Source organism: Chiloscyllium plagiosum, unplaced genomic scaffold (assembly GCF_037043375.1).
Source record: "Chiloscyllium plagiosum isolate Xiang-an unplaced genomic scaffold, Cpla_swu_hap1 HiC_scaffold_13, whole genome shotgun sequence".
Taxonomy (NCBI): domain Eukaryota; kingdom Metazoa; phylum Chordata; class Chondrichthyes; order Orectolobiformes; family Hemiscylliidae; genus Chiloscyllium; species Chiloscyllium plagiosum.
The window spans coordinates 23,261,272-23,549,629 of NW_028270151.1; the positions used below are offsets into that span (position 1 = coordinate 23,261,272).

Below are 288,358 nucleotides of genomic sequence, written 5' to 3' on the forward strand. Positions count from 1 at the left end.
AATCTCTCGACCGACTTGTACCTTGCCTGCGCACACACGACGTGTGATTTCCAACTGCGGTGGAAAATGTGGGGGGGACTTTTGCATCTTTCTCCTCCAAGGGAGGGAACATCAGAGATAGGGAGGTACAATTCCTATCATTCCATGCAGTCTCATCCTGATACAGGGCTATCATACATTTCATGCCCTTCCTGTCTCGCTTCCACCCGAACGGAAAGGGAACCACCTGGGCCACTGGCCTACCGGAGGCACATGCATAGCAATTGCTCTTGTTCAGACTTTTTACAGTATACTTTACCCATTCAACCCAGGCATTTGCATCCCCGTACCCAGTTTCTATTTCGATGGTCTGTTTCAAGTCCTTTACCTCTATAATTTTTACTACTTTAGGATCATTGGGAGGGGTGAAAGGTTGTATCTTATTATCCAGTAATTCTGCCCATTTTCCCTGTCCTACGCTAATTCGAAAACAACAGCCCAAGAAATCCTTCCCATTTGCTTTCATTTCGATCCCAAATGTTTCATTTAATTGTATCTCATAGGTGCCCCCCCCCCAAAATTGCTTCATGCCATGTGGTTTTCCTTATTGTTATCGCGAGCTGGTCGGAAGGGGGCCCAGTGTACTGTGACAAGACCATTATACCAAGTACCATCCCCAAGGCCATCCCCATAGGACTTAAGATGTATCTCAGAGCTGCAGTACTGTCCCTGATTATCTACATCCCCACAATTTACTAAGATGCATATATCAGCGTCTATTACTTGTGGATTATCAGACTCAGGAACTGTTAATAATACATATGAAAATGATATTTGACAAAATTCCAATACTAAGAGGGCTAGCATCATAACTCTAAGCATTCCCAGTACTTTAAACATCATGCTGAAGCACAAAACGATTTAATATACAATCTTACAGAAATAATCCCGCGCTCACGTCGCCACTGTATAATCAGTTACTCAAAGTCTCTTTAGTCTGAGTTTCAGCGGGTCTTGCGTTGATTCGGCTGTCCAGACTTCTTCCTCAACTGGAGGGTCCACAGGCCCTTTGATCCGAGTGCAGTAAGTCCAGCCTTTTTCCGCCGTCCTTATTGCCGTTACGGTAGTCAAAAGAGCCTGGTACAGCCCTTCCCAGTCCGGCTGCAATTTAGTCTCTGTCCATGATTTTACTAAGACTCAATCTCCTGGCCGGATGGGATGAACGGTGAATTCAAGGGGTAGAGTCTGTGCCAATAAACCCTATTTCCTGAGGAAAGACAAAGAGGACAAGCCCAGTATATACTTCTTTAAAAACAAATCTTTAGTTTCGGGAATTGGCAGTTCTCCATTCGTTCCCAGATAAGGTAATCCAAATAAGATTTCATAGGGGGATAGTCCTAAATCTTTCCTCCGCCAAAGGACAAGCCCAAAAGGCATCCTTTAAATCAATCACACTAAACCATTTATGGTCATGAGGGATCTTACTTAATCTCTAATCAGTCCCTCAATTACTGGCTGCAGTCCTCGTGTACCTTCTATGGAAATGGGATATTGTCGCTCACAGACAATGTCTCCTTTCCTTTTTAAATTTATTAGAAGGGGAGGGATCTGTAGTTTTCCACGATTCCCTTCTCTAGCCCATACAATAGGGTCTATCTCTCTCTCCACATCCTCTGTCAACATTGCCAGTTGTACAACTAATTCTTGTTCCTGAATTCCAATCTCCAGTCCTAAGAGGATAATTAAGTCTCTCCCTAGTGAGTTACTTCCTATATCAGGGATATACAACAGTTCCCCTGTAACCCTATCCTTAGGACCTTCTATCATCATAGGTTTAAATATTGGAACGGTAAATCCTTCCCCTTTTACCCCCGAAACAGTAATTGACCGTGTCGACATTTCTACTTTCTTTGGTTTAAAATTCAGCGATGACCGTGCTGCCCCCGTATCTACTAGGAAGACTACCTCTTCCCCACAGGGTCCCACCTTCAGGTTTATCAAGGGTTCCTGGTGGACCCCCGAGGGCAGGAACCCCTGACACCCCTATTCTTCATCAAAATTCATAAGTGGAATTGCCCTTTCTTCCCTTTGTAGATCAGGACACTCCCGTTTAAAATGTCCTATCTTCCCATAATAATAACATCCTGCCTGTGGAGACCTCCATCTCTGCCCCTGTTGCTCAAACCCTCTATCAAATGCTCCCCCTTGTCCTCTCCCTCTCCCTCTCTGTCCTACATGCTGCCACCCGCTGCTCCAGTTGCTCACTATTAGTTCCATTCTTTTCTTAACTACCTCATCAATTGTAGCTGCCATCATTTTCACCTTCTGTTTTTGTCTCTCATCCTCTCTCTTTACAAACACTTTCTGTGTCTCTCTTAACAATTCATCTAATGGTTTTTCACTCCACCCTTCTATCTTCTGTATCTTTCTCTGTATGTCTGGCCATGCCTTTGTCACAAAATGTACTTTCAAAAGACCCTGTACCACTGGGTCCTCAGGGTTCATTCCAGAATATTTCCGCATTGAGTCTCTTAATCTCTGCAAGAAAGCTGAGGGAGTCTCATCTTTCTCCTGTCTAACTTCAAAGGCTTTAGTCAAATTCTGCGACTTCGGAACTGCCTCTCTTATTTCTTTTAGAACCAGGTCTTTCAATTCCCTCATTTCTTCTCTATGTCCTGGGTTTTGGTTTTCTCACTGGGGGTCTCTGAGGGGAAACTTCACCTCTCCCTGTCCAGCATCCCCATCTCCAATCGGGTGTTCCCTGTCCCATATTTTAATAGCAGCTCCCCGTATAAGTCCCCTTTCTTCCCCAGTAAATAGTATATTCAAAATAGACATTAACTCAGCCCAGGTATACAGACTTGGCCCCAAAAATTGATCAATTTGTTCAGACAACCCCATCGGATCCTCAACCAGGACCTTCATTTCCTTTTTAAATGTTCTGACCTCCCGACTGGTGAGGTAGGCACTTACAAACCCAATCTCTTTGTCCCCTATTGGTACCTCCCGAAGGGGATAAGTCGTTACGTTCTTCCTTTTTTTTCTTTTTTTTTCTTTTTTTTAAAGAAATATTGCAATATTTCTAGCTCCCCATGACTTCAAACACCAATTCATCAATTCATGCTGGGCTAACTTTTAAAGCCTGTTCCTAGCTTGTAAATATATTTATATATTTACGTTCATTTATTCAGTATTTAATATTTAAAATGTAAAATGCATACAATTCCCAATTTTGAAATTCACTGTAATTACCCAGTTTTAGTCCGTTAATTAGTTTTCTTAAGTAGTCCTGACCAATCATTGCTCAATTACAATACTATAGGTCGTGAAATAATCAGAGCTGCCTTAAAAGAATTTGGCTATTCAAGTTTAAAAAAAAACTTCTAATGCATGAGCAATGGCTGAATGCAAGGTCACAGATATTAACCATAGAATTTTGTTTTTACTACAATCTAATGTTGAACTGAAACTTCAACTGTCCTCCATAAATCGCTTTTATGTAAAGATAAAAGAGATTAGTTAGAAACTGATAGTAAGACAGTCATGACCTGTAAAAAGAACAGGAGTTATCATTCTTTTTTTTTGCATAATCTCAATAGAATCCTTAACCTTAAAAGAAATCATGTTAAGTTTCCATAATAAAAATCAGATTCAAAACAGTTCTGGAACTCAATCATCAACAAACAAATGTTCATTCAAACCAAATCACAAAGGGTTAAACTTTCTACCAGCTGTACAGCTCTTTTCATTCTCTCTCTCTCTCATTCATTGACATATAAATTCAGATATTTACAAACCCAGTCTTCGTCCGACCCGTACTTTGGCCAGAAGACGGCAGGACGAAGAATGGATTCCTTAGTCCATACGAAACAACAATATTTAATCATCTTTCTCCCTTGTACAAGTATTATTTCTCCAATTCCACAACATCCTGCCCAAAGGACTTTCTGGAGATATGTTGTAAGGGCAACCCCACCATTGAAAAAGCCTCCATTTCCATTGCCTTTTTCTTCTTTTGTTTCCCCGGAGGCTTTTTCCTTACCCACGGCACAATCCATATTGAGTTCCTTCGTTAGTCCCTTATTAACTACTAAATCTCAATCTCGGCCACCAAGGCAATACTTAAAAGTCAATTTTCTTACCTTGATCTATGCACAGAGTTGCCTGGCCCCTTTTTGCCGAATTTTCTATCAACCTCCCATCACTGTCTGATTCAGATGTCTCTCTTGTGGGATCCGTACCAGTCGCCCAAGGGAGCAGACCAAACCGGGACATGAGACCGCTCCTCAATTGAGAACGGGACGCGTCCTCCCAGTGTCCAAGGCCAGCCACTCCCCCCGGCGATGGAAGAAAATCCTGGACGAGCCCCCAATTGTGAGAAACAAAGCTCACTCACTTCAATAATTTCAGTCCGAGACAAGATCTGAATCAGTAGTGTCATTTATTTTTACACTTGCAAGTGGGTGTGATGTCCAGTACCAGGCAAGGCAGAGGACAAAACACACCGAGTTCAACAAATTCTCGATATTTATATAATTTGGTTCCTTCATTTTTTTCTTATTTCATTGTTTTTTCCCCCTGTTTACATCCTCCATTTCCCTAAGACTGGTCCCACCACTCCTGCTTATCCGGCCTTGTCTGTGACAAAATGCTTATTCTGGCCTCATAAGGCCGTTTGACCTCATCCCATTACAGGTCATTGTTAGGCATATTCTTTCTTCATCATTATCTGCTCTTTCCATCTGGGCTTCTCCCGAGACCACTCTAATCTTTATGACCTCTTTAATTCGGGTTTGTTCCTGTGTCTCTGTACAAAGTGGGAAACAGATGTTTGTACAGGCGTATCTCGCCTAACTTCATCCCCTCACAACACCTTATCTATTTGCCCATAATATCTACCATTGTTTTGCAATCACGTTTCATGCTGGCATACAATTTTTAGCTAATACAAAAACAATTATATATTTCCTCCACATAGTTTCCATTCTTGTTGACTCAGCTCTTGGCTAAAACAATTACACACTGGTGTGAGTTCATTTACTTTGTATCAGAAATTATAATTGCAGAATTGCAGATCTGCAGAAGAAACATTAATTTACTATATCCCACAGCACAAAACTGGAGTTGCATCCACATTCAAAGCAGCCATGATCTACTGAAAGGTGGAGCAGCCTTGAGGGGCTGATTATTTTTCTCTTGCTCCGTATTGGGTGTGCGTACAGCCAGCTTGCTATCTATTTCATGACTTGTCGAGTTACACCGGTCCGAAACCTGTTGATCTTCCAGCTGAAGGAGTTGACCCTGACTGAGTGTTGCAGACTGGCACATTCCAAGGTCCAGGACTACGTGTTGAAGGACGCGCTAAAGCTTGGGGCAGCTGCCGCCAAGGCGCGGTGGGGAAAGACCACCGTGTAACATCTGCCTGCCTAAAGAAGAACAGGGGGCCCGCGCAGTCATTTGGGCTCTGCTGATGCCTCAGCTAAAGATGTAATTGTACAGACCTGTAAATAGGAATGATTACTCTGTTTTCGGTATGCAAACAAATAGAATGTTTACATATATTTGGCATGTCCAGTTTTACAGATCATCAAAGTATTTTATGAATAAAGTATATTTTTGAAATAAAAAAAATGACTTGTCGAGTCACACCGCACATTCTGACATTTGCCATGAGTCTCCACTGCAGCCTTTTGAAAAATCGAGAGATTACATCGACTCTAACACATTAACCTTGTCTACCCTTTACATTATTTCAAAGACTTTAATGATGGCAGTCAAGGATCCCTCTTTTGGGATCCATGCTGACTAGTCCTGTTTTTATATTTTCACTTATTCTGTTTTTTTTCACAGCTCTGAAGCCACTATCTTTCCACTCACCAACATTAAATTTATTGGTCTATAGGCATCTGGATTTGTTCTATTTCATTTTTTTAAAATATAAGGAATCACATTAGCTCTCTCAGTCCTTGGTGGCACTATTTCCTTATCGGTTGAAATGTTATGGATCTGGAATAATATCTATTTCTGTCTTTTCTTCCCCAATTTGTTTTATGAATGTAATCCACCTGAGCAATGGGTTTTTATCCCCTATTGCCTCTCACAAATGTCCATCAGTATCCTTTCTTCCAATATCCTTTTCTCCATGTTAGAATTTCCTGGTAAACACTAAAGCAATGATTTTATATTTCTGCCATTTCCCTGTCATGAGCCATGGACCGAGTATGCATTCCTGAGTGACACAAACCCAGTGCTGAGGTTTCATTTACCTATTTATCGAATACTTTATTGTATACTTTTCTCATTCTTGATCATTTCGATCCTGAGTTTCTCTTTGCCTTTCTAATTGATTTCTTTGATTTATTTGACAAGTTTTCTGTCTTGACATTTTTATTTTAACTTATATGCTTGGTTGGTGCCTTTCTGGATAGTTTCAATTTTGTCCCTAGTTCCTCATTATTCCATGGTGTGTAATTACCTGGTCTAAGTGTTTTTGTTTATTAGAAACATAGCAACATAGGTACAGGAATAGGCCATTTGGCCCTTTGAGCCTGGACGACCATTCAAAATGATCATAGGCTGACCGTGCAACCTCAGTACCCCATTCCCACCCTCTCCCCATACCCCTTGGTCCTTTAGCTGCAAGGACTATGTCCAGCTCCCTCTTAAATATATTTAATAAACTGGCCCCAACAGCTTCCTGTGGGAGAGAATTCTACAGGTTCACCACTGAGTGAGAAATTCTTCCTCATCTCAGTCCTAAATGGTTTACCCCTTATTCTTAGACTGTGACCCCTATTTCTGTATTTTCCCAAAATCGGGATACTTTTCCCCGCATCTAGCCTGTCCAGTCCTATCAGGATTTTATATGTTTCTAGGTGATCCTCTCTCCTCCTTCTAAATTCCAGTGAATACAAGCTCAGTTGATCCAGTCTTTCCTCATCTGTCAGTCCTGCCATCCTGGGAATCAGTCTGGTGAACCTTTGCTGGACTCCCACAATAGCAAGATGTTCTTCCTCAGACTAGGAGACCAAAACTGTACAGAATACTCAAGGTGTAGCCTCACCAAGGCCCTGTATAACTGCTGCAAGATATTCTTACTCTGATACTCAAATCCTCTCGCTATGAAGACCAGCATGCCATTAGCTTTCCTCATTCCTTGCTGAAACTTTATTGCTGGAACAGCACAGCAGGTCAGGCAGCATCCAGGGAACAGGAGATTCGACGTGTCGGGCACAGGCCCTTCTTCAGGAATCCTGAAGAAGGGCCTGTGCCCGACACGTCGAATCTCCTGTTCCCTGGATGCTGCCTGACCTGCTGTGCTGTTCCAGCAATAAAGTTTCAACTTTGATCTCCAGCATCTGCAGACCTCACTTTCTCCTCATTCCTTGCTGCACCTGCATGCCAACCTTCAGTGACTGTTCCACCGTGACACCCAGGTCTTGTTGCACCTTACCTTTTCCTAAACTGCCTCCACTCAGATAATAAATTGGCTTCCTGTTTTTGCGACTCAAGTGGACAACCTCACATTTCTCCACATTATATTGCATTTGCCAAATATTTGCCCACTCAGCCAGTCTGTCCAAGTCACCCTGCAGCCCCTTAGCCTCTTCCTCACAGCACACACTGCCACCCAGCTTAGTGTCATCTGTAAATTTGGAGATATTGCATTTAATTCCTTCGTCCAAATTGGTAATGTATATTGTGAACAGCTGGGGTCCCTGCACTGAACCCTGTGGTACCCCACTCGTCACTGCTTGCCACTCTGACAATGACCCATTTATCCCAAATCTCTACCCCTGACTGCCAATCAGTTCACTATCCATGTCAATACATTACCTATGATACCATGAGTTTTAATTTTCCTTACTAATCTCTTATGTGGAAAGTCTTTTGAAAGTTCATCATCTACTGATTCACCCTTATCCAAGCTACTGGTCACATCCTCAAAAAGTTCCCAAAGATTTGTGAAGCATGATTTCCCTTTACATCAATACATTTCTTCAGAAGATAATTTTGATGATGGTGGCACACTGGTAATGTCACTGGGTTAGTAATCCAGAGGCTGAGGCTAATGCTCTGAGAATATACGTTCAAATCCCAGCATGGCAATTGGTAGAATTTGGATTCAATAAATAAATCTGGCACAGTTCTGCCTAACAGCACCAGGGACCTAGGTTCGATTCCAGCCTCGGATGATTGCCTGTCTGGAGTTTGCACATTCTCCCCACGTCTGCATGGGTGTCCTCCAGGCGCTCCAGTTTCCTCCCATAATCCAAAGATGTGTAGGTTAGGTGAATTGACCATGCTAAAATTGCCCATAGTATTCAGGGATGTGTAGGTTAGGTGCATTGTTCAGGGGTAAATATAGGATAATAGGGTGGGGGAATGGGTCTGGGTGGGTTACTCTTCGGAGGGTCAGTGTGGACTTGGTGGGCCGAAGGGCCTGGTTCCACACTGTAGGGATTTTATTCTATAAAGTTGGTCTCAGTGATGCATGGCGACCATTGGTGTAAAACCCATCTGATTCATTAGTGATCCCGAGGGAAGGAAATCAGCGTCTTCTCCTGATCTGGCTGATATATGAATCCAGACTCAACATTGTTGATTCTTAACTCAATTGGTCTGGCACACCACTCAGGTCAACAACTTTGCCAGGAACACATACATAACAGAAATGAGAAAGATATTTTGAATGGTTTCAGATCAGTATTGCCGACGTACACAGAGCTGACATGATTAAAACTGTGGCCTGCCCTTTGTCTGCTGGAGGTTTAAGACCTTCTGCTCTTGCCTGAAGCTTCCAATTATCAGCGAGAGCAGTCACATTGAGGACTAGCACGACAGAGGTGTGCCAAGACTACAACTTGTTTGAGGTCAATTATGGGAGGGAAACCCTTTAAAATCAAGTAGCTTTTCAGCCTTTGTCTGAAAGTGAAAAAAACAATTCTTAAACTTTTAAAGACTTTTAATTGCGTTTAAGAGCTTGGATAACATTTAATTTCACGTAAGTAAATGTGGAAAACAAAGGAATTAAAGATGTACTGTAGCTGAAAAAAATGGTGACCCGCATTAGATCTCTGAGTGCTCATGTCAGATATTCAAATTACACCAACAACAAAGTAAAGGTGAAATATATTCATTTATTCGATTGACAATAGTGGATCATCTCATTATTTGGTTCCTCTCAATGTGTAAACAGCTTACTATGTACAAGCAGAAAGCAAATATTTTGATACAGGAAACAAGATTCAAGTTAATCTCCAAGATGATTTTTCATAAATAAAAAATGCCAAAAACCCAAATCATTTTCTGGGATCACCAAGCGTGAAGTTAGGTTGTGCTTCTGGCGAGAGTTAGCAAAGTGCTAAAAGGGGCTCAGTGGATTGATTTCCAATTTCCTGAACTTCTGCAATTTTTCGTTTCTCCTTATACGGGTGTAGATTGATAATCCTGCGCTCATGGTTGATCTAACCACAGACAGTGGCCCAGAAGGGGTGTTTCAAATCCTAGGCTCAGGCTCAACTGCCAAAACCACGAAGGGCTGTCTACTATGTTGTTACTAACTGCATGATGAGAAACCATGATGATGTGCTCAATGGGTAGCCCTTCCATGCCTCAGCCGAGAGGTTTTGGGTTCAAGTCCCACTCTTAAAAATGTGAACTTAAAATCTAAGACCAACTCTCCCAACCCACAATGCTCATGGAATGGAACGCTGTCTTTCAGGTGAATGCTCAAACTGAGTTAAAATACAGCCTCTCAGGTGGATGTAAACAATTCCCAAGAGAGATCTCTGTAGTACCTCAGGCTAATACGTATCCCTAAGAACAGATTATCTGATTATTGTTATTTTTGTGGGGGGGGGGCTTGCAGCTCACAAATTCGTGCTCAGGAAGTTCCTACAAGAAAGTGAGGACTGCAGATGCTGGAGATCAGAGTCAAAAAGTGTGGTGCTGGAAAAGCACAGCCGGTCAGGCAGCATCCGAGAAGGAGAGTTGGCGTTTTGAGCAGAAGGAATGAAGAGCTTTTGCGCTTCTGCTCTAAATGTCGATTCTCCTTCTCGGATGCTGCCTGACCAGCTGTGCTTTTCCAGCACCACACTTTTTGACACTCAGCAAGTTCCCTCTAACAGTGAATAAATGTCATTATTGGGAGTAAAGTGCTTTAGGAGACCTGAGGTTTTGAAAAGCACTATGTCAGTGCAGGTTTTTATTTCTGTGTTCAGGTTACTGGTTTGCTAAATTATTCACAAAGTTATTTACACTTCACTGTTCCGCTTCTAATCTTCGTGTAACTCCTATACACTGGAGATTTCTAAAAGATGAAAGATTAGGGTGCACATAGAGAACCTGACATGGAAACTGAAAGTAAAAGTTCATCTAAAGAACTTCTGATGGCAATGAATTATTGATCAGGTCTTTTGTCAATTATAGATAAACCATTCAAAACATTGTAGATTAAACGAGAGAACCTCAGAATTTAATGCAACTGTATTATCTGTCTCAGAGGTGACTGCTCCCCTTTAATGAAGCCCAGCTTATTTTGTGGTCCAGTTTTACTTGGTGACTCAGCCACAGTTGTAGATCAGAACAGTCTTTCCGGTGACTGGAGTAAATGAACAGCTCCCTAAACCGTGGCTTGCACATCAGTACAATACAGACAACAGAACATCAAAACCAATGGAAGAGTGAATGGAAATTTGTATTCAATGACATTGTACTATTTGGTGACCAGAGTTTGAGTTTTAAGATGGCCTCATTATTATCTTTTACATCCCAGAAGGTCTTGGTTCCTTAATGAAGAATGGTGCACATGCATTATTATGTAATCCCAGGCCTCTGTTTTGACTCACACATTGTCTTAAAGAGTGCAAGGTTACTTCAGGAAGATGTTTTACATTGGCAGCCTTTGACAATGTATTTTGGAGTTTATGTACAAGACAATGGACTGGGACCACTTTGGAACAAAGATGGTGGAACAGAGGACCTAGTACCTCAGCCTCCAGCCTGAGTTTTAGATCCAATCATCATGAGGAAGGATTGTGGTCGGGATGGGGGTCAGGATGGGGTTGATGATAATGGTCTGGAGATTTGTGAATCTAACTCCAGGAGATCAGGTAAAGCTCTTAATTAACACATGCAGGAAATTACGGCAATCATCTTCTGAGGGTTGACTGTTGTGAAAGAAAGTGGACTGAAGGTATGTGACACAAGACGTTTTGCGAATGCAGGTTCTGAGTTTTTCCTGCATTTGACTCTCTTGCAAACCAATATCCCTCAAAATTAGGCTCTTGGAATATCAGTGTGCGAGTGGTTAGAGTCATGCAGAAAATTCCTTTGAATATGGTTCCAAATAGGAGGCATAATGCTTCAAGTGAAATTGCTTGAAATTCCACAAGGTACAATGGTCTAATCTTCCCAATGGAGAGTAGCACTCAGGGAGAACTCTCATCAAGGAACTGCAGATAAAATCAATTTGTGCCCATTCATTCAATATTCCTAAAGCTGTGGCTGCTTGAATGCTCACTACTCACTGGGATATTTTCCTTGAACACTCTCCTCTGGTCCCGCCCCCTCAATGATAATGATCAAGCAAGCAGCATTCATTTAATGAAACATTGATGAAAATGTTAATTCATTCTGAATTCCTGCCAGTGGATAAGACCAACTTACAGGAAAACCTACAAGAAGAGGGTTTGATAATCCACTAAATTCCTTCAGTCCATTGGGTTTACAGTTTGTCAAGCAACAAATTGCCTTCACACTCTGAGCAATTTGAAAATAAACATATGCAGAACAAACCGACATGATCAAGTCAAACATCAGAATGGATGCTACAGAAATCTGATTAGCCAATTCAATTGCATGGTTAAGAAAATATTGTAAATTGGTGTTCAATACAAGCAGATCAGAGGGCTTTTGTGGTGCAGTAGTAGTGCCGCTACCTCAGAGTCAGGAGCCCTGAGTTCAAGTCCCACCTGCTCCAGCTATGCATAATTACATCCCTGAAAAACAGGATGATTAGAAAATATCTACACAATGGCCAGGGAACTCATCGCTGATTTTAACATCTCCTTCACCTCAAAGGGTTCAAATCGCACTGGACATTAAGGTATGAATCAAAGAAGGACATATTGATGGGCTTGATGGGTAGAACTAGCAAACAGGAGTGTGCTTGTTGGATTCAATGGCTTTTTCCTATCATTAAAAAGATTTGTATGTACATGGTTATCTGACATGGCTTATAATCAACCATTCTGGACATTTCCCAGCCCTGTTTTTGAGCTCGGTTAGATCTTTTGACCTTTCTCTCCAATTGGTGTTTAATGCAAGTCAAAACTTTGGGAGAAGGACACAGAAACTGGAAACGCACAATCACAAGGTTTAGAGTGACATATGGGAGTCAATAACTGGGAACTTCCCAAAGCACAGACTTCACTCTGCAGTTTTCACAAAGTGAGTCTTATAAATCTACTGTAATTTCAACATTGACTTTAACAGCCCATAAATGTATTTTAAGATGCCTTAAGGAGGTATAATGTGTCCTCTACTAAACAAATGGCTTCTCAGGAGAGCAGTGGAAGAAAGATTTAGAAAGATAAAGTATGATGAGTCAGATGTGGCCATTAAAATATGAGCTGACTTTTTGCGAAGGCACTCTACACATCTGCTATCTTCCTTTCCCTCAAGTTACTTTGCTTTGCAAAGATTTCAGAGCCAGCCTTAACCGTAGGGATGGCATTCCAACCTCCTAGCCAAAAAGTGCGAGGTTGGAATCCCACCCCAGTTAGATCCTGACAAGAGAAAACCAGTCCAGGCTCTCCAAGATCAGGGCTGCCCTCCAGCAGAGGTGTCCAGACCAAGCAAACCACAGCTCGGTGGTATCTACCAAATCAGACTTGTGTTCCACATCAGAGAACTATAGGGGACAGGAGAGGAACTGGGCTGTTCTGACAGCAGAGGATCCCAGTCATTGCCATGTGCTCCAATGACTCTCCCAACCTCCATGATAAGATGTCAATGCACTTAGGTTGCAGATCACCAACCTAGGAAACATGAGAAAAGGCAACGAGAAACTATTTTCCTGAAAAGTGGCGCGTGAATCACCCATGAGACTTAATCCAAAGGACAGATTGGTCAAAACCTCTTCATCTGAGTGTGAAACAAAACAAGACCAATTATCTACTCAGGGATCATATTGATGATGGCAGGAGCTTGCTGTGGGCAAAGTGGCAGCCACATCTTTCCACCTTACAACAGTAAATACACTTCAATCATTCATTGTTTCACTTTTGCTCATTCAGTGGGTGTGGCCTTTGTTAGCTTGGACCACATCCATTACCCAGCACCAATTGCTCTTGAGAAGATGGCAGAGCTGCTTTTGTGAACTGCTGCAGCACTCTGGGATGTCATGAGGTTGTGAAGGGTGCTGTACAAACGCAAGCTTTTTCTGTCTTTCACACAGCTCAAGACGGGCTCAAGTAACACTTTGTTACAGAAACTGATGGATCTGGGCAATAGGGAGACAAATGGTTTGCACATGGCCGATACAGCCTGGTTAGCAAATGGATTGATTGGAAAAGTTAGCCCTTTACTGTCCTGAGAACTTGATATTGTAACAATGCTCTCACTAATTCCTGCAGCAGAAAGGTGTCAGGATTGTTCGACATTGAACTATTTACTTTGGGAAATACAGCAGCAGGGTATTATACATCTGTTCCCATTATAGTGCGTAGTTGCAGACATACCAGATTCATTCCAACCTAACAGCTTTTCATTTCAATTGCATTCAGGGTAATAAGCACGCAGTTTCAGCAAGACTGTGCCTTGTAAAAATAAAAGAAAATTAGTGCTGTAATACAAAAAATTATTTACATTGTGAGCAGCTACATTCAAATGTGCTTCATGAAGCATAACTCTTATCATGAAAGAAATGTTTTTGAGCTAAGGGAGTATTACCATCAATGTCCTTTTTCTAAATTCACAATCGATGGGTTATTTCCTTTTGTGGATTCCAAGTAGAGGGATGAGCAATAAATGCTTCCACAGCCAGCGATGCCCAAACCCCATGAAGAATAAATAAAAATCCAAAAAATTGAATGGGTTACTTTTTTGTCTCCTTGAAATATGCTAAGTGATTTGTTGATAAAACAGGGCTTTTTGATTCACCTGAAAGTGGTGCCAATTGTCATCAGAGCAAAGGTTTGTTGAACCCATTGTGAATTATTGGACTTAGAACATAGAACATAGAACAATACAGTGCAGAACAGGCCCTTCGGCCCTCGATGTTGCGCCAACCTGTGAACTAATCTAAGCTCGTCCCCCTACACTATCCCATCATCATCCATGTGCTTATCCAAGGATTGTTTAAATCTCCCTAACGTGGCTGAATTGACTACATTAGCAGGTAGGGCATTCCTCGTCCTTTCCACTCTCTGAGTGAAGAACCTGCCTCTGAAATCTGTCTTAAATCTATCACCCCTCAATTTGTAGTTATGTACAAGCTGACGTCATCATCACAGGAAAAAGACTTCCACTCTCTACCCTATCTTATCTGCTGACCGTCTTGTATGTTGCTATCAAATCGCCTCTTAGCCTTCTTTTTTCCAATGAGAACAGATCCAAGTCTCTCAGTCTTTCCTCATAAGACCTTCCCTCCAGACCAGGCAACATCTTGGCAAATCTCCTCTGCACCTTTTCCGATGTTTCCACATCCTTCCCAAAATATGGCGACCAGAACTATACACAACATTCCAAGTGAGGCCGCACTAACGTTTTGTACAGTTGCAGCATGATATTGCGGCTCCGGAACTCAATCCCTCTACCAATGAAACCTAACACACTGTATGCCTTCTTAACACTATCAACCTGGGTGGCAACTTTCAGGGATCTATGTACATGGACTCCAAGATTCTCTGCACATCCACACTACCAATAATCTTTCCATTGACCCAGTACTCTGCCTTCCTGTTATTCTTCCCAAAGTGCATCACCTCACATTTATCTGCATTGAACTCCATTTGCCACCTCTCAGCCCAATTCTGCAGTTTATCCAAGTCCCCCTGAAACCTGTAACATTCTTCCAAACTGTCCATGACTCCACCAATTTTTTTGTCATCTGCACTTCTTTAGTTAAAACTCAGGGAAACGAATCTGTGCCATTGGCAGAAAACCAGATCCACACATTCAGTCTACTCTATCGAGCTGGTGAATTGGGAAATGGTTGGCAACTTGCTAACCTGCCAAATCTCTTTGTTGTTATAGTCCCATTGTTTGCCCAATTCATGCCAGGTGGTACTTGAGATTTTTCATGACTGTTGGGCACCACAGGATATAAAATGAGTTAATGGCAGCTGATAACACCATTGCCATTCCTCCCTTGCCTTCGTTGGAACTTTGTTTTTGGCTTAGGGTGAAGGTGCAAAAGGATTTACTTCACTAATGCCAGAACTAAGTGGTTATCCCCATTGGATGGGGAGGGGAGGTAATCTCTCTGAAAGAGTCGGGTTTGAGAGGTGACCATTAAGATTATAACAGGGTTCCAAGGGTAAGGAATATGTTTCAATTTTCTGGGTGAGATCAAACCCATCAGTCATTAAAATGAGATGTCAGACCAGGAGGGAATGTGGAAGAACTTCCATGAATCCATGGTTGAGTGTCATAAAATCCCATTAGTCTCACTGATGTCCTTTAGGAAACCACCATCCTTATCTCCAGATCCACAGCAACGTGGTTGATTCTTAACTGCTGTCTGGACAATTAGGGATGGGAAGTAAATTCTGGCCTAGCCAGTGATACCTTCACTCCATAAATGAATAAAAATAAAGAGCATAAGTCCCTTAAGACTGGAGGATTAATAATGGGAAATCAGAAAATGGCAGAGGAGTGGTATAAATACTTTGCATCAAGCTTCACAGTAGAAGACACTAATAGCACTGGAAGGATATTAAACAACCGAAAGGCAAAAGGTGGAAAGAACATAAATTTGTGGAATTCTTTACTACAAAGGATTATCAAGACTGGGTCATGAAGAATATTCAAGGCTAAGGTGGACAAATTTTAATATGCCAGAGAATCAAGGGTTATGGACAAAAGGCTCATAAGTGGAGGATTATCAAATTGGCTGTGATCTAATTGAATGGCAGAGTAGACTCAATGGGCTGAATGGCCTATGTTTGCTCCCACATCTTATGCTGTTATGGTCTTGCTGAGAGTAGAAGGGGATAGGTAATTGGACGGGAGATATGGGGCAGGGAATAGGTGGGAGATATGGGATGGGGAATGGGTGGGAGATATGGGGTGGGGAGTGGGTGGGAGATTTGGGGTGAGGAGTGGGTGGGAGATATGGGGTGGGGAATGTGTAGAAGATATGGGGTGGGGAATGGGTGGGAGATATGGGAAGGGGAGTGGGTGGGAGACATTGGAAGGGAAGGGGTGAATGAAGTGTGAGGAGGGAGAAATAGAGAGACAAGTGGGGAGTTGAAGTGGTGAAGGATCTCTTGGGGGAAGAAGCAAGTGAGGAGAAGAACAGAGAAAAGATGAGGAAGGTTGGTGACTGGGAGAGGAAGGGATTAAAGGCTATTCTTGTGGGTGTATAAGGAAGAAATGACAACAATACTTTGAGATGTGGTCACAAAATAAACACTGTGAAGGGGATCTCTGGTGTACTATGGCAACTGACATCAAGGTAGCACATAGCATGAAGCACAGATCTTTAGGAACCAGCTACTTGGGTTCAGATGGGCTCGGTGAGCTTTACTGCTGAGGAGTGACACCAGGATGATCAAGGTGAAGACTCTTATTCCTGATGACCATCATTGTCCATCTCATCCAAACCACAGCAGAATACTGAAGTCGGAACATGTCCAGATGGGAATAGTGCCCGAGAGTTTCCTGAGGGCACCGAGAAAGGGTAGGGCAGTAAGCAGGGGGCTAGTTGCCCACTGTGCAAACTGACCAATGCTCAGTTCTCAGATTCAGTGAGAATGAGAATGAGAGTCAGGGGCTTTCTATAATGAGAAACCCAACAATGGCATCAATTTTACATTCAGGCAGCGATTGGAAAACATGTCCCTATTGTCTGGACTCAGACAACTTGGAACAAGTGACATTTACTGTTGAACTCTTAAGGAGGCGATGCTTTTGGATGGGATCAGAAAGGGGACAGAGATCTACTTTTTACTCAGACTGAAACAGAGTGCAAGTTCATTGTTAGCAAGGACTGTTTGGGCCAAATGTCCTGTTTCTGTGCGATAAAATTCCATGCAAATCACTTGAGAATGGACTAGAATTCAGAAAATGATCTCTCCCAATCCATGAGGGAAAAAAAGACAAAAACACCAAACAAACCTGAACAATACAGAAACACCTGAGTTAGTTTGGACTTCACCATTTCTGAGGGAATGCTCTGGGTTACGTATCGCATTGATAATTTTTCATAACAAATTTAAAGAAAAATTTCCCTTATACATAATTTAAAACCTCTTCTTCAGTTGAATAATATACTGTTTCTGAGTCTCATTATTGAAAGAACTGCATGACACTGCCTGCCCCAATCTCTCCTGAGTTTCTGTTGAATTCAGCATCAAAGAGAGAGTTGGTTATCAGATAGTTCATCCAATGCAGGTCTGCATGCTGTCTCCATTGTTTTATTTTCTGCCAACTGTTTGACCCTCTAATAATTCTCAGATGCTCAGATAGTGTTTGCTCAGTGTTAGCGCCCCAACATGACTGCATGTGTGAGCTTGGACAGTGAGCATCAAATTGGTTACTGAGTCATGGGATGGAATTCTGACTGCTCCCATCTTCCATCCACGTGCAAGTTCCTTTTGGTGAGGAGGGTTAGTCAGGAGTCGAAGGGTCTCTATCCTACGCCAACTTTAAGACCCGAAGTGCAGCCATGTTTTCCAGCTGAGTTATCACATACCTGCCCACCCCCCAGCCTTGGTCAATGTGGCTCTCAAGGAAGAAACCTTTGGAAATGATAAATGCTGCTGTTTGCTGCACCATCTGGGTAAACACATTCATTTCTGTCAGCCTGCGCAAAACATGGAAACAAAACGTGAGCAGTGTAACAGGCGGCTGGATTACGATGTGGATGGATTGATGAAGAAATGAATGTGTGAATGTGAAATAGCTAGCTATTCCTCGTACAACCATAAGAGCACAGGAGAGAGTTATTCTGCTCATCAAGCCCCATTTCTAAAAGCTAACAAATTACTTCCACTCTCCTGTGCTTTCTTCGTCATCCTTGAAAGCGGAGTTATCCACAAACATTAATCCCATGCCTTGTTACATTCTTATTTGATTTCACCACTCAACATATTTCACATTGTGTCAATTCCTCATGTAAAAACAAATCCCTCTCAACTCCTCACCCCATTGACTTTTTGCTATAGTTGTACAAATCGAAGCAAAATTGCATCAGTGTGGGGAAGCTGGTTGAGGCATAAAATGGTTAAACCAGAACCACATTGTGTATAGCACAGCAATTCAGGCAGCATCCGAGGAGTCCTCGGATGCTGCCTGAATTGCTGTGCTCTTCCAGCACCACTGATCCAGAATCTGGTTTCCAGCATCTGCAGTCATTGTTTTTACCACATTGTGTATAAGCTACTCACTGGGACCGATGCTTGGAATAATCCATTAATAAAGGCAACTTCAGCAGAAGGAGTTAAAAAATATGAACCAGAGAGATTGGTTTGAATGGGAGACTAAGTGCATAAGAGGGATAGGCTTCAATGAGAGAGGTGGTGTAATGCAGGGATTAGTTTCATTGAGAGAATTAGTTCACCAGAAGATGGGTTTCAATGGCAGAATTACTCTATCAGAGGCATTGGTGTCCACCGGACAGTTAATGTATCAGAGGGATGAACTTCAGGAGAACAATTTCAAACATTAAAACAACAAAGTTATGAGTCGGGGAAACTTTCATTCAATTGTACTGGAGATCTGGATGAAGTTATCAAGGGTGATCACTGAAGTACAAATGTGATGAAGCGGCAATTGGAGCCATTTCTGAGGAGAGAAAAAATTAAAGGACAGAAGGTGTTAATTAATTAAGAAAAGGATGGATTCTTAGACTCGTTGACCATTTACTGTTTTGACTCCCAAAGTCTGCGCATATGACCTGACAGCAGAGGTAATCTTGTTCTGAACTGACCCAATACAGACTATCACTTGCAAACCATTGTATGTGCATTCACCCTGCAAGAGATAATGGTGTAACCACAGTCAGACTGTTCCTGTCATCAACATTTCCAACCATCTGTATTCAGACCTCTGCAGTCCTCCAATTCAAGTCTCTTAAGCAATTCCATTTTATTTTCTCAACTAATAGGAGCCACACCTTCAGCTGCTGAGGCCCTATGTTGTGCAGTTTCATCTCTAACCTCTGCCTGTCTCATCTCTCTCATGCTTTAAGAAGTTATTTAACACTTCCGCTTTGAGCAAGACTTGGGTCAACCTGATCTATTAACTCCTTTTGTGACCTAGTGAAATCCTTTTTGATTATTGTTCCTGTGAAGTGTCTTGGGGACGTGTTACTATGTTAAAGTTGCTATATAAACGCAAGACATTGGGATTACTAAGATTGTCATCCAATACCAACTCTTCGAAGCCATACTTTCTCACCCCTCCTAATCTTTAATAATGATGTAGTGTCTATTTCGGGAAACAATGCTACCTTAAAGGTGCCAGGTAACGGTAAAATCTCCCTGTGTAATGACAGCATTAATTGACAGTAAAAGACACCTTCAATCTGAAGTGAGGTTTTTGAGAAATCAAAGTCTGTTGCCTTATTGGGCCAGTGAAAGTACTTAAACTTCCATAATTGGATGCAAGGTCTGATTACTCACTGGAAGCTGAAAAGAAATCCCTTAACCACACCAAAATCTCAATTTTTGCATCCTTTCCTTGAAAGGAAATAAACTGGACCTTCAGTCTGATTCCAGACCCAGAGTTTAATGTAACAAACTATCAGCATAACAACAGCCACTAAAGCATTGTCTGAGTATTATTTCCTCATCCTGTCCTGAAGTCAAACCTAGATATTTAACCTCTCTCACAGGCATATAAAAACAATATCAGGACACTGTTTTGAAGAAAACTAGAGTAGTTCTCCCTGGTCACTGTCAGAAAATATTACTAAAAACAGATCATCTGGCCATTTATCACACCGCTGTCTATAGGAATTGCCTGCTTAAGACCATAAGACATAGGAGTGGAAGCAAGGCCATTCGGCCCATCGAGTCCACTCCGCCATTCAATCATGGCTGATGGGCATTTCAACTCCACTTACCCGCATTCTCCCCGTAGCCCTTAATTCCTTGTGACATCCAAGAATTTATCAATCTCTGCCTTGAAGACATTTAGCGTCCCAGCCTCCACTGCACTCTGCGGCAATGAATTCCACAAGCCCACCACTCTCGGGCTGAAGAAATGTCTCCGCATTTCTGTTCTGAATTTACCCCCTCTAATTCTAAGGCTGTGTCCATGGGTCCTAGTCTCCTCACCTAACGGAAACAATTTCCTAGCGTCCACCCTTTCCAAGCCATGTATTACCTTGTAAGTTTCTATTAGATCTCCCCTTAATCTTCTAAACTCCAATGGATACAATCCCAGGATCCTCAGCCGTTCCTCGTATGTTAGACCTACCATTCCAGGGATCATCCGTGTGAATCTCCGCTGGACACGCTCCAGTGCCAGTATGTCCTTCCTAAGATGAGGGGGCCAAAACTGGACACAGTACTCCAAATGGGGCCTAACCAGAGCTTTATAAAGTCTCAGTAGCACAACGGTGCTTTTATATTCCAATCCTCTTGAGATAAATGACAACATTGCATTCGCTTTCTTAATCACCGACTCAACCTGCATGTTTACCTTTAGAGAATCCTCAACTAGCACTCCCAGATCCCTCTGTACTTTGGCTTTATGAATTTTCTCACCGTTTATAAAGTAGTCCATGCTTGTATTCTTTTTTTCTGAAGTGCAAGACCTCGCACTTGCTCACATTGAATTCCATCAGCCATTTCCTGGACCACTCTCCCAAACTGTCTAGATCCTTCCGCAGCCTCCCCACTTCCTCAGTACTACCTGCCTGTCCACCTAACTTTGTATCATCGGCAAACTTCGCTAGAATGCCCCCAGTCCCTTCATCCAGATCATTAATATATAACGTGAACAGCTGCGGCCCCAACACTGAACCCTGTGGGACACCGCTGGTCACCGGCTGCCATTCTGAAAAATAACCTTTTATCCCAACTCTCTGCCTTTTGTCAGACAGCCAATCCTCAATCCATACCAGTAGCTCACCTCGAACACCATGGGCCCTCACCTTGCTCAGCAGCATCCCATGTGGCACCTTATCAAAGGCCTTTTGGAATTCTAGATAGACCACATCCACTGGGTTTCCCTGGTCTAACCTACTTGTCACCTCTTCAAAGAATTCCAACAGGTTTGTCAGGCACGACCTCCCCTTACTAAATCCATGTTGACTTGTTCTAATCCGAATCTGCTCTTCCAAGAATTTAGAAACCTCATCCTTAATGATGGATTCTAGATTAGTTTCTCGATTGCAAATTAGTTACCAGCACTTTCCTGTAGCATATCCTATGGTACATCAGAAATAATTCATTGAGTGTGAAGTGTTTTGGAGATGATGATGGGTGCTATACAAATGGGAGTTCTTTTCTCTTCTTCACTATAGCTCTGTGGGATGACTGGAGGCTATGCAAGGTGCCACTTTTTTCTGTGCAAAGAATTTGAAGAGACAGAACATAGGGAGGTACAGCACAGCAAGCAGACTGTGCACACTAAATGTAGGAGAGAGTGCTGCCTTTTTGGAAGGGGCTCTGATCACAAATAATGAAAAAATGAGCTCATACTGAGGGTAAGACCTCTGGGGTTATTAAGGCCTTCTCTCAATTTATTCAGATATGTCTGAGGAACATCGAGCCTCGAAAGCAAATGAATTTATTCCTGACTTATTTATTTTTGAGGTAACCTGTCTGCTAATTTTGCTTTGTTCTTTCAGGAGAGGTGGACTTTAATGGCAAGGCCAGCATTCACTGCCCATCCCTCACTGTCAAGAGGGCAGTTAACAGTCAATCGCATTATTGTGGACCTGGAGTCACATATGGATGGACCAGATAACAGCAGGTTTCCTTCCATAAAGGGAATCAGTGGACCAATTGGGTTTTTATATCAATTGACAGGGGTTACATGATCCCCATTAGGTTAGCTTTATTTTTAAATTCCAGTTTTTCCTCTATGAAATTAAAATGTTGTCATCTGCCATGATAGGCTCAAACCCCTCACTCCAGAACACTAGTCTGGCATTTCTGGATTATTAGTCTAGTGATGTCATGATTACCCCACCACCTCTTTTTAATAGAATCCCTACAGTGTGGAAACAGGCCCTTTGGCCCACCAAGTCCACACCAACCCTCTGAAGAATATCCCACCCAATCCCATTCCTCTACATTTATTCTTAACTAATGCATCTAGCCTACAACTCCCTGGACGCTATGGGCAATTTACCTAACCTGCATATTTTTGGAATGTGGGAGGAAACCCACACACAGGGAGAATGTACAAACTCCATACAGTTGCCTGAGGCTGGAGTCGAACCCAGGGTCCCTGGTGCTGTGAGGCAGCAACACTAATCACTGAGCCACCGTGCTGCCCACCTCCTAACAGAAGAAATGATGAGCAAGCTCCAGTGAAGTGTGACTGTCTTATCTCTGTCACACTGAGGCTTGAAATGAATACAATTAGAGAGACAGCAGCTAATTCTCCCAGCTAGATAACTAATTAAAAGGGCAAAAGGAATATTAATACTTCTCCGATAAACGGTTGCAAATTACTCCTGTCATCCTAATTAGACAGGGGATATTCAGGAGAACAGTTCAGATTTCCGGTTCAGTGCAGGAATAGAACAGCAGCAGGTCACACCATGCTCATGGGTCACTTTATAAAAACAAATTGTACAGGCAGCAAATTGGCTAGTGCTAGGGAGTGAAAATCTAACCAGATAAACACAGCCACTCAGGAACCTCACACAGTGGGATAAGGATTGAAACTCCTCAAGTAAAGCTGATGCCAAAGAGTAGAATGATTATTAGACAAGATGGGGCATCGACTTTGTGCAGTGGTTAGAAGGACCATAGTTAGTGAGCCGGCAATCGAAATCTTCATGCGCGAAAATAAAAATCCAGGCAAAATGTTAAAAAATGGCTAACTCACCAATTCTCATTTCACAGAACTGTTCCAACACGGAAGATGGCCATTTGGCCTATCATTACTGGGATCCCATCACCTTGTGCCAAACTTCGCTCTGTCACAGAAAGTCAGCATCATTGCTTCTCTTAAGCTGGGTTTTTCACCTCTTACTCTGCTGGGCGTTTGGTAAATGTGATGGGATGGTTCCTAATCTAGAAGAAGCATGGGTTCCAATGCCACTTTGTGTGTTTGTGTGCACAGCTGGACACTGTAAAAGGACCAATAAGGAAAATGAAAACAAGGGAAAGTAAGGACTGCAGATGCTGGAGATCAGTGTCCACAGTGTGGTGCTGGAAAAGCACAACAGGTCAGGCAGCATCAGAGGAGCAGGTGAATCATTTCGGGCATAAGCGCTTCATCAGGAATCCAGAAAAAGAAAACAGGGAAAAGACCACTTAGTTCTAAAGAAGGCTGTGCCATGGTCAATTAGATCATGACAATCAGCATCATTTACAGTCTTTGTCCTTCAAAACTCCCACCCAACAAATCTATCCATCAGTCTTCTGAAAGCTCCAATTGACCCCCAGTGTTTCATAGGAAGAGTATTCCAGATTTCAGATTTCCCAGTACCCTATGTGAATGAACACCCGCTGATTTTTGTTCCAATGAATGGTCCAGTTCTGATTTTATCATTGCATCTCCTTGGCATTCTCTGGTTTGAGCTGTCGGGGTGTTAGATATCCTGTGCAACTAACAGTCTCCTGGGGTCAAAACTTCCTCGAAAGTTCATTCATTAAAATGCCCGAGTCCTGGAGCTTTGAGATTTCTGACGCTGACAACTACATTGCCACTTGACAAGTGACAGATCAGGTCTCATAAAAAATACCTCATCCAGCAAACAAGAGAGCACTGGGAGAACTCAGTATTCAGCTAATTAAAAGCAACTGAAATAATTCTGCACACTTCTCTGCATTTATTAAAAGAGCATTTATTGTGTCTTTTTATAGTTAATAAAGATTAAAATACTGGAAATATTTAAACTGCCATGCAAAACCATTCAGTTATTCAAACATTCTGCTCCCCAAACCAACTATTTAAGCATCAAAGTGAAAGATACACAGCAAGTGTTTGCAGCTTTTATCTAAATCAGGGATCTGATGGTTGCCTTTGAAATTGCCTGTTAACTACAGTTCACAATCTCCATTGTTCTATGTATATATATATATATATATATATATAAAACTCAACCCCACAATTAGTTTTCAGCAAGCAAATGACTCCTGGATATCTCTATTATATATAAAACTGTCTGAGACCTTAAATTAGTTTCCAGCAATTAACTTATTCCAGAATATGTCCTGCTCTATAAACTATCTGAACTATTCAACTCAATTCCTGCTTGCAATTCACAGCCAGGTATCCATTATCCTATTTATAAATTACGTAAACCTCTCAGTTACATTCCAAACTGTAGTTCATTCCTGAGTACCTGTTATGTAACATATAAAATCACTCAAAGCCCTCAAAGTAGCTGTTAACTCACTCATATTATTCTATAATATAAACCATCCTCACCCCTGGATTAGATTCCAACCTGTAGCTCACTCCCGGTTATCTGCTAATCTAAACATGAATAATTAGAAGTCCTGAGTTTAATTTCAGTATTTCTGTCTTACAGATGGTGCGGCTAGCTGCCTTTCAATGGCAGTTGATCACATAACATATAGGATACTTGTTCAGGAGGCATTTACAATCTATCACTGTAACACCGGCACTGCAGAATTAGCAAGAAGATGCCAGCAGTTGATGGAAATGTATGGCTTGCATTACACGATGCTGCATTAATAGCACACGCATCTTCCGATTCCCTTCAGGGACGGCACAGTTCAAGCATTTAATTAACATTTGCAGAGTGGTAACATAGGCTTCGCACCATATATTTATTAATGGTTACACTCATGGACAAAGCCTGCAGAGATACTGAGGAGCTACCCAGAGCACTCATTTGCTCATTTGGTTCCTTATATGACAATGAAGCCCTGGGCCCCGGTCATATAAAAGGAAAAAGGCTGCATTTCTATAGCACCTTTCATAACTTTTAATTAAATCCAGAGCAACATCGCTGAAACAGAGTATTGGGTCATATATAACATTGCTGCTCATTGGATCTTGCAGTGTGCAATTTGGCTGTAGCATTTCCTGCAATATATATGCTACCCCTGAGTAATATCCTCCAAAAACATAGCATCAGATTACATACATATTCAGATAACATCCAGCTCTTCCTCCTACAACCTCACTATTGCCTCTGGTTAGTCATGTTGCTTGTCTAACATCCAGCGACAGGTAAGTAAAAATAATGATTCAGCTAAAACCTTGGAAGATAAAACCATTCTCTTTGAACTCCACCACAAATTCCGTTCTCAAGTCACCAGCTCCATCCCCATCTCTGGCAGCTGTCTTGAGCTGATTTAGAATGTGCACAAACCTGATGTTGCTACTGACCCTGAAATGAACTTCCAAATACGTCTCTGATCCATCACTAAAACTATTTCCACCTCCACAACATCACCATAGCACGGCTTCCATCTCTCTCATCAACCCTCACCCATTATTTAGTTACCAGGAGTCACGGTGATTCCAAGGAGCTTTTCGTAAGTTATGCACTCTGTAAGTTTGAGAACATTCAGACATTCCATGGTAATGTCCTAACTTACAATAAGCCTTGCAGCAATGGTACTTCTGCCTCCTGACCTAAACTGTCCTTCAGTCAAGCAGCAGCTCATTCTGGATTAGGGGCTGATGCTTGTTTACGAAATCCCTCATTCATTCCTGTCTGCCCAACAAAACAACCTCCATCTCTTCCACCTTGGATGTTTCTGTGCTGCTGTAATTCAGGTCTCGTGTTTATCCCCCAATTTTAATCATTCTCTCACCAGTGAAAGTTATCAAAGCTTTACCCTCTGGAATTCCTTTATTAAACCTCTTTGTCTCACTGCCTCCCTTTTTCTCTTTAAACCTTTCCATTTTCAGCAAGATTTTGGTCTCCTGCCCCAATGCCAACTTTGTTTGACTTGCTGATTACACCCAAGAGGGCTTTCAATTCTTTTAAAAGGTGTTATATAAATGCAAGGCATTATTGTTGGTGTAAAATATACACCTGTTAAGTCAAGGGCTTTTTAAGGAGAGAGCCAAAATTACAGTTCTGTGAACCATCCATTTGTGTTAATTGTATCTTTTTGTTCTGCAGCTAATGACTGTCGGCGTGTATCATTGTCAGCGCCAACCTGCACTCCTTAAGCCAACCAAACCAGCAGTTAATTAGAGCCGTAAGGCTCGATAATGGGTGAAAATGTAAGTTGAAGCTGCAGTGTTGATGTGGAATCTTGCAGCAACAGAAATATGATACCGCGCACAGGCAGCCAATATCATGAATGTGTAAATGGGCTGGAGACTTGTTTTAGCAATCCAAATCCATCCAGACATTCAGTGCAACTCAAATGTCTTGGGAACAGTCAGCAATCCCGAATATGGCAGAACAAAATGGTCGCAAAACATAAACCACCAAACCAGTGAGCTGGAAGCTGTTCAAGGGGGCATATCTAAAAATTCAACATAATCTCACTGTGGGTGTTTTTTCAATTATTTCATGGGATGTGGGTGTTGCTGGCAAGGGCCAGTACTTATTGCTCATCCCTAATTGCCCCGGATAAGGTGAGCTGTGTTCTTGAACCTCCGCAGGCCGTGGGATACAGGGTTACACCCACAATACTGTTAGGAAAGTCTTGAAAGGTGGTGACCAGAATTTCTGCAAATTAAGATCATTCAACACAAATGGGCCCAGTATGCACAGGCTGGGTTCCTACCATGCTCTACCCTCAAAGGATGAGTCTGGACTACTTTCAGAAGAAGGACTTGGAAATGGGTGAGGAACTCCATGGTGGGGTTGGGATTGAGGGTGGAGAAACTTGAATGAAATGCAGTCTATTTCCCAGAGGCCAACTGTTCACCCAGCCAAAAGACATGGCGCCGTCATGCCCAATAAGAATTGGACATTGTCTTTATGTTTGACCAGTTGTCCTTTCCTTTCCTAGTACTGGAACGTCACTAAGATGACATGGCGAGTTCTGGATCCTGACAAGAGTTGGTTGGGGCTCAGTGAAGGTGCGGCTAACACCGTCAGAACACAGAGCCCTGTATCTGCTGTCTGAATGAACTGTGATGGGTTTACTCCTCACATGATACTTGGTGATTGCTAAACAAAATCCTCTCTTCAGTTTTAAGGATTTCAACAGTGGAGAAGCAAGAAAGGCCTTTGGATTTTGAGGGATATTTGTTTCAAATCTCAAACGTGTAGGGTAATTTAAGTTTCTTTTTTTTCCTTTATTTAACGTTTTGTAGATGAGTTTACCACAGGGTCGAGAGTTTTGCATAAGAGGAAACAGAATGAAAATCAAGTCCTGATTTAATGTTTCTTTGTTCATTCAGGCAATGGCTTCATCAGTTCATCTAAGGGATTGCATTTTCAAAAACATCCTCACTCCTGGATTTGTTTGTTCTCTCTAATTAAATTCTTTTTTGTTTGATTCTTGTAAGTTGTGCATATGGATTCAATTCAGCTTCCTGAGGCCTTGGTCCTGCTATGTGGACTCCTCCTGATTGACTACCTTGCCTCCATTCATGGTTGGCGTTCCTGAACTCTTCCGTGAGCGTCCGGCTTTGTCCCCGATTTCATGCATCGACGGCTCTCTGTACATGCAAACTGGAACAGAGAAAGAGGAAGGGAAAACAGAAAGGTCAAACTCAGACTTGCTCTTAAATCAAACAAAAGGAAATCTCACAGTCGGGGAGTTTTCTGCCCCATCATGCATCAGCTTCTGTTAAAATCATGACATTTCCTATCAAAGGACTTGATGGCAGCTCCGCTCTGAATAGTTAATTGCTTCATCCTTTCATTTCGGTGAGCAAACATTCATTCTAAAGTGCACACAGTACAACTTCACAGAATGGTTACAATGCAGGAGGCTATTCAGCCCATTGATTCTATACTGGCTCTCTGAAGGAGCAATTTGTGGAGTGCCATTCCTCACCCATCTCTCCACGGCCCAGCACATTCTCCCTTTTCAGATAATAACCCGAGTCCCTCTAGAAAGCTTCAATTGAACCTGTTCCCCACACTACATCCTCAGGCGGCGCATTCCAGATCCAAAGCACTCGCTACAAAAGATCGCTTTCTCTCAGGCTGACCTTGCTGAAACATATTTAAAGAGAATGTTCACTATAAATGCTCTGCCTACGCATCCGTCCAAAGCAAGGAACACCGGTTATCAAAAACTCCTGTGTCTTTAATGATTTTGAAGGCCTTTCTCATTCCAGAAATACCTCAAACTGTCTCAACATTAAGGTCCTCATTGGTAATATTTCCCACCTATCGCTCGATAAACCTCTTCTGCCTTTACATCATGCCTTAAAATGTGCCCCTTTCACCAAGCTTTTGGCATGCCAATATTTCCCTGTGTGGCTCCAAGTCAGCCTTCACTTGTGAATTGTCCCTGTGCAGTGCCTTGGCATGTTTTACTATGTGTTAAAGCCAAGTTGAAATTTATCTTGGATGAAGCAGTAAACAACAACATTTTAGGGTTAGCAATTCCAACATGCAATTGCCAATAGAGCTCTGAGCCCATAACAACAGCTATGCTCCTACTCTCAGAGCCTTGCACTCACTCTCACATTTCTCAGAGAGCTTGGGACAATGTTCAAATCTCGAAACGGGATCACAGTGCAAGAAAATTTTGGGAAGCACTTGCTTAAAACTGAATGCAACAGAATGAAATTTCAGTCAGTGCTTAGAATAGGTGGGAGATCTGACCCAGGATTATGCTACGAGTCCAGAGGAATTTTTGAACCGTTTTGTTAAACAACTCACCAAAATGCTTAAGGACAAGGGCACACACTGATAGTAAGAATGGAATAATACAGAAAAATATCCTTCAGGTTTTAGTTTCTACCATCAGAATTGCCTTGGACCAGTCTGGGAGGATTAACCTTACAGTCGATGTCATGCTGAGGTATTCTGGGAAGGGTGTCCTCGCAGTCAGTGTCACGGTGAGGCATTCTGGGATACGTGTCCTCACAGTTGGTTTCAAGGTGAGGCATTCTGGGAAGGGTGTCTTCGCAATTGGTGTTGCAGTGAGGCATTCTGGGATCAGTGCCTTCACAGTCAGTGTCACGGTGAGGCAGTTTGGGATGGAGCAGTGAGCGTGTTCAAACTCTCCTAAGCAGGAACTAAACACTAAAGGACTGGTATAGGGTATAGGGGTTCCAACTCATTGGGCACTGGCGTGAGTAATTGGACAGGAGAGAACTGTACCATCAGGATGGGATCCGCCTGAACTGAACTGAGACCAAAACCCTCGTGAAGAGGCTAAGTAGGGTAGTCAGAAGGACTTAAACTAGTTAAGAGAGGGGGACTCAGAACAAGAAATTGGACAGAGAGTATGGAAACAGTCAGGAATCTAACTTCCGACACAACAGATAATGGGACAACTATGAGAAGGGGGACAGTCAATGGAGGAATGAGGTGTTGTACTTAAATGTGTGCAGCAGATGAAACAAGGTAAATGAGTTTGTAACGCAGATTGAAATTGACAATGTCATGAGTATCACAAAGACATGGCTGCAAGGAAGTCAGGAACTAAATATCCAAGGATACACATCTTATCGAAAGGACAGGCAGATGGGCAGTGGCGTGTGTTTGCCTTTTTAGTAGAAATGAAATTTAATTGATAGCAGAAAGTGATGTAGGGTTGCAAGGTGTAGAATCTGTATGGGTAGAATTAGTCATAGAGATGTACAGCATGGAAACAGACCCTTCAGTCCAACCCGTCCATGCCAACCAGATATCCCAACCCAATCTAGTCCCACCTGCCAGCACCCGGCCCATATCTCTTCAAGCCCTTCCTAGTCATATACCCATCGAAATGCCTCTTAAATGTTGCAGTTATACCAGCCTCCACCACATCCTCTGGCAACTCATTCCATACACGTACTACCCTCTGCCTGAAAAGGTTGCCCCTCAGGTCTCTCTTATATCTTTCCCCTCTCACCCTAAACCTAGGCCCTCTAGTTCTGGACTCCCCGACCCCAGGGAAAAGGCTTTGTCTATTTATCCTATCCATGCCCCTCATAATTTTGTAAACCTCTATAAGGTCACCCCTCAGCCTCTGATGCTCCAGGGAAAACAGCCCCAGCCTGTTCAGCCTCTCCTTATAGCTCAAACCTCCAACCCTGGCAACATCCTTGTAAATATTTTCTGAACCCTTTTAAGTTTCACAACATCTTTCCGATAGGAAGGAGACCAGAATTGCACGAAATATTCCAACAGTGGCCTAACCAATGTCCTGTACAGCTGCAACATGACGTCCCAACTCCTGTAATCAATACTCTGACCGATAAAGTAAAGCATACCAAACACCATCTTCACTATCCTATCTATCTGCGACTCCACTTTCAGGGAGCTATTAACCTGCACTCCAAGGTCTCTTTGTTCAGCAACTCTCCCTAGGACCTTACCATTAAGTGTAAAAGTCCTGCTAAGATTTGCTTTCCCAAAATGCAGCACCTCACATTTATCTGAATTAAACTCCATCTGCCACTTCTTAGCCCATTGGCCCATCTGGTCAAGAACCTGTTGTAATCTGAGGTAACCCTCTTCGCTGTCCACTACACCTCCAATTTTGGTGTCACCTGAAAACTTACTAACCATAGCTCCTTTGCTCGCATCCACGAGAAACCACAAAGGAAATAATACCCTGATGGGAATTATGTACACGCCTCCTAGCAGTAGTCAGGATGGGAGGAAGAAAATTAAATCAGGAGTTTAAAAAAAACATGTAAGAAAAGCTCCATTACAATAGTCAGAGGGAATTTCAATCTGCAGATGGACTGGGAAAATCAGGTTGGTGGCGGATCTGAAGAAAAGGAATTTGTGGAATGTCTATGAGATGGCCTTTTCAGCCATTAAGGAACAGAAAATTCTGGATTTGGTGACGTGTAATGAAACAGACTTGATTAGGGAGCTTAAGGTAAAGGAACCCCGAAGGGGCAGTGACCATAAGATGATAGAATTGACCTTGCAGTTTGAGAGGCAGAAGCTGGAATCAGATGTAATGATATTACAATTGATGAAAGGTAACTACAAAGACATGAGGGAGGGGTTGGCCAGAGTTGATTGGAAGGGGACACCAGCAGGGAACACGGTGGAGCAGCAATGGCAGGAATTTTGGGAGTATTTCAGGAAGTGCAGCAGAAATTGATCCCAAGGAAGAAGGAACATACTTAGAGGAGAATGAGGTAACCATAGCTGACTAAGGAAGTCAGGGACAGCATAAAGGAAAAAGGAAAAGCATAAAATGAGCTGAAGATTAGTGGGAAGCCAGAGGATTAGGAAGCCTTTTAAAAACCAGCACAGGATAACTAAAAAAGCAATAAGGATGTGTGGGGGAGAAGATGAAAGATGAGAGTAAGCCAGCGAGTAATACAAAAGATTGCATGAATTTTTTTAAGGTATCTAACATGTAAAAGAGAGACAAGAATTGATGTTGGACCACTGGAGAATAAAGCTATAATGGGCAACAAAGAAATGGCAGAGGAATTGAATTTGTACTTTTCATCAGGCTTCACAGTATAAGACAGTAGCAGCGTACCAGAACTTCAAGCGAATCAGGGCAGAGGTGAGTGCAGTGGCCAACACTAAGGAGAATGTGCGGAGGGAGCTGAAAGGTCTGAAGGCAGATCGATCACCCAGACAGGATGGACTACCCATCCCCCACCCCACTCCCAGGGTTCTGAAGGAAATAGCTGTAGAGATTGCAGAGAGTGGACACTTAGGAGAGGGCACTGCTCCATCCCAAACTCTTTTTAAGGATGGCCGCTGGTGACTAGTGGAGTTCCACAGAGAAGCACAACTATTCACGTTATTTACTGACAATCTGAATGAAAGATCTGAGGACATTGTTGCTAAGATAGGTACGGGGAGAAGTAGTGTTCAAGAATCAAGGGGGATGCAGACAGGCTAGGAGAGTGGACAAAGGAGTAGCAGATGCAATATAATGTGGCCAAGTGTGAGGTTATGCACTTTGGAAGAATAGAGAGGTAGACTGTTTTCTAAATGGGGGTAGGCTTCGGAAATCTGAAGCTCAAAGGGACTTGGGAGTCCTAGTTTAGGATTCTCTTAAGGTTAACATGCAGGTTCAATTGGCAGTTGGATGGCAAACGCAATGTTAACATTCATTTCAAGAGGCCGAGAACACAAGAACAGAGATGCATTACTGAGGCTGTATGAGGCGCTGGTCAGACTGCATTTGGAATCCTCTGAGCAGTTTTGGGCATGTACTTAGAATTAGAATGAGATTTTATTGTCTTTTGTCCTAAAGCACGGGGATACAGGAGTACAGTGAAAAGTGTATAAAGTTGCCATTGCCAGTGCCCTCTTAGGTTAAATTAGAAAAATAAAGAAATAAAATTGAAAGCAGAGAAAGCGAGAGGAAAACAATAATAGCTGATGGAATGGGTGAATCTGTCTTGGGTTTCAACTTGAAACCGGGAGTCCGCGCTGTGCAGAAAGTATGGGCTGGTGTTAGAGAGGGTCCAGAGGACTTTCACGAGAATGATCCTGGGCATGAAGGGCTTATGAGGTGCAGGTGAGCACTCTGGGTCTGTACCCGATACAGTGTAGAAGGATGAGGGGGAATCTGGTTGAAGCTTCCAGAATACTGAGAGCCCTGAAGAGTGTGGATATGGAAAAGGTATTTTACAAATAGGAGAGATCAGGAACTTGGGGCTCAGCTTTCGAGGGAAGGGATTACCCTTTAGAACTGAGATGAGGTAGAATTTCTTCAGCCAGAGGGTGGTTATTCTGTGGATCTCATTGCCACTGATGGCTGTGGAGGCCAAGTCATTGAGGGTCTTTGAGACAGAGGTAGATAGGTTCTTGATTAGGAAGGGGATCAAGGGTAATGGGGAGAAGGCAGGAGAATGGGATTGTGAAACATATCAGCCATGATCAAATGGTGGCGCAGACTCAATGGGCTGATTGGCCGAACTCTGCTCCTTACAGTTTGAAAATAAATCGGAGTGACCTAATGTTCCATTTCTCATCTTCCTGTCCCACCCGGGGAGAGGTTTGGTGGGTGAGTACGTGGGGAGTAATTTGGCCATTTTATCTCAGGATAATAAAGATGACACAATCTACTCTTACCACTGATAATGTTTGCCGAGCTCAATGGGGAAGTGGTTAACTGGAATCCCTTTGGTCATGTGAGGATTAATGGTTCTTAAGTATGCCAGCACACCTAGTTCTTGTCACTTAGATTTGTGCAGTTCTGCCTCAAATAGTGAATTATGCAAAAAAAGTCTCTCGCCGGCATCATTTTCTCTTTTGTATTGATTCGACTCATGCTGCTCCCTCCTTCCTCCTAGACTCTGAATATCCAATCCTGCGTAATTGTTCTCCTCCCTACATCTTGACAAATCACAGATCTTCCATTCCAACTGATTCATTTCCTCACCTCCCACTTCCTTTCCTCCTGCAACCTACAGGGTTCTGTCACACAAAGACTGGCGTCAATTAGTTATTGTGCACAGAGTTCATCTCCCATTCTCCCGTCCAGAACCGCATTAGACTTGTCCAATTATGTTTCTTCGAAACACCATGCTATATTTCAGTCTATTGAAAGGGCTGTACAGATAAAAGGTATAACTTGCATTTACATAGCACCTTTCAGGATGTCAAAAGGCAGTGTAGAGCCAATGGTGTACTTCTGAAGTGCAGCCACTGTTGTTGGAATCACACTGGCCGGTTGTGAGAATGATCTGATCAAGTGGTTAGAGCCAATGTGGTAAAGAGACAAATATAACCTTCACAGCTTTAGGGAGAGTGCACCTGCTTTTCTCTGAGACAGCGTCAGGAAATAGTTTCTGTCCACCCGAGAGGGCAGACTGATCACTCACCCGAGAAACAGAACTGAAAATCATAGAACCTCCACAGCGTGGAAACAGGCCCGTTTGGCCGTCAGCTCCACACCGACCCTCTGAAGAGCATCCCACCCAGGCCTAGCCCACTTCACTATCCCTGTAGCCCTGCATTTCCCATGGCTAAGCCACCTAGCTTGCACATCCTTGGGCACTACTGGCAATTCAGCGTGGCCAATCCACCTGCACACCTTTGGACTGTGGGAAGAAAGTGGAGCACCCGGAGGAATCCCATGCACTCATGGGGAGAACGTGCAAACACCACACAGACAAGTCGCCCGAGGGTGGAATTGTACCCGGGTCCCTGGCAATTGGGGCAGCAGTGCTAACCATTGAACCAATGTGTTGGCCACTTGGACAATACTCCCACACAGAGAAATGAACTGGGAGCATTATGTCCTCAATTGTTTGGATTGGGACATAAAGGACCTTCTGTCTCAGAACTAGGAGTACCACCCACTGGGCTTGGTTTGAGTTCCTGTATCTAATAGAGATCAAACTCACAATTAGAGGGGAAGTGACAGGAATTTGAAAATATCCCTGTCACCATGGGAGCCATCAATAGATATGGGCCTAATGCATCAATATTCACTGACTCTGCAAGTCCCACATATTAATATTTCATGACTGTGCAAGTGTTACACATTAATATTTGATGGCTGAATATTAATGTTTAACATTCAGACACAAACATAAAAAAGGGAATTCAATGTTGTCCTGGAGTCAGCACTTATTGCAAGTTTCCAAAAGATATTTTATAACATTTATTTTTAATGTAACTTATTTTTGCTAATCAGTACCATATGAAAGAAATACCACTTACATCAGTATCCATCAGGGTCTTCAAACACTCTGTTATAGTTCATATCCAGATACATACTGTGGCTACAAGGGCAGGTCAGGGGCTAGGATTTCTGTCAGAAGTAATTTACCTGCTATCTACACAAAACCCACTTACCATCTACAAGGCACAGGTTAGGAATATGGTTGGAAACCCTCAGCTTGCTGAATTAATACAGCTCCAGCAATACTCAAGAAGCTCGATATACTTAAGGTCAAAGTAACCTGCTTGATTGGCACCCCATCCACCACATTCAAAACTCACTGACTTCATTACTGATCCACAGAGGCTGAAGTGTGTGTCATCGAAGGGTCAGTACTGAGCGAGTCCAGCACCGTCAGAGAGTCAGTACTGAGTGCTGCACTGTCAGAGCTCATTACTGAGGGAGTGCCGCACTGTCAGAGGGTCAGTACTGAGAGAGTGCTACACTGTCGGAGGGTCAGTACTGAGGGAGTGCTGCACTATTGGACGATAAGTACTGAGGGAGTGCTGCACAGTCAGAGGGTCAGTACTGAGGGAGTGCTGCACTGTCAGAGGGTCAGTACTGAGGGAGTGCTGCACTGTCAGAGACTCAGTACTGAGGGAATGCCGCACTGTCAGAGGGTCAGTACTGAGGGAGTGCAGCACTGTCAGAGGGTCAGTACTGAGGGAGTGCTGCACTAACACAGGGTCAGTACTGAGGGAGTGCCGCACTGTCAGAGGGTCAGTACTGAGGGAGTGCAGCACTGTCAGAGAGTCAGTACTGTGGGAGTGCCGCACTAACAGAGGGTCAGTACTGAGGGAGTGCAGCACTGTCAGAGGGTCAGTACTGAGGGAGTGCAGCACTGTCAGAGGGTCAGTACAGTGGGAGTGCAGCACTGTCAGAGAGTCAGTACTGTGGGAGTGCCGCACTAACAGAAGGTCAGTACAGAGGGAGTGCAGCACTGCCAGAGGATCAGTACTGAGGGAGTGCAGCACTGTCAGAGGGTCAGTACTGAGGGAGTGCAGTACTGTCAGAGGGTCAGTACAGTGGGAGTGCAGCACTGTCAGAGAGTCAGTACTGTGGGAGTGCCGCACTAACAGAAGGTCAGTACTGTGGGAGTGCCCCACTGACAGAGGGTCAGTACTGTGGGAGTGCCGCACTAACAGAAGGTCAGTACTGAGGGAGTGCCCCACTGACAGAGGGTCAGTACTGTGGGAGTGCCGCACTAACAGAAGGTCAGTACTGAGGGAGTGCCGCACTGTCAGAGGGTCAATACTGTGGGAGTGCCGCACTGACAGAGGGTCAATACTGTGGGAGTGCCGCACTGACAGAGGGTCAGTACTGTGGGAGTGCCGCACTAACAGAGGGTCAGTACTGAGGGAGTGCAGCACTGTCAGAGGGTCAGTACTGAGGGAGTGCAGCACTGTCAGAGGGTCAGTACAGTGGGAGTGCAGCACTGTCAGAGAGTCAGTACTGTGGGAGTGCCGCACTAACAGAAGGTCAGTACTGTGGGAGTGCCGCACTGACAGAAGGTCAGTACTGTGGGAGTGCTGCACTGACAGAGGAAAATGGCAGTTACAGTGTTGACATGTTCCAGTTATTCTAGTGAATCAGAGGAAATGAAGCCTTAGAAAAACATACCCATTCACAGCACTCAAGAGCACTGTATATTGAACTTAGAGACGGATACATGGACCAATTTTCTTTTATTTATGAACATGCAGTGAGCCCCACAGGCTGAATCACACTGTACAAAATACAACACCTTTACCGAACAGTGTAAGGGCACAGAATTACAAAACAACAAATCAACAATGCAGAGTCACAGAACAGAGGATTCAAGCACGTTCACAAAGCAATCTTACAGCATTTAAACTAGTTACAAGGATACATGGAGCCACAATTAGCAATTTAAACACACATGCTAATTATACATGATTGGGAATTACAGTTGTGTAAGGAGGCAGTATTCTTTCATTGACCTAGATAGGCTAACAAACATCTGTTTCAGGACATCTGTACAAATTGAATTGAAATCATTGGACCCAAAGTTCACGAAACCGATGAAAAGAGTCACCTAGGCTTTGAGAAGGGAATTCTTTAAATTGTTAGCATGTGATTGTTTTTTTGGTCACCTTGCTATAAGAAGGACATTATTAAACCGGGAACAGTGCAGAAGAAATTTACAAGGATTTTGCCAGGACTTCAAAAGGTTTGAGTTATAGGAAGCTAGGAGAGTTTCTTTGGAGCGTAGGAGACTGAGGGGGCACCTTATAGAAGTGTGTTAGATCATGAGAGGCATGGATAGAGTGAATGCACTCAGTCTTTCTCTGAGGACTGGAGGACATCAGTTTAAGGTAAGACAGGAAAGAATAAAAAGGAACCTGAAAAGGAACAAAGAGGCTGGTATGCATATAGAATGAACTGCCAGTGGAAGTGGTTGAGGCGGGTACATTAACACCATTTAAAAGGCATTGGGACAATGGATAGGAAAGGATTAGAAGGATTTGAGCCAAGTGCAAGGAAATGGGGTCAGCTGGATGGACATTTTGGTTGGCATGGACTAGTTTGGGCCAAAGAGCCTGTCTCCATACTGTAGGACTCTATAAATCTGTACAGATAGACCACTTAGGACAGCTGCAGTGTGAGATCTAACCCAACTAATTTATCTCCATTTCTCTCCTGTCCTCAGGGAACATTGCGGTGTCTATAGAATGACGATTTCTGCTGTCAGTGTATAAGGTGCTGACCCTTGTGCGTGACTTAGTAAGCAGTACTCTCCCCTCTGTATGGACTGTAATCTGTTCAAGTTACATTTGCAGAACCTTGCCAGCTGACACTCCCAGGTGCCATCTTTTGGATGAGGTGTTAAGCTGAGACATCCATTTTTAATTATGTCACTGGATGCTAATGGTTGACAGATGGAGGCAATGGATCAGTGGTGCTGGAAGAGCACAGCAATTCAGGCAGCATCCGAAGACAGGCAAAATCGATGTTTCGGGCAAAAGCCCTTCATCAGGAATAAAGGCAGAGAGCCTGAAGCGTGGAGAGATAAGCTAGAGGAGGGTGGGGGTGGGGAGAGAGTGGCATAGAGTCTTCAGGGCTGAGGAAATGACCTGGGAGTTGCAGTGAGAGAGAGACTCCCTGAGATTCTTGTAGAGAGAGGAGGAAAACTTCTTCAAGGCAGGCATCCTTGCAAGAGGATTCGCAGTAGGGTTAAAATCAACAAGGTAAAAACAATGACTGCAGATGCTGGAAACCAGATTCTGGATCAGTGGTGCTGGAAGAGCACAGCAATTCAGGCAGCATCCGAAGACATGCTTATCTCTCCACGCTTCAGGCTCTCTGCCTTTATTCCTGATGAAGGGCTTTTGCCCGAAACGTCGATTTTGCCTGTCTTCGGATGCTGCCTGAATTGCTGTGCTCTTCCAGCACCACTGATCCAGAATCTGGTTTCCAGCATCTGCAGTCATTGTTTTTACCCAGATGGAGGCAATGGCCTAGTGGCATTATCACTGGACTATTAAACCAGAGACTCAGATAATGTTCTGGGGCCCAGGTTTGAATCCTGGTGGAATATGAAGTCAATAAGCACCTGGAATTAAGAGTCTAATGATGACCATGAATTGAGTGATGGAAAAAATAACCCATTTGGGTTCACTAATGCCGTTTAGGGAAGGAAACAGCCATTCTTACCTGGTCTGGCCTACATATGACTCCAAGCCAACAGCAATGTGGTTGACTCTTAACTGACTCTGGCGCAAGTGAGGACTGCAGGTGCTGGAGTTTAGAGTCGGCAGTGTAGTGCTGGGAAGGCACAGCGGGTCAGGCAGCATCCGAGGAGCAGGAGAATCGTTGTTTCGGGCAAAAGCCCTTCATCAGGAACATCCATTCTCCTGCTCCTCAGATGCTGCCTGACCTGCTGTGCCTTCCCAGCACCACACTCTTGACTCTCAACTGACTCTGGGCAATTAGGGATGGGCAATAAATGCTGCCTGTGAATGAATAAAGAAATGAGTGCTTTAGCGCCACCTTTCCCATTTAATAGTTTCAGACAAAACCATTAGGGTCTCATCAGTGCCACACAACATCATGCCTGTGCTAAAGTGTCTTTTTGGACACCCTTTAGATCTTGACCAGCAAGTAGATGAATTGCTTTATTTATATACAATAAAAATTTGTAAATATATATTACTTTCACAAACATTTTCAAAATCATGCGGGAGTTGAGCAGAATAATTGAGAGAAACCATTCCCTTTCACAAAAGGACTGAGAACTGGAGGGCACAGATAGATGATAAGTTTGCAAGAAATGCAAATATGATAAGAGAGAAAATGTTTTCACACAGCGAGTGGTTTGTGCCAGGAACACGCTGTGAATGGTGGAGGCAGGTTCAGTTGAGGCATTCAAGAGGGTATGAAATGATTATTTAAAAAGAAATAATATTCAGTTTAACAGGGAAAAGGTTGGAAAATAGCAATGAGCCATAATGCTCGTTCAGACAGCCTGAGCAGACATGATGGGCTCAATGGCCTCCTTCCTCTCCCAAACTGTTCTGTAATTGTAAGGTGTTTGAGGATGCTCTGCAGGAGTGACTAATGAACAAAGTCTGGCACTAAGCCTCAGTAGGTGATATTCAGGCAGGTGGATTTTAAAGAGCATCTTTCAGAGGGAAGAGAGAAATGGAAACATGGAGAGGTTTAGGGAATGAATTCCAGAGCTTCTGGTCTACATGGCAGATGAGCAAGAAACCAGAGTAACAAGAGTGAAGAAATCTTGGAAGGATTTAGTTTGGGGGAGTTTACAGAGATATTGAAACCAAGGATGAGAATTCGAAAATAGTGTTACTGGGAACCAATATAGAGCATAGAATGTGATGGGTGAAGAGGGTCTAAGTTAAGGTTTGGTTAGCAGAGTTTTGGAGAAGCTCAAAGTTACAGGGTAAGGAAATCTATCAAGCAACCTTGTTTACTGATGTCCTTTAGGAAAGGATATCTGCCATCCTTACCCTTGCCATCCTTGCTATTCTTCTGGTTGACACATAGACTAGAGTCAGCAACCTGTTTGTTTTTGACAATTGTCTAAAATTGTCCAGCAGTCGCTCAGTGCAAGTGGCAATTAGGATCAAAGGGATTTGGAACAGTGTAGGCCATTCAGCCCATTGAGTATGTGCCACCATTTAATACGATCATGGCTGTTTGAACACATACTTTTGTACTAAAAGCATTCCCATAAAATCTTATACCATTGGTAATCAGACATCTATAACCTTGACTGTAAATATTTTCAAAGACTGAGCCTTCACAGCCCTCTGAAAGAGAGAATTCCAAACATTCACAATGCATTGAGTGAAATAAATTTCCCTTATCTTGGGCCTAAGTGGCATCCCTGTAATTTTTAAATTCCACCCCCTTGGTTCTAGACTCCCCGACAAGCAAAATATCTCATCTGCATTTTTCCTTTCTGTCACTTCAAGGACTTTGTAGGATCCAATGAGATCTCCTCTCATTCTTCAAAACTCCAGACAATATCAGCCAAATCTCTCTTCATGGAACAGTCCCACCATCCTGGAGACAAGTCTAGTGAACCTTTGTTGCATCCTTCCATAACAATATCTTGAGGCAGGTAAGGAGACTAACACGACACAGCGTTCTCCAGATGGGATCGAAACAAACTCCTACTCAAGTGAATGAAGATTTCACTACTGCTGCATTCAAACCTTCTTATGATACAAACTAACATCCTTTAGCCTTCCTATCGCGTGCTGCACCTGTTTGTTAGCCTTCAGAGACTAAGCCACTCACATCTCTTTATACATTTGCAACCACTTACCATTTAAGAAATTCTCTGCACATATGTTCTTCGCACCAAAGTGAATAACCTGACATGATTCCACATTATATTCCATCTGCTATCTCTTGTTTATTCGCTAAGCCTTCCAAATCCTTCTGAAAACTCAAGTCACACTTTCCCCTTTGTATCATCTGCATTTTTGAAAATAATACATTTAGACCCCACCTCCAAATTATTGATGTACATCATGAACAGCTGGTGCCCAAGTACTGATCCTTGTAGTACCCCAGTAGTCAGATTCTAGATTAGAGTGGTGCTGGAAAAGCACAGCAGTTCAGGCAGCATCCGAGGAGCAGGAAAATTGACATTTCGGGCAAAAGCCCTTCATCAGGAATACACTTGCTTTGCCCAAAACGTCGATTTTCCTGCTCCTCAGATACTGCCTGAATTGCTGTGCTTTTCCAGCACCATTCTAATCTAGACTCTGGTTTCCAGCATCTGCAGTCATTGTTTTTACCTAGTAGTCAGAGTCTGTCAATGTGAGAATAATCCATTTATTCCTAATCCCTGCTTTTTTCCTTCTTAGCTAATCCTTAATCCATGCCAGTAAATTATTGTTTATCCCATATATTTTAATTTTGCTAACCTTCTCAAAAGCCTTGTAAAAAATTCCAAGTACACTATCCCTTTTGACTCCTCTTTATCAATTTTATTAGTAACATCCTCAACTCCAACGTTGAGGGACGGGCAAGAAATATTGGCTTCGTCCTGATGCCCATATCCCATGAAAGATTTTTGTTTTAAAAATAGGCGACCAGCCAGGAACACCTTTGAGTAATTGAGTCCAGAGGTAACAAAGTTATAGATGAGGGTCTCAGAAGCCAAGTCTGAGGTTACCACATGGAAACACACACCACAAAGTCTGGTGCGCTGGACAATTGCTGACCCCCTCACTTTGTAAAGGCAGTGCACAACAGTAAAATAGAAACCAGACGGCCCCATGATCTGATACTTGGCCTACACTGATTTAACTCCTCTTCATGAAGCTGCAACATTAAAACTGATTTCAGCCTGAGGGAAGGAGGAATGCCAAAGGCTGAATAAAATGTACATGTTCTGAATAAAGAGTGAGACTGGGTATCAGAGGGAAGAGAGAAATGGAGATGTTTAGAGGTTTAGGGAATGAACTCCAGAGCTTCTGGTCCAGATAGAGATAAGCAAGAAGCCAGAATTGGAAAAATGAGGAAATCTTGGAGGGGTTTAGGTTGGGGGAGTCTACAGAGATGGAGGGACTTGAAAACAAAGATGAGAGTTTTAAACTAGTGATATTGGGAGCCAATGAAGAAAGTGATGGGTGAAGAGGTCTCTAAATTTCCATTCTTATTGTTGATGGCAAAGCCATTTAAGTCCTGCAACTGCTGTGCCCCTCTCGCTTTTTTTGCTTTTTTTAAGGTTCTGTTCAATACTCTTTGGTTCTTGGGCAAAATGTTTTGACCTTTCAGCACATCGTCCTCAGCTCACCATCAACCTTTATTCACCTGATTACCCCCTCATGAATGCTCATGTGATCTTGTTATATGAACAGCGTTTAAGCAATTTTTCTGGGATCTACAAGGCACAACTCAGGAGTGTAATGGAATACTCCCCACTTGCCTGGAAGGGTGCAGCTCCAACATCGTTCAACACCATCCAGGACAAAGCAACCCACTTGACTGGCACAAGCATTCACTCCTTCCACAACTTAGTCACTCAGTCACAGCGTTTGCACAAGGTGCACTGCAGAAATCTACCAGTGTTCTTTAAGCAGCACTTTTCAAACCTGTGACCACTACCATCTAGAAGGACAAGGCAGCGCACACATGGGAACACCATCACCTGCAAGTTCCCCTCCAAGCCACTCACCATCCTGACTTGGAAGTATATCGCCATTCCTTCAAGATCACTTGGTCAAAATCTGGAACCCCCTCTGTATGGGCATTGTGGAACTGTGACAGCACATGGACTGCCACAGTTCAAAAAGGCAGCCCACCAGTACCTTCTCAAGGGCAACTATGGAGGGGCAATAAACACTGGCCCAACCAGTGATATGGACATCCCATGAATGAATAAAAGAAACAATTTGCTCAACTGACAAATGCAGAAGAGCATTGTGACTTGTTGCATTATCTTTTGATAAAACACTTTTGAACGATTGAGCCGCTGAGGTTCCTGTTTGGATGTGGTTTGGAATGTTGCCCGGCAATTGAGATGATGGCGTGGTGGTCATGTCACTGATCCCACAATCCTGAACTGAGTGCTCAGAGGATGTGGGTTTGTAATCCCACTGTGGAAAACAGTAATAATACAATTCAACAAAAAACTGGAATTAAACATTAGTCTAATGCTGGCTGCTGTCAGTGGTTGTATAATCCCAAATAAACCAAAGAACTGCACACAGTATCTCAATCACAGCTGGTGCAAAAAGGAACCTTACAAAGTGTCTTAAATGACTGAAAGGGAAAGAAAGCCTTCCGCACACTTCCATGTGAATATCGCTGGTTGATATCGGCTGATCCAGGCACCCCCTGAAACCAATCAGGGTTATGCTAGCAACGCTCTGTGATATTATCTCAAAATATCCATATTTCATTCTCTCAGTCATTTTGAAGTCTGAAAAATGTGGAAAGGGGGTACAACATCTTAAAACAAAGGTAGACAATAATGATATTTGCTACAGGATACAAAGGACATTGTATCAGAGAAACAATTCTTTTCAGGATTTTTCATGGGATGTAGGTGTCACTGGCTGGGTCAGCATTTATCACTGACAGGGCAGTTAAGAATCAACTACATTGTTGTAGGTCTGGAGTCACATAGTGCAGGCCAGTCCTGGTAAGGATGGTAGATTTTCTTCGCTAAAAGGACATTAGCAGACCAGATGGGTTTTTCCTTTGAGAAGTCACTGCATTTGAAACGTTTACTCTGCTTTCTTCCCACAGATGCTGCCAGACCTGCTGAGTTTCATGAGCAATTTCTGCTTTTGTTTCAGATCTCCAGCATCTGCACTTCTTTGGTTTATTTGGGGTTATACAACCATTGACAACAATCAGCATTAGACTAATGTTTAATTCCAGATCTTTGTTGAATTGTATTATCACCATCTTCCACAGTGGGATTACAAACCAACATCCTCTGAGCCTTCAGTTCTGGGTGCAAGATCAGTGACATTACCACCATGTCCCAGAGTCCAGGGCAAAGCAACACACAAACTAATTTACAATACTCAAAACTAAAACTAGGACTCAAAAATAGCAAAGAACTGTCGGAACAATTGTCCAAAATCCACCAAAATGCTTTGAGACTCAGTATTCAATTAAAGATTTCAAAACTGGCACAGAAAGATTACTGGCGAAAAGCGCGGTGCTGGAAAAGCACAGCAGGTCAGGCAGCATCCGAGGAGCAGGAGAATCAGTGTTTCAGGCATAGGCCTGTTTCTGTTGGGTGAAGTTTTGCAAAACCAAATGGGTAGATGGAATTAAAATATGGATCAGCCATGATCTGAGTGAATGGTGAATCATGGGAGCAGGCTTGAACTGCATTCACGCTCAACTGTTCACAATCCCAAATGTTAGTTATACCCAGAATTTACACGCAGAAACCGGACATTCAGCCCAACATGCTCATGCTGGTGTTTAGACTCCACAAGATCCTTCTACCCCCTCAGTGGCATATCCCTCTATCCCTCTCTTTCTCCACCTTTTATCAAGCTTCCCCTTTGAAATAACTCCACAGAGACCGGTATCCCATCAGCAAGTCAGCCTTTATTTACATGTGGAAATTCCTTGACACTGATCCAGCTCCCTCAGAGCCAGCTCTCAGAGTGAACAGAACCTCTGACCCTCCTGTTTATATTTGTCAGCCAGGGCTCCCTGACTCAACCAGGTTGACAGCCCCAATAAGGGAACTCATATTCTATCAGGTCCACCTGGCTGACCTCAATTAATCATTTTGCTTCACATGGTATCGAGCCCCACATTCTCACTGTTCAGGATAGGGAAGCCGGGAATGCACTTTGGAAATTTGTTGTTTGGAAGAATTCAGGAGTTAGGAGCAGGAGTAGAGCACTTAGGCCATCGATCCTGCTCAGTCAGTCTTTAGCATCACAGTTAAAAAATCACACAACACCAGGTTATAGTCCAACAAGTTTAATTGGAAGCACTAGCTTTCGGAGCACAGATCCTTCATCAGGTGGTTGTCAATGCTTCGAAAGCTAGTGCTTCCAATTAAACCTGTTGGACTATAACCTGGTGTTGTGTGATTTTTAACTTTGTACACCCCAGTCCAACACCGGCATCTCCAAATCATTAGCTCACAGTTGATCTTTGAGTCCAATGTGACTTTCCCCCCTACTTCCCATTTCCTGACCAACAAACAATCTGTCAATCTCAGCCCTAAATATATTCAATTACAAAGCATTCGCAGCCGTCTGTGGAAGAGAATTCCAAAACCTCACCACATGTTGAACGAAGAAATATTCCTCATCTCCATCTGAAATGACTAATCCTTTATCCCAAGTCTGTGCCCCCTGTGTACTGCATTTCCTGAGCAGGGGAAGAAAATCTCTCAGGATCTACCCTCACTGGCACATTCACACTCTTAGCCTGTAACATATGTCCATTAATTTCAATGGAGAGAAACTACTATATCCCAATACATTCCCAGTTAGGACTAGCAAAGCAAGGGAGTACACATTGAATTGTACAGAGGATCAGAGGAACCTTGGTGTACATGTCCATAGATACACGAAAACCGCAAGACAGGTAGATGAGGTGGTGAAGGCGGCATATGGGATACTTGCCTTTATTAGTCAAGGCACTGAATTATAAGAACAAGACGATTATGATGGAGCTGTATATAACAATAGTTAGGCCACAGCTGGATTACGGTGTGCAGTTCTGGTTGCCACATTATAGGAAGGATGTAACTGCACTAGAGAGGGTGTGGAGGAGATTCACCAGGATTCTGCCTGGGCTGGAGTAACTCAGCGATAAAGAGAGACAATAGAGGTTGGTGTTGTTTTCCTTACAACTGAGAAAACTGAGGGAGGATTACAGTGATTGAAGTGCACAGGATTATGAGGGTGATGAACAGGGTAGATAGGGAGAAACCTTTCCCTTAGCAGGGTCACAATTTTAAGCTAAGGAGCAACAGGTTTAAAGGGGTTTTGAGGAAACAAATGTTACCTGCAAGGGAGATAAAGAGGATTATCCTCAAGACGTTTAAGCAGTATTTAGATGAAGTGCCATAGCGTATAAGGCAACATCCCAAGTGCTAGAAAATGGAATGAGAATAGATGGACAAGATTGGCTGGCCAAAGGGACTTTTCAATGCTGCACAAAATCTGTAACTCCCCTGCTGGAGTGTGGAAACATTGCTCGTATTTATTGTTCAGTCAAGCATGTAAGCTGCTACTACTGCAGTACTACGGCGGACAGGGACGTCCATTGAGAAAATCGATTACCAGATTCATTTCAAAACATTAGTGTGGATGAATTTCAAACAGCTGAACATTATGCAAGTTTAACTTTAAAAAGCTTTTGAAATTGACTACTGAATGCAGCCACCTCATACAAACAAAAAAACCCACAGAGATGGATGTTTCCTGACTGAACAATGTTTGTGCTGATTCATTCCCGTCGAATGCACAACTAAGTCTCCTGGAACCTGGTCTCTGCTGCGCGTTCTAAAATCGTGAGCCTACAATGGGTTGCCAGCTCTGCTATTGGGTTTTTATTTTGCAAAGGTCTTTGTAATGTCAGTGAGCAAAGGAAATGCTCACCAGCACATTGCAATATCTCCATAAGCAGCAAGCAAACGTGCGTGGGCAAAGCAAGCAGAACCCATCAATCACTGTGACAAAGGTTTCTCCAAGTGATTCTTTCCCATTCAAGGCAGCCCGTTGTAGGGGGAGTGTGTTCGGTACAGCATTAAAGTGTACTGTGGAAGATATCGCTGATGAAGAGCTTTATATAAACGAGCAGAAATGATACTTAACAGTGAGCTGGGTTGGAGGAGGGAGAGGACAGTGATGATGGAGAGAAGGGGAGGATTGGGAGAAGGGGGAGGAGGGATAGGAAGGAGAGAGAGGGTGAGAAAGGAGGGAGAGGGTGGAGAGGAGGATGTTATAGAGGACCATGGAGATGAGAGAGGTGGTTCAACAATCTTTAGACAATTTGCTACATCTCAGTACCTCACGCTCTGTCATGTTACCATACACAGCATGGGGGTGATGATTTGAGGGGTAACTGTAGGTTTGACGAGGAGGTTATAAGATACTTTTTGAATAACGGCTAGTGGCATTGATAGATCTCAAGCCCAGGGATCTGATACCAGCCAAACACTCAACCTGCTGCCTCACACTGGAATACACCTTCTGATGCACCAAACCCTGCTGCTGCCATGACCCAACCCTACAGCACCCCTTCACCCCTCTCCCCACGGCCCCCTGACCCAACCTTACAGCGCCCCTTAACCCCTCACCCCATGGCCCCCTGACCCAACCCTCCAGCACCCCTTAACCCCTCTCCTCATGGCCCCCTGATCCAACCCTACAGCACCCCTTCACTCCTCTCCTCACGGCCCCCTGACCCAACCCTATAGCACCCCTTAACCCCTCTCCCCATGGCCCCCTGACCCAACCCTCCAGCATCCCTTAACCTCTCTCCTCACCGCCCCCTGACCCAACCCTACAGCACCCCTTAACCTCTCTCCTCATGGCCCCCTGACCCAACCCTCCAGCATCCCTTCACTCCTCTCCCCACGGGCCCCTGATCCAACCCTACAGCACCCCTTAACCCCTCTCCCCATGGCCCCCTGACCCAACCCGCCAGCACCCCTTAACCCCTCTCCCCATGGCCCCCTGACCCAACTCTCCATCACCCCTTAACCCCTCTCCTCACGGCCCCCTGACCTAACCCTCCAGCACCCCTTAACCCCTCTCCCCACCGCCCCCTGACCCAACCCTCCAGCATCCCCTTAATTCCTCTCCCCATGGCCCCCTGACCCAACCCTCCAGCACCCCTTAACCCCTCTCCCCACCGCAACCTGACCCAACCCTCCAGCATCCCTTAACCCCTCTCCCCATGGCCCCCTGACCCAACCCTCCAGCACCCCTTAACCCCTCTCCCCATAGCCCCCTGACCAAACCCGCCAGCACCCCTTAACCACTCTCCCCACGATCCCCTGACCCAACCCGCCAGCACCCCTTAACCCCTCTCCCCATGGCCCCCTGACCCAACTCTCCATCACCCCTTAACCCCTCTCCTCACGGCCCCCTGACCTAACCCTCCAGCACCCCTTAACCCCTCTCCCCACCGCCCCCTGACCCAACCCTCCAGCATCCCCTTAATTCCTCTCCCCATGGCCCCCTGACCCAACCCTCCAGCACCCCTTAACCCCTCTCCCCACCGCAACCTGACCCAACCCTCCAGCATCCCTTAACCCCTCTCCCCATGGCCCCCTGACCCAACCCTCCAGCACCCCTTAACCCCTCTCCCCATAGCCCCCTGACCCAACCCTCCAGCACCCATTAACCACTCTCCCCACCATCCCCTGACCCAACCCTCCAGCACCCCTTAACCCCTCTCCTCAGGGCCCCCGACCCGACTCTCCAGCATTTGGTACACTTGCCTTTACTGGGCAGTGCACTCTGTACAGGAGCTGGGATGTCATGTTGCAGCCGCACAGAATATTAAATACTGCATTCAATTCTGGTCGCCCTTCTATAGGAAGGACGTTGTTAAACGTGGCAGGGTGCAGAAAAGATTTAGAAGGATGTTGCTGGGACAGGAGGGCTTGAGTTAAAGAGAGAGGCTACACAGGCTGGATCCGTTTTTCCCTGGAGTATTGGAGACTGAGAGATGACATCATAGAGGCTTATAACATCATCAGGGGCATGGCTAGAGTGAATAGCCATGGTCGTTTTCCTACGAAGGGGGAGTCTGAAACTAGAGGCCATAAGTTTAAGGTGAGAGGGAAAAGGTTTAAAAATGACCTGAGGGGTAACAGTTTCACGCAGAGGCTGCTGCGTGTATGGAATGAGCTACTCGAGGAAGGGGTGGAGGCTGGTACAATTACAACATCTTAAAGGCATCTGGATGGGTATATGAATAGGAAGGGTTTACAGGGGTATGGGCCGGGTGCTGGCAAATCGGACTGGATCAGATTGGGATGTCTGGTCGGCATGGACGATTTGGACAAAACAGTCTGTTTCCATGCTGTGTGACTGCACGACTCTCACAGCGCTTCTGAATGTGAAAGAAAAGAGAAAAAAGAAACAACGTATGCCTAAGAGTAATAAATAAACTGCTCTCCATAAAGTCTAACAACCTCTGGGCCTTATCAATGAATGACAATACAAGTGATCGAGCATGGAGGCTCTGAAAGGCGGTTTTGCTTGCCCACTGTAGAGTTGGGTATTCACAGGAAATAGTTTTGAGGCTGTGAGAACATCAGGAGCTATTGATCCCATTTACTCAACCAGACTGTCAAAAAACCTCACAGGATTCAGCAGCACAAGTAAAAGAAGAAGCCTACCTTCGATTGGTTTTGGTAGAAAATGGGAGGATGGCTTGGTTTTCTTGACTCGGTTCCCCTTCATGACCTGGCCATCCTTGTTGAGTCCCAGGAACCAGGCTCGGCCTGACTCCTGCTGCCGGTATAGAGTTGAGGAGTAGATGACGTAATAGTTCTCAAAAACTGACTCTTTGAACTTGCACTCTGCCGTGAAAAGCTCCTGTTACAAAAACACACAATAAAAAAGACATGATTGGCTTGCTGCAATGTAGCATTGCACAGTGCGGCAATGGTATGAATTATTTTGCCCGTGCAACTTCTTGAAATGTATGTTATTCCCAAGATTCAAACATTGAGCAGGTTCAAACCCTGCTGCCTGATTCCTATTTTGCACCCTGTCCCGTACCCCCACTGTTTGCCTATCTACAAGGACTCCTGGTGTGGCTTTACAATTCCTACTGCGCTAACATTTCTGAAGGACAAAGTAAAGTTTGGCCTGACCCATATCTTAACCCTGGAGCCATGGCAAGATTGCTTCCTTGAGCTTTTGGCTGCTGTGTACTGTTATAATTCCAGATGATCTTATTATGGACAAGTCAGATCACAAATTGAAAGCTTACTTGATGGATTATATTTTCTCTGTTTTGTTTTAATAAGGTTGTTTCACACCAAACATAATCATGTAATATTGCAGATTTTCATTTTAATATTAACACAGAAGTTTATTACACAAAAGAAATGAGGATAAAAGAAAACAAATCAGACTATTCACATATAATGCACGTTTAAAGATTTTGAAACACAAAGTACGATCCTATTAATCCCAACAGCATCCCACTGCAGAGAGTATGTCCTCTTGTATCCAACACAGAATTTGACTTACCTGTGGCTTCAATTTCTGCTTGTGAGAATTTGATAACCTCTTCCTTGATTCATTGTATAACTGAGCTTAAAAATTTCTCAACTTCAAATTTTCTTCAGGATATTAACTAAACACTTCTGGTCTGGAACTTTTGCTGACCTTCATACACCAAGGTAATCTACTTTTTGCAATTCTAACCTATCTTTTCCCGCTGAGCTGAAAAGTTCATTTCCAGACGTTTCATTACCTTACTAGATAACACCTTCAGTGGGCCTCAGACGAAGCAATGCTGAAAATTCCTGTTTTCTATTTATATATTTGGGTTTCTTTGGGTTGGTGCTTTCATTTCCTGTGGTGATGTCATTTCCTGTGGTGAAGCCACTTCCGGTTCCTTTTCTCAGGGAGTCGTAGATGGGGTCTAACTCGATGTGTTTGTTGACTTCAACAACAAACATATAAATAGAAAGCAGCAATTTTCAGCATTGCTTCGCATGTGGCCCACTGAAGACGTTACCTAGTAAGGTAACAAAACGTCTGAAAATGAACCTTTCAGCTCAGCGAGCAAACCTACATCTAAAACCTCAACCTGAGCTATAAATCTTTTCAAAACTCACTATCTTTTCCCTTTCTCAGGAGCAATTGCTTTACACATCCATCTTCAGCTTACGACTCTGAAGAGTTACCTAAACCAAAAATACAAAAAAAAGTCTGTTTCTTCAAGCTGTTGCTCCTAAGCCTGAAAAGAACCCTGGAATCTTCTACCAGAAAGCTAATGGAGTATACTGCTTGCTTCCTTTACTTGTAAACTCTCCAAATATACACAAATTTCCATTAGCCTCCAAACCAACCTCCTTCAAAACATGCCTAAAAATAAATTAATATGATTACAGAAATACTCATGAGCAAATCATTAAACCCCTTCAGACACACAGGAAATTCATTTGCCACAAATTCAAATTCAAATGTTCAAATTTAAACATAACTGAGATATACTGTATATGTACAACATTTAGAAGTTCAGACCCAAACAATACCACACCCAGACTGAACAATGTGACTCTGGACTTCAAAATAAAGCCCTCAAAATGGGTGGGTGGAGTTCATGGTGGGCGTGGATGAGTCAAGTTGAAGAGAAATACAAACCGTGGCTCCAAGCCAACATATAGGTACCTGGCATCAATTCTATCTTACTCTGTGGAAATTGGCAACCACACTTCACCAGAACAGGGACCACATTTCAAAAAGTAGTTCATCAGCTGTTTAACAATGTGGCAAGTCCTGGAGCCTGCAAGATCAATTTTGATCTGTGCATCTATTTTGATCTGAGCAAATCAATAATATTGGATGCTGTGAGTGTCATTCAGTGAGCAACAGCTGCTCAGACACAGGAGCAAACTGGAAGCATCTGGATTTTGACTTGACCGTCCTAGAGCTTGACAAGTCTTCCCCACACAGCCGCTACACTGTTTAATATACTGCCAGCGCGTGCAAATCTGTGAGGTACAAAGGACTACTGCAGAGACCCAAAGACTGAGCACTCGACATTGCCAAAGAGACAAAAGGTACGGTGTTCTGCATTAACTAAAATGTGTTGAGACACTTTCACGGAAGGTGGGAATGAATGGAAATGCTGCCAAAGCTTCTCTCCAAGGATCTGCTACAGCTCATTAAAAGTGTAAAATTTCACAATCCCTGATACATCCTGTTACAACATAAAACTGCACTTATTAGACAGAATCCTCGCATGTCAAAGCATCTGAATGTTATTCACAAAATGGATTACATTCTGAAGTGTTTAAGATGAAGGAGGTTTTAGAGACGAGATGGAGAGCAGTTATTTTCTCTTGTTCTGCAGAGCTTTCATTAGACAATGACTGGAGTAAAAACCTTCAGTTCTGAATATCACACTTCGGGAAGGATACATCAGTCTTAAAGGGGTCATTGCGGCGATTCATGGACTAAACTATGAAACTGAGTTGTGCACTCCTTGCTGATATTGCAGTATGAAAGATTGAGGGGGCAATCTGATTCAAGTGTTTCAAATAGAGTCTTAGAGATGTACAGCATGGAAACAGACCCTTTGGTTCAACCCATCCGTGCCAACCAGATATCCCAACCCAATCTAGTCCCACCTGCCAGCACCCGGCCCATATCCCTCCAAACCCTTCCTATTCATATACCCATCCAAATGCCTATTAAATGTTGCAATTGTACCAGCCTCCACCACTTCCTCTGGCAGCTCATTCCATACACATACCACTCTTCGCTGTCCACTACACCTCCAAACTTCTGTCATCTGCAAACTTACTAACTGTACCTCTTATGCTCGCATCCAAATCATTTATGTATCTGACAAAAAGCAGAGGACCCAGCACCGATCCTTGTGGCATGCCACTGGTCTCAGGCCTCCAGTCAGAAAAACAACCCTCCATCACCACCCTCTGTCTTCTACCATTGAGCCAGTTCTATATCCAAATGGCTAGTTCTCCCTGTATTCCGTGAGATCTAACCGTGCTAACCAGTCTCCCATGGGGAACCTTGTCGAATGCCTAGGATAGAGAGAAACTATTTCCTGGGAGTGGGTGGGATGGTTTGAAGGGGCAGTGGGTGGGTGCTCTTGATCAAGACAGTACAACCTTAAACTTAGAGTCATACTGTTCAAAGGTCATACCAGGAAGCATTTCTTCACACGAAGAGGTAGCCAAAATTTGTTACTGTCTTTTTGTCCAAATAGCTCACCTAGCTTGCTGCATAAGCCTGTAGGCCTTGGTGCTCTGTAATTCTTCAGCAGCTCTCTATCTCCCTTCCCCCATTATGGGAGGCAATAGTATTATCATTAGCTCTTTGTTCCAGAGACCTGAGTAACATTCCGGAGTCCCGGGTTCGAATCCTGCCACAGCAGATGGTGAGATTTTAATTCCACAAAAATCTGTAATTAAGGGACTCATGAGAACCATTGCTGCTTGTTGGGTGAAAACCAACTAAAGTCCTTCAGGGAGAGAAGCTGCCAACCTCACCTTGATCTGGCCTATATGTGACTCCCGACCCACAGTGATGTAGTTACTGCTGGTGAATCGCGTGAATGAATAAAAAGTCCAACCTTCACAGAATAATGTCAGTGTTTTAGCAACTTGGGGTAATACCAACAGGAGTTATGGCAACAATGCAATGATATTGATTCTCTGGTATGGAGCAACAGAAGCAATTTAAACCTGAGACAGCATTTGAGGATATTCCTCGCTGAGCTGGTAGACTTTGGCTTCTGTGGTCTCTTACTGCAGGCACAGGCAGCCCTACCTCCTGAATCAAAAGCTCTGGGTTCGAACCCCAACACAGGACTTGTCGGCCATGGAAGTGGTTTTGTGGTTGAACCACTGGATTGTTAGCCTGTCGATCATCACGGTGTAGTCAGCGTGGTGTCACTGATTAGCACTGCTGCCTCACAGACTCAAGTTCAAGTCCACCCTTGGGCAACCGTCAGTGTGGAGTTTGTACATTCTGCCTGTGTCTGTGTGGGTTTCCTCCGGCCGCTCCAATTTCTTCCCAATGTCCAAAGGTATGCAGGTTAAGTGGATTGGCTGTGGTACATTGCCTGTAGCGTCTAGGGATGTGTAGCCTAAGCGAGTTAGCCATGCAAAGTGTGGGGTGATGGGGATAGGGTGGAGGGGTGGGTCTGGGAGGGATGCTCTTCGGAACATCAGTGGGCCATATGGCCTGCTTCCCTACTGTAGGGATTCTCTGAAAAACATCGATAAAATCGTTCCCTTATAGCTGAAGGTAAGTGAGAGCAACTATCCTGCAGACAGCAAAAGCAAACCATTGCAGTACTTTGGCCCTGAGCCTGGTCTAATCCTATCCTCAGAAACAAGGACAGAAGCAAACACAGAGTAGTGTTCTGCAGCCTTTAATCCCTGGATTTAACCACAGAATGATAAATGGAATTGAACCTAATTAATTCTTCCATGTAAGTGAAGTCTTCTCTTATTGTGTGAACCATGGTTCAGTGAGTAGCAGCTCTGGCTGCTGGATCACAAGTTTGAAAATCCAGAGACATGAGCACTAAAGTCTAGGCAGTGCAGAGGGAATACTAATCCATCAGAGACATTAAACTGAGGCCCCCAACCCCATGCAAGTGCGTTCTCCCCCAGTTCTCTGGCTAATATTCAGACATGAAGTAACATCACTGGAAGAAATAACCTGGTTCATGTTTAATTGCTGCCTGTGTGATCTTGCTGTGCACACAGCTACTGCCATGTTTTTCTACATCAGTCAGTACATTTCTGAAGTACTTCATTTACTGTGAAGTGCTTTGTGACATCCTACGGTAATGATCTAAATGCAAATCCTTCCTTCTTTCCAACTGGTTTTCCACTCTAATCTTCCAGGGGAGCAGGCTAAGTAGCCGGATAAGGCTTTGCATGGAGACTATGCTTCATGTTCAGGTTGATTGGTTAAAATGAGGTCTGGGGCATCTCTGACATTGTTATCTGCCTTTTTTCATTTTTTTTCACTGTGCACGGTGGCACAGTGGTTAGCACTGCTGCCTCACAGTGCCAGAGACCTGGGTTCAATTCCCGCCTCAGGCAACTGACTGCGAGGAGTTTGCACGTTCTCCCAGTGTCTGCGTGGGTTTCCTCCGGGTGCTCCAGTTTCCTCCCACAACCCAAAGATGTGCAGGTCAGGTGAATTGGCCATGCTAAATTGCCCATAGTGTTAGGTAAGGGGGGGAGTATGGGTGGGTTGCGCTTCGGCGGGGTGGAGTGGACTTGTTAGGTAGAAGGGCCTGTTTCCACACTGTAAGTAATCTAATCTAAATCCATGAATGTAATTGTTCAGTCCTTCTGATATTCGCACCTATTTTGAACAAGGAGGTTATTGGCTACAGCAATACAGATGTTATGGCTGGGGGTTCTTGTGGTGCAGAAGTAATGTCCCTATCTCTGAGCCAGGAGGCCTGGGTTAAAGCCCCACCTGCTCAAGAGGTATCTAATAACAACTCAGAATAGGCTGATAAGAAAATATTTCAAAGTAATCATCACGACCCAAAGACAAACATTCAACTTGCACCTCAACAACCAAAGACTTTTAATTGCAATCTTAAATAAAGAGCTAGTGTCAATGGTAGTGCTCCGGAGCTCACTGGATTGTTGTAAAATGCCACCTGGTTCACTAATGCCTTTTGGTGGGATGTGTGTGTGTTTGGGGGGTGGGGTAGACTGTTTAACTCTGTCATTCCTCCCCGGCCTAGCCTATATGTGACTCTAGACATCAAACAGTAGAGTTAACTCTTAACTGCTTCCTGATATCACCTTACAAGCAGCTCAATAACAGTCACAGTGGGCAACAATTGCTGGCCTTGACAGCAACATAATCTCAAATTTTGATTTTGTTGCGTTACCCACTCATTCTAAAGGCACAGTATCTTTGAATCATAGAAGCATGAAGCCTATTCCGTCATTCAATACGGTCACAGCTGATCATCCAATTCATTTCAGCTTTCACCCAGACCCTTTGTCCCTTTTGCTCTAAGAACTATATCTATCTCCTTTTGAAAGCATTCATTGTTTCAGCCTCAATTGCTTTCTGTGACAGAATCCTGTTGGACGGGGTTGGGGCGGGGCAGTGTTGGACAGGGTTGGGAGGCAGTGTTGGTTGGGGTTGAGGGGCTGGTGTTGGACGGGGCGGTGTTGGACAGGGTGGGGGGTGGTGTTGGATGGGGTTGGGGGGGCGGTGTTGGACAGGGTTGGGTGGGTGGTGTTGGACACGGTTGGGGGGCAGTGTTGGATGGGGTTGAGGGGCTGGTGTTGGACGGGGCGGTGTTGGACAGGGTTGGGGGGCGGTGTTGGATGGGGTTGGTGGGGTGGTGTTGGACAGGGTTGGGGTGCAGTGTTAGATGGGGTTGGGGGGGCGGTGTTGGACAAGATTGGGGGCGGTGTTGGACAGGGTTGGGGGGCGGTGTTGGATGGGGTTGGGGGGCGGTGTTGGACGGGGTTGGGGGGGCGGTGTTAGACAGGGTTGGGGGGGCGGTGTTGGACGGGGTTGTGGGTGGTGTTGGACAGGGTTGGGGGGCGGTGTTGGGGGGCAGTGTTGGACAGGGTTGGGCGCGGTGTTGGACGGGGTTGGAGGCAATGTTGGTTGGGTTTGGGGGTCGGTGTTGGACGAGATTGGGGTGGTGTTGGACGGGATTGGGGGGGTGGTGTTGGACAGGGTTGGGAGCAGTGTTAGACGGGGTTGGGGGCGGTGTTGACAGGGTTGGCAGGTGGTGTTGGACGGGGTTTGGGGGCAGTGTTGGATGGGATTGGGGGGGTCGGTGTTGGATGGGGTTGAGGGGCGGGGTTGGATGGGATTGGGGCAGTGTTGGATGGGGTTGGGGGTCGGTGTTGAATGGGGTTGGGGGCGGTGTTGGACAGGGTTGGGGCAGTGTCGGACAGGATTGGAGGCGGTGTTGGACTGGGTTGGGGGGTGGTGTTGGACAGGGTTGGGGGTGGTGTTGGATGGGGTTGGAGGATCGGTGTTGGATGGGGTTGGGGGCGGTGTTGGACGGGGTTGGGGGGGCGGTGTTGGACAGGGTTGGGGTGCAGTGTTAGATGGAGTTGGGGGGGCGGTGTTGGACAAGATTGGGGGCGGTGTTGGACGGGGTTGGGGGGCGGTGTTGGACAGGGTTGGGGAGCGGTGTTGGACAGGGTTGGGGGGGCGGTGTTGGACGGGGTTGGGGGCGGTGTTGGACGAGGTTGTGGGCGGTGTTGGACAGGGTTGGGGGTTGGTGTTGGGGGGCAGTGTTGGACAGGGTTGGGCGCGGTGTTGGACGGGGTTGGGGTGCGGTGTTGGACGGGGTTTGGAGGACAGTGTTGGACGGGGTTGGAGGCAATGATGGATGGGGTTGGCGGCGTGGTGTTGGACGGGGCTGGGGTTTGACGGGGTTGGTGGGGCGGTGTTGGACGGGGTTGGGGGCGGTGTTGGAGGCAGTGTTGGACGGGGTTGCGGGGGCCAGTGTTGGACGGGGTTGGGGGACAGTGTTGGGGGGGCGGTGTTGGTGGGGGTGAGGGGGCGGTTTTGGACAGGGTTGGGGGCGGTGTTGGATGGGGTTGGGGGGCGGTATTGGACGAGATAGGGGGCGGTGTTGGACGGGGTTGGGGGGCAGTGTTGGACAGAGTTGGGGTCGGTGTTGGACAGGGTTGGGGGGGGCGGTTTTGGACGGGGTGGGGGGGCGGTGTTGGACGAGGTTGGGGGTCGGTGTTGGACGGTCGGTGTTGGATGGGGTTGGGGAGCAGTGTTAGATAGGGTTGGGGGCGGTGTTGGACAGGGTTGGGGCGGTGTTGAACGGGATTGCGGGGCGGTGTCGGATGAGATAGGGGGCGGTGTTGGACGGGTTTGGGGTGGGCGGTGTTGGACGGGGTTGGGGAACAGTGTTGGACAGGGTTGGGGGGGCGGTGTTGGACGAGGTTGGGGGCGGTGTTGGACGGGGTTAGTGGGTCGGTGTTAGACGGGGTCAGGGGGCGGTGTTGAACAGGGTTGGGGGCAGTGTTCGACAGGGTTGGGGGGGCGGTGTTGAACAGGGTTGGGGGCGGTGTTGAACAGGGTTGGGGGCGGTGTTGGACGGGGTTGGGGGGCGGTGTTGGACAGGGTTGGGAGCGGTGTTAGACGGGGTTGGGGGCGGTGTTGACAGGGTTGGCAGGTGGTGTTGGACGGGGTTTGGGGGCAGTGTTGGATGGGATTGGGGGGGTCGGTGTTGGATGGGGTTGAGGGGCGGGCTTGGATGGGATTGGGGCAGTGTTGGATGGGGTTGGGGGTCGGTGTTGAACGGGGTTGGGGGGCGGTGTTGGACGGGGTTGGGGCAGTGTTGGACAGGATTGGAGGCGGTGTTGGACTGGGTTGGGGGGTGGTATTGGACAGGGTTGGGGGGCGGTATTGGATGGGGTTGGAGGATCGGTGTTGGATGGGGTTGGGGGCGGTGTTGGACGGGGTTGGGGGGGCGGTGTTGGACAGGGTTGGGGTGCAGTGTTAGATGGGGTTGGGGGGGCGGTGTTGGACAAGATTGGGGTCGGTGTTGGACGGGGTTGGGGGGCGGTGTTGGATGGGATTGGGGGGCGGTGTTGGACAGGGTTGGGGGGCGGTGTTGGACACGGTTGGGGGGGCGGTGTTGGACGGGGTTGGGGGCGGTGTTGGACAAGGTTGTGTGCGGTGTTGGACAGGGTTGGGGTTTGGTGTTGGGGGGCAGTGTTGGACAGGGTTGGGCGCGGTGTTGGACGGGGTTGAGGGGCGGTGTTGGACGGGTTTGGAGGGCAGTGTTGGACGGGGTTGGAGGCAATGTTGGATGGGGTTGGGGGTGCGGTGTTGGACGGGGCTGGGGTTTGACGGGGTTGATGGGGCGGTGTTGGACGTGGTTGGGGGCGGTGTTGGACGGGGCTGGGGGCAGTGTTGGACGGGGTTGCAGGGGCCAGTGTTGGACGGGGTTGGGGGACAGTGTTGGACAGGGTTGGGGGGGCGGTGTTGGTGGGGGTGAGGGGGCGGTGTTGGACAGGGTTGGGGGCGGTGTTGGATGGGGTTGGGGGGCGGTGTTGGACGAGATAGGGGGCGGTGTTGGACGGGGTTGGGGGGCAGTGTTGGACAGAGTTGGGGTCGGTGTTGGACAGAGTTGGGGTCGGTGTTGGACAGGGTTGGGGGGCCGGTTTTGGACGGGGTGGGGGGGCGGTGTTGGACGAGGTTGGGGGTCGGTGTTGGACGGTCGGTGTTGGATGGGGTTGGGGGGCGGTGTTGGATGGGGTTGGGGAGCAGTGTTAGACAGGTTTGGGGGCGGTATTGGACAGGGTTGGGGGCGGTGTTGGACGGGGTTGCGGGGCGGTGTCGGACGAGATAGGGGGCGGTGTTGGACGGGTTTGGGGTGGGAGGTGTTGGACGGGTTTGGGGGACAGTGTTGGACAGGGTTGGGGGGGCGGTGTTGGACGAGGTTGTGGGCGGTGTTGGACCGGGTTGGTGGGTCGGTGTTAGACGGGGTCAGGGGGCGGTGTTGAACAGGGTTGGGTGCAGTGTTCGACAGGATTGGGGGGGCGGTGATGGGGGGCGGTGTTGGACGGGTTTGGAGGGCGGTGTTGGACGGGGTTGGAGGCAGTGTTGGGTGGGGTTGGGGGGGCGGTGTTGGACGGGGCTGAGGTTTGACGGGGTTGGGGGGTTGGTGTTGGATGGGGTTGGGGGGCGGGGTTGGATGGGATTGGGGCAGTGTTGGATGGGGTTGGGGGGTCGGTGTTGAACGGGGTTCGGGGGCAGTGTTGGACGGAGCAGGGGGTGGGGTTGGACTGGGTTGGAGGTCGGTGTGTGATGGGGTTGGGGGACAGTGTTGGAGAGGGTTTAGGGGACGGTGTTGGACAGGGTTGGGGGGCGGTGTTGGACGGGGTTTGGGGGCAGTGTTGGACGGGATTGGGGGGTCGGTGTTGAACAGGGTTGGGGGGCGGTGTTGGACGGGGTTTGGGGGCAGTGTTGGACGGGATTGGGGGCGGTGTTGGACGGGGTTGGGCGGCAGTGTTGGACAGAGTTGGGGTCGGTGTTGGACAGGGTTGGGGGGTCGGTTTTGGACGGGGTGGGGGGGCGGTGTTGGACGAGGTTGGGGGTCGGTGTTGGACGGTCGGTGTTGGATGGGGTTGGGGGGCGGTGTTGGATGGGGTTGGGGAGCAGTGTTAGACAGGTTTGGGGCGGTGTTGGACAGGGTTGGGGGCGGTGTTGGACGGGGTTGCGGGGCGGTGTCGGACGAGATAGGGGGCGGTGTTGGACGGGTTTGGGGTGGGTGGTGTTGGACGGGGTTGGGGGACAGTGTTGGACAGGGTTGGGGGGGCGGTGTTGGACGAGGTTGGGGGGGCGGTGTTGGACGAGGTTGGGGGCGGTGTTGGACGGGGTTGGTGGGTCGGTGTTAGACGGGGTCAGGGGGCGGTGTTGAACAGGGTTGGGTGCAGTGTTCGACAGGATTGGGGGGGCGGTGATGGGGGGCGGTGTTGGACGGGTTTGGAGGGCGGTGTTGGACGGGGTTGGAGGCAGTGTTGGGTGGGGTTGGGGGGGCGGTGTTGGACGGGGCTGAGGTTTGACGGGGTTGGGGGGTTGGTGTTGGATGGGGTTGGGGGGCGGGGTTGGATGGGATTGGGGCAGTGTTGGATGGTGTTGGGGGGTCGGTGTTGAACGGGGTTCGGGGGCAGTGTTGGATGGGATTGGGGGGTCGGTGTTGAACAGGGTTGGGGGGCGGTGTTGGACGGGGTTTGGGGGCAGTGTTGGACGGGATTGGGGGGTCGGTGTTGAACAGGGTTGGGGGCGGTGTTGGACGGGATTGGGGGGGTCGGTGTTGAACAGGGTTGGGGGCGGTGTTGGACGGGGTTGGGGGGCGGTGTTGGACGTGATTGCGGGCTGTGTTGGATGTGGTTGGGGGTCGGTGTTAGACGGGGTTAGGGGGCGGTGTTGACGGGGTTGGGGGGCGGTATGGATGTGGTTGGGGGGCGGTGTTGGCAGGCGGTGTTGGACTGGGTTTAGGGGCGGTGTTGGACGGGTTTGGGGTGCGATGTTGGACGGGATTGGGGGGGTCGGTGTTGGATGGGGTTGGGGGCGGTGTTGGACGGGATTGGGGGGCGGTGTTGGATGGGGTTGGGGGCAGTGTTGGACAGGGTTGGGGGGTCGATGTTGAACGGGGTTGGGGGGGCGGTGTTGGACAGGTTTGGAGGGCGGTGTTGTACGGGGCTGGGGTTTGACGGGGTTGGGGGCGGTGTTGGACGGGGTTGGGGGGCGGTGTTGGACGGGGTTGGGGGCAGTGTTGGACAGGGTTGGGGGGTCGATGTTGAACGGGGTTGGGGGGCGGTGTTGGACGGGTTTGGAGGGCGGTGTTGGACGGGGTTGGAGGCAGTGTTGGATGGGGTTGGGGGCGGTGTTGTACGGGGCTGGGGTTTGACGGGGTTGGGGGCGGTGTTGGACGGGATTGGGGGCAGTGTTGGATGGGGTTGGGGGCAGTGTTGGACGGGGTTGCGGGGGCCGGTGTTGGACGGGGTTGGGGGACAGTGTTGGACAGGGTTGGGGGAGCGATGTTGGTGGGGGTGGGGGGGGGGGTGTTGGACAGGGTTGGGAGCGGTGTTGGATGGGGTTGGGGGGCGGTGTTGGGACGAGATAGGGGGCCGTGTTGGACGGGGTTGGGGGGGCAGTGTTGGACAGAGTTGGGGGGCGGTGTTGGACGGGGTGGGGGGGGGCGGTGTTGGACGAGGTTGGGGGCGGTGTTGGTGGGTCGGTGTTAGACGGGGTTAGGGGCGGTGTTGAACAGGGCTGGGGGCAGTGTTCGACAGGGCTGGGTGGGCGGTGTTGGACGGGGTTGGGGGGGTCGGTGTTGGACGGGGTTGGGGGGTCGGTGTTGGATGGGTTGGGGGGGGCTGTGTTGGATGGGGTTGGGAGCAGTGTTAGACAGGGTTGGGGGCGGTGTTGGACAGGGTTGGGGGCGGTGTTGGACGCGGTTGGGGTGCGGTGTTGGACAGGATTGGGGGGTCGGTGTTGGATGGGGTTGGGGGGCAGGGTTGGATGGGATTGGGGGTGGTGGTGGACGGGGTTGGGGGAGCGGTGTTGGACGGGGTTGGTGGGTCGGTGTTAGACGGGGTTTTTGGGCGGTGTTAACAGGGTTGGGGGGCGGTATGGATGTGGTTGGGGGGGCGGTGTTGGACGGGGTTGGCAGGCGGTGTTGGACGGGGTTGGCAGGCGGTGTTGGACGGCGTTTGGGGGCAGTGTTGAACGGCGTTGGGGGGTCAGTGTTGGATGGGGCTGGGAGTGCGGGGTTGGATGGGATTGGGGTCGGTGTTGGATGGGTTTGGGGGGTTGGTGTTGAACGGGGTTGGGGGGTCGGTGTTGGATGGGATTGGGGCGGTGTTGGATGGGGTTGGGGGGGTCGGTGTTGAAGGGCGGTGTTGGACAGGGTTGGGGAAGGTGTTGGACAGGTTTGGGGGAGGTGTTGGACGGGGTTGGGGGGACGGTGTTGGATGGGGCTGGGGGCAGTGTTGGACGGGGTTGGGGTGTCGGTGTTGGATGGGGTTGGGGGGCGATGTTGGACAGGTTTGGGGGGCGGTGTTGGACGGGGTTGGGGGGTCGGTGTTGGATGGGGTTGGGGGCTTGTGTTTTACGGGGTTGGGGAGCAGTGTTGGACGGGGTTGGGCGCGGTGTTGGACGGGATGGGGGGGCGGTGTTGGACGGGTTTGGGGCGTGTTGGATGTGGAAGGACGGCGGGGTTAAACAGGGTTGGGGGCGTTGTTGGACAGGGTTGGGGTGCGGTGTTGGACAGGGTTGGGGGCAGTGTTGGACGGGGTTGCAGGGCGGTGTCGGACGAGTTAGGAGGTGGTGTTGGACGGTGTTGTGGTGGGCCGTGTTGGACGGGGTTGGGGGACAGTGTTGGACAGGGTTGGGGAGGCGGTGTTGGATGAGGTGGGGGGCGGTGTTGGACGAGGTTGTGGGCGGTGTTGTACGGGGTTGGTGGGTCGGTGTTAGACGGAGTCAGGGGGTGGTGTTGAACAGGGTTAGGGGCAGTGTTCGACTGGGTTGGGGGGGCAGTGTTGGACGGGGTTGGGGGGTTGGTGTTGGACGGGGTTGGGGGGGCAGGGTTGGACGTGATTGGGGGCAGTATTGACGGGGTTGTGGGCGGTATGGATTTGGTTGGGGGGGCGGTGTTGGACGGGGTTGGGGTGCGGTGTTGGACGGGATTGGGGGATCAGTGTTGGATGGAGTTCAGGGGGCGGGGTTGGATGGGATTTGGGACGGTATTGGATGGGGTTGGAGGGTAGGTTGCACGGGGTTGGGGGCGGTGTTGGACGGGGTTGGGGGAGCGATGTTGGACGGGGTTATTGGGCGGTGTTGACGGGGTTGGCAGGGGGTGTTGGACGGTGTTTGGGGGCAATGTTGGATGGGGTTGGGGTGCGGTGTTGGACGGTATTGGGGGGTCGGTGTTGGATGGGGTTGGGGGGCAGGGTTGGACGGGTTTGGGGGTGGTGGTGGACGGGGTTGGGGGAGCGGTGTTGGACGGGGTTGGTGGGTTAGTGTTAGACGGGGTTTTTGGGCGGTGTTAACAGGGTTGGGGGGCGGTATGGATGTGGTTGGGGGGCGGTGTTGGACGGGGTTGGCAGGCGGTGTTGCACAGCGTTTGGGGGCAGTGTTGGACGGTCGGTGTTGGATGGGGTTGGGAGTGCGGGGTTGGATGGATTGGGGTCGGTGTTGGATGGGTTTGGGGGTTGGTGTTGAACGGGGTTGGGGAGTCGGTATTGGATGGGATTGGGGCGGTGTTGGATGGGGTTGGGGGGGTCGGTGTTGAAGGGCGGTGTTGGACAGGGTTGGGGGAGGTGTTGGACAGGTTTGGGGGAGGTATTGGACGGGGTTGGGGGCAGTGTTGGATGGGGTTGGGGGGCGGTGTTGGATGGGGCTGGGGGCAGTGTTGGACGGGGTTGGGGGGGTCGCTGTTGGATGGGGTTGGAGGGCGGTGTTGGACAGGTTTGGGGGGCGGTGTTGGACGGGGTTGGGGGGTCGGTGTTGGATGGGGTTGGCGGGTTGTGTTTTACGGGGTTGTGGAGCAGTGTTGGACAGGGTTGGGCGCGGTGTTGGACGGGATGGGGGCGGTGTTGGACGGGTTTGGGGGGTGTTGGATGTGGAAGGGCGGCGGGGTTAAACAGGGTTGGGGGCGTTGTTGGACAGGGTTAGGGTGCGGTGTTGGACGGATTTGGGGGAGGTGTTCGACAGGGTTGGGGGGCTATATTGGAAGGGTGTCGGGACCAGTGTTGGACGGGGTTGGGGGGCAGTGTTGGATGGGGTTGGGGGGGGCGGTGTTGGACAGGGTTGGGGGTGATGTTGGATGGGGTTGAGGGGGCGGTGTTGGACGAGGTTGGCGTTGTTGGATGGGGTTGGGGGGCGGTGTTGGATGTGGTTGGGGGGGCGGTGTTGTACAGGGTTGAGGGGCGGTGTTGGACAGGGTTGGGGGGTGGTGTTGGACAGGATTGGGGGCGGTGTTGGACGAGGTGGGGGCGGTGTTGGACAGGGTTGGGGGGGCTGTGTTGGACAGGGTTTGTGGGTTGGTGTTAGACAGGGTTAGGGGGCGGTGTTGGACGGGGTTGGGGGGCTGTGTTGGATGGGATTGGGGGGCATTGTTGGATGGGATTGGGGGGTGGTGTTGGATGCGGTTGGTGGGGTGGTTTTGGATGGGGTTGGGGTGTCGGTGTTGAACGGGGTTGAGGGGCACTGTTGGACAGGGTTGGGGGACAGTGTAGTACAGGGTTGGGGGCGGTGTTGGACGCAGTTGGAGGGCGGTGTTGAACAGAGTTGTGGCAGTGTTGGATGGGGTTGTGGGTTTGGTATTGGGTGGAGTTGGGGGGTCAGTGTTGGATGGGGTTGGGGGGTTGTTTTGGACGGAGTTGGGGAGCAGTGTTGTGCAGGGTTTGGGGCGGTGTTGGACGGGATGGGGCGGTGGTGTTGGATGGGGTTGGGGGGGCGGTTTTGGATGGGGTTGGGGTGTCGGTATTGAACGGGGTGGGGGGGGGAGTGTTGGACATGGTTGGGGGCTGTGTTGGACGGGGTTGCGTGCGGTGTTGGACGGGTTTGGTGGGCAGTATTGGATGGGGTTGGGGGCAGTGTTGGACGGGGTTGGGGGTGGTGTTGGACGGGGTTGAGGGCAGTGTTGGACAGGGTTGGGGGCGGTGTTGGATGGGGTTGGGGGGGTGGTGTTGGACGGGGTTGGGGCGGTGTTGAATAGGGTTGGGCTCAGTGTTGGACAGGGTGGGGGAGGCGGTGTTGGACAGGGTTGGTGGGGTGTTGGACGGGGTTGGCGGGCCGTGTTGGACGGGCTTTGGGGGCAGTGTTGGATGGGGTTGGCGGGCGGTGTTGGATGGGGTTGGGGGTGGTGTTGGACAGTGTTGGGGTCGGTGTTGAACGGGTTTGGGGAGCAGTGTTGGACGGGGTTGGGGGGCGGTGTTGGACGGGGTTGGGTGAGCGGTGTTGGACGGGGTTGGGTGAGCAGTGTTGGATGGGGTTGGGGGGCGGTGTTGGACAGCGTTGGGGGACGGTGTTGGACAGGGTTGGGGGGGCGGTGTTGGACAGGATTGGGGCAGGTATTGAACGGGATTGGGGGCGGTGTTGAACGGGTTTGGGGAGCAGTGTTGGACGAGTTTGGGGGCAGTATTGGATGGGGTTGGAGGGGGGTGTTGGACGGGATTGGGGGTGGTGTTGGACGGGATTGGGGCAGTGTTGGATGGGATTGGGGGGCGGTGTTGGACGGGATTGGGGTCAGTGTTGGACAGGATTGGGGGGCGGTGTTGGACAGGGTAGGGGTCGGTGTTGGACGGGGTTGGGATGCAGTGTTGGACGGGGTTGGGGGGGCGGTGTTGGACAGGGTTGGTGGGGTGGTGTTGGACGGGGTTTGGGGGGCGGTGTTGGACAGGGTTGGGGGGTGTTTGACAGGGTTGGGGTCGGTGTTGGATGGGGTTGGCTGAGTGGTGTTGGACAGGGTTGAGAGGCGCTGTTGGACAGGGTTGGGGGGCGGTGTTGGACAGGATTGGGGGTGGTGTTGGACGGGGTTGGGGGGCGGTGTTGAACGGGGTTGGGGGGCGGTGTTGGACGGGGTTGTGGTCGGTGTTGGACGGGGTTGGGGTCGGTGTTGGACAGGGTAGGGGTCGGTGTTGGACGGGGTTGGGGAGCAGTGTTGGATGGGATTGGGGAACAGTGTTGGACGGGGTTGGGGGGCGGTGTTGGACGGGGTTGTGGGAGGTGGTGTTGGACGGGGTTGGGGGGTGGTGTTGGACAGGGTTGGGGAGTGTTTGACAGGGTTGGGGTCGGTGTTGGATAGGATTGGGTGAGTGGTGTTGGACAGGGTTGGGGGGCGCTGTTGGACAGGGTTGGGGGGCGGTGTTGGACAGGATTGGGGGTGGTGTTGGACGGGGTTGGGGGGGTGGTGTTGGACGGAGTTGGGGAGCAGTATTGGATGGGGTTAGGGGGCGGTGTTGGATGGGATTGGGGGGGTGGTGTTGGATGGGGTTGGGGGGGTGGTGTTGGACAGGGTTGGGGGGCGGTGTTGGACGGGGATTGGGGGGCAGTGTTGGACGGGGTTGGGGGCGATTTGGACAGGGTTGGGGGGGCGGTGTTGGACGGGGTTGGGGGCAGTGTTGGACAGGGCTTGGGGGGGGCGGTGTTGGACAGGGTTGGGGTCGGTGTTGAATGGGGTTGGGGAGCAGTGTTGGACGGGGTTGGGGGGCGGTGTTGAATGGGGTTGGGTGAGCGGTGTTGGACAGGGTTGGGGGGGTGGTGTTGGATGGGTTTGGGGGGCGGTGTTGAACGGGATTGGGGAGCAGTGTTGGACGGGGTTGGGGGGCGGTGTTGAACGGGGTTGGGTGAGCGGTGTTGGACAGGGTTGGGGGGGTGGTGTTGGATGGGTTTGGGGGGCGGTGTTGAACGGGATTGGGGGCGGTGTTGGACGGGGTGGGGGCGGTGTTGGACATGGCTGTGGGGAGGTGTTGGACAGGGTCAGGGTCGGTGTTGGATGGGGTTGGGGAGCAGTGTTGGACGGGGCTGGGGGGTGGTGTTGGACTTGGTTGGGGGGCGGTGTTGGACAGGATTGTGGGTGGTGTTGGACAGGGTTCGGGAGCAGTGTTGGACGGGGTTGGGGGCGGTGTTGGACATGGCTGTGGGGCGGTGTTGGACAGGGTCGGGGTCAGTGTTGGATGGGGTTGGGGAGCAGTGTTGGACGGGGCTGTGGGGTGGTGTTGGACGGGGTTGGGGGTGGTGTTGGACTTGGTTGGGGGGCGGTGTTGGACAGGATTGGGGGTGGTGTTGGACAGGGTTGGGGAGCAGTGTTGGACGGGGTTGGGGGGTGGTATTGGACTTGGTTGGGGGTGGTATTGGACAGGATTGGGGGTGGTGTTGGACTGGGTTGGGTGGGTGGTTTTGGGCAGGGTTTGGGGCAGTGTTGGATGTGGTTGGGGCGGTGTTGGACGTGGTTCCGGGCGGTGTTGGACGTGGTTGGGGCGGTGTTGGACGTGGTTGGGGGCGTTGTTGGACGTGGTTGGGGGCGGTGTTGGACGGGATTGGGGGCGTTGTTGGACGGGGTTGGGGGCGGTGTTGGATGGGATTGGGGGCGGTGTTGGACGGGGTTGGGGGCGGTGTTGGATGGGATTGGGGGCGGTGTTGGATGGGATTGGGGGCGGTGTTGGACGTGGTTGGGAGCGTGTTGGACGGGGTTGGGGATGGTGTTGGACGGGATTGAGAACGGGGGTATATTGGACAGCTGGGGGGGGCAGTGTCGAGGGGGGTAGAAGGGGGTGCGGTGTTGGCTGGGGGCGGGAGGCATGTATGGCCGTGGGAGGGGTTGGGGGCGATGTCTCACACGCTGTGTGTTTCCACAGTCTCCTGAACGGGGAGCAGATTTTAAAAACTCTCAGCCCAGAGGAAAGGCATTTAATCGATTATCCAAACGAAATAGTGCCCACCATCTCATTCGGATAGTCGAGGTTCCCCTGTACAGAGTTGCACAGATTCGTAGGTTTGAAACCGAAGTATTATTCCTTTGTCTTTTCAGCTTCTGCTGAAGTTGGAAGCAGGTCTCAAACATCAAGCCCACCAACAGAAATGCCAGGACTGTGCTAAAGAGATCCCTTGAAAGATAAGACCAGAGATCTTCCCACATGTGCTTCAGTTCACATAGCCCGCAGTTGTCCACGATTCAGTCTATGTTCAACCTGAACCACCTGACTGACCTTGTTGCCTGATGTTCAGAGGAGGGACAATCGGCTGTGTTCCATTCTCAACAGCTTGCCTGGACTATTGCAGCTCCAAGGAAACTCATGGAGACCAACAACATCCACAGAAAAGCAGCCCACTTGATTAGCGGCCCACCCACCACTTTCAACATTCACTCTGTTTACCAGCGGGACGGTCAACACTGGGGAGGTCCTGCAGATCTGGTTGACTGCCTGGATTATCATTTCTGATTGAATTCATCTGTAACCTTGTAAGAAATAAACAGGTACTCCAACTTACATCAAAGCATAAAGAGAAAAAAAGACAGTAACTAAATCTATCAGCAGGTGAATGGGATAGGAGGTTTGATTGCTAAGAAAAGCTAGTGTATGTGAGAAAACAGTGTGTGAAATGTTACCTTCCTGTGTGTATGTTTCTGACCTGCTGATTATACTGTCCCCAAGGAGGCTCCACAAACACCCCACCTTGCTTGACCCCTTTTTAATTCTGATGGAGTCTGAATTCAAGAATATTCTTTCTGATTATACTAACGGGGAGCTGCCTGGAGTGATTGTGAGTTGGTTTGACAGGCTGCTGGTAAGTCAGTCAAGGATGGCTGCCTAATTTCAACCTCCCTTTGCTAAGTGTCAGGTACAGCACTGGTGACTGGCATCACCCTGGGAAGGCTTTCAAGTGTTGAAAGCACAAATGAGAAAAAAAAAACCGAACCACTTCTCTGCATTTTTAACCATCTATCTTCTCTGCCATCTACAAGTCAGTGCTATGAAAGAAAAAAATTCAATACCATTGCCTCTTTCGCAACCTCAGCTTCTCCCAGAGCATGTTACTCTTGAAATATTCTTATGCTGTGGGAAGGATAACAATCAATTTGTACACAGCAAGCTCCCAGAAACAGAAATGTGAGAGAAACAAGTTAATCCAAATTTTCCAAATGATGTTAGATGAAGGAAAAACACTTGCAATGAAACCAGGCAAGAATTTTCTTCCTCTTCTTCAAAATAGTGCTAAGGTCAAAGGGCATGAACGGGCCAACATGTCTTTGATTTTAAAATCTTGGGCCAGAGTTTTGTTTGTGGAGGGGCATTGTGTGTTCCAGTAGATACAACTTGAATTTTCTTTCGATACAAACCTTCTAGGTTCCTGACTTTGTGCCATTTCCCTCTGGCCTTTTGTGGGAATTCTTAGTGTACAAAACACAGCCTGACATGCTGAGGTTGGGTTCCCCATCATGAACAGGAGAGAAAAATCAGATGTCCTCTTACATGCATATTTCCATCTGGTGGTATGGGATTTTGGAAGCTCAGTAAAAGGTTTGAGGGCTCGTAAGGAAAACAAAAACAAATCTTAGGAATAAGGAATGTTTGGAAAGGCAAGTGTAACACGATTTGACATTTTTAATATTTGATGCTAGGTTTTAATGCAAATGTATTTTAACTGAGCCATTCAACATAAGATATGAATAATGCAAATTGGCCAGGATTGTGTAATTAATCACAGTCATTACAACGCACAGGAGAAAGTACCATCATTTTGTTCATGTCAGAATTTGTTGTCCATTCCTAATTGCCCAATAGACAGTTAAATGTCAACCAAGTGTAGACCAGCCCAGGGAAAAATGGCAGATACTTTAATGAATCAGATGGGATTTTGCATGACAATGGTTACACATTTGTGTCTCGCTCTTTATCCCAGATTTTTATTAAGACGTGATTTGAACCCAGGCCACAAACCTGTGTGCTCAGAATTACTAGTCCAGTGACAGTACCACTGTGCCCCACCTCCCCATAAGTATTCAAAGTTAAAAGCAAAATTCCTCCACTGGCCTCTGATATTACTGACTGGCAGATTTCAAAACAAAACAAAGCTTCTGAAGATGGAAAATGACTCACTTCCTCTGCCAATGATTGACAGACACTCCATAAGGGAAATAATTTCTGTTCTATCAGTGAAGTTGTTGTGGTGCTAGGTGTTCCGTTGTAAATGCCTCATTGGGTTTCAAAAGCTTTGGCTCAGAAAGCAGCCTTCTTGATACAGGAGCTATTGAAATTCTGCGCAGGCATCGGGATATTGGTAAAGTCACTGGATTACGAATCCAACAGGCCAAGGCCAATATGTTACGGGGACATGAGTTCAAATCCCATCATGGCAGATAGTTAACAAGCTGGGATAAGAAGCTAACCTAATGTAATCGCATTGGTTGTAAAATTCTGTCAGTTTCACTAATGCTGACCGACACATAATTCCAGACTCACACCAGACTTTCAAGTGTCCTACAGGCAATAAATGCTGGTCTAGTCATCAACTCCCACATTCTGTAAATGAATAAACACAAAATTCAAGCTGACAGTAATAAATTATGCCTTCAATATCGTAAGCATTGTTTATAAACCCAATAGATGTTTATAGAACCCCTTGGGATTTTCCCTTGGGATTTATGTTCTTCTACCAATGCCAATAATTTTGAATTCAGGATTTTATGAGAATGTTCATAATTTAATACATTCCCAAAGAATTTCAAATATTTTCCAAAGCTAATGCATGGAGATAGAAGATGATGTGCCAACTCCAAGACACAAAAGTCAGGAGTGTCACAGAATATTGCCCACTGGCCTGGATGGGTGCAGCTCCAACAACACCCAAGAAGATTGATACCACCCAGGACAAAACAACCCAACTTGGCTAGCACCATATCCCACAAGATGCACTACAGTAGTTCACCATGTTCAACCACACCTTCCAAACCCATGATCCCTACCACCTAGGGGGGCAATTATAGCAGATACATGGGAACAAGGAAGTTCCTCTCCCTGTCATTCATCATCCTAACTTGGAAATTTATCACTATTCCTTCACTATCATTTGTTCTACATTCTTAAACTCTCTTCTAGACAGATCTAGGGGTGTCCTTACATCCCAACGACTGCAGTGGTTCAAGATGGCCGTTCACCAGCACCTTTTCCAAGGCAATTCGAGATGGGTTATAAATACTGGCATAGCCAGAGATGCCCACATCCCACATGCAGCAAAAGGAGATGGTGTGGGGAGTGTGAGGTGGCCTGGGTGACATGGGCCAATCTGGGGCAGCTTAGGCTGGGAGCTTGGAATGTGTGCAAGACTTGGAGCCTTCAAATGACATTCCAACCTAGACTTAAGATTGGCCCTCTAATCCGCCCAACTCCATCACTGCCTGCATCAGGTACTCCATTACAAAATGCACTACAAACTCGACCACAAGTATAAAGATGAAAATAACTCATAAAGTCACATATGGGAGAAGTGCATAGTTTGCAAGTCACAGGAACACACTGGTTGGAGCCCAGATGAAAATGTAGCCTCCACTTGCCAGTAAATGGTATCTAGGTCATTGCAGCACTCTCGGAGTACATCAGTGGGAGTGTCAGCCTGGATTTGCACTGAGCAGTCTGGAGTTGACCCTGTGAAACTTGAACCCACAAGCCCGTGGCTCCACAGTGAAAGTGCCACCCACTGACCCACAGCTAACTCCGCAGCATTGATTTCACGGTTGTCATGGTATCCTGTACATTTACACATTAATTTCCATAAATATCACTGCCTTTTAATTTGTTTTCGAGAATGTAACATTTTAGAGAGGTTGTGAACAAAGACAGCCTGACCAATTCTCATTTGGTATCCAGCAACGTGCATTAAGCCATCTATGCAAATTACCACCCATTAAAATGGTTGAGTGATGTTCAGTAGGCAGAAAAGCTTTTTTACTTTTAAAAGGTTGTCTCAGTAGAATAATTAATACACCCTCTGGCACTCTGCTTATTCTGTGACAGAACCAGAAACAAATTAAACACTCAAACATTCACAAACAACCACCTCCCCCAAACAGCAATGTAACCATCACCAGGTGACCTGGTTTTTAATGATTAAGAATTGCAGTTGAGCAATAAATCTAAGTAATGGGGATCATCCCCACTCTCCTGCGAATAACGCACTGGAATCTCTCAGACTGGTTTAATAGGCAGAAAGGCAAGCTGCGAAGGATACAAACAGTTTACAGAGAGATATTGATAGGTTGAGTAAGTGAGCAAATGCAGTATAATGTGGGAAAATGTGAAATTGTTCACTTTGGAGGTGAGAACTAAAGAACAGGGTATTACTTAAATGGAGAAAAACTGCAGAAAGCTGCAACACAAGGGGATTTGGGGGGACTTGTGCACAAAACACAGAAAGCTAGCACACAGTTAATCAGGAAGGCTAATGGAATGTCAGTCCTTATTTCAAAGGGATTGGAGTAAAAGAATCGGGAAGTCTTTCTGCAACTGTATGAGGTGCTGGTGAGACCACATTTGGAGTATCATGAGCAGTTTACTTAAGGAATGATATTATGTGATTGGACATAGTTCAGAAAATGGTGACTAGAATGATCCCTGGTATGGAGGGGTTGTCTTATGAGCAAAGGCTAAATAGATTGGGACTCTCTGCACAATAGAGTTTGGAAGAATGAGAGGTGATCTCATTGAAATATACAGCATCTTATGGGGCTGATTCTTCAGGGTAAACGCTGACAGAAAGTTTCCCCTCATGGCAGAGTCCAGGACCAGAGGGTATCGTCTCAGAATTAAGGGGAACTAACTTAAGACTGAAATGAGAAGGAATATCTTCCCTCAGAGGGTTGTGAGTCTTTCAAATTCCTTACCTTGAAAAGCTGTGGGAGTCCTTTTGTATATTTAAGGTTGAGATAGATAAATTCACGATCAATTGGGGAATTAAGGGGTATGGGGAAAGGGTAGAAAAAAAGACATGAGAAATGTCAGATCAGCTTTGATCCTATTGAATAGCAGAGAAGGCTCGAGGGACCAAACGACCTACTCCTATTCCTATTTCTTATGGTTTTAATGTCTCCATCAAAAAATGGCTCCTCTAAAAGTCCAGCACATCCCTAATATTACAGTGGGAATGCCAACCTGAGTTACGTGCTCTGGTCTCTGGTGTGAGACTTGAACACACAATGTCTGGTTTGAGGCCTAGCCATGACCTCAGCGTGTCTGGACTGATTAAACATCGCTCAACTTTATCACCGAATTGGACAAGTTCAGATCCACTTTTGTGTATCAAGCCTGAACACACTTGCCTCTCAGTCAGAAGATCCAAGACCCAATTGAGATTCTTGCAACATAATCCTGACATTCTCATGTCGGTAATACTGAGTGATAAGTGCTCATGAGATGAGGCTCTGTCTTTCCTCTTAAGAATATGTTAGTTTGAAGATTGAGATTCTTCCTGATGTCCTGGCGAATATTTATCTCTCACAACTTTCACTAAAATGGATTATCTATTCATTATTGCACTTCTGTTTGTTGGAGCTTGCTGATCGCAAATTGGTGCCATATTTGCCATGTTACAATTTCATGGATTGGAAAGCAAAGTGAGATGCTCGAAGATTCTGAAAGGCGCTGTGTAATATGCATCTCCTTTTTACAGGATGAAGAGTTGAATGCCTGACATTAGAAAGTGAAGCAGTAGATTTGGCACATCTAGGTACCTGTACACTCCTGAGGTCAGTCAGAGGGTAATTGCAGCAACTGTTAAATTCTTGGCTCAAGATCAGAAGAACTCAGCATGACCTGCTGGTTTTCCCTCTTCTTAAGATTGTGGATTGCATATTGCTTTGCGAGTGTGATACTGTGGAGTGGAATGACTGGACTAAAGGAAACAGATGGCCAGTATGATAAATGGATAGATGGTTAGAGAACTGCTATAAAAGTGAGAACTCCCAGATAACTTCAAACACCAATCACAGTCTCCAACATCCCATCCTAGTCTTTGTGCAGTTCCATTAGACAGCTGAGTGTGCAGGGTATACTCCACAGGAAAGGTTCCAGATCCTAGGTACATAAGCCAGGCCAATTTTGGACTATATTTAGTCACACAGAATCTCAAGAAAAAAAACACTAAAATAGAAGAATTTCCAGAAACAAACATTCGCCAACATGAGGTCTTGAACATTTCACTCAAAGCTGGCTGAATATTTCAGCATGCTGACGAGGAAAGGAAAATCTCCAAGCCATCAAGCTTTCTGCATCAGAATGATGTGAAGTGCTTTCTGCCTGTTGAGTTTAGGTGAGTGAAAGTGCTTTTCCTTCACCTGCTCCTGCAGCAAAGTGATGTTTTCATTGACAGGAGGTAATTTAATCATGAAGATACATTCAAAATGAGGGGTTAATCTGTTACAATTAGCGAAGGGAAGACTGCCTTCCTATCAGCTTGGTCAAGCAAAATAGTGTGGATATTGAAACTGAATAGGCATCATATCAAACTCAAAATGTTGATTGTGTTCCTCTTATCGCAGATGCTGCCAAATCTGCTGAGTTTCTCCAGCACTTTCTGTTTTTACTGCTATCACTCTGCTCTGGCATGAATGCTGGTACCAGAGCTTAAAAGTCAGTGCCTAATCCAGTTTGTGATCTAATGCAGCTCAGCTGGAACAATACTTAAGATGCTTTCATTTATATGGCACCCTTAGTGTATTAAAGTGGTACAAGGAGCTTCAGAGGAACATTATCAGAAAAAAAATTGACATCAAGACAAAGATGGAGATAGCAGGGGAGATGGCTTATCAGTTGTTGTAGAAAAAGCTTCCTGATTCATTAATGTCCTTTAGTAATGCTGAAAAAAATCACATTTTGGCAAAATGTTTTTTTCTTCTTTTACTCTTAAGGATAATTTGAAACTTGGCAAGCAGCTTGACTCTGACTGGTCAGAGCTTTGCCCTTCAAAATGAACCAATGGAAGGCTGACCCCTATTTTGTTGAATTTAAATGGGCAAAATACATGTGTACATTGATTCTAACGAACAGGAACCTCTGCATTTCAACAAGGCCTACCAGTAAATCATCATTAATTGGCACATTCTCTGTCACAATCCCTCTGCCAAACAGAGTTCACTTGCCAACCAGTCAGCAGTCTTCTTTCCTGCAACATAAAGGCAGGTTTTCCCCTTGAATTTGTATTCTTGTGAATTGTCCTGAGCTTGCAGGATGAAAAGCTTTAATAAAATGGGTCTTTTTTTAATATTGCTGAAGTTTTGAATAAACATACAACTAATGTTCTTTCGGGTAGGAAGTCTGCCATCCTTTCTTGGTCTGCCTTACATATGACTTCAGATCGATAGCAATTTGGTTGATACAGAACTGCTGAAATGGCTGAGTAAGCTACTCCGTTTGAGGCAATTAGGGATGGGCTACAAATGCTGTATTTGTGACACCAACATCCCATGAAAGAATAAAGAAAACCCATTCTTCCTCATCACATTCACCACCTGCAAGAGGAACACAACAATTCACTAATGCTGACTGTCACAGGGCCGGTCGTGTGTCATCTACCACTCTGCAGGACAAATGAAACAATATTATACAAATGACATGCAACAACTGACCAGTCCTCTCACAGCAGCGCCATTCAAACCTATGACCTCTGTCACTTGAAATGACAAAGTTAGCAGATGTGTAGGAATATCACCAGCTTCAAATTCACCTCCAAATTGCAAATTATCCCACTTTGGAACAATTTCTTCTTTCCTTATTTATCAGTGGATTGAAATTCTGCAAAATATCTTCTCATTTGTCTGTGGGTGTACCTTCAGCAGTGCATCAAAGGGCCCCAGTACTTTTCCAAGCTGCAAAATGTACACGTTAAATGCTGTGCCTGTCATCAGTTTTATGCATCCCAAGTACAATCAAAAAGTAAAAGGCTTTCTCATTCAGTTGTCCTTGACCGACTTTCTCTTTTGGCAATTTTCAGTTATTGTTAAGTTTTCATCCTTGCTACCTTTAATCCTCTTAGCTTCTACATTATCCACGATTGCCTGCCTCAGCTTTTATATAATAAATCTTTGTATTCATCTTCTTTTCTGGTGAGAGTAGATTCGATATGGACTTCGGTTTGTGCAGTGTGAAAAATTCCAACTTCACTGCACCTTTTATCTCCAGCACTCTTAGTTTCATCAGGCTTCTCTCCTCGGCAAGCGGAGGGTTGGGAATCACAAACCATTGCACGGCACAATGTGTAAAACCCATATCTTTCTTTCTTATTCCCGAATTAATTGTGGACTGAAATGAGAAGAGAACTGCTTTAGAACCAAGGATTGATGGAGAATTGATGCCTGTTTTGAGCTTTGGTTGGTACACGTAGCTGATTGGCCACATCAGAGAAAGTGTGTCCACACAAAGAATAGTGGAAATTGTAAAGACCAGTTCTTTTCAGTTTTGTGTTTTTAAACTTTGGTCAGAAATGAGAAAGAACTGTTTAAAAAACAGATTTGCAAAACTTACTCATTTTTTTGAAAAGCAAGTAACCTGAAAGTCATGGCAAGCTTTATTTCTACAGCTATTTGAATTACAATAATTGAAGTGTTTGCAGACAAACTGGAGCCCAGGTCGTTTACACAGATGCAGCTTTTGTTGACAACAATAAGTTAATTGGTCTATGGACTAGTGACCAAGTGTCAATGATAAATGCCTTTTGTCTACTAACAATTGTGCAAATGGTTCTCAGGTTCCTGAACATCCAGAGGCTGAAAACAGGTTGAACAAAGTTAATCTCCACCTGCACAGGAGCTGTCACTCTGTTCTCTGCAGCCAAAACACACTTTAAACCTGAAGAAACCGAGTGCATCTTTCTCTCAGCAGTCACTTTAGGCCGTAATTTAAAAAAAAAATAAGTCAGAGACCTTTATAAGTGAAGGAGGCAATCAGCATCTCTTGCAAATCAGTGGAGGCATTCAAAAAAAGAAAGCCAAGAAAATCATTCGGATCAGTCAGAACCAACTTAACGGATCTAATGAATAAAGGTTACTAAACTATTTATCCAGTTTTTCACTCCGCCCATGCAGTTTTCCCCTTTGTCAGTCACGGTATAAGTAGGAGTATATAAAGGGATTAGAGTTTTAATTTGTAGTCTTATAAGCTGACAGTTTATAACTGTTCACCTATAGCTGGAGTCTAATTACTTGTATTACAGAGTGATGCTTGTGGAATAAATGTTCGAGCTGCCCATGACAGAGCAGTATAAAATGGCCAACAAAAGCCGCAACAGGCTTTGCAGGACATGCCTGAAAGAAATTAAGGAGTGCAGCAAAGACTTGCCTAATGTAATCTCAGCAAATAGAACAATAGTTGTCTGTTTAAGTACGATTAGATGTGCAGCTGAAACTGCAATCCTAAATAAGAACATTTCACATTGATTAAAAGAGCTTCAGGAAAACAACTGATTTATCACCTATAACACTACAAGTAGGTTTTAGTTAAGATTCTTCAAGATAGTCATAGATATAGATTCCAAAGTAGTCATAGATTTAACACACATACACTTAAAAATCACTAAAAGCATTAGAAGATTTAAAACCTAATTTCAGACAAAACAGATGAAGCCTCTCTTATTGCTTAACAAAGACAGCAATTAGGAGGATTGAAATGGACATTGAATTATACTGTACTTCCTGTAGTGGAAAAATTTAGAGTCCCTGTGATTAAGAGATAAGGGTTGCCAGTAACCATTCATAGTTAAACTTCTCACACACTAAAATGGCCCCATCTGAACACAGCAACAAGCAAACTGCTGATATAGAGTGATATACTAAAAAAAAACCCAATCACGGTTGGACAACCCAGCATTATTAACTAATAGGATATAGGTGAAGGGGATGTATTAGAGGTACAAGAAAGAAGTATAAAATGAGAATTTGTTTGTATTAAAATCAGAGTGCATGTGACATAGCCCTGTGCCGGTATGTCTCAAGTGCCTCTTCTTGAAAGCTACTGGTATTTGCTTAAATAAACTACCACAAGCCTGAAACTTATTAACAGATGAATTGCTCCTTCAATGAAGAAACTTGGTTACTGCTCTATCTCAAACTATGCCTGGAAATCAAGTAAATTGGGAAGTTAGTGTACTGACTGTAAAATATTTAACTTTCTAATCTTTACACTTAACTCCAGGAATAAGAGGACTTGATTTCTAGTGTGATTTCCCAGTGTGTCTCCTGACAAAATCTGGAAATTCGAACCACCAAAAAGGCATTGAGGCTGTGGGATGAATAGAAATTTTAAAAACTCTAATCAATATATTTGTGTTTGGCAAGCATATTCCAGAATACGAAATCTAGAAGGGAAAATAGCATCATGAATCTAAATAAAAGCAACTATTGCAGATGCTAGAAATATGAAATTTAAAAACCACAAGTGCTGGAGCAACTCAGTAGGTCTGGCAGCATTTGTGGAGAGAGCATCAGAATTGTCAATGAGTTCAATGCGACGTTTCTTCCTCATTTGGTAGAAGTCACATTGGAGTTGAAACAATGACTCTGTTTCTCTCTCCACAGATGTTGCCAGACCTGCTGAGTTTCTCCAAGAAATCTGGAGATTCTCTGTCATCTGATTGAAAGGTGTAACATGCTAGAGGGGTTGAACAACTTCCTGCTGTTTTTACATATCAAAGTTGAGGTTAGCAAACCTTACTCCAAGCCTGAATAGGAACTATTGAATGGAAAGAGCCAACCAGGGGGTTAAAAGGATGTAAAATCATCCCTGGTGCCTACCTTCCAGTAATGACCAGGCACTATCAGAAACAGAAAACAGGGGGTACTGTATCTAACTCAGTACGTATCCTGGAAATGTTTGATGGGAATAGTGTAAAAGAAACTTGGCTCCATACCTTATTTATCAGTGGATCAAAATTCTGGAAAATATCTGGGACAGTGCAGAGAGAGCTTTATTCTGTATCTAACCCTGTACTGTACCTACCCTGGGAGTGTTCGATTGGGACAGCGCAGAGAGAGCTTTATTCTGTATCTAACCCTGTACTGTACCTACCCTGGGAGTGTTCAATTGGGACAGCGCAGAGAGAGCTTTATTCTGTATCTAACTCAGCACTATACTTCTGTTGTGGGAGTGTTTGGTGGGGACAGGGCAGAGGGAACTTTATTCTGTACTTCACCCCATACTGGGAGTGCGTGATAGTACCTTGACTGGGGAAATGAATTCTTTGTTTAATCTGTGAGGTATCTCACTTGGTAGTAGCTGACATGGCAGTGCATGCAAACTGTATTCTCAATCTTGGCTCAACATCTGTCAACCAGAAAAAAACAGTTCCGGAACTGACAGGAAACTGGCAATGCCTTTTGTTGGCAAAGCTATTGAAGGAGTTGAAAATGTGACACTGGTGAGCATGGTGAATTAGGAGGTGCTGTTTAAACAGCCATTAAGTTCAGCTTTATATAGTCCATTAATGATTTTGTTTGGCAGTTAATGAGGAAAACATTAAACTATTTTTTCTGGAGATTCTCTAATGAGTATTTGAGGCATGAAGTGGGTCACAAAGCCCTGTCATATCTCCAGTTGTTAACCTAACACGGAGTTGAGGAGACTGTCGCAAGATGTTCCCTTGTCTGATGGGTAGACTGGTGTATGGGCTTAATTCTATATTAACCTCATGATGTCCCTGGCCTCGGAGTGTTTGATGGGAATGATGTAGAGGGAGTGTTACTCCGTATCTAACCCTGTGCTGTCCCTGTCCTGGGAGCGTTTGATGGCATCTAGACTGGGAAACTGAATTCTTCAATCAATCTGTGAGATATTTAATTTGGAATTAGTTGATGTGGCAGTCTGTGGGAGCTGCATAACTGGTGCTGTGCCTGTAAGTGTTTGGGACTGACATTAGGTGGCAAAAGTGAAATGGTGCTTGATTCCCCAGGGGAAATTTGAAGATAGTTACAGAAGTTTAAAATACATAATTCAAAGTCCTAAAGAAGTACTGATGTTGCCAGGAGGTAGTTGATACTGAGCATGGACTAGGTAAGGCACTTCCCTTGTACCTCCAGCATCTCCAGTCAAATAAGTGCAGTAGGTATTGCAGAGAAAGTGATCCCAGAGTTGATTACAGATTGATGGATGGGGATAGCTCAGCAAACATACATGAGAAAATAGATAAGGGTGGCCATCAGGGTCTGAATGCAGCAAAGTGGTGTATTAAAGAGAGAACATTGGCGGCAAGGCAAAGGTGCTGAAGAAAGGGATTTTACCTGTGAGGATGGCAAGTCTCTTGAATGAGTTACCTTTGTGGCCTTCCTATAACCTACACCAGCCCCACCACTTACTGGATAACTGTGCTCCTCCAATTAGATATTCTTCATTTTCATCACTCCATGGCCATACCTAGGATCAAATGACTGAGGTTCTCTCTGTAAACCTCTTCTCCTTCTCTCATCCTTTAAAATGCTCCTTAAAACCATTTACCTTCAGCTAACCTTGGGTCACCTGTCCCAATATTTTTGCTATTGCTGTTTAATATCATTCTTATGAAGTACACAAAGGCATCTTGCTCCATTAACCATTTTCACATCAGGGTAAATTGTGGTTCTAGTTGCCTTTAAGAATCCTATGTAAATTGAGCAGGACAGCCTCAGGATGAGTACAGAACGCTATTGTGTGGAGGGGAATCAATGGTTCTCACTTGCTCGACTGAGAAACAAATCCCTCACCACATCAGAGACACTTTCCTGCTTTGTAATCGAAGTCAATGATGTTGTATCAAATTGACACTGTATACATTAGAGTTCATTCAAAACCTAACTGTCCATAACTCACATCAAATTCCTGACATCCCTGTGTTCATTGACCGACATTAGCTCTCAGTCTGTCAGTGATTTTAATATTCTCATTTCAAATTACTCCAATGCTTTGATTCCTCCCTTCCTCTCTACACCTTGCAACTTGACAACCCTCCGAGGTCTTTGCACTCCTGCACTTTGTTGATTTTAACTGCCCCACCAATGTTGGCCCGGCCTTCATCTAACTGGGCCCTAAACTTTGGTTGTTGCTCAACGTTAGACTCTGTTAGGTTCCCAAGAATAAGTGAAGATGGAAGAATTTCCTAATTGTCAACAGTAACATGGTTCCGCTCGATAAGCATCAAAAACAATACAATCAAGGTGCCTCACTGCTTTGCAAAGGCAACTTGTATTTCAATAGCACCATTCACATCCTCAGAATGCCCCAAAGGCCTTCACGGCCTTTTGCAGAGCAGTCACGGTCTCAATTTGAGCACAGCCGGCTCCCACCAGTGTCTCTGATAACAAGCAGATAATCCGCTAAGTCACCATTGGTTGAAAGATAAACATTGACTGGTAACTCGAGCAGAATTCCCCTGCTCTGATTCGAAAATAGTGTCGTGGGATCTTCCATATTCCATCCAAGGCCTCAGTTTAATGTCTGATCTGGAGCAATACACCCCCAACAGTGCAGTACTCCCTCAGAAGTTCACTGGCAATTCACCCTCATGACCAATTTTTAATGAAATGCAGGAACAACTTCCTCTGGAGCAGGCAGCACATCAGTTACTCTTTCCCTCTGCCACATACAGCTTAAAAAGCACATGAGCAGATAGCAAATATTCTGACACTGGGGAGCACTGACAGGGTGAAAAATAAACGCACCAATATAAGAAACCAGGGGAAAAGTCAGTCATTTGGCCTGACAATCCAGCTCCACCATTTTAACAATATCACAGCTGACCTTCCAACTCTATTTCACCTTCCTGCGTGAGCCTCATATCCCTTAATTACTTGAGTGATGAAAAATAAATTCCAACCTTGGATGTACTCAAGGACTGAGCATCAACAATTGACTGGGGACATCCAAAATCATTAAGGTGAAGACATGTTTTTCTTATTTTAGTCCTAAACAGCTGAACCTTTCTGTGAAGCCTCTGACCCCAGATTCTGGACTCACCCAAACACCCTCACAGCCTCAACCCTGCCAAGTCCTCAAGATTTTTCAAAGTACATTTCAGTTGTCTCTAATTGCTTTAAATTGCAATGAATGTAGTCCCAGTCTACTTAATCCCTCCTTGCAGCACAACCTCTTCATTCCTGGGATCTGCCTAATAGACTTTCACTGCACTCCTTCTCAGGCAAGTACATGTTTCCTGAGGTAAACCTAAGCAAACAGTTAGAGTCAAAAATCCGGAGGGAACAACACAATGCAATAACAAAAACCTGTCAGAGTGATATAGCCAAACTCACCGCAAGGATCTCTTGGGAACCATGACTAAAGCAATTTCAGCACCGGTGCTGCTACAATGGAAGCGTTATGTGTGGCCTCTTCAATAAGTCAAATCGGCAGACACAACGTGTGATATAAAGCGGATCTACCAGTCTATATATCAGTCAGCGTGGTGTGGAAACCACTGTGAGTGAAGACTGAGTGAAAAGGACCCGAACAGTACATTAAACAGACAGCATGCTCAGCAAAACAGAATGCAGCAACCACTACTTGAGCCTGTTCCTCTTTTAATTAGATTGTGGCTGCTTTGGGCACTTCATGCTTTGGGCTCTGAAACCCCGATATTCTTCTGTTAGATAAATGGGAACATGACAAATAGGACCGGGGAGGTTGAGGTTGGGCTTGGGGGAGGAGTAGGCCATTCAATCCGTTCAGCCTGCAACACCATTCAGTAGGGTCACAGTTGATCAGGATGTGACTGCAATTTTCTTGATTGCCTCCCATAATCACTTGCCAATCCCAAAAATACCTATCAATCTCAGGTACGAAATTCTCAACAAATTTCCTGCAACTTTACCAACTTTTGTTTTGAGGAGGGAGGGAATTCTAAATTTCCATTTCCTTTTGAGTGAAGAAACCATCCCTGAACAGTCTGAATGGCACGTGGTACCACATTCCCGATTCCTCTGAGCAGGGAAATCATTTCTTTGCATCTCCTTAGTAATTCCTTTAATATTCTCTGCTCGGTACAATATGAGCCTAGACTATGTAGCCTGCTGTTATAATTCACCACTTTCAGCCCATGCATAGTTTTGGTCCTTCAAGGGGCAATATACATTTTCTTGAAGTGCAATCCCAGAACAAATCACAGCTTCTCTGGATGGAGTCTCACCAGAGTTCTCAAAAATCATGTCCTTGTCTACTCCCGGGAAAATGTGGAAAGAAATTCCTAAGTGTTTATAACTGGATTAAGTGGTGGTGGTGGATGTCGATGCTGGCAAGGTTAGGGTGATAGAGTGAATGAAAGAGAGATAGAAAAGAAGAACACGGTTTTACCTCCAAATGCTGAGAATGAATTCAGTCCTGATTCACAGCATGACTGATTCCGCATTTCTATAGCATCTTTGACACAGTAAAATATCTGAAAGTATTTCGCAATTTCTGATCATCAGACAACATTTAACAGTGAGCCACATTCAGTGATAGGAGCACTTTTTTTAAAAAAAGCTTGGTCAAAGAAGTTGGATTTCGGCAGCACCGTAGAAGGAGCAGGAGATAGCAATGTGCAGAGGTTGGGGAAGAAACTTCCAGAGTTTGGGGTCCTGGCAGGTGAAGGCCCACCCGCCAATGATGCAGCTAAAATTTGGGCTACACGAGAGAGTCGCAGCAATGTAAAGATGGGTTGGAGGATACAGAGGTAGGGAGATGCAAGACCTCAGAATCACAGAATGGTTACAGCAAATTAGGCAGCCATCCAATCTCTTGCCCATTTCCGCTCAATGCCAGAGTCAATGAGCTCATCCCACATTTCAGCTCTTTCTACACAACTTGCAATTTCTCTTCTCTTTAGGGCTTTATCCAGTTCACTCCTGAGAGCCATAATTGAATTGGTTTCCACTAGACTCTCAGGCAGTGTGTTCAGCTCCCAACCACTAGCTGCTGTTTTTCTATTCTCAAACCTTTGGTTCCCTTATCACTTTTTATGAGTGCTCCCAGATAATTAGGGATGAGCAGTAATTTCTGGTCGAGCCAGCATTACCCATATACCATGAACGAAGACAAAAGTTTAATGCTATCACATCCTTCCTTAAGTGAGGTCTTCAGAGTTGCTCACAATAGTCTAGGCGAGGCTTAGCCGGCATCTTGCAAGGATTTTCACATCTCCATTGTTTTTGAATTTGACGCCTCCAGTTAGAGTCCAGAATCCTCCATGTCTTATTCACTGTTTTTTGAAACCTACTCTGCTACCTTCAACAATTAGTGCACTATTTAAAACCTGCAGTCTCTATGTTCCTGTAATCGTTTTAGAACTGTACTCTTTATTTTCTATTGCCTGTCTACATTTCTCCTATCAAAATCTCGCTACACACTAAATTAGGGAGGGTGATGGCCTAGTGGTATTATCACTGAACTGTCCATCCAGAGACCGATGTAACATTCTGGGGGCCCAGTTTGAATCCCACTGTGGCAGATTGTAAAGTTTGAATTCAATAAAAGTCTGGAATTAAGAGTCTGATGATGACAATTGTAAGGAAAATCCCATCTGGTTCATGAATGCCTCTTCAGGGAAGGAAATCTACCATCCTTATCACGTCTGACCTACTTGTAAGTCCAGGCCCACAGCATTGTGGTTGACTCTTAACTGCCCTCTGGGCAATTAGAGATGGGCCATAAATGCTAGCCTGTCATGTCTCCACGCAATCCACCAACCCACCTACGTCCCACTGTAGTCAATCACTACCCTCCTCACATCTCACAATGCCGCTACCTACAAATCCAGTAACTGTGTCCCCCACATTTGGGTCATCAACATGTATCAAGGAAAGTAATGGTCACAGTATCCACTGAATACTGGGGAAAACTGCTTTATATAGGTATAACTTTCTAGTGTGAGAGAGACTATTATTCACCACTGTTCCCTGTTTCATGCCATGCAGCCAACATTGTATCAATGCTGTCCTTGACTCTTTTAAAACCTATTCAACTTGGCTGGAAAGCCTATCTTGGAATACTTTGTCCAAGTAACTTTGAAAATGTTGTGGAACAAAGTGGATCAATTAGATCAGGTGGGAGGATACTTGGTCAGAGTAATATAGGTGTCATGAAGTTGAGGTCAGATACAGAGAAGAGTAAGTTACAATCTAAAGTAAATGTTCAAATTGGAAGAGGGTTAATGTTAACAAGCTGGGAGGGATACAGCCAGGATAAAATGGCACCAATGATTTGATTTGCTTTGATTTTATTGTCATGTGTACTCAAGCACAGAGGTCCAGGAGTACAGTGAAAAGTGAATAATGTCTCCACTAAAGTCACCATCTTAGTACCATGTTACATAATCTTAAAAACAAAGCAGAAAGAAAGACCAGGTTAAAAGTTCAACATTACGGTAATTATAGTGCAGTGAAAACCATACAAAATAATTTTAACAATTACACAATGCAGACCTTCTTAGTTTTAAGTTGAAAATAAAGAAATAAAGCTGAATGTTCACACAATTACAGTTGAGGAAGGATGACTCAGTTCCCCTCTTGTTAATCCCCAGTCACTTGGTTCCAGCAATATTTTACTTCTTTTAAGCATGCAGCTGTTTCACAAAATGTGATTTGGTGGAGCAAACTGTAACAGAGCAATCAATAGTCTTTCAAGAAGTGAACAAGAGCGAAAGATAGAGAGAACAAAGCTAGGTTTCCTTGAAGGACAAGGGAGATAGAAATGATGACAAAACAAAAAGGTTCAGAAAGTATGATATATGTCAGGTGAATACTTCAAGCAATAACCAGGTTAAATACTAAATATTGAAAGAGGAGATGAAGAGAAAACAATAATGGGAAAAGAGAAAATACAGACTAGATCAACAGTCAACGTAAAATAAACCCAAAAATCTTCTATCAGCTGTAAACAGTGAGAAAATTGAGAGAGATCAGATGGAACCTATCGGGGAAAATAATGTGATATGTATTTAATGGCATAAGACTGGGCTAGAGTTGTTCAGATACATTGTGTTTTGGTGTTCACTAGGGAAGACATGCCTGACAATATTGGGAGCATTGGAGATGATGGAGGAATCAATAGGATGAAAATCGACAGGAAGGATGTACTGGAAAGGTTGGTTATAATGAGGGATAGGTCACTTGATCCAGATGGCTTTTACGTTGACTGTTGATCTAGTCTGTATTTTCTTTTTTCCCGTTATTGTTTTCTCTTCATCTCCTCTTTCAATATTTAGTATTTAACCTGGTTATTGCTTGAAGTATTCACCTGACATATATCATACTTTCTGAACCTTTTTGTTTTGTCATCATTTCTATCTCCCTTGTCCTTCAAGGAAACCTAGCTTTGTTCTCTCTAAAGAATTGGGAGAGAGTTTAGTGGAAAAGCTTGCCATAAATTAGCAATGTACGCTAGATACTAGCGAGATGCCAGAGGATTGTCAAATCACAAACGTAATATTTTTTATTCAAGAAAAGGCTTAAAGACATTCCTAGTAACTACAAGTTGGTCAGTTTAAGATCAGGGTTTAAAATGTTTGAGAAACAATAATCAGGGTTAAATAATCAACAAGTCCCCAGAAAGGTTTGTGTTAATTCAGCATGGATTTGTAAAAGGCATATAGTGTTCAACTAATCCAAACACGTTTTATAACAAACAGTAGCCAATGAAGGGAAAGTAATCAATATTAGCATATCAATTTTGAGAAAGCAATTGACAAGTTACCATGTAAAATGATTATTAAAAAACTGAGGCTGATGGAACTGGATTAAAAAAATTGCCTTAAAGTGTGTCATGGTTAATGATTGACTTGCAGTCGGCAGGATGGTTACTCTCCAAGGGCCAGTGCTAGGACCACTGATTATTTTGATGATGTAAATGATTTGGATGCTGCCAGTAAAAAGAAAATACGAATATTTTCCTTTGATTCTAAACTTGGAAGATATGGCTGACTCTGAGGATGATGGCAATCCTCTATGACAGGAAATAGATGGGTTAGCGGGAGGAGAAAACAAGTGGGAAATTAAACTTAATGCAGAGAACTGGGAGATGATGCTTTTTGGCAGATGTGATAGAGGCAATATAGACATAACAGTGCAATTCAAAATGTTATGCAAGGATAGAAAGGACTGGATTTTCCCATGCATCGATCTTTGAAGACTGCGTGGCATTGTGAGACAGCAAAATGTACAAGGACCTGGTCTCCACAAACAGAGGCCCAAAAGCAGGGAATTTATCCTTAATCTGTCGAAAGCTGTGGTTGGGCCCAGGAGAGGTGAGGGCCCACCAATCACCTTTTGCCTCCATTTGTTGGCTACTTTTGGATCCAGTTGTTTTAGATCCCATGGGCTCTTACGTTTTGGACTAGCCTTTCAGGTTGGACCTTGTCAAAGGCCTTTTTGAAGTCCATGTAAACCACATCAACTGCACTATCCTCGTCATATTCATCTACCTTTACAAAAAAATTCAATTAAATTAGGCAGACAGGATCTCCCTCCAACAAATTCATGCTGAATATCCCTGGCCAATCTCTGCCTTTACAAGTGTTATTTATTCAGAGACTGCTCCTCCACAGCCTCACATTTCAGAATCGGTCTGGAACTCATCACAGTTCGGAACTTTGGGCGCTATGGTGAGTGTCAGGGTAAAGTTCTTCAATTGCACAATCTCTGGTTTGAACTTTGATAAAGGAACATTGGATAACGTCACTGAAAAGCAATATATAGATGAGAAATAGAAGGGAGTAAATGATAGACCCTTGATGGAGATCTGATGGTGTAACAGCAGCAAGAGAAGCCACTGATGGTGACTCTTTTGCCTATGATTACAAGGATAAGAACGAATGCAAGTTTCAGTTAGTCTCATCCCACTGCGCAATGGTGAAGATGGCTGAAGGAGGATGTTGTAGTCAACTACATCAAACTGCAGGAAGGCAAATACAGGGAGGATTTGCAGATATTGAACAACTTGCAGATGGTCAGTTTTACTGAAGTAAAATGAGCAAGGCTAAAGGAAATAATGAAAACAGAGAGATTCCCAGGTAATTATTTTTGAGATACAAAAGTGGGGATAAGAAAATGGTGATAGTGAGAACTGATCCACACAGGAAACAATTGGCAGAGGTTCTTAGGAATGTGATGAAAGATAGAAGTGGGTCAATAGCAAGGGTACAGCACAATGACGTAAAGGTAAAAAGCAGGGAATAATTACTGGTGCATGAGGTGGAAAAGGAGACAAAGGCATTAGGCATTTAGGGAGAGAAGGAATATCTTGCACTTGGAAGTGAAGGAGTGCCAGAGATATTCAATAAAAGGAAAATAGTGCTATTCTATAGCAATCTTTAGAAGTTTCACAGTCACTTTGTAGCCAGCAAAGTAGTTGTACCATGTAGGAATTCTTGCAGTGTGGGAGATGTGGCAGCCAATTTGTACAAGAACGTTCCCGTGAATAGCAATGTGATATTGACCATGCAAATGTTTTGGGGTGGTGTTGGAATTTTAACTGAGGGCCAGAACATCAGAAAAGTACTCCCTTGCTCTCCTTCAGAATAAGATCTTTTATCGCCTCCCTTAGGGTCAGATATGGCCTGAATTGAACATTATACATATTAGGCATCACCTTGGGCTGGACAGTTCTCCCTCAGTTCTGACAATGAGGAGTCTCAGCCCATATTATGTGCTCAAGTGTTTGTCCTGTAGCTTGCACCAAACCCATCCTCGCACAATGGTAAATTTCCCAATTGGCCAGTGACCAACTCAGAGCCCCTAGATCATTTTCCTGTGTTTAGGGAGTGGGGATGGAAATGGAACTGTCAGGGTGTCTGAACATGAGTATGCACCAATTAGTCACCATTTTCTAAACCGCTTCAGACATTGGAATAGAGTTAAAGGTCAAAAGACGACCAACATTACAACTCTCCTCAAAAAAACAGGGAAAGGATGAAAGCAGAAATCTTTTGAGTACCTGCTACAGGAATAATACCCAAGAACTGTGAGAAAGATTTGAGCTAATTAGAGGCAATTCAGCATGGGATTTGAAAAGACTTGACTGATTTACATTTTTGCAGTGGTCATAATATGTAGCAATAAGGAAAATGCTGTTGATATTGTGTTTAATGATATGAATTTCTAAGCATTTAATAAACTGCCTCATAAAAAAATTAATTTTGATGCACATTAAAGAAATAAATTCTTTCCACATTGTTGTGTCATAAATCAGTAGGGCAGATGGGACACAGACTGTTCAATCTCCATCAATAATTCCCAATAACGTTTTGAATGAATGATCAGCACACATTGGCAAATATTTCACTGTCAAATCCAACCCTCTTTTTGCTTAAGTCTTTTCCTCATCTCTGCTGAAAACGCATTGTCAGAAACTGGCAGCAGACGATGAAGGGAATTGAAAAGTCCCTCATCAATCTCTGCCATCCGTCAAGGCCAATTGCTCCTGTCAGCTTTCAAACCATTTGCTGAAACTGGATATAACTGCGCAACACACATCAGGGTAATAAAGAGAGTGAGCCCAGGTTATGTGCCCTTTCAACCCTTCTCCCCTTGTATTTCTCAAGTTACCTTTTGGCGGCAGTGGCAAAGTTAGCATTTCCTGCCCATATTATGAGCGAGCTAATTTCAGAGGGCAGTCAAAAATGAACCACGTTGGTGTGACACCAGAATCAGTTTACAAAAATAACCATGGTGGCCCTCTTGTGGTGTTCCTATCTCAGAGGTTCACAAGATGCTCTACAGGTATGTTATAAAGTGCCTAAATAGACTGATTTAAAATATCTATAATGACAGTAGGTTTAATTCTCACAAATGAACTATTTGTGCTTTTACAATAGTTTCATTTTTACTGTTACAACTTATTATTTTGAGGTTTATCTGAAGCTTCTCAATCTGCCCTTGTTGGGATTTGAACTCAGCAATCACCTAGTCATGGCAGCACTGGACTGCAGAACCTTTTGCAGATGCTTCTGTACACTTCTGGCATGGTGGCTCAGTGGTTAGCACTGCTGCCTCACAGTACCAGGGACCCAGGTTCAATTCCTGCCTCGGGTGACTGTCTGTGTGGAGTTTGCACATTCTCCCTGTGTCTGTGTGGGTTTCCTCCGGGTGCTCTGGTTACCTCCCACAATCCAAAGATGTGCAGTTCAGGTGAACTGGCCATGCTAAATTGCCCATAGTGTTAGGTAAATATAGGGTAGGGGAATGGGTCTGGGTGTGTTACTCTTCGGAGGGTCGGTGTGGACTTGTTGGGCCGAAGGGCCTGTTTCCATACTGTAGGGAATCTATGTAATCTTTTACTTTTAATCATTTTTATTTTTCCAAAAAGGATGTCACAGTAACTGACACACTGAGCTAAAACTAAAACTGAACACATCATTTTCTTAAAATTTTCTTCAAAATCTAATGACTTGCTAAAATGATAATTATGCCTCACTTGGCCAGTTTGACATCTTTGTAAAGGTACTGGAACAGTTTGTAAACTGCAGGGGTTATAACCACTAGGAAGATAGAGTTACATTTTTAAATATCTTATAACAAGGAAAGTTTTCTATTGAATTTGAAGATCGTTCAGCAGTTACAATCTGAGACAACTGGATAACACAACACTGTCATCAGAAAGAAGGGAGAATAATTGTATTTTGTAGCACCTTTCACAATCTCAGGGCATCTCAATATGCTTCACAGCTGAACTCTCAACAACACAGACAAAAGAAACACACACTTTTTACACAGCAAGATCACAGAAAAAGCAGTGAACTACCAACCTAGACATTATGTTTTGTGATGAATATTTGGGGATAAATATTGGAAGAACTCACTTGATCATCTCCAAAATGGTGGCTGTGAACTCTTATGTCATTGGAAAAAGCAGACAGGATCATAGTCTGTCGCCTCAATTTAAAGACAATAACTGCCAGCAGTCCAGTCCTGAAGCACTGCCACTTGGGAGGATCAATCTAGAGATAACTCTCTGGAATGGGTCTTGGACTCACATCTTTCTGGGTCAGGGTTAAAAGTGCCACGGACTGAGAACTGCCAACAGCTGGGAAAGAAAAGGCTACAAGGCGCAACAAGAATGCATCAAGTATTTCTTATGTCTCCACCAACATAATGAGACAGTGTAGCTCCAATTGGGATCAACTCTATAATGGAAATGTGGGCTGAATGTGTGACAGACATATTGAATTGAACTGTCGATGATGAATTTGAGCTTATTACTCCACAGAGTGAATGGCACTCACCACCCACAGACTGTCCTTTCTGACAGTTTATGAATTACTTTTTTTTAAATCATGCATGGGACATTGCTAAGTATTGTGCAGACCAGCATTGATTTCCCAACTCTCATTGGCCTTATGTGGCTGGTGGAGAGCTGTCTTCTCGAATAAACTTTGAATGGTTTGCCAGGCGTTTCTAGAGACCAGGTAAGTATCAACCACATTGATGTGGGTCTGCTGTCACAGGTAGACCAGACTGGATAAGCATGTCAAATGTCCTTCCCTAAAGGGCATTAGTGAGACAGAGCCATTTGTAAGGCAATCCAGTGGTTTTGTGGTCACTGTGATTGATGTGATATTGAGAGTGCTGGCAGACACTTAGCTCATTGACTAATGATGCCTCAAGCCAGTTTCATGGCTCTTTTCAGCAGCAACAATTTGCCATCATCCTCCCCTCTCAGGGGGAGGGGGAGGAGGGGAGTCTGAAGTCTACCTCAAATGGAATGGGAATCAAATCACTTGTTGGTGGCATTATTCTGAACCACATGCTAGCCATCTGAGACTACCAGCTCCTACCATTTCTGACAAGAGCTTTGTAATTCCAGATTCAGCACGGTGGCTCAGTGGTTAGCACTGCTGCCTCACAGCACTGGAGACCCAGGTTTGATTCCAGCCTTGGGTGACTATTTGCGTGGAGCTTGCATATTCTCCCCATGTCTGCGTGGGTTTTCTCCGGGTGCTCTGGTTTCCTCCCACTGTCCAAAGATGTGGATTTGAGCTATAGGGAGAGACTGAACAGGCTGGGACTGTTTTCCCTGGAGAGTCGGAGGCTGAGGGGTGACCTTATAAGAGGTTTACAAAATTATGAGGGGTATGGATAGGGTAAATAGGCAAAGTCTTTTCCCTGGGGTCGGGGGGTCCAGAACTAGAGGGCATAGGTTTAGGATGAGAGGGGAAAGATATAAAAGAGACCAAAGGGGCAACTCTTTCACGCAGCGGGTGGTACGTGTATGGAATGAGCTGCCAGAGGAAGTGGTGGAGGCTGGTACAATTACAACATTTAAGAGGCATTTGGATGGGTACATGAATAGGAAGGGTTTAGAGGGATATGGGCCGGGTGCTGGCAAGTGGGACTAGATTGAGTTGGGATATCTGGTTGGCATGGATGGGTTGGACCGAAGGGTCTGTTTCTGTGCTGTACATCTTTATGACTCTATGTGCAGGTTAGGTGAATTGGTCATGCTAAACTGCCCATAGTGTTAGGTGCACTAGTCAGAGGGAAATGGGTCTGGATGGGTCACTCTTTGGAGGGCCGGTGTGGACTTGTTGGGCCAAAGGGCCTGTTTCCACGCTGAAGGGAATCTAATCTAATTTATTTAATGATTGAATATACATTGTTGCTCTTGAGAAGGTGCTATCCATGCAGGTGAAGGTGCTTTGCTAATTGCTATATCAAACCAATTTACACCATGCCATTGGTGTTTGTAAATTAAACTGGGGCATCTCGATGATGCTGAAGTTAGTAGCAATGATGTTAAAAAGAGGACAATGCTGGCCAAAGTCCAACCATTATTTGTGCAGTGTCCAAGGCTGCAATGGGAGGCAGAGACCATCACTTCATCATCTGCCATGTCAGTTTAATGATGATGTGTACTGACTGCAGTGGGACGTTGAATGATTGATGTGGGTCTGAGACCGGAAAGGATCTGTAAAGCAGCACGCCGTCCCTCTTTGAGTGAATTTGTTAGTGCAGCACCTTCACCAAGTTGCTGCACAGGCTGAGGCAGAAGCTGAATGGACGACTGAAGGATGTACCCTCATTACCAGGGCGCTGCATTTCACACTGTAGACAGGCATATGCACAGTTGCAGTTTATTACACTGTGGACTCTTCCAACATCCAAGAAACTAATCTGTCCTCTTCCCAACGTAGGTTGTTTTCACAAGGGGTTCTAAGCCCTGCTGGTGGGAGTGGGTCAGTGTGGCTACTTGTGAAGATACGGTGATAAAACTTTTGCCATATGCTGGAGTGGGACCTCAAGACTGCAGGAGTGGGAAGTCACCTTCTCCCAGTGGCTGTGAACATGAATGGCTGTGAACTTCGATGCTCCTGGCTCCTTCCAGGGAGTGACAGGCGGTCTATGTGCGATCTCCAAGTCATGCTCCCACAATGCATCAGGATGGTGATTGATACCATTTGTACATGGTCAGTTCCCCCACAATAAGGTCGTGCTGCAGCCTGTATGGTGGGATTCAGTAAAATAGCCGGTTTCACCCAGGTGCAGACTGTACACAAGTGACACTGAGAGGGTATCAAAACTCATTGTAATTTATTAATGAGAAGAATGTTCCATTCCATTAAGTCAGGATGGTGAATGGCTTGGAGTGGAATCTGGTGGTGTCCCATGTGTCGGCTGCCCTTGTCCTTCTAGCTGGTAATGGTTGTGGTTTTGGAAGATGTTGTCAAAGGAGCTTTGGTGAATTTCTGCAGTGCATATTGTAGATGGTGCACACTACTGTTACTGAGAGTGGATGTTGCGTGAATTAAGCAAGCTGCTTTGTCCTGGATATCAAGTTTATTTAGTGCTGTTGGAGATGTCATCTGCAGGCAAATGGGGAGTATTCTGATTGTGCCTTGTTATGGGTGGCACGGTGGCTCAGTGGTTAGCACTGCTGCCTCACAGCGCCAGAGACCCGGGTTCAATTCCCACCTCAGGCAACTGTCTGTGTGGAGTTTGCACATTCTCCCGGGTGTCTGCATGGGTTTCCTCCGGGTGCTCCGGTTTCCTCCCACAATCCAAAAATGTGCAGGTTAGGTGAATTGGCCATGCTAAATTGCCCGTAGTGTTAGGTGAAGGGGTAAATGTAGGGGAATGGGTCTGGGTGGGTTGTGCTTCAGTGGGTTGGTGTGGACTTGTTGGGCCGAAGGGCCTGTTTCCACACTGTAAGTAATCTAATCTAATCTTGTAGATGGTGTACAAGCTTTGGGGAGCCAGGAGGTGAGTTACTCGCCGCAGGATTCCTAGCCTCCAATCTGTTCTTGTAGAAACTGTATTCATATGATGAGTCTACAACCCATGGACAAAACAAATGTCATCTACAAAATTCCATGCAAGGACTGCCACAAACACTACATAGGACAAACAGGAAGAAAGTTAGCCACCAGGATACACGAACACCAGCTAGCCACAAAAAGACACGACCCTCTCTCCCTTGTAGCCCTACACACGGATGAAATAAAAACACCAATTCGACTGGGACAACACATCTATCCTGGGACAGGCTAAGCAAAGACATGCCAGAGAATGCCATAAACAAACACATAGATCTAGATGGAGAAAGTGAGGTCTGCAGATGCTGGAGATCAGAACTGAAAATGTGTTGCATTCCTGAAGAAGGGCTTATGCCCGAAACGTCGATTCTCCTGTTCCCTGGATGCTGCCTAACCTGCTGCGCTTTTCCAGCAACACATTTTCAACATAGATCTAGATACCATCTATCAACCCCTCAGAAAACGAACAGGAAATGACATCATCACAAACCCCAGGTACCCCATCCAGGACAAACATATAAATAGGAGACAACAGCTTCGCTTCACTTGGAGGTCGCCACTGATGATGTTACCGAGCCAGGTAATGAAACGTCTGGATATCAAACCGACAGCTCAGCGAGCAAATCTACAACCTAAACTTAAAATCCGCTTTGCAACTCCTGTAATTGTGAAGGCTGACTACCATCTAAAGTCAGAGACTCTTCTGTAAAAGATTGCGTGACCATTGGAATTCTGTATTTTTGGCCAACTGTCCAATTAAGTTCCCCTGATCATCTTTCTTCCTGCCTCCTCTGGGACCAGAACATTTGGGAGAGCTCCACTCTCCTGCAGTTCTCTGATTTTAACGCCCTACCATTGGCAACTGTGCCTTCAGCCGCCTAATACTTAAATTCTGGAAATCCTTCCTGCAGCCTTTCTATCTGTCCGCCGCTCCTCTGCTTCAGAAAGACATGGTGTTACAGTGGTAATGTCACTGAAGCAATAATCTGCTGGTCAAGTCAATTGGTCGAGAGACATGGGGCCAAATCCCACTATGGCTGCTGGTTGAAGTCAGTAATTCTGGAAATTAAAAAAATAGCAGCTGTTTTAAAAACTCAGGCAGAAGGTGAAGAAGAGCTGTAGAGAACTTGAAATATGAGCACTGTTTATCTACCAATTCTGCCAAACATACTGAGAATCTCAAGAATTTTGTTTTTTTTTCAGATCTCTTGCTCTCACATTACTTCGCTTTTAATTAAAAGATGTTCAACTGTGCTGAGCAATCACAGGTCTGCTAATGAATAAAACGTCTCAGATTATCACTTGGGCTGGCAATGTAGATCACTTTTCTTTTGCTTTTTTTTACTCATTCATGAAATGCAATGCCTTTAGCTGGGCCAGCATTTACTGCTCATTCCAATTGCCCTTGAGAAGGTGGTGGTGAGCTGTCTTCTTAAACCACTGATGTCCTTGGTACTTAGAGACCCCCACTTATCTCAAGGTAGTTCCAAGTCAGCGCTGCTCGAACCAACATTCAACATATCTGTCCTCGACTGACATAAGGAACAGATCCAGGCATTGTACATCTTTGAATTGAAGAAAAGCTTTGCAACAATTATTCCATACTGTATTCTCCATGGTCACTCTTCAACCATTCAGAGTCCACATATCAGCCAATCCGCAAGCTTTTCTCGTGCAACATGTTATCGTTGTTTGAAATTTGGTCCTGTTGAGTGCAAGACAAAAGCTCTTCTCCTTTGTCGTCAATTCTCAATGTCTGTTCTGTACTACCAAGCTCCAGTACTATCTAAACAAATCATTAAATAGTTCACTTCAGCTGTTGGTCTGAAGCCAAGATCATCTAATTCCGTAATGTAAGAAAAGCAGCAGAAATGATGAGTGGTAAGAGTGGACCTTGTTAGTTGAAGGATAAATAATCTACTCCTTCAATCGGATTTGCATCCTAGAATGTCAGATGTCACAGATTTATGAAGTGTTTAATAATTAAACATTCATTTAACAGCTGTACTTATGAGAAAACTTTATGGCTTTTGCACAGAAACTCAAATGCATCGTGATTCTGACTTGAGTATATATTTAATACATATTAATCAAATTCTCAAGTATCTGTTACAACAGCTACTTTTTAACGTGTTTTCAACATTTGTTCTGGATGAGAATAAGTCTGTTTTATAGCGAGGCTACAGTTATCACTCAGTACTAATATATTCGTGGCGGAATTTGTCCAGTCATTATAGCTAGAGAGCTCCTTTGCTTTAACATCATTCCCTACTGCGAATAGACAAGATTTAGGATGCATAGGGTGGGGAAGGAAACTGCAGGGCATGGGTACAATAGAAATATGGAGCTTATTCAAGGAACAGCTATTGCGTACCTGTCAGACAGGGAGGAAGTTGTCAAACGCAGGAGCCCTGGTTTACTAAGAAAGTTGAAACTCTTGTCAGGAGTAAGAAGGCGGCTTATGTTAGGATGAGATGTGAAGGCTCAGTTAGGGCGCTTGAGAGTTACAAGGTAGCCAGGAAAGACCTAAAGAGAGAGCTAAGACAAGTGAGGAGGGGACATGAGAAGTCATTGGCGGATAGGATCAGGGAAAACCCTAAAGCTTTCTATATGTATATCGGGAATAAAAGAATGACCAGAGTAAGATTAGGGCCAATCAAGGACAGTCGTGGGAAGTTGTCCGTGGAGTCAGAGGAGATAAGGGAAGCGCTAAATGAACATTTTTCGTCAGTATTCACACTGGAAAAAGACAATGTTGTCGAGGAGAATACCGAGAAACAGATTACTCGACAAGATGGGATTGACGTTCACAAGGAGGAGGTGTTAGAAATTCGGGAAAGTGTGAAAACAGATAAATCCCCTGGGCCAGGTGGGATTTATCCTTGGATTCTCTGGGAAACCAAGGAGGAGATTGCCAAGCCTTTGGCTTTGATCTTTATAGAATCCCTACAGTGTGGAAACAGGCCCTCCAAAGAGTAACCTGCTCAGACCCATTCCCCTACCTTATTACTCTACATTAACCAATACACCTAACCTACACGCCCCTGAATACTATGGGCAAATTAGCATAGCCAATTCACCTGACCTGCACATCTCTGGATTGTGGGAGGAAACCAAAGCATGCGGATGAAACCCACGCAGACATGGGGAGAATATGCAAACTCCACACAGTGACCCATAGCTGGAATTGAAGCCAGGCCCTTGGCACTGAGAGTCAGCAGTGCTAACCACTGAGCCACCGTGCTGCTCTTGTCATCACTGTCTACAGGAATAGTACAAGAAGACTGGAGGATAGCAAATGTTGACCCTTTGTTCAAGAAGGGGAGTAGAGCCAACTCTGGTAATTATAGACCAGTGAGCCTTACTTCGGTTGCGGGTAAAGTGTTGGAAAAGTATATAAGAGAGAGATAGGATTTATAACCATCTTGATAGGAATAAGTTTAATAGGGGTAGTCAACAGGGTTTTGTGAAGGGTAGGTTGTGCCGCACAAACCTTCTTGAGTTCTTTGAGAAGGTGACTAAACAGGTGGATGAGGGTAAAGCAGTTGATGTGGTGTATATGGATTTCAATAAGGTGTTTGCTAAGGTTCCCCACAGTAGGCTACTGCACAAAATATAGAGGCATGGGATTGAGGGTGACTTAGTGGTTTGGATCAGAAGTTAGCTAGCTGAAAGAAGGCAGAGGGTGGTGGTTGATGGGGAAGTTTCATCCTGGAGTTCAGTTACTCGTGGTGTACCACAGGATCTGTTTTGGGTCCACTGCTGTTGTCATTTTTATAAACAACCAGGATAAGGGCGTAGAAGGATGCAGACGACACTAGGGTCGGTACAGTTGTAAATAGTGACGAAGAATGTTGTAGGTTACAGAGGAACATAGATAAGCTGCAGAGCTGGGCTGAGAGGTGGCAAATGGAGTTTAATGTCGAAAAGTGTGAGGTGATTCACTTCAGAAGGAGTAACAGGAATACAGAGAACTGGGCTAATGGTAAGATTCTTGGTTGTGTAGATGAGCAGAGAGACCTCGGTGTCCACGTACATAGATCCCTCAATGTTGCCACACAGGTTGATAGGGTTGTTAAGAAGACATACAGTGTGTTAGCTTTTATTGGTAGAGGGATTAAGTTTCGGAACCATGAGGTCATGCTGCAGTTGTGCAAAATTCTGGTGCAGCTGCACTTGGAGTATTGTGTGCAGTTCTGGTCACCGCATTACAGGAAGGATGTGGAAGCTTTGGAAAAGGTTCAGAGGAGATTTAATAGGATGTTGCCTGATATGCAGGGAAGGTCTTATGAGGAAGGGTTGAGGGACTTGAGGCTGTTTTCATAAGAGAAGAAGGTTGAAAGGTGACTTAATAGAGACATATAAGATAATCAGAGGGTTAGATAGGGTGGACAGTGAGAGCCTTTTTCCTTGGATGGTGATTGATGGCTAGCACGAGGGGGTATAGCTTCAAATTAAGGGGTGATAGATATGGGACAGATATCAGTGGTAGTTTCTTTACTCAGAGAGTAGTTGGGGCATGGTACGCATTGCCATGCAACAGTTGTAGACTTGCCAACTTTAAGGGAATTTAAATGGTCATTGGATAAGCATACGGACGAGAATAGAATAGTGTCAGTTAGATGGGCTTCAGATTGGTTTCATAGGGTGGCGCAACATCGAGGGCCGAAGGGCCTGTACTGTGCTGTAATGTTCTATGTTCTATGTTTTACTTTGCAAATCCAAGATATCAGTTTCTTTAGACAACGGCTTTGTTCAAAATTTCTCTCCTAATGAATGAAGGGTAGATTTTCTGTCTGTATTGCACATTTGACTTCTAACTATCTTAAGGTGTTACAAGTTAAGAATCACACTTCTTTAATTAACAAAAGTTAAAATCTAAAGTCATTGCAATGAACCTTTTCCCTATATCTTGAGTGTTTGAGGTGTTAATTAAAAAATGTTTGAAAAGACACTGAAAGTCGAGGTAATGTTCATCAAGCCTCTGTGGATTTTTCATCACAATGGTCTGAACAGAATTTCTTTATTACAAATTCATGGAATACTGGCATTACTGCGCATTTCCTAGTTGCCCTTGAGAAGGTGGTGATGATCTGTCTTTTTGAATCACTGCAGTCCATGTGCTGTTAGAGAGGGCATTCCATGATTTTTACCCAGCCACAGTAAAGGAGAGATGACACATTTCCAAGTCAGGATGATGAGTGGCTTGGAGGGGAATTTGCAGATGGTGGTGCTCCCATGTATCTGCTGTCCTTGTCCTAATAGATGGAAGTAGTCATGGGTTTGGAAGGTGATATCTCAGGAGGCTTAATGAATTGCTACAGTGCATCTTGTAGATGGTATACACTGCTGCTACTGAGATTTGACGGTAGAGAGAGTGGATGCTTATGAATGGGGTACCAATCAAATGGGCTACCTTATCCCAGGTGATGTCAAACTTCTTGTGGAAGCAAACACAATAGCAATATTCAAGAAATACCTGGACAAATACATGAAAATGAAGGGAATACAGGGATACGAATCCTGGAAACAAAAACAGTTTTAGTATGGAAGGACAAAATGTGGTGGTGTAGGCTTGGAGGGCTGAACGACCGGTCTCTATGCTGTGCTGTTCTTAGTTGAGTATTGTAGGAGCTGTACTCATCCAAGCAAGTAAGGTATATACCATCACATTCCAAACTTGTGTCTTGTAGATGACAGATGAGCTGTGGAGAGTCAGGAGATGAGTGACTCACTGCAACAGTCCTAGCCTTTGACTTGCCCATGTAGCCACAATGCTTACCTGACGAGTCCAGTTTGGTTTTGAGCGACTGTAACCCCCAGGGTGTAAAAAACAGGAAATTCAATGATGACGATGCCACTGAATGTCATGGGGCGATGGTCAGATGCTCTCTTGCTAGCGATGATCATTATCTGGTCTTGGTGTGGGACAAAAGTCACTTGCCACTTGTCATCCTAAACCCAGACACTGTCCATATCCCTCTGGCTGCATTTGGGAATGGACTGTTTCAATGTCTGAGGAGTCACAATCTGTGTGTGTCCCAAGTCTGTGGGTTTGAGACCCTTCCCAATCCAGATTGTCATTCTCAGTGAGGCATTGCTGGACTTACCAGGCGCAGCCCAATTTGTCTTCTTCAGTGGAAAACATCATTCCCAGTGAGAGAAGAGGATTCCTCTCTGATGCACTGGACAAAACTTCATCACTCAACCTGCATCATGAAAACAATCTGTTATCATCCATGGAGAGAGAAGAAGCTAACGTTTCAAGTCAAGATAACTCTTCATCAGAGCTGACGTGAAATGCGAGGAGGACAGGATTTACGCTATTGTCGAGGGGCGATGGAGCTCTGGGGGAAGAAGGTTGCTGATTCAGGGATCGGAATGGGAGAACGGCAGAATGACAGTGTGTTTCACTGCCAGACCGGAAAACAGACAGTCCCACAAGGGTGGGGGTGGGTGGGGTGGCGGGGGGTGGGAGGACACAGTGACGGAGAATGCAACAAGTAAAGCTAAAAGAAAAGGAAGAAATAGGAGTGGGTTTACAATCAGATGGTGTTGATCTCTATATTAAGTCCAGAAGGCTGCAAAGTGCCCAGTCTGAAGATGAGATGTTGATCCTCCAGTTTACTCTGTGATTCACTGAAGCATTGCAGCATGATGAGGGGGCACAGTCTTCTGATCACTTAACCTGTAGTAGCAGCATCCTTTCTGCCCCAGAACTCCACTCCCCCCCCCCCACCCCCAACACTGACATTAGCATAAATGCTGCATCCTACACACCATGTCAGCTCTGATGAAGAGTCATCTAGACTCAAAATGGTAGTTTCCTCTCTCTCTCCATGGATGCTGCCTGACCCTGCTGTGATTTCCAGCACTTTTGTTTTCAATACAGACTCCAGCATCTGCAGTAATTTGCTCCTAATGTGTTATCATCATGTTATTGCTTGTAGGAACTTGCTCTGTGTAAGTTGACTGTCACATTTCCTGCACGACAGCACTGATTAATGAAATATGGTCATTGACTGTGAAGTGGTCTGGATACCCACATGTTGTGAAAGTCATCACGGAGAGACAAGTTCTTGCTTTTCTTTTGCCTGAACTGACAGAGTAGCTGCTAGAGTGATAGAGTATCAATGACACGTGACAATCAGTTCCTCACAGTGAGGACCAATAAAGAGCAGCACAGTCTGTGCTCTTCAACTTTCAATGCCCCTCCATCAGTAAGCTGAGCTCCAGTCAGGTAAAGCATTCGATGCAAACTCAAATCTCAAAGATAAATCTCCACAACAAAGACCAATTAATTGAGAACAATACTATTTATCTCTGCAACAGTAACAAAGAAGATTGATGAGGGCAGAGCAGTAGATGTGATCTATATGGACTTCAGTACGGCTTTCGACAACGTTCCCCATGGGAGACTGGTTAGCAAGGTTAGATCTCATGGAATACAGGGAGAACTAGCCATTTGGATACAGAACTGGCTCGAAGGTAGAAGACAGAGGGTGGTGGTGGAGGGTTGTTTTTCAGACTGGAGGCCTGTGATCAGTGGAGTGCCACAAGGATTGGTGCTGGGCCCTTTACTTTTTGTCATTTACATAAATGCTTTGGATGCGAGCATAAGAGGTACAGTTAGTAAGTTTGCAGATGACACCAAAATTGGAGGTGTAGTGGACAGCGTAGAGGGTTACCTCAGATTACAATAGGATCTGGACAGGATGGGCCAATGGGCTGAGAAGTGGGAAAGCAAATCTTAGTAGGACTTATACACTTAATGGTAAGGTCCTAAGGAGTGTTGCTGAACAAAGAGACCTTGGAGTCCACGTTCATAGCTCCTTGAAAGTGGAGTCGCAGGTCAATAGGATAGTGAAGAAGGCGTTTGGTATGCTTTCCTTTATTGGTCAGAGTATTGAGTACAGGAGTTGGGAGGTCATGTTGCGGCTGTACAGGTCATTGGTTAGGCCACTGTTGGAATATTGCATGCAATTCTGGTCTCCTTCCTATCGCAAAGATGTTGTGAAACTTGAAAGGGTTCAGAAAAGTTTTACAAGAATGTTGCCAGGGTTGGAGGATCTGAGCTACAGGGCGAGGCTGAACAGGCTGGGGCTGTTTTCCCTGGAGCGTCGGAGGCTGAGGGGTGACCTTATAGAGGTTTACAAAATTATGAGGGGCATGGATAGGATAAATAGGTAAAGCCTTTTCTCTGGGATCAGGGAGTCCAGAACTAGAGGGCATAGGTTTAGGGTGAGAGGGGAAAGAAAGAGACCTAAGGGGCAACTTTTACACGCAGAGGGTGGTACGTGTATGGAATGAGCTGCCAGAGGATGTGGTGGAGGCTGGTACAATTGCAACATTTAAGAGGCATTTGGATGGGTATATGAATAGGAAGGGTTTGGAGGGATATGGGCCAGGTGCTGGCAGGTGGGACCAGATTGGGTTAGGATATCTGGTCAGCATGGACGGGTTGGACCGAAGGGTCTGTTTCCATGCTGTACATCTCTATGACTCTATAACAACAAATCAGCATTGAAATTGCATGCTTAAACATAAAAAGACCCTTCACTGGCACATTTACTGAAAGGAGATTGGATAATGAGCTCCTGAGAAGATTTTAGACCAAGTTACCAATAGCTTAGTCAAAGAGGAAGGCTTTACAAAGGCTTTCAAGGAGGAAGACAGTGCAGTAGTGGTAACATCTTTGAACAGTAATGCAGAGAACTGGGCTACAAGTTTCTAGACATGGCTTTGAAAACCACCAGGGCAACTCATGGAATTTGAATTCAATAAAATCTGGAATTGAAAACCCAGTCCACATATAATTAAAAAAGCCTCACCCTGTTCACTTATACCCTTTAGAGAGAGAAATCTGCCATCCTTACCTGGTCTGATGTACCTCTAACTCTGACCTGAAATTGTCAAGGATACCACTCAGTTCAAGGCAATCAGTAATAGCCAAAACAAAAAATGTACCTGGCCAGGGACATGGAAAATTAAGGGGAAAATATCCCTAAGGTTAGGACTAAGGCCTGGTGGTCAATGGAGAAGCATAGCGTGTTAAAGGGTAGAGCTATTCAGAGAGAGTGAGGCACTGCCTTATGTTGTATAATTCTCACTCGTGCCTCTTGGAAAACCATAGCTCCTTCAATGTCACTGAATGTAGCAGACTGGCAAAGTGCCAACTCACATCTCTGATTTTGTAATTATGCACTCAGCAACTGAGATTGCTACATACCGCCTGCCTTGAGATGGGTTCCTGCTCTCAATTCCTGTCCACTGGTTGCTTAAGCTGTAAAATGTGCAACTAATACATGATGCCCAATATAGAACACACATTATTGAGGAATGGCCATTGCGGTAAGGATGCAGGGATAGCGGAGTCAGGTCAGTGATTAGTACCAGAGGAGTAATCATTTCAAAACTAATCACTATCATTCATGGCCACCTACATGACAGAATACATCTGACAGCGATAATATTTATTTACTCATGTAAAGATGTAACCAACTCATAGAAATATTTTACAATGGACACTTGTGGCTTTTGAAAATTCTGAACAACAAAACTCAATCATTATTATGTCTTTCATAGAGTCTTGGAGTCACAGCAATGTACATCAAAACAACAGACCCTTCGGTCCAACGTGTTCATGTCGACCAGATATCCTGAATTAATGTAGACCCATTTGTCAGCATTTAGTCCATATCCCTGTTCATATATCCTGTTCATATATCCATCCAGATGGCTTTTAAATGTTGTTATTGTACCAACCTCCACCACCTCCTCTGGCAGCTCATTCCATACATGCACCATGTGAAAAAGCTGCCCCTAGAAAAAGACCTTGACTGTTCACACCATATCCATGCCCCTCATGATTTTATAAACTTCTATGAGGTCACCTCTCAAGCTCCAACCCCTGTGGAAAATAGCCCCAGCCTATTGAGCCTCTCCCTACAGCTTAAATCCTCCAACCCTGGCAAACTCTTTGTAAATCAGAACCCTAAAGTTTAACAACATCTTTCCTCCAGCAGGAATACCAGAATTGAAGGCAGTATTCCAAAAGTAGCCAAAACAATTTCAATTACAGCCACAACATGACCTCCCAACTCCTATACTCAATGCACCTACCAATAAAGACAAGCGTACCAAACACTTTTTTCTTATCCTGTCTACCTGTGACTGCACCCTCAAGGAGCTATGAACCTGTACTCCAAGGTCTCGGTTAGGCAACTCTCCCCAGGACCTTACCATTAACTGTATGAGTCTTGCCCTGATTTGCCCTACCAAAATGCAGCATCTTACATCTATCTAAATCAAACTCCATCTGCCACACCTTGACCCAACTGTCCATCTGATCAAGGTCTCGTTATACTCTGAGATAACCTTCTTCGTTGTCCACTACAACAATTTTCCTTCAGGAATGATAAGTCTTTGACCAAAGACTAAGTACCTCTGTCCAACATTAAATACTCAGAAAGGTAATATTTACACTAGTCTCTTTCCTAGGGGCTGGCAGTCATAAATTAATTATTATCAATCATATCCAACACTATGTCCCATCATAAGTCATTGACTATACTCCAAGGCCTAACCTCACAGTTAAGTGTGAAACTGAATTGGCACTGTGCAGAGATCTCAGTAGGCCACAGAAAGCTGCCAAGAAAGCAAGGGGGAAGACTTCTCCTTTAAAAACCAAGGATAAGAGTTTTAAAACTGAGCCACTGACACATCAGGAGCCTGTGTAGATCGGAACTGATGGGTGAATGAGATTTTGATGCAAGTTAGACAACAGACTTAAATGGACAACAGAGACTTAAATGAGCTCAGGTTTATTTAAAATGCAGGGTGGGAACCTGGCTGAAAAGACATTGGACCTGGTGACTATGGAGGTAACACAAACACCTTGTACAACTGGAACCCCACTGAGTGTTAGCTAAAGTCACAAAAATTATTCAATTTGCTGCTTGCTGATTCTCAACCCTGAGGCGATACCACATTCGAAGAGTCCTCAAAAGTGAATGATAAATATCACTTTTGAAACTATTTGTTAACATTGTTAACTTTTTGATTCCACCCTCGGGTGACTGTGTGGGGTTTGCACATTCTCCCCGTGTCTGCGTGGGTTTCCTCCGGGTGCTCCAGTTTCCTTCCACAACTCAAAGATGGGCAGGTCAGGTGAATTGGCCATGCTAAATTGCCCACAGTGTTCAGGGATGTGTAGGTTAGATGCATTAGTCAGGGGTCAATATAGGATAATATGGTAGGGGGGAATGGGTCTGGGTGGGTTACTCTTCGGAGGGTCGATGTGGACTTGTTGGGCCAAAGGGTCTGTTTCCACACTATAGGGATTCAATGAATGTTATTGTGAAACATTGTCCCTTTAACAAGTCCTCAACCCTGCAGAACTGTTTGAATCTTGTGTAGCCTCTGTATGTCTGTCTTTTTGCCGACAGCCAGCAGGGAAAAAAAACCCACTGCAGACAATTTGTCTGCAAGCTCACAGGTTAGGACCTCAATCTGTGCTTCATCAGTCGTCTTCACAGAATGGCATATGACCACAATCTGCAAAGCACACACATTAATCAGAGTCAATGAGAAGTAGCAGCACCTGAGGGCTGCAGTAAGGCCCGTGCTTCTGCTCTCTTGTAGAGCGTCTCAGATTCCTGCTGCTTAGTCTGGCCCCCTTCCACAATGGGCTGATGACAGCCTCGGTGGCATGGTGCATTGGCAGCCATGGGCACCTTGCAAATACAATCACTCAGAGTTTCCAAGACAAAACCGAAGCATAATCTCCTTCCTGGAGATTGAGGCAGAGAAAGTAAAAAAATCCAATGGCATTACTCAAAAAAAATGATCAAAGTTCTCAACAGGATTCATGGTTAACAATTATCTCTTAAAGCACATGCCCAAAAGATAGGATGGTTATCACATTATTTGTTTGGAATCTTCCTGTCCTAACTGCATTTCCCTCAACAGTCACTACACTTAAAAAGGATTTCAGTGGAACTTTGGAATATACTTGGGGTTGTGAAAGGTGACACATGAATTGAAGCTTGTTCCCAATTTCTGAGAGACCCAGGACATGTATCCTGGATCCAACAGGAAATAACCTCGAAGTGGAAGCTGGAGAACCCTGCACTGGGGCCAAGGCTAATATCTGGACTCAGACACAATAAAATTAATGGAATTACTGAATGCTGGAAACCTGGAATGAAAGTACAGAGTGCTGGAGAAATTCAGCAGGTCCCGCAGTCTGTGGAGATAAAAACAGAGTTAAAGTTTCAAGTCCAACATGACTCTCTTTTCGGAATTAAGAGCTGCTGGATACATGATAGATTTTACGCTGTAGAAAACGTGGGAGGGGAGGAGCAAGTAGAACAGTTTGGAAAGCTTTCACTGAGCAAAAGGCAAAGAGAGTACTCATGACAGTAGAGGTGTGTGAGTGGCGATGGTAGGTGTTAATAGCATGAAATAGGTCAGCCGTAATGAGAGCAATCCTATGCAAACAAGATACTGGCTGGTGGGGAGGAGCAAGAGGTGTATCGGCAAAATTGAAAATAGAGTTCATGGTCTGAAATCGTTTCTCAGAACGCCTGGTCTAATGCATTCAGTTTTGCTTTAATAATGTGAGATAATGGAGAGAGGTCAATCACTGCATGACTGAGCCCTTGTGCATTTATAAAATATTACAATGACAACACCCATCAGACATTATTCTAACTTGAAGTTATAACTGTGTTCTTTCATCGTTACTGGGATACTGGTACTCTGTCCCTATCAGCACCATGGGAGTATCTTCACCATCCAAACTGCAACAGTTCAAGGTGGCACCTCACCACCACCTTCTCAAAGGGAACTGAGGAAGGGCAATATATTGGGGGGGATAGCCACATCTCAAAAAATGAACATTTTTCATCAAGGTCGAGAGGGTAACCTGGCAGGAAGTGTAGGGGCTGAGGATTTTCTGCAGGAATTTCTTTGTATATTGGTTCCTGGGATTTGAGCATTGCTGGCCAAGCTGCCATTTCACCCTTAACTGACCTGAGAAAGTCATGGTTGGCTTTCATCTTGAGCCATTTAGAGCTGTGTGGCTCCCTTGGCTGTTGTGAGGGGATGGCGGAGGTTAAGAGTTGATCACATTGGCGTGGGTGTGGAAACACATATCAGTTCAGACTGAGTACGGAATAGCAATATTCCTTTCCTAAAGGTATACATGTGAACTGCGAGCATTTTCGTGGCAGCTTTACATTCACTTTAGCTGAGATCAGTTTTTGTTTCTAATGCACATTACATTTCTGAAAATAACATGGTGGAATTTGGAATCACACCCTCTGGATTATGAGCCTAGTACAAGTAAAACAACACCACTGTACCCGATGACTGTGCTTTAGGGGTGGCACTGTGGCTTAGTGGTTAGCACTCCTGCCTCACAGTGCCAGGGACCTGGGCTCGATTCCACCTTTGGGTGACTGGCTGTCTGGAGTTTGCGCATTTTCTCAGTGCCTGCGAGGGTTTCCTCCGGGTGCTCCCGTTTACTCCCACAGTCGAGAGATGTGCAGGTTACATGGATTGGTCATGAGAAATGCAGTATTACAGGGATGGGGTGGGATGATCTTCGGAAGGTTGGTGTGGACTTGATGGGCTGAAAAGCCTGCTTTGACACTGTAGGGCTTCTATGATCATTCACATTCTAATGTCATGAACTAGCCTGACAGTGGTTAGAATGGGGAATATCTAACTATAGGGAGTAGTTGAATGAAATAGCATTGATGGCAAGTAAGAAGGCAAAGAGGAAAGGAACAGGAGATTATACTACTATTAAACCTACCCTGAATCTCTGTTCTTTACAACTCTCTTTGCCTTTTGTTCTGTGACATCCATGACTTCTATTCTCTTTCATCCTCAAATCTTTCCTAAACCTTCCCCTCTGTCTCTCTTGCTCCTCCCCACCACTTTCTACAGCACAGATCCCATCACTATTCCACCTCTGCCTTCAGACAAAGCTATCAGGTTTGAACTGTTAATTTTGTTTCTCTCTCCACAGATGCTGCCAGTCTTGCTGAATTTCTCCAGCGTTTCCTGGTTTTATTTCAGATTTCCAGCATCTGCGCTACTTTGCTTTTGTTACAGAAGATTAGGCTGATAGGAATGTCATGATGCTGTGGCTTTAGAGGTGTATTTTGTTCTGGTTTCTTTAAGAGAGAGATTGAACGAGAAGCACTGAACAGTCTGTGGTAATGTACACAGCTTGTGGAACGTTGGGTTTTTCTGTAAAATTGAAACAATAAAGCAGCCTGGACGGATGTGGCCAGTTCTCACAGACCAGCATTTCTAGATTTATTTGGAATCTTTTGAAGTAGAAGATTTTTTTTGCCTTTCCCTCGGTTACAGCTCGAAGCTGGGGTTTCTCTTCCTACTGCTAGCATTGTGCATGTGAGAAAATCTGTTTTCTGAATTTGCCTTTTTGTCAAGGATGGGATGTTACTATATTGGAACAGTTAATAGTTACTGTGTCTATTATTCTGTTAAGTTTTCCAATAGAGTTAAGCTATTCTAAGTTCTTCTTTCTTTTGTTGTATTTTAACTGTAGTGTTTGAATAAATTGTGTTTTGCTTAATGTCAAGTAGTTGCATCGAATCTGGAACACAGCACTTCACATTTGCCTTCAGAATATGAAATAAAATAGGATCTGGGCTATCTTTGTAACGTATCTTGAGGAGGTCTGGTCTAGTATGGTCCATAACAGGAATGAGAGGTGATGGAAGGTGGAAGGAAGATTGTGTGCAGCATAAAACCCTTGAAGGACCAACTGAGCCAAACAGTGCTAAAAACTTATATCATGGAATCATGGTTTTCGGACGATGCCAGCAAGAAGCCATTCCTTTTATTGTGCTTTGTTGCAAGTGCTAACCAAATACAGTAGCATCATCCACCGTGATTTCGCCCCCAGAGCTCAACATTTTGTTTCCTTGTCAAGCATGCAATGAATTCTGTTTTGAGAGTCTTGTTTGGGTCTGCCTCCCACTCTTTCAGACAGTGTATTCCAGATTCTTGACAACTTGTAGCACCAAAGTAACAAACAATCACTTGCACAGTTTCGGTAGTTCATCGATTGCCTTGGAGTAACCTTGGTGCACAACGTGGAAAAAGCTCGTTTGGTGATACAGAAGCTTAATGCTGGCTGCTGTCTTTCCTTCAGTGTGGGTGGAGGGAAAGGTGGGGCTGGGGGAAACAGGGTGCAGGTCTCCATCTCTCTGTTCAAGTCAGCTCCAAACTGGGCCTGAGACACACTACCTTCTGCGTTAGACAGAAGGAAGTTACTCCCTGAGCCATATCTAAGGCCTTGCCTGGTTACACCCCCGCAAAGCATCTGCAGATGTTTCATTATGTGAAGGCTGCTACATAACCGCACTTTATTATACAGTTTAGATGTCTATAAATGAAGCCAAATTAAGGACAATTTTGTGCTATTGGCTCAGGTCAATTGGGACCAAGTCTGTGACAGTCTTAATTTATTTCACAACAATGCCTTACAGCCATTAGGTAAGAGACTGTCACACTGGCACTGGGCTAAATTAAAAACCAGATTCTCGACACAAAATACTAGCATCTGACCCACTGAGTCAAACAGTTGCTCAATATGCATTTCCCTATACACACTGCATGATGTCCTCCGCATGGTCCCTTCTCAAATGCTTTACTTACTTAAACAACAGATGTTAAATACCTTCATAAAGTTCTTTTTATGGACTAATTTCAGGGTTCAATGAAATGTAACCTTGAACAGGAAATGTACGGCAGTAAGAAATATTAAAGTTGAAAACAACTTCTCCGTGAGCTTACAAACTCTATCTTTCAAACTAATGGCTTATGCTGCCTGAATTTAACCAGCTGCTTAACTGGTAAATTGTCGGATACTGATCATTAAGGGAAGGTCTTTAAATTACTTATGCAAATGAGTATAAAATTCTGACGCTAAAGTAAGAGAATGTCTATAAATACTCATTCTAGATCATTCCAAGCTTGGGAGTCAGGAACAGCACAGAAAGTGGTAACAGGATAATCGAAAGGTTTATCCTTGTGTCCAAGAGAATCCTGTTCTACCAATTTATTCTGAAATTGTTGGTGATTGTGTTTAGGTAATACAATTAAACATCAAGGAATAGCTATACACCACAATTCATTCAACCATCTGACTCCCCATCCTTCATCGACTCACTTCCCTCAACCATCCTCGAGACTCTATGAATGGTCATTTTTCAAGGTCATCATCTCAAAAACCAGAAATTTTTCTCCAGAAACGCAACTATTCTCTGTTTGGACCAAAGCAAGAGCACAACAATTCCAAATATGGTCACCTCTCCCAATCTCCTCCAGCCCCTCAACACTGATTTCCAAATCCCTGGGATGAAGAAATAAGTCAAGATTCCTAACCCAACGTTCCTCTGCTGGGACATTTGTCTGAACATTAGGAGCTCAGATGACCAGACTCAGCTTTGATGACCTTCTGAAGTCAAATCGCCCCCATCATTCACCATTCGGAAGGCATCTATGTTGAATCAAAGTCATCATCATCATCAGGGTAGCAGAATATGGAATAGCAAATAACTGCATGCTGTATAACATAAGAAACTGCCGGCACTTTTATGAGAAGAAATTACATCAGTTATGAAGATTAACATGCAGATGAATTGAATTCACACTTGAACAGACACATTAATTATTTTAGTTGAATGAGATGAAAATTGACATGCGTTTTCAAGCACCTGCCAAGTCTTTCCCACAGTGGCTCTGCAAGCATTTGGCTCATTCAATGTGTAGTGTTGCACTCCTGGCTCTGTATAACTGGCAGAAATAGTATCAGCACCATTCTAAATTTACTATTCCAATTGGAATTCACTTCTCAATGAGCTCCAGATTGACTTGGGTTGAGAGAACGTAAGGAAAAGCCAATAATATTTGATCTATCACCTCATAGAAAGGCTGGCTAATCCACTTCATTTGGAGTTTGACAGATTACGCACACAACCTACTCTATCAAGAATCTTGACAATCCCTTCATTGTCTTTCGCCCTCCACAGATCTGTTACCTCCCACAATGCTCCAAGGCCTCAGTCTTTCTCTATTACTATCCTTTTGCATATCGCTCAATTATTTCACAGTGGTAAAAAACAAATTTTGTTGAACCTGATAATCTTGCACTTGCAATAAATACCTAAGTATTGGGGAAAAAACATCTACACTATATGTTCACTGGTTAGCAGGTGGATTGGTAGAATCCACAAATTAAAAAGCTCTAATAAAATGGTGTCTTTTTTCAGAAATACTCAAGCTTTGCCTTACCAAATTGAAATTGATGGGTGTGTTAGTAAATTTGCCGATGACACAAAGGTTGGAGGTGTCGTCGATAGTATCGAGGGCTACTGCAGGCTGCAGCGCAACATAGACAGGATGCAGAGCTGGGCTGAGAAATGGCAGATGGAGTTCAACCTTGATAAATGCAAAGTGATGCATTTTGGAAGATCGAACCTGACTGCGAATATAGGATTACAGACAGGATTCTTGGCAGTGTGGATGAACAGAGGGATCTGGGTGTGCAAGTACATAGATCCCTCAAAGTTGCCACCCATGTGGATAAGGTTGTTAAGAAAGTATATGGCGTTTTGGCTTTCATTAACGGGGGATTGAGTTTAAAAGCCGCAAGGTTTTGCTGCAGCTCTACAAAACCCTGGTGAGACCACACTTGGAATATTGTATCCAGTTCTGGTCGCTCTACTATAAGAAAGATGCAGAGGCTTTGGAGAGGATGCAAAGAAGGTTTACGAGGATGCTGCCTGGACTGGAGGGCTTCTCTTATGAAGAGAAGTTGACTAAGCTCTGACTTTTCTCTCAGGAGAGGAGGAGGAAGAGAGGAGACCTGATCGAGATATACAAGGTATTGAGAGGCATGGATAGCGTCAATAGCCAGAGACTTTTCCCCAGGGCAGGATTGACTGGTACGAGGGTCATAGTTTTAAGATATTAGGAGCAAGATATAGAGGAGATGTCAGAGGTAGGTTTGTTATGCAGAGAGTCGTGAATGCATGAAATGCGTTGCCAGTGGTGGTGATGGTGGAAGCAGAGTCATTAGGGACATTTAAGCCACTGCTGGACATGCACTTGGATAGGAGGAGTGTGTATTGAGGAGTGTGTAGGTTAGGTTATTTTAGTTTAGATTAGGAATAACCCTCAGCACATCATCGTGGGCCAAAGGGCCTGTTCTATGTTGTACTTTTCTATGTTCTATGTTCAAAAGACTATTTAAATGTGTGTACCTTCCCATTGGCAGATGAACCTTCAGCAACCAAAGAGATTCCCTCTGTAAACCCATTGACCCTCCTTGCTTAAGACATACCTTATAAGCTATAGCTCATTATCCTGACTTCCTCTTAGGATGCTTGGATGCCAGTGTGCCTGTAAAGCTTCCTGGTACAAATTAATAACATTTAAGGCATTGCATTAATTCAAATTGTTTTTGATGCTGTTGTTTTAACTATGAAGATCTTTCCTTCAAGCTCCCCCCACACCCGGCCTCCACTTTCCAGGATGAAGTGTGAGTTTGACAGTCATCCACTTAGAAGCGGTGACTGCCCCGTGACCCACATATTTTGATGGGACCAGTTACCAGTGAACCTGACGCTAGGACTGAAGATGCACAGATTTTTGGGAGCCTTTTTTTAAATGCTTTTTTTTATAGCAGGCAGCCATAGTCAGATGAGCTGTCATAGCTCTTGAAAAAGTGAAATTGAACTGCCTTTTTTGAATCTCTGCAGTTCTTAGGGTGTAGGAACGCCCACAAAGCTGTCTGGAAGGGATTTGCAGGTTTTTGATCCAGTCAAAGTGAAGACTTCCAAGGGAGGTTGCTGTGTTGTGGGAAGGGAACTTGCACTTGCTGAGGTTCCTGAGCATCTGCTGCCCTTGTCCTTCAAGATGATAGAGGTCATGGGTTTGGAAGGTGCTGTTGAAGAATTGCTGCAGGGTATTTGGCCAATTGCACACACTGAACATAAGAATTAGGATGTTCAGGAGGCGATTTGGTTCTTTGAGCATGCTCCATTGATCATGGCTGACCAATTTCAACTCAGTCTTTCTCACAATGCCAATATCCCTTAATTCCTTTCAAAACCAATAATCTACTGACCTCCATCTCCACAGCTCACTGGGGTAGAGAGACTCAAAGACACTCAACTCTTTCGAGTGAAGAATTTTTTCCTCATCTCAGCCGTATATCCAAAATTCCCCATTGAGAGAAAATATCATTCCAACATCTACCCTGTTAAGCTTCAAAATCTCCAATCTTTTAAATCATCTCTCAGCCACAGGTCTCAGTGGTGGAGCCAGTGAATGCTGAAGGTGATAGGTACACTGCCAATTGGCTGGGCTGCTTTATCCTGGATGGCATCAAGCTTTTTGAATGGTGCTGGAGCTGTACTCACCCAGGCGGTTTGGGAGTGTTCTCTTGCTTTATTGCCTGGACTGATCCTGACTGACAGATGTGACATCTAGCCTGACTGTGCCTGCACTAAACAGCAAATCAACACAGCAGTATTGTGAGACTTTAAGAGTCTGGATGATATACCAATGCAGTAAAAGTCAAGACAAGGAGTGTCAGAGGCTGAGGGGTGACCTTACGTGTATGGATAGCGTAAATAGACAAGGTCTTTTCTCTGGGGTGGGGGAAATCAACAACTAGAGGGCATAGGTTTAGAGTGAGAGGGGAGAGATTTTAAAGAGACTTCAGGGACAACCTTTTCACAGAGAGGGTGGTGCATGAATGTAATGAGCTGCCAGAGGAAGTGATAGAGGCTGGTACAATTGCAACATTTAAGAGGCTTCTGGATGGGTATATGAATTGGAAGGGTTTAGAGTGATATGGGCCAAGTGCTGGCCAGTGGGACTAGATTAGTTGAGGGTATCTGGTCGGCATGGACGAGTTGAACTGAAGGGTCAGTTTCCATGATGTACATCTCTATGACCCTATGACATGTGCTTTGCAGATATGCTTTTGAGAGTTACTTATTGGGATGTTATCAGCCACTGCTTTGCTGTTGTAGACAGAGTGTCAGAGTATTTATGTGGCTGCTCCAGCTACATTCCTGGTCAATGGAGATCCGAGAGCGTTGATGGTGGTGGATTCAGTGCACGGACTGCTGTAAATGTTAGTGAATACCATGGGAAGGTGCTTTGAATTTCTTTGATTGGAGGTGATAGCTGTCTGACGCTTTCAAGGCAAGAATGTTGTTTACAACTTATCGGCTCAAACCAAATGTTACCCAGGCCTGACTGCATCTGGACACAAACTGCTTCAGCATCTGAGGAGAATGAAAGTGAACACTGTTTTACTCTGTGACCTACTCTGCCTGTTTCAATCAAATTTGAAAGAAATGGGGAACCTGTCTATTTCTTTGCTGTCATAGACCCTCAGGATCTATCATATGGAAAGGTGAGAGAGTCTGTCTCTCAAATCTGCCAGCAAACCAAAACCCTCAAAAGAAACTGGCTGCGAGCCACTTCTCATACAGCATTTGCTGCCAAGAGCTAATCCAGTATGTTTGAAACAAGCTGCTGGGAGATACCAAGGGATCAATTGTACAGCACTCGAGACATAAACAGACCCTACCGCCTGTCCAATTTTACTTTTACAGCTTGCAATGGTCTCAGCCACCTGGCGACTATGTGAAATGCTCAATTTCAAATTCCCTTAACAATTTTCAAGAAGCTCAACAACCCTCAAATTCCAACACCACATCAGTGGCACTGATCTGGCAGGTGGAAAAGGTGACGCAGAGACTTCCAGCTTGAGTACGGTCTACAGTGAATCATCTGTTATATCTCCCTGGGGTGGTGTTCTGGAATTTAAACCCCTTTATTCTCGAGTTGTCACTAAAGTTAAAAATCCTCTCTCAATTTTCCCAATTTTGAAGCTTAACAGGGTAGATGCCGGGATGTTATTTTCTCTAGATAGGAAATCTCAGACATACAGCTGAGATGAGGAGAAATTTTTCACTCAAAAGTGAAATAACTTTACAGAGACCAGTATCCCCTCACCAAGTTCCCCTTTATTTACATGTGCATAATACTTGACATTGGTCTGGCTTCCTTACAGCCAGCTCTCAGAGTGAGGACAGCCTCTGACATTCCTATTTATATCTGTCTGATGGACTCTAGTTAACAGAAAACACAGACAAGGTTTCTCTGCTTAACAGAAACTAACATTTATTACAAACAAATAGTTGTTTATTTGCAGCCAGCAACTATGAACTGCTGACATATAACTCTGCTAGGTAAAACTGTGAACCCCCTTCTAAACACTCCGACACACACACAGACACACACATTTAAATGGAGGGTACAAAGTGCTGAGGAAGCAGTTCAATGGTGCCGACCCTCCGGATTCAAGAGAGGGGTTCCTTCTGTTTCCAAAATCTTCAGCTCCCTGAGCTTTTCTTTCAGGTTCTTTCTCTTCTTCACAGAATGCACAGAACAACTGGTTCACAAACTACACAAAAGCAACAAATTACTCAGGAACGAAACACCGTGGCTTTCTGTACTGTCAGATATTTAACTGGAAGGAGACAAACACACAACCTCCCCTTCTGAGGTCCAAGGGCTCCTTGCTGTATTGTTCACATCTGCAAGCTGATTGGCTACCCAGGAACCAATCAGAGAGAGGTGTGTCAGGGTGATGGCCTTCGGCACCCACAGTGGGTCATAATTCCACAAACTAATCAGCTACTTGTTGCTGATCAAATCTCACTCCATTCACAGCCTCTGATTCCATGCCATTTACTTACACCTTCCCCCTCTGCTTCCAAAGCAACAAAATAAACACAATGTGCAATGAGTTTCAGTAACTTGCTGTGTAAAAGTGCAGTATCTCCTTCCTTTGTCCGTTATGGATCTCCATTTTGAGCATTGCATGGAAGAGGAAAGATGGAGTGGAAGAACAAGGGTAATGAATGTGCTTTAGGCAAAAGTCTTCAATCTTCATGAAGAATAGTTCAGTAGTTCATGGCTGGACAAGTTTTGAAGGCTATTGCTCCCCCAGCGAGGCAACATCAGATGGTGAGTGAACTAGTACTATCGGACTTAAACTACCTGATCTGATCCTCACCAATCCAGCATGTCACTCATTTTGCTTTCCTTGCATTGGATGTGTGCAAGATCAGCATTTGTTGTCTATACTAATTTCCCCACAGGCCAATTCAAGGGGCAATTAAGTGTCAACCACATTGCTATGGTCTGGAATCATATGTCAGTCAGACCAGGTCATTACAATTAACAACAGTCACTACAGCTTTTAATTCTAGATGCTATATGAATTTAAATTCACCAGGTTGCCATGGTGGGATTTGAAGGCTGTCCCATGGACATTAACCTGGGCTCTGAATTATTAATTCAACAATATTGTCACAAGGCCATTAGCTCTTCATAATAGTAATTGCCTCAGTGCACTTGGTGTTGGATTTTTGTCTTCATAGTGAAGACTTGCTTTGTTGCAGTGCTGTTGTTACGCAGCACACAATGTAACAAATTAAAGTGAGATCCAACAGCCCAACATTGGACATCAATGACATGCTTTTGCTGATCAGCAACAGCAGCAGAACTGAGTCCCAATAAAACCTTAGACCCTGTGACCTCGTATGCCCTGCAGTTCTCCATCAACAGAGAAATGAAGGAAACCAATTACATTTCAATCCAGAGTAGAATGATATATTCCCACCAAAATTCACACTGCACTTGAAACATTAACCTTTTTCACTCTCCCCAAAAGGTGCAGACCTGCTGAATTTCTCCAGCACTTTGTGCTTTTATTTTGGATCTCCAGGGTCTGCAGTATTCTAGAGTGGAACAGTGTATCAGGACAAGGCACACCTCAGGCTGAGGGGCAAGGTTAGTAACATTAGCGTGCAAGTGGCCCTCTGTTGCAAACATCAACAGCAACAGTCCTATGGCTAAACGACCCAGAGCAACCTGACAACGTTAGGTAAACTGGCATAGGTTCCTTAGATGGACATTTGCTTGCTGAATCGATCTGCAGAAGACTTTCAGGGATATACAACTATTTTATTGTTCACCTATATTTCAATGCGAAAGTAAAAAGATGTTGTTAAACTTGAAAGGGTTCAGAAAAGATTTACAAGGATGTTGCCAGGGTTGGCGGATTTGAGCTATAGAGACAGGCTGAACAGGCTGGGCTGTTTTCCCTGGAGTGTTGGAGGCTGAGGGGTGACCTTATAGAGGTTTACACAATTATGAGGGGCATGGTTAGGATAAATAGACAAAGTCTTTTCCCTGGGGTGGGGGAGTCCAGAACTCGAGGGCATAGGTTTAGGATGAAAGGGGAAAGATATAAAAGAGACCTAAGGGGCAACTTTTGCATGCACAGGGTGGTACGTGTATGGAATGAGCTGCCAGAGGAAGTGGTAGAGGCTAGTAGAATTGCAACATTTAAAAGGCATCTGGGTGGGTATATGAATAGGAAGTGTTTGCAGGGATATGGGCTGGGTGCTGGCAGGTGGGACTAGATTGGGTTGGGATATCTGGTTAGCATGGATGGACTGGACCGACGGGTCTGTTTTCATGGTGGTAAAAACAATGACTGCAGATGCTGGAAACCAGATTCTGGATCAGTGGTGCTGGAAGAGCACAGCAATTCAGGCAGCATCCGAGGACAGGCAAAATCGACGTTTCGGGCAAAAGCCCTTCATCAGGAATAAAGGCAGAGAGCCTGAAGCATGGAGAGATAAGCTAGAGGAGGGTGGGGGTGGGAGAGAGTGGCATAGAGTACAATAGGTCAGTGGGGAAGGAGATGAAGGTGATAGGTCAGGGAGGAGAGGGTGGAGTGGATAGGTGGAAAAGGAGCTGGGCAGGTCGGACAAGTCCGGACAGGTCAGGGGATCGAGTTTCTGGAGGTTAGAAGCTAGGATGAGGTGGGGGAAGGGGAAATGAGGAAACTGTTAAAATCCACATTGATGCCCTGGGGTTGAAGTGTTCCAAGGCGGAAGATGAGGCGTTCTTCCTCCAGGCGTCTGGTGGTGAGGGAGCGGCGGTGGAGGAGGCCCAGCACCTCCATATCCTCGGCAGAGTGGGAGGGGGAGTTGAAATGTTGAGCCACTGGGCGATGTGGTTGATTGGTGCGGGTGTCTCGGAGATGTTCCCTAAAGCGCTCTGCTAGGAGGCGTCCAGTCTCCCCAATGTAGAGGAGACCGCATCGGGAGCAACGGATACAATAGATGATATTAGTGGATGTGCAGGTAAAACTTTGATGGATGTGGAAAGCTCCTTTGGGGCCTTGGATGGAGGTGAGGGAGGAGGTGTGGGCGCAGGTTTTACAGTTCCTGCGGTGGCAGGGGAAAGTGCCAGGATGGGAGGGTGGGTCGTAGGGGGGCGTGGACCTGACCAGGTAGTCACGGAGGGAACGGTCTTTGCGGAAGGCGGAGAGGGGTGGGGAGGGAAATATATCCCTGGTGGTGGGGTCTGTTTGGAGGTGGCGGAAATGGAACTGTAAAACCTGCGCCCACACCTCCTCCCTCACCTCCATCCAAGGCCCCAAAGGAGCTTTCCACATCCATCAAAGTTTTACCTGCACATCCACTAATATCATCTATTGTATCCGTTGCTCCCGATGCGGTCTCCTCTACATTGGGGAGACTGGACGCCTCCTAGCAGAGCGCTTTAGGGAACATCTCCGAGACACCCGCACCAATCAACCACATCGCCCAGTGGCTCAACATTTCAACTCCCCCTCCCACTCTGCCGAGGATATGGAGGTGCTGGGCCTCCTCCACCGCCGCTCCCTCACCACCAGACGCCTGGAGGAAGAACGCCTCATCTTCCGCCTTGGAACACTTCAACCCCAGGGCATCAATGTGGATTTTAACAGTTTCCTCATTTCCCCTTCCCCCACCTCATCCTAGCTTCTAACCTCCAGAAACTCGATCCCCTGACCTGTCCGGACTTGTCCGACCTGCCCAGCTCCTTTTCCACCTATCCACTCCACCCTCTCCTCCCTGACCTATCACCTTCATCTCCTTCCCCACTGACCTATTGTACTCTATGCCACTCTCTCCCACCCCCACCCTCCTCTAGCTTATCTCTCCATGCTTCAGGCTCTCTGCCTTTATTCCTGATGAAGGGCTTTTGCCCGAAACGTCGATTTTGCCTGTCCTCGGATGCTGCCTGAATTGCTGTGCTCTTCCAGCACCACTGATCCAGGGTCTGTTTTCATGCTGTACATCTCTATGACTCTATGACTGTAAGTGCCCACCTTTCTCTTCTGGATCCTTTCCATCTCCAGAGGCCAACTCCCTTAATAGGAAAAACCCCAACTTTTATTTTTATTTTTGAAACCCACCACTAATTAAACAAAATACCCAAGCACATCCGGGGGTGGGAGGGGACTGTAACAATAAAAATGCAAGGGATCAATGGAAGGAATTAAATCAGAACAGCGTTGTAGGGAAAGATAATGTACCTTGCGGTGGCCACCTCTGTACAAAAGCTTCTTTATTGAAAACCCAATACAAAGTCACTTAAATAATCAACTAATTAACAAGCACTATCACCTCTTTTTCCCACTATCAACTCACCCATTGGGGCAATGGAATGAGATCAAATAATTTATAAAAGGCTTTCTTAATATATTTTCTAATCAACCTGTTCAGAGATGTTGTTACACATTTCCAGATTTGAACTGGGGTCTCCCAACTCAGATGCACGGACCCTACCACAGAGCGAGAAGAGCCCTTAAACAGCAACCCTAAACATGTTTTGATCAACCTGCTAGGGGATGTTATGATATCTGGAGCAAGCATGACTGGAACCTGGGCTACCTGGTTCAGAGGTTTGGATACTGCCACTGCACCACAAGAGCCCTTAAACAGTACTTTGAACAGTTTGCATTACAGTGTGCATCAGCTGTGATACAACAGCAGATTCCATATCCACAACTTCTGACACCTTCATTTGATAACGCTGCCAAAAACACAGATCAAAACCATGATCTTAAGTCCAGCTCTTTTGTTTCCTGCTCCTGATACTGAGTGTTGGTGGCATGAATTCTAATGGCACTGTGAGCAAGCATATTGCAGGACTGTTCAGCAGAGTCCTGTAAGACTGAAGTAAATTGCAACTGCACAAGATTCACAGCACGTAGATCCTGCCACTGTGAATATAACTTTTAAAGCTCATTTTACCAGTCAACAATGAACGGTGATAAGCTTTTCCAACTATAAACAAGAGATGATCACAGGAAGCTGTAGAGTTGGCATGGCAAGATGAATAATGCAAGTTGGGTTTGATAGGCACTCTCACTGTTACACATTGAGATACCAGTGACTGTTTGGACAGAAGTTTCACTTGGAGGATGCAAAGGTTCGGGAGAAATGGGAAGGGCATTTTTGGAGGAGTTTCGGTAATGTAAGGCACCCAATTTTACACAGCAAGCTCTAACAGGTAGCCAACACAAATGGTCTGAGTGTTTGTTTTTAGAAACACAGAAATTAGGAACAATTGATCCGCTACGCAACATCCCTGCAGCTAGTCTGTCCAGCCCTGTCAGAATTCCATAGTTTTCATTGAGAATACATCTCCAGTCAACCTAACCTACAACAATCCCGTCACCCTAGGAATCAGACTGGTGAACCTTTGCTGTATTCTCTCTTTCGCAGCAATTTTCTTAGGGAGGGAGACCAAAACAGCACAATCCTCCAGGTGTGGTCTTACCAAGGCCTAGTACATCTGCACTAATCCATCCATTTGTAATGAAGACTGTCTGCCTTCCTAACTGCTTGCTGTACCTGTATGCTGGCTTGCAAGGATATCCAGCATCCTTTATACATCAACACTTCCCAACCTTTCACTTTGTTTCCTACCTGCTACCAATTCCCAATCCATACCAATTTATTATCCGCAATCCCATGTGCTTTAATCTCGTGTACAATCCTCTCATGTGGGACAATGGAAATTCAAATACATCACATCCACTGGTTCTCCTTCATTTATTTCACTAATTATGTTCTCAGTTGTCAAACATGATTTCCCTGTCATATATCCATGCTGATTTTGTCTAATGCCATTGGTATTTTCTAAGTATCCTCCTTTCTTTATAACAGACTTTACCCTTTTACTTCCTACTGATATCAAGCTGCTAGTTTGTTTTCTCCCTCCCTCCATTTTTAAACAACAGGGTTATATTTGTCACTTTCCAATCTGCCAGGACTGTTCCAGAATCTAGAGAATTTTAGAAGGTGACAGGCAATGCATTCACTATTTTCCTGGCCACCTCTCGTACCTGGTGATCCACACTATCAAAGGGATTTAACAGTTTTCAGTCTCATCAATTTCTCCATCACTTTTTTTAAACTAGTACTGGTTTCTTTAATTCCTCCTTCACACACATCTTTGCTTCCCTATCATTTCTGTGAAGTATCTTTGTTTTCCATGAAGATAAAACTAAAGGAATTATTTAATTGCTCTGCAATTTCCTTGTTTTCCATGATCAATTCTTTTGTTTCAGACTGCAAGAAACCGACATTTGTCTTTACTAATCTTTTTTTCTTTTTAAATGCCTGAAGCAGTTTGTACCATTTGCTTTTTTGAAAGTCCCTGACGTTCATACTCAAGCTCTTCATCCTTTGCTGAATTCTAAACTGTTTACAGTCCTGAGGACTATTACATTTTTCTAGCAACTTTATAAGGCTCCTCTTTGAAACTAATACTATCCTTCACTTCTTTTGCAAGTCATGGGTGGGTCATTGTTCCTGTTACACGTTTGTAGAATGTATGACTCTTGCAGTGCATGCACTGATTCTGTAAATATTAGTAATTGCCTATCCACCATCCTGCCTTTTAACAAAGTTACCCAACCCATCGCAATCAACTCAGGCCTCATAGCTTTGTCATTTCCTTTGTTTAGATTCAGAATCCAAGCTTCAGATTGCACGACTTCACTTTCTACTCCAATTAAGAAGTAATTTTATGGTGACTCTTTCTTTAAAGACCTGGCATAACAATATTATAAATGATCCCATTTCACGGCACAATACTAAATCTTGAAAAGCCTGCTCCTGAGCTGTTTCTATCTGCTCCCCTTTCGTTGTCCTTATGATAGGACCCTCCATCAGTCTTGCTCTACCACTCTTTCTTCTCCCTTACCCTGTGCAGATGAGGCATTCATGGTGCCACAGAGTTTGCTTTCCCTCTTTTCCCTGAGAAACCGCTCCCCCACCTCGGCAGTCTTGAAAACTGAAAGACCGATATAGGGGAATACTGACCCAGGGCTCCCTGGCACTGCTCACCTACTGCTTTTACTCTGTCAGCAGGTCACCCACTCTCCTTCTTGTTGTGCTTTCTTCAACTCCGTTTTGACCACCTTGCTGTACGTGAGAGATGGGATTCTGGGGAAATGGGATTCTGGGTAATCCAAGATGGAGAACGGGAAAAATTTCTGGCGATAACAGGCTGCTCCTTTTTTGAGGTATTTTAGGCATTGGAGGTGATTTCCTTGAATTCCAGGAGCAGTAATTACTGTTTTACGTGCTGTTGCATTATTTTGTAACTTTGGAGAAAAAAAAGTCAAAACAACAGCACTTTTAAAGGGGAGAGGAACGGACAAAGGGAGCACATGGTGAGGTCAGTGCAGGAGAGAGAGAGAGAGAGAAACCCACACTAACACAGCAGTGAAGCTGCGCATTTACTGCCTTTGCTATTTGAATTCATGTATCACTGGACATCGGAGTGCATATGGGAACATTAACAAACAGTGAAATTCACAACTGATCTTGGAGGAACCTGTTTGGGAGAGGTCACAGCACAGGAACAGATAAGTGAATATTTTTAAGTGTGGTCTTACAGTAAGCCTGCAGTAGTGAGTAGAGTGGGTTCTGTCTTGATTGTATGTTTTATTGAGATATGTCTCTTGTGTAAAGTTAAAAAGATAAGCCATAAGTATTAATTTTGCTTGGAGCAGTGTTTTGTAGAGGAATAAGACAGTGCTATTTTCTGGGTCTGTAGATTGAAAGAAGCAATAATGGCCTTTAGTAGAGTAATATGCTCTTCTTGTCAGATGTGGGAGTATAGGGAGAGTTTATGTGTTACAGAGGATTATAGCTGTAATAAATGCCATTGGTTGCGAATCCTATCAGATTGAATGCATCGATTAGAGAGACAGTTAGAGGCAATGAGGAATTTACAAGAGCAAGGGGGTGGGTTGGAAGGCAGTTGTAGGAAGGGGGAAAAGTCACAGTTACAATCACACAGATGGGTTAACTCCAGGAAAGGTAAGAGAAGTAGGTAGGTAGTGCAGGAGTCTTCTGTGACTATCCCGATTTCAAACAAGTAGGCTGTTTTGGAAAATATAGGGGGTGATGGATTCTCAGGGGAATGTAGCACGAACAGCCAAATTTCTGATATTGAGACAGGCTCTAATGCAACGAGGGGTACGTCAGGTTCCAAGAGATCAATTGTGTTAGGGGAATCTTTAGTTCGAGGCACAGATAGATGTTTCTGTGGCTAGCAACGAAAATCAGAACGGTGCATTGCCCCCCCTGGTGCCAGGATCAAAGATGTCTCAGAAAGGGTGCAGAATGTTCTCATGGGGGAGAGGGGCCACCAGGAGGTTATTCTACACATTGGAACCAATGACATAGGAAGGGAAATGGATGAGATTCTGAAGGGAGAATACAGAGAATTTAAAAAGATCCTCGAGAGTCCAGGGAGATAGTGAGGAAAGGCGATCAATCTGAGACTGGTACAGTTGATAAAAGAAGTGAGTCAAACAGTCAGGGCAGTCAGTGACAAAGCAGAGAACAAGGTAGGACTGATAAAATAAACTGCATTTATTTCAATGCAAGAGGCCTAACAGGGAAGGCAGATGAACTCAGAACATGGTTGGGAACATGGGACTGGGATATCATAGCAATTACAGAAATGTGGCTCAGGGATGGGCAGGACTGGCAGCTTAATATTCCAGGTTACAAATGCTACAGGAAGGACAGAAAGGGAGGCAAGAGACAAGGGGAATTGGCACTTTTGGTAAGAGATAGCATTAGAGATGTACTGAGGGAGGATATTCCCAGAAATAAATCCAGGGAAGTTACTTGGATTGAACTGCGAAATAAGAAAGGGAGTGTATTACAGATCTCCTAATAGTCAGAGGGAAATTGAGAAACGCATTTGTAAGAAGATCTCAGTTATCTGTAAGAATAATAGTGTGGTTATGATAGGGGATTTTAACTTTCCAAACATAGACTGGGACTGAGCTGAAAATGTGTTGCTGGAAAAGCGCAGCAGGTCAGGCAGCATCCAAGGAACAGGAGAATCGACATTTCGGGCATAAGCCCTTCTTGGAAGGGCTTATGCCCGAAACGTCAATTCTCCTGTTCCTTGGATGCTGCCTGACCTGCTGCTCTTTTCCAGCAACACATTTTCAGCTCTGATCTCCAGCATCTGCAGTCCTCACTTTTTCCTCATAGACTGGGACTGCCATAGTGTTAAGGGTTGAGATGGAGAGGAATTTGTTAAGTGTGTACAGGACAATTTTCTGACTCAGTTTGTGATATACCTACTAGAGAAGGTGCAAAACTTGACCTACTCTTGGGAAATAAGGCATGGCGGGTAACTGAGGTGTCAGTGGGGGAGCACTTTGGGGCCAGTGACCATAATTCTATTAGTTTTAAAATAGTGATGGAAAAGGATAGACCAGATCTAAAAGGTGAAGTTCTAAATTGGAGGAAGGCCAATTTTGAAGGTATTAGGCAAGAACATTCGAAAGCTGATTGGAGGCAGATGTTCACAAGTAAAGGGACGGCTAGAAAATGGGAAGCCTTCAGAAATGAGATAACAAGAATCCAAAGATAGTATATTCCTGTTTGGGTGAAAGGAAAGGCTGGTAGGTGCAAGGAATGCTGGATGACTAAAGAAATTGAGCGTTTGTTTAAGAAAAAGAAGGAAGCATATGTCAGGTATAGACGAGAGATCGAGTGAATCCTTAGAAGAGTATCAAGACAATAGGAGTATACTTAAGAGGGAAATAAGGAGGGCAAAAAGGAGACATGAAGTAGCTTTGGCAAGAAGGGGACATGAGGTAGCTTTGGCAAATAGAGTTAAGGAGAATCTGAAGGGTTTTTACAAATACATTAAGGACAAAAGGGTAATTAGGAAGAGAATAGGGCCCCTCAAAGATCAACAAGGCAGCCTTTTGGTGGAGCCACAGAAAATGGGGAAGATACTAAATGAATATTTTGCATCAGAGTTTACTGTGGAAGAGAACATGGAAGATATAGAATGTAGGTGGTGACATCTTGAAAAATGTCAGTATTACAGAGGAGTAAGTGCTGGATGTCTTGAAATGCATAAAAGTGAATAAAACCCCAGGACCTGATCAGGTGTACCCTAGAGCTCTGTGGGAAGCTAGTGAAGTGATTGCTGGGCCCCTTGCCGAGATATTTGTATCATTGATAGTCACAGGTGAGATGCTGGAAGACTGGAGGTTGGCTAACGTGGTGTTTGCTGTTTAAGAAGGACAGTAAAGACAAGCCAGGGAACTATAGACTAGTGAGCCTGATGTCGGTGGCGGCCAAGTTGTTGGACGGAACCTTGAGGTACAGGATGTACATGTATTTGGAAAGGCAAGGACTGATAAGGGATAGTCAACATGGCATTGTGCGTGGGAAATCATGTCTCACAAACTTGATTGAGCTTTTCTGAAAAAGTAACAAAGAAGATTGATGAGGGCAGAGCAGTAGATGTGATCTACATTGACTTCAGTAAGGCGTTCGACAAGGTTCCCATGGGAGACTGATTAGCAAGGTTAGATCTAATGGAATACAGGGAGAACTAGCCATTTGGAATCAGAGCTGGCTCAAAGGTAGAAGACAGAGGGTGGTGGTGGAGGGTTGTTTTTCAGACTGGAGGCCTGTGACCAGTGGAGTGCCACAAGGATCGGTGCTGGGTCCACTACTTTTCATCATTTATGTAAATCGGATGTGTGCATAAGAGGTACAGTTAGCAAGTTTGCAGATGACACCAAAATTGGAGGTGTACTGGACAGCTAAGAAGGATCCCTCAGATTACAATGGGATCTTGATCAGATGGGCCAATGGGCTGAGAAGTGGCAGATGATTTAGATAAATGCAAGGTGCTGCGTTTTGGGAAAGCAAATCTTTGCTGGACTTATACACTTAATGGTACAGTTCGAGAGAGTGTTGCTGACCTTGGTGTGTAGGTTCATAGCTCCTTGAAAGTGGAGCCATAGGTAGATAGGATAGTGAAGAAGGCATTTGGTATGCTTTCCTTTATTGATCAGAGTATTGATTAAAGGAGCTGGGAGGTCATGTTGCGGCTGTTCAGGACATTGGTCAGGGCACTTTTGGGATATTGCATGCAATTCTGGTCTCCTTCCTATCGAAAGGATGTTCTGAAACTTGAAAATCAGAAAAGATTTACAAGGATGTTGCCAGGATTGGAGTATATGAGCTACAGGGAGAGGCTAAATAGTCTGGGGCTGTTTTCCCTAGAGCGTCGGAAGCTGAGGGGTGGCCTTATCAAATCATGAGGGGCCTGGATAGGATAAATAGACATATAGTCTTTTCCCTGGGGTGGGGGAGTCCAGAACTAGAGGGCATAGGTATAGGGTGAGAGGGGAAAGATATAAAAGAGACCTAAGGAGCAATCTTTTCACACAGAGGGTGGTACGTGTTTGGAATGAGCTGCCAAAGGAAGTGGTGAAGGCTGGTACAATTGCTACATTTAAGAGGCATCTGGATGGGTATATGAATAGGAAGGGTTTGGAGGGATATGGGCCGGGTACTGGCAGGTGGGACGAGATTGGATTGGGATATCTGGTCGGCATGGATGAGTTGGACCGAAGGGTCTGTTTCCGTGGTGTACATTTCTATGACTCCATGACTCTATCTGTCTTCCAGATCCTCCACAGTGACACCACTCTCAGTTCAAGATCCAAAATTCAGATTTTGAGTAGCTGCAGCTCAAACAGCTTCCTCATACCGAGTCACCCTGGACACGAGAAGAGTACCTGATTTCCCACATTACACAGGAGGAGCTTTCCACTTGGATGTGCCACCCTGCCATGCCTTACCATTAAATCATTTCCTTTATGTTTAATTCCTCTAGCTTAATGAATATTAACAATACTAAAGATCCTCCCTTATGTTTTATACTGTAAATAGTATGTGATCAGAACTAAAGGATGACTGTACAGTAGAAACACTCACCCATATGCTGCTGACTGCTTGTTCTTCGGGATCTCTGCTTTCCTGTTCTACAACCAATGAACTTGCACTTCTCATGTGACATTGCTTTTGATGTTTTTTTTCAAATTTCATGAGTGAGGTGTCTCCTGTAAGTCCTTTTTTTTGCACTTTCTGATGGTTAGTGAGGGCCCTGAGCCTGCTCTCTTTTTTATCTGCTCTCAAATAGAGGGGTCTCCCATGGGTCTGGTTCTCTCCACTGCTCAAAGCCAAGCTGAGATATAAATATCAGGTAAGACACCAGGACCTCAGAATAGTAAACACAGGATATTTTTACATTCCTGTGTCAGGGTAGTTTTAATGTCTCAGCCCAGTGTGCAGGCAGGGACTAGCCAATTGTATCACAGATCTCCTCAGTGAACATATAACTCTTTTAAAACCCGTTCACTTTTGCAAAGTTGAAATCAGGCTTTGTTTCTCCGCAAGGCAGAGGACATTGATGTGTTCACGCAACACATTGTGTGGAAAATATATTTCAAATTTAATTTTTGTTTGAACTATGAATAGAACCGAACAGAAAATTCTATTAACACCAACTACAGTGGTACATCCGACTGTTCTATTCAAAAAAAGTCAATTGAAGGATGGTAAGAGAGCTAATCTTTACTCAGCCTTACCAATATTTTCAGAAGGAAATATTACAAGCTTCCATTTGAAGGGTCAGTCAATGTCTCTCAAACCTGCTCAAGTAAAAATCCAGTTAATGGCTACCATTACAGATAATTAAAAACAACTGATCTATAATTAACAATCAAACAATATGGCACTGAGTCAGAATTGCAGATTTAAGAACTCTGGAATGTAAGAAAGGGATCCCCATCAACATGATCTACCCTTCCATAAAATCACCATATTCCCACACAACCCTCAAATACCTGATGCTTTTCAAGCTCAAAGATTTAATCATCTCAGTCTCAAACATACTTAACGATGGAACATCCATAAACCTCAAGGTAGAGAATTTAAAAGATTCAAAGAGTAATTTCTCCTCATTTCAGCCCTAATTGGCCAACATCCTATCCTGAAACAATGACCCTCATCATTGAATTGTGGATGTTTCAATGTGATCAACTTTTATCCTCCTAAACGATATGAAATATCGGCTAATTCTACATCATCAGTCCTCACAGGATGGCTGCGACAATGCAGGAATTAATCAAATGAACAACCCCTCTAAAGCAAGTATATCCTCCTTTAGTGTACACTGTCCTCCAGGGCTGGTCTGTCTAAAGCTCTACATAGCTGCAGCAAGACTTACGTACTCTTATGCTCCAATTTGTAGCAGTAAAGGCTGACAGACCATTTGTCTTCCTTATTGCTTACAGTGCCGGCATTGTGGTGCTTCCGGTGCCTCAGTCTGTGCAGCACTGTAGCAGGTAAAAAAATGAGTTCAGGATTCCTGCTCATGATGTGGCAATCTGCAGGTGCATTCGGTGTGCTGACAAGACAGTAGGTCACACACCCTCACCCTCACAATCCCTGAACCCTCACAATTTTACCCTCACAAACAAAGGGAGACAGTACAGTCGTCCGGAACCCTAGGCAAAAGCTGTGGGGGACATGAGCTTGAATCCCACTATAGCAGATGGTAGGATTTGCATTCAGTATGATGTGGAATAAAATCCTAACCAAATGGCAACCACATTAGCATGGTTGATCTCCATAAAACCCCATCTGGTTCACTCATGTCCTTTAAGGAGGGAAATCTGTTTCCCTTACTCATGCTGGGCTACATGTGAGTCCTGACCCATCACAATGTTGCTGATTCTTAAGTACCCTCTGAAATGGTTGAACAAGTCTTTTACTTCCAGGGCATTCAGGGATGGGCAATAAATGCTGGTCTTGCCAGTGATGCCCATCTTCCATGAACTTAATGTTCACTTGGTGAAGTGATTTGTTGGATTTCACTGTGATCCTCTGATGCCACTGTCAGCCAGAGCTCCCGGACTGGACCAGATTAACAGCCCAATCAGGGAACTCATATCCCATCAGGTCCACCTGGCTGACCTCATTACAATCACTATAGCGAGAACAGTGAGCACTTTTTTAAAAAGTGTTTTGGAGAAGCATGAGACACATGAGCTGTGATAATGTAAAGAGCATAGAGGGAACATCTTTCACCACAGTTGCTCACATATAAACCTGTTCATACACTTTAGGAACTGAAAATGTGTGTAATGGAGTGTGCAGCTTGAAATAACAAGTTGGTCAGTTTATTCCAAGCTATAATAAAACAGTAATCAATCAGCGCCCAATCTAATATTGGGGAGCAACATAGAAGTGGCTGGAACTTAAAAATGGCAAAAGCAGTTCTATTGACACAGACACAGTTACACAGCATGGTTGAAGCCTTGGTGTCTGGGTAAAATGAAAACAGAACGTGCTCGAGAAACTCAGCAGATCTGTGTAAAGAGAAATAGTGTTATTGTTTCAAGTCCAGTATAACTCTTTTCAGAACTGAAAGAAGCTGGAGATTGATAGGTTTTAAAATTTTATTGACACAGAGAGAGGAGGAGAGGGTGAAGCAGATCATGTGGATGTTAAGAGCAAAGGTAAAGGCAGTGATAATGGTGGAATAGGAGGGATAGAGATGTGCAATGGGTGTATATGTTCGATGTGAAAGGACCTAGCATCCTCTGCTGTTTCAGAGGGAAGTTCAGAGGGAAGTTCAGAGTCAACCACATTGGTGTAGGTCTGGAGTCACATGAAAGCCACACAAGGTTAGGATGGCGGATTTCTTTCTGTGAAAGGCATTAGAGACCCAGATGGGTGTTTATGGAAATCAACATGTAACAGTGGATCAGGTTAGCTTTTTTAACTTCATATTTATTCTTTGATTTCAAATTTCTTCTGTCCACATCCAGGGCATTTTATATCTTCATCTATCCAAAACACCACTGCCACAGACTTTATTTTTCACTCTGGGCACCCTCAATGTGTTCCAATCACTCCTCCTCCCCCTCTGTCTACAGCATAAAAGTTCTAGTCCCTTTCACTTGCAAAGAAGAGTCATACTTGACTTGTAATATTGACTCTGTTTCTCTCCTAACAGATGCTACCAGATTTCTCCAGCACGTTCTCTTTTTATTTCAGACCTTCAGCATCTGCAGTATTTTGCTTTTATTTAAAGTGTTGGGCATGTGCTTTTGGGAGACAAGGGGAATTGGTACATGGATCGCCATACCTTACTCTGTAGTAACAACGGCAAATAAAAGTAGTCATTTTAAATTCATGCACCCATGGGAACTGATGCCATTGCAAAATATAACCAAATGGCATTTGGAAAATAAGTCAGAAGGAAACAGTGTCCATTGGTTGCGTTAGATTGGAGTGTTAGTCATGTCTCAAGAAATACCACTCAGTCACCATAGAAGTTATAATTGATTCCCTACAGTGTGGAAACAGGCCCGTCAGCCCAACAAGTCCATACCAACTCTCCGAAGAGTAACCCACCCAGATCCATTCCCCTATCCTATTAACGTACATTTACTCCTGACTAACACACCTAACCTACACATCCCTGAACATTACGGGCAATTTAGCATGGACAATTCATCTAACCTTTAGGCCTGAAGCAGTGTGTTCCACTCCAGGATCGTGAATTTCCCAGATAGACTGAGGCCTTTGTTTAATTTGCAAGAGCGAGGTGAGAATAATCTTTTATGCAGTTCATGTCTGGAATGCGCTGCCTGGAAAGATGGTGGAGGCAGGTTCAATCGAGGCATTCATGTGGACAATGGGTTTACAGGTGGACTGTCCGTGGAGACCCATTTGGGTCACTAATGTCTTTCAGGGAAGGAAATCTGCCATCCTAACCTGGCTGGCCTTCATGTAACTCCAGACCACAGCAATTTGGTTGTCCCTGAACTTCCCTCTGAAACAGCAGAGTGGACAAAGGGTGCCAGATCCTTTCACATCCAACACATACACTGATTTTACATCTCCATCTCTCCTATTCCACCAATGTCATTGCCTTTGTTCTTGACTATTTAAACAGAAACAATGTGCAGGATTATAGAGAAAAGGCAGGAAACTGGTACGAAGTGAAAATACTCAGTGTAGACACAATGGCTCAAATGGTCTCCTCCTGAACCCTAACTACTCTGTGATTGTTATCGGAGAAACAGCATCTCCAACAATGTAGCTCTCTTTCTCTCTTGGCACCAGGAGTCTGAGTTTTGTTGGCTTCTGACTCTGAGGTGAACCACCACTAACAAGAGGGGAGCCCTCCTCCTACTACGGTGTCGGAAGAGCACGGAGTAAGCCAGAGATTGGGAATGATGACAAATGCAGGATGGCGATACCCAGCGACGTTACTGCATAGTACAGTGACTGATCACCTCTGTCCGAGTGCTGACAGTCACTGTGCTTTGGAATATATTACACTGGAATCGAAGAGGGATGATTCATCTCAATCCAGGCACTGCAGGTTAGCCTGCATCATCGGAACAACCCAGAAGAAAGCAAAGGAGAGGTTTTTAAAAAAAGCAAAATAGCCAAGACAGAGGTAAGCGCAGCGATAAGTTAAACCCAATAGAATGAGCTGTCATTTACAGTAACACAGAATTCAGTGTAGCACAGACAAAACTCTGCAGAAACGCTGATTATTTCTGAAACTTTATTTTCATGGATATTTGAAGGCTGAGGAACAGAAATTTTTCCATTATTGTTCCCTGCATTCAAAGATAGACACTGATCAAATATCAGATAATGTATGGGAAGGTAAAGCTCTCTCTACACCGTCATCATTAAATATGTCTAGGACAGGGGCAGCACGGTGTTAAATACAGAGTAAAGGTCCTCTACGCCACCTTTATCAAATACTCCCAGAGCAGATACTGCATTGGGGTTAGATACAGAGTAAAGCTCCCTGTACACCACCTTTATCAAACACCCTAGGACAGAGACAACATGGAGTGAGATACAGAGTAAAGCTCCCTCTACACCATCTTTATCAAACACTCTCAGGACAGAGACATCACAGGGTTACATACAGAGTAAAGCTTCCTCTACACCATTCTTATCAATCACTCCCAGGATAGGCACAGCACTGGGTTAGATACAGAGGAAAGTTTCCTCTATACTGTCCCCATCAAATACTCCCAGGACACGCACAGCACAGATTAGATTTGTGCTCTGACTTCAGAAGTGACTACATTACAGTTTTCACATCACACCCCATCCATTCACTCTTCAATTTCAAACAAATTTTGTACTCAGATATCTGTTATTCAGAAAATATCGGAATCTATTAAGGATTTAATAGTAAATCAGTTGTAGCTACATAATAAAATCAAGCACACTCAAAGTGGCTTCATGAAAGGGAAATCATGCCTGACAAATTTATTACAATCCTTTGAGCCGGTAACAGACAGGATAGATAAAAGGAAACCAGTAGATACACTATATTTGAACTTCCAAACGTCTTTGAATAAGATACTGCACATTAGGCTACTTAATAAGTGAAGAACCCTAGTATTGGAGGTCATATATTAGCATGGATAAAGGACAAGCTAAATAACAGATGGCTTCAATAAAGAGACAAAGGAGAAGTTTTCAAAGTGGCAATCTGTAATTAGTGGAGAGCCACAGGGAGCAGTGCTGGGACTGAGTTGTGGGAAGTGAATACACAACAGCCAAGTTTCTGGATGATACAAAAATAGATAGAAAGGCAAATAGCAATGCTGATGCAAAAATTCCATCAAGGGATATGGACAGGTTAAGTTAGTAGACAGAACCTGGCAGATGGAATAATATGTGGGGACAAGGGATGCATTTTGGGGGTGGGGACGGCAGGAAAGATATGAGAGTTGGATATTACTTAAATGGGGAAAGACTGCAGAAAGCTGCAGCACAGAGGAATTTGGGTGTCCTACTGCATGATTTACAAAAGGCCTGTATCCAAGTTGAGCAGGTAACAGGGAAGACAAATGTCATATTGGGTCATATTCCCAAGGGAATGGAGTATACAAAATAGGAAGGTCTTGCTAGACAAGGTAATGGTCAAACCACAGCTGGAATATTGTGATCAGTTTTGATTCTATTATCTAAGAAGGAGGAAGTCCCACACATTAGCTTCCTGTTTGTAACCTCACTGATTAGCCCTCTTTAAGTATATATCCAAAAGCCTGTTGAAAGTATCTGTGGAATCTGCTTTCCCTGCTCTTTCAGGTAGTCCCTTCCCAATCACTGAGTGAAGGAGTATTTTCTCAACTTTCCTCTAATTCTTTGTCAAGTTGTTTTAAATGTATGACCTCTGATTAGCAAACCACTAGCTGCAGCAAACAGCTTCTCCCTCCTCGCCCTTGCTCTATTCATACAGATTTTACCCAGTATTCAGCTGTTTCAGATGCCTGATACATAACTGCTATGGGGTCCAGTGAACACAGTTTGCTCAGTTATGCCTGCGACTCAAGTTACCTACTGTTGAGGCATTGGTCAGTTCCAGTCCCTGGGCACAATCTATGGTCTTAGCTTTACTGCTGAGCCTAGGCTCCACAGTCTTCAGTTTATAAGATCACAATTAGATGGCATGACTGGTTGTACCAGAGTCAACACAAAGGAGATAACATGAAGGTGCCAACATAACCAGAACAGGAGGGAAGGAAGGAAGAGAATGAGAATTAATGAGATGGAGAAAGAGAAAGAAAGAAAAACTTGGCCTCACAGAGCACCTGTCATGATAAATGGCTGCCCCAAAGCAATTTTTCTATTGCCAGTGAAATATGTTTGAAAGGCAAAAAATTGTAAAAAAAAAAGGTACAAAACATAGCAGCCAATTTGAGCACAGTAAGTGCTGACAGATACAGTGTGATAGTGACCAGATACATTGATCCAGGGGTTAATGTTAGTCTAACAGTCACTCTTCTGCTATCCCTCAAAATTTTGGCCATGGGATTTTTTTACATCTACCTGAGAGGACAGAGAAAACCACAATTTAGCATCTCATCTCAAAAATGGGACTTCTCATGGTGCAGTATTCTCTCAGCCTGGATTTTGTGCTCATGTTTTGAAATAAGAATTCTGAATCACAGAACTGTCACGGTGCAGGAGGAGGCCATTCAACGCATCACAAGTGGAACAGCTCTCCAACAAGCATTTTGACTCAGTACTATTTGCCAGCGCTCTAAGTCAGCGATGAGTACTATCCACTGAGCCGTGCTTTACACATGATTAGACAGAATGAGGAGAGAGAGGGAGAAAAAGAGATAAATGCACAAAGCTCCTGGTGAAGAAGAAAGAAGGCTGGAGTGAAAGAGAGAGAAAAAATGAAAAAGAGAAAAGAAACACAATTAAGGTTAAACAGAGAGAAAGAAAAATACAAAAATAGAAATAATCAAAATATTGCAACAGAAAGTGAGGATAACAAACTGAGAGACAGAAGGTTAGGAGTACATGTTGCAGATCAAAAAGACAGTACTCAGAGTCAAGAGTCTGGTTTGCAATCAATTTCATTTCACTGCAAAAATCAAAAACAGATGATGCCATTTTTCCTGGAGACCTGTGCCTTAATGTACCTACACTTTGATCTTAGCCGGGCTGTCTGTTCCAACCTACGGTCCTTTCATCAGCCTGACTTGACTGTTTGTGGAGGTTGTTTCCATCAGGGATGTTTACAACCTCGGATTCTGTTATTCATCAGATACAGGAGCACATCCATGCTTTCATTTCCTTTCTCCAGCTCCAGGTGAGCTCCCTCATTGAATCAAAGAAGCTGCGCGATAATCCCTCAACCAAGTTCACTGAGAAATGTTTCACACCGGACATTTTGAGAGAATATCCAGCACAGTTCGACCAAACACAATCGAGTCTATAAAGAAATGTTTTGTCTCTTTAAATCAGTACACCATAGCTACGAGGAACAAGAGTGAGCCACTCTGTGTGTTGACCTTGAATTAACCACCCAGTCTCTCTCAACAGGCCTGGATTTGGCACCAGTTCAAACTCATTCATCCAGTATCCATGCAAGTGTCAGGCTCTCTTTCGAGAAAACTGAAACTTCTACACAATCCCATTTGAATACCAGATACTATTCAACTGAATATTAATCTGATCCAAAGGCAGAGCTGGGGGAACTTTAATCACAAATCTCGCTACGGCAATTAGAAGCAATCACACATTGTTCCAGCAAGTGTGGGTGATTTTATTGGAAAGTGAAAAATAAAGGTCAGAAAAAAGAGGGATATTAGATGCCAACACCGCTAATAGCATCATGTCTGTCCATGTCCTATTAATTTACTAATACCCAATTCCCTTCCTCTTCCATCTGGCCTTTTCATCTTCCTACACCTTCACTGTTACCTTGTGCCAATTATTGCAAATGCATAAAGGGAATTTTTTCTGTAGATAACAGAGACTGAAAGCTCTCTGTTTATTAGGCTGGAGGCTTCCACTGCACCTAACAATAAGACATCTGATATGTCTTTGATTTCAATGAAGACAGAAAAACAGTAAGTGGGTTGGTGTAGTGTCAGAGTGAGTCAATTCGCCCACATGATGGGAGCTCAAATTCACCCCAGGGTGACACTGAGTTCTCCTTGATCTGATGGTGGATGATGGAGCTCCATAACAGCTCAATTTTCACTGGAGTGCACCCCAAAGCACTGAGCACAATACATATGCTGATAATCCCATTAGGGAGTCAACAATTATCAGGCTGACATTCCCAGTACAGCACTGAGTGAGTGCTGCTTTGTAGCAGATACCATCATTTGGATCCCATATTAAAGAGGTACTTTCTGCCTTCTTGGGTAAGCACAGCAGATTTCTTCCAACCAGGAATCCCCCCGTGTCTTTGTCGACATTTATTTTAGTTGAAATTTGCTTCCCTTGATAATGAATTTTGATTGCAGGATTATAGCAGAGCATTGAGATTTTGTAAGCAGTTGGGCTGCATCAATATAGATTTATGAAAGGGAAATCACATTTGGCAAATTTATTGGAGGTCTTTGAAGTAGTAACAAGTAACAAAGAACAAGGAGATGTTCTGATTACTTTGAACTAGGATTTCCAGAAGGTATTTGACAAGGTTCTGTATCGAAGGTTACTACACAAAATAAAAAGTCATAGAGTAGGGGTAACATACTGGCACAGATTGAGGATTAGTTAGCTAACAGGAAACAGAAAATGTATATAAATTGATTGTTTTTGGATGGCATAAATGGACTGCAACTTGTTGCGCGTGGAGTGCCATGGGTATCAATGCCTGTTCCTCAGTTACTTACAGTCCATATCAACAATATGGATGAAAGGAATGGCAGCTAAAATTGGCTGAAAATACAAGGACAGGAAGAAAAGTAGGTTGTGTAGAGACCATAAGGAGTCTGCAAAGGGATATTGCATTGGTTAATTCAGTGGACAAGTATAGTATGGGAAAATGTAAATCTATCCACTTTGGCAGGAGGAATAGAGATGCAGTATACTATTTAAATTGTGGAACTGAGAGGTACATCAGGATCTAGGGTCCTGAAACATGAATCTCAAAAAGTTAGTGTGCAGGAAAAGCAAGTAATTAGGAAGGTGAATAGAATGCTGTCACTCATTGTAAAGGGAATGGAATATGAAAACATTGGCATTTTGCTGCAGTTCTACAGGATGTTGGTGAGGCCATATCTCAAGCACTGTTTACAGTATTGGTCTCCTTACGTAAAAAAGAACATAACTGCATTAGAAACTCTTCAGTAACAGATTCCTTGGATGACGAGGTTATCTCACAAAGAAATATTAAGTAGTTTGGATCCTTATTCATTTGAATTTATAAAAATTGACCAAGACCAAAAGTAGGCCTCTCGGCCCTTTGAGCCTGCTCCAACATTTAAGAAGAACATGGCTGATCTGATTTTCAGCTCAACTCTACATTGCTGCACATGCCCGATCATCTTTTAACCTCTTGGCAATCAGGATGCTGACTACATTTGCCTTAAAAAGTATTTAAATATTCAGCTTTTAGCGGAAGGGAATTGCAAAGACTTTCAAATCCTCAGAAAAAAAATGTTTCCTCACCTCTGTTTTAAATGGGCAGACCCTTGTTTTAAAACTATGACCCCTAATTCTAGATTCTCCCAAAAACATCCTTTCAACATCCACCCATCAAGACTCCACATGATCTTATATGTTTCAAGTAATTTACATTTGACTCTTCTACATCCTAAAGGATACAGTGTCAGCCTTATTAACCTCTTCTCATAGGCAGTCTGCTCATTCTAGGTTTTAGTCCAGTAATCCTTCTCTGAATTGCTTCCAAAACATTTACATCCTTCAGTATGTATGAGGACCTGCACTGCAGAAATTCACCAAAGATCCTCAGGCAGCACCTTCCAAACTCTCAACCACTTTCAACTAGAAGGTGAAGGGCAGCAGATACTTGGGAACACCGCCACCAGCATGCTCCCCTCCAAGCCACTCACTATCTTGACTTGGAAATATATCTCCGTGCTTTCACTACCACTAGGGCAAAATCCTGGAATTCCCTCCCTAAGGCCACCTCCCTACACAGCATGGACTGCAGTAGTTCAAGAAGGCAGCTCACCACTACTTTCTCAAGAGCAACTCAGGATGGGCAATAAATTGCTTGACAACAATCCAAAAGTGAATGAAGAAACAAGAGCTAGGACCTAGCATCAACCCTGGTTGCACATCAGTCATGGCATCAGTCAGCCTGAAAAAAGATGCACTTACTCCTCATCTTTACTTTTTGTTAGCCAGCCAATCTTCTATCCACGCCACATATTACCTACTAAACAATGAGCTTCTATTTACCACAATAACCTTGGATGCACTAATTTATCAAATGCCTTCTGGAAATAAATAGTGGAAATAATGAGAGGGGATCCAAGTGAACCACGCAAAGATTATGAGAGAACTAGTTACTGTGGAGCTCTTCCTTAGGGAAAAGACTAGGCATGTGGAATATCATTCAAAAATAAAGCAGTCTCCCATTTAAGATGAAGAGATTTTTCTTTCAGAAGGTCATGAGTCTGTGGAAGTCTCCACTGTAGTCAAAAGTGCAGGCAGATAGATACCGATTTTTGATTAACAAGGAAGTCAAAGGGATTGAGGTAGGCAGGGTAGTGGAGTTGAGGTAGGCAGGGTAGTGGAGTTGAGGTAGGCAGGGTAGTGGAGTTGAGGTAGGCAGGGTAGTGGATTGAGGTAGGCAGGGTAGTGGATTGAGGTAGGCAGGGTAGTGGAGTTGAGGTAGGCAGGGTAGTGGATTGAGGTAGGCAGGGTAGTGGAGTTGAGGTAGGCAGGGTAGTGGAGTTAAGGTAGGCAGGGTAGTGGATTGAGGTAGGCAGGGTAGTGGATTGAGGTAGGCAGGGTAGTGGAGTTGAGGTAGGCAGGTAGTGGAGTTGAGGTAGGCAGGGTAGTGGATTGAAGTAGGCAGGGTAGTGGATTGAGGTAGGCAGGGTAATGGAGTTGAGGTAGGCAGGGTAGTGGATTGAGGTAGGCAGGGTAGTGGATTGAGGTAGGCAGCGTAGTGGATTGAGGTAGGCAGCGTAGTGGATTGAGGTAGGCAGGGTAGTGGATTGAGGTAGGCAGGGTAGTGGATTGAGGTAGGCAGGGTAGTGGATTGAGGTAGGCAGGGTAGTGGAGTTGAGGTAGACAGGGTAGTGGATTGAGGTAGGCAGGGTAGTGGATTGAGGTAGGCAGGGTAGTGGAGTTGAGGTAGGCAGGGTAGTGGATTGAAGTAGGCAGGGTAGTGGATTGAGGTAGGCAGGGTAATGGAGTTGAGGTAGGCAGGGGAGTGGATTGAGGTAGGCAGGGGAGTGGATTGAGGTAGGCAGGGTAGTGGAGTTGAGGTAGGCAGTTGAAACTTTATTGCTGGAACAGCACAGCAGGTCAGGCAGCATCCAGGGAACAGGAGATTCGACGTTTCGGGCACAGGCCCTTCTTCAGGAATCCACTACCCTGTCTACCTCAACTCCACTACCCTGCCTACCTCAATCCACTACCCTGTCTACCTCAACTCCACTACCCTGCCTACCTCAATTCCTGAAGAAGGGCCTGTGCCCGAAACGTCGAATCTCCTGTTCCCTGGATGCTGCCTGACCTGCTGTGCTGTTCCAGCAATAAAGTTTCAACTTTGATCTCCAGCATCTGCAGACCTCACTTTCTCCTCAGTTGAGGTAGGCAGCGTAGTGGATTGAGGTAGGCAGGGTAGTGGAGTTGAGGTAGGCAGGGTAGTGGATTGAGGTAGGCAGGGTAGTGGATTGAGGTAGGCAGGGTAATGGAATTGAGGTAGGCAGGGTAGTGGATTGAGGTAGGCAGGGTAGTGGAGTTGAGGTAGACAGGGTAGTGGATTGAGGTAGGCAGGGTAGTGGATTGAGGTAGGCAGGGTAGTGGAGTTGAGGTAGGCAGGGTAGTGGATTGAAGTAGGCAGGGTAGTGGATTGAGGTAGGCAGGGTAATGGAGTTGAGGTAGGCAGGGGAGTGGATTGAGGTAGGCAAGGTAGTGGATTGAGGTAGGCAGTGTAGTGGATTGAGGTAGGCAGGGTAGTGGATTAAGGTAGGCAAGGTAGTGGATTGAGGTAGACAGGGTAGTGGAGTTGAGGTAGACAGGGTAGTGGATTGAGGTAGGCAGGGTAGTGGATTGAAGTAGGCAGGATAGTGGATTGAGGTAGGCAGGGTAATGGAATTGAGGTAGGCAGGGTAGTGGATTGAGGTAGGCAGGGTAGTGGATTGAGGTAGGCAGGGTAGTGGAGTTGAGGTAGGCAGGGTAGTGGAGTTGAGGTAGGCAGGGTAGTGGATTGAAGTAGGCAGGGTAGTGGATTGAGGTAGGCAGGGTAATGGAATTGAGGTAGGCAGGGTAGTGGATTGAGGTAGGCAGGGTAGTGGATTGAGGTAGGCAGGGTAGTGGAGTTGAGGTAGGCAGGTAGTGGAGTTGAGGTAGGCAGGGTAGTGGATTGAGGTAGGCAGGGTAGTGGAGTTGAGGTAGGCAGGGTAGTGGAGTTGAGGTAGGCAGGGGAGTGGATTGAGGTAGGCAGGGTAGTGGAGTTGAGGTAGGCAGGGTAGTGGATTGAGGTAGGCAGGGTAGTGGATTGAGGTAGGCAGGGTAGTGGATTGAGGTAGGCAGGGTAGTGGAGTTGAGGTAGGCAGGGTAGTGGATTGAGGTAGGCAGGGTAGTGGATTGAGGTAGGCAGGGTAGTGGAGTTGAGGTAGGCAGGGTAGTGGATTGAGGTAGGCAGGGTAGTGGATTGAGGTAGGCAGGGTAGTGGAGTTGAGGTAGGCAGGGTAGTGGATTGAGGTAGGCAGGGTAGTGGAGTTGAGCCTACAATCAAATCAGCCATGATCTGAATGATTAAAAGAGCCTGCTCAAGGGGCTGAAAATCCTACTTCAGTTCCCAATCATATGTTTACTGAAGTTGCTAGATTCTTGACCCACTCACTACTTTCAGAGTCTGCTGTATGGAAAATAAACATTATTATTTGATTTCACTCTTAGTCCAAACTTTTCTGAATGTTTCTTCAGTCCCGTGACTTTCAATGAATTTATAAGGGAAAGTATAAATTTTTCTCAAGTTCTAATCCCACATGGCCATCTCTTAACAAGAACCATTTCCAAAGTGAACTGTTGACCAATGTCTTCCTCTTTCTAACATAGAGTCCCCTGGATTTAGGTTTGCTCTCTGAGCTGCAAGGTTCATTTTCAGATGTTTCGTCACCATACTAGGTAACATTTTCAGTGAGCCTCCAGCCAAAGCACTGCTGTTGTTTCCTACTTTCTATTTACATATTTGGATTTCCTTGGGCTGGTGATGTCAATTCCTATGGTGACGTCATTTCTGGTTACAAATCTTCTCAAAATTTGCTAATGGAGTACCCTGTTATCTGGGGATGGAGAGATTGTTACAGGCTTTACTTGTAACAAAAGTCTTCTAGTGAACAAACCTTTACCTTGTTAAATGTCATTGATACATGCAAGTAACAATTTGATTGGATATAGTCAACGTGGTTTCGTCAAGGGGAGGTCATGTCTCACAAAACGTTTTTGAGAAGGTGACCAAGCATGTAGATGAGGGTAGGGCAGGATTTCAGTAAAGCCTTTGATAAGGTTCCACATGGTAGGCTGTTGGAGAAAATGCAGAGGCATGGCATTGAGGGTGATTTAGCAGTTTGAATTAGAAACTGACTTTCTGAAAGAAGGCAGTGATGGAAAATATTCATCCTGGAGTCCAATTACTAGTGGTGTGCCACAAGAATCTGTTTTGGGACTACTGCTGTTTGTCATTTTTATAAATGACTTATACGCAGGCATAGGTGGATGGATTAGTAAATTTGCAGATGACACTAAAGTTGGTGGAATTGTGGACAGTTTGGAAGAATGTTACAGGTTGCAGGGGGACTTGGAAAAACTGCAGAATTGGGCTGAGAGGTGGAAAATGGAGTTCAATGCAGATATGTGTTGCTGTGGTTCTGTTCGCCGAGCTGGAAGTTTTTGTTGCAAACGTTTCGTCCCCTGTCTAGGTGATATCCTCAGTGCTTGGGAGCCTCCTGTGAAGCGCTTCTGTGGTGTTTCCTCCGGCATTTATAGTGGCCTGTCCCTGCCGCTTCCGGTTGTCAGTTTCAGCTGTCCGCTGTAGTGGCTGGTATATTGGGTCCAGGTCGATGTGTTTGTTGATGGAGTTTGTGGATGAATGCCATGCTTCTAGGAATTCTCTGGCTGTTCTTTGTTTGGCTTGCCCTATAATGGTAGTGTTGTCCCAGTCGAATTCATGTTGCTTGTCATCTGCGTGTGTGGCTACTAGGGATAGCTGGTTGTGTCGTTTCGTGGCTAGTTGATGTTCGTGGATGCGGATCGTTAGCTGTCTTCCTGTTTGTCCTATATAATGTTTTGTGCAGTCCTTGCATGGGATTTTGTACACTACATTAGTTTTGCTAATGTGTGAAGTGATGCACTTTGGGAAGAATAACAGGAAGGCAGAGTACTGAGTCAATGGAAAGATTCTTGGTAGTGTGGATGTGCACAAGGATCTTGGAGTCCATGTGCATAGATCGCTTAAAGTTGCCACCCAGGTTGATAGTGTTAAGAAGGCATACAGTGTGTTAGGTTTCATTGGTAGAGGGATTGAGTTCCGGAGCCGCAATATCATGCTGCAACTACTCAAAACGTTAGTGCAGCTGCACTTGGAATATTGTGTACAGTTCTGGTCGCCATATTTCAGGAAGGATGTGGAAGCATTGGAAAAGGTGCAAAGGAGATTTACCAGGATAGGTCAAAAACAAGAACTGCAGATGCTGGAAACCAGAGTCTAGATTAGAGTGGTGCTGAAAAAGCACAGCCGGTCAGGCAGCATCCGAGGAGCAGGATGATTTACCAGGATGTTGCCTGGTCTTATGAGGAAAGGCTGAGAGACTTGGGTCTGTTCTCATTGGAAAGAAGAAGACTAAGGGGGGATTTGATAGAGATATACAAGAAGATCAGAGGGTTAGATAGGGCAGACAGTGAAAGTCTTTTTCCTAGAATGATGACATCAGCTTGTACGAGAGGGCACAACTACAAATTGAGGGGTGATAGATTTAAGACAGAGGTCAGAGGCAGGTTCTTTACTCAGAAAGTGGTAAGGGCGTGGAATACCCTACCCGCTAATGTAGTCAACTCAGCCACATTAGGGAGATTTAAACAATCCTTGGATAAGCACATGGATGATGATGGGATAGTGTAGGAGGATGAGCTGAGAATAGTTCACAGGTTGGCACAACATCGAGGGCCGAAGGGCATGTTCTGCACTGCATTATTCTATGTTCTGTGTCCTATGTTCTATACCCTAAACAATCCTGAGAAAGAGCAATTTGAAGTTACAGTAGAAGTTTACAAGCTATTTGTAAAGTTAAAAAAAACTGTACTCAGATCAATTCCTGATCTGACATTTCACATTTAACACAGGATCTTACATTAGTGACTATCCCACTGACAGGGACAACAGTATAAGACCTCATTGACAAGATGTGGTTACAAGCTACAGTCTGCAAGCTCAAACAGTTTGTCAGTTCAGTGGTTGAGTCAAAGACCATCTGTTCAGTCCAGTCATGCACACCAGTTTTACAATATTCAAATTCTGACGATAATCTGATTCATCAACACTTGGTACAAATCTTCATCCATATAATCATTCCCCAAGTGTAAACCTAATTTAGCAAAACGTATTTGTACTGATCAGCAAGCAGTACAACTAACACTGGAATTTGATATTAATGTTCCAGGAAATTTTTAAAATGAGATTAACAGGTTAATTCTGTATCTCTGTTGCTCTCAGAGAGAACACTTCAGTGAGCCACCAGGTTAAAACTTTTCAATTGGTGTGTCCTACTCTTTTAGGGTTGTCAAAATGATCAGGACTTTGCCCATTTGAACATAATGATACCACACCCATGGGCAAAGTATCATAAGAAACATACTATTTTTCCCACTGTATTTGTAAATTCAATAGCTTTCATGGCGCACATTCCACATATAACCTTTCAGATGTTATTCATCCCGGAGTGTGTCACTCTTTGTAAAGAGTCTGTGAGAATGCATTAATAATTTGCAGGGCATCCCCAGCAAAACACCAGAATTTGCACAGACTTGGTGGAGGAAGCGCCTCAGGACGATGTTGATGTTTCCACAATATTTCAGTAAATCAGATGATACAGAGTTCTCAGGAACTATTTATAGGATTCCCATATCCCAGAAGTATGTCAATTATTTAAGCGCATTCTCTAGAAGAGGTCAGTACTTTTCATGTGCTCAAAGGAGTCAGAATTTGCTAGTTTACTCCATCAATTTTGAAAACCATACTCTTATTTATGGTGAGAGTGAGGTCTGCAGATGCTGGAGATCAGAGCTGGAAATGTGTTGCTGGAAAGGCGCAGCAGGTTTCGGGCATAAGCCCTTCCTGAAGAAGGGCTTATGCCCGAAACGTTGATTCTCCTGTTCCCTGGATGCTGCCTGACCTGCTGCGCCTTTCCAGCAACACATTTCCAGCTCTTATTTATGGTGCCAACCAGCAGTTAGGAATCCTGCCTGCGGGTCAGACAGGTGTGGGTTCAAGTCCCAATCTAGGCACTTGAAACATATCCCCAAGGGGCAATCCCAATGCAGAACTTGTGAAAGTATTTCAGATGAGACATTAACCTTGTTCAGGCCACAGTCCTTTATTTTATTCCTGTGGATAAATTGTTGCCACGTCCCTTTAAATTACTCCTCAAAAGTATTGCATTCATGGTGACATCCTTTATCATGTCCTGAAATCGTGAAAGGGGATATACAAGTAGGCTTTTCTCCCCTTCTGTCAATTTATAAAACACAAAGTACTAGCAAATCTTTTTAAGAAAGCACTTGGAATTACTTAAGGCCTTTATATTTCTACAATGCCCTTAACACAGTAAAACATCCTACAGTTCACAGAAGGTGCAGATAGCATCTAAGATTTGACACTTAATGCATTTATAGATTTTTGTTTAAAAGGCAGATGGGGAGGTGATGGTAAGAGAGGTAATACTATTGGATCAGTAATCCAGAGATCCAGGCTGGTGATCTGGGGAAAAAAAGATTGAATCCCAACACGAAAATTGGTGGAATTTAAATCCAATCAATTCGAAGGAAATCTGGCATTGAAAGCCAGTGCCAGTGATGCTGATTGTGAAACTCTTATTGATTTTGTGGAAGTCTAACAGGTTCACTAATGGCCATTAGGGAAGTAAATTAGCTGACCTCATTGCTCTAGCTGACATACGACCCCAGGTCTACTCTAATGTGGTCAACTCTGAACTGCTCTCTGAAATGGCTTGACAAGTTACTCAGTTGAAGAACAATTAAGGACGGGGAACAAAGCTTGACAATGCTCACATCTCATAAAAGACTTTTTTTTTTAAAGCAAGACTTCAATCCAACAAAGAAGGATGCAGTGTTGGCTCTGCGGTTGTGAGGAAGTCATATTGCACTTGAAATGTTAACTCTGGCTGCCTCTCCACAAGTGCAGCACAACCTGCCAAGATTCTCCAGCACTTTCTGTTTTCTTTTTGTGTCTGCAGGGGTTGAGAGTGGGGATAAGGAAAATCTTTCCTCGTTGAATGTTACCAGAATCTGGAATGATCACCTTGAAAAAGGTGGTGTGGGAAGCTGATTCCATGCAGAACATTAAAAGGTAATCACACCAGGAGTTGAGTACAGAGAACTGACAAGGTTATGGAATGAGCAGGGCTTTGGGATTAAGTATGACTTCTCTATCAAAGCAGCACCTGAATGAACAATACAGTGACTCTATTACTAGAAATATGAAACAAAGCTAATTTTGCATGAAATGTCAAGTTTGGACAAAAGTTGATCTGCAACAAAAATATAAACCTGAAATAATGAGTAATAGGGCTTTCGAGCAGCAAAGGACAGCACGGAAATCAACATTGGTGCATGCTTCACTGGCTTGAATCATTGAAGAAAATAATCATTTCAGAATCTTAAACTCAAATTGATAATATCACTTATTGATGAGCAAAATCATTGCTCAGATTCAAAATATTTGGTGGGCGATTAGGTGCGGAAAAAGTTCATTTGATTTTGGTCTCTAATACAGGTTAGATGATCAACAAAATCACAGAAGGCCATACTGTGGTGCAGTGGTAGCATCCATATCTTTGGACCAGGTGGCCCAGGTTCAAATCCTACCTGCTCCAAAGGTGCAGAATAACATCTCTGTTGATTAGGAAAATAGGTCAACAAAGTCCAGAAATTGATGAGCAGACCCAAAGTTCTTGGCTATCCGATTGGACAGAAAATCTTTGAGGTGGGTCTTCCTCTATGGATGATTGATATCTTTCCTTAACGCCGCTAATGCCACAGGTAGCTATTGACATGGTAGGGGGGAGGGGATTCACCCTACCCATCCTGAAGCCTGCGAGATGGAGATCACTGCAAGTGGTAAAATTGAGACCATGGAGACGTTGAAGTGAACAGCATTGTGAGACTCAAGGGAACACCAGATACAGAGAGAATGGAGAAAGGCACTGAAGGATATCCTGATCAGATGAGATAACTTCATTCTTCAGTCACAGTATTATAAAGTCACAGAATTATTTCAAAGCAGAGGGAGGCCATTTGGCCCATTATGCCTACTTCAGCTCTCCAAATGATCATGCCTTTTAACACCATGCTAGGAGAAAGTGAGGACTACAGATGCTGGGGATCAGAGTTGTGGGCATGCTGCTTGAAAAGCACAACAGGACAGGTAGCATCCGAGGAGCAGAAGAATTGATGTTTCGGGCATTGATGAAGGGTTTATGCCCGAAATGTCGATTCTCCTGCTCCTTGTATGCTGCCTGACCTGCTGTGCTTTTCCAGCACCACACTCTCGACATTTAATGAGGAGAAAGTGAGGTCTGCAGATGCGGGAGATCAGAGCTGAAAATGTGTTGCTGGAAAAGCGCAGGTCAGGCAGCATCCAAGGAACAGAAGAATCGACGTTTCGGGCATAAGCCCTTCTTCAGGAATCCTGAAGAAGGGCTTATGCCCGAAACATCGATTCTCCTGTTCCCTGGATGCTGCCTGACCTGCTGCGCTTTTCCAGCAACACATTTTCAGCTCTCGACATTTAATGCCAAGCTCCTGCCTTCTCTCCATAACTCAATGCACTGTTCCTTTTCAAATAATATTCCAACTCTCTTTTGAATGCATTGATTCAGCTTGCCCTGACCACACCCTCAGGGAGTTCATTCCAGACCCTAAATACTCAGTTTGAGGAAAGAAAGCGTTTCAGGATTATCAGGGAAAAAAAACATTGTATCGAAGCTTTTTATCTTGCACTAATCAGAATGACTGGGAAGAATACCAATAAAGGGGAACACCTATATTTATACTGTGTAACAAACAAAATCAGAAATTGCTCGAGAAATTCAACAGCATCAGCATAAGCATTTACTGGGTTCGAAATGTTAACTCTGTTTTCTCTCCACGGATGCTGCCAGAAGTGCTGAGATTCTCCAGTAATTTTGGGTCTTGTTTGCTTCAGATCTCCAGCATTCATACTTGTTTTATTTTACAATGTGTAAGATTGTTTGGCAAGTGGACTCTTACTGATAGAGGCATTGCCTTGGAGAATGTGTTAATGCTGATTGACAGTTAACTGTCAAACTTTATTTAAATTTTAAATCAGGCAGGTTGGCTCTGATTTCTCAAGATAATACTAAGAAATGCACCAGATTGTCATCTATTTTGTACAGTTGAAACAGGCAGAGTGCATGCACATGTTTTTTGTTCTGTCCACAGAAGAATAGGGCCCTGTGTGTTAACGTATGCAACTTCTTCTCACAGAATTTCTGCTACTTTTACCAATTACATTAAATCTTTTCCCTCTTGCTTTTGATGTTTTTCCAAATGTGAACAGTTTCCCCATTCACTCTGTCTAAATAGTGTAATTCATTTGATTACTTTCCCCTTGACCTCCTGAAAGTGCTGAATCATATTTGGATTTGGTGGTTACTGCCTATCTGAACCACACTTTGCACTGGCCTTGATTCTGGCGAAGAAGTTGCAGCAAGACCAGGCAAGAATCAACGTTTGGGTTGATAGGTGGCAAGCAACGTTTGAGCCGCATAGCTCCAGGCAATGACCATTTATGGGAGGCAACGGCCTCGGGTGTTACGCTGGACTATTGATCCATAACCTCAACTAATGTTCTGGGCACCTGGGTTCAAATCCCTCCATGATTTCAATAAAGAATCTGGAGTTAAGAGTCTAATATGACCATGAAACCATTGTCGATTGTTGGGAAAAACACATCTGATGCCCTTTCAGGAAAGAAATCTGTCATCTTTACCTGATCTGGCCTACATGTGACTCCAGACCCACAATGTGACTGACTTTTAACTGCCTTCTGAGCAATTAGGGATGGGCAATGACTGTGGCCGAGCTCGAGATGTTCACATTGCAGGAGTGATTTAAAAAGGAGAATCCAATCATCACTTCTTGGTGTTTAATGACATCATACCCATGGTTCAGTCAGAGTATTGTAATTACATTAATACCCCAAGGCAACAGTACAGGGCATATCACCTTGGGTTCTCACTCCCCCTTGCACATTCTCCCCATGTCAGTGTGGGTTTCCTCCGGGTGCTCCGGTTTCCTCCCACAATCCAAAAGATGTGCAGGTCAGGTGAATTGGCCATGCTAAATTGCCCATAGTGTTAGGTACATTAGTCAGGGGTAAATGTAGGGGAATGGGTCTGGGTGGGTTGCTCTTCAGAGGGTCAGTGTGGACTAGTTGGGCCAAAGGGCCTGTATCCATACTGTAGGGAATCTAATGTAGCTTCTATTCTTTGTTCAGTGATATGGGCATCACTGGCAAGGCCAGCATTTATTGCACAGTCAGCCCTCCAAGCCTGCTCCACCATTCAATGTAATGATGACGTGGAGCTGCCAGTGTTGGACTGGACAAGGTCAGAAGTCACACAACACAAGATTATAATCCAACAAGTTTATTTGAAATCACAAGCTTTCAGAGTGCTGCCCCTTCACCTGCTATATCCAATCCTCCTTGAACTCATACAATGTTTCGGCCTCATCTGCTTTCTGTGCTAGTGAGTTCCACAGGCTTATGTTTCTCTTCAAATAAGGAACACTTGCAGATTTTTATTTATATGCTCAGTGACTATTAATCACTGGATCTCCAACTTTAAGAATTAAAGTTATAATCAATCAATCAATCCAAGTTTGACTTTGGGATCCAACGTTTCCAGTGTTTCCATCAGCTGAGATCATAATAATTAAGCCATCATCTTCCCCCACCGCTACATATATTCGGTTGAAAACGTGTGATGACAATATACCCATGGGAGAGACAAGGCGCTCTCTCCCTGTCTGTTTATTTCTCACAAGTTTGTACAGCACTGCAATAAATAATCTGCTTCTGAAATGAAAAATTCTGTCATTTACATTTTCACCTGCTCTGGGAGTCCCCGTCATTTCAAACAACTCATTAGTTACAATCTGACTACAAGACACCCTCTGAAAATTCCACAGAACAGCGAATGCTGAATAAGCATTGACCATATGCTGGGGAAATGCCAGTGAGGAATGAACTGCAGAAATAATTAGCATTTTAGAAAAAGAAACATAATTAAAAATTATAAAAAGGAAACACTGCCACAGAAATGAACCAACATTTCAGTTGAACTCCATCATCCCCACCTTCCCAGCTTGATCATTTTGTTAATACATTAATGCAATATTTACAAATGAAGTATACTTTTTAAAGACCTTTTTAATGCCCTCATAAACTTAATGGTATTACTCCTAGAATATTTTCCATTCCGGCAGTTAGAGCAGGATTTGTATCTTGGAGGCAGAGTTAGGAGACTTCCCGATATTGATAACCCACCTCCTGACTGGTAATACGTACCATTGCTATTTTCATGATAAGTATGGACCACATACTAGAAACACAAGATTGAACTGAAGATGGCAAAATTCAACAGTCAGCTTCCATTCACTGGGAATTTAATCTGGATAAGTGTGAGGTGATCCCTTGGACATTATAAACAAGGCAATGAACATGTTGAATGGTAGGACCCTGGAAACACTGAGGATCAGAAGACCATGGTGCGAATACCCCCATATTCTTTAAGGGTATAAAGTCAGGTGGATAAAGTGGGTAAGAAGACATATGGTACACTTGACTTTATTAGTCAAGGCTTGGAGTAAAAGAGCAGAGAGGTTATCAGAAACTGTACAAAACACTGGTTAGGTTTCAGGCGTGTGCAGCTCTTGAATCCATGTTATAGGAGGAACATGATAGATCTAGAGAAGGTACAGAGGAGATTAACAAGCATGTTGCTTTGGTGGGAGGGGGCTAGGGAAATTCAGTGAGGAAGAAAAGTTAAGACAGTCTGTGGTTGTTTTCCATATAGCAGTGGTGTTTGAGAACGGACATGATTAGGATATATAAAATTATGAGGGGTCTAGATAGGGAGACAAGAAGAAACATATCCCCTAGATGGAGGGACCAATGACAGAGGCATAGATTCAAGGTAGGGACAGAAGATTTAGAAGAGATGTGAGGAAAGAAGGTGGTGAGAATCCGGAAATCACTGCCTAAATGGTGGTAGAGGATGAAACTCTCATGACATTTAAGTATTATCTCAATGCCAAGGCATACAAGACTATGGGCCGAGTACTGAAAAATGGGATTAGAATGGTTGGATTTTTTTTTTCACCAGTGGGAATACAAGGGCTGAAAGGTCGTCCTCTGTGCTGTATGATCTCTATGACTCTATGGGTCTATGACACTAACTTCCCAGTTCTCAAGGTGAGATGAGGTGCAAGTCTAAGCCTCCACTTAAATACCTCCCCCTCACTTGCATGCCCCAACCCCATTAACCCCAATGCACTCACCAGTCCATTCCAAAATTAACTCACCAGATTTCTATTAACATTGGAATGCCTTTTGAGACATTAATAATTTTTCAAAGTAAATGCACACTATTTGAAAAGAATATAAAACTCTTTATCCTCTTAGTTCACAAATCTTTCAAAATAAACAAAATGGTCACATCCTGCTTGACAGATATGTCAACAGTCACTACTGAGCATAATCATTAATATATTTGGAACTCAGGCAGGAACCATTAATAACATTCCATTTAACAACTGTACCAATAAACCCATCAGAGCTGAATACATTAGGGCTTTATGATAATAAGAACGACAGCCAGGTCAAGGCACTGAAATAGCCAAAGACAACTGAAATTCATGGGAAAAGATAACAGTTATGGGCATGCACATTGTTCACCTGGATTTCACTCTGGTACAATATACTTTTCTAATGGATAATATACTCTAATACAGTTGAAATCTATTTCATTTACAGAATGCTGTTCATTGCCTCAGCAGCTGGCTAGATGTAACAATCTGGAAACTATATAAATTTAGCTTTAAGTAACATATATTTTTATTTTTATGCATTTTTGATGGTGGACTGAAGTGGGAGAAGAACTCTAGTCACAGAGTGTGGTGCTGGAAAAGCACAGCAGGTCAGGCAGCATTCGAGGAACAGGAGAGTCAATGTTTCGAGCATGAAGAGCTTATGCTCAAAACGTTGACTCTCCTGCTCCTCGGATGCTGCCTGACCTGCTGTGCTTTTCCAGCACCACACTCTTCGACTCTTATCTCCAGCATCTGCAGTCCTCACTGTCTCCATGGGAGAAGGACTACCTTAAAACCAAGTATTATTGAAGGTATACTGTAGTTTTAAAAAGCAACTAACCCAAAGTTCATAAATTATAAGCACTGATAGCAAAGGTTTCCAACAACTATGTAATTGGTTCTTAGGTAGCTAACCAGCCTGGGGCTATAAACAAGATTGAGACAACCCTCCACCAGCTCAGGATTCTGTATTCTCTGCAGTAAACGCTAGTGTAAATTTGAAGAAAAACAGTTTATTTTCCCTTCAGCACTTGCTGTACAGTATGACTTTTAATTAATAGGTCAGAGACCTTTCAGAATTGTGAACCAGCCACTCTGAGCCTCCTGCAAACCAGTGAAAGCACCTTGAGAAGGAAGACAAAGTGGTAGCATTCTGATGAGCATATGCATCATCCTAGCAGATCCTGTGAACGGTCTTCCCAGCTTTTCCCTCCACCCATAATACCCACATTTTGTTTTCTCTATCTGTATCTGTTTGTATATCTGTGTAAAGGGGAGTTTATAAGGTGATTGGAGTTTAACTAGTAGTTAAAGATTTACAATTGCTCATCGGTAACTGGAATCAAATCACCTGTAATAAATACTCATTCTTGTTAAGAACAGAAGCCTGGTCCCTGCTAGCAATCTGGGTCTGAAACTCAAGTAAAATGGGAATTTTTCACTCTTTTAAAAACCTTCAATGTTTGTTACAACTCCGGGGATAGCAGGGCTTTATTTCCAATCCACTACCCCAGGGAGAAGTGACATTTAGCTTTTGAAAATGAAGCTGTGAACATAAATAACGTTATAAGTACATGTGAAGTTGGCAACACTTTTTCAACTTACCTTTTGTATGGTTCCTGATTGTCCTCTTCATAATTTACAACACCTCTGGATGGGAATCACATCACTCTCCTAAACCAGCCCAATTCAGTGGAAACTACAGATAACCCAAAATACCCATTTCCAGAACGATGCCAACAAAATCAGGACATCAATATGCAGCCTTATGACCTCTACATTCAGTAATTGCTGAAGATGGTAAAAACAATGACTGCAGATGCTGGAAACCAGATTCTGGATTAGTGGTGCTGGAAGAGCACAGCAGTTCAGGCAGCATCCAAGGAGCAGCGAAATAGCTGAAGGTGGGTGAGCCGAGCTGAAAATGTGTTGCTGGAAAAGGGCTCATTCCTGAAGAAGGGCTCATGCCTAAAACGTCAATTCTCCTGCTCCTTGGATGCTGCCTGACCTGCTGCGCTTTTCCAGCAACACATTTTCAGCTCTGATCTCCAGCATCTGCAGTCCTCACTTTCCCCGATGGGTGAGCCTAGGAGGCTAACCTAAGGAACTCCTGCAATGTGATTCTGAGGCATATATATCAGAATGAGAGGACAATAAAGTGAAGGTCAGTGAGTGAGGTGCTGCCTTTCAGGTGGAATATGAGAAGGTGCCTCAAAAGATAGAGGAATGAGTGGAGCTGCAGACTGTGTTGCTCTGAAAAGAGCTGTACGTGAGAATTCTGGCAAAATCAGACTGTGACATTTGGCACCTCAATGTGTTCTTCCAGTCACCATCTCCACACTCCACAGGATTTTCTTGGTGCATTTGATCCAGATTGGAGGGATCATCATTCTACACTAACCTCCTTCATCAATGCTTCTTTCATCAGAGCAGATTTCCTCTTCAGTTGGACTCTCAGGCACCTCTCCGCATAGCAGTCCCTCAGATCCTGCCTCCAGATAAAAGTGGTGTCAGGGGATAAGGGATATGGAACAACCTTCCCTGTTTCCTCTTCTGTTGCATTTGCTGCAGTCTGAAATACCCAATTGCTGGCGATTCCTCATAACCCTTATTGTGGACATTTTCACTGGAACTGTTTTTTGACAGGAAGGATGTGACATTCCGACTTTTCAGAGACAGGACAGTAATTAATCTGTTCTGGCAAAAAGCAACAAAGTATGCAACTTAGTTGTTCCGGGTCTAATCTGAAAATGACTCTGCTTTTCTGATAGGCCCTAACATAAGAGGTCCCTCTCCTAAGACAAAGTAGGAGACAGTCAGACAGGCATTGTGTGTGTGTGTAGGTGGGGGGGGGGGGGGGGGGGGGGGGAGAGAGAGAGAGAGAGAGAGAGAGAGAGAGAGAGAGAGAGAGAGAGAGGGGTGGTGGGGGACAAGAGAGGGAGAGAGAGTTGGTGGGGAGGGGAGAGAGAGAAAGAGAGAGAGAGAGGAGGGGGGAGAGGGACAGAGACAGAAAGAGAGAGAGAGAGAGAGAGAGAGAGAGAGAGACCAATAGAGAGCAACCATAACACAACACATTTTAGCATTCAGGCTTTTTTGAAAGTTGGGTCAGAAACATCAGCGCTAAATTTTAAATAAAGGTAATTCTTAAGAAATGATAGCTGAGTTGAATGGAGACCACCAAGAAAGCAGTTTAGCAAAAAAGATAGTTGAGGAACAATGACAGACATTTAATAGTTCATGACTTACAGCAAAGGAATATCACATGGGGAAAAGGATTATTGAAAGGGAATGAAATAACCATGGTGAACCAAGGAAATGCACCATCAAACTGAAAGAAAAAACATTCAATGTGACAAAGATTAGTGGTGAACCAAGAGGATTTGCAACATTTCAAAAGCCAGCAAAAGATGACTCAAAAGAAAACCATGAGGATAAACTCACAAGTAATATTAAAATGGACCGTATGAGCTTCTGTAAATATACAAAAGGGAAAAGAAGATCAAAGTGAAAATAAGCCCCTAAGAGAGCCAAGTTGGTGAAATAATAAGAGGAAATGGGAAAAGACAGTGAGTTGTACAAATACATTGCATCAGTCTTCATGAAAGAGGACACTTACAACATTCTTAAAATACTAAATAATCAGGAGGTTGTGGGGCAAGTGGAAAGAAATAACCACAATAACTACCACTAGAGAAGAAGTGCTAAGGAAACTAATTAGTTAAAAGGTCAATATGTTTCTTGTACCTGATGGGTTGCAAACAAGACGACAAAAGGAATTAGCTACAGAGATAGTAAGTGCACTGATGATAATCCTCCAAGAATCCTTGGGGTCTGGAAAAGTCCCAAATAAAATCAAAAAGTACCAATGTAGCATCCTGCTCAAAAAGAGACAGGGATAACAAAAAAGCTAATCAGGCAATGAGTTTAATGACTATCATTGAAAAAATATGACAGACTATTAAACAGCATTACATCAAGAGGGAATGTCATGCTTGGCAAATTTATTGAGAAGGTAGCAGGCAGCATAGATAAAGGAGAGCCAGTAGATGCAATGTATTTGGTTTCCAAAAGACTTCCAACAAAGTATCGCACATAATAAGATGTGTCCAAGTTGTTGGAGGTAGGATATTAACACGGACATAGGTTTGGATAAATAATAGAAGACAGAGAGTTGGGGTAAAGAGAACATTTCAGGCTGACAACCTGTAAATAGCAGAGTACCACAGGGATCAGTGGTAGGGCCACAATCATTTCCAATATGTATTAGCACCTTGGATAAGGGAGGTAAGTGGTGAGGATTACAGAGGGGCTTTGACAGGTTAGATGAACATAGAACATAGAACATAGAAGAATACAGCACAGTACAGGCCCTTCGGCCCTCGATGTTGCGCCGATCCAAGCCCACCTAACCTATACTAGCCCACTATCCTCCATATGCCTATCCAATGCCCGCTTAAATGCCCATAATGAGGGAGAGTCCACCACTGCTACTGGCAGGGCATTCCACGAACTCACGACTCGCTGAGTAAAGAACCTACCCCTAACATCTGTCCTATACCTACCCCCCCTTAATTTAAAGCTATGCCCCCTTGTAATAGCTGACTCCATACGTGGCAAAAGATTCTCACTGTCGACCCTATCTAAACCCCTAATCATCTTGTATACCTCTATCAAGTCACCCCTAAACCTTCTTTTCTCCAATGAAAACAACCCCAAGTGCCTCAGCCTTTCCTCATACAATCTTTCTACCATACCAGGCAACATCCTGGTAAACCGCCTCTGCACCCGTTCCAGTGCCTCCACATCCTTCCTATAGTATGGCGACCAAAACTGCACACAATACTCCAGATGTGGCCGCACCAGAGTCTTATACAACTGCAACATGACCTCAGTACTCTGGAACTCAATTCCTCTACCAATAAAAGCTAGTACGCCATATGCCTTCTTCACCGCACTATTTACCTGGGTGGCAACTTTCAAAGATCTGTGTACATGGACACCAAGATCCCTCTGCTCATCCACACTACCAAGTATCCGACCATTAGCCCAGTACCCCATCTTTTTGTTACTCTTACCAAAGTGAATCACCTCACACTTAGCTACATTGAACTCCATTTGCCACCTTTCTGCCCAGTTCTGCAGCTTATCTATATCCCGCTGTAACCTGCCACGTCCTTCCTCACTGTCTACAACTCCTCCGACTTTCGTATCATCTGCAAACTTGCTCACCCAACTTGCTCACCTGGACCCCTCCTCCAGGTCATTTATAAAAATGACAAACAGCAATGGTCCCAAAACAGATCCCTGCGGAACACCGCTAGTGACGGCACTCCAAGATGAACCTTTGCCATCAACTACTACCCTCTATCTTCTTCCGGCCAGCCAACTCCTAATCCAAACCTCCAACTCACCCTCAATGCCATACCTCTGTATTTTTTGAAGTAGCCTTCCATGGGGAACCTTATCAAACGCCTTACTAAAATCCATATACACCACATCTACCGCTTTCCCCTCGTCCACCTCCTTAGTCACCTTCTCAAAGAATTCAATAAGGTTTGTGAGGCACGACCTGCCCTTCACAAAAGGTCACAAACTTGACAGATGAAATATAATGAGAGAAAACATCAGGTTATGCACTTTGGCAAGCTTAGAGGCAAATTTATTGAAATATTAGTAGGGTTGAGAGAGTAGCTGCAGAGAAGTTGCTTCCATCATGGGAGAGTCTAGGACCAGAGGCATAATCTCAGAGTGAGGAGTCCCCCACTGAAGACAGGGGTGAGGAGGAATGTCTTTTCTTAGAGGGTAGTGAAGCTGTGGAAACATCTGCTGCAGAGGACAGTCAAGGCTGGGCCATTAATTATACTGAAGGCTGAGACAGATACACAAGGGAGCCAAGGGCTACAAGGAAAAGGCAGCAGTGTAGAGTTAAGGGTTGTGAGATTAGCCACAATCTCACTGAATGTGGAATAGACTTGAAGGGCCAAATGGTCTACCGATGGTCATACAGGTAAATGGGGAGTAGAAGTGACAGAGAAAAAGACTGAAAGAGAGAGGGAGAAACATAGAAACAGGAAAGCTTACACACAGAGACAGAAACACACAGAGAGATACAGAGAGACACAAGAACTATTGAGATAAATGAACAGCAAAAAGACACAAATAGAAAACTCAGACAAAGACACAGAGAAAGACTTAGTGACAGAACCATTTGAAGTAGCTTCACTTCACTGCAAAGATTGAAGAAATTGGACATGGATGAGCTATCAGGAAAGCTTGTGCTTTGAACTTACCTTGGCTTGTCTGTTCCAATTTACTGTGCTTTAATCGGCCTGACCTGGAAACGTCATGCAGCAACATTCATCACAGATGTTTACATCCTTGGACTGTCAGACTTGGAAGACAAGCCATGCTTTCATTTGATTTCACCAGCTTGAGATCCCCCTTTTTATTAAACCAAACTGCCCAACTGGTGATCTCAGAATCAAAGTGAACAAGAAACAGCTCAGTCGGCCTTTGAAAGAGACCATCCATCTCGGCTCAACTGAACAGTATGAGGCTCGAGGTCCTCTTCCCGCTACCTATGCATTTCCACCGCAGCAACCTGAACAGGCTGTTTGTCCTTGTGCAAAATACTGTGGAAAAATTGGAGATAGTGACAAGGATCAAGTAAATTGCTTCATTGGATTTAAGGATACACCCCGTGGTGGAAACAGCATTCCTCCTGGTTAACAAATTATATAATAAAAATCTTGGGTACTCCAAACAGCTTTGGCATCTTCTCATTCTCAATTTTCTATTTGAAACCACCAGAGGGAAAAGGTGACAGCAGCCTTTAAGCAATAAGTCAGGTTTGAATTCAGCATGGTGTAAAACAAAGTCGGCTTCAAGTCCCACTGACCCAGTCACAGAACAATTCAGCATTGTCTTGTTTTAAGTCTGAATGCTCAGATAACATCTACTCAGAGCAATCAGGCAGAATGGGAATTGATGACCCATGCTCAGGCCAACAAGCCTGCATTGGGAGATCATATTCAATTGGAATTTGGCAACTACTGCCACACACTAACCATTTCAGTTTTCATTTCCCATATTAGTCCCCTCCATCGCCTCTTCATCTTCTCCCATCATCCCATCTTTCCATTCCTTCCTTCATCATCTGTTATCCCGCTTCCCTTTAAATGCATCATTACTATTCACTTCAACCCCTCCCTGAGTCCCACACTGTCTCCACTCTGGCTAATATGCTGGAGATCAGAGCTGAAAAATGTGTTGCTGGAAAAGCGCAGCAGGTCAGGCAGCATCCAAGGAGCAGGAGAATCGATGTTTCGGGCATAAGGTCTGGCTAATATGTTTGTTTTCCTGAATTTCCACTGGATTTATTAGCAGCTCTCTGAAATCCATGGTCCTCTGTTCTGATCTCAGTCGCAAATGGAGCACCATCTCCATCTCTACCCTATTCAGAATCTGAAAGACCTGAATCACACCACCTTTCAGTGCAGCAGCAGATCAGATAAGTCAGTCGTTGCCAGGTGAACAAGCTATGAAATTTATGATAAGCCTCATGATATTTGTCAAATCTGGCCTGTACATTTCTAATGTCAAATGTTACCAAAGACACCCGAAACTGCAGCAGCAGGGGACAATTTTCACATTGAAGAGACTCGCAGAATAAATATTTAATGAGGCGATTTCATTTTTAGCAGCTTCAAATGGACAGCCAAAGACAGAAACAAGCAGGAAATTCCCTGCTGCAGTACTCAGTGAAGAATGAGATTGGACACAAGGCTAATGCAGTCAGAACCCAATAAAAGTGCTGTTCAACCCACAGCCAACTGTCAAAAGGAGCATCAGCAAGTTGACAAGTTAAATATAAAGTGGGCACAGATGATATTAAATTCTGCTACATTGATAAACTTATAAAATCTTAGATCAGAAACAGAGGCGTTCAATGTATGACAGCTCTTCCAATAAGATATCCAATTAATCACGCTTCTTCTGTTCTCTCCTGATAGTCCTACATTCCTTTTAGCTTTTCGAGTATTTATCAAATTCTCTTGTAAAAGTTCCTCTTGAATCTGCTTCCGTTGTCCTTTTGGACACCATGTTTTATATTGTCATAAATAAGTCCTCATCTCTCCCTCCGGTTCTTTTTGTAAATACGTTCAATCTACTGACTGATCTTTCTGCCACTGGAAACAGTTCTCCTGCATTTTCTCCATCAAAGTCGATGATAATGTTCGACATTTCTAGAAAATCACACCTTGCCTCTCCTGTGGTGTACAGCACTATGATTCTCTCTTCACACCTCTTCCTCACTACCACCCAGTCATCCAAGGATCCTAGTCCATTGATGACGCATTCACAAGTAAAGATGAAGCCAAAGAATAAACGCACAATGGGAATGAAGAAAAAGCATTGTATCAATCCTTAAGACATTCTGAATCAAAGCCAATAATTTACGTAGGAAGTACAATCACTCTTTTTGCATCTAGCCATCTTTAGTTGCTTCATCAATGACCTCTCCTCTATCATAAGGGGAGGGTGGGGGTGTTCATGAATGGTTGCATAACGTTCAGTGCCATTTGTAATTCCTCAAACACTGAGGCTTCTAAATGTAGCAACTCCTGAATAATAAACAGGCTTGTGCTAATAAGAAGCAAGTGCCTCAAAACTGCAAGGCAATGGCCATCTCCACCAAGTGAGAACCTATCCATCGGTCCTTGATATTCAATGGCATTCCCTTAGCTAAATCCTTCACAACCAACTTCCGGGAGTTCCCATTGACAAAGCAGCAGCTAGAACAGCCAGATAAATATTGTGGCTACAAGAGCAGGTCAGAGGCTTGGAATCTTGCAGCAATCTCATGACCTACCATCCCCTTTAATTCCGCCAGACACAGTGCAGATCCCCAAGGTCTGTATGCGGCAATGGCTGCAGGAACCAGAAGTGAATACATCACCTGCAACTTCACCGTCAAGCCTCCCTCCAAGCAGACTTGGAATGATATCATTCTTCCTTTACTGCTGCTGTGTCAAAATCCTGAAACTTTCTTCCTTGCACCCTCCGTAACTGTACAATATGGACTTCAGCACTTCAAAAAGACAGCTTCACAAGAGCAATTAGGGGAACAGGCAACAAATGCTGACCCAGCTATCGACACCCACATTCCATCAAAGAATAACAGTATAAAAATGTAACCTGCCATCAGTTAACTGAAATTTCTTGTCCTGCCTGATTAAATTCCCCATCCTTTTAAAAGCTCCAAGCAGGCCTGGAAAATTCTGCCCACTATGTGTAGTCATTGAATCAGGCACAAGGAGCATTCATTGCTAAACAAACCATTACTTTTCACATTCCATGAAGCCTTTCAAGACAGCACTGATCTCTTGTGCAACTTTTCACCACCTGCCTTAGATCCATTAATGTTTCAGATTTATAAGGTACATTACAGAATAGTGCACCATCCAGACATTTGGTAAATATTTACTCTAACTCAACAACAAAAGACATCAATCAGCCAAAAAAAAAAAGCAGAAAGCTAGAAAGAAATGAGGGAATCATGGAGTTTCTCTGTTTGAGAGTTGAGGGATGAGATTTGAGTTCATGACCACTGAATTATTCGATTTAACTGGTAGGTTCTGTAAACTGCTTAACTGACATCTCCCAGAGCACTGACACAATTAGCCATAAGTATTCAAATGTAGTGATGGGTTTGTGCAGAAATGGAAGCAACAAATAAATACCTAATTTACTGAGCTGTTCACAAACTCATTTAGGCACAAAGATGAAATAGAATAGTGTAAAACTGGTTCTGTAGTCTGTGATCGAATGAGTACCAGTATGGCTTTATTAATACCCACGCGAGTAAAACAGACTCAGCCAGTTGTTATGTACCAAAACAGCTGCTATGATTAGATCCCATGCTGCTGTCAAACCCACTCCCCTGCATCAATATCCTGAGACAGTTTTAAGTGTAACACCCACCTCCCAAATCATCCTGTCTCTCCACCCCCTCTCCCGCTATTCCATCTATCAGATAGGAAGCCACCTTTACTGTGTATGGGAGATGGGAGATGGATTGGGGGAGAACGGGAGGGAAGGGACCACCGACCTTACTGGGGCTCAGACCTCAGGGCCCATAACCAACATCTATAAAGTCAAAAGAGGAAAGACCCAACTTCACAGGAGCCTGACCAGAGCTCAACTCAACTTCAGGCAAGAGCACCGCCTGGGAGAGGGAGGAGAAAGGAAGTATAATGCTAACAAGAGAGATGCTGAAATTTTATTTAACCAAAACCTTTATTTGAACAATAGTTCAGAAGAATAAATGTCATGAATTCAGAGCTCATTTTGATTACTGCCCCCATCCTATAAATTCACAAGCCTGAGGTGAACTTGACAAAACCTTTCCATGGTGGCTCAGTGGTTAGCACTGCTGCATCACAGCATCAGGGACGTGGGTTCGGATCCCACCCTTGGCTGACTGTGTGGAGTTTGCACATTCTCCCCATGTCTGTGTGGATATCCTCTGGATGCTCTGGTTTTCTCTCAAAGTCCAAAGATGTGCAGGTTAGGCTGATTGGCCATGCTAAATTGCCAATAATGTCTATGAACATGCAGGCTAGGTGGATTAGCCATGGGAAATACAGGATGAGAGGAGAGAGAGTAGGGGGTTTGGGATGCTTTCTAAAGCGTAGGTAATAGACTGAATGGTTTGCTTCCACACTGTAGGGATTCTACCTTATGAAACTGCTCACTTGAATTCTGTAACCCAGGGAGGTTAGTGAATGACCAGGATCTACAGCAAAGTGTCTTGGGGGTCAATGATAGCTCTGATCGAACAGTGGGGAAATGAAGCATCTGTACTCACTGAGTTGTAGAGGAGACCTTCCCCATTCATGGCCACATAGAGACCAGACTTCACGCCTTGAATTGCCACCACTCGCAATCCCACAGGAATCAGGTTGAACAGAGCTGAGGAGCAAAAAAGTGATTTACATCAACGACTACAGTGGCACAAACCTGCTCTCAATTGCACTTTAGCTAATTATAAAGGTGTACTGGTGTTACCTCCAACAACAATACACAAAAAGCAATTTGAAAAGAACATCGATTTGTACTTCTGTATAACTCTTCATTAAGATAGGCTATCCATATGTGCTTTACAGCTGAAGGAACCAAGGCTACAATATGGAAATTAAAGGTTCTATTACATAATGGTAATGTCCCCACCTATGGACTTGTAGGCGTAGGTTCAAATCCCACCTGTCTCAGACATGTATTTTAACAGATCAGTTGGAAATATTGACAATTTTGAAAGTGGAAGACAATTAGTGCCTCCCAAAAACAGCACAATGCATTTGTCATAGAGTACACGGAAACAGACCCTTCAGTCCAACCCGTCCATGCCGACCAGATTTTGCAACCCAACCTAGTCCCACCTGCCAGCACCCGGCCCATATCCCTCCAAACCCTTCCAGTTCATAAGAAGAACTTCCCTGCTCTTCTTTAAAATGATTACATGGGATTTTTATACAGACACCTGACAGGGGAGATGGGACATTGGTTTAACATCCCGTCCCTGTAAGAGTGCAGCACTGAGAACTGAAGAAGGGTCACTTTCTCTCCACAGATGCTGCCAGACCTGCTGAGCTTTTCCAGCAATTTCTGATTTTGTTTGCGAAGGTAGTTCTTCTGATGGTTTCCATGACTGAACATTGTAGGGAAAAACTACCTAAGGATAATGAGCCAGATTGAAGAAAGGCTTGAGGAAGCTTCAGAATATTGGTGTATGAAGAGCAAAGAGCACAGCTAAGGTGAAGGCAGCTCCATAATCTTTATCTTTGTGACAAAAGAATCCATGCATTCCTTGTATCTGATATTTAGGGGTCAGCTTGTTCTCCTTACTTTTCAGGATGATCTTAGAATAACATAATAAAACCTCAAAGCAGAAATGGATCAAAAGAACATGGGAGCGCAACGCGCCTCTCATGATGATAAGCCAGTCAACCAACAATTGTCTTGATTTTGTAGTCTTTAACCTTGATGGTTAAGAAGTGGGAACTGTTTCATCAGAATGATTGGTACGTTTGGGAGGAACAAGTGGGCTTGAACTGATGGTTCCTCAAAGCTCGCGAGCACTGGATGTTTTTGCTGTTTCACCCATGGTCCTGTCAGTGACTAACCGAAAAATTATCATGAAGTGACAACGTATTCAGGAATTTGAAAAGGAAGGCACAGTTACATCTAAGCAGTAGTGTAGGAGATTACAGAGACCAAGTGAATAGGGATTGCTATGATCACTACTGACTTGTACAACTAATAGGAAAGTAGAAGACAAACTCAATGAACTTTGGTTTCTTTACAACCAACAATTCCTGGATCCCTGATGGTGAGGGCAGCTGGCTATGTGATTTACTGGGAATGAGGGTCTTGCTGAAAAGACACGTGTTACTGAAACTTGTCTTCCAGAGCTCATCATAACATTTACCAAGAATAAAAAGCCTCAAAGGGAAAAACAATTAATACTGCATTGATACAATATAAATTGTTGTTTCTTTTGAAATTTAACATTTTTGCATCTGTCCTAAAGAGTGCACAATGAAAAGCTTTGACATGTCTTCAGCAATGCTCAAGATCTTTAATACCAAGTGACTGTTAGGGCTAAAAATGTTATTGAGCAAGAATCAACAGAAATGCCAAATTGAGGACATTCCAGAGAAAAAACTGGAATTATGTCATGGGGGAGTGGAAGATAATAGTTGGGATGAAAAAGAGATGCAGGTATGAGATTGAGCCACAGATTGAGAGTTTGGAGATGGAGAGATGTGAAGGAGATCAGTGGAGATGGTGATTCAGAAATTTACACTGTGTGAAGGCTGGAAACCGGTTTCAGAGGAGAACTCTGGTAAGAAATTACCTCAGGGCTTGGAACAGTGACAAGCAACATTGAAGGGTTGAAAACAAATTAAAGTATGCATACAGATATGGCAGTCACATGGCCAGCAGGGTTTGGTGGGTAGAGAGTGGGTGGATGGTGGTGAGCTTCAATGAAAGGGAAGAAATGGAGTGTGGAGGCTGATTAAACAGCTTTCTTTCATTACTTCCTTTCTGTGCCAACTAACCGAGCCAACTACACAGTCAGTGTGTACAGAAGTTGAGAAAATTCAGATCTGCTTTGAACAATTGCAATTTGGAGCCATCAGGAAGCACAATTTAAAAACATGTTACTTTTGAACAAATTGGTTTTTCAGTGAATTGCAAGCACATGCTGACAGAATGAACTTTTGGAAATTTCACACCCGTCCCTGGGCAATTAAATTTCACACACATCCAATTAAAACTGGGGTCAGCCGTGCCACCAGGAAACAGTTGGATCCATCTGCATTCTGGGCAAAGTTGTGAATCAGCTGAATATCAGCTGGTTGCACCCAAACCTTTATTCTAATCTCCAATTCCACTCAAACCAAAACTCGTCTGCTGGCTGAAGAGATAAGCAGAAGTAAATCTGTACTGTCACAACATAATCTTATCTGCGCTGGCCAGACGTGCAAACACTGGTGCAACAAACAATTCTTCAACTCTTTAATTCTGTGTATGATTACTGCGGTTGACTTTGATGCCTGTACGTGGGTTAATCCAGTTTTAAGCCATCCACATTTAAACAAAGTGGATTGTTACCAGCTTGTGTCCCTTCAAATGATCATCAGAAATATTTGCCGACAGGCAAAAAAATTTAAATGGCCTCATTAGAGCAGTGCAGAACGCCATAACTTCACACTTCCAACAAAGTGGAAATGGCGCTACTGGGGATCATTATAGCGTGCTTGACAAAATATTCATCTCCATCATTCACATGCTCAACTCCATCTCATTAGGGCTGGCATACTGGTTAGCACTGCTATCTCACACCACCATGGACCTGGGTTCAATTCCAAGCTTGGGTGATGTCTGTGTGGATCTTGCACATTCTCCCTATGTGTGTGGGTTTTCACTGAGTACCCATAAGATTGGTGAAGACTTAATATGCTGTAGGGATTCTATGATAAGTTGTGATATCAGATATTCAAGGCCAGTAATTCTAAGCACAAGTACACTTGTAAAGCTGTATCCTATGAACTTATACTCCATAACCACTTGATGAAGGAGCAGCGCTCCGAAAACTAATGCTTCCAAATAAACCTGTCGGACCATAACCTGGTGTTGTGAGATGTTTAACTTTGTAAACTTGTAAATGAGGCATTGATTTCACTTCCTTTCATGCCCCCATGTCACGGCAAAGACTGTTATATCCAATGGTGTATTTGCAAAGTATATGCTGTGTAACAATGCTTGAAAGTCAGGAGTTATTAACATACCGTACAATCCCACAACTAGTGATAGTGATAAAATAATCTTTCAGTAATTTCTACCATTCAAAAGGACTAGGGCAGAAGACACATGGGAACACCACCAGCTACAAGTTCCCTTCCACAAACCTGACTTGGAAAACATATCGCTGTCCCTTCACTGTCATTGGGTCAAAACCCTGGAAACTCCTCCCCTCATGGCACCATGGGAACAGCTTTTCCACACCAACTACAATGGTTCAAGAAGGCCAGCTCATTACTATGCTCTTCCAGAGCAACTAGGGAAGAAATGTTGGCCCAGTCAAGACCACCCACATCCCAGGAATAAATAACAAAAAAAAACTTGAAGAAATAATGTTGAGCAGACACCTGGGAGAACTCCCTTACTTTTCCTCCACCTGAGAAAGCAAATTGGTTTAGCTTTTCATCTAAAAGACAGCACCCCTGACAGTGCGGCATTCCCTCAGTATTGCATTGTTATGATGGAATTGGAGTTCTTAGACCTGAACTCACTGCACAAGTTGAATCCAAAGCTTGTCACAAGCAGGTAAGCTACCAAAACACATGCCTGGCCTCTGGCACTGAAATATAAAGTGTTGATATAATTCCTGACACTTCCTGAAGACTCACATGCAGCAACTCCCCACCGGCCACTGCCCTGCACGCTCAGTGACAGTAGCCCAGCACATTGGGTGAAACCAGAGGGAGGGAAACACAGCAAATCTGGCTCTCAACCAACAGGGTCACTAATGAATTGTTACCTCCTTTACCTCTGTGCTATGCAGATGAAAACCAAGAACAACTAACTTAGCCTTCGACACACAATGGGACCAGCAAGAGAACAACACGTGCTGAAAAGTTGAAGCAGCAGTCCTTGACATATTGAATATGGTTAAAACAGATTTCCATAGATTTTGAGATACTCATGACATATGGGGATAGGATGAGAAAATGGCATTGAAGTTGATGATTAGCTAGGATCTAGGATGACAGGACAAGCTGATGGGCTTAGTAGCTTATACTGTCCCTATGTTCCTATTTATAGGTGGCTTGAGAGTGTTTGATGGGAACAGTGTAGAAGGAGCTTTAGCCTGTATCTAACCTCGTCCTGTACTGTCTTGGGAGCATTTGATGGGGACAGTGTATAAAAGATTTTATGTACAACTGCAGTAATAGTGAGGCTAATGGAATGCAATCGTTATTGACGTAAATGCTACAGTAATTTTGGATAAGGCATGCGTGTGCAGTGAAATGTTATAAGTTTTGCAGTTCTACCTTCAGTTTTACAATAAACGACATGGGTGGCACAGTGGCTCAGTGGTTAGCACTGCTGCCTCACAGCACTATGAACCTGGGTTAGTGTGGAGTCTGCAGATTCTCCTTCTGTGTGGGCTTCCACTGAGTATTCAGAGGGGTGGTGCAGACTTAATGGGCTGAATGGCCTCTTTCTACACTGTAGTGATTCTATGATATGTTGTGATATCTGATATTTAAGGCCAGTAATTATAAGCACAAGTAAATTTCTAACAAGCAAATAAATTATTGAAGGAAATTTTTAAAATATCAGGTTGTAAATTATTGCCTTTGTGTTTATAATTTTATGTAGCTCACTTCTTTCTCTAAACTCAATTTTTCTTTCTCTTTCCTTACTGTATTTTCTATCTCTTAGCTGACATTAAACCGACCCTTAATTCGTCCTCCTTCTTTGTTCCCACTGTTTAGTTCCCAATTCTTAAGTCACCCCAATTAACAATACACTCTGGGGTTACGCTGTGCATCAGCTCCCAGAACCCTGCTTCCAAAAGTACCCCTTTTATTGGCTTTATCGAGAAAACCAAGTTTGAAACTGAACGCTGCAGAGGCCTGTCTAATGAACAGCCATCAGTATTGGACACACTGTTATAGAGGAGAATAGCTGGATATCTAATCTGTGCAGTACTTATCTTTACCCAAAATCTGACTGTCCTGTCATAGATGAAGTGCTCAATATTCTTCCACAGTCATCCCTAAATGGACATGCCTGGATATGACGAGTGTGATACTCAGTTACCACAATCTCAGAAACAAATTGGCCAGGAAAACAATGATAGCAGAGCTGTTGTGCCTGAAGAGTGTGTGGGCGTTCCAAAACTTTAGCGGGAACTGTTCATCATCGGCGAGGGAATAGAGGTTAAAAAAAAATCCATGCAGTTGCCTGGGAGAAGGATTCCAAGAAAACACGCACAGCAGCAGTGATTCTGGCCCAGCAGCTTTATGACACAGGGGAATCTCCTGTGCTCATCACTAACAATTAGAACAGACTGGCTAGCAATTAGATTCCTTTCTATGGTAAAGCCAGATCCCCAGAAAGGCTCCAATCATGTCTGCAAACTCATTGCACACTTCCCATTGCTGCAGAAAAAACATACAATAATGTATAAAACATTATAGTTCATTAGTGTTCCTACCAAACAATAAAATCTATCCAAGAAGCTAAAAATATCTTACTGGTGGTAAGAATATTAAATGGAAATGCAAGCAACAACAGCAGCGAGAGACAAGATTAGCTGTCATCTAAGTGAGTGATCAAACAGGTTGGAGACAATGAATGGCCTCATTTTGTTGCCCTGTTCTGACATCAATGCCGCATTGCCATCCGACAAAACCAAACGTACAAGAGATGCTGAACGCCAGGGTGGGGGAAGGGGCAATTTCCAGGTTTGTCAGAATGAAAGTTAGATTGCGCTGGCGCAGGATTCTGGCAGTGAAAGGATCCTTCACACCCAGACAGACTTCATCCGTTTCCGTGTCTAAGACATATCTGTTAGTGCCAGGAACAAATCCTCTCTTCCAACAGGCTTGCTGGCTCAGATCCAGAGATGAAGTTGTGATAAATTTTATAACTCATTAAATTCCCTAGACAAATACCTTGCGCCATTACTTGTGCAAGACATGTACCTAAGTGGGACAGATATCCATTCAGCTTTGCAGCACAGAAAGAGGCAATTCAGATGACCATTTTTTATACGCAACACTATCTCTCCCCCAATTCACCCAGCAACACCGTCACTCCCTCCTCGTCACCCAGCAACACCGTCACTCCCACCCCGTCACCCAACAACACCATCACTCCCATCCTGTCACCCAACAACACCGTCACTCCCTCCCGTCACCCAGCAACACCGTCACTCCCCTCGGTCACACAACAACACCGTCAGTCCCCCCCGGTCATACAACACCGTCACTCCCCTCCGTCACTCAGCAACACCGAACACCGTCACTCCCCCCGTTACCCAGCAACACCGTCACTCCCCCCCAGTCACCAGTAACAGTCACTCCCCCTGTCATCGAGCAACACCGTTATTCCGCCCTTCATCCAGCAACACCGTCACTCCCCTCGCTGCCCAGCTACACTGTCATTCCTCCCCGTCACCCAGCAACACCGTCACTGCCCCCCGTCACCCAGCAACACCGTCACTCCCCCCCCGTCACCCAGCAACACCGTCACTCCCCCCGGTCACACAACAACACCGTCACTCCCCCCGGTCACACAACACCGTCACTCCCCCCCCGTCACCCAGCAACACCGTCACTCCCCCCCCGTCACACAACAACACCGTCACTACCCCCGGTCACACAACAACACCATCACTCCCCCCAGTCACACAACAACACCGTCACTCCCCCCGGTCACCCAGCAACACCGTCACTCCCCCCCCCCGTCACCCAGCAACACCGTCACTCCCCCCCCCCGTCACACAACAACACCGTCACTCCCCCCGGTCACACAACACCGTCACTCCCCCCGGTCACACAACAACACCGTCACTCCCCCCGGTCACACAACAACACCGTCACTCCCCCCGGTCACACAACAACACCGTCACTCCCCCCGGTCACACAACAACACCGTCAGTCCCCCCGTCACACAACAACACTGTCACTCCCCCCCGTCACACAACAACACCGTCACTCCCCCTCGTCACACAACAACACTTCCCTCCCATTACCCAGCAACACCGTCACTCCCCCTGGTCACACAACACCGTCACTCCCCCCTCTCACCCAGCAACACCGTCACTCCCCGTCACCCAGCAACACCGTTACTCCCCTCGCCGCCCAGCTACACTGTCACTTCTCCCTGGTCACACAACAACACCGTCACTTCCCCTGGTCACACAACAACACCGTCACTCCCCCCCGTCACCCAGCAACACCGTCACTCCCCCCCCCCCCGGTCACACAACACCGTCACTCCTCCCCGTCACCCAGCAACACCGTCACTCCCCCCCGTCACCCAGCAACACAGTCACTTCCCCCCCCCGGTCACCCAGCAACACCGTCACTCCCCTGGTCACACAACAACACCGTCTCACCCCCCCCGTCACCCAGCAACACCGTCTCTCCCCCCCGTCACCCAGCAACACCGTCACTCCCCCGGTCACCCAGCAACACCGTCACTCCCCCTGTCACACAACACCGTCACTTCCCCTGGTCACACAACAACACCGTCACTCCCCCCCGTCACCCAGCAACACTGTCACTCCCCCCCCGTCACCCAGCAACACCGTCACTCCCCCCCCCGGTCACACAACACCGTCACTCCTCCCCGTCACCCAGCAACACCGTCACTCCCCCCCCGTCACCCAGCAACACAGTCACTCCCCCCCCGTCACCCAGCAACACAGTCACTCCCCCCCCGTCACCCAGCAACACCGTCACTCCCCCAGTCACCCAGCAACACCGTCAATCTCCCCACGGTCACACAACAACACTGTCACTCCCCGTCACACAGCAACACGATCCACTCCTCCCTGTTACCCAGCAACACCGTCACTCCCCCCCGTCACACAACACCGTCACTCACCCCACCGTCATCAGCAACAGTCACTCCCCCTGTCACCCAGCAACACCGTTATTCCGCCCTTCATCCAGCAACACCGTTACTCCCCGCATTGCCCAGCTACACTGTCACTCCTCCCTGTCACCCAGCAACACCGTCACTCCCCCGCCCACCCCCCGTCACCCAGCAACATCGTCGCTCCTCCCCGTCACCTCGCAACACCATCATTCCCCTGAGACCTAGCGACACCACATCTGCACAGTCTCCTGGCAACAATACCCTTCCCTTACCCCATCACCCACCCATTTCAATGTCACCCAGCAGCACCACTGGGCACTGAGCCATGTCAGGACAGCCCCCGGCCTGGTGCTGAGCTGTCTGAACCAGTCCACAAGGAGTGAGACTCACGACTTACTGTAGTTACTGTTCTCGTCCTTGGTACCATCGATGGTGCCATCAGGTTGCATCTGCAGGTAGAAGCCTTGCTGGCTGAATAACCTCGTCACTATACCTTTCAGCTGGGGGTCTGCAGCAAAGGAATTGGAGGGAAAAAAACTGAGTTAGAAAATAATTCGGTGTAGAAGGAGGCCCTTCAGCCCATCCCGCCCTGTGCCAGCCCTTTGCAAGAGCTAACCAATTAACTCTATTTCATGATCAAGTTTTTTTTTCCCAATTGCCTTTTGGAAGTTCCTGTTGAAACTGATTCCACTGCCCTTCCTGGCAGTGTGGTCCTGACCACAACAATTCACCATGTCAACAAAAAACGGTTTCAAACGTTCCAGTGAAAATAAATAAAAATGTGGTGCAACTTCTTTTTCAGACTAAACCCTTTTCGAATTGAATTGTACTGTATTTATTGTCACATGTACCGAGGCACAGTGAAAAGTTTTGTCTTGTGAGCAATACAGGCAGATTACAGAGTTAAGTTGCATAGATAGTAAATAACAGGTAAACAGCAGCAAAAACAAAAACAGAGGTACAGGAGAATGTTAAGAGTTTGTGAGTCCATTCAGTATTCTAACAGTAGGGTAGAAACTGTTTTGAAACCGGCTGGTCCGTGTGTTCAGGATTCTGTACCCTCACCCAGATGGTAGAGGTTGTAGAAAAACATTGCCAAGATGGGATGGATCTTTGAGAATGCTGGTGGTCTTTCCTTGACAGCGGGCCTGGTAGATGGATTCTATAGATGGGAGGTTGGTCTTTGAGATTGTCCGGGCCGAGTTAACCACTCCCTGTAACCATCTCCAATCTTAAATGGTACAGTTGCCATACCAGGTAGTGAGTTTAGATTACAGTGGTGCTGGAAAAGCACAGCAGGTCAGGCAGCATCCAAGGAGCAGGAAAATCGGCGTTTCGGGCAAAAGCCCTTCATCAGGAATAGATGCTTTTGCCCGAAACGTCGATTTTCCTGCTCCTCGGATGCTGCCTGACCTGCTGTGCTTTTCCAGCACCACACTGATCTAAACTCTGGTGCCCAGCATCTGCAGTCATCACTTTTGCCTATACCGGGTAGTGATACATCCAGACAGAATGCTCTCGATGGCACACCTATAAAAGTTGGCAAGAGTATTCGCCATCATGCCAAATTTCCTCAGTTACCTGAGGAAGAAGAGACGTTGTTGTGCCTTTATAACCAGTGCATCCACATGAAGAGTCCAAGAAAGCTGGTTGTTGATGACCACTGTTGTTGCTGAGCTGATAAGAAGGAAAGTTGTTGAAGCACCACTGATCTGACTTGCCGTCTATAGTGTTGACTGGATGAATTGAAGAGGTACTGAAGGTGACCCCAGCAACTTCTCTTAGGCGAGGGCCTGAGCCCTCACATAAGAGAACTTGGTGGGGTTATCTCCCTGTGTGATGCCCATTATGGGGTCAGCTTCCCGTGTGATGTCCACAGTGCGTTAATAGTGAGCCAACACTCACTGCATCTGGGCTTGGACACAACCTGCCTGCTGAGCCAGATCTCCCAGAGGAGTGACTGGTTCTTCTCCCCCCACTTTGTTTAGTATCCCACGTGGAACCAAAGCCCACCAAAGAGGCAAACACTCCTTCCAGTGGGAGGAGGGAAGAGACAAAAGCAAAGTAATGACAGTGAAGTCCAGAGTCTCAGTCCTTGAACAGTGATATAGGTTCTGCCAACATGATTGGCTCAACCTGGCAGATTGTGAGTCGCAGAGACATGTCTTCTTTATAAAGATGACTTTACCTCTTGGTGGTACAACTGCACAGTGCCACCCACAGCCGGCAGTGTTTGCTGCTGTCAGTTTGTCCACTTTTACAATTGGTACTTGACCCAATGGCACGGTGGGCCTTCAGCCTCAGACTGAGCGAGCAGTGAAGTCCTGGCGGATAGAACCTCAAAGCACAAGACCATCAAGGGATTGGAGGATTCTCAAAAAGATCCAAAGATCCGCAATCTGACTATCAGGTGGATCAGTCTCTTTTCACTGAAGGCAGTGAAGGTGGTACATCAATGAGATCCAAAGTCAATGATGTAAAGAATACTGGACAGTCTCATCATGACAGAGGGTTACAGCCCATTGTACAATGGACATGGAAACATGGTCCCCAGGTCTAACCGATGGGTTGATGCAGGGCTGGCTGCTCTCCAACAATCTCTCCTGGATGGTAACGATTAGCTGATGGCAGGTATAGAGGGGGCCAAAATCAGAGATACACAATGCCCCTCAATGCCCAACCCCAACTCCAATGTTGCCGTGGGGCATATTCATGGAGCTTTCATCACATGGTCTTCACAATGCTCCTCTCCCATTGGCCTCTTGGCACGTACAACAACCCCAACCATTAGAAATGTGAAAGAGCCTCTCATTGTCTGATTGGATGGTTCAATCTAACACCCTTTGTCTCATCTTCCCTCCTTCTGATCTGTCAACGGTCATCAAAATTGGCCAAAGGAATTCTTTTCTTAAAAGTGTCATTTAAGCCTCTAATTAAGTCCTGAGTGACCTAAAATCCTCAATTCCAGGAAAAAGCAGCATGCTTGGTACGCTAACCCAGCCCTGTGTGCCCCCTGGTTATTTTGATCCTGTTGCCTGGGAACACATGGGAGGGCTCACAGTTGAGGGGGTACCAGCAGAACAGCTGGGCACCACATCACCAACAACGTCTGACCCCACTCCACCTCTTCCCATCCACACTCCTCTTCCTCAGGTGACTCCAGATACCTCTAATTGTCTTCTACGTCAACCATCTTCTAAAGTACTCCATCTCCTTGTAGGCAGTGATTATTCTCTGAAATCTGAAATCCAAAAGACCTCAGAAAATGCAGCTGAACCATTGAAGTCTGTCCAGAGCCTAAAACGTAAATTTACCTCATTGTTTCCCCTTCTCAACACAGAAATCCAAATGGCTTTGAATCACTTGGTTGACATTTAATCTACGTTTTTCATCTTTTTAAGAAGTGCACAAGTCAAGTTCTAAAGCCAGATCGGTGAAAATAAGAAATGTAGTGTACAGGAGGAAACAGCAAGTGTTAGTGTTTACACAAAGATTCACAGCATCGCTCAGAAAGATCATAAGGAGCTTCTCATTCAGATGAAGTTGCTGACTGAAATTTTAACACAAGGGGTAGCAGAAATCAAACAAGCATTGCACCAATTTTCCAACTCTTTAATTTAATCTTCAAGATATTTCATGAATGAGCCCAGAGTTAATTGGGTGAGACATCTCAGGCCGTTGTCCATTGGGAAGCTCAGGGACGATGAATTACCGGGAATGATCCATGGTTGCACAGCCAATCTCGCTGGCATTAGGAACAATTTTGCCCAGAATTCTCATTTGAAGCAGACCAGCAAAGAATCACAGGTAATGATCTAACAGCACTGACCCAGATCACCTCTACCACTGAATGTGGTGATACACAATTTTGACTGTGATGAGATACTCAGAGTTTCCATGTTTGGTAATTGGAGAGTTGAGGGTGAGCACTGGGAATCAAAGAATACCCAAAGTGTAGAAGACACATAGCAAACTCAATGATTAACATCTGAAAAGGAGAACATAGCTGCTGATGAGGAGATCTCAGCCTTCCTGGAGTATCACCTCACAGTAAGACGAGCCATCAGATTTTGAAATGAACCCAGCATCCTGCCTTTGACTTGGGAATCAGCATCCGTCAAAGGGCAAAAGGACAGTTTCTCATATTCCCATTTCTGATGGAGGATTACACCCAGATCCATGCTCTTTCTGTACCTTTTTTCCTCTCCATTACTCCCTACCCCAGAGCATTCAGGGTTCAAATCAGGAGAGCTGTCACTTCCTCTGTGGGTTCTGTGATCAGGAAGTGACTCTCACCCAAACCTGCAAAACACATCCTCTTGACAAGTGCCTGCAGATTTCCCCAAACCTCAGGGGGACAGGGAGAAGGAAGAAAAAGTGGGATCTCTAGTTCCTTAACCGTGTGGTTACTAAAGAGGGTGGTGAAATCACAATATGTAAGGGACCATTATCTGTCACATTCCAACACCAGTCACCCAGGCTCACAGGTGGCACTGACAGCATCATTCCACAGAAAATACACACACAAACCAGTTCAAATTGTTTCCATTCATCTATATTGTCCAAGAGTAGGGTGGGATTTGGTTTAAAGCTTCCTCTTTAATATATCCCCCTGAAATAGTTATAAGAGGAATCCATCTAATGCAAAAGGTGGAACCTAACAGTGTTGTCACTAGGCTCCTGCAGCTGATTGGGACAGCAAGCATCAGATCCAAAACTGCAGCAACCTACTCTTCATAAATAATCTTGGATGATGGTTACAGCACGAAAAGGAGGCTTTTTGGCCTAACTTTTTTGTAAAGGTCATTCAGCTAACCCCACTCTCCTGGTCTTTTCTCATAACCATGTTGTCTTTTTCCTCTCCAGAAACATTTTTAAAGATAGTTTGTATGCTATGAAAGTTATATTGCTAAGTAGTTATTCTACCTTTCTGATCATTCATCAGATATGGGCTCTGCTGGGTAGGTCTGCATTTATTGCAAAAGTCCCCAGTTGCCCTTTAGAAGGTGGTGGTCAGCTGCCATCTTGAATTGCTGCAATCCATTTGAGGCACCTAATCCCAAAGTCACAGTTAGGAAGAAATCAAAGATTTTGATATTGTAGGAATGGTGATATACTTCCAAGCCAGGATGGTGTGGCTTGATGATTGGTCATGCATGGGAATGTTCTTATGTAACTGCTGCCCTTATCCTTCTCAGTTGTAATGGTCATGTGATTGGACAGTGCTGTCTAAAGAGTACTAGTGGATTTCTGCCTTTTGAACTTCTTGAAAGATCTTCATCCCACTCTCAGACAATGCAGTGCAGATTCTCACCACTTGCTGCAAGAAAAATGTTTTCCTCATGTTGTCATTACTGTTTTTACAAAATGACTTAACTCAGTATCCACTGGTTCTCAATCCTTCTGCTGATGGGAACTGTTTCTCCCAAACCACCGAGTGCAGACTTATATGTTTGAGAATCTCTTAAGAGATGCACTACTCAAAGGAGCAGCCATTTGGGGCACAGAACTTGAGTGTTGCTGATTGGAGACACATTTTGATGAAGTTTTTCATCATCAAGATGTTTGGAAGGAACACCAATGCAAAGGGAAAATAACACTTTATACTGTATGAGAATAGAGTACTGATTGGTTGGCAGGTGAACTTTGATCGGTACAGGCGAGAATACACCAATTAGGTGGTGACTGACAGTTAACTGACAAGCATTGTTTAAATTTAAGCTAGGCAGGTCAACACATTGACTGGAAGAATGAAATTAAAATGGCTATCACTCATGTTTCTGAGTAATATTCAACAAGAGTGGGGGAGATCTTTCTTGTGCCCTACAAACCACAAAAAAAAGAACAGATTTACCAAGTGCAAATTCTTTCTTCTAGATGCACTGAAACAGTCTGGCCTGGAGGAGCCACACCAGTCCAATTAGTCACAAGTTGAAAAGGCACATAGATTTAAGGGACAAATCTTTATATTACCAGCCTGTCATCCTCATGCAAGGACCAGTGCTGGTTCAGAAACAGGTCATATCCTCAGCCTATGAATCGAAGAGACTCCCTGATAAGGTGTGGTGCCACCCTTGGACGTCTGATACAGTGGTTGTCCTCCAACTATCTTCAGTCAGTCCTGGATCTTTGGGCTAACACCAGGATGTCCAGAGGTTTGACAGTCACTGATAATCTTCCAGATGGAAGGCAGACAAGTCAATGTTGAAGAAAGCAGGCAGCCGATGGGAGACCCCTACTCTCATTGCTTCACTGGGCCTTAATCTAGGGAGTCACACTGCCCAATCTCTGCTACCCCAACCTACTTCACCTTGCCAAGCCCAAGAAACCTCTGGGAATTCTAGGCCAAACCTAAAACATGAGATGGACACCCATTCTCTCAAAGATTAGAATCTCCATTGTTTTGCCTTTGGCCATTGCATCCAGCAAACTGGTATTTCCAGGGGAAGAGAGTTGAAGAAAATATTTTTCATATGCACCCACACTTTTCCACTGCCAATTACCTATTAGCTTAAATCAGGAACACCTTTATTAAGATTCCCTGCTTGCACTGTTCCTGCAAGTCTGCTAACTGTGTATCTTATATTTACTGTTCCCTGTGCCAATTCATTCAACCCAAACCATTTATTTTCTGTGATGAAAGCTGCACCCAATTTGGAGAGTTTCAGGTGATAGATGTTTCAGAATCAAGTTATGTTTATCTGATCACATCTTTAGTAAAATCTCTCTATGGCTACCATTTCTCAACTCAGACATTCCCAGTTTTTCTGGAGCTTCTCCTCCTCCTTCAGATGATGATCTAGTTGCCCTTCACTATCATAAAAGAGGCTGTTCAGCCCAATGTGCTTGTGCTGGCTCTTTGAAAGGAGCGTCCAATTGGTCCCTTTTCCCCACAGCTCTTCAATTTTCTCCATCTCAAGTAATTATCCAGTTACCTTTTGAAAGTCACCACTCAATCTGCTTCCACTATCCTTTCTGGCAACATGAACCCAATTGCAACTCCTCACTACACAAAAAAAAATCTAACTTCCTCGCTTATTTGTACCTCTGGTTTCTAAGCCTCATGCCAACTTCTCGCCGTCTATGGGGATGTGGTGAGTTGGTAACAGGGTTGAAGAGAAGATTAGTCTCAATGTTATTGGAAGAAATAGAGTTGGTTCAAGGTCCTGTGTGGTCCATTCACGTTCCTACTAAGTACGTTCTTAACTCATGATGTTGAACACTCCTATGAAAGGTCCTCTTTACTTTCTCTACTCTAAGAGGAAAATCAAGGCTGCAGCCTCTGTTCCCTGGATGAGTGCTGGGACTCCATCAGTGCAACAGGCTGGACTATATCTGCACAGTGATTAGTGGTGACCTGCAATTATCCATCCCTGCACAACCCCACCAACAACGGGGTTTATATTACCGACTGGAAGGAGGAGGCTCAGAAACTGTGTCCAAACAAACACACCCTTACTGTCTCACATTGAAAGTTGAATATCGTGTAGCCATTGGGAATTGGGACGTGGCTAACTGTAATTCAGGTTAGTGAATAAACAGGCAACACTATTGTTGGTCATGTGATCTCAATATATACCCATGTGGCCTGTGTATTTATTGGTAAAACAGAAAAACAAAGATGGTGAGTTCTCTGATTGGTTTGAGTGCTGTACTGTCATGGCTATGAAGTAAATCTACATATAAAAAGTATAGGCATATATCGAAACTTTGACTACAACGATGACAAGTAGTTAAAACAGTGTTAGCATTGCAGCATTCCTGGCTGGTCAGAGATTTCCAATAGACCACAGTGACCAAGTGACAACACTGATAGAGGTTTCTTTGTTAACAATCATTAGGGACATAGATAAGGTGAATAGTAAAGGTCTTTTTCCCTCGGGTGGGGAGTTCAAAACGAGAGTGTATATTTTTAAGCTGAGAGGAAAAAGATTTAAAGGGAACCTGAAAGGGAACTTTTTCACACAGCGGGTGAATCATATGTGGAATGGACTGCCAGAGAAAGTGGTCGATGTACATTCATTTACAACATTTAAAAGACATTTGGACATAACTAGGAAAGGTTTAGAGGGATATGGGCTAAACATAGATGGGACTAGTTTAGTTTGGGAAATTTGATCAGCATGGATGGGGGCCGAAGGGTCTGACTCTCTAATTAATAGGAGCACTTTAATTGAGAGCCAGAGGAAATGCTAGGGAGGCAAAGATTGGCAGCCATCTCAACCATGGGCCTCCCTCCCTCACTCACTCACTGTCAGTCCCAGCCACACATTCAGTCACTCCCAGAAACATCTCGTCACTCATTCCATTAGAAACAAGGACTGTCCACTCACCTGTGCAAACTGCTCGCCATGAGGGGGGACATCAATTTGGAACAAAGAAGAAGAGATGCATGGCATTAGAAAACTTGTCACATTTATTGTTTTTTTAAAGAAAGAAATTTTTTTTCTTAAAAAAAATGAGTGTGTTTGAACTTGGGTGGTGCCCGGAGCTGAAATCTATAGCTCGAAGCCCCCTCACTGAAGGTGGCCACTGAAGTTGGGGGAGAGCTATGACTATGCAACATAATCACCACATGCACAGCCTCCATTGGTCTGTCAGCACAATACATGCAGGACACACAAACATGGGGAAAGCACCCTTACCCCCCACATCATTGTGAGAAACACTCCCTACCCTCCTCACCCTCTGGAGCTGTGTAACCTCCTTGAAAAGGGGAATAAAAGGAAAGGGGAAAAGAACAATCAGGGTTATTTTCGCGCTCTCACAAATGGGACTCTGATTCACGGGCACACATTTTTAAAAAAAGCTCACAACACACACAAACACAAAAACACACAAACACCAACACCAACACATTTCTGCACAAGAGCTCACAGAGATGGCGATAGATTGCTAAGAGATACAGGAGGATGAAGGTTTGACAACAGAGTAATTGTAACAGGTTGCAAACAAAATATATCTTCACGCAAACAGAAAAGTTGACAAAGTATTCACATAGAGGGAAATACAAGAAAAGATCACTATAGGTTCAACCAGACTCTCCCTTTCCCATTTATTAATTCCACTTTGATGTCTTCACACATGAGGAATATGAGGAGACCATTTAGCCCTTTAATCCTGTTCTGTCATTTAATGAGGTGACTGATCTGTCACCCGATTCCACACACCAATCTTTGTCCCATGATAAGACTGCAACAAGTGGGACCATTCTGCCAATCAGCTCTGCTTCGCCATTCAATAAGATCACAGCTGACTTGATAATCCTCACCTCCATTTTCCTGCCTTTTTGTCATAACGCTTGTCTCCCTTAAAAGTTAAAAGTCTCCTTATCTCAGTCTTGAATGTACTTTATGATCCAGCTTTAACAATCCTCTGCACCTAAGAATTCCACAGATTCACTAGCCTCAGAGAAGAAATTCTTCCTCGTCTTTGTTTTAAATGAGCAGCCCCTTATTCTGAGATTATGCCCTCTGGTCCTAGACATTCCTATAAAGAGAAACATGCTTTCCACATCTATCCATCAAGTCTCTCCCTAAGAACAGTGTATCTTTCAATACAGTTGCATCTCATTCTTCTAAAATCCAATGACATCAAGAGCCAAGCTCTTCCATAAACCATTCCCTCCATAGCCAGGATAAGCCAAGCAAATCTTGTCTAGAGTACCTCCGTCACCTTTGATAAAAATGTTCATAATATTCCAACATTGTCGGACTAGTGCCTTGTATAGTTTTAACAAACTTGCCTATTTTTAATATTCCATTCCCTTTAAGTAAATGCCAATACTCCATTTGCCTTCCCGATTACATGCTGAAGTTGTTACGTTAGCTTTCGCTGATTTATACGAGGACTCCCAAATCCCTCCGTGCTGCAGCTTTCTGCAGTCTTTCCCCATTTAAATAATATGCACTTCTTCTAGTCTTCCTGTTAAAGTCATAATCACCCATTTTCACACATTATATGCCAACTGCCAAGTTTTTGCCCACTCTCCTGACATGTCTACGTCCCTCTGCAGACCCTTCGATTTGGCTTCACCACTTGCCTTCCCATCTATTTTTGTGTCATCTGCCAACCTGGCAGTACTATATTCACTTTCCTTATTTGAATCAGTAACAGATAGTTGTGGCCTCAGTGTTGATCCGAGTGGCACTCCATTCATTACAGGGTGACTTCCAGAAAATGCCGAAGAGCTTATGAAGAGCTTTTGTTCAAATTGTCAATTCTCCTGCTCCTCGAATGCTGCCTGACTGGCTGTGCTTTTCCAGCACCACACTCCTCAACTCTGATCTCCAGCATCTATAGTCCTCATTTTCTCCTTCCTGAAAATGCCTCCTGCTCTGTTTTATATCAGTTAGCCGATCTTCTATCCATCCTATAACACCATGGGTTCTTACCTAATGATGATGATTAGACACCATGATGGCGACTTATAAACCTTTACACTGTACTTTTGTTTGTAAAATTGTGTGTGAAAATTAGAATAGAATAGCAGTTTATTAAGTAGCCTAACATATGGTACTTTAGCAATTGTCTTCTGAAATTAAAACACATTACATTCACTACTTCCTGTTTGGCACTGTTGTTTCTAACCCATGTTTCTCCCTCTCATGCTAAATTCCACCATGATTATTTAAATAACTCCACAACTTCACTCCTCAAAAGAATTCTAATAAATTTATCCAGTGTTCCAATCCACAGGGACTTTGCTAGAGTTGAAGGATTCTTGGGAAATCACCACCAGTGCATCTAACATTTCTGCAGCTATTTTGTTTTATATCCTAAGATGCATCTCATCAGGTCTGGGAGACTTTTTCGTCTCTACTCCCATTAGTTTTTGCTCTTCTTCCATACTTTTTCTCTGGTGATAGTTATTACTTCCTCTCTCTCGTCCCTTGATAAATTAGAATTTTTGAAATGCAATTAGTGTCTTCTAGTGTGAAAACTGATGCAAAGTATTTATTCAATTCCTCTGCTATTTCCCACTTGCCCGTTATTATTTCCCTGGCATCATTCTCCAAAGGACCTTTGTTAACATTGGCCTTTCTCTTCATTTTTATACATTTAAAGAAGCTTTTACTCTCCATCTTGCTATTACTTGCAATTTTACCCTCAAAGTTTATATCCCCCCTTTAGTATTTTTAGACATTTTGTGTTGATTTTAGAACTTTCCCAAACTTCTAGCACTTAGTTTTGCTGAACTGTATGTTTTTCTTTTAATTCTTAAATTCTCTCATTAATCATGGTTTGCTTACCCCCTTCTTCGTAGATCTTTGTCGCGAGCTATGAATTATCTTCTTAATCATTTGCTTCTGTTCCTTAACCATCTTTGCTGCTAATCTCCTTTCCCAGTCAATTCCAGCTGACTCTGCCCTTGTTCCTTTGGAATTACCATTATTTAAGTTTAGCACTGTTGTTTCTGATCCATGTTTCTCCCTCTTATGCTAAATTCCACCACGGTTATTTAAATAACTCTGCACACGTCGGTAACCCATCACCAAGTCACCCTTTACTTACACGTGCATAATACTGGACAGTGGTCTAGCCCCCTCAGAGCCAGCTCTCAAGAGTCCACAGACCCTCTGACACTCCTGATTATATCTGTCAGCCAGGCCTCCCTGATTGAACCAGGTAACAGTCCCAACCAGGAAACTCATATTCTATGAGGTCTACCTGGCCAATCTTGTTACAATCACTACATCCATCCCCCCCGGAGTCTGAGGACATAGGCCAGTTCTATTTCTTTTGTAGCCCCTCCAGTGCTGTTTTAGCACCAGGTCAGGTTCCCCCAACTCTGCCTCAGGTACAAGTGTCATGTACCGGACTGTAGCCCACCTCTTTCACCCAGAGGGCCTCAGAAGAAATTCATCATCTTCTTCAGGCGGTAAAGGTGACAAGGCTGCGACATCTGCCGTATCCATCTCATAATCCAGGATTTCTTTGACACTACACAGAGGGGGAGAACCCATGGGTTCCAACAGCTTTTCTGGCTGCTCTGAGAGGCCAGGTATGTTTTGCTCCTGCACCAATTTTGAGAGCTTGCAGCTTTCATGTGGCCCACATGGTTGTTCAGAACCGTCTCAATGACCCGAACTTTGGACGTCTCATGGTTTTGGCACCAAACTTCATCCCCTGAAGTTAACTGTCTCTCTCACTTACAGGAGTTCTGTGTCTGGCATCGGCATTCTTGATACTGTTTCAGCCTCCACTCCCCCCGAGTTCAGAAAGACCAGATTTAATGTGGTGCGAATCTTCTCCCCATCAGCAACTCTGCTGGAGCTATCCCTTTGGTTGCATGAGGGGTGGTCCTATAATCAAACAGGAACCAGGACTGTTTGGTATTGAGTGAGGCTGTAGGCTGTTTCTTTAAGTCTGTCTTCAGAGTTTGCACTGCTCTTTCCACCAGACCATTGGCAACAGATGGCATGGAGATGTCTGAAATATGCCAAATGCCATTTGACTTTAGGAAGCATTTGAATTTCATGCTGGTAAATGACGGCCCACTGACTGTGTCAAACACTTCCGTGAGGCTGTGCACTGCAAGAGATGTTCACATTGTCCCTGTATTTGATCTCATTGCATGTCCAACCACCTTGGGTGGGTGTCCACAATGACTAAGAACATTGAGCCCATGAAAGGACCTGCACAGTTGACGTGTATTCGAGTCCAGGGTTTACCCAACCATTCCCACAAATCTGAGGGAGCTGGTGGTAATATTTGTCCTTGTTGGCACTCGGGGCACTACCCCACTGACGTGTCTATATCTATATCCAGTTCTGGCCAACAGACATAACTTCTCACCAATCTCTTTATTTTGTAAAGCCCGGGCTGATTCTGGAGGGAGTTCAGCCAGTATCTGGCAGCCATGGTTGCTCAGGACAATCACTCCTGCTCCCCAGAATAAAATGTCATCTTAAATGGTGACCTGGTCTTGCTGGGTCTGGAAAGGTTTCAATCCAGTTGTGATGGCCCTTTGTTTTTTCCATCAACCACCAGCTGTCGTAATTCACCAATCGAAGGAAAGACCTAATCTGTGGTATAGACACAGGAGCCGAGGTACTCTTGACTACTCTCACTTTATCTTCCAAAGGGTGTAAGCCAGTCATGCCAACTCTGTAGCCTAGGTAGGTCACTTGAAATGCCCAGAATACATTTTTTTTCCACTTATAAGGCATATGCATGCCTTAGAGAAATGTCTAAGGACTTTGCCCAAGTTCTCTTCAGCTCCTTTTTGGTCTTCCTGGTTATAGTATGTCATCCTGATGAATGGCGACCTGGGGTAGACCTTGTAAAATATTCTCCACTGTCTGCTGAAAAATGGCAGAGCCTGACAATACCCCAGATGGCAGTCTCGTATATTGGTATAAACCCTAATGGGTATTAGCTGTAGCGTACTTTTGGGGATCATCATCTAACCGCAATTGCAGGCACACACTGCTCATGTCCAGCTTCATAAAGGGCTTTGTGTTTAAGCCCTCTACATGAGGCACTAAGTATTTATCTAGCTGCGAGAAGTGGTTTACTATTTGGTTAAAATCCCCACAAAGGCAAACTGCCCCATTCAGCTTCACATTCGGTATGCCCGGTGTAGCCCTTTCCACAAACTGGACTGGTTCGATGACTCCTTCACTTTCCAGCCTCCTGATTTCTGCCTATACTTTTGCCAGTGAGGCAAATAGCCCTGGGCAGGCCTTGCAGAATCGTGGAATCATCTCCTGGTCAACATGTAAGGTGGCCTTGGCTCCTTTGACAGACCCTAGACCTTCCTGAAAAACGTTCGGGTGTTTAGTGAGAACTTCACTTAGACAGCCATTTTTTAATTGAAACATGTTGAATCAATTAGGGTGAATCAATTTTGTCCCATCAAGCTTGGGCCCGAGCCTTTTACTACAATCAGTGGGAACTGAACCCATTGCTTCTCATGAGACCACAACCAAAGTTGTATCCTTAATCAGTTAAGGATCCCTAGTATAGGTTCTCTGTCTAGCCGAGGTCTTATGCAAACTTAAGGGTTGGAGTCCAGGGCGAATTTTGTTTAAGATTAGTTCTGCAATCACTGATACAGCTGCACCAGTACCAACCTCCCTGAGAACTGGATGACCATTTAACCAGATGTTTGATCGGTTCTGATTTGAATGTTGTTAATGTTCCAAGCCAGATGTCGGTGGGCTGACCAAGGTGTGCCATCTCCTGGATACCGGCCTATGAGTTCTCTTACTCAATTCAGGCCTAGTGGACTCTTGCGCTGTGCAAAGGAAATGTAAACCATTTGGCCAAGGCTTGGCTTTGTTTTGGGGTTTTGCTGTTGGCTGATCTAGAGTCCCTCGGTTCAGGATATGTCCTGAGTGAGGCTATGCAATTGTCTTCACTTCCTGGTTATAGTATGTCATCCTGATGAATGGCGACCTGGGGTAGACCTTGTAAAATATTCTCCACTGTCTGCTGAAAAATGGCAGAGCCTGACAATACCCCAGATGGCAGTCTCGTATATTGGTATAAACCCTAATGGGGATCCTTAACTGATTAAGGATACAACTTTGGTTGCGGTCTCATGAGAAGCAACGGGTTCAGTTCCCACTGATTGTAGTAAAAGGCTCGGGCCCAAGCTTGATGGGACAAAATTGATTCACCCTCACGTGGAGTCCCACAAGCTCAGGCAGCCTGGTGAGGGTGTTCATTTCCATCGGAATACTCTGTAACTCATATGTTCCACTTGCTGCATTTTCGAATAACAGAGCCAGTGGTGGAGCCCGTTTGAAGTCCGGTTGAGTTTCAGCTAGCAGGCACTTTTGCACGGTTACATCATTCATCTCACATCACAAATGATCTCTCAGCATCTTACTAAAAGTCACATGCTTCTGCCAGTCATCTTAATCCAGTCAAAAATCCGGACACTGATTCCCCGGGTTTTTGAACTGCCGAGTTAAACTGATAGTGTCTCGGAATTAGAGGAGACTTGGGGTTGTAATATTCCTGAACTAAATCTGTCAGTTCTGTCCAAAATGAAGACGTTACTATAGAAGTGTTGATTAATCTCACTGCTAAAATGTGTGGCTCTTCATTTTTGAATGTCCTCTTTGTCCCGCCACCCTCCCTGTGACTAACAGAAATAGTTTCTCTCTATTTAACTTATGATTAACCCTTGTACCTTGAAAACTTCAAAAAATCTTAACCATTCATTTTTAAACTGTAGAAGATACTCTAAAGCTTGACTAATCTCCCCTCATGATTCAACAGATTTTTTTTTTTTAAAATGTCATTCACAGCATCTGGGCATCACTGGCTGAGCAAGCATTTATTGCCAGCCTTGAATGCCCTGGAGGCAATGTCGTGAGCTGCCTTCTTAAACCACTGCAGTCCTTTGGGTGAAGACAGCAAGAGCGCTGTTAAGAAGGGAGATCCAGGATTTTCCCAACATCAATATAGGAATGGTGATGTATTTCCAAGTCAGGATGGTGTGCTGCTTTGAGGGGAATTTGCAGGTTGTCGTGTTCCCAAGTATTTGCAGCCCTTTTCCTTCTATATGATATGATAAAGGTTGCGGATTTGAAAGCTGGTGTCAAAGAGCACTGGTGAGTCACTGCAATTCTTCTTGTAGGTCGTTCACGCTGCTATCACTGTGCATCAGTGGTAGACCTCTAAATATTGAATGTGGTGGGCCAATCCAGTGGGCTGCTTTATTCCAATTGGTGTTGAGCTTCTGGAGTGCTGTTGGAACTGCACTCACCCAGGCAACTGGGGAGTATTCCATCACATTCCTGACCGGTGTCCTGAAGATGATGGACAGGCTTTGAGGAGGCAGGAGAAGAATTATTTACCACAGAACTCCTAACCTCTGACCTTGTTTTTTCTCCACCTATGGCTGGTCCAGTTCAGTCATGGATTAGTGCTCACACCAGAATGTTGACAGTGGAGATCTACCAATGTACACCACTGAGTGTTATGAGCGAACAGTAAGATTTTACCGTTGGGTAATTCCATGATGCAAAAACTACCTTCCAACAATCAGCCCATGCCTCAGCATTGTCTGCGCCCTTGCTACATTTGAGCATAGGCTGCTTCTGTACCTGAGGAGTCACCAATGGGGCTGAGCATTGATGATTGCACAAAGGTCCCCACTTCCACCTTACCATGGCCAGAAAGTCATTGATGAAGCCACTTGAGATGGTTTAATGTTGAAGATATATTTGGGTCAGCTGGTTAACCTCAAACAAACACAACCAATGATGAGATGAGTGTAACAAATGGAGATTGTTCCCCTAACTCCAGTTAGTTTAGCTGCACTCAACCAAATATTGCCTTGATATAGAGGGCAGCCAGTCTCACCTCAACTCTGACCAATCTAGATTGCACTTTCTTCAAGCTCACTATGTCGTCCCTGAGGTGTGGCGTCCAGAATGCTCATGATATCCCAAGTGTAATCTAACCAAGGCTTTGCGGCAGATGGACTCAAACTCACTAAATATGAAGGAATCATCTTGCAGTGGCCAGATAATCCATTCACCAGTCCACTTAACATTTTCTCACCGGGATCAAAGCTTGAACTCATTTCCTTTCTTAATCCTTTCGGACTTCTAAACTCATGTCTCCAGGGACTAGCACTATAGTGGACAATGTCCCTCAACCTCACCTTGATTGGTCAGCTCTGGGTCCCCTCAAACTCAATGAGGGTTAGTGCCCCTGACTTGTGCAAATATTCCAGATCTGGTGAACCAAGGTCTTCTAAGGAAACACCAACAGCCAGACAGGGACACAGACAGAAAACAAGACAAGGGCAGAGAGCCAGGCTGGGGCAGACAGCAAAACAGGGATACAGACAGAGACTGAGAGATGGGAACAGTCATTGAGTGTAAACACAAAGAGACAGAAAGAATATAATCATCATGCGGCAGCAATAATGATACAACTGAACACATGCCCTATCGCTGTTTATAATCAATTAAAATTCCGTATTGTGATTGTGAAACCATGAATGGTCAGGAGACAATCTAAGTCAGTGATCTTTTAACAGGCCAAGGTTAAGAACAAAGTTTGGCTTGACACACAATCAGCCACATATTTTGTTTGGAAGCAATAAGGGATAGCTGTTTCCACACTTAAATGAGTTTACCATTTGTCTCAGTGTAATGTCGGTCAAAAAACATTTCAGCATGCTACAATACATTTTTCTAACATTTGCATTTAAATTTGTTCACAATGACATCAGGTATGTGTAGTAATGCTGCGCATCAAAATAAACCTTCTCAGCATTGTTTTCTTGACATGAAATTTCTAATATGTTACCTGCAAAAAAAAAAGGTTTAAATGCTTCAAGTTCATTCTAACAGATTTCTGCACGGGCAGTCATTTGGTGAACATAATTTAACCCTTAATGACGCAGATAGCATTTGCCATGGTTGATAATTCCAAATTCCAAATTCCATTCTGTTGCAGTCGGCTAAACCAGGCCAGGCTCTGTCTGCTTGTGACAGATGTTAACTACTACAGTTTAATTTAGTGGGTCAAAGATGAGGCCGGGGCCACCATATTCCAATTACTAAAAAAATGAAATTATAGACTCAACCTCTACAATGTGCAGAATGAAATAATTGAGAATCAGTCTACTAGACAGAACAGTCTCAGCACCTCCAGAAGGGCAAATCTCATCAAACACAGAACCAGTGGCGAGAGGGCAAATGAGTGATCAAGTCATTACAGAACGGAATGACCTTTCAGTCCATTACCCATGCTGGCTCTCAATGGAGCGATCCAATCTGTTCAATTCCCCAATCTCTGCCTGTTGCTTTGTGAGTTTAGCACCTTCCAGCAACCACCCAAATTCCTCTAGAAAATATTCATCGTCTCTTCCACGCCCATTGTAAGCAGCAGCTCTTTTCCACTCACATTTCCCAAAATTTTAAATCTGCCTCCCCCAACCCTTGTCCCACCTGCCGATGGGAACAGCTTCTCCCTGTCTATATTATCTAACCCTGTCACAATCTTGTACCTTTTCATCAAGTCTCTGCTCGATATTCTTTGCTCCAAGGAGAACAAATCCAGCTTCTCAGAACTATTCTTGTCGCTGAAATCCTTCCTGTCTGCAACCATTCTGACAAATCTCCTCCTCACCCTCTCAACAACCCTCAACTCGCTCCGAAAGTGTGATGATCAAAGTGGATGCAATCTGATAGAAATAGCTTAAACAGAGTTTTATAAAGATTCAGCATAACGTCCTGACCTTTGCCCTCAATACCACTTGTACCATCTTCAAAGTGCAAGATCCTTCCAAAAGCTGATGCACATGAACCCCAAGAGTCACTGCCTCTGAACACCCAATAAAAATGTGTCTTCAGGTTTACATTCCATTTCCCTACCCATCAGTGAAATTACTGCAGCCTGCACATCTTCGTCATTTGCCTGTCTGTTCTGTTTGACTGTCTATGTCCTGTTAATCGCTTAGTATTATGCTCATTGCTTGCCACACCTTAGAGTTTAAAATCCCTGGCAAAGTTTGAAATTAGCTGTAATTTTTCTAACATTGACATTGCTGATTGGAGCATCATTTATTGCTTGAAAATCAGGGAGTGAGCCACCACACCACAGTTCATGTGGTGTAGGTACACACATAGTGCTGTTAGGAATGAATCTCTTGGAGTTTGACCCAGTGACAAGGAAGGAACACTGTTATAGTTCCAGATCAGATGACAGCTTGCATGGGAATTTGAATGTGCATCTGTCAGCCTTGCCATTCACGATGGTGGATGCAAAGGGGCTTTGGTGAAATGCTGCAACGTATCTTGTCAATGACACATACTGCTGTCATTATGTGTCAGACGTGAAGGGACTGAATAAATGGTGGTGAATGTGGGGCCAAGCAAGTTGGTTGAAGCATTTTGGATGGCATTACGTTTTGTGAGTGTTGCTGAAGTATCCTTATCCTGGCAGTGAGGACTATTCTGTCACACTCATGACTTGTGCCTTGTAGGTGGCACTAAAGTCACCATAGACTGACTATACCATAAAGCTGTTCGTTCATTAGAGAGAGAGAGAGAGAGAGAGAGAGAGAGAGAGAGAGAGAGGACTGGTGATGGTTTAAGCTGAGGGTGTTGCTGCCTCAGGCAAGGGGAGAGGTTGAGAAGGAGAATCATTCATGGTAAACTCAGCTGGTGAGGCATTGAACCCACACTGTTTGCATTACACTGCATTGTAAATCAACAGTCCAGCCAACTAAACTAACTGAGCCCCGAGTCAGTGCATAAACTTTGAGGAGTTACTCAGAACAGCATTCCTAGCCTCAGACGTTGGACAGTTAGATGCTCTCTTGTTGGAGATGGTGGCTGCCTAGAACTTTTATGACATGAATATTATTTGCCAGCCCAAACCTGGATGTGGACTATATGGACAAAGACTGCTTCAGTACGTGTGGAATCTAGAATGGGGCTGAACATTGTGGAATCAGCTGTGAGCATCCCCACTTCTGACCTTATGATGGAGGAAAGACAAAGCTGCTGAAGATCTTAGGCCAGGACACTACACTGAAGAACTCGTGCAGCGATGCTCTGCGGAAGGTTGGTCCAGACTCGATGGGCCGAATGGCCTGCTTCCACACGGTAGGGATTCTATGAATGAGCTGACTGACCTCAACAACCACAACCATTCCCTTAGTGCTAAGCATGATTCCAACCAATGGTTTGTTCACCCCATAATTCCAATTCAATCCAGTTTTACTGGGACTCCTTGATGGAAAGGGCATTCATTCTCACCCATAAAACAAAAGACACAGGAACAAAAGTAAATCATTCCAGTCCATTGAGCCTGTGCTCCATTCAATGCCTGACTTGATAATCTTCAACTCCTCTATAACCCTTGATTCCCTTACTGATTAAAAATCTCTGTCTCAACATTAAGTATATTCAATGGCCCAGCCACTATAGCAGTCCATGAAAAAGAATTCTACAGAGAAGAAATTCTTCTTCATCTAGATCTTAAGAGAGTGACCTTTCATTCTAGAAAAGGGAAACAAAAATCTACATTTACACATGTTCATCTTTTCTGTCATGGTTAGGAGCGGAGTGTCCCAGACAGAACCCATGGGAGTTTTAGTGAATGGGTCATTGCTAATTGGTGATAATTGGCGGGATTAGACTTGTCCTACTTTGTTTGTGGGCAGGACATGGTTGGGCAATATTTCACATTGTTGAGTAGCTGCCAGTGTTGCACTTGAACTGGAGCAGCAACATCCAAGTACATTTAAGCATATATTGCTTTAAAATACAGCAGTCAGAGCACCAATTATTGAGGAACACCACTGTCGACCAGACTGCAAGGTTTTAAAAAAAGACATTTCCCATGGCTTATTTTTGCTGTCCTTAAGCCAATTGCTTTATCCAGGTTTACCCTCCTATTCCTTGTGCCTCCATTTGTTAAACAACCTTTCTCATGATTTGCCAAATGTTTTCTTAAAATCCATATGGACAAAATCCACTTATTTTCATTCATCAACCTTTCCTGTTACTTTGTCAAAAAAATCAATTAGATTAGCCAAGCTGCTTGTTATAATTCCATCTGGCTCTCCTTAAATAACACAAATCTCTGTTGATTTCTTTTTCCCTGATTATCTTTTCTAAAACCTTACCCATTACTGATGTTAAATTGACCAGACTGTAGTTTACTAGCCATGTTATTACACCCTTTGTTGAATATTAGCCCAGCACTGGCTACATTCAAACAAGTCATTGGCAGGATAGAACTTGAGTATTGGTGAAAAAAGACACACTTTGTCAAAGCTTTTTGTTTCGCACTCATCAGGATTACTCACAAGAATATCAACGTAAAGGAAAAGCGCACACTTATTTTACAGTGTTGAATGGTTGGCAGTGGCGTTGCTGGGGAGATTGCGCACATTAATGCTGATTGACAGCTTCCAAACCTTGTTTAAATTTTAAATGTAGATGATAGAAACAGCAGGGGGCCATTTGACCCCTCCTGCCTGCTGCACGATTCAATATACTCACAGCTGATCATTGAGCTCAATACCCTCATCCTACCTACCCACCCCCCCACAATCCCTTGATCCTTTTAGCCACAGGTGCCATCGCTACCTCCTTCTTGAAAACACATATTTTGGTCTCAACCACTTTCTGTGATAGTGAATTTTACAGGTTCACCACTCTCTGGGTGAAAAAAATTTCTCCTCATCTCAACCCTAAAAAGTTTGTCCTTTCTCCTTAAACTATGAACCAATGTATTGGAGTCCCACACGATCGGGAACATCCATCTTGCATCTGACCTGTCTAGCCCAATTAGAATGTTAGGTTTCTGAGAGGTCCCCCTCGTTCTTCTAAACTCCAATGAATACAATCCTAATGGACTCAATCTCTCCTCATAGATCGGTGCCGCCATCGCAGGAACCCATTTGGTAAACCTTCATTGCACTGTCTCTCTAGCAAGAACATTCTTCCTCAGATAAGGAGACCATTACTGCACACAGTATTCCAGGTGTGGCCTCACCTATGCCCTATATTAGTGCAGCAACACATCCCCGTTCCTGTACTTGAATCCTCTTACAATGAAGGCCACCATGCACTTTGCCTTCCTTCCTGCCTGTTACACCTGCACACTTACTTTCAGCGACTGGTGCTTGATGACACCCAGGTCTCATTGAAGATTTCCCTCTCTCAATTTACAGCCAGTCAAATAATAAGCTGCTTTCTTACTTTTACTACCAAAGTGGAAAACTTCACATTTATCCACATTATATTGCATCTGCAGTGTACTTTCCCACTCAGCTTATCCAAAATCATACTGCAGCGTCTCTGCATCCTCTTCACAACTCACCCTTCCATCCAGCTTTGTGTCATCTACAAATTTTGTGATATAATATTTTGTCCCTTCAACTAAATATGTATTGTGAATAGCTGGAGTCCTAGTATCAATCCCTGCAGTACCCCACTAGTCACTGCCTGACAGCCTGAAAGAGACCCATTTATTCCTGCTCTTTGTTGCCTGTCAGCTAAACAAATTTCCCTTAATTATACTGGAATTCTTTGAGGTTGTAACCAGTAGATATGTCAAGCATGATTTCCCTTTTGTAAATCCATAATAACTGTATCTGATTCTACCACTGCTTTCTGAGTTGAAAAACCCTTGAAAATGAACTCCAACATCTTCTCCTCTACCAATGTCAGGCTCACTGCTCTATAATTCCCTGTTTTCTCTTTATCTCCCTATTGAAATAGTGGGTTTACATTAGCTACCCTACAATCTCTGAGAACTGTTCCAGAGTCTAAGAAATCTTGGAAGATGACGACCAATGTATACACTATTTCTGAATGGGATGTAGATAGAGTCATAGAGCTACAGAGCTGTACAGAATGAAAACAGATCATTTGGTCTAAATCATCCACGCCAACCAGATATTCCAAATTAATCGGGTCCCATTTGCCAGCTTTTGGCCCATATCCCTTTAAACCCTTCTATCCAGATGTCTTTTAAATGTTGTAATTGTCCCAGCCTCCACACTTCCTCTGGCAGCTCATTCCACACACTCATCACCCTCTGCATGAAAAGGTTGTCCCTTAGGTCCCTTTCACCATCAAACTATGCCCTCTAGTTTTGGACTCCCCTACCCTGGAGAAAGAGACCTTGGCTATTTGCCCTAACTATTCCCCAATTTTTTTTAAACTTCCATAAGGTCACTCTTCAGTCTCCAATGTTGCAGGGAAAATAACCCCAGCCTAGTCAGCCTCTCCCCACAGCTCAAGCACTCCAAACCCTTGTAAATCTTTTTCTACACCTTTCACATTTCACAACATCTTTCCTACAGCAGGAAGACTGGAATTAAATGCAGCAATCCAAAAGTGGCTGAATCAATGTCCCGTACAACTGCAACATGACCTCCCAACTCCTATACTCAATGCACTGATCAATAAAGGCAAGCATGCAAAATGCCTTACCCACTGCCCTGTCTACCTGCAACTTCACTTAAGGAACTATGAAACTGTACCCCAAGGTCTCTTTGTTCAGTAACACTCCCCATTAAGCGTACATGTCCTGCCCTGATTTGCGTTAACAAAAATTCAACACCACAGTTTATCTGAATTAAACTCCATCTGCCACTCCTCGGCCCATCTCATCAAGATCCTGTTGTTCTCTGAGATAACCTTCTTCACTGTCCATTATGCCTCCAATTTTGGTGTCATTTGCAAACTTATTAACCACATCTCCTAGGCTCACATCCAAATCAGTTGTATTAATGATATAATTTATATTTATTTTTATTAAATAAAAAATAAAAGATGATCAAGCCCTGGGGATTTATCAGCCTTCAACCCCACCAACACCATTTTTCAAAGGATACACATTTGCTTCAGTTCCTCCCTTTCATTGAATCCTGTATTCTCCATTATTTCTGGTATGCATTTCAGAAATACCTCTCTCTGCTTACACTTTATCCTGACATTAACCCAACTAACATTTGGATAATTAGCAGTGAAGTTGCCAGAGTCCCAGAGGATCACAGGGGTGCTCTATCAATAGAGAAAGAGCCAATGAGTGGCGAGTTTAACCTGAGGGTTATCACACCTCAGGCGAGGGAAGAGATCGAGAAGACTGGACCTCCATGATAACCTCAGTCAGGGCAGGAATTGAACCCATGCTGTTGGCATCAATCAACATTGCCAACCAGTCATCCAGCCAACTGAGCCAACGAACAGCCAAGTAGTTGGCTAATTACAGTCTCACATTGTTGTGAGTCTATTTTGCTTGCATATCACTGATTTCCTTGCAGATTTGTTCATCCAGATTGTCCACAGATTTTCTAAAGAAAACCCCATTAGCATGATCATAGCCTTTTTTGTTTCTCAGTTCTAACCAAATGCAATCTATTCAAAAAGACAGACTTGTTGAGGAAGAGGGTGCTGAACTTGAATACCCATGAAGATACTTTCAATCAACCTCTTCGGACATGCTACGACATAACCTCTGGAGCAGGGGGGACTTGACCTTCTGGTCCAGAGATATAGCCACAAGAGCCCAGTAACTCACTATGTTATAACCGTGGGCCCAAAAAGCAGAAGAGAAACTTCCAAATTTGCAGCCAAGAATATCATTATCTTAATATCAGATGAAAGCAGTACACATTGGAGCTGGGAAAGACCAATGTCAGTGAAAACCGATTTATAATTTTAGTGGAATTATATACCAAGTCGAACCCTTTGGATAACAATAGAGCTGTTTCTTTGAATGTGGAGCTGATCGCCATAAAAAGGAATGCTCAAGAATTACTCTGCAACGGGTTTGAACATGAAGGGTTTGAATACTGCCACGGCAGCTGGGGAATAAAAGTTTCTGAAATTAAGAATCTACTGATGACCATGAAACCATTATCAATTGTCAGAAAATCCAGTCTGACTCACCAATGTCCTTCAGGGCAGGAAATGTGCCACCCTCAGCCAGCCGTGCCTACATATGACTCCAGACCAACAGCAATGTGGTCAACTCTGAATAAATGTGAAGTTTTCCACATTTGTGGTAAAAACAGGAAGGCAAATTATTATCTGAATAATGGCAGTTGAGAAAGAGGTGACGTGCAATGAGACTTGGGTGTCATGGTGGAACAGTCACCAGAGGTTGCCATTTCAGTTTAATCCATGGATTGCACTGAACATTGGATCCAAAAATTGAACAACATAAGGAGAGACAACCTGATCTACCCTCTCTGTGAAAACAATAACTTTCATTTGTACAACACCATTAATTTAATGAAATGCCTGAAGGCACTTCACAGGGAGATGATAAAACAAACTTTGATGCTGAACAATAGAAGATATTGGGGCATATGACTGAAAGCTTGGTCAAGGAAGACAGGTTCTAAGTAAGGTCTTCAAGGAGAGGGGGTGCAGCTGGTGGTGAGGAAAGCTAATGGCATACTGGCCTTCATAGCAACAGGATTTGACTATAGGAGTAGGGATGTCTTGGTGCAGTTATACAGGGCCTTGGTGAGGCCACACCTTGAGTATTGTGTGCAGTTTTGGTCTCCTAGTCTGAGGAAGGACATTCTTGCAATTAAGGGAGTCCAGCAAAGGTTCACCAGACTGACTCCCAGGATGGCAGGATTGACATATAATAAAGGACTGGATCAACCAGGCTTGTACTTGCTGGAATTTAGAAGGAGGAGGGGGATCTCATCGAAACATATAAAATCCTGGTGAGACTGGACAGGCTAGATGCGGGAAGAATGTTACTGATGTTGGGGAAGTCCAGGACTAGGGGTCACAGGCTAAGAATAAGGGGTAAGACATTCAGGACTGAGATGGGGAAACATTTCTTCACTCAGAGTTGTGAGTCTGTGGAATTCTCTCTCACAGGAAGCTGTGGGGGCTAGCTCATTAGATAGATTCAAGAGGGAGCTGGACATGGCTCTTGCGGCTAAAGGGATCCAGTGTTATGGAGAGAAAGCGGGAGTTGGTACTGAAACTGCATGATCAGCCATGATCATATTAAATGGTGGTGCAGGCTCGAAGGGCCAAATGGCCAAATGGCCTCCTCATGCAGCTATTTTCTATGTTTTTATGTTCTACATTTCTAAATACTCGAGCAATACATTGAGATTCCTGCTAAGGATCAGCTCGAGAGTCTGCAGCTTACTGGAGTACAATAGCAGCTCTCTCTCAGATTGGGTTGACAGGCCATCAAACAACAACAATCTCCAATTAGCAATTTCCCCTCTGCTAAATCCCAGCTCTGGACACCAGAGCAATTAATCCATGCTGATATGCCCCGTACAGTACCGAGTGAGTGCTGCACTGTCACCACACCAGATTGAGATGTTAAACCGAGAACCTGTCAGCAGTGTCAAGTAGGAATAAATGATTCCATGCTTTATAATGCAAAGGAGTTCTGCATGGCATTTCTTGCCTATTATTTAACCCCCAAACAACATCACTAAAACAGATAACTAGTCATTTAGTCCACTGCTACGACGGACAAACTGGGTGCTGTCATGACAGTACCTATAGAGCTTCACCTGACACAAAAATACATTTGGCTGTAGAACAACCCTGAGTAGGTCTGGTGAGACTTTTAATAACACTGCAGTGTGCAAACAAGTACAGACTGTTCTGCCCACTCAGACTAAGCAGATTGCCTGTCAGCAGAAGGTGTCTGAATATTGTGCACCCAGCTATGTGTCAGAGAAACAGACAGCTGCTTGTGCTGAAAAGCTGCTCAGGGAAAAGGGCAGCAACTTTAACACTGAATTTACATTAAGCAAATTGAGGAAGCAAAATCTTTGGCTCTGCTGCATCTTCAAACTTCACTCGGATCACTCTGAGTTTGGAAAAGTAAGGTTCTTCTCTCATCTTCGGTACAGAGCTCCAATTTTAAGCCAACTTCCCAGGAAGAAAACAGAGGCAAGTTGGGAATGGGATAACAGTTTGAAATCTTACCCAATCTATTTGGTGCATAAAGTTGAATGGACTGTGCGAGCACTTTAAATTAAAGCCATGATTAGACTTCAGTTTAATTCAGGGATTGCACTGAACATAGGGTCCAAAAATTGAACAACATGGCAAGAGACAACCTGACCCAACCTGCCCGTAAAACAACTTCCATTTATACAGCACAATTAATATAAGCAAGTCTTCTAAGGCACTTCACAGGGACATAATAAAGGAAAAATTGATACTGAGCAATATAAGGAGATAATAGGTCATATGACTAAAAACTTGCTCAAGGAAGATATGTTCTAAGTAAGGTCTTAAAAGGTAAGGAAGAGGTTGAGGGAGTGAATTTCAGAAATATGGCTCAGGCAACCAAAGGCACATCCCCCAGTGGGAGAATGTTTAAAAGTGGGTAAGCCAGAAATACAGCAATGTAGAGATCTTGGGAAGTTGTGAAGACCAGAGTAGATTATCAAAACAATAAAGAATTACTAAAAAGGGAAACAAGAGTTTAGGTGAACTACTAACTTTATTTCTCTCTCAACAGATGCTTCCTGACCTGTTGCAGTTTTCTGGCATTTTCTGTTTGGAATTAGTCTGACTGACGAAAAACAATTGACGTTCAGCATAATTATTTGTCCACTCAAGTTCTTGGCCCCGCGGACCTGCACTACCATTCAACAAGATCATGGCTGATTGAATTACTCACAGTCTCATTCATCTGAAAATCTTCCACTCCTTAATTACCATGAAACAATTCACCTCTACCTTCAAAATATCAAAGACACTGCGTTTGCTGCATTTTGTGGAAGAGAGTTCCAAAGACTCAAAACCCTCTACGAGAAAGGAAATTCTGCACATCTGTGTGTTAAATGAGAGATCCCTTATTTCTAATTTTTTTTTGGTCACTCCTCACAATCCCCATCCTCGGTATCATCTTAATAAATCTCCTCTGTACTCTTTCCAAGGCAAAGTTGGACAGAAAGCTCTTACGATATGTTTTACATTTTTTGCACAGAACCTAGTCATTTTAAAATGAACAATTGCATTAAATCTTTGTCGGCTAATGATGAACAACTACGACTCTAAACTGCTTACTTCTGTTCTCCCAAAAAACCAATAGCTCCTGTAAGTTTGAGAGTGCATTGCTGCTGCAGTGTAAGGGAACTGGTAAATGCACCTCAGACATCGCAACACCATTTTGTAGCAGAGGGGTCCATAAAAGTGTAGCATCCTTCTAACCTCCTCCCATCATGTTTCAAGATTAGCACTAAAATGTACACACCCTTCCTTAGTGACTGTTGGGGCAATAATCACTCATTCCACTGCTGTGTCCCCGGCCATCAACTTTCTGGTTACAAGGTTTTGGAAAAAAATGCGAGCTTTGCCAACACTCAAGATTAATGATTGTTATTGCTCGATAGGATCAGTTGGGCAACCGTCTGCCACCACGATAGATTCAATGTGTTCCAAGGAACATATGGCAGGTGAGAACTCTTGTCACTCAATTCTAGCGAGTGGGCCCATCCATACTGCAGGAATTCTTGAAGCAGGTGGGCAAATTAATATTGAAAGGCATCCCAGCTCACATAGCTGGGTGCTTAATGAAGCTCCAACATTAATCTTTTCAAAGGCGCTGGGGACAACAGAGTTGATGCACTGTGCCAAAAACTATGCGGGTGACAGAAAGACCATGAACAGAAAACCACTACAAGATTTTAAGTTGCAAATGGTGAACAACGCTAAAATTTTCCTCCAATGGGTGAAACCGGAGAAGAGGTGAACACATGAACAATTTACGTGCAGGATAAAATCAACCTGTGTGTCTGGTGTGACCCACAACCTGCCATTGTTGGTATACCATCATATATTTACTCCCATCCCCATCTACACTGTGGATTTTCTCCAAGAGATGCAAGAGTTTAACATTCCAGGCTAATGAAGGCAGATGAATGCTTCCTCTCAGTTGACGTGAAGGAATTAAAACTGATCCAGGACCTAGATGGGAAAGTCAGATCAGAAAGATTTCCCACATCTGGATTAATGAGGTTAGTGGTCTGCACTGCTGGAATGATAGAAAGACCGTAACCTACTGAGGGAAAAATGATTGGACTGAAATAATTTCAAACTCACAGTAATAGAGAAACTTGTGATCTCCACCAATCAAAACTAGTGAACCCAGGGGCTAAACCAATCGCAGTGATACTGAACCCTGGAATTCCACCAATCACACAGAGTGATTCCAGAGATTTCACCAATCAAAGGAAGAGTGAATCCACAGAACGCAACACCAACACTGAACCACAAGAATCCATCAATCATAGTCAGAGTAAACCCTGCGATGGCATCCAGTGTTAAACTGTGGCGTCATTTCCCTACCCTTTACCAACTCTAACTTTTCTCCTTCAACCTTTGGCCTCTAATTTGGCTCCTGGCTCATACAACACCAACTGGTCTTGGGGCAGACACACATAAGGATACAGTGAAAATCAGGATGCTCAAAATCAGGTTAATATTCAGGGAGAACCAAAGATAAACAAGAAAGAGGACAGGGTCGAGTCAATCTTGCCTAAAACAGGGCTCTCTCCAGTTTACTGAGAACACATCAGCCTTATTCTAGCATCAATTTCATCTGGACTTTTCTGAAGCTGCCTTTGACAGCATTAAGACTTGGTCAAGTTCAGACAGGAATCATCTTTTTAGGGGAAAAATGGTCTTAACTTTTAGTATGAATTTTTGGCCTGGGTGAATTCTGTCTTAAAAACATTTTCTTCTAAATTGGAAAATGGTGCCGTGTCTTCAGAGGGATCATCTATTCTGAGAACGATAATGGGACATCAGCCAAAACATGAGCAGCATGTAGGAAGGTGAATTCATAAAATTGTGAATAAACTGCCTTCACTTATCCCAGGGCAAGCCCAGAAAGTAACAATAGCAAGGTGAACACAGTTCAGCATAGGAAACATTAGCATTGTGTGCTTCACATTCGATATTCCCCTTTCCTGGGAACCCCTGAAACTGAAGCAAAATAAAACACAGAGCAGGGGCAGGGTGAGAGGTGGTAAGCAGGAGGGAATAAAGGAATCTAATTGGACAAGCCTGAATGTGCCAGCTCACTGAATGCATCAATCACATGTCAGCCTGGCACTGGGAAAGTGACTGGACCCAGGAGAACCTCAGAAAGCTGCCTCAGTTCCTCACATGGTTAAACCAACAACACAGTCTGACAAATCAGAAATGGCCGCAGTTCTGGCTCCTGGTATGTACAACGTCAACTGTGCTCGGGGCAGCCACATATAAGGATTTAATAAAAAGCAGGATGTTCAAATTCAGGTTAATATTCAGGGAGAAGCAAGCATAAAACAAGAGAGAAGAAAGAGTCAAATCAATTTTGGTGACTGTCCTCCTCTCCGATATGAAGCTGGTTTACACCAGAATATTAGCAGCAACAAAGTACCACAAAGATGATGTGCCTTTTGTTTGTTGCTGGTGGAGGATGATCTGGCGACACTGTGCATGACAGAGCAGTGATGTGCTCTACATTCTCCTGACTAATATTTATCCCTCGTTTAAACAGATGTTGAAAATATAATTTGATCAATTAGATTAGATTAGATTAGATTAGATTACAGTGTGGAAACAGGCCCTTCGTCCCAACAAGTCCACACCGACCCGCAACCCACCCATACCGCTACATTTACCCCTTACCTAACACTACGGGCAATTTAGCATGGCCAATTCACCTGACCCTGCACATCTTTGGACTGTGGGAGGAAACCGGTGCACCCGGAGGAAACCCACGCAGACACGGGGAGAACGTGCAACCTCCACACAGTCAGTCGCCTGAGGCGGGAATTGAACCCGGGTCTCTGGCGCTGTGAGGCAGCAGTGCTAACCACTGTGCCACCGTGCCGCCCACAAATTACGTCAATGCAGTTTGTGGGATCTTGCCATGTTCACACTGGATTCCACAGTTCTTACATTATAACAGTGACTAATGCAAGAAGTAATGTAAGGATCCTTTGGGCATCCTGCAATGATGGGAAGCAAGTCCCTTCACTATTATGTCTAAACATGTCTGTGAAGTCCATAATTTACACAACCAGTAACCACCAAAAGCCCTCAGTTAGAAATATATTAAACACTTAGGCGTTTCAATGGCATTTCTTGGGTGATGTCTCATTGAATATTTTTATGCTGAGATCCAGTGTGCGCCTCTCTCTTTTACAGGTCAGACACAGCTGCCGTTGATGGCTGAATACAGCAGTGAGTATTGTGTATCCCGTGAGACCTTTCCCCTTTATCCATCTGCCTTTTTGAATATTCCTGCCCATTGTACCATGGTGACCATCTTACACTTCCTCCTCCAATCTCAAGCATTCCAATGTTCTCCTGACTGGCCTTCCATCTTCTATCCTCCAGAATCTTCAGTTCAGTGAACACACCTTTGCTTGTATCCGAGCGCACAATACCCCACCCTCTCTCCCCCGTCACCACACTCCCAAATATGCTCATTGACCTACATGGCTCTGTCACACAACGAACATGGGTTCCAAAGAGTCATACTCGACTCAAAAAGTTAACTGTTCTTCTCTCTCCACAGATACTTTCAGGTCTGCTGAGTTTCTGCAGCATTTTCTGTTTTGTTTAAGCTCCCACTCTTGCTTTCAAATCCCTCCCTATCTCTGTAACTTGTTCCAACTCTTTACCCTCCAAGATCCCAGTGTCCCTCAAGCTCCGGCCTCTTGCTCAACATTATTTATCTCTCTGGAATTCCCTCTCCTCCTTTCGGATGGCAGCACTCCAACCCTCACTCTCTGACGGAGCTTTTACACACTTGACATAAGAAAACCTTATGGGGCTCAATGTCAACTTTTATTTGATTATGCACCTGAAAAGCATTCTCGGATATTTTGATGCATTTATGGGCGGCACGGTGGCAGAGTGGTTAGCACTGCTGCCTCACAGCACCAGAGACCTGGGTTCAATTCCCGCCTCAGGCGACTGACTGTGTGGAGTTTGCACATTCTCCCCGTGTCTGTGTGGGCTTCCTCCGGGTGTTCCGGTTTCCTCCCACAGACCAAAAATGTGCAGGTTAGATGAATTGGCCATGCTAAATTGCCCATAGTGTTAGGTGAAGGGATAAATGTAGGGAAATGAGTCTGGGTGGGTTGCACTTCGGCGGGGCAGTGTGGACTTGTTGGGCCAAAGGGCCTGTTTCCACACTGTAAGTAATCTAATCTAATCCGTAATCTAATTAAAGATGCTATACAAATGCAATTTGTTGCTAGTTGGGCCTCCTGATCTAAATAGCAACATCCATGAAATCATCAAGTCAAAACTGGCAGCTAGCACATGGGGTGGGGGGAACATCAGGACCCTGTAGCACATGCCCGGGGATAGCAAAGTTGACACCATGGGGTCAGGGGGAAATCGGTCTGTGACAGCTGGACAATGGATCCAACTAAAAATCAGAACAACCTTACACAATGAAGCATTTGGGCATACAAAGTATTCTTCCATTAAAGCTAATTACAGCTTAGGGGTACCATGTCTCTTGCAGGCAACCCATCCTACCTTAATTGTTGTGTTTACATTGTTAGGATTAACTTTTCTTGACCACAGGACCTGACTGCGATTTTCGTTTCCGCAGTCTGCCTGCTGAAGTTGAGTTTACCCAGGGAAATGCACTATCCCGCTCCCGGATGTGAAAGCAGGAAGCAGTATAAGGAATAAGTCACCTCTGTGGACAACGAGAGAGAGTTAATTAACATTTTAGATCGATGATCTTCCACCAATACGGAATCATATCTGCATGAATGCTCTCTGGCCTGGAATGTTGCCTCTCTCTCCCTCGACCGATATTAACAGGGCCACTGAGTACATGATTTTTGGATTTTACTTCAAGTTCCCAGTGTTTTGTTTCTGTAATAACAGAAAGGTGACCAGAAACCCCAGCATTCAATTAACACCTTCAAAAAGGAAATGGGATCAAATCCCAAACAATGGAAAGTTTGGGCATGGGGTTTAAGGAAGGAGTTGGGGTTGCAGACTGTGGAGGGGTTCAGATGGATGCAGCTGAATGCACGTCCCTCTGCACAACTAGATGATTGACAGGGACATCTCGTATTAGTTTGAATGAGACACCTATCGTGGCATATGCATGGACACACAAAGACAGGCAGACAGACACACAATACACACACATAAAACAGAGAGATACAAACACATAGAGACAGACACAGAGTGACAGGCACATACACGTGTACACAGAGACATACACAGGGGCATTCATAGAAACAGAAAAACATACATAACAGATAGAGATAGATACACACAGAGACATATACACACACACAGACACCAAGTGATCATGCACAATTCACCAACTTGTACCAAGTTTAAACTTCTGTACAGAAGTATGCAAACAAAAAGATTGCTTTACAAATGAAGCGTGACAAGTCAGTGATCGCAAGCAACTGTCACCCAATACATGACAAGCAATACTTACCCTCCCAACAATCAATTATTACCTAGTGGTTGTACAAGATATCATTACAAGTTCCTCCATCCTGCAGCTCCCATCTATCTCCTCTCCACTAAATTAAATTTATGCAATGAATACCCTCAGCAGCATGATCCACACAAATTAAATGTGCAAGGTGCACCCTGATACTAGCACACAGGGCAACTGAATAATGTAAAATAAGGTTCCAAAGCCATGTTAAACATAGACAAAGGCATAAGTGGGCCAGATGTGAGCCCGGTACAGCACACAATGCAAACGCTGACGCAAAGTGAGAGACTTTTGCTGGTTACTGTATATTCCTGGTGAATGTGATTCACTCTCAATTCCATTGCAGCAGAGGCACTGCACACAGTGGATGCTGCCTGACATTGTGAGAGTGAATGGGAGAGAGAGAGAGAGAGAGAGAGAGAGATAGAGAGGGAAAGAAAATGAGTCCATACATGAGAGACAGTGCGGGAATGAGGGGGAGGGGTGGCGGGGGGAGAGTGGTGAGATAAGTGACAAATATAGCGAGGTACGGAAGAGGGGAAAGGGCAATGAGAAAGAGAATGGAGAAGAGGAGAAAGAAGTGGGAAAAGATAAAGGGAGGAGGGAGAGAGAGAGAGAGAAAGAGAGAGAGAAAGAAAGAAAGAAAGAAAGAAAGAAAGAAAGAAAGAAAGAAAGAAAGAAAGAAAGAAAGAGAAAGGAAAGGATTGGGGGAAGGTGGGGTGGTAGTAGAGGAAATGGAGGGAAGAGGAAAAGGGAATGGGAGGAGGAAGAGGGAACAGGAAGAGAGCACAAGGGAGCAGAAAGAGGGGACAAAGATGAGGAGTGGGGGAAGAGAGATGGGGATAGAAGGGGGGAATGGAAGGGAAGGTACAGTCTAGAAGGGGGCTGATGATTGGGGATGGAGAGGGGCACAAGGGGGTGGACGGAACGGGAGAGAACCAAGGGGGGAACGGAAGGTGGGAGGGATGGGATAGAGGTGGGGGAATGGGGAAGGATGGGGTGGGGGAATGGGGAAGGATGGGGAATGGGGAAAGATGGGGAATGGTGAAGGATGGGGAGGGGGGAAGGATAGGGAGGGGGGAAGGATAGGGAGGGGGGAAGGATGGGGAAGGATAGGGAAAGAAAGGGATGGGGAAGGATAGGGAGGGATGGGGAAGGAGAAACATGAGAAAGAAAGTACGTGAAAGTGGTGTTAGAGAGAGAAGTGAGAATGAGGGAGATGGAGAGACTGAGTGTGTACGCTTGTGAGAGAGAGTGCAAGTGTGTGAAAGGGGAAGGAAACGAGAAAGAAAGGTTTTGAACCTAGAAACTCATAGGTGTGCACGTTCTATCCGGCTTCCTGTGTTTACAATGTCACACCTTCAACAGCACCACCCCACCTCGCCCCAATCCCCCCACACACAGCATTAACTAGTTTGAGACCAGTACATGCACTTTGAAGAATATTCCACAAAAGGTCTTCCAAGGGTTTCAACTGGAAACATGCGGGGAACTGGAGAGAACGGTGGACAAACGGCGTTCAGCGGCAGAGGAAGAGTTAACACTAACCTGCTCTCTTCCTGACTGGTCTCTTTTTGCCGCTACAGAACCTGACTTTGGAGAAGACCCCGAGGCCGTGTCTCTCACACAGGGACTTCTTGGCTTTGTTGGGGCTGCTCCTGCGCTTGGTGGCTGACACTCGGTCGGCGTTGTTCTCTCTCGCCTGCCGCTTCTGCCGGATCAGGGAGCTGGCAAGAGCCGCTGCCATATCCCCGCCTGAGGGGCAGCATTCACCAGACAGACAGAGGGGGGGGGGGGGGTAACAAAATCAAACCCGGGTCAGGAGTGCAAATTAACAAAAAAACATGGAGAAGACAAGCTGCCCTCTTCAAAGAGAAACAAAACTGGGAGTCGGGGGTCAAGTCAAAACATCAGGGATCGAGTCAAAACATCAGGGAACTCCCTCCCTCCCACCAGGGACCAGGGACATCCCCGATCCCAGACACTGATGAACAGGAAGATCCCAGCTTTTAGATGCTCCTGTTCGAAGCTCGGAGGTTGCAAAGCTGCTTCACACAGACGCCCCTTTGAAGACAAGTCGGAAAAAAGTCTTCCCTTTCTCTCTGAAAAAGTCCAGGGGGTGAATGCCGCTGTTAATTCCAGTAAAAGGGCAAGTGCAGGCTCCTTGCCTGTGTTCTCAGCTTCTAGCAGTCCGGCTTTAGAGAGCGCCGGGCTGGGGAGCACGCTGCTTGCACACCGTTTCGCACAGGCTCCCAGGCATTCCTTATCCAGACCATCTCTCCCGGAGCACCCTCCCACTGGCCCACTCTCCTCCAGCTCCTGCTCCTGCTCACGGAGACCAGCCCGGGCTGGAACTTCTCGTCCTCCCGGGCTCAGCAACACGGGCAGCCTCTACCGAGAGTCCCCTGTCTCCCAAAGAGAAAACGACCCGTCAGGGAGCATCGGGCAGTTTCCAGCTTGGCACCAGCTCCCTGGATATGTCCCGAAGCTGCTCCACATGGAGCCCCGGCTTCTCAATCCCCGGAGCAGGAAAGGTGCAGGACTGGGTCACTCTCCGAGCCTCCTGCCGCTTGTGCAGCTTCTCCCAAACTGCTACGCAATTGTACGTGAGTGAGATTTGGATGAAGCTTAAAGATCGAAGTAGTGCCAAGAGGAAGGGAGAGGAACTGCGGCTGCGAGCACATGCCCCTGGACTATTCGGATCTATCCTTCTCCAAATACACCTCAGTGTTCACAGAAACACACACAACATAGAGTGGGCACAGAGACACACATAAAATAGAGTGGACACAGACATACAGGTGTGCACAGAAACACATTGCACACAGAGATATGCACAACATACACAAAAACATGCAAACAGATACAGACGTACTCTATATACTGTACACACTGCACACAGACACACTTCAGAAACACGCTATACAAACAGGCTACATGGATACACGTGGAGGCCAACTGTAATAATATGTCGATGACACAGAACAAAGTAGGAATGTAGGCTGTGTAGAGGGTGCAGGAGACTTCAATAGCACTTTGGCAGAACTGAAATGAATAGGGTAGGACATGCCCCTGGACATGGTAAATGGAGTATCATTTGAATGAATATGTCGTTATGTACGCGGTAAAATAAAACAGAAAATGAGATTGTTTCTGAAATGCTGGACCATTGTGAAGTGCAGGTCCAAAGGGATCTGGGTGTCCTTGGTCCTAAGTCACTAAAAGCCAGCATGCAGGTCAGCAAGCAGTTTGGAAGATAAATGGTACATTGGCTCTTATCACAAGGAGATTTGAGTACTGAAATCAAAAAGATGTCTTGCTGCTATTGTATTGAGCCTTGATGGAGTATTGTATACTTTGCCTTATCTAAGGAAGGATATACCTGCTATAGACAGAGTACAGCAGAGGCTTACCAGATTAATCCTTGGGATTGTGGTATTATTTTATAAGGAGGTCTGTATTCTCCAAAGCTTTGCATAATGAGGTGATCTGATTTAACCTTACAAATTTCTGACAGGGTGGATGGAGTTAGGATGTTTTCCCTAGCTGACAACTCTAGATCTAGGAACACAATCTCAGGATAAGAGACAGAGTGAGCTAAATGGGGATTTCTTCCCTCAGAAAGTGGGGAACTTTTGGAAGTTCCTATCCCAGAGGGCTATGGGAGCACAATCACAGAGTGTGTTTATGACAGAAAATAGTTGATTTCTGGAGACTATGGACATTGAGACGAGATAGTGCAGGAGAATGACATCAAGAAGACAATCAGCCATGATCTAGAATGGGCTAGATGGTCTACTCCTATTCCTATGTAGAGACCTCTTTGATAGGGTTTAGAGTCTTTGGAATTGAGGACTGTGAAACCTCTGTCATTGAGTATACTTAGGATTGGAGATAGGGATTTGGCCTGTCAGGGATTGGAGTTGTAGGGAAACAAGCAAAGTGGAATGGAGGCAGCACATCAGCACGATCTTAATCTTGAATAGCAGACCAGACTTGACATATAGTATGGTCTTCTCCTCCTATTTCTTATATACACAGTGATACACACTGCAGAGTGTACACAGGCAGGCACACACTTAAGTGAAGGCAGTGGGGTACTAGTAATGTTACAAGCCAATAATCTAGAGTCCCAGGCTAATGTTTGAGGGGATACATTCAAATCCCATCTTGGTGCAAAAGTGACTGTGTGATTGAAAACCCATCTTGTCACTAATGTCCTTTAGGGAAGGAAATCTGCCATCCTTAACCAGTCTTGCCTATATGTGACTCAAACACATAGCAATGTGATTTACAATTAGCAGTCCTCTCTGAAATGGCCTAGAAAGCCAATCAATTCCAGGGATAGGCAACAAATGCTGGCCTTGCCAACAACAATCACAACTCATACCATCAGGAAGAAGCACAGCTACAGATAGAGAAACAAATGCAGCTGGAAACACAGAATCTGATGGTACAGAAACAGGCTATTTAGTCTGGCAGGTCCATACTAGCAGTGATATACGCTAAAGAGTTTTACATAGAGAGAATCACAAAGACATTCACAATAAGCACGCTTAGATATTTACTGGCAGAAAAAAAACACATTCACTTAGATATACATAGTACATCCCTGATACCTGAACTAAGAATACCTGGGAGTCAGATGGGGCTAAGCTTGATCTGATCACGTGGATAGGAAAACCATTGGATCAGGAGGAACACCTGTTTCAGACTCCCTCTGAAGTGAATCCCCACACACAATGAAAAATTGAGGGTGGAAAACCCAAATTTCACCCAAACTCATCAGCGTGAGACAAGCAGCTCGGTTTAAAATTGCTACAATAGACTTTTAAAGGCACTCAGACAAGCACTCAGCACTCATGGATTGTTGTTTACAAATCCATCTGCGTGTGAATGTGACACCCACACACATGCATAGATAATCACGCAGGCTTTTTATTTTTTAAAAAAATCATTCTCAGAATGTGGGCAGCATTAGCAAGCCTACTGTTTATTGTCCATCCTGGATTGTTGGCTTTAATGAAATGGGTGTCTTACCAGGTCACGCTAGAGGCAGTTAGAAGTCAAACATGACGGTATAGGTCTAACATTGCATAGAGACCCACATGAGATAAGGGCAGTATGTTTCCATCTCCAGAGGGAACCATTTGATCAGTCATTTGAAAGCTTCACCGCTTATTTTACTGCAATCACTTTATCATCTTCAGCAATGGGAGAGACATACACAAGAGGCTTTCCTGGAAATCTGCTTGACTTCATCAGGTCTAGTTCCTTTCCCTAATATTAGAAAACATATTTTTGACTGGATAAAAGTCCATATTGTTATTGTAGAAACACTGCAGGAAGGACCATTAAATGGAGTTCGACTGGCAAGATTTTACGGAACCTTAAACTCAGCAAAGAAGGTGCTCTTATAGCAGTATCCCTACCCCTGGACCAAGTCTCACCTACTCTAGAGCTGTGTCATAACATCTCTGAACAGACTGATGAGGCAAAATAGGTTAAATATGTTTGAAAAATATATAAACTAAGCAAAGAAAGCTTGAAGATTTAATGGCACCTGCTCAAACTTTAATGGAGCATTTCTGCTCCTTAGCAACGCAGATTCTGAAAGAGGAAAGATTGAATGCAAATTATCAAACTGGAGTATCAATGAGGAAATATTACCTCATCCTATTAATCCAAAGGTAAACCTTGAGTGCTCTCCCAAAAATCTCCTTAACCCTTTTCAATAAATTGATCATTGGCACAGTCCTACGTAAAGGTACCAAACAGTGGTGGCTAGTGATTGGGATAAAATGCTACCATGAATTCTCCTTTCTACTAATTTTAAAATACAACCCCATTAGCTCATTATTTTAAATAAAAAGCTTCTAAATAACATATCAGTTCAGGGATGAGGATGCACCCCAACACTCATGGTGCCCATTGGTTGCAGAAGGTCTGGAGTGTTCTGATGGGCACCGTGCTCTCTCTCTCTCTCGCCCCCTCCAAGGGCACCAGGTTGCAGATGTAACCACAGAATAGGGGCATGCAGTTGGGTACAACAATTCCCCACATGGTCCAGTGCCTGAACCTGTTCCTTCTTTCCACTCCTTAAAAAAAAAGACTTAAACAAATTAGACAGCCCTGGGTGGGGTATTGGAACAAAATCTACCTACAGTTAATAGAAACTTAACCAAAATAAAATCAAACTATCATTATCAGAGAGGTTGATACACCCTATCCCTGCAATGGCCACTGATATCTAAAGGGACCTAACCCTAACGTGTTGGTGGACTCGGTATGCTTTCTCTCAAAGGACACCTGAGTGTTTAAACACAGAAGGAAATCTTTCAGCATCCTGAGTTTATATCACCATTTCATTAAATCATGGATTTTCTGGATCTCAATTTCATCTATCTGATTTTACTCCTTATTCCGTAATAGCCTTGACCATCAATCATGGCTTTGAAACTTTCAACTGACCAACACACCACCACCAACTCATTACCATAGGGAAGAAAGTTCCAGATTTTCACTCCACTTTATGTGTTTCTTGGCTTTATCCCTGAATATGCTGGCTTGAAGTTAAACCTGTGTCGTTTGTTCTGGACTCCTTCCCACCAGGGCAAATGGTTCCTTTCTATCGAGTAAGTCCTTCAATCATATTAAATATCTCAATGAGATTGCCCCTTAATCAAGAAAGAGGAGTGCAGTACTTATAATCTGAAAAGATCCTCAATTAATTCAGTTAAATGAATGAGTGCTAAAATAGTTAAGGTTATTATTCTGGGAAAACTCAAGTTCCTTGCAAACACTAAAGGAAAAGGAGGATTATTTAATCTGATTAAGGAGCTTTTGTTAACAACGGAGTCAACTGAAACCTTTCGATGCATATAGCTTACCGATACAATTTAAGATTTGTTTCCAATACTTGACCTGATGTAGGAGTGTTGGAAACACTTAACATGGTTGAGCCTTGTGTGTGTGTCCCATATACATTCTGGGAAATGCTTTTAAAATTTAAAGCGAATTTCCATTTGTTTCAATTCTCCAAGTTGCAGGTGGAAACAGATCCAAGTGTTGTGATGTAGGATTAAATCAGAAAAGATAAATCTGGAAGAAATCCAATCTCTGAGGCGCTGTAATTAATGGGCTGGTTTCCAAGTGCTACCAGGCAACAATTTTGCTCAGTTCTGTAACAGAGGTTGATAGAGGAAGAAGGGGAGATGAGATGATAAAACTAAATGCATGTTTCCAACTTGTTGAATCCAGATATTCACCATCTGCCAGCCAATAGTCAATGGCTTGCAGAAGATGTGAATGTCCTGAGAACTGATTGCTGTAGAAGTATGAGCTATTATACAGTGAGAACAGAAGTAGAAGAGAACAGAACGGCTCAAGATTGCTCAGGTTTTTCATGAACAAGATACAGAGTGATCCTATGAAGGGGGAAAAATGTAGCAGTATCCTACAATGTGCATTATGCAAGAGTGAGAAACTGAGAGTGGCAGAATCCAGCTGTTAGATGTGATAGTTAAAAGATTTTGAAATAGACTACTACAAATCCTGCCCATTCAGCTAATGTGAGAGTGAGCACTGTAAAATCAGCCTCTCAAAGCATATGTCTAGACAATAACAATTCAGACACAAATCACAGGAAATGCATCAGTGTCACTTTTGGCTGTGACAATAACTGGGACACCTTCAAACTCTGCAGATGCCAGAAGGACAGCCAGTGTTTCTGGATGAGACAACTTCCCAAAGATAGAAGTCTGTGCTGCAAATCTTGACCAAGATGGCCTGCAGTTAAGACATCCTCCCCCATCAATCTGCAATAATTTTGTGGCCGTCATATCAAAGAGGAAGCGTGAGTTATTAATGGTGAAATTGGTAATGGGCAAAAATGGTAATGGGCAAAAATGGTAATAGGCTTCCGTGTGAGAAATCATCTGAGAAATAATCACCTCAACACTACAACATTTCAATTGGACCAAAAGTGCCAAATATCTGGTAATGCAAGACTGGAACTTTAATAAAACGGCAGAAAAGTTTGGAACAGACCAATTGCACAATGCTGCGGAAACTGGTGGATAAATCACAAGTGTATATGGATAAGTCAAAATGTGTAAATATCCAAAATCGAAAGAGGAAACCCTAAGAATTGGAAGCAAGAGTGGCCTACTTTGTGTACAAAGGCAAATAGATATACATAAAAGGGTTTTTCTTCAAAATTAGAAGTGTGCAATATCACGCGCAACAAGTCATCCAGTAAACAAAGAGAAACTAAGTAAAATTTTAAATCAAGTTTAACTACACCACAGAGATGGTAATGCTTCAAGAGGGTATCCCACCATCTTAAGGGCAATTATGGATAGGCAATTAATGCTGGCCAATCCAGCAATGTTCACATCCCACAAGTGAACAATAAAGTAAAAGGCTGTTGGATCATAGGCAAGTGTGGCCAGAAATGGAAAAGGTTTTCCATCTTGCAAGGAGTCAGAAAACCATCAACAACTCATAGGACCATTAAAATATGCTCAGAGTTTTTCCACACAGAGGGTGGTTCATGTATGGAATGAGCTGCCACAGGAAGTGCTGGAGGCTGGTACAATGATAACATTTAAAAGACATCTGGAATGGGTTTATGAATAAGGAGGGTTTACAAGGATGTGGGCCAAATACTGGCAGGTGGGACCAGATTAATTGAGGACATGGACGAGTTGGACTGAAGGATCTGTCTCCATGCTGTTTAACTCTATGACAAGCTAGAAAGGGCACTAGAGACAGTGACATTGAACTAGTGCTTGGCAGCAGTGTCTATTTAGGAATATAAGGATCCATGGATAGCAATACGTGTTGCTGCTAACAATGACAATGACAGTGACAGTCTCCTCACTGGTCTCCACATGTGCATGAGGTTTTGAAAAGGAAGTAAAGTAAAATTTATTTCTAATACGAAACACCTCTTTTACCCAGATAATCTCAAAGAAGTGTCAACTTGGTGGTGATTGGCTTGAGGTTTAGAAAATATTGAACAGACCAGATTTCATTTATCTGGGCTACTTATTACAAACACACAATCAAGTTTGCTTATTGTGACAGGGCAGAACTAGATTGGCTGTTCTAGTTTCACTAACAATTGAGCCATGGGCTCAAGGAAGAGCCTGACGACTCTTGCAGTGCATGTGGTTCGACTAAATTCCTTTGAGTGACTGCTGATTTCCCGAGCTGCAGATCATTTCTTACAGCGGGTTAAATATCCTGTTATGTAAATCTAGGCCAACGTGACCGTCTGGACTGGTTGCCTATGTGGGTCGAAGAGGAAACTCCCAGTTCGGTTTTCCCTCATTGTCTTTCACAGGCAGCAAGTGAGGAATGTATGTTTGTAATGCACACAGACATAGGATAGAATGTGTGGGCAGTAACTCTTGTCATATTCCCAGGCTTCAATATATCATCCTCATTACTTTCTGTGTGTGTGTGTGTGTGTGTGTGTGTGTGTGTGTGTGTGTGTGTGTGTGTGTGTGTGTGTTGGGGGGGGGGGGTCAAAACTCTGCAAGGCAACACAATTAAACCTCAATTGATGTTTCCCACTCTTAACTATGGCATAATGACAGAAAAAGGCTCAACAAAAATCCCTCTTTGACAGAGTCAGGATCAGATATTCTGTTTGTAAGGCTACAATCCTTCTGACAGGCACTTTTCCTGATGAGGAACTGTGCAGAAATGATCCACACTCGGAAGAACCAATTTTAATAGGTAGTTGTAATTGAGTCAGTTCATTAGATTCATTCCAGAGATTCATCTATCCAACCCAAACTTCAGGTCCGCTACGTAGGTGACACCTTTGTGATCACAAAATAGAACAAATTAGAGGAAACATACAACACCATCAACAATATCCTGACAGGCATTAAATTCACAAAAGAGGAGAATGTCAACTGACTCCCATTCCTAGACGTGACAGCTGAACGTACAGTTAATGGAGAACTTCAAACCAGCATCTACAGAAATACTTAACTTCAGAAGTAATCATCCCAATACTCACAAACAGAGCTGCATCAAGACATTATTTCAATGAGCTACGTCACTCTGAAGGACCCAAGAACTAAAAAAGCAGAAGAAAAATATCTATACAACGTTTTCAAGAAAAACGGGTACCCAATAAATGCAATCTGCTGATTCCTCAGAAACAAACCCAAACAAGCAGACATAAAGCAACCAAAAACTGTAGCTACATTACCTTACATCAAAGACATATCAGAAATGACTTTCAGACTACTCAGACCCCTTGGCATCATAGTAGCCCACAGACCTACCAAAACACTTCAACAGCAACTAATGAACCGAAAAGATCCATTAGATATTAAGAGCAAAACTAATGTCATTTACAAGATACCAGGCAAGGACTGTAAAAAACACTACATTGGACAGACTAGCAGGAAACTTGTCACCAGGATACATGAACACCAATTGGCTACCAAAAGTCTCAACCCACTATCACTAGTTTCTATACATACAGACAAAGAAGGACACTGCTTTGATGGGGACGACACACACACCCTAGGACAGGTGAAACAAAGACACGCATGAGAATTCTTAGAGGCATGGCATTCTAACCAGAACTTCATCAATAAACACATCAATTTAGATCCTATCTACCTTCCCTTGAAAAGAAAGAACAGGAAATGACATCACCCACCTTAAGAAACCAAGACCTGTAAATAGAGAGATGGGACATACCACGAGCGCTTCACCAGAGAATCTCACTGATGATGTTACCTAGTCATAGTGACGAAAGGTCTGAAAATAAACCTTACTAGCTCAGCAAGCTAACTTACAGACTTATCATCAACCTGAGCTACAAATCTTCTCAAAAATTGATAAGGGGTTTGTCTTACAAAGACAGATGGTGCAGTTTATGCTGATACTTTCTGGAGATTAGAAGAATGAGAGGAGATCCAATTAAGGTACATGAGATGTTAAAGGGGTCAGACAAAATGGATGTGGAGAAATATTTCTTCATGTGGGTAATCTGCAATAAGTTATCATTTTAGGATAAGGACTAGAGATAGTAGAGAGAAATTATTTCTCCCAAACGATCATGAATCTATAGAATTTACTAACCCAGAGACCTGTAGATGAGACATTTAGTAAATTTAAGGAGGAGATAGACAGATTTCTAATTAGGTCGAGGGCTTCGGGGAAGCAAGCAGGAAAGTGGAGTTAAGGCCAAAGTGATTTATGGGTGGCACAATGGCTTAGTGGTTAGCACTGCTACCTCACAGCACCAGGTACCTGGGTTCAATTCTAGCCTCGGGCAACTGTCTGTGTGGAGTTTACACTTTTCCCTGTGCCTGCACGGACTTCTTCTGGGTGGTCTGGTTTCCTCCCACAATCCAAAGATGTGCACTTTAGGTGGACTAACCATGCTAAATTTCCCCATAGTGGCCAAGGATGTGCAGGCTAGGTGGATTAGTTGTGAGAAATACAGGGTTACAGGGAAAGGGCAGGGGTGTGTGTCTGTAGTGGGATGGTCTTCGGAAGATCGGTGTGAACTTGACGGGCTGAATGGTCTTCTTCCATATTGTAGGGATTCTGTGATATCAAACATGTCCATATCAAATGGCAGACCAGGCCTGAGGAGCTGAATTGCCTACTCTGATTCCTAGTTCTGATGTTCTTAATGTGCAATGCTATGTCTTATTACACTTTCCTGGATTAGTGCGCTGCAAATCATAACCCACCATTCCCAGAGCTGTGACAAAACTAAATATAAAAGTACTCAAAATTCCCCAATTTACCCGTCCTTTTGAACTAGGTTAACAGAAAACAAGGAACAGGTTTCTGTTCTTGACGAGAAATACTATTCAAACAAGTAAATCAATTCTAGCTACTGGTAATCAATGATTAATAATATGCAACTCTACCAATTAAAACACTAACCTCTTGTTAACTCTCCCTACACGCATATACAAGCACACACCGAAAATACATGGGTGTCACGGCCAAAGGGAAAGACTGGGTAGGCAGTTCAATGGTTCCTGTCCAAGGGCTCATTGGGTTGATCCTTTGGCTTGTTAGGACTTCGTTCTCCAGGTACTTTCATTTACTTTCAGGAAGCACAGAATGACTGGTTCACAACTTATAAAATCTCTTTGAAAGCAATATCCAATTCACTGTATTCCCTGCACTTCCAGTGTCTTTTCAGGTAGCAAATTCCAAATCATATCATAGAGTCATAGACATACACAGCACAGAAACAGACCCTTTTGTCCAACTCATCTATGCCGACCAGATACCCTAACCTAGTCTCATCCTATTTGCCAGCATTTGGCCCATATCCCTCTAAACCTTTCCTATTCAAATACCGATCCAGATGCCTTTTAAATGCTGTAATTGTACCAGCTTATACCACTTCCTCTAGCAACTCAATACACACCACCACGCTGTGTGTGAAAAAAGTTGCCCCTAAGGTCCCTTTTAAATGTTTCCCTTCTCACCTTACACCTATGCCTTCTCATTTTGGAGACTCCCTCCCTGGGAAAAGACCTTGTTGATTTACCCTATCATCTTGCTGCATGAAATATATTTTTCCATCATGTTACCTCTCATTCTGACAATGACCTTTATCTCTGTTTTTGTTTACCAAAGCCTCTGGAACTGAAAACACTTTAGCTTATTTCTATAATTAAAACAATTCATGGATCGTCAAGACCTCTGCTTAACATTGTATGAGTTAATGTACTTCATTTACTGAATGGAAGAAATTTGGTTCCAACCGTCTAGGGGGAAGTCCTATCAACAATCCTTGGTTTGGTGTTTGGGGATCATGGAGGTGGTGGAGATCAGCTTGCATGAAAAGCTAAGGCTTTTTTCATTGGAGTGAAGAAGGATGAGTGGTGACTTGATAGAAGTGTACAAGATGTTGAGAGGCATAGATAGAGTGGATCGCCAGAGACTTTTTCCCAGGGCAGAAATACCTATCATGAGGGGGCATAATTTAAAGTTGATTGGAAGAAGATTTAGGCGAGATGTTAGAGGTAGGTTCTTTACTCAGAGAGTGGCGGATGTGTGGAATGCACTGCCAGCAGTGGTAGTAGAGTTAGATACATTCAGGACATTTAAGCGACTCTTGGATAGGCACATGGAAGTTAGTATAACGAAGGGTATGTTGGTTACTCTGATCTTAGAGTAGGATAAAGGGCCGGCACAACATCGAGAGCTGAAGGGCCTGTACTGTTCTGTACTCTTCTATGTTCTATTATCAGCTTTCTGTATTCAGCCAATGGTCACACTCCTGGACTGGGCATTGGTCAGACCACATCTTAAGTATAATATTGGTCACTTTATTTAAGAAGGGATGTAAAGCAGTTGGGGGTGGTTCAGAGAAGGCATATGTGGACCAGGTTGTCTTATGAGGAAAGGTTTGACAAGCTAGCCTTGTATCTGCTAGAATTTCAAAAAGGAAGAAGTGACTTGATTGAAACATTTGAGAACCTGCAGGATTTTGACAGGGTGCACCAGGAAACAATGATTCTTCTTGTGAGAGAATCTAGTACTAGGGATCATTGTTTAAAAACAAAGGGTTACCCATTTAAGACAGTGATAAGGAGGAATTTTATCCCACAGAAGGTTGAAAGTCTTTGCAACTCTCTGCAGTGGAAGCAGTGCCTCTGAATATCTTTTATGGTGAAATGATAGATTTTTGTTAATTAAGGCAGTGAAGGGTTGTAGGGAGTAGGTGGCAATACAGAGTTGAGATTACAATCACATCCACAATTATCTTACTGTGAGTAGGAGACTAAAGGACTTAAGGGATGAACAGTAATTTCAGCTAGGAGTGACGTATAAGGTAAAGTTATGGTGATATTTTCTGTCTTTCTTGGAAATGATTGGTTCAGTGACAATTAACAACTGAAAATTTAAAAACCAGCCTTTTAACTAAGGCTTTCAGATTTTTTAAACAAAAGGATAAAAATTACAGTGAAATCCATCTGATGGATACCGTTAAGTCGAGGTCAGATCTTGATGCTGAAGTGTCTGAGTATTTTTTATTGAAAATAGAGACATTATTGAAGCTTTTTGTCTTGAACCCGTCAAAATAAACCAATATCAAGTTTTAAATTGAGTTGAGTTGAGATTACAAGCACATCCACAATTATTTCATTGAATGAGTAGGAGAGTGAAGGGCATATAGTCCACTTTTTGCTCCTAATTTGTATCTTTGTAAGTATGGGTTAATATTCAGTCAATAATTACACTCCTTGGTCTTCAATGATGCTTACTGCAATGAACACATGAAAGTCAATGAGTCTGGATCAAAAAGTCAATACTTTTTTTTGAGTTACATTCCAAGAAAATCAGAAAGATACATTCAATTTGTATTCTTGTGACTTTCCCTTTCCAACCTGCAGCTCTCTACTAATTAAAATTCACTATTCTAGCTCAGCAATCTTTTTTGTGGGTGGTTCTGCCTGCCGTACAAGCTAATTTCTCAGAAATATTGAAGTTGGGATGATTATAGGTAATCTCCCCAGTCAGGTACTGTTCTCGATTTATTCCATCTGATTGATGCTACTACTGATACAACAGGGAAACTAGAATATGGTTCTCCTTCTAAAACTTCAAAAGGACAAAATACGTTCCCTTTTTCAGTCATTCAGAAGATGTGGGCATCATTAGCTGGGCCAACATTTATTGCCTGTCAGATGTTGTCCTGGAGCAGGTGAGATTCCTTCTCGAACCACTGCAGTCCATTCATGCCCAATGTGTGGAATCTTAATGAATCAAACTCTTTGCCGTATAAAATATAAATGGGTCCAATGACCATGTGGATTATGTCGACCATGTGTCTGATATGCATAGTCATAGAGTCACACAGCATGGAAACAGACCCTTTGGTCCAACCCATCCATGCTGCCCAGGTTTCCTAAACTGATCTAGTCCCATTTGCCTTGTTTGGCCCATATCCCTCTAAACCCTTCCTATTCATGTACCTGTCCAAATATCCTTTAAATGTTGTAATTGTACCAGCCTCCACCACTTCCTCATTCCATACACATACCACCCTCTGCTTGAAGAAGTTACCCCTTAAGTCCCTTTTAAATCTTTCCCCTCTCACTGTAAACCTAATCCCTCTAGTTTTGAACTGCCATAACCTTGAAAAAGGTCCCTGGCTACTTGTCCTATCCATGCCCCTCATGATTTTATAAACCTCAATCAGGTGAACCCTCAGCCTCCGATGTTGCAGGGAAAAAAGCCCCCAACCTATCTAGCCTCTCCTTACAACTCAACAATCCAGTCCCGGCAACATCCTGGTAAGTTTTTCAGTAGCCTTTCTAGTTTAATAACATCCTTCCTATAGCAGGGCGACCAGGATCGCATGCAGCATTCTAGAAGTGACGGCTGTGACTGGGCTCCAAAGTGGGTCGGGAGGTTTTCGAGGCGTGATCAAGCACAGAACCATGCAAGGTCTTTCCATTGTCACTGTTCTTCAGTTCGACCATGGCAACAAGAAAAAAGGCTCAAATGGAAAGGCTGAAGAATTGGCCAGTACATCCCATTAAACAGGATCCAGAAAGGCAGTCAAAAAAAATGAAAGCAGGAATAAACTGACTGCACTGACATTTACAGAGATTCCGCAGTGCGTGTCTCCCTCTTTCTGATATGTAATGACAATACTCATACCATTCCAGGTACTGACTCAAATTGCTGCTACCTCTGGAGTCGTGAGAGCTAGTATTTGTTCTCAGCTGTTCATGGAAATCAGTGAACCAAACCCAGGAACACCTCCAAGATTTCTCAACCCATAATTATTTGCTGCTGGCCTTATCTTTCAGAGATTCAATATGAAATCGGAGAATGAGGAGGCCAGGCCATTCTGTCCCTCGACTCTGCTGATGGCTCACCTACTTGCTTCGAATTCTACATTCCCATCTGCCCCATTGACCTCTGATTCCAAACAAGAAGCTATCCACCCTCTTCTTTGAAAATGCTTAATAATGTCGCCTCCACCATCTTCTGAGGCAGAGTTCCCAAGTTGCACAACAATCCGAGGGAAGAAAATTCTCCTCATCACTGTCCCAAAAGGGTGATTCCCTAATTTTTAAAACAGTGCCCCTAGTTCTGAACTGACCCACAAAAAGAAACAACTTGTCCACATCTGTTTTGTTAGGACCTTCCAGATCTTATGCACTTCAAATCAAGTCCCCCAGTGTTACACAGCGACAGAACTGCATGATCGAGTCACCCCTCACTAATTTAAACTCCAGTGGGAACAAGTCCAGTTTGGTTAACTTTCTCATAGTGCAAGCCACTCATTCCAGGTATCAATCCTAGTAAACCTGCCTCCAAAGCACTTACATGCTTCTTTAAATATATATCGAGTGTGTATAAAGTATTTAGGAACACATGCAGTGCATTAGCCCTATTGTAGAATTCTACAGCACAGAAAGGAGGCCATTCAGTCAGGTCAGATAGTGCCAACACTTTGAAAAAATAGGCCAGACCAGGCAAGGGCCTCTGGATTACTAGAACTCATCTTACAATGGTGAAAGAGCATGAAATTCCATTAGCTACCCAGGAAATGTCCCAGACTGCAAGTGCACAGCATCACAGTGCATGTAAGTGCAGACATCACCCTTAGGACAATCTGTGGATAGTTAGGGCTCTGAGGAAATCTAAGTTAAACCATGTTTCCAATAAAAACAGGTAAAGAGAAGTTGCGACAGTGACTAAAAGCTTATTCAAACAGGCAAGTTTTTTTAAGAATGTATTTGAAGAGGGAGAGATTTAATACTGGGGTAACTTATGGTGAGAACAAGTCTGTCACTGTATGACACTGGGATACAGTACTGGGGGGGACAGGTCTGTCGTTGTATAACACTGGGGCACCTTTTGTGGTGCGGGGTGGGGGGTGCAGGAAACAGATCTGTCACTGTCTAACACTGGAGTACAGTACTGGTGGGGACAGGTCTGTCATTGTACCTCGCTATGGCACAGTACTGCTGGGGAAAGATCTGTCACCAGAGGGGAAGTAACTAAAAATGGAACAACTCCAATGCATTAGAAGTATGTGACATAATATTCTGCAGCATAACAGGTTAAGAGCTATTCCCGCTGCGGTGTATCAGCTACTGAACTGGTATTGCAAATGTGAAGCAAACACATTTCACAAGTAAAGACCTCTGCCTCCCCCTTGTGTACAGGATGGGAAAAACATTGTTTGCAACATCAAGCACAAGATGTGCATTCACAGGGAAGTGTGTGGATAGCTGATGCCATTTGTTACTGCGGATGTTTGTGACGGCTAATTAGCCAATTTTTTTTTTTAAGAGAAATTCAATATTAACTTCCCTGTTCTCCCCATATAAAACAGGCTCTGTCTCTTCATGCAATGCTTCTCAGGTGATGTGGCAGAAAAGGTAATTATTCTGCCCATTGTGCTGCTACTAGCTCCTCCCTGGCCCTTCTCCATTATCCCTGCAATTTTTTTTTAAATACAATTTCCTTTAGAAATGTCCTGCAGATTAAGCTGCCAACAACCTCCCTTTAAGCAACCTTCCACTGAGGGTGTACCCATTTCCCAAAGTGGATTCACCCATCATTTCCCAATGTACTAAGCTATTTCTGTATCTTATTTCCCAGTCTTCAGGCACTTTGGAGATGGATGAGCCTGAGCCACCGCTCAGCCTTGGGGTAGATTATTTCAAAGCTTCTCTCAGCTCAGTGACACCGACTGAAGCGATAACCCTGATAGCTGAAGAATCTCAACTGTCGTGATGTGATACTTTTGTTCACTAGTGTGCTTCCAATTAAACCTGTTGGACTATAACCTGGTGTTGTGTGATTTTTAACTTTGTACACCCCAGAGCAACACCGGCATCTCCAAATTATGTTCACTCCTGTATATAGGTCATGTAGTACGCAATTAAATTTTATTACAGTTCCTGTATATACACAAGTATAAAATAAGCACAGGCACTTGCCTGTGTGGGCTCAAGTAAAGTAATTCAGATGCACTGTCACAAGCTTACCTCAGCAATACAAGAGGAAAGGGACCCAGTAAGATAGAGACTAAGAATTTCACACCATTAGGTCACATCTCACAATACAGCGATGACACAAGAACATCCCACTGAAAGGTATATTGCTCATTAGCCATGAAAGAGAACACAGCATCCCCCTTTTCAAAAAGGAAAGGAATCCTAGAATAGCATTGCTGTACATAGGTAATTGTACAAATTTACAGAGATGCAAGAACAGTATTGAGAAGATTGATCATTCAGATTTCAAGATAATGTCCTGGAGAATTGACAGCTCATCCTACATTGACAATCATCTTCCCACCTGCACAGGTATGTATTGTTCTCGGTAAGTTTCTGGCTGGTAACTTGATTATCTTCCTGCTGCTTGCTGTCAGTCAGCATCAATCAATCAATCAGCTTCAGAGTGTTCTTCCTCATATCCTGATATGATTGGTGTGCTGTACTTTGGTCTGAGCTGGCTTCTGTTCCTTTTCAATGTAGCATCATGATCGGTAATGACTTCATCCAACCAGGGCCATTGTATATCTTGGAACCCTTTGCTGATATCCAGGAATGTGTGACTGGATTTCTGACTTGCATTCTCTACCGAGTGTATAACAGTTGTGTATCTGTTCACTGGTCATGGATCTATTTCATCCTCCACTATCTCTATAGAGGAAAGTTCTGTGCTCCATTCATGCCCATCACTGTGAAAGGGGTTTCAATCTCATTCATACTAAGATCGGTTCATTCTAGAGTTCATACCAACTAAAAGAATGATCACATCACATGATGTCACACCAGTATTGGCATTGAATTGAAGAAAACAAATTGATGGAAGAACTGACCACTGCACAGGGGTAAACTTCTTTAAGTTAGAAAATTAAATTTTAGTGTTCAAATCAATGACTGTCTGCGTAAGGGTTTTTAGATTAGATTCCCTACAGTATGGAAACAGGCCCTTTGGCCCAACTAGTCCATATTGACCCTCCGAAGAGCAACCCACCCAGACCCATTCCCCTACCGTATCCTATCCTATATTTACCCTTGACTGTCTGGGCCTAACAGCATTGAGATCTCTGCACCTAACTCTATGGGCAATTTAGCATGGCCAATTCACCTGTCCTGCACCTCTTTGGATTGTGGAAGGAAACCGGAGCACCCGGAGGAAACCCACGCAGACATGGGGAGAATGTGCAAACTCCACACAGACAGTCACCCGAGGCTGGAATTGAACCTGAGTCCCTGGTGCTGTGAGGCAGCAGTGCTAATCACTGAGCCACCGTGCCGCTCTGTCATTAAACCGACAGTCTCCTGTGACATTCACTATTGCTTGGAAGACTTTAAGCTGCTGTTTTGCTTTTTAACCTTTATTTGGGAGGGATGGCAGCTCAGTGGTTAGCTCTGCTGCCTTATAATGCCAGGGACCTGGGTTCAATTCCTACCTTGAGTGACTGTGTGGAGTTTGCACGTCCTCCCTGTGCCTCTGTAAGATTCCTCCTATATTCCAAAGATGTTCAGGTTAAGTAGATTTTACATGGCAAATTGCCCCGTAGTGTCTAGGGATGTGCAGGTTACAGGGATAGGGTATTGGGGGCATGCTCTTCAGAGGGTCAGTGCAGACTTGATGGGTGAATGGCCTCCTGCGCTGTAGGGAATCTATATGTGGTTCAACAAAAAGAAATCATCTAAGTTGCTGGATCTTAACTTTTATGATGGGAAGCTGAAATTTAATTTTTTTTTTGAGTTTTGCAAAAGAGATAGGAGGCTTTTAGGTTCATAAGTTATGGACTTTAATTGAAAAGAAGGTAAATCTGCTTCCTGGCTATTTAAATTGGAGATCTGTATTCATGTAAACTCAATTAAACTGTGATTGATCATCTGAATACATAATGATTCAGAGCTGTCTAACCTTCACTTTAGATTCTTTTATAAGCAACTACTGGAAGTTCCAATCACATTGCCACCATAGTGAGAAGGGGAGAAGCAGCAGATACTGTGATGAGAGAATTAGGTTAGCTCTCATAACATATGAATGAGATGTGAGTCACATTGTCCTGAAGGATTCAATGAGCTTTTATTACAGCTCCTGATATCTACTTGCCAGTCTAGGCTCAACATAAGCAATTTGAATATGGTATAACAAGCTTTTCTTGGTGTGTGATGCTACAAGGAGACAGAACTTCACAAGATGAAGGCTGAGAGTGTTATACCATTTGGCCCAACAAGTCCATATTGACCCTCCGAAGAGCAACTCACCCAGACCCATTCCCCTACCCTATCCTATATTTACCCTTGACTGTCTGGGCCTAACAGCATTGAGAAGTCTGCACCTAACACTATGGGCATTTTAGCATGGCCAATTCACCTGTCCTGCACCTCTTTGGATTGTGGGAGGAAACCAGAGCACCCGGAGAAAACCCACACAGACATGGGAGAATGTACACACTCCACTCAGTCACCCAAGGCTGGAATTGAACCTGGGTCCCTGGTGCTGTGAGGCAGCAGTGCTAATCACTGAGCCACCATGCCGCTCTGTTTCCATACTGTAGGGAATCTAATCTGAAAACCCTTATGCAGACGATCGGTGATTTGAACACTAAAATTTAATTTTCTAACTTAAAGAAGTTTACCCCTGTGCAGTGGTCAGTTCTTCCATCAATTTCTTTTCTTCAATTCAATACCAATTCTGGTGTGACATCATGTGATGTGATCATTCTTTTAGTTGGTATGAACTCTAGAATGAACCGATCTTAGTATGAATGAGATTGAAACCCCTTCCACAGTGATGGGCATGAATGGAGCACAGAACTTTCCTTATATGGTAGTTAAATCATGGGCATGTCCCATAAAGGTATATCACTTATATGCTGTAATACCTAACAACAGCCATCAGTGTCACGCCATATTTCCAGTCAAGATTAGAGTGGTGCTGGAAAAGCACAGCAAGCCAGGTAGCATCCAAGGGGCAGGAAAATCGACGTTTCGAGCAAAAGCCCCACCCCCCTGCTATTTATCTCTCCACCCCTGAGGCTCCCAGCCTCATTCCTGATGAAGGGCTTTTGCCTGAAACGTTGATGTTCCTGCTCCTCGGATGCTGCCTGACCTGTTGTGATTTTCCAGCACCACTCTAATCTTGACTCTATAGTCTTCAGCATCGGCAGTACCCACTTCCGCCTATATTTCCAGTCAGTCAGCCTACTGTCAATTCCCTAATATCCATTTCTTATTAAAATCTTTCTAAATCAGCCTTGTGTGACCTCTGCAAATCACTACACACTTCCATTATTGGGGGGGGGGGGGGGGGAGTGCTGCATTGTCAGTAATGTTACCTTTCAGAATGAAACTACCTGTCCTTTTAGGGGTACGTAAGAGATCCCCTAGTCCTCTTCTGAAGAAGAGCTGAGCAGTTTGATCCAGGGTCCATACAGAATATCAATTCTCCATCTAACACTACTAAAAACAGACCAGCTAACCGTCTGTCAGAACTTGCTGTTTGCAAACTCGCTGCCACATTTCCTACAATTCAATTACTTCATTAGCTCGACGGCACTTTGAAACGTCCTGAGGTAGTGAAGGACGCAATAAAAATGACAAATTATCTCCCTCTCTCTCCCCCAATCCATTTACCCCATTATCCATCAAAGATTTTTTAATCTGTTGGCAGAGGAGAGATTGAGTTGATGGTCCCCCTGTCAGGAAACAAGCTTCTACTGACTACATCTGGTATGTTTTTTGCACACCTGCCATATTCAGGGGAGAGGGCAGTGCGAAAGGCAAGTCTAATGCTGCCTTCTCAAAAGGACCAGCATGCTCATCTCACAAGGTTAAAGGGCAAAGTCAAAGCACAGATACACGACCAATCTCACATGGCTCAGTTACTGCCGTACATGGAACAGAAACATTCTTCACTCAGAGTGGTAATTGTTTGGAATTTTCTATCCCAAAGGCTGTGAAAGCTCAACCATTATACTCAAGACAGGAATTAATAGATATCTAAACACTAATGACATCATGGAGTATGGTGTGAACATGGCAACATGAGACTGAGATACGTGTTCAACCCCAATCTAGAATGGCAGAGTGGTCTCAAGGAGCTGAAAGACCTACTCGAGCTCCTATTTCCTACACGCATATGTACAATCCTCCAAAATCTCCTGATTATCTCTGAATTTAATCACTCCAACATTGTCTGTCAGGCTTTCATGGTCCCTGAACTCTGGAATTACCTCCTTAAACATTGCTGATTCTCTCTCTCTCTCTCTGTTGCGATCCTCCTTAGAAAACCTGTGGTAAGAAACTCTAGAACACAGGGTCACTGTTTCAAAATTACGGGCCACCCATTTAAGACAGAGATAAGGGATAAGAGATAACTCTCACAAACATGGAGAGGTTTTGGAAGCCAAATTTTCAAAAGGGTGGAGGCAGACTCCTCAAATATTTTAAAGGCAGAAGGGGACAGATTCTTAATAAGCAAAACACTGAAAGATTTGCAGAGGGAGGCAGGAATGCAGAGTAACCAGATCAGCTGTGATCTTATTAAATAGTAAGGTCAAGTGGAGGGCTATCCTGCCCCTAATTAGTATATTCATGTGTATGCACAGCTTTCATCAAACATGTGATCATTTGTCCTGTATGATTCGGTGTTGAATTTTTTGTTTTATAATGCCTCCATGAAACGCCTTGGGAGACTTACTCCCAGAACAGGTGCTATATAAATACAGGTTGTTGTTGATGAGTGAGTTCAGACTCAGTCTCAAAATAATGGGATGATCATTTAGGACGAGATCAGGAAAACTGGCTCTGGAGGATTCTCAGCTTTTGGCATTTTCTAAACAAAGATGCCCATTTCTGTTTTTAATGGGTTCATGATCAGACCAACATATCCTTGAAATCTCCACTGGGTGGGAAGGTGGGACTGAGGTAGATCAGCCATGAACTTATTGAATGACAATGCAAGCTGGAGGGCTCACCATCACTCAGACTTCTTTACTTTTTTACTTAGAGCTCACAATCAATTCAGGCCACCAAGAAACAGACCAAATATAGTCAGGAAAAGCCCCTTAGCAGGCCCACCATTGTTCGTGCTCTTTTCAGATTAAAGGTCGCAACTTGGCAATCTCTTCATTTCTCAGGATGTACAGCATACTGGGAGGGCTTATTGCCCCTGTAAATATTGTTGATAATATTAGCCTTCAGTCTTAGGGTGTGGGAGTCACAAATTGACCATCCCCCATCACCAACAAGCAGTGTTGAGAGTGAGGTGCTAAAGAGGAACAGGTGATTTCAGGTCTATGGAACCCCATTCAAAACCACCCATTTAGATTACTTAGATTAGATTACTTACAGTGTGGAAACAGGCCCTTCGGCCCAACAAGTCCACACTGACCCGCCGAAGCGCAACCCACCCATACCCCTACATTTACCCCTTTTAACCTAACACTACGGGCAATTTAGCATGGCCAATTCACCTAACCCGCACATCTTTGTGACTGTGGGAGGAAACCGGAGCACCCGGAGGAAACCCACGCAGACACAGGGAGAATGTGCAAACTCCACACAGTCAGTCGCCTGAGTCGGGAATTGAACCCGGGTCTCTGGCACTGTGAGGCAGCAGTGCTAACCACTGTGCCACCGTGCCGCCCATTAATATTTCACCCATTAATATTTGGTGCATTGTTCCCAAAGTTCTCCACCACTGGCCTTACCTTCCATCTGAGTCACTTGTAGACTTGCTGATAGACAGTGATGACTACAATAACATCCCTGTTTACATGTGAGAGTTGGGCTCACCATGTGGTGCACCCACTCATACTAGAAACTACAAAGGACTTTGCAGACAGAAAGAACATATACACATGTTGTCTTCAGACAAGTGACAGCCATTCTCTAGTTCATTCCCCAAGGCAATGCCTTGACCATCAGCGCCTGCCTTAAGTTTAAATAAAGTTTGACAGTTAACTGTCTGTCGTCAGCTAACTGGTACATTCTCCATGGCAACATCCCTCCCATTGAAGTCCATGTGTAAACTAATCACCATCATTGTGTATACAATATATATTGCTGTTCTCTTTGGTATTGATATTCTTGCAAATTATCCTGACAAATGCAATAAAGAAACTTGGACAAATCTGTGACTTGTGAGCAATAAGCAGCAGGCCCCTTGAATCAAATACCAGGGTGTTACAAGATAAACTTGATGGACTTTGAAAAAAAAAAGAGAAACCAATGTCATTGGACACGAACGTGTAGGCACTTGACTCTCAAGCCTAATCACTCTGAGTTAGCACAGCGACTGACTCAATATTTTAAAATAAATTTCTTCCAATCATTCACAAAAAGCCCACAACTTACATACCCATCCACTTAGCAGGGTGTCAGGTTTTTGGAAATCTATGTCATTGGTGTGTAGTGCTCTCACTTCCAGGTCAGAAGGTCATGGATTCAAGACCTTCTTCTGACCTTTGTGCATAAACTACGCTGACCTTTACAGCATGCTAGTGAAGGAGCGCTGCACCACTGGAGGTACTATCATAAATTGTCTGTCTGTCTGTCCATTCCTGACGAAGGGCTTTTGCCCGAAACGTCGATTTTGCTGAAGCTCCTCTATGCTGCCTGAATTGCTGTGCTCTTCCAGCACCATTGATCCAGAATCTGGTTTCCAGCATCTGCAGTCATTGTTTTTACCTGCTTAGATGAATGTCAAATGATTCCATGGCCATTGTGTCAAAGAAGAACAAAGGGGTTCTCCTCTGGGTCAATACCCATCACTCAATTGACACTAAAAAAACAGGTCTCTTCATTCTTGTATGGATTGTGGGTATCACTGACAAGACTGGCATTTGCTAACTGCCCCCGAACTCGGAGGTGGCTTATCAGGTCACTTCAAAATGCAATTTAAAGTCAACCATGAGTCTGGAGTCACATGTAGGCCAGACCAGGAAAAGTTGGCAGATTTCCTTCCTTAAGGTACATTAGTGACCCTGATGACAATACTGTCATAACCACTCCTTTTTTTTGGAAGATTTATGAATTGATTTTAAATGCCATTCACTGCAACAGTGGAATTTCATCATGTGTCCCAATAGCCTGGACCTCCAAATTACTACCCCATTATATTACCATACTTCCACTGCTCCCTCTCTGCTGGTTGTGCAATCATACTGCTGAAATTCTAGAGCATCAGCTGATCCCTCCAGGCATGACAAAGCTCTTTGGCTTTGTCCTGAAGTTGTGTAAACAGGGTGTCAGCCGAGATCACATGCTGCTAGCAGGGGAAGGGCTTGGACACAAAACTTCTGGGAGGGGCGGTCTTTCAGTTTCTTCTCCAAATGCTCTGCACCGAGAGCCAGGGCAGCTCAGGAATGTTTTTTTACCCAGCAGCTGACAGATGCACCCCCCCTCAGCACAGACCTTCACACAAGGACATCTTTCAGCGCAGGAGGTGGGCAAGCAATTCTGACATGTCGGTGTGGTCCATCCCCATCCCAGTGAAGGGGTGGACGGTCTCTGCTGTGGGACTGGTCAGCTCCTGAGAACAGGAGCTGGGACCACCCCTCCTCCCCACACACATACAACCCCTCCCCTGTTAGGGATCCTGCTCCCATTGCACCGACCCCCCTCACGACGGGGGAGGAGGGGAACTGAGCACGTTATCAGGATGTTCAGTCCTACCTGAGCCAGGGACTAGCCCGGGAGAAAGCAACAGCAGCAGGACAGGGGGGAATCCCTGCCTCACCACCCACCACAGCAAACAGAAACTAACAGCAGGAGCAGGAAGCACTCACCCGGGACAGAGGGCTGCATGGCCGGCTCGGTCTGGAAGGCCGGCGGGACTTGGGTAAAACACAGGACAGCAGCAGCTCGAAGGGCTGACAGGCGAAACCTATCCCAGCGAGAAACTCTGCTGGGGACTGGGCGGAGAGTGAGCGCTGGAGACGATCCGCTTCACCTCAAAAGCAGGAACACAGCTGATGCAACACCGCACCCCAACCGGAACTGTTTGTGTCAAATAACAATTAAAACTCTCCGCTTCAGCTACACACCTGTGGCACAGGCACTGCACTCAATCCCAGTGAGGACAGCTCACCCACAGTCCCAGTGAGTACAGCTCACCACAATCCCAGTGAGTACAGCTCACCCACAGTCCCAGTGAGTACAGCTCACCCACAGTCCCAGTGAGTACAGCTCACCCACAATCCCAGTGAGTACAGTTCACCCACATTCCCAGTGAGTACAGCTCACCCACAATCCCAGTGAGTACACCTCACCCACATTCCCAGTGAGTACAGCTCACCCACAGTCCCAGTGAGTACAGCTCACCCACAATCCCAGTGAGTACAGCTCACCCACAGTCCCAGTGAGTACAGTTCACCCACAATCCCAGTGAGTACAGTTCACCCACAGTCCCAGTGAGTACAGCTCACCCACAATCCCAGTGAGTACAGCTCACCCACAGTCCCAGTGAGTACAGCTCACCCACAATCCCAGTGAGTACAGTTCACCCACATTCCCAGTGAGTACAGCTCACCCACAATCCCAGTGAGTACACCTCACCCACATTCCCAGTGAGTACAGTTCACCCACAGTCCCAGTGAGTACAGCTCACCCACAATCCCAGTGAGTACAGCTCACCCACAGTCCCAGTGAGTACAGCTCACCCACATTCCCAGTGAGTACAGCTCACCCACATTCCCAGTGAGTACACCTCACCCACAATCCCAGTGAGTACAGCTCACCCACAGTCCCAGCGAGAACAGCTCACCCACAGTCCCAGCGAGTACAGTTCACCCATAATCCCAGTGAGTACAGCTCACCCACAGTCCCAGGGAGTACAGCTCACCCACAATCCCAGTGAGTACAGCTCACCCACAATCCCAGTGAGTACACATCACCCACATTCCCAGTGAGTACAGCTCACCTACAATCCCAGTGAGTACAGCTCACCCACATTCCCAGTGAGTACACATCACCCACAGTACCAGTGAGTACACATCACCCACAATCACAGTGAGTACAGCTCACCCACAATCCCAGTGAGTACAGCTCACCCACAGTCCCAGTGAGTACACATCACCCACAGTCCCAGTGAGTACACATCACCCACATTCCCAGTGAGGACAGCTCACCCACAGTCCCAGTGAGTACAGCTCACCCACAGTCCCAGTGAGTACAGCTCACCCACAGTCCCAGTGAGTACACATCACCCACAGTCCAAGTGAGTACACATCACCCACAATCCCAGTGAGTACAGCTCACCCACAGGCCCAGTGAGTACACCTCACCCACATTCCCAGTGAGTACAGCTCACCCACAGTCCCAGTGAGTACAGCTCACTCACATTCCCAGTGAGTACAGCTCATCCACAATCCAGGACAGGACAGCTCACCCACAATCCCAGTGAGTACAGCTCACCCACAATCTCAGTGAGTACAGCTCATCCACAATCCCAGTGAGTACAGTTCACCCACAATCCCAGTGAGTAAAGCTCACCCACATTCCGAGTGAGTACAGCTCATCCACAATCCCAGTGAGTACAGCTCACCCACAATCCCAGTGAGTACAGCTTACCCACATTCCCAGTGAGTACAGCTCATCCACAATCCCAGTGAGTACACATCACCCACATTTCCAGTGAGTACAGCTCAGTCACAATCCCAGTGAGTACAGCTCACCCACAGTCCCAGAGAGGACAGCTCACCCACAATCCCAGTGAGTACAGCTCACCCACATTCCCAGTGAGTAAAGCTCACCCACAGGCCCAGTGAGTACACCTCACCCACATTCCCAGTGAGTACAGCTCACCCACATTCCCAGTGAGTACAGCTCACCCACAGGCCCAGTGAGGACACCTCACCCACAATCCCAGTGAGTACAGCTCACCCACAATCCCAGTGAGTACAGCTCACCCACAATCCCAGAGAGGATAGCTCACTCACAATCCCACCAACTACAGGTCATCCACAATCCCAGTGCAGACATCTCATCCATAATCTCAGTGAGTACAGTTTAGCTACAAATCCATCGATACAGCTCACCCACAATCCCAATGAGTACAGCTCACCCACAGGCCCAGTGAGTACAGCTCAGTCACAATCCCAGTGAGTACAGCTCACCCACAATCCCAGTGAGTACACCTTACCCACATGCCCAGTGAGTACAGCTCACCCACATTCCCAGTGAGTACAGCTCACCCACATTCCCAGTGAGTACAGCTCACCCACAGGCCCAGTGAGTACAGCTAACCCACAATCCCAGTGAGTACAGCTCAGTCACAATCCCAGTGAGTACAGCTCATTTACAATCCCAGTCAGAACAGCTCATCCACAAACACAGTGAGTACAGCTCACCCACAATCCCAGTGAGAACAGCTCAGTCACAATCCAAGTGAGTAAACCTCATCCACAATCCAACCAACTACAGGTCGTCCACAATCCCAGTGCAGACATCTCATCCATAATCTCAGTGAGTACAATTTAGCTACAAATCCATCGATACAGCTCACCCACAATCCCAGTGAGAACAGCTCATCCACAATCCCAGCGGGTACAGCTCACCCACAATCCCAGTGACTGCAGGCCATCTACAATCTCAGCGAGTACAGGTCAGTTACAATCCCAGCGAGTACACCTAATCCACAATCCCACCAACTATAGTCATCCGCAATCTCAGTGCAGACTGCTCATCCATAATTCCAGTGAATATGGTTTAGCTACAATTCCATTGATACAACTCATCCACAATCCAACCGAGTACAGCTCATCCACAATCCCAGTGAGTACAGCTCATCCACAATCCCAGTGAGGACAGCTCATCCACAATCCCAGTGAGGACAGCTCATTTCCAATTCCAGCGAGTACAACTCATCCACAATCCCAGCGAGTACAGCTCAGCTACATTCTCAGCGAGTACAGGTCATCCACAATCCCAGAAAGGGTACAGCTCATCCACAATCCCAGTGAGTACAGCTCATTTACAATCCCAGTGAGTACAGCTCACCCACAATCCCAGTGAGTACAGCTCACCCACAATCCCAGTGAGTACAGCTCATTTACAAACCCAGTGAGAACAGCTCACCCACAATCCCAGTGAGTACACATCACCCACAGTCCCAGTGAGTACACATCACCCACAATCCCAGTGAGTACAGCTCACCCACAATCCCAGTGAGTACAGCTCACTCACAGTCCCAGTGAGTACACATCACCCACAGTCCCAGTGAGTACACATCACCCACAGTCCCAGTGAGTACAGCTCACCCACATTCCCAGTGAGTACAGCTCACCCACAGGCCCAGTGAGGACACCTCACCCACAATCCCAATGAGTACAGCTCATCCACATTCCCAGTGAGTACAGCTCATCCACAATCCCAGTGAGTACAGCTCACCCACAGGCCCAGTGAGGACACCTCACCCACAATCCCAGTGAGTACAGCTCACCCACAATCCCAGAGAGGACAGCTCATCCACAATCCCAGTGAGTACACATCACCCACAGTCCCAGTGAGTACAGCTCACCCACATTCCGAGTGAGTACAGCTCATCCACAATCCCAGTGAGTACAGCTCACCCACATTCCCAGTGAGTCCAGCTCATCCACAATCCCAGTGAGTACACATCACCCACATTCCCAGTGAGTACAGCTCACCCACATTCCCAGTGAGTACAGCTCACCCACAATCCCAGTGAGTACACCTCACCCACATTCCCAGTGAGTACAGCTCACCCACAGGCCCAGTGAGTACACCTCACCCACATTCCCAGCGAGTACAGCTCACCCACATTCCCAGTGAGTACAGCTCACCCACAGTCCCAGTGAGTACAGCTCATCCACATTCCCAGTGAGTACAGCTCACCCACAGGCCCAGTGAGGACACCTCACCCACAATCCCAGTGAGTACAGCTCACCCACAATCCCAGAAAGGATAGCCCACTCACAATCCCACCAACTACAGGTCATCCACAATCCCAGTGCAGACATCTCATCCATAATCTCAGTGAGTACAGTTTAGCTACAAATCCATCGATACAGCTCAGCCACAGGCCCAGTGAGTACAGTTCACCCACAATCCCAGTGAGTACAGCTCAGTCACAATCCAAATGAGTACAGCTCATCCACAATCCCAGTGAGTACAGCTCATCCACAATCCCAGTGAGTACACCTCATCCACAATCCCACCAACTACAGGTCATCCACAATCCCAGTGCAGACATCTCATCCATAATCTCAGTGAGTAAAATTTAGCTACAAATCCATCGATACAGCTCATCCACAATCCCAGTGTGAACAGCTCATCCACAATCCCAGCGGGTACAGCTCACCCACAATCCCAGTGAGAACAGCTCATCCACAATCCCAGCGAGTACAGCTCACCCACAATCCCAGTGAGAACAGCTCATCCACAATCCCAGCGAGTACAGCTCACCCACAATCCCAGTGACTGCAGTCCATCTACAATCTCAGCGAGTACAGGTCAGTTACAATCCCAGCGAGTACACCTCATCCACAGTCCCACCAACGACAGTCATCCGCAATCTCAGTGCAAACTGCTCATCCATAATCCCAGTGAGTATGGTTTAGCTACAATTCCATTGATACAACTCATCCACAATCCCAGTGAGTACAGTTCATCCACAATCCAACCGAGTACAGTTCATCCACAATCTCAGTGAGTATTGCTCATCCACAATCCCAGTGAGTACAGTTCATCCACAATCCCAGTGAGTACAGCTCATCCACAATCCCAGTGAGTACAGCTCAGTCACAATCCCAGTGAGTACAGCGCATCCACAATCCCAGTGAGTACAGTTCATCCACAATCCCAGTGAGTACAGTTCATCCACAATCCCAGTGAGTACAGCTCATCCACAATCCCAGTGAGTACAGCTCAGTCACAATCCCAGTGAGTACAGCTCATCCACAATCCCAGTGAGTACAGTTCATCCACAATCTCAGTGAGTACACTTCATCCACAATCCCAGTGAGTACTGCTCATCCACAATCCCAGTGAGTACAGCTCAGTCACAATCCCAGTGAGTACACCTCAGTCACAATCTCAGTGAGTACAGCTCATCCACAATCCCAGTGAGTACAGCTCATCCACAATCACAGTGAGTACAGCTCATCCACAATCCCAGTGAGTACAGCTCATCCTCAATCTCAGTGAGTACAGCTCATCCACAATCCCAGTGAGTACAGCTCATCCTCAATCTCAGTGAGTACAGCTCATCCTCAATCTCAGTGAGTACAGCTCATCCACAATCCCAGTGAGTACAGCTCATCCTCAATCTCAGTGAGTACAGCTCATCCACAATCCCAGTGAGTACAGCTCATCCACAATCCCAGTGAGTACAGCTCATCCTCAATCTCAGTGAGTACAGCTCATCCACAATCCCAGTGAGTACAGCTCATCCTCAATCTCAGTGAGTACAGCTCATCCACAATCCCAGTGAGTACAGCTCATCCACAATCCCAGTGAGTACAGCTCAATCACAATCCCAGTGAGTACAGCTCATCCTCAATCTCAGTGAGTACAGCTCATCCACAATCCCAGTGAGTACAGCTCATCCACAATCCCAGTGAGTACAGCTCATCCACAATCTCAGTGAGTACAGCTCAGTCACAATCCCAGTCAGTACATCTCATCCACAATCCCAGTCAGTACATCACATCCACAATCCCAGTGAGTACAGCTCAGTCACAATCCCAGTGAGTACAGCTCACCCACAATCCCAGTGAGTACAGTTCATCCACAATCTCAGTGAGTACAGCTCATCCACAATCCCAGTGAGTACAGCTCAGTCACAATCCCAGTGAGTACAGCTCAGTCACAATCCCAGTGAGTACAGTTCATCCACAATCCCAGTGAGTACAGCTCAGTCACAATCCCAGTGAGTACAGCTCAGTCACAATCCCAGTGAGTACAGCTCAGTCACAATCCCAGTGAGTACAGTTCATCCACAATCCCAGTGAGTACAGCTCATTTACAAACCCAGTGAGAACAGCTCACCCACAATCCCAGTGAGTACACCTCACCCACATTCCCAGTGAGTACAGTTCACCCACAGTCCCAGTGAGTACAGCTCACCCACAATCCCAGTGAGTACAGCTCAACCACAGTCCCAGTGAGTACAGCTCACCCACATTCCCAGTGAGTACAGCTCACCCACATTCCCAGTGAGTACACCTCACCCACAATCCCAGTGAGTACAGCTCACCCACAGTCCCAGCGAGAACAGCTCACCCACAGTCCCAGCGAGTACAGTTCACCCATAATCCCAGTGAGTACAGCTCACCCACAGTCCCAGGGAGTACAGCTCACCCACAATCCCAGTGAGTACAGCTCACCCACAATCCCAGTGAGTACACATCACCCACATTCCCAGTGAGTACAGCTCACCTACAATCCCAGTGAGTACAGCTCACCCACATTCCCAGTGAGTACACATCACCCACAGTACCAGTGAGTACACATCACCCACAATCACAGTGAGTACAGCTCACCCACAATCCCAGTGAGTACAGCTCACCCACAGTCCCAGTGAGTACACATCACCCACAGTCCCAGTGAGTACACATCACCCACATTCCCAGTGAGGACAGCTCACCCACAGTCCCAGTGAGTACAGCTCACCCACAGTCCCAGTGAGTACAGCTCACCCACAGTCCCAGTGAGTACACATCACCCACAGTCCAAGTGAGTACACATCACCCACAATCCCAGTGAGTACAGCTCACCCACAGGCCCAGTGAGTACACCTCACCCACATTCCCAGTGAGTACAGCTCACCCACAGTCCCAGTGAGTACAGCTCACTCACATTCCCAGTGAGTACAGCTCATCCACAATCCAGGACAGGACAGCTCACCCACAATCCCAGTGAGTACAGCTCACCCACAATCTCAGTGAGTACAGCTCATCCACAATCCCAGTGAGTACAGTTCACCCACAATCCCAGTGAGTAAAGCTCACCCACATTCCGAGTGAGTACAGCTCATCCACAATCCCAGTGAGTACAGCTCACCCACAATCCCAGTGAGTACAGCTTACCCACATTCCCAGTGAGTACAGCTCATCCACAATCCCAGTGAGTACACATCACCCACATTTCCAGTGAGTACAGCTCAGTCACAATCCCAGTGAGTACAGCTCACCCACAGTCCCAGAGAGGACAGCTCACCCACAATCCCAGTGAGTACAGCTCACCCACATTCCCAGTGAGTAAAGCTCACCCACAGGCCCAGTGAGTACACCTCACCCACATTCCCAGTGAGTACAGCTCACCCACATTCCCAGTGAGTACAGCTCACCCACAGGCCCAGTGAGGACACCTCACCCACAATCCCAGTGAGTACAGCTCACCCACAATCCCAGTGAGTACAGCTCACCCACAATCCCAGAGAGGATAGCTCACTCACAATCCCACCAACTACAGGTCATCCACAATCCCAGTGCAGACATCTCATCCATAATCTCAGTGAGTACAGTTTAGCTACAAATCCATCGATACAGCTCACCCACAATCCCAATGAGTACAGCTCACCCACAGGCCCAGTGAGTACAGCTCAGTCACAATCCCAGTGAGTACAGCTCACCCACAATCCCAGTGAGTACACCTTACCCACATGCCCAGTGAGTACAGCTCACCCACATTCCCAGTGAGTACAGCTCACCCACATTCCCAGTGAGTACAGCTCACCCACAGGCCCAGTGAGTACAGCTAACCCACAATCCCAGTGAGTACAGCTCAGTCACAATCCCAGTGAGTACAGCTCATTTACAATCCCAGTCAGAACAGCTCATCCACAAACACAGTGAGTACAGCTCACCCACAATCCCAGTGAGAACAGCTCAGTCACAATCCAAGTGAGTAAACCTCATCCACAATCCAACCAACTACAGGTCATCCACAATCCCAGTGCAGACATCTCATCCATAATCTCAGTGAGTACAATTTAGCTACAAATCCATCGATACAGCTCACCCACAATCCCAGTGAGAACAGCTCATCCACAATCCCAGCGGGTACAGCTCACCCACAATCCCAGTGACTGCAGGCCATCTACAATCTCAGCGAGTACAGGTCAGTTACAATCCCAGCGAGTACACCTAATCCACAATCCCACCGACTATAGTCATCCGCAATCTCAGTGCAGACTGCTCATCCATAATTCCAGTGAATATGGTTTAGCTACAATTCCATTGATACAACTCATCCACAATCCAACCGAGTACAGCTCATCCACAATCCCAGTGAGTACAGCTCATCCACAATCCCAGTGAGGACAGCTCATCCACAATCCCAGTGAGGACAGCTCATTTCCAATCCCAGCGAGTACAACTCATCCACAATCCCAGCGAGTACAGCTCAGCTACATTCTCAGCGAGTACAGGTCATCCACAATCCCAGAAAGGGTACAGCTCATCCACAATCCCAGTGAGTACAGCTCATTTACAATCCCAGTGAGTACAGCTCACCCACAATCCCAGTGAGTACAGCTCACCCACAATCCCAGTGAGTACAGCTCATTTACAAACCCAGTGAGAACAGCTCACCCACAATCCCAGTGAGTACACATCACCCACAGTCCCAGTGAGTACACATCACCCACAATCCCAGTGAGTACAGCTCACCCACAATCCCAGTGAGTACAGCTCACTCACAGTCCCAGTGAGTACACATCACCCACAGTCCCAGTGAGTACACATCACCCACAGTCCCAGTGAGTACAGCTCACCCACATTCCCAGTGAGTACAGCTCACCCACAGGCCCAGTGAGGACACCTCACCCACAATCCCAATGAGTACAGCTCATCCACATTCCCAGTGAGTACAGCTCATCCACAATCCCAGTGAGTACAGCTCACCCACAGGCCCAGTGAGGACACCTCACCCACAATCCGAGTGAGTACAGCTCACCCACAATCCCAGAGAGGACAGCTCATCCACAATCCCAGTGAGTACACATCACCCACAGTCCCAGTGAGTACAGCTCACCCACATTCCGAGTGAGTACAGCTCATCCACAATCCCAGTGAGTACAGCTCACCCACATTCCCAGTGAGTCCAGCTCATCCACAATCCCAGTGAGTACACATCACCCACATTCCCAGTGAGTACAGCTCACCCACAGTCCCAGTGAGTACAGCTCACCCACAATCCCAGTGAGTACACCTCACCCACATTCCCAGTGAGTACAGCTCACCCACAGGCCCAGTGAGTACACCTCACCCACATTCCCAGCGAGTACAGCTCACCCACATTCCCAGTGAGTACAGCTCACCCACAGTCCCAGTGAGTACAGCTCATCCACATTCCCAGTGAGTACAGCTCACCCACAGGCCCAGTGAGGACACCTCACCCACAATCCCAGTGAGTACAGCTCACCCACAATCCCAGAAAGGATAGCCCACTCACAATCCCACCAACTACAGGTCATCCACAATCCCAGTGCAGACATCTCATCCATAATCTCAGTGAGTACAGTTTAGCTACAAATCCATCGATACAGCTCAGCCACAGACCCAGTGAGTACAGTTCACCCACAATCCCAGTGAGTACAGCTCAGTCACAATCCAAATGAGTACAGCTCATCCACAATCCCAGTGAGTACAGCTCATCCACAATCCCAGTGAGTACACCTCATCCACAATCCCACCAACTACAGGTCATCCACAATCCCAGTGCAGACATCTCATCCATAATCTCAGTGAGTAAAATTTAGCTACAAATCCATCGATACAGCTCATCCACAATCCCAGTGTGAACAGCTCATCCACAATCCCAGCGGGTACAGCTCACCCACAATCCCAGTGAGAACAGCTCATCCACAATCCCAGCGAGTACAGCTCACCCACAATCCCAGTGAGAACAGCTCATCCACAATCCCAGCGAGTACAGCTCACCCACAATCCCAGTGACTGCAGTCCATCTACAATCTCAGCGAGTACAGGTCAGTTACAATCCCAGCGAGTACACCTCATCCACAGTCCCACCAACGACAGTCATCCGCAATCTCAGTGCAAACTGCTCATCCATAATCCCAGTGAGTATGGTTTAGCTACAATTCCATTGATACAACTCATCCACAATCCCAGTGAGTACAGTTCATCCACAATCCAACCGAGTACAGTTCATCCACAATCTCAGTGAGTATTGCTCATCCACAATCCCAGTGAGTACAGTTCATCCACATCCCAGTGAGTACAGCTCATCCACAATCCCAGTGAGTACAGCTCAGTCACAATCCCAGTGAGTACAGCGCATCCACAATCCCAGTGAGTACAGTTCATCCACAATCCCAGTGAGTACAGTTCATCCACAATCCCAGTGAGTACAGCTCATCCACAATCCCAGTGAGTACAGCTCAGTCACAATCCCAGTGAGTACAGCTCATCCACAATCCCAGTGAGTACAGTTCATCCACAATCTCAGTGAGTACACTTCATCCACAATCCCAGTGAGTACTGCTCATCCACAATCCCAGTGAGTACAGCTCATCCTCAATCTCAGTGAGTACAGCTCATCCTCAATCTCAGTGAGTACAGCTCATCCACAATCCCAGTGAGTACAGCTCATCCTCAATCTCAGTGAGTACAGCTCATCCACAATCCCAGTGAGTACAGCTCATCCACAATCCCAGTGAGTACAGCTCATCCTCAATCTCAGTGAGTACAGCTCATCCACAATCCCAGTGAGTACAGCTCATCCTCAATCTCAGTGAGTACAGCTCATCCACAATCCCAGTGAGTACAGCTCATCCACAATCCCAGTGAGTACAGCTCAATCACAATCCCAGTGAGTACAGCTCATCCTCAATCTCAGTGAGTACAGCTCATCAACAATCCCAGTGAGTACAGCTCACGCACAATCCCAGTGAGTACAGCTCATCCACAATCCCAGTGAGTACAGTTCATCCACAATCCCAGTGAGTACAGCTCATCCACAATCCCAGTGAGTACAGCTCATCCACAATCCCAGTGAGTACAGCTCATCCACAATCTCAGTGAGTACAGCTCAGTCACAATCCCAGTCAGTACATCTCATCCACAATCCCAGTCAGTACATCACATCCACAATCCCAGTGAGTACAGCTCAGTCACAATCCCAGTGAGTACAGCTCACCCACAATCCCAGTGAGTACAGTTCATCCACAATCCCAGTGAGTACAGCTCAGTCACAATCCCAGTGAGTACAGTTCATCCACAATCTCAGTGAGTACAGCTCATCCACAATCCCAGTGAGTACAGCTCAGTCACAATCCCAGTGAGTACAGCTCAGTCACAATCCCAGTGAGTACAGTTCATCCACAATCCCAGTGAGTACAGCTCAGTCACAATCCCAGTGAGTACAGCTCAGTCACAATCCCAGTGAGTACAGCTCAGTCACAATCCCAGTGAGTACAGCTCATCCTCAATCCCAGTGAGTACAGCTCATCCACAATCCCAGTGAGTACAGCTCATCCTCAATCTCAGTGAGTACAGCTCATCCACAATCCCAGTGAGTACAGCTCATCCACAATCCCAGTGAGTACAGCTCATCCTCAATCTCAGTGAGTACAGCTCATCCACAATCCCAGTGAGTACAGCTCATCCTCAATCTCAGTGAGTACAGCTCATCCACAATCCCAGTGAGTACAGCTCATCCACAATCCCAGTGAGTACAGCTCAATCACAATCCCAGTGAGTACAGCTCATCCTCAATCTCAGTGAGTACAGCTCATCCACAATCCCAGTGAGTACAGCTCACGCACAATCCCAGTGAGTACAGCTCATCCACAATCCCAGTGAGTACAGTTCATCCACAATCCCAGTGAGTACAGCTCATCCACAATCCCAGTGAGTACAGCTCATCCACAATCCCAGTGAGTACAGCTCATCCACAATCTCAGTGAGTACAGCTCAGTCACAATCCCAGTCAGTACATCTCATCCACAATCCCAGTCAGTACAGCTCATCCACAATCCCAGTGAGTACAGCTCATCCACAATCCCAGTGAGTACAGCTCATCCTCAATCTCAGTGAGTACACTTCATCCACAATCCCAGTGAGTACAGCTCATCCTCAATCTCAGTGAGTACAGCTCATCCACAATCCCAGTGAGTACAGCTCATCCACAATCCCAGTGAGTACAGCTCAATCACAATCCCAGTGAGTACAGCTCATCCTCAATCTCAGTGAGTACAGCTCACCCACAATCCCAGTGAGTACAGCTCATCCACAATCCCAGTGAGTACAGCTCATCCACAATCCCAGTGAGTACAGTTCATCCACAATCCCAGTGAGTACAGCTCATCCACAATCCCAGTGAGTACAGCTCATCCACAATCCCAGTGAGTACAGCTCAGTCACAATCCCAGTCAGTACATCTCATCCACAATCCCAGTCAGTACATCTCATCCACAATCCCAGTGAGTACAGCTCAGTCACAATCCCAGTGAGTACAGTTCATCCACAATCTCAGTGAGTACAGTTCATCCACAATCCCAGTGAGTACTGCTCATCCACAATCCCAGTGATTACAGTTCATCCACAATCTCAGTGAGTACAGCTCACCCACAATCCCAGTGAGTACAGTTCATCCACAATCCCAGTGAGTACAGCTCAGTCACAATCCCAGTGAGTACAGTTCATCCACAATCCCAGTGAGTACAGCTCATCCACAATCCCAGTGAGTACAGCTCATTCACAATCCCAGTGAGTACAGCTCAGTCACAATCCCAGTGAGTACAGTTCATCCACAATCCCAGTGAGTACAGCTCAGTCACAATCCCAGTGAGTACAGCTCAGTCACAATCCCAGTGAGTACAGCTCATCCTCAATCCCAGTGAGTACAGCTCATCCTCAATCTCAGTGAGTACAGCTCATCCACAATCCCAGTGAGTACAGCTCATCCACAATCCCAGTGAGTACAGCTCATCCTCAATCTCAGTGAGTACAGCTCATCCACAATCCCAGTGAGTACAGCTCATCCTCAATCTCAGTGAGTACAGCTCATCCACAATCCCAGTGAGTACAGCTCATCCACAATCCCAGTGAGTACAGCTCAATCACAATCCCAGTGAGTACAGCTCATCCTCAATCTCAGTGAGTACAGCTCATCCACAATCCCAGTGAGTACAGCTCACGCACAATCCCAGTGAGTACAGCTCATCCACAATCCCAGTGAGTACAGTTCATCCACAATCCCAGTGAGTACAGCTCATCCACAATCCCAGTGAGTACAGCTCATCCACAATCCCAGTGAGTACAGCTCATCCACAATCTCAGTGAGTACAGCTCAGTCACAATCCCAGTCAGTACATCTCATCCACAATCCCAGTCAGTACATCACATCCACAATCCCAGTGAGTACAGCTCAGTCACAATCCCAGTGAGTACAGCTCACCCACAATCCCAGTGAGTACAGTTCATCCACAATCCCAGTGAGTACAGCTCAGTCACAATCCCAGTGAGTACAGTTCATCCACAATCTCAGTGAGTACAGCTCATCCACAATCCCAGTGAGTACAGCTCAGTCACAATCCCAGTGAGTACAGCTCAGTCACAATCCCAGTGAGTACAGTTCATCCACAATCCCAGTGAGTACAGCTCAGTCACAATCCCAGTGAGTACAGCTCAGTCACAATCCCAGTGAGTACAGCTCAGTCACAATCCCAGTGAGTACAGCTCATCCACAATCCCAGTGAGTACAGTTCATCCACAATCCCAGTGAGTACAGCTCATCCGCAATCCCAGTAAGTACAGCTCAGTCACAATCCCAGTGAGTACAGCTCATCCTCAATCTCAGTGAGTACAGCTCATCCACAATCCCAGTGAGTACAGCTCAGTCACAATCCCAGTGAGTACAGCTCAGTCACAATCCCAGTGAGTACAGCTCATCCTCAATCTCAGTGAGTACAGCTCATCCACAATCCCAGTGAGTACAGCTCATCCTCAATCTCAGTGAGTACAATTCATCCACAATCTCAGTGAGTACAGCTCATCCACAATCCCAGTGAGTACAGCTCATCCTCAATCTCAGTGAGTACAGCTCATCCTCAATCTCAGTGAGTACAGCTCATCCACAATCCCAGTGAGTACAGCTCATCCTCAATCTCAGTGAGTACAGCTCATCCACAATCCCAGTGAGTACTGCTCATCCTCAATCTCAGTGAGTACAGCTCATCCACAATCCCAGTGAGTACAGCTCATCCATAATCCCAGTCAGTACAGCTCATCCTCAATCTCAGTGAGTACACTTCATCCACAATCCCAGTGAGTACAGCTCATCCTCAATCTCAGTGAGTACAGCTCATCCACAATCCCAGTGAGTACAGCTCATCCACAATCCCAGTGAGTACAGCTCAGTCACAATCCCAGTCAGTACATCTCATCCACAATCCCAGTCAGTACATCTCATCCACAATCCCAGTGAGTACAGCTCAGTCACAATCCCAGTGAGTACAGTTCATCCACAATCTCAGTGAGTACAGTTCATCCACAATCCCAGTGAGTACTGCTCATCCACAATCCCAGTGATTACAGTTCATCCACAATCTCAGTGAGTACAGCTCACCCACAATCCCAGTGAGTACAGTTCATCCACAATCCCAGTGAGTACAGCTCAGTCACAATCCCAGTGAGTACAGTTCATCCACAATCCCAGTGAGTACAGCTCATCCACAATCCCAGTGAGTACAGCTCATTCACAATCCCAGTGAGTACAGCTCAGTCACAATCCCAGTGAGTACAGTTCATCCACAATCCCAGTGAGTACAGCTCAGTCACAATCCCAGTGAGTACAGCTCAGTCACAATCCCAGTGAGTACAGCTCATCCTCAATCCCAGTGAGTACAGCTCATCCTCAATCTCAGTGAGTACAGCTCATCCACAATCCCAGTGAGTACAGCTCATCCACAATCCCAGTGAGTACAGCTCATCCTCAATCTCAGTGAGTACAGCTCATACACAATCCCAGTGAGTACAGCTCATCCTCAATCTCAGTGAGTACAGCTCATCCACAATCCCAGTGAGTACAGCTCATCCACAATCCCAGTGAGTACAGCTCAATCACAATCCCAGTGAGTACAGCTCATCCTCAATCTCAGTGAGTACAGCTCATCCACAATCCCAGTGAGTACAGCTCACGCACAATCCCAGTGAGTAAAGCTCATCCACAATCCCAGTGAGTACAGTTCATCCACAATCCCAGTGAGTACAGCTCATCCACAATCCCAGTGAGTACAGCTCATCCACAATCCCAGTGAGTACAGCTCATCCACAATCTCAGTGAGTACAGCTCAGTCACAATCCCAGTCAGTACATCTCATCCACAATCCCAGTCAGTACATCACATCCACAATCCCAGTGAGTACAGCTCAGTCACAATCCCAGTGAGTACAGCTCACCCACAATCCCAGTGAGTACAGTTCATCCACAATCCCAGTGAGTACAGCTCAGTCACAATCCCAGTGAGTACAGTTCATCCACAATCTCAGTGAGTACAGCTCATCCACAATCCCAGTGAGTACAGCTCAGTCACAATCCCAGTGAGTACAGCTCAGTCACAATCCCAGTGAGTACAGTTCATCCACAATCCCAGTGAGTACAGCTCAGTCACAATCCCAGTGAGTACAGCTCAGTCACAATCCCAGTGAGTACAGCTCAGTCACAATCCCAGTGAGTACAGCTCATCCACAATCCCAGTGAGTACAGTTCATCCACAATCCCAGTGAGTACAGCTCATCCGCAATCCCAGTAAGTACAGCTCAGTCACAATCCCAGTGAGTACAGCTCATCCTCAATCTCAGTGAGTACAGCTCATCCACAATCCCAGTGAGTACAGCTCAGTCACAATCCCAGTGAGTACAGCTCAGTCACAATCCCAGTGAGTACAGCTCATCCTCAATCTCAGTGAGTACAGCTCATCCACAATCCCAGTGAGTACAGCTCATCCTCAATCTCAGTGAGTACAATTCATCCACAATCTCAGTGAGTACAGCTCATCCACAATCCCAGTGAGTACAGCTCATCCTCAATCTCAGTGAGTACAGCTCATCCTCAATCTCAGTGAGTACAGCTCATCCACAATCCCAGTGAGTACAGCTCATCCTCAATCTCAGTGAGTACAGCTCATCCACAATCCCAGTGAGTACTGCTCATCCTCAATCTCAGTGAGTACAGCTCATCCACAATCCCAGTGAGTACAGCTCATCCATAATCCCAGTCAGTACAGCTCATCCTCAATCTCAGTGAGTACACTTCATCCACAATCCCAGTGAGTACAGCTCATCCTCAATCTCAGTGAGTACAGCTCATCCACAATCCCAGTGAGTACAGCTCATCCACAATCCCAGTGAGTACAGCTCAATCACAATCCCAGTGAGTACAGCTCATCCTCAATCTCAGTGAGTACAGCTCACCCACAATCCCAGTGAGTACAGCTCATCCACAATCCCAGTGAGTACAGCTCATCCACAATCCCAGTGAGTACAGTTCATCCACAATCCCAGTGAGTACAGCTCATCCACAATCCCAGTGAGTACAGCTCATCCACAATCCCAGTGAGTACAGCTCAGTCACAATCCCAGTCAGTACATCTCATCCACAATCCCAGTCAGTACATCTCATCCACAATCCCAGTGAGTACAGCTCAGTCACAATCCCAGTGAGTACAGTTCATCCACAATCTCAGTGAGTACAGTTCATCCACAATCCCAGTGAGTACTGCTCATCCACAATCCCAGTGAGTACAGTTCATCCACAATCTCAGTGAGTACAGCTCACCCACAATCCCAGTGAGTACAGTTCATCCACAATCCCAGTGAGTCCAGCTCAGTCACAATCCCAGTGAGTACAGTTCATCCACAATCCCAGTGAGTACAGCTCATCCACAATCCCAGTGAGTACAGCTCATTCACAATCCCAGTGAGTACAGCTCAGTCACAATCCCAGTGAGTACAGTTCATCCACAATCCCAGTGAGTACAGCTCAGTCACAATCCCAGTGAGTACAGCTCAGTCACAATCCCAGTGAGTACAGCTCATCCTCAATCTCAGTGAGTACAGTTCATCCACAATCTCAGTGAGTACAGCTCATCCACAATCCCAGTGAGTACAGCTCATCCACAATCTCAGTGAGTACAGCTCATCCTCAATCTCAGTGAGTACAGCTCATCCACAATCCCAGTGAGTACAGCTCATCCACAATCACAGCGAGTACAGCTCATCCACAATCACAGCGAGTACAGCTCATCCACAATCACAGCCAGTACAGCTCATCCACAATCACAGCGAGTACAGCTCATCCACAATCCCAGTGAGTTCAATTCACCCACAATCACAGCGAGTACAGCTCATCCACAATCCCAGTGAGTACAGCTCATCCACAATCACAGCCAGTACAGCTCATCCACAATCCCAGTGAGTACAGCTCAGTCACAATCCCAGTGAGTACAGCTCAGTCACAATCCCAGTGAGTACAGCTCATCCTCAATCTCAGTGAGTACAGCTCATCCGCAATCCCAGTAAGTACAGCTCAGTCACAATCCCAGTGAGTACAGCTCAGTCACAATCCCAGTGAGTACAGCTCATCCTCAATCTCAGTGAGTACAGCTCATCCACAATCCCAGTGAGTACAGCTCATCCTCAATCTCAGTGAGTACAATTCATCCACAATCTCAGTGAGTACAGCTCATCCACAATCCCAGTGAGTACAGCTCATCCTCAATCTCAGTGAGTACAGCTCATCCTCAATCTCAGTGAGTACAGCTCATCCACAATCCCAGTGAGTACAGCTCATCCTCAATCTCAGTGAGTACAGCTCATCCACAATCCCAGTGAGTACTGCTCATCCTCAATCTCAGTGAGTACAGCTCATCCACAATCCCAGTGAGTACAGCTCATCCATAATCCCAGTCAGTACAGCTCATCGTCAATCTCAGTGAGTACACTTCATCCACAATCCCAGTGAGTACAGCTCATCCTCAATCTCAGTGAGTACAGCTCATCCACAATCCCAGTGAGTACAGCTCATCCACAATCCCAGTGAGTACAGCTCAATCACAATCCCAGTGAGTACAGCTCATCCTCAATCTCAGTGAGTACAGCTCACCCACAATCCCAGTGAGTACAGCTCATCCACAATCCCAGTGAGTACAGCTCATCCACAATCCCAGTGAGTACAGTTCATCCACAATCCCAGTGAGTACAGCTCATCCACAATCCCAGTGAGTACAGCTCATCCACAATCCCAGTGAGTACAGCTCAGTCACAATCCCAGTCAGTACATCTCATCCACAATCCCAGTCAGTACATCTCATCCACAATCCCAGTGAGTACAGCTCAGTCACAATCCCAGTGAGTACAGTTCATCCACAATCTCAGTGAGTACAGTTCATCCACAATCCCAGTGAGTACTGCTCATCCACAATCCCAGTGAGTACAGTTCATCCACAATCTCAGTGAGTACAGCTCACCCACAATCCCAGTGAGTACAGTTCATCCACAATCCCAGTGAGTACAGCTCAGTCACAATCCCAGTGAGTACAGTTCATCCACAATCCCAGTGAGTACAGCTCATCCACAATCCCAGTGAGTACAGCTCATTCACAATCCCAGTGAGTACAGCTCAGTCACAATCCCAGTGAGTACAGTTCATCCACAATCCCAGTGAGTACAGCTCAGTCACAATCCCAGTGAGTACAGCTCAGTCACAATCCCAGTGAGTACAGCTCATCCTCAATCTCAGTGAGTACAGTTCATCCACAATCTCAGTGAGTACAGCTCATCCACAATCCCAGTGAGTACAGCTCATCCACAATCTCAGTGAGTACAGCTCATCCTCAATCTCAGTGAGTACAGCTCATCCACAATCCCAGTGAGTACAGCTCATCCTCAATCTCAGTGAGTACAGCTCATCCACAATCCCAGTGAGTACAGCTCATCCACAATCACAGCGAGTACAGCTCATCCACAATCACAGCGAGTACAGCTCATCCACAATCACAGCCAGTACAGCTCATCCACAATCACAGCGAGTACAGCTCATCCACAATCCCAGTGAGTTCAATTCACCCACAATCACAGCGAGTACAGCTCATCCACAATCCCAGTGAGTACAGCTCATCCACAATCACAGCCAGTACAGCTCATCCACAATCACAGCGAGTACAGCTCATCCACAATCCCAGTGAGTACAGCTCATCCACAATCCCAGTGAGTACAGCTCATCCTCAATCTCAGTGAGTACAGCTCATCCACAATCCCAATGAGTACAGCTCATCCACAATCCCAGTGAGTACAGCTCATCCACAATCTCAGTGAGCACAGCTCATCCACAATCTCAGTGAGTACAGCTCAGTCACAATCCCAGTGAGTACAGCTCAGTCACAATCCCAGTGAGTACAGCTCATCCTCAATCTCAGTGAGTACAGCTCACCCACAATCCCAGTGAGTACAGCTCATCCACAATCCCAGTGAGTACAGCTCAGTCACAATCCCAGTCAGTACAGCTCATCCACAATCCCAGTGAGTACAGTTCATCCACAATCCCAGTGAGTACAGTTCATCCACAATCCCAGTGAGTGCAGCTCATCCACAATCCCAGTGAGTACAGTTCATCCACAATCCCAGTGAGTACAGTTCATCCACAATCACAGCCAGTACAGTTCATCCACAATCACAGCCAGTACAGCTCATTCACAATCACAGCGAGTACAGCTCATCCTCAATCTCAGTGAGTACAGCTCATCCACAATCCCAGTGAGTACAGCTCATCCTCAATCTCAGTGAGTACAGCTCATCCACAATCCCAGTGAGTACAGCTCATCCACAATCACAGCGAGTACAGCTCATCCACAATCACAGCGAGTACAGCTCATCCACAATCACAGCCAGTACAGCTCATCCACAATCACAGCGAGTACAGCTCATCCACAATCCCAGTGAGTTCAATTCACCCACAATCACAGCGAGTACAGCTCATCCACAATCCCAGTGAGTACAGCTCATCCACAATCACAGCCAGTACAGCTCATCCACAATCACAGCGAGTACAGCTCATCCACAATCCCAGTGAGTATAGCTCATCCACAATCGCAGTGAGTACAGCTCATCCACAATCCCAGTGAGTACAGCTCATCCTCAATCTCAGTGAGTACAGCTCATCCACAATCCCAATGAGTACAGCTCAGTCACAATCCCAGTGAGTACAGCTCATCCTCAATCTCAGTGAGTACAGCTCACCCACAATCCCAGTGAGTACAGCTCATCCACAATCCCAGTGAGTACAGCTCAGTCACAATCCCAGTCAGTACAGCTCATCCACAATCCCAGTGAGTACAGTTCATCCACAATCCCAGTGAGTACAGTTCATCCACAATCCCAGTGAGTGCAGCTCATCCACAATCCCAGTGAGTACAGTTCATCCACAATCCCAGTGAGTACAGTTCATCCACAATCACAGCCAGTACAGTTCATCCACAATCACAGCCAGTACAGCTCATTCACAATCACAGCGAGTACAGCTCATCCACAATCTCAGCGAGTACAGCTCATCCGCAATCCCAGTGAGTATAGCTCCTCCACAATCCCAGCCTGTACAGCTCATCCACAATCACAGTCAGTACAGCTCATCCACAATCACAGCGAGTACAGCTCATCCACAATCACAGCGAGTACAGCTCATCCACAATCACAGCCAGTACAGCTCATCCACAATCACAGCGAGTACAGCTCATCCACAATCACAGTGAGTACAGCTCATCCACAATCCCAGTGAGTACAGCTCATTAACAATCACAGCCAGTACAGTTTATCCACAATCACAGCCAGTACAGCTCATCCACAATCACAGCGAGTACAGCTCATCCACAATCCCAGTGAGTTCAATTCCCCCACAATCACAGCGAGTACAGCTCATCCACAATCCCAGTGAGTATAGCTCCTCCACAATCCCAGTCAGTACACCTCATCCACAATCCCAGTGCAGACAGCTGATCCACAATCCCAGTGCAGACAGCTGATCCACTATCCCAGTGCAGACAGCTGATCCACTATCCCAGTGCAGACAGCTGATCCACAATCCCAGTGAGTACGGTGGAGCTACTATCTCACCGAGTCTGGCTCAGCTACGATCTCAGTGAGTACAGCTCAGCTACAGTCACAGCAAGTACAGCTCAGGTATAATCTCAGTAAGAACAGCTCATCCACAATCCCAGCAAGTACACCTCATCCACAATCCCACCAACTACAGGTCATCCATAATCCCAGTGCAGACATCTCATCCATAATCCCAGTGCAGACAGCTGATCCATAATCCCAGTGAGTACAGCGGAGCTACAATCTCACCGAGTCTGGCTCAGCTACAATCTCAGTGAGTACAGATCAGCTACAGTCCCAGCGAGTACAGCTCAAGTAAAATCTCAGAAAGTACAGCTCACCCACAATCCCAGTGAGTAAAGCTCACTCACAATTTCAAACGAATATAGCTCAGCGGCAATTCAGGTGAGTACAGTTCATCCATAATCTCAGCAAGTGCAGCTGATCCACAATCTCAGTGTGTACAGCTCAGCTACAATCCCAGTGAGTAAAGCTCCTCCACTATTCCAGCGAGTACAGCTCATCCACAATTCCAGTGAGTACAGCTCATCCACAATCCCAGTGAGCACAGCTCATCCACAATCCCAGTGAGCACAGCTCATCCACAATCCCACTGTGTTCAGCTCAGCTACAATCTCAGTGAGTATACCTCAGCGACAATCCCAGTGAGAACAGCTCAGTCACAATCCAAGTGAGTACAGCTCATCCAAATGCCCAGCGAGTACAGTTCATCCATAATCGCAGTGAGTACACCTCATCCACCTTCCCAGTGAGAACAGCTCACCCACAATCCCAGTTAGTACAGCTCATCCACAATCCCAGTGAGTACAGCTCACCCACAATCCCAGTGACTGCAGTCCATCTACAATCTCAGTGAGTACAGGTCAGTTACAATCCCAGCGAGTACACCTCATCCACAGTCCCACCAACTACAGTCATCCGCAATCTCAGTGCAGACTGCTCATCCATACTCCCAGTGAATATGGTTTAGCTACAATTCCATTGATACAACTCATCCACAATCCAACCGAGTACAGCTCATCCACAATCCCAGTGAGTACAGCTCATCCACAATCCCACCGAGTACAGCTCATCCACAATCTCGCTAAGTACAGCTCATCGACATTCCCAGTGAGGACAGTTCATCCACAATCTCAGTTAGTACAGCTCATCCACATTATCAATGAGTACAGCTCATCCACAATCCCAGCGAGTACAGCTCATCCACAATCCCAGAGAGGACAGCTCATCCACAATCCCACCAACTACAGGTCAACCACAATCCCAGTGCAGACAGCTGATCCATAATCCCAGTGAGTACAGCGGAGCTACAGTCCCAGCGAGTACAGCTCAGGTATAATCTCAGCAAGTACAGCTCATCCACAATCTCAGCGAGTACAGCTCATCCACAATCCCAGTCAGTACAGCTCATCCATAATCCCAGTGAGTACAGCTCAGCTACAATCCCAGTGAGTACAGCTCCTCCACAATCCCAGTCAGTACAGCTCATACACAATCCCAGTGCAGAGATCTGATCCATAATCCCAGTGAGTACGGCGTAGCTACAATCTCACCGAGTCTGGCTCAGCTACAATCTCAGTGAGTACAGATCAGCAACAGGCACAGCAAGTACAGTTCAGGTATAATCTCAGTGAGTACAGCTCATTCACAATCCCAGTGAGTACAGCTCACCCACAATCCCAGTGAGTACAGCTCACCCACAATCCCACCAACTACAGGTCATCCACTTTCCCAGTGCAGACAGCTGATCCATAATCCCAGTGAGTACGGTGGAGCTACAATCTCACCGAGTTTGGCTCAGCTACAATCTCAGTGAGTACAGATCAGCTACAGTCCCAGCAAGGACAGCTCACCCACAATCCCAGTGAGTACAGCTCATCCACATTCCCAGTGAGTACAGCTCATCCACAATCCCAGTGAGTACAGATCACCCACAATCCCAGAGAGGACAGCTCACCCACAATCCCAGTGAGTAAAGCTCACCCACATTCCGAGTGAGTACAGCTCATCCACAATCCCAGTGAGTACAGCTCACCCACATTCCCAGTGAGTACAGCTCCTCCACAATCCCAGTGAATACACCTCACCCACAATCCCAGTGAGTACAGCTCACCCACATTCCCAGTGAGTACAGCTCATCCACAATCCCACTGAGTACACATCACCCACAGTCCCAATGAGTACAGCTCGCACACAATCCCAGTGAGTACAGCTCACCCACAATCCCAGAGAGGACAGCTCACCCACAATCCCAGTGAGTACAGCTCACCCACATTCCCAGTGAGTACAGCTCACCCACAATCCCAGAGAGGACAGCTCACCCACATTCCCAGTGAGTACAGCTCACCCACAGTCCCAGTGAGTACACCTCACCCACATTCCCAGTGAGTACAGCTCACCCACAGTCCCAGTGAGTACAGCTCACCCACAATCCCAGTGAGTACATCTCACCCACATTCCCAGTGAGTACAGCTCACCCACAGGCCCAGTGAGTACAGCTCATCCACATTCCCAGTGAGTACAGCTCAGTCATAATCCCAGTGAGTACATCTCATCCACAATTCCAAACGAATATAGCTCAGCTACAATTCAGGCGAGTACAGTTCATCCACAATCTCAGCAAGTGCAGCTGATCCACAATCTCAGTGAATACAGCTCATCCACAATCCCAGTGTGTACAGCTCACCTACAATCTCAGTGAGTATACCTCAAAAACAATCTCAGCGGGTCCAGTTTATTCACAATCCCATTGCATGCAGTTCATCCACAATTCCAGCGAGTAAAGCTCACCCACAATTCCAAACGAATATAGCTCAGCTACAATTAAGGCAAATACAGTTCATCCACAATCCCAGTGAGTACAGCTCAGCTACAATCCTAATGAGTACTGCTCCTCTACAATCCCTGACAGTACAGCTCATCTACAATCCCAGAGAGTACAGCTCATCCATAAACTCAGAGAGTACAACTCATCCACAATCCCAGTGAGAATAGCTCATCCACAATCCCAGTGAGAATAGCTCATCCACAATCCAAGTGAGTACAGCTCATCCACAATCCCAGTGAATACAGCTCGTCCACAATCCCAGTGAGTACAGATCATTCACAATCCCAGTGAATACAGCTCATCCACAAACTCAGAGAGTACAGCTCATCCACAATCTTAGTGAGTACAGCTCATCCACATTCCCATTGAGTACAGCTCATCCACAATTCCAGCGAGTACAGATCATTCACAATCCCAGTGAGTACAGCTCATCCACAATCTCAATGAGAATAGCTCATCCACAATCCCAGTGAGAATAGCTCATCCACAATCCCAGTGAGAATAGCTCATCCACAATCCCAGTGAGTACAGCACACCCACATTCACAGTGAGTACTGCTCACCCACAATCCCAGTGAGTACAGCTCACCTACAATCCCAGTGAGTACAGCTCACCTACAATCCCAGTGAGTACAGCTCACCCACAATCTCAGTGAGTACACCTCACCCACACTCCCAGTGAGGACACCTCACCCACAATTCCAGTGAGTACACCTCACCCACAATCCCAGTGAGTACACCTCACCCACATTCCCAGTGAGTACACCTCACCCACAATTCCAGCGAGTACAGATCATCCACAATCCCAGTGAGTACAGCTCATCCACAATCCCAGTGAGTACAGCTCATCCACAATCTCAATGAGTACAGCTCATCCACAATCCCAGTGAGAATAGCTCATCCACAATCCCAGTGAGTACAGCTCACCCACATTCCCAGTGAGTACAGCTCACCCACATTCAGAGTGAGTACAGCTCACCCACAATCCCAGTGAGTACAGCTCACCTACAATCCCAGTGAGTACAGTTCACCTACAATCCCAGTGAGTACAGCTCATCCACAATCTCAATGAGTACAGCTCATCCACAATCCCAGTGAGAATAGCTCATCCACAATCCCAGTGAGTACAGCTCACCCACATTCCCAGTGAGTACACCTCACCCACATTCACAGTGAGTACAGCTCACCCACAATCCCAGTGAGTACAGCTCACCCACAGGCCCAGTGTGTACAGCTCACCCACAGTCCCAGTGAGTACACATCAGTCACAGTCCCAGTGAGTACAGCTCACCCACAGTCCCAGTGAGTACAGCTCACCCACAGTCCCAGTGAGTACAGCTGACCCACAGTCCCAGTGAGTACACATCACCCACAGTCCCAGTGAGTACACATCACCCACAATCCCAGTGAGTACAGCTCACCCACAGGCCCAGTGAGTACAGCTCACCCACATTCCCAGTGAGTACAGCTCACCCACATTCCTAGTGAGTACAGCTCACCCACAGGCCCAGTGAGGACACCTCACCCACAATCCCAGTGAGTACAGCTCACCCACAATCCCAGAGAGGACAGCTCACCCACAATCCCAGTGAGTACAGCTCACCCACAATCCCAGTGAGTACTGCTCATCCACATTCCCAGTGAGTACAGCTCATCCACAATCCCAGTGAGTACAGATCACCCACAATCCCAGAGAGGACAGCTCACCCACAATCCCAGTGAGTAAAGCTCACCCACATTCCGAGTGAGTACTGCTCATCCACAATCCCAGTGAGTACAGCTCACCCACATTCCCAGTGAGTACACATCACCCACAGTCCCAGTGAGTACAGCTCGCCCACAATCCCAGTGAGTACAGCTCACCCACAATCCCAGAGAGGACAGCTCACCCACAATCCCAGTGAGTACAGCTCACCCACATTCCCAGTGAGTACAGCTCACCCACAATCCCAGAGAGGACAGCTCACCCACATTCCCAGTGAGTACAGCTCACCCACAGTCCCAGTGAGTACACCTCACCCACATTCCCAGTGAGTACAGCTCACCCACAGTCCCAGTGAGTACAGCTCACCCACAATCCCAGTGAGTACATCTCACCCACATTCCCAGTGAGTACAGCTCACCCACAGGCCCAGTGAGTACAGCTCACCCACATTCCCAGTGAGTACAGCTCATCCACAATCCCAGTGAATACACCTCACCCACAATCCCAGTGAGTACACCTCACCCACATTCCCAGTGAGTACAGCTCACCTACAATCCCAGTGAGTACAGCTCACCCACATTCCCAGTGAGTACACATCACCCACAGTCCCAGTGAGTACACATCACCCACAATCCCAGTGAGTACAGCTCACCCACAATCCCAGTGAGTACAGCTCACCCACAGGCCCAGTGTGTACAGCTCACCCACAGTCCCAGTGAGTACACATCAGTCACAGTCCCAGTGAGTACAGCTGACCCACAGTCCTAGTGAGTACACATCACCCACAGTCCCAGTGAGTACACATCACCCACAATCCCAGTGAGTACAGCTCACCCACAATCCCAGTGAGTACAGCTCACCCACAGGCCCAGTGTGTACAGCTCACCCACAGTCCCAGTGAGTACACATCAGTCACAGTCCCAGTGAGTACAGCTCACCCACCACCCACAGTCCCAGTGAGTACAGCTCACCCACAGTCCCAGTGAGTACAGCTGACCCACAGTCCTAGTGAGTACACATCACCCACAGTCCCAGTGAGTACACATCACCCACAATCCCAGTGAGTACAGCTCACCCACAGGCCCAGTGAGTACAGCTCACCCACATTCCCAGTGAGTACAGCCCACCCACAGTCCCAGTGAGTACAGCTCATCCACATTCCCAGTGAGTACAGCTCACCCACAGGCCCAGTGAGGACACCTCACCCACATTCCCAGTAAGTACAGCTCACCCACAATCCCAGAGAGGATAGCTCACTCACAATCGCACCAACTACAGGTCATCCACAATCCCAGTGCAGACATCTCATCCATAATCTCAGTGAGTACAGTTTAGCTACAAATCCATCGATACAGCTCACCCACAATACCAGTGAGTACAGCTCACCCACAGGCCCAGTGAGTTCAGCTCACCCACAATCCCAGTGAGTACAGCTCAGTCACAATCCCAGTGAGTTCAGCACACTTACAATCCCAGTGAGAACAGCTCATCCACAAACCCAGTGAGTACAGCTCACCCACAATCCCAGTGAGTACAGCTCACCCACAATCCCAGTGAGTACAGCTCGCCCACAATCCCAGTGAGTACAGCTCACCCACAATCCCAGTGAGTACAGCTCACCCACAATCCCAGAGAGGACAGCTCACCCACAATCCCAGTGAGTACAGCTCATCCACATTCCCAGTGAGTACAGCTCACCCACAATCCCAGAGAGGACAGCTCACCCACATTCCCAGTGAGTACAGCTCACCCACAGTCCCAGTGAGTACACCTCACCCACATTCCCAGTGAGTACAGCTCACCCACAGTCCCAGTGAGTACAGCTCACCCACAGTCCCAGTGAGTACATCTCACCCACATTCCCAGTGAGTACAGCTCACCCACAGGCCCAGTGAGTACAGCTCATCCACATTCCCAGTGAGTACAGCTCAGTCATAATCCCAGTGAGTACATCTCATCCACAATTCCAAACGAATATAGCTCAGCTACAATTCAGGCGAGTACAGTTCATCCACAATCTCAGCAAGTGCAGCTGATCCACAATCTCAGTGAATACAGCTCATCCACAATCCCAGTGTGTACAGCTCACCTACAATCTCAGTGAGTATACCTCAAAAACAATCTCAGCGGGTCCAGCTTATTCACAATCCCATTGCATGCAGTTCATCCACAATTCCAGCGAGTAAAGCTCACCCACAATTCCAAACGAATATAGCTCAGCTACAATTAAGGCAAATACAGTTCATCCACAATCCCAGTGAGTACAGCTCAGCTACAATCCTAATGAGTACTGCTCCTCTACAATCCCTGACAGTACAGCTCATCTACAATCCCAGAGAGTACAGCTCATCCATAAACTCAGAGAGTACAACTCATCCACAATCCCAGTGAGAATAGCTCATCCACAATCCCAGTGAGAATAGCTCATCCACAATCCCAGTGAGTACAGCTCATCCACAATCCCAGTGAATACAGCTCGTCCACAATCCCAGTGAGTACAGATCATTCACAATCCCAGTGAATACAGCTCATCCACAAACTCAGAGAGTACAGCTCATCCACAATCTTAGTGAGTACAGCTCATCCACATTCCCATTGAGTACAGCTCATCCACAATTCCAGCGAGTACAGATCATTCACAATCCCAGTGAGTACAGCTCATCCACAATCTCAATGAGAATAACTCATCCACAATCCCAGTGAGAATAGCTCATCCACAATCCCAGTGAGAATAGCTCATCCACAATCCCATTGAGTACAGCACACCCACATTCACAGTGAGTACTGCTCACCCACAATCCCAGTGAGTACAGCTCACCTACAATCCCAGTGAGTACAGCTCACCTACAATCCCAGTGAGTACAGCTCACCCACAATCTCAGTGAGTACACCTCACCCACACTCCCAGTGAGGACACCTCACCCACAATTCCAGTGAGTACACCTCACCCACAATCCCAGTGAGTACACCTCACCCACATTCCCAGTGAGTACACCTCACCCACAATTCCAGCGAGTACAGATCATCCACAATCCCAGTGAGTACAGCTCATCCACAATCCCAGTGAGTACAGCTCATCCACAATCTCAATGAGTACAGCTCATCCACAATCCCAGTGAGAATAGCTCATCCACAATCCCAGTGAGTACAGCTCACCCACATTCCCAGTGAGTACAGCTCACCCACATTCAGAGTGAGTACAGCTCACCCACAATCCCAGTGAGTACAGCTCACCTACAATCCCAGTGAGTACAGTTCACCTACAATCCCAGTGAGTACAGCTCATCCACAATCTCAATGAGTACAGCTCATCCACAATCCCAGTGAGAATAGCTCATCCACAATCCCAGTGAGTACAGCTCACCCACATTCCCAGTGAGTACACATCACCCACATTCACAGTGAGTACAGCTCACCCACAATCCCAGTGAGTACAGCTCACCCACAGGCCCAGTGTGTACAGCTCACCCACAGTCCCAGTGAGTACACATCAGTCACAGTCCCAGTGAGTACAGCTCACCCACAGTCCCAGTGAGTACAGCTCACCCACAGTCCCAGTGAGTACAGCTGACCCACAGTCCCAGTGAGTACACATCACCCACAGTCCCAGTGAGTACACATCACCCACAATCCCAGTGAGTACAGCTCACCCACAGGCCCAGTGAGTACAGCTCACCCACAGTCCCAGTGAGTACAGCTCACCCACATTCCTAGTGAGTACAGCTCACCCACAGGCCCAGTGAGGACACCTCACCCACAATCCCAGTGAGTACAGCTCACCCACAATCCCAGAGAGGACAGCTCACCCACAATCCCAGTGAGTACAGCTCACCCACAATCCCAGTGAGTACTGCTCATCCACATTCCCAGTGAGTACAGCTCATCCACAATCCCAGTGAGTACAGATCACCCACAATCCCAGAGAGGACAGCTCACCCACAATCCCAGTGAGTAAAGCTCACCCACATTCCGAGTGAGTACAGCTCATCCACAAACCCAGTGAGTACAGCTCACCCACATTCCCAGTGAGTACAGCTCATCCACAATCCCACTGAGTACGCATCACCCACAGTCCCAGTGAGTACAGCTCGCCCACAATCCCAGTGAGTACAGCTCACCCACAATCCCAGAGAGGACAGCTCACCCACAATCCCAGTGAGTACAGCTCACCCACATTCCCAGTGAGTACAGCTCACCCACAGTCCCAGTGAGTACACCTCACCCACATTCCCAGTGAGTACAGCTCACCCACAATCCCAGTGAGTAAAGCTCACCCACAGTCCTAGTGAGTACACATCACCCACAGTCCCAGTGAGTACACATCACCCACAATCCCAGTGAGTACAGCTCACCCACAATCCCAGTGAGTACAGCTCACCCACAGGCCCAGTGTGTACAGCTCACCCACAGTCCCAGTGAGTACACATCAGTCACAGTCCCAGTGAGTACAGCTCACCCACAGTCCCAGTGAGTACAGCTCACCCACAGTCCCAGTGAGTACAGCTGACCCACAGTCCTAGTGAGTACACATCACCCACAGTCCCAGTGAGTACACATCACCCACAATCCCAGTGAGTACAGCTCACCCACAATCCCAGTGAGTACAGCTCACCCACAGGCCCAGTGTGTACAGCTCACCCACAGTCCCAGTGAGTACACATCAGTCACAGTCCCAGTGAGTACAGCTCACCCACAGTCCCAGTGAGTACAGCTCACCCACAGTCCCAGTGAGTACAGCTGACCCACAGTCCTAGTGAGTACACATCACCCACAGTCCCAGTGAGTACACATCACCCACAATCCCAGTGAGTACAGCCCACCCACAGGCCCAGTGAGTACAGCTCACCCACATTCCCAGTGAGTACAGCCCACCCACAGTCCCAGTGAGTACAGCTCATCCACATTCCCAGTGAGTACAGCTCACCCACAGGCCCAGTGAGGACACCTCACCCACAATCCCAGTGAGTACAGCTCACCCACAATCCCAGAGAGGATAGCTCACTCACAATCGCACCAACTACAGGTCATCCACAATCCCAGTGCAGACATCTCATCCATAATCTCAGTGAGTACAGTTTAGCTACAAATCCATCGATACAGCTCACCCACAATACCAGTGAGTACAGCTCACCCACAGGCCCAGTGAGTTCAGCTCACCCACAATCCCAGTGAGTACAGCTCAGTCACAATCCCAGTGAGTTCAGCACACTTACAATCCCAGTGAGAACAGCTCATCCACAAACCCAGTGAGTACAGCTCACCCACAATCCCAGTGAGTACAGCTCACCCACAATCCCAGTGAGTACAGCTCACCCACAATCCCAGTGAGTACAGCTCACCCACAATCCCAGTGAGTACAGCTCATCCACATGCCCAGTGAGCACAGCTCATCCACAATCCCAGTGAGTACACCTCATCCACAATCCCACCAACTACAGGTCGTCCACAAACCCAGTGCAGACATCTCATCCATAATCTCAGTGAGTACAATTTAGCTACAAATCCATCGATACAGCTCATCCACAATCCCATTGAGTACAGCTCATCCACAATCCCAGCGGGTACAGCTCACCCACAATCCCAGTGACTGCAGGCCATCTACAATCTCAGCGAGTACAGGTCAGTTACAATCCCAGCGAGTACACCTAATCCACAATCCCACCAACTACAGTCATCCGCAATCTCAGTGCAGACTGCTCATCCATAATTCCAGTGAACATGGTTTAGCTACAATTCCATTGATACAACTCATCCACAATCTCAGTGAGTACAGCTCATCCACAATCTCAGTGAGTACAGCTCATCCACAATCCCAGTCAGTACAGTTCATCCACAATCCCAGTAAGTACAGCTCATCCACAATCCCAGTCAGTACAGTTCATCCACCATCCCAGTGAGTACAGCTCAGTCACAATCCCAGTCAGTGCAGCTCATCCACAATCCCAGTCAGTACAGCTCATCCACAATCCCAGTGAGTACAGCTCATCCACAATCTCAGCGAGTACAGCTCATCCGCAATCCCAGTGAGTATAGCTCCTCCACAATCCCAGCAAGTACAGCTCAGCTACAATCCCAGTCAGTACAGCTCATCCATAATCCCAGTGAGTACAGTTCACCCACAATCACAGCGAGTACAGCTCATCCACAATCCCAGTGAGTATAGCTTCTCCACAATCCCAGTCAGTACACCTCATCCACTATCCCAGTGCAGACAGCTGATCCATAATCCCAGTGAGTACGGCGGAGCTACTGTCTCACCGAGTCTGGCTCAGCTACGATCTCAGTGAGTACAGCTCAGCTACAGTCACAGCAAGTACAGCTCAGGTATAATCTCAGTACGAACAGCTCATCCACAATCCCAGCAAGTACACCTCATCCACAATCCCACCAACTACAGGTCATCCATAATCCCAGTGCAGACATCTCATCCATAATCCCAGTGCAGACAGCTGATCCATTATCCCAGTGAGTACAGCGGAGCTACAATCTCACCGAGTCTGGCTCAGCTACAATCTCAGTGAGTACAGATCAGCTACAGTCCCAGCGAGTACAGCTCAGGTATAATCTCAGAAAGTACAGCTCACCCACAATCCCAGTGAGTACAGCTCAGTCACAATACAAGTGAATACAGCTCATCCACAATCCCAGTGAGTAAAGCTCACTCACAATTTCAAACGAATATAGCTCAACGGCAATTCAGGTGAGTACAGTTCATCCATAATCTCAGCAAGTGCAGCTGATCCACAATCCCAGTGAGTGCAGCTCATCCACAAACCCAATGAGTCCAGCTCATCCACAATCCCAGGAGTACAGCTCATCCACAATCCCAGTGAGTAGAGCTCATCCATAATCTCAGCGACTACATGTCAGTTACAATCCCAGTGAGAACATCTCATCAACCACCCAGTGGGTACCGTTGGTCCACAATCCCAGTGAGTACAGCTCATCCACAATCCCAAGCAACTACAGCTCAGCTACATTCCCATGAGTAGTGCTCCTCTACAATCCCAGTGAGTACAGCTCATTCACTGTATCAGCCAGAACACATCATACACAATCCCAGTGAATACAGATCAGCTACAATCCCAGTGAGTACAGCTCATCCACAAACCCAGTGAGTACAGCTATTCCACAATCCCAGTGAGTGCCGTCATTCCACAATCCCAGTGAGTACAGGTCAGTTAGAATCTCAGTGAGTACATCTCATCCACAATCCCACCAACTACAGGTCATCCACAATCTCGGTGCAGACTGCTCATCCATAATCCCAGTGAGTATGATTTAGCTACAATTCTATTGATACAGCTCATCCACAATCCCAGTGAGAACAACTCATCCACAATCTCAGTGTGTACAGCTCACCCACAGTCCCAGTGAGAATAGCTCATCCACAATCCCAGTGAGTACAGCTCATTCACAATGCCAGTGAGTATAGCTCATCCACAATTCCAGCAAGTACAGATCATTCACAATCCCAGTGAGTACCGCTCATCCACAATCCCAGCGAGCACAGCTCATTCACAATACCAGTGAGTACAGCTCATCCACAATCCCAATGAGTCCAGGTCATCCCCAATCCCAGCGAGTACAGCTCATTATCAACCTCCCCTGAAAAACATGTATACTGTTTTGGATACTGTTGAGGGGGATGACTTACCAGGGGCAAGCAGTGGGGCCCAGGTCTCAGCGAATACAGCTCATCCACAATTCCATTGAGTACAGCTCATCCACAATCCCAGTGAGAACAGCTCATCCACAATATCAATGAGTACAGCTCATTCACAATCCCAGCGAGTACAGTTCATCCACAATCCCAGTGAGTACAGCTCATTCACAATCCCAGCGAGTACAACTCATCAACAATCTCAGTGAGTACAGTTCATCCACAATCCCAGTGAGTACAGCTCTGCTACAATCTCAGCGAGTACAGCTCATCCACAATCTCAGCGAGTACAGCTCATCCACAATCCCAGCAAGTACACCTCATCCACAATCTCAGCGAGTACAGTTCATCCACAATCCCAGTGGGTACAGCTCAGCTACATGGTAAAAACAATGACTGCAGATGCTGGAAACCAGATTCTGGATCAGTGGTGCTGGAAGAGCACAGCAATTCAGGCAGCATCCGAGGACAGGCAAAATCGACGTTTCGGGCAAAAGCCCTTCATCAGGAATAAAGGCAGAGAGCCTGAAGCGTGGAGAGATAAGCTAGAGGAGGGTGGGTGTGGGGAGAGAGTGGCATAGAGTACAATAGGTCAGTGGGGAAGGAGATGAAGGTGATAGGTCAGGGAGGAGAGGGTGGAGTGGATAGGTGGAAAAGGAGCTGGGCAGGTCGGACAAGTCCGGACAGGTCAGGGGATCGAGTTGCTGGAGGTTAGAAGCTAGGATGAGGTGGGGGAAGGGGAAATGAGGAAACTGTTGAAATCCACATTGATGCCCTGGGGTTGAAGTGTTCCGAGGCGGAAGATGAGGCGTTCTTCCTCCAGGCGTCTGGTGGTGAGGGAGCGGCGGTGGAGGAGGCCCAGCACCTCCATATCCTCGGCAGAGTGGGAGGGGGAGTTGAAATGTTGAGCCACTGGGCGATTGGCGGTGGAGGAGGCCCAGCACTTCCATATCCTCTCATCTACAGCTCAGCTACATTCCCAGCAAGTACAGTTCATCCTCAATCCCAGTGTGTACAGCTCAGCTACATTCCCAGCGAGTACAGCTCATTCACAATCCCAGCGAGTACAGCTCATCCACAATCTCAGTGAGTACAGTTCATCCACAATCCCAGTGAGTACAGCTCTGCTACAATCTCAGCGAGTACAGCTCATCCACAATCCCAGCAAGTACACCTCATCCACAATCTCAGCGAGTACAGCTCATCCACAATCCCAGCAAGTACACCTCATCCACAATCTCAGCGAGTACAGTTCATCCACAATCCCAGTGGGTACAGCTCAGCTACATTCCCAGCGAGTACAGCTCATCCACAATCCCAGTGAGAACAGCCCATCCACAATCCCAGTGAGTACAGCTCATCCATACTCCCAGTGTGTAGAGCTCAGCTACAATCTCAGTGAGTATACCTCAGATACAATCTCAGCGAATCCACCTTATCCACAATCCCAATGAGTACAACTCATCCACAATCCCAGCGAGTATAGCTCATCCACAATCCCAGTGAGTACAGCTCAGCTACAATCAAAGTGGGTTCAGCTCATCCACAATCCCAGTTTCACACAGGCATAGAGTCATAGAGACGTACAGCATGGAAACAGACCCTTCGGTCCAACCCATCCATTCCGACCAGATATCCCAAACCAATCTAGTCCCACCTGCGAGCAGCTGGCCCATATCGCTCCAAACCCTTCCTATTTATCTTCCCATCCAAATGCCTCTTAAATGTTGCAATTGTACCAGCCTCCACCTCTTCCACTGGTAGCTCATTCCATACACGTACCACCCTCTGTGTGAAAACGTTGCCCCTTAGGTCTCTTTTATATCTTCCCCTCTCACCCTAAACCTATGCCCTCTAGTTTTGGACTCCCCAATCCCAGGGAAATGACTTTGCCTATTTACCCTATCCATGCCCATCATAATTTTGTAAACCTCTATAAAGTCACCCCTCAGCCTCCGCGCTCCAGGGAAAACAGCCCCAGCCAGTACAGCCTCTCCCTATAGCTCAGATCCTCTAACCCTGGCAACATCCTTGTAAATCTTTTCTGAACCTTTCAAGTATCACAACATTTTTCCGATAGGAAGGATACCAGAATTGCACGCAATATTCCAACAGTGGCCGAACCAATGTCCTGTAGAGCTGCAACATGACCTCCCAACTCCTGTACTCAATACTCTGACCAATAAAGGAAAGCATACCAAACGCCTTCTTCACTATCCTATCGATCTGCGGCTCCACTTTCAAGGAGCTATGAACCTGCACTCCAAGGTCTCTTTGTTCAGCAACACTCCCTGGGACCTTACCATTAAGTGTATAAGTCCTGCTAAGATTTGCTTTCCCAAAATGCAGGATCTCGCATTTATCTGAATTAAACTCCATCTGCCTCTTCACTGCCCATTGGCCCATCTGGTCAAGATCCTGTTGTAATCTGAGGTAACCCTCTTCACTGTCCACTACACCTCCAATTTTGGTGTCATCTGGTGTCATTCCCAGTGAGCACAGCTCATCCACAATCTCAGTGTGTACAGCTCATCCACAATCCCAGTGTGTACAGCTCATCCTCAATCCCAGTGAGTACAGCTCATCCACAATCCCAGTGAGTACAGCTCATCCACAATCCCAGTGAGTACAGCTCATCCACAATCTCAGTGTGTACAGCTCATCCACAATCCCAGTGAGTACAGCTCATCCACAATCTCAGTGAGTACAGCTCACCCACAATCCCAGTGAGTACAGCTCATCCATCATCCCAGTGTGTAGAGCTCAGCTACAATCTCAGTGAGTGTACTTCAGCTACAATCTCAGCAAGTCCACCTTATCCACAATCCCAATGAGTACAACTCATCCACAATCCCAGCGAGTATAGCTCATCCACAATCCCAGCGAGTACAGCTCAGCTACAATCAAAGTGGGTTCAGCTCATCCACAATCCCAGTTTCACACAGGCATAGAGTCAGAGAGACGTACAGCATGGAAACAGACCCTTCGGTCCAACCCATCCATGCCGACCAGATATCCCAAACCAATCTAGTCCCAACTGCCAGCCGCTGGCCCATATCCCTCCAAACCCTTCCTATTCATCTTCCCATCCAAATGCCTCTTAAATGTTGCAATTGTACCAACCTCCACCACTTCCACTGGTAGCTCATTCCATACACGTACCACCCTATGCGTGAAAACGTTGCCCCTTAGGTCTCTTTTATATCTTCCCCTCTCACCCTAAACCTATGCCCTCTAGTTCTAGACTCCCCAATCCCAGGGAAATGACTTTGCCTTTTTACCCTTTCCATGCCCCTCATAAGTGTGTAAACCTCTATAAGGTCACCCCTCAGCCTCCGCGCTCCAGGGAAAACAGCCCCAGCCAGTACAGCCTCTTCCTTTTGCTCAGATCCTCTAACCCTGGCAACATCCTTGTAAATCTTTTCTGAACCCTTTCAAGTTTCACAACATCTTTCCGATAGGAAGGAGACCAGAATTGCACGCAATATTCCAACAGTGGCCGAACCAACGTCCTGTACAGCTGCAACATGACCTCCCAACTCCTGAACTCAATACTCTGACCAATAAAGGAAAGCATACCAAACGCCTTCTTCACTATCCTATTGACCTGCGACTCCACTTTCAAGGAGCTATGAACCTGCACTCCAAGGTCTCTTTGTTCAGCAACACTCCCTGGGACCTTACCATTAAGTGAAACGTCCTGCTAAGATTTGCTTTCCCAAAATGCAGCACCTCACATTTATCTGAATTAAACTCCATCTGCCACTTCTCAGCCCATTGGCCCATCTGGTCCAGATCCTGTTGTAATCTGAGGTAACCCTCTTCGCTGTCCACTACACCTCCAATTTTGGTGTCATCTGAAAACTTACTAACTGTACCTCTTCTGCTCGCATCCAAATCATTTATGTAAATGACAAAAAGTAGAGGACAAAAAGTGACTACAGCCCCTCCACATTCCCAGTGAGTACAGCTCATCCACAATCCCAGTGAGTCCAGCTCATCCACATTCCCAGTGAGTACAGCTCATCCACAATCCCAGTGAGTCCAGCTCATCCACAATCCCAGTGAGTACAGCTCATCCACAATTTCAGTGTGTACAGCTCATCTTCAATCTCAGTGAGTATAGCTCATACACAATCCCAGTGAGTACAGCTCATCCACAATCCTAGTCAGTACAGCTCAGCTACAATCCCAGTGAGTACAGCTCATCCACAATCCCAGTGAGTACAGCTCATCAACATTCCCAGTGAGTACAGCTCATCTTCAATCCTAGTCAGTACAGCTCATCCACAATCTCAGTGAGTACACCTCATCCACATTCCCAGTGAGTACAGCTCATCCACATTCCCAGCGAGTATAGCTCATCCACAATCCCAGTGAGTACAGCTCATCCACAATCCCAGTGGGTACAGCTCATCCACAATCCCAGTAAGTACAGCTCATCCACATTCCCAGTGAGTACAGCTCATCCACAGGTCAGTTATAATCTCAGTAAGTACACCTCAGGTACAATTCCAGTGAGTACACTTCAGGCACAATCCCTGTGAGTACAGTTTATCCATAATCTCAGTGATTACAGCTCATCCACAATCCCAGTGATTACAGCTCAGCTACAATCCCAGTCAGTACAGCTCACCCACACTCCCAGTCAGTACAGCTCACCCACACTCCCAGTCAGTACAGCTCACCCACACTCCCAGTGAGTGCAGCTCATCCACACTCCCAGTGAGTACAGCTCATCCACACTCCCAGTGAGTACAGCTCATCCACAATCTCATTAAGTACATCTTATCCACAATCCCAGTGAGTGCAGCTCATCAAAGATCCAAGCAAGTACAGTTCATCCACAATTCCAGTGAGTCCAGGCCATCCACATTCCCAGCGAGTACAGCTCATCCACAATCCCAGTGAGTACAGTTCATCCACAATCCCAGTGAGTACAGCTCATCCACAATCCCAGTGAGTACAGTTCATCCACAATCCCAGTGAGTACAGCTCATCCACAATCCCAGTGAGTACAGCTCATCCACAATCTCAGTGAGTACAGTTCATCCACAATCTCAGTGAGTACAGTTCATCCACAATCTCAGTGAGTACAGTTCATCCTCAATCTCAGTGAGTCCAGGCCATCCACATTCCCAGCGAGTACAGCTCATCCACAATCCCAGTGAGTACAGGTCAGCTACAGTCTCAGTGAGTACAGCTCATCCACAATCTCAGGGAGTACAGCTCAGCTACAATCCCAGGGAGTACACTTTAGACACAATCCAAGCGAGTACAGCTCATCCACAAGCCGTGTGTAGAGCTCAGCTACAATCACAGTGAGAACAGCTCATCCACAATCCCAGTGTGTACAGCTCATCCTCAATCTCAGTGAGTACAGCTCATCCACAATCCCAGCGAGTACAGCTCACCCACAATCCCAGTGAGTACAGCTCATCCACAATCCCAGCGAGTACAGCTCACCCACAATCCCAGTGAGAATAGCTCATCCACAATCACAGTGAATACAGATCATTCACAATCCCAGTGAGTACAGCTCATCCTCAATCTCAGTGAGTACAGCTCATCCTCAATCTCAGTGAGTACAGCTCATCCACAATCCCAGTGAGTACAGCTCATCCACATTCCCAGTGAGTCCAAGCCGTCCACAATCCCAGTGAGTACAGCTCAGCTACAATCCCAGTGAGTATAGCTCATCCACAATCTTCGCGAGTACAGCTCATTCGCTATCCCAGTGAATATAGCTCATCCTCAATCCCAGTGAGTACACCCCAGCTACAATCCCAGTGAGTATAGCTCATCCACATTCCCAGTGAGTAGAACACATCCACAATCTCAAGCAAGTACAGTTCACTTACAATCCCAGCGAATACAGCTCACTACAATCCTAATTAGTACAGCTCATCCACAATCTTCGCGAGTACAGGTCGTCCACAACCCAGTGAGTACAGCTCATCCACAATCCCAGTGAGCATAGGTCATCCAAAATCCCAGTGAGTAGAGCTCATCCACAATCCCAGTGAGTACAGCTCATCCACAACCTCAGTGAGTACAGCTCATTCACCATCTCAGCGAGCACAGCTGATCCACAATCCCAGAGTGTCCACCTCAGGTACATTCCCAGTGATTACAGCTCATTGACAATACCAAGCACGTATAACTCAACCAGAATCTCAGTGAGGACAGCTCATCCACAATCCTAATGAGTCCACCTCATCCACATTCTCAGTGAGTACACTTTATCCACAATCCCAGTGAGTACAGCTCATCCACATTCCCAGTGAATACAGCTCATCCCCAATTCCAGTGAGTTCAGCTCAGCTCCAATCCCAGGGAATACAGCTCAGCTCCAATCCCAGGGAATACAGCTCAGCTCCAATCCCAGTGAGTACAGCTCAGGTGCAATCTCAGCAAACACACAGGAACAGGTTTGAGGGCCGTGGTGCCACCCCCTTCCCCTAACAGTCCCCTTGCTGGGCCAGGACAGAACTCAGGTGAGAAGGGACACCGAGTAAAATATCCAGGAACTGGAAGCAGAATGGGGGCCTGGGTGTGAGTGTCTGGAAACTCTGTTTCTGAAAGGGTGTTTGAGTCAGAAACTCTGGGAACATTCAAGCAGTATTTCAACCTTTATTCGTGTGTGCATTGTCTCCCGTGTACTGGGCCACAAACTGGGAAAATAGGTTGGGGGGTCAGACCTTTGTGGCTTCTTTAGACACTAGGGGCCAAATGGCCTCCTCCTGTGCTCTCAATGTCTATGAGTCTAAAAGATGGCATTCAGCCTCTCAAACCTCGTTCCAAATTCAATCGGTTCATGGCCAAAATGTGTCTTACCTACCATCTACAGAGGAACCTCGATTATCCGAATATCAATTTTCTGAATTTCAGCTTATCCAAACAATATCCCAAGGTCTCAGTAGAAACATTCCATCAAAGAAGTTTTAACCCTGATCGACTCTTACGTTTACAATGATTAAAAACGAACTCGGCTTCTGAAATGCTGCCGAGATCAGTTGTGGGCATCGATGGGAGCCCAGGCACCGTCTCTAAATGACTGACCGCCCACCCTCTCTCTCTCCCCACACTTTCCCTGGAGTTCTACACAGTGGTGTACCCTAAAGCCCCCTTCCCCTGATAATCTCTCCAACATTATCCTGTACAGGGCAAAGACCTGGAACTTGTCAAAAAGTTGAAGAAAATTTTTTGTGTGTGGCTGTGCATGTGTGTGTGTGTGGCTGCACGTGTATGCGTGTGTGACTGTGTGTGTGTGACTGTGTGTGTGTGTGTGTGTGTGTGTGGCTGTATGTGTGTGTGTGTGTGTGGCCGTGCATGTTTGTGTGTGACTGCATTTCTGTGTGTGTGGCTGCGTGTGTGCGTGTGGTTGTGTGTGTGTGGCTGCATGTATGTGTGTGTGTGTGGCTGCGCGTGTGTGTGTGCCTGTGTGTGTATGTGTGGCTGCGCGTGTGTGTGTGGCTGCATGTGTGTGTGGCTGTGTGTGTGTGGCTGCGCGTGTGTGTGTGTGGCTACGTGTGTGTGGCTGAGTGTGACTGCGTGTGTGTGTGGCTGCATGTGTGGCTGAGTGTGACTGCGTGTGTGTGTGGCTGCGTGTGTGGCTGAGTGTGACTGCGTGTGTGTGTGGCTGCGTGTGTGGTTGAGTGTGGCTGCGTGTGTGTGTGGCTGTGTGCGGGTGTGGTTGCATGTGTGTGTGTGGCTGCATGTGTGGTTGAATGTGGCTGCGTGAGGCTGTGTGTGTGTCTGAGTGTGGCTGTGTGTGTGACTGCATGTGTGGCTGAGTGTGGCTGCGTGTGTGTGTGTGGCTGTGTGTGTGGCTGAGTGTGGCTGCGTGTGTGTGTGTGTGTGGCTGTATGTGTGGCTGAGTGTGGCTGCGTGTATGTGTGTGTGGCTGTGTGTGTGGCTGAGTGTGGCTGCGTGTGTGTGTGTGTGTGACTGCATGTGTGGCTGAGTGTGGCTGCGTGTGTGTGTGTGGCTGTGTGTGTGGCTGAGTGTGGCTGCGTGTGTGTGTGTGGCTGTATGTGTGGCTGCGTGTGTGTGTGTGTGGCCTGTGTGTGTGGCTGAGTGTGGCTGCGTGTGTGTGTGTGTGTGGCTGTGTGTGTGGCTGAGTGTGGCTGCGTGTGTGTGTGTGTGGCTGTGTGTGTGGCTGAGTGTGGCTGCGTGTGTGTGTGTGTGGCTGCGTGTGTGTGTATGGCTGAGTGTGGCTGCGTGTGGCTGAGTGTGGCTGCGTGTGTGTGTGTGTGTGGCTGCGTGTGTATGTGTGTGTGTGGCTGCGTGTGTATGTGGCTGCATGTGTGTGTATGTGGCTGCGTGTGTGTGTGTGTGTGTGTGGCTGTGTGTGTGTGTCTGTGTGTGTAGCTCTGTGTGTGTATGTGTGTGTGGCTGCGTGTGTGGCTGAGTCTGGGTGTGGGTGTGTGTGGCTGCGTGTGTATGTGTGGCTGCGTGTGTGTGTGGCTGCGTGTGTATGTGTGTGTGGCTGCATGTGCGTGTGTGGCTGAGTGTGGCTGCGTGTGTGTGTGGCTGCATGTGTGTGTATGTGGCTGCATGTGTGGTTGAGTGTGGCTGCGTGTGTGTGTGTGTGTGTGTGGCTGCGTGTGTGGCTGAGTCTGGGTGTGGGTGTGTGTGGCTGCGTGTGTGTGTGTGGCTGCGTGTGTGTGTGTGTGGCTGAGTGTGGCTGCGTGTGTGTGTGTGTGTGTGGTTGCGTGTGTATGTGTGTGTGTGGCTGCGTGTGTATGTGGCTGCATGTGTGTGTATGTGGCTGCGTACGTGTGTGTGTGTGTGTGGCTGCGTGTGTGTGTCTGTGTGTGTAGCTCTGTGTGTGTGTGTGTGTGTGTGTGTGTGTGGCTGCGTGTGTGGCTGAGTCTGGGTGTGTGTGTGTGTGGCTGCGTGTGTGTGTGTGGCTGCGTGTGTGTGTGTGTGACTGCGTGTGTATGTGTGTGTGTGGCTCCACGTGCGTGTGTGGCTGAGTGTGGCTGCGTGTGTGTGTGGCTGCATGTGTGTGTATGTGGCTGCATGTGTGGTTGAGTGTGGCTGCGTGTGTGTGTGTGGCTGTGTGTGTGTAGCTCTGTGTGTGTATGTGTGTGTTGCTGCGTGTGTGGCTGAGTCTGGGTGTGGGTGTGTGTGGCTGCGTGTGTGTGTGTATGTGTGTGTGTGTTGCTGCGTGTGTGTGTGTGTGTGTGTGGCTGCGTGTGTGTGTATTGCTGCGTGTGTGCTATTTTGAGACTCACCCACACCCCAAAGGCAGCAGCAGTCTTACTGTTGGTGTCCAGTCCAGCTGCCCCGGAGACGGGATTGGGGTGGCGGTAGTGGTTTTGGGGGACACAAAGGGCGGGGGTGGGGGTGGGGTGGTGTTGGAGATAGACAGGATTGCTGACGGAGGTTGGTGGGGGCGGGGGCGCAGACAGTGGGCGGTGGCGGACAGGATTGGTGTTGCTCAGGGTTGGGGTGGGGCACGCACACGCGTGTGCTGCTGCCTAGTCTCCTGAACAGGGAGCAGACTGTGAACCCCATTGAACTGATCGGGTTGGAGAGGGGGGGGAGGGGGGGGGGGTGGCAGGAGGCTTCAGCAATGCTGCAGGTCCCTTACACACATGTCTGTGTCTGCTCAGAAACCAACCCTGAGACAGAGAGAGGAAGCAAGGCAGGCAGAGTGAGGAGAAAGGAAACCTCAGAAAACTCCAATCCCCAGAGGAGCGGCATTGAATCGAATAACCAAATAATCAATTATCCAAACAAAACAGTGCCCACCCATCTCGTTTGGATAATTGAGGTTCCTCTGTACTTACCTTCAAACTTACAACACAGGAAAGGCTGTTAAGAGTTCAATTGTTCTGTGTTTGATTATGTGACCTGTTCTCACAGTGCTTGATTGGTTGTGGACTCAGAGTAAAGAGGTTTCTCAAAAACCACAAGAAGCTGAGCTAATGGTGGTATCATTTTGTGATCGCAGAGCCATTTTAAAACTCTTGCAATTGAACCTGCTGCACGTTTCTGCACCAGTAGAATTTCTTCATTGCTCTGAGATTATATAAAACATCCAGAGGCCATTCGACCTGTCAACTGACAGAACTCATTTAGCCCTTTCCTCTACTTTGCTCCCCATATCCCTGTAGATTCATTCTCTTCAGGTTGGCTTCGACATTCCTGGGGAATGTGATTTCATCATCCTCTCTGGTGCAATGTTGCAGAATCCAAAATTCCACACAGTATAGGTTTTCCTCAAACTTCCTTCTTATCGATTTGCCAATGATTGTAAGCCTTTGACCTCTGGTCACCGGCAAATTTTCCGGAACAAAATAATTTCTCCCTCGTTGCTGTCTCAAACCCTGCCATAGATGTTTAATAACTCAAGTAGCTGCTTCGTGATTTTTGTTTTAATTCACTCATTGGGTGGAAGCAAAACTGCCTGTCCATAGCTATCTCCGAGCCATTGGGGAGGTGAGCTGTCTTTCGGAACTGCTGCAGTCCAAGTTGTGTAGGTTGACCCACAATGCCATTCGGCTGGCTCACTTTCACACGTGGAAGGGTCGAACAAGGGTCACTGGACCCAAAACATTAACTCTGCTTTCTCTCCACGTCTGCTGCCAGGCCAGCTGAGCTTTTCTAGCAATTTCTGACTTTGTTTCCAGCATCCTCAGTTCTTTGATTTATCATTTACACAGCGGTTTGACTAAGTGGGTGAAAGTTGAGGACTACAGATGCTGGAGATCAGAGTCAAGATTAGAGTGGTGTTGAAAAAGCACAGCAGGTCAGGCAGCATCCGAGGAGCAGGAGCCCTTCATGAGGAATAAGTTTGACCAAGTGGTCATTCAAATTCGGGTTGCAGACAAACTAGAGGGTGGCAACAAGACATTAATTGATAACTGGTCACTCACTCACTGACCAATGAGAAAAGTCATTTGCCTGCCTGCAACCACACGATTGATTTTCAGGTAATTGAAGAGTTTAGGATTAGAAACAAGAAAGTTTGCAGATGACACCGAAATTGGAGATGTCGTGGACAGTGAAGAAGGTTACCTCAGAGTCAAATGGGATCTTAATCAGATGGGCCAATGGGCTGAGGATTGGCAGATGGAGTTTAATTTAGATAAATGCGAGGTGCTGCATTTTGGAAAAGCAAATCAGAGCAGGACTTATACACTTAATGGTAAAGTCCGAGGGAGTGTTGCTGAACAAACAGACCTTGGTGTGCAGGTTCATAGCTCCTTGAAAGTGGAGTCGCAGATAGATAGGGTAGTGAAGAAGGTGTTTGGTATGCTTTCTTTTATTGGTAGAGTATTGAGTACAGGAGTTGGGAGGTCATGTTGAGTCTGTACAGGACATTGGTTAGGCCACTGTTGGAATATTGTGGGCAATTCTGATCTCCATCCTATCAGAAGGATGTTGTGAAACTTGAAAGAATCCCGAAAAGATTTACAAGGATGTTGCCAGGGTTGGAGGATTTGAGCTATAGGGAGAGGCTGAACAGGCTGGGGCTGTTTTCCCTGGAGCATTGGAGGCTAAGGGGTGACTTATAGAGGTTTATAAAATCATGAGGGGCATGGATAGGAAAAATAGACAAGGTTTTTTCCTTGGGATGGGGGAGTCCAGATCTAGAGAGCATAGATTTAGGGTGAGAAGGGAAAAATATAAAAGAGACCTAAGGGGCAACTTTTTCACACAGAGGGTGGTGTGTATGCAATGAGTTGCCAGAGGAAATGGTGGAGGCTGGTACAATTACAGCATTGAAAATCCATCTGGATGGGTACATGAATAGGAAGGGTTTGGAGGGAAATGGGCCAAGTGCTGGCAAATAGACTGGACTAAGTTAGGATATTTAATCAGCATGGATGAGTTGGACTGAAGGGTCTGTTTCCACGCTGTACTTCTCTATGACTCTAAATGATTTGATCTCCCTCTCTCTCCTCTCTGTAGCCATTTTAAACCTGAAGATAACCAGTTATTGTTGTAAGCTGTGACTTTTAACTGATCTGTCAGAGATCTTTTATAATTGAACTAGCCACCCTGTGCCTTCTGCAAACCAATGAAAACATTCAGAAACAGAATGAAAAGCAATGTTCTGACCAGCATAAGAATCCTAAGGATCATGTCAGCACCCTACGAGTAGAAACCTCTCACCAGCCTCCCAGTTTTCCTCTGTGCATGACCAATTTCTCCCTGTCTGTTTGGCTCTGTGTATATGTTGGGGGGAATTTATAAGGGAAACTAGAGTTTTAATTTCTCGTGTTATATGTTGACAATTTATAACTGTTTACCTGGAGCTATAGTCAAATTATTTGTAATAAATTCTAATTCTTCTTAAGTGCAGAAAACTGGTCTGTGCTTTCTGAAAAATCAGAAAGTAGGGAATTTGGATAATTTGTTTTAAAATCCTTAACTTATGTGATTACTCCAGAAATGGTGTGGTTTTATTTCCAGTACTTTACCTCAGTGAGGTGGAACAGTGGGCAGTGCAGGTAAGCTGGCCTAGGGAGGGTCAAAGGTCACTCCTGGAGCACAGGGTAAAGCAGTAAGCAAATGGAGGACCTCGTCTGAGGCCAGACTCCACACACGTGCAGCATTGAAAGCAAACAGCCCAGTAAGTGAGCTTTTAAAAACAAAACATGACCTACTAAAAGTGATCAAAGTTGGGATAAGTCACTATCTGCTGTTAGTTAGAGGGATTAATGCACATTGAGGTCTCTAAACTCTTTACCTGTCAAGCTGCTGAGAGCACATGGCAGCTGATCATGTTCAGGGGAAACCAGGAATCAGAATGAACAGTGCATGGGACTGTAAACGTCCCTGATCAGGCAGATTAAAGGATGAAGTGAAGTGAACAGGGCTAGGATTGGGAAGGCAACTGTGCAGCTGCAACTTCCAAATAAAGATTGGCACAGTGGTTAACACTGCTGCCTCTCAGCACCAGGGACTGGGAATTGACGCCAGCCGTGGGTTTGCGTGTTCCTCCCCATGGCTGTTTGGGTTTCTACCAGGTGCTCCAGTTTCCTCCCACTGTCCAAAGATGTGCAGGATAGGTGGATTGGCCATGCTCAAATGCCCAGAATGTCCAGGGATATGCAGACTAGATGGATTAGCCGTGAGAAATGCAGGGTTATGGGGACAGGTGGCTCTGGGTGGGATGCACTCCTCAGAGGTCTGTGCAGACTCGATGGGCCAAATGGCTTCTTGCTGCACCTGTCGGAATTCTGACTCTGTAAAGACTGGTTTGAAACAGAGGTAAAGACATAACAGTGAACTTAATTTTTAGCAAGTTTTTTTACATTCAACATTTTTAAAACCTCAAAACAATCAAATCCAAAAACGATGAGGCTCCACACTAATTGCAATTAAAATCTATCCCCACCTTTTAATGGGTACATAGCAACATGGAATAGATAAAATCGCTTCCTACGGTGAGTTTAGCTCTGATCAGCCTGAACAACTCTACCTCATTTGATACAATGGCAAACCAGGCATCCATAAGGAAAAACCAGTAAAACTGGCAAATGCCACACGCTGGTTGGACAAGTCCAATATACTTCAAAATGGAGGTCCACAATGTTCGTTCCAAACATTGTCTATTTCCTCTGCAGATGCCAGTTTTTCACAGCAACCTTAACACGTACTGAAACCTTTGAATTTCTACATTTAGTTACGTGTCTGGCCCTCACCTGAAATTTGAATTCACAATTAATAATCGGCACCTTTAACCTCACTTCAACTCAGACAGTAACACACAGCCTTTGGAAGCCATTCTGCAATACTGCAGATCCTCTTCAAACCTGCAACTTGACTTCCTGCCTTGGCCCCCATAATTAGACAAGGAAAGGACAATGCTGTCCTCTGCTGACAGAAAGTAGGCATTACAAGCTCTTTAGGAGATGGAATTCTGCTCAGCCCCTCCAATATTCACTTCCCCACTCCGCACACACATATGTACACATACATGGAGACGCATACACAACAGTCACACATGCATAGAAACATGAAAAAATACACACACATACACACACACACAAACCCAGTGCCTAAGTTCTGTTCAAACAATAATTTAAACAAATTCAAACCTTGCTGAAGATCCAATGTCAATTATTCCCCAGTTAACACCTATACAAGTTAAGAAAGGATGGGTTAAATAGATATGAACAGGAGTAAGCTGCTCAGCCCCTCGTGCATGTTTGTGTATTCCATTAGATCATGGTTGCCTTGATTCTCGGCTCCATTTATCCAACATGATTCCACATTCATTAATACATTTAACTGACAAAAATCAAGCAACCACAGTTTTGAAATCATCCACTTCTCTGTTCATCAAATGTGGCTATTCCTGGCTGGTCCAGCATCCATTGCCCATCCCAGAGCATTCTTGAGAAGGTGGTGGTGAACTCCTTTCTTGAACCGTTGCTGCCATTAAGGTGTAAGCCAATCAGAATGCCTTTTGGAAGGGAATCCCAGGATGTTGACCCAGCGACCTTGGAGCACTGGCGCTATATTTCCAATTCTGGATGGTGTGTGTCTTGGAGGGGAACTTGCAGGTGGCAGTGTTCCACTGGATTTGCTGTTCTTATCTTTCAAAAAGGTAAGGGTTGTGGGTTTGGCGGTTAGAGGAGCTGACTGTAATAACCCCACAGAGGCCGGTATCCATCACCAAGTCAGCCTTTACTGACACGTGTATAGTACATGAACTGACCCAGCTAGCTCAGAGCCGACTTTGAGAGTGAAGAGAACCCCTGACCCTTCTATTTATATCTGTCAGCCAGGACATCCTGTTTGGACCGGGTTAACAGCCCCAGTCAGGGAACTCAAAATCTATGAGGTCTATCTGGCTCAGCTCCTTCCTTTCATTACGTCCTTCCTCGCTGGGACATAGGCTCATTCTTTTCCCCGTCGCTTCTTCTGGAACATTTTCATACCAGGTCCGGTTCCTCCGGACGATGTAACAGGTCCACAGCAGAGACCATTTCCCTAGCCCTGCACTCATTCCTGGAACATCTGGAAACAAGGACACCTCCATCAGACTCCAGTTCATTGACTACAGCTCCGCCTTCAACACCGGGCGGCACAATGGCTCAGTGGTTAGCACTGCTGCCTCACAGCGCCAGAGACCCGGGTTCAATTCCTGCCTCGGGCAACTGTCTGTGTGGAATTTGCACATTCTCCCCGGGTCTGCGTGGGTTTCCTCCGGGTGCTCCGGTTTCCTTCCACAGTCCAAAGATGAGCAGGTTAGGTGAATTGGTCATGCTAAATTGCCCGTAGTGTTAGGTGAAGGGGTAAATGTGGGGGAATGGGTCTGGGTGGGTTGCTCTTCAGAGGGTCAATGTGGACTTGTTGGGCCGAAGGGCCTGTTTCCAGACCGTAAGGAATCTAATCTAAACCATTGCCCCCTCAGACTGATCTCAAAGCTCCATGATCTTGGTCTCAGCTCTGTCCTCTGCACCTGGATCCTCAGCTTCCTGACCCACAGATTGCAATCAGTGAAGATAGACAACTGCACCTCCTCCACAATAACACTCAACACTGGACCTCCCCAAGGATGTATCCTCAGCCCCCTACTGTTCTCCCTGTATATCCATGACTGTATTGCCAAATTCTGAATGAATGCCATGTATACATTTACTGATGACACCACCATAGTAGGATGGGTATCTAACAACGATGAGCCAGAACACAGAAAGGAGATAGAGGGCTTGATGACGTGGTGCAATGATAACATCCTCTCTCTCAATGTCGGCAAAACTAAAGAATTGATGATTGACTTCAGAAAGACAGGCAAACACCTCCCCCACCCCCACCCCTCCCCCCTCCCCCCCACATCAACATCAACAGAGGTGAGGTTGAGAGGATGGAGAGTGTAAGGTTCCTCAGAGTGATGATAACTGACAAACTGTCCTGGACTTGCCAACTAGATGCAATGGTCAAGAAGGCACAACAATGCCCATTCTCCCTCAGGCGGCTCAGGGAATTATAGCATTTCCGAAAGGACCCTCACCAACATGAAAGCATACTGTCTGGATGCATAACGGCCTGGTATGGCAACGCTCTGCCCAGGACCATAAGAAACTACAGAAGATGGTGGGCACAGCCCACACCATCACAGAAGCCAACCTTCCACCCATGGACTCCATTTACAAGGCTCACTACTACAGAAAGGCTGCCAACATCACCAAAGACATATCAGGCCTCGGAAATGATCTACAATCTCTTCCACCAGGCAGAAGATACAGAAGCCTGATCACTCGCACCAGCTGGTTCAGGAACAGCTTCTTCCTGGCAACTAATAGACTGATGAAGGGACTCTGTAACTTTAAATGATGCTGACCTTGCCTCGCGCACACTGTGTCACGTAACCTGTTTGCCTCTGGTTTTTTTTCACCCTATGATCTGTAGGTCCTTGCTTACTATGATCTGCCTGCGCTGCTTGTAAACAAAGCTTTTCACTGGACTTGGGAATACATAACAATAGATAAACCAAATCTAATCATCAAATCAAATCCATCTTATAGATAGTGCACACTGGTTAGACAACTATTGTGAGAGAATAACTGGCTTCAGGTATTATCTGAATCTACACACCTCTGAACAGATGGGAATAGAACACAGGCCTTCTGGTTTAGAGGTAAGACATTAGCAATGTGCCACAAGAGTCCCTCTTCAGGTATCCTCACTGCAGAAAGAGAGAGAGAGAGAGAGACAGACAGACCACCTGCTCTTCCAGCAGTCCAAAGGCTTCTCCCTGTATCGTTAACACCCATAAGCTCTTCTATTACCAGGAACCACAGAGTTTGTCAGGCTGATGCCCTTTGACATCCACGGCTGCTCAACATTGCACGCACCAATCACCTACCTGTTGCCTGCCAAATCACACGTTACACAAAAGTCCAAGTGGTTTGTGGTCTACAAACATCTCTCTTCCCAACCACCCCCCAACAGCTTCTACAAAGCAGCAATCTAAATATCCCACACAGTGTATTTCAGTAACTTGTTTTTAGAAGTACAGCACATCCTTCTTTAGCCCTTGGTTTTAAAACATGTTCCTTCTTTCATTTTTGTCCATCAAGATACAAGAAATGAAGTGATACCTATCTTTACATCAGACCAAATCTGAATAGTGTCCAGGTCTTGCTGCATATTGACATTGTCTGAGCAATCACGAATGAACAGTGTTCAATCATCGATGAACATTCCCAGTTCTGACCTTGTGATGGAGCGAAGGTCATTGATGAAGCAGCTGAAGATGGTTGGGCCGAGGACACTCCCCTGAGGAACTCCTGCAGAGATGTCCTGCAGCTGAGATGACTGACGTCCAACAATCACAACCACCTCCCTTTGTGCCAGGTATCACTCCTACCACCAGAGAGTTTGCCTCACTGTTCCTATTGTCTCTGAATTTGCAGTTTGGTTCAAATCAGAGTCACTCTCATCTCACCTCTGGAATTCAGCTCTTTTACATAGAATCCCTATAGTGTAGGTTCTTCGGCCCAACAAGTCCACACTGATCCTCCAAACAGCAACCCACCCACATCTATTCCCCTGCCTTATTATCCTATATTTACCCCTAGCCATTGGGCAATTTGGCATGGCTAATTCACCTAAGCTGCTCATCTTTGGACTGTGGGAGGAAACCAGAGCACCCGGAGGAAATCCAAGCAGACACGTGGAGAATGTGCAAATTACACACAGTCAGTTGCCCCAGGCTGGGATTGAACCCGGGTCCCTGGCACTGTCAGGCAGCATTGCTAACCACTGAACCAAGTGCCGTCCCTTTTGTCCGTGCTTAGACCAAGGCTGCAATGAGGTCAGGAGCTGAGTGACCCCAGCGGAACCCAAACTGGGCGTCACTGAGCAGGTTATTGCTGAGCTGGTGCTGCTTGGTCGCATTGTTGATGACACTGTCTTCCTTTTACTGATAATCGACAGTAGACTGTTGGGGTGGCCATTGGCCTGGTTGTGTTTGTCCTACTCTTTGTGGGCAGGACATGTCTGGGCAGTTTTCCATGTTTTCAGTTGGATGCCAGTGTTGTAACAGCTTGATTAAGGAAGCAACGTGTTCTAGAGCGCAAATCTTCACAAATGGAGGAATAATGTGAAAGGAATTTACACATGGAGGCAGGAGGCAGGCCTAAGGCGCTAACTGAAATCTGTCCACGTCAAGGGAGTAGATATTGCCCAGGTGACGGTGAGAAGTTGGAAATTCAGTCAGCAGAAGGCCACATCCAGCTCCCTCTTGAATAGATCTAAAGAACTGGTCCCAACAGTTTCCTGTGGGAGAGAATTCTACAGGTTCACCACTGTCTGAATGCAGAAATTCTTCCTCATCTCAGTCCGGAATGATTTACCCCTTATTCTTAGACTGTGACCCCTAGTTCTATATTTCCCCAAAGTTGGGAACCATCTTCCTGCATCTAGTCTATCCAGTCTCATCATAAATTTATATGATTCCATGAGATTCCCCCACATTTCAGTGAGTACAAGCCCAGTCAATCCAATCTTTCCTCATATGTCAGTCCTGCCATCCCGGGAATCAGTCCATTGAACCTTCACTGGACTCCGTCAATAGGAAGAATGTGCTTCCTCAGACTAGGAGACCAAAACTGTGCACAATATTTAAGGCGTGGCCTCACCAAGGCCCTGTATAACTGCAATACGAACCATAAAAGGAAATAAACAAGATGATGGAGTGGTTGGATAGACTCCAGATGAAGTTCAATGTGGAAAATTGTGAGATGATACATTTTGGTAGAGAGAACATAAGGGATAATGTGAAATAAAGGATATATTTTTCAAGGGTGTGCAGGTGTATGCACAAATAGGCCACCAAAGCTGTTGGGATGGATAGAAAGAGAGATGAATAAAAGATTCAATATTGTAGGCTTCATTAATGGGGCATAGAGTACAAGAGCAAGGATGTTACGCTGAACTTGTATAAGACACTGGTTAGACCTCAGCTGGAGAACTGTACAATTCTGGTGCTACACGATGGGAAGGATATAAACACATTAGAGAGAGACAATGGAAAAATGTTTTACAAGAACAGTTGCAGAGATATAAAATGTCAGTGGTGAGGACAGATTGAAGAAGTTGGGTCTGTTATTGGAACCAAAAAGCCAAGGGGAGCTAGTAGTTAGGGCTTGGAATAGGTTGTCCTGAATTGCAATGGAGCCAGCTTCACTGATGTCCCAGTGAGGGAAACACACAAGGGTACAGGGAAATGGCAAAAGATTGGCATCAGGTCAATATGCTCATTTGGACAATCCATGCTGACAGGAGTGGGAGGGGGCGAATGGCACCTGTGTTTTAATGTTTCTGTAGCAGTGCTAATGAAAACGTACTGTGACAGATAGGAGGAGTTGGGAATAATGTCAAGGGAACTCGATCAATGTTCCAGGCCTGAGGCAGAAAAGGAACATCATGAGGTGACAGGTGTTGCCTTCTCACAGCCAATTCAAGTAAAAGCTGCTTAAATGTTTACCGGAGCAAACAGATCAGCTGAGTCGAGGAAACACCGCTCCAACTGTTAACACTTTCAGTGCTGGTGTTGTTCTGGTGAACCTGTACAGCAGCCCTTATCTCATCCCAGAATGGGAACAGTTAATCCAGGTGGGGGTTGGACAGCGAAACAATAAGTTCCCCCTGACTGGACTCAGCTCTCACCAACCCTTGGATAGCCAACTCATCTTGAATATTCTTCATTAAAAGGAATAGTGGAAAGTTAATTGTGAGATGTAGAGGGGCCTGGATAGGGCTGATGGAAAGGACCTACAATATCTCCAATATTCCAAAAGCTGGGAAGCAGGTTAGGTTGGATAATCTTCAGTGATCTACCACCATCACTAGCCTCCCCCACCTGCATCTACCTATCGCTATCCCAACTACCTTCCCCACCCAGCCCTACCCCCAACCCTCTTATTTATCTCTCAGCCCCCTCCTCATTCCTGATGAAGGGTTTAATGCCCGAAACATCGATTCTCCTGCTCCTCGGATGCTGCCTGACCTGCTGTGCTTTTCCAGCACCACACTTTTCGACTCTGATCTCCAAGCTTCTGCAGTCCTCACTTTCTCCTGGATAATCTTCATGGCCAGCATGGATAGGAAGGGCCGAAAGTCAGACGTGTACAGTTCAGAAAGACAATTATTTTCCAATTTTCTGAGCCTGACCATTTGCTTTGGCCTGATGGTAACACTTTCCCGCAATGTGACAGGTTCAAACCCCACGCTGGACAACTGGCTTTATAATCCCGACTGGCACGGAGGAAGCGTGACACGGTTGAAGATGTCTTCTCTCTCAGAGGAGGACAAAGCCCTGGCTGTCCTATAAAAAATCCCAAGGCGCTGTTTGTTGGAGCTTCAAACTGCCTGGCACATTTCCTTCCGCTGTTAATGTGACTACACATTTCAGAAAGAAACAAAATACTACAGATTCTGGAAATCTGAAAGTAAAACAAAACGTGCTGGAGAAACCCAGCAGGTCTGGCAGATCCGTGGTGAGCAAGTATTTCATAAGGCACTTCCCGGGATGTCTTGGGGTTGTGAACGGAACTATTATGACTCCAGTCTTTTTCTGGACTTCAAATCCTTAGCACAATTCCGGAACATAGTAATGGAGAAAGTATTCAATAGTTTTATCTGTGACTAACCAATCAGTTCAAAATCACATCCACTTTTCCATCCGTCCCATCTGAAATTCTAGGTTTCCATTTCTAATAACTGGAAAAAAAGTGCCTCATTAATGGTGACGGATCTACAGCACCCTGAGTGTGAACCAGCAGAATAGAAACAAAGAGACTCCATAACCTTCTAATCCCTCCATCACATCTTGTGTGAACTGTCCTTCTTTTCCCCCTTGTCCTTTGTCACTCTCTTTCCTCTTCTTGCCCATTCTCTCTGTTTCATTCTTTCCTCCGTTCTCTCTATTTCTTTCATTCACCGCCTCACTGTGGAGAAAGTGAGGTCTGCAGATGCTGGAGATCTGAGTCGAAGGGTGTGTTGCTGGAAAAGCACAGCAGGTCAGGCAGCATCCGAGGAGCAGGAGAATCGACATTTCAGGCATAAACCCTTCATCAGGGATGAGGCTTGGCGAGGGAGAAGGAGAACTTCTTCAAGGTGGACATCCTTGGAAGAGGCTTCACAGGAAGGTTATAATCAACTAGGAGAAAGTGAGGACTGCAGATGCTGGAGATCAGAGTCGAAGAGTGTGGTGCTGGGAAAGCTCAGCAGCTCAGGCAGCATCCGAGGAGTAGGATGAAGGGATTATGCCTGAAACATCTTCTCCCCTACTCCTGAGATGCTGCCTGACCATTTCACTATATCCTTTCAATCTTTGGCTCGATACATTGTAATGGTATATCAACTTTTATGTTCGAGATTGTGTTATACAGGTGAAGGAGACTGCTTAAGGAGCTTGAACACACGCAAGGCAAGACTGACTGAACACTCTAAAAAGTGATTAGTGCAAAATCTGACATATGTAAAATATATCAGAGGATGCTGCCATGTTCTCTCATAAGACTTCCATTGGTAGAATACTTTAATGAAGCAGCAGCCATGGATTTAAAGGGTTTAGAACAGAAACACTTTCATTTGACATTTCATAGATATAACAACCAGATTCAATCTTTCTACAATAACATCGGTAAAGATAAAAGATTAATTATTGGCTCAAGAATGTTGGATTCTGTAAATACATCTGGTATTAAATAAAAGATTGGCTCTGGTTTCCTACTTCACCAACTAGCTTCAGAATGGAATAACATGGTGGCAGAAGACAATTTTCATTCGTCAGTTTTAAGCAGCTAATTTTTTTTCCAGAACAAAGAATGTAAACTGAGTTACTTTTATCAAAAAACGGAAGGTATAAAATAGAAATTGCTGGAAAAGCTCGGCAGGTCTGGCAGCATCTGTGGAGAGACATCAGAATTAATGTTGTGGGTCAATTTACCCTTTCTAAGACTGACAGTTGTTTAAAGCAGAAAACTATACTGATAGTTTCAATTGTAAAATTGAAACAAAATTAAAAGGGGACTGAATGAGATACGCAAATTCAACATTCACAGACCTTTTTGAGGACATGGCTAGTTTGATCAGGATAGCTTGAAAATGTTTACTATAAAGATGATCTATAGAGTATCTACTAGGCATGGTCAGATTTCAATAACTTTTGAAACATGGATGGCACTTTCACAGAACAGAATATCGTGGACTTTAACAAATCATACAAAAGATTGCAGAAATTCAATTTGGAAATTTCTTGTTCAGTGATCACATTTCAATTGCTGGACTCTGCTAAGGTGTTGCAAATGGATACAGTTTGGGGCTTAACTGGCGCGAGATTCTCAGGAAGCGATGCTTTTATGAATGACATGTCTGATGCCTTAAACCAAATTCCTGAGGAAACAATTACTTCTACCAGCCCTGATGGTGCATTCTGTGGTGCTGAAAAAATTGAGAATTCAATAATTGCAGATTTTCAAGATTGTTCAGAAAAAAGAGCTCACATTTCAGTCGTACAACAGAGGAGTTATATTCCAAAGGACCAAGGATGAAGATATTGTTAGCAGATCAGCATATAACACCAGACAGCAGAAACACAGCAGTAGCAATAAAATAAACGATTCCCAGGGAACAGTTGACAGGCATTTCAGAAGTAGTGAAAAATATCATTAAGTAGTGAACTTTCCAAAGCAGAACAGCAGGGTGTGTGAGCTGATTCACAACGGACAGAATGCAGAAAGTGCAGATGATGATAATCAACCTGAGGGAATTGTACTAATCATAAGAAGCTTTAGTCCAGTAATGTATGCTGGTCTGGATTCACTTAACTGTGCCATGTTAGATAGTAGTTTCATCTTGTCAGTGCTGTTATGAAGATGTAGGTGTACTTAAAGATAGTTAAAAGCAGCAGAACTACCGGATGCGGCACCAAGTGTTCTCAAAAAGGTAACAATATAACACTGGGTCAAATAACTCGATTAGTTTGTTGTTTAGAGACAAAAACAAATTTGAATTTGGCCAATCAGTTAAAATTATACTTGAAACCTCCAATCAAGTTTGAATTGAGTATATTGACAATCTTGAGGGCCAATGACACAATCCGATGCTCTGGAATTTAAAACCGGGGAAAATTGAACAATTGAGAGGAGAACTGACATGACCTAGCATGTAAGCAGACTGCCTGAAAAATAGTTCTCTTAAAAAGGCATCTTTTTGATCAGTAACCTGTACAGCAGAAATTCCTAACCAGAAGAAAAGAAGACAAGAACCGAAAACTGTCTGGTTTTGACATAAGAAGTATTGTTTTTGTAAATCTTAATTGGGAGTTTTATCAGACTAGTATTATAGAAGGGAAGGTAAAAGATAGGTTAGAGGAAGGAATTGTAGATAGTGGTTAGCTAATTATTCTCTGTTATACTTTAAGAAATAAAGTTGTTAATTTTTACTTTAAATAGTTCTCGGCCACTCGATTTTTAGATTAGATTACTTACAGTGTGGAAACAGGCCCTTCAGCCCAACAAGTCCACATTAACCCACCCAGCCCATTCCCCTAACAATACAGGAAATTCACCTGACTTACACATTTTTGGACTGTGGGAGGAAACCAGAGCACCTGGAGGAAACCCACAGAGAGAATGTGCAAACTCCACACAGACAATTGCCTGAGGCAGGAATTGAACCTGGATCTCTGGTGCTGTGAGGCAGCAGTGCTAACCACTGTGCCACAGATTACTGCACGGGATAAATCTTTTCCATGTCACTGGTTTTAAATTAAGCAGGAAAGTTTACCCATATCGTAACAGTGCAGTAAAACAATAAAATATTATTTAGATTCACTCAGCAGTAAAGATTGAAGTAAAGTCAAAGAGTTTGAAAATTTCACTTATTTAATTTTATTTAATATTGTCCCGTGTACCTAAGTACAGTGAAAAGTTTTGTTTACAAGCAGCACAAACAGATCTTAATAAGCAAGGACATACAGATCATAGGGTGAAAAAAACTAGAGGCTCATAGTGCAGGGTCTGCACTAGGCAAAATCAGCATCAGCAAGATCAGTTTTATTTGAAGTTAGATTTTAGTTGGGGGAATGATAATCCATTGAAAGCATGGAAAACAGTGATGACTTCATGCAGAACGGCTGGAGTAATTTACATTTTAATGCTGATGGAGTCTCTAAGATACCCTCACTGCTGGACAAATCTTTTCATGTAAAAAACGCAACTGGAACTGGTCACAGAACATGGGGTAAAATGCAGATCCACTGACTTTTCATTCAGGGCACTATTGCAACCCCTTAATATCATTAACCCGAATATCATTAACCAAAATGTTGGAAAGTATCATGGTACCCATTGATAAGAATCAGAGAGAGAAAAATAAATTGTCTTCAAGCTGCAGAAACAATTTGCCCACCTTTCTTGTCACAGATTAAAGGTCATGCTAAGGGATACAGGCGTGATTGATGCTGAAGATACATAGCTCAAAGAGATTACTACAAAATGTGATATGTATATATAAAACATATCACAGGATGCTGCCATGTTCTCATGTAAGCCTTCCATGAGACGTTAATGAAGCAGTAGCCGTGAATTTAAAGGGTTTAGAACAGAAACACTTTCATTTTACATTTCACAGTCTCGACAACAAGATTCAGTCTTTCGACAGCAATACTTGATAAAGATAAAAGAGGAATTTTCCATTACTTTATCAACAGATAGGGACCAGCCTTGGAGCATTGGCTAAACTCCTGACTTGAAGATAATAGGGCACTTCACTAATAATGAGTTCAGGGATATGTAAAAATGTGAATATCACACAAACCCTCTCAGCAATTGGCTCTGTGTCCTCAACGTTTTAGATGGCTGTACAACATGGAACTCGCATATAGAACAACTATTTGAGATTCTTGACATGACAGCTTATACTATAATATGAAAAACTATATTTTAAAACAGAGAAAATTATTTGTGCATTATAAAAGTTTTGCTTGAAAGAAAAAAGGTGAATCTGTTAATTTATTAAGGTGAAGGTGTATGCAGAGATGAAATACAGGGAGACTTCTGAGACATTGGGTTTGATTTGCAAGGAGCAAATATTTGTAATGTTGCATTCTGTAAATAAATGTATTATGGCTAGGACTGGTGTTTGACTTCATTATGTTACCATCTGACTGCAGATTGAATTAAGACAACTCAGTGATGTTTGACAATCAAACACCAAGTTCCACTTTTCCCAGCTCTGAATTAATCCTCACTCCCTCCCTTTAGCGATTCTTGAATCTTTTAGCCTCCATTCTTACCAGGCCTATCCCCTCAAGCCTCCCATAAAACAACTTTTCTTGTCCTATTTCTCTCCAAGACCCTTTCCTTCTAATGCTCTCTTCATCCACTAATCCACAGCCGTCATTCTTTATGTTAAGCATCACACCCATCCACAGAAAAACTCTCTGCAGATTGGAGTCATATCTGGCAGATAGGAAGATGGTCATTGTTGCTGGGGGTCAGTCATCACAGCTCCAGGATATCTCTGCAGGAGTTCCTCAGAATAGTATCCTAGGCCCAACCACCTTCAACTGCTTCATCAATGACATTCCCTTTGTAATAAGAATCATAGAATCCCGACTGTGTGGAAGAATTTGGCCCATTGAGTCCACACCAACTTCTGAAGAGGATCCCAGCCAGACCCAATCCCAACCCCCTGCCCTACCCCTTTAAGCCTGCATTTCCCATGGCTAGTCCAACTAGCCCGCACATCTCTGGACTGTGGGAGGAAAGGGGAGCACCTGAAGGAAAGCCTTGCAGACAGACAGGAGAAAGTGAGGTCTGCAGATGCTGGAGATCAGAGTGGAGAATGTGTTGCTGAAAAAGCACGGCAGTTCAGGCAGCATCCGAGGAGCAGGAGAATCGATGTTTCAGGCAGGAGCCCTTCATCAGGAATGAGGCCTCATTCCTGATGAAGGCCTCCAGCACGAAACATCGATTCTCCTGCTCCTCGGATGCTGCCTGACCTGCTGTGCTTTTCGCTTGCAGACATTCAACTGAGGGTGGAACTGAGCCTGGGTCCCTGGCAATGTGAGACAGCAGTCCTAGCCACAGTACCCACCCCAAAGGTATGGAGATTCCTGATGATGATTACACACCGCTCCATACCATGTGCAACTCCTCAGATAGTGGAGACCATGTCCATATGTAACAAGACCTGGACAAAATCCAGGGTACTGGACTGACAAGTAGCAAGCAACATCGGCAGCACATGGAACAGGC

At 45.2% G+C, this 288,358-nt stretch overlaps 1 protein-coding gene across 2 annotated transcripts; it reads right to left on the reverse strand.

Moving 5' to 3' along the window:
• Nucleotides 1-24,167: 24,167 nt before the first annotated feature.
• LOC122556132 (fibroblast growth factor 12) lies at nt 24,168-228,756 on the reverse strand. 2 transcript variants are annotated; one of them, XM_043702612.2, is made up of 5 exons: nt 228,605-228,756; nt 170,264-170,374; nt 161,549-161,652; nt 49,399-49,597; nt 24,168-27,958 (listed from the first exon to the last, which is right to left on the reverse strand). In XM_043702612.2, exons 1-5 carry the CDS (start codon nt 228,621-228,623, stop codon nt 27,837-27,839), a joined length of 555 nt encoding a protein of 184 aa, XP_043558547.1. In that variant the 5' UTR covers nt 228,624-228,756; the 3' UTR covers nt 24,168-27,836. The 2 variants fall into 2 exon arrangements, with proteins under 2 accessions (XP_043558547.1, XP_087849489.1); XM_087993363.1 differs by lacking the exon at nt 228,605-228,756 and adding an exon at nt 204,349-205,380.
• Nucleotides 228,757-288,358: the final 59,602 nt, after the last annotated feature.

Excerpts from the sequence above, each read along its gene's own strand:
- LOC122556132 (XM_087993363.1), bottom strand. The coding sequence starts at position 204,547 with ATGGCAGCGGCTCTTGCCAGCTCCCTGATCCGGCAGAAGCGGCAGGCG. Across the intron at positions 49,598-161,548 it reads AAGGTCTCCTCTACAACTCA|GAGCTTTTCACGGCAGAGTG; the intron begins GTGAGTACAGAT and ends TTTTTGTAACAG. Across the intron at positions 27,959-49,398 it reads TCTACCAAAACCAATCGAAG|TTTGCATGTACAGAGAGCCG; the intron begins GTAGGCTTCTTC and ends TCTCTGTTCCAG.